The 288,358-nt window shown below is 39.6% G+C and overlaps 10 protein-coding genes, 1 non-coding gene and 1 pseudogene across 19 annotated transcripts; 5 read left to right on the top strand and 7 right to left on the bottom strand.

The window, feature by feature from the left end:
• Window positions 1-104,445: 104,445 nt before the first annotated feature.
• Window positions 104,446-107,664, bottom strand: LOC128356247 (zinc finger protein 235-like). The gene is made up of 2 exons (XM_053316732.1): window positions 107,478-107,664; window positions 104,446-105,459 (listed from the first exon to the last, which is right to left on the bottom strand). Exons 1-2 carry the CDS (start codon window positions 107,662-107,664, stop codon window positions 104,636-104,638), a joined length of 1,011 nt encoding a protein of 336 aa, XP_053172707.1. The 3' UTR covers window positions 104,446-104,635.
• A 2,395-nt stretch (window positions 107,665-110,059) lies between these two features.
• zc3h11a (zinc finger CCCH-type containing 11A) lies at window positions 110,060-119,658 on the bottom strand. 5 transcript variants are annotated; one of them, XM_053316728.1, is made up of 17 exons: window positions 116,989-119,658; window positions 116,096-116,243; window positions 115,701-115,820; window positions 115,204-115,327; window positions 114,935-115,117; window positions 114,761-114,826; window positions 114,481-114,654; window positions 114,072-114,149; window positions 113,839-113,919; window positions 113,669-113,731; window positions 113,056-113,577; window positions 112,832-112,905; window positions 112,319-112,738; window positions 112,210-112,288; window positions 111,790-111,962; window positions 111,482-111,681; window positions 110,060-111,353 (listed from the first exon to the last, which is right to left on the bottom strand). In XM_053316728.1, exons 2-17 carry the CDS (start codon window positions 116,147-116,149, stop codon window positions 111,137-111,139), a joined length of 2,628 nt encoding a protein of 875 aa, XP_053172703.1. In that variant the 5' UTR covers window positions 116,150-116,243; window positions 116,989-119,658; the 3' UTR covers window positions 110,060-111,136. The 5 variants fall into 5 exon arrangements, with proteins under 5 accessions (XP_053172703.1, XP_053172700.1, XP_053172699.1 ...); XM_053316725.1 differs by having other exon boundaries at window positions 112,210-112,738; window positions 116,989-117,060; window positions 119,572-119,648; XM_053316724.1 differs by having other exon boundaries at window positions 112,210-112,738; window positions 116,989-119,238; window positions 119,572-119,623.
• LOC128356332 (small nucleolar RNA SNORA26) lies at window positions 115,536-115,654 on the bottom strand. Its single transcript, XR_008321181.1, has one exon. It is a non-coding gene; the product is annotated as a small nucleolar RNA SNORA26 (small nucleolar RNA).
• A 4,934-nt stretch (window positions 119,659-124,592) lies between the features above and the next one.
• sypl2a (synaptophysin-like 2a) lies at window positions 124,593-141,009 on the top strand. Its single transcript, XM_053316733.1, has 6 exons — window positions 124,593-124,769; window positions 125,000-125,074; window positions 133,361-133,476; window positions 135,087-135,285; window positions 137,048-137,221; window positions 138,615-141,009. Exons 1-6 carry the CDS (start codon window positions 124,755-124,757, stop codon window positions 138,738-138,740), a joined length of 705 nt encoding a protein of 234 aa, XP_053172708.1. The 5' UTR covers window positions 124,593-124,754; the 3' UTR covers window positions 138,741-141,009.
• Window positions 141,010-144,725: 3,716 nt separating this feature from the next.
• atxn7l2a (ataxin 7-like 2a) lies at window positions 144,726-164,386 on the top strand. Its single transcript, XM_053316731.1, has 10 exons — window positions 144,726-144,855; window positions 145,903-145,971; window positions 146,816-147,155; window positions 149,035-149,285; window positions 151,880-151,962; window positions 155,887-156,098; window positions 157,289-157,469; window positions 158,802-158,923; window positions 161,880-162,861; window positions 164,162-164,386. The coding sequence occupies exons 1-10, from the start codon at window positions 144,726-144,728 to the stop codon at window positions 164,177-164,179; spliced, it is 2,388 nt and encodes a 795-aa protein (XP_053172706.1). The 3' UTR covers window positions 164,180-164,386.
• A 2,309-nt stretch (window positions 164,387-166,695) lies between these two features.
• On the top strand, window positions 166,696-173,843 carry LOC128356249 (probable transmembrane reductase CYB561D1). The gene is made up of 3 exons (XM_053316734.1): window positions 166,696-166,904; window positions 168,019-168,056; window positions 170,475-173,843. The coding sequence occupies exons 1-3, from the start codon at window positions 166,748-166,750 to the stop codon at window positions 170,979-170,981; spliced, it is 702 nt and encodes a 233-aa protein (XP_053172709.1). The 5' UTR covers window positions 166,696-166,747; the 3' UTR covers window positions 170,982-173,843.
• A 1,537-nt stretch (window positions 173,844-175,380) lies between these two features.
• zbtb40 (zinc finger and BTB domain containing 40) lies at window positions 175,381-187,821 on the bottom strand. Its single transcript, XM_053316729.1, has 12 exons — window positions 187,749-187,821; window positions 186,862-187,051; window positions 184,523-184,962; window positions 184,220-184,413; window positions 183,574-183,787; window positions 183,095-183,493; window positions 181,797-182,003; window positions 181,419-181,583; window positions 179,790-180,004; window positions 179,056-179,212; window positions 177,269-177,519; window positions 175,381-175,976 (listed from the first exon to the last, which is right to left on the bottom strand). Exons 2-12 carry the CDS (start codon window positions 187,011-187,013, stop codon window positions 175,761-175,763), a joined length of 2,610 nt encoding a protein of 869 aa, XP_053172704.1. The 5' UTR covers window positions 187,014-187,051; window positions 187,749-187,821; the 3' UTR covers window positions 175,381-175,760.
• An 865-nt stretch (window positions 187,822-188,686) lies between these two features.
• usp48 (ubiquitin specific peptidase 48) lies at window positions 188,687-206,063 on the bottom strand. Of its 5 annotated transcripts, none has more exons than XM_053315855.1 (28): window positions 205,938-206,063; window positions 205,308-205,445; window positions 204,716-204,836; window positions 204,384-204,525; window positions 203,091-203,218; window positions 201,074-201,198; window positions 198,703-198,811; window positions 198,379-198,512; window positions 198,158-198,243; window positions 197,481-197,660; window positions 195,999-196,136; window positions 195,652-195,801; window positions 195,326-195,526; window positions 194,713-194,824; window positions 194,382-194,524; window positions 193,942-194,016; window positions 193,719-193,843; window positions 192,801-192,923; window positions 192,614-192,675; window positions 192,253-192,363; window positions 191,669-191,799; window positions 191,143-191,249; window positions 190,664-190,771; window positions 190,342-190,530; window positions 190,054-190,179; window positions 189,883-189,931; window positions 189,747-189,773; window positions 188,687-189,418 (listed from the first exon to the last, which is right to left on the bottom strand). In XM_053315855.1, exons 2-28 carry the CDS (start codon window positions 205,439-205,441, stop codon window positions 189,396-189,398), a joined length of 3,159 nt encoding a protein of 1,052 aa, XP_053171830.1. In that variant the 5' UTR covers window positions 205,442-205,445; window positions 205,938-206,063; the 3' UTR covers window positions 188,687-189,395. The 5 variants fall into 5 exon arrangements, 4 of the variants coding, with proteins under 4 accessions (XP_053171830.1, XP_053171833.1, XP_053171829.1 ...); XM_053315858.1 differs by lacking the exon at window positions 205,938-206,063 and adding an exon at window positions 205,799-205,861; XM_053315854.1 differs by lacking the exon at window positions 205,938-206,063 and adding an exon at window positions 205,619-205,783.
• Window positions 206,064-207,973: 1,910 nt separating this feature from the next.
• Window positions 207,974-221,289, top strand: LOC128355561 (calcium/calmodulin-dependent protein kinase type 1D-like; annotated as a pseudogene).
• Window positions 221,290-222,364: 1,075 nt separating this feature from the next.
• Window positions 222,365-232,748, bottom strand: lamb3 (laminin subunit beta 3). Its single transcript, XM_053315472.1, has 22 exons — window positions 232,731-232,748; window positions 232,193-232,262; window positions 231,950-232,064; window positions 231,365-231,438; window positions 230,850-231,038; window positions 230,088-230,151; window positions 229,819-230,009; window positions 229,591-229,711; window positions 229,233-229,421; window positions 228,929-229,084; window positions 228,522-228,709; window positions 228,166-228,262; window positions 227,010-227,379; window positions 226,723-226,883; window positions 226,265-226,476; window positions 225,877-226,083; window positions 225,548-225,692; window positions 225,194-225,401; window positions 224,246-224,387; window positions 223,962-224,138; window positions 223,627-223,789; window positions 222,365-223,111 (listed from the first exon to the last, which is right to left on the bottom strand). The coding sequence occupies exons 2-22, from the start codon at window positions 232,193-232,195 to the stop codon at window positions 222,972-222,974; spliced, it is 3,312 nt and encodes a 1,103-aa protein (XP_053171447.1). The 5' UTR covers window positions 232,196-232,262; window positions 232,731-232,748; the 3' UTR covers window positions 222,365-222,971.
• Window positions 232,749-246,874: 14,126 nt separating this feature from the next.
• LOC128355961 (G0/G1 switch protein 2-like) lies at window positions 246,875-248,367 on the top strand. Its single transcript, XM_053316349.1, has 2 exons — window positions 246,875-246,952; window positions 247,357-248,367. Exon 2 carries the CDS (start codon window positions 247,400-247,402, stop codon window positions 247,751-247,753), a length of 354 nt encoding a protein of 117 aa, XP_053172324.1. The 5' UTR covers window positions 246,875-246,952; window positions 247,357-247,399; the 3' UTR covers window positions 247,754-248,367.
• A 12,061-nt stretch (window positions 248,368-260,428) lies between these two features.
• On the bottom strand, window positions 260,429-266,962 carry ldlrad2 (low density lipoprotein receptor class A domain containing 2). The gene is made up of 7 exons (XM_053315075.1): window positions 266,896-266,962; window positions 266,603-266,704; window positions 264,677-264,741; window positions 262,955-263,489; window positions 261,881-262,030; window positions 261,638-261,778; window positions 260,429-260,736 (listed from the first exon to the last, which is right to left on the bottom strand). The coding sequence occupies exons 1-7, from the start codon at window positions 266,960-266,962 to the stop codon at window positions 260,429-260,431; spliced, it is 1,368 nt and encodes a 455-aa protein (XP_053171050.1).
• Window positions 266,963-288,358: the final 21,396 nt, after the last annotated feature.

Raw genomic sequence — 288,358 nt, 5'->3', positions numbered from 1 at the left:
CTGACTATCTGTCAATTCCACACTATAAAACTCAAGGTAAGTACATAATTAACAGCTAGTCTGAAGACAAATATATTGTACTTTTTCTGTAGTGTCTAGTTTACTTCATCTACTCATCAAACCCAAAGGTGAGGTTTCACAGTACAGCTATGTGAACATCATCATGTGAAAGCACAGCTGGTTTAAAGCAGGAGATTTGAAGGGATTTGTGGGAACAGGTGAGATGTGAAACGTGGACAACAGGTGGGTCAAGGCTTTTTGATTTATTGACTAAAGTAGATGCTTTAATTCTGAGGTTTGTACATTACACACACAGAGGGAGAGAGAGAGAGAGAGAGAGAGAGAGAGAGAGAGAGAGAGAGAGAGACAGAGGTGAGGTCAGGGTCTAAAGCTTGGCAGCAGATTGACTTTCTGGCACAAAAGGTGTATTGATTCACTGGAGCATCCGCAGACAGACTGAGGCTGCTTTGTATCAACAGCAGGTTTCAGATGGTTTCCACAGGGCAATCTTCCCTTATACTTATTGAACGGTTTCATCTTAAGGGGGCGACCTAAGGGTCACTCACTTACATTATATAACAAAACAGAGTACGTCCCCAACCAATATCACTAAAATGATATGTAGTTACAAATCCTGTCCAGTTAATACAATTTAATTTGCTTTTACACAAAACACACAGACAATGAAGTCAATTCACATCTAATTCTCTCATTTTGCAGCTGCTATTTCCTTAAGTTGGTTTGTTGCTCAACCTTCTGCTTTAAAATACACTACAGGATTTCTATTGGGTTCAGGTTGTGTAGCTCAACTCCTGCAAGGAGATCCTTCAACACATGGTTGAAGAAGGTCATGGGACATATTTGGCCAGGTCATAGTTTTTGGCCATGTTTGAGATTGTTGTTATATTGGAACTTCCTGTCCTGCCAACCCTCTTGAGACTGGGAGTCTTTTTTTTCATTCAGTATTTGGATATACAAACTTGTACTCATGCACACTCCCACCTCAATGTCATGGTTGGCACTATGCAGTCACTGTGGTAGTCCTGGCCAGGTCCACGCCAAACATGCTGGACCAAATCTGATCCAACAGATTTTGGTTTCACCCAACCAAAGAATGGGCTTCATTTCCTGTTCTTTGGCAAAGTTTAATCTGGTAGTTTTGTGCCATTTTGTGACCATTGCTTTTTTTCTCTTAAACGTTGTCTGCAGAGGTTAACTTCATGTGATGTCATTGGCACTGTCTTGTGCCAAGTCAGAAGCACTGTCTGTTTTTCAAAGTAAGGCCACTGCACCTTCTTCTCTGCTGTGTTTAGCTTCTGTTCAGCAGTCTACTGATGATCTTGAACCCTTTCCCATCTTTATGAAGTCTCACCATCTGGTTCCTTACTTGTTCAAACAATTCTTCACCATGTGGAGCCATGCATAAGAACCAGGCCATAACTGAAAATGTTGTCGTGTTCACAGGTTCTTTGATAACCTTGTTCAGGAAATGAGTCTGAACTGGTCACAGGTATATTCATTATTGTTTCAGTGGTCACTGGTGAACCCACTTTTGCTGTATTGAGGTTGTACTTTGAGGACTACATTGTCAATGTAGCAGAGCTGGTGACTCGGACTTGCGACTCGTACTCGAGTTGCACTTAAGTCGCAGTACACATTGACTTCAGACTCGACTCGGACTCGACCTCAAAAGACTTCAGACTTGACTCGGACTCGAGGCAGGAGACTCGCAAATTACCATTATTTTCATGTTATCATTTATATTCTCATTATTTATTATCTGTCATTCGTCTTCTCTGTTTGCATTTGGGAAGTGATCTCTGCCTGTGACTGAGGATGACAGTAAACACCAACATCACGCACGTGCCGTGTGTACGCGCGCATTTCGAGCAGAGCCCATCTACTACTGTATACTGTATTAGAAACTCTCTGATTTCAAGACAATGGCGAGTGAAAGAAGCCCAACAGGAGTCCCTTGGATCGTTACATTTGACTACAATGCCTTCACGCAGTCAGCCAACAAACGGACAGCAGTGTGCAAAGTGTGCAACAAGAAGATTCAAGATTTTGGTTCAACCACTTCAAACTTCATCCGGCATCTGAAAACGCACCCAGACCGGTCAGTCACTTCCTAATGTGAAAGACGTTAAAATTAGCAAAAAAGTAGAAAATAGTCAAATTACCACATACACACTGAATTGGCTATAACAACCCAAATAACTGTCACGCCTTCTACAGTATTGCTATCTCCTCCACACTTTACTGCTCCATCTCCACACTCCCTTCAATTTCTACTGTTTGCCCTGGCTGCAGTCTGAGCATGATGAGGAGATTCTTCTTCACAAAGGTGATCATTTCAACATGCTCAGGTGTCAGCCTGCTCCTGTGCTCATCAATGAGCTGGACAGGTCGCTAGGTGCGCGCTAGGTGTGCTGAAAAACGCGGACCGGATTTGGGGGGAAAAGCTGAAAAAAACTGGAATGGATTATCAACATCGGTGCGCTGGAAAACCGGACCGGAGTTTTGAAAACAAACTGGATCGGGAGTCCGGATCGGGATTTTCCCGTGCAGGCCGATCCCATATTGATATGCATTTTTTTGCTAATATCGGCGGCCGATCCGATCCAAATCTCGGATCGGGACATCCCTACTGGCGTGGCAGGTTTGCTTTGTCTGGCTGCTCTGACAGTATAGAAGTGTACTCAACTGTAGGTTGTGTCACATTTCTAGTTGACTGAGCTTACATACTTTGGTTTACAAAAACTGGGACAGCACACTACACAGACAAGGTGACCTAATAGACTAGCCAAAATACAACCATGTCAGAGTTACCTTAGTTTAGCCTTCGGTCCAGAACCTCAGGTGCATATTACCATCACACACACAAACACACGCACACACAAGCTGTTGGAAATGAAACTAATGAATGGAATTTGGTCTGTCCTCTTCCTTCTGCCTCTCACGCTACAGGCTCCAACAGAAACAGATTGGTCTGTTGGAGGCTATTTCTAAAGATGAACATGTCCATTTGTAGGCTGTGTACACAGTATGAATATCATGTATCAGTGAACACTGCTTAGTGACCTTCCATGAGGTTTGCCAGAAGCATGCTCAGAGTGGAAATCATGACACAGAAAGATTAAAATGTTAACCCACTTCTTAAAAACTGCAGGGAATTAGCATCATTTGCTGAATGAGACTGTTAAGAAAACTGGTCTTTAAGTATGATGACAACTTCTATAAGAGCAATATCTATAAGAAAGCCCCGTCATTAATACACTTCAACTAATGATTCTTTTTTTGATCATCATGCTACTGTACAGTAAAGTCTATTGGAGCAAATTACATTTCCCGCTCCTGACAGGTCAAACGTAGAATGAATCCATTAATCTTCAGGCCGATTTTCTTATCATAGCCTTCACAGGTTATTTGTTTTATAAGAGGAACCACTTAAAATGCAAGAGCTGAAAAATCCTCACTGTTCAATGAACTGTGAAGGTAAGCATGATTAGCATGACTGAAGCATGATTATTACATCTGCAAACACTGGGCCTAATCAGCTGTTGAAGGTTTACATTTGTAGAATTAGTTTCATGGTTCAGTCAGGAAACAGCAAAGTCAATATAAGCATTTATTTAACATGGTTAGATTTGACTGAAAAGACTCTTGGAAGTAACTCTTTTCCTGTAGATCAGATATTGTAAAATACAAACACATTATTACAGATGTCTCTTTAATTTGAAAATGAATTCAATTGTGCTTCGTGCTTTGTCCACGCAGCACAGAACATTCACATTTACTTTTGCCCAACCCAACCCTGTACACACTTACACACAAAAACACACCATTATTCTATTGTTCTCAGCACTGAGGGATTCCATTAGAGTGATTTTGGATGATCCTCAACACTATTGGTGCTCTTCTGGGACAAACAAAGTGGAGACAGGACTGAGGAGATGAAATGTTTTTCATGTATATTTGAAGGGTGCATTTTGGTGTGAGTAAACATCCCAAAACTGGAAAATCCCTCATTTCACACAGTTCCAATTTAATGATTTTGTGTGTAATTGTGCATGAAGAGCATGAATGTTAATGGCCATGCCTGCAGACCAAGCAGCTTTGTATCTTTGTGTGCAGAGCCCGTCCCTGTCTTTAGTCGACTGCCGTTAATTCAATATAAGGAATTAAACACATCACCTATGGCCACTATCACTTAGTTTAACTTTACACAGTGATACCAGGTGAGGATGTCCTTTCTCTCCCTCATTCTTTGTCATACATTTGTCATTTATCGGTTTAGTTTGGCATTGAACTGCAGCTGCATTATGGCAAAACTGCAAATATCTGTAAAATCAGTTTTTATGCAGATGAAGAATGCATATAAAATCATGATTATAAAATGATCAAGTTATAACCCTTCTCTGTGGAAGGTAAATACTTACCACAATGATCAGTTCATGTTAGGTGGTGATTTGGACCCTAGAGTCCCACCATCAATGTTACTTTTCTCTCCATAACTGATATGAGCCATTTATGTGCTGGTGGTGTTGAATGGTGTTTTATTAAGATGTTATTCTGAGGTTATTTCCATCACAGGATGAAGAGTAAATAACATTATAAACTTGCATTACATTTAACCCTATGTCTTATATATTTGTACAAACAGAACTTGGTAAATGTGGTTTTAAATATTTTGCAGCACACAAACAGAATGAGCTTCAGAACATTTTAAAACTGGATTGTCTTATTGCATTAGAACTTTTTTTTTTTTTTTGACTTATTGTCTGTGTGAATTGTGTATTTTTGTGTTGTGTGAATTGTGTATTGTTGTGTTGTGTGAATTGTTGCACACAGGTCTTGAATGAGACTACCTGTTTAAAGAAAGGGTTGAATAAATAAATAAATATTTACTGATTGTATTATATACAATAAATAAATCTATGCTACCCTAATAATGAACAGGTACGATCAATTTTTAGCATTTTTTTACAACCACTTTTCTTGCTGTAAAAGCTTCTTCTAAAAACAAATACTGCACAATTCTCCTGACAATTTATTTTTCATTTCTCTGAGGCAGTGTCAATGCTAGAGGCATAACACACCAACTGCCCACTCAACCATTTCTCTGACCTCTAAATATACCCTCAAAACAACATGGCCAGTTCTGTTCTACAAACACCCCAAAAATAGTACTTCACCCATCACACGCAATTACCCTCAGCACTCCACCACAGTCCTGTCACTGCTGCTGGGAGCGCTGCACTCACATAAACGTGTACGAGGGAGAAGTCACAGTAAATCACAACCTGGTGGAAAAGGTAAGACACACACACATGCACACATGCACAGACACAGACACAGACACAGACACACACACACACACACACACACACACACACACACACACACACACACACACACACACACACCAGCCTTTCCTGCTGTTTCTTGTTAGCTGGTGGCTCTTCCCTGCTGCAATCACATCCACTTCCACTTCCACAAAAGAGGAATACTCTTAAATAAATGAAAAACATTTTTTTTGAAAACGTTTGCTCGGCTACTAGCTCAGCGGCTAACTTGGCGGCTCACTCAGTTGCTAGCTTGGCGGCTAGCCCGGCGCTAACTCAGCTAACTGTAGACTGTAGTAGTAGTAGTAGTAGTCTGTGCTGAATGTATTTAATACCTCTACAGCAGCAGGGGAGGGTTTATGCTTTTCAGACCCGCCCACTAAATCCTGATCACAGAAATCTTGAAACACAGTTTGTGAAGCCGAGCTCCACAATTCAAATCTAAATGGTTGAAATGCTTTTTACACCTTTTTTAGAAATACATTTATGACATATTTAATGTGTTTAGAAGAAGATGTCTGAATTTACTTTACACGGTCTTTAACAGAAACACTGACTTACCTTCACTAATGCGGACACTTCTCTTTAGTCTGTCCACTCTCTTTGCAGTAGCCACTTAGCAGACCTGTTGAGACACAAAGAGAAAAGAAAATTATTATAATCTCTTAGAATTCTAGAGTGGAATCAGTGTTTGTCCAAAGATATTATGTTATACAAGCACATATTGAATGTCTGCACTCATATCAGAGGTTGTAGGTCAGACTTTACAGGCCGTGGTATGATTTAATGTTTAACTTGAGCCTGGTTGGCTCACATTTGTTGAGCAAAGAAAGATCGTTTCCAATAAAAAGACGTCTGAACAGACTGGAGTCATATATGCTGATTTCTCATTAGTCTTTGTTAGCTTGAGAATAGGAAGATGCAGAAGATACAGCAAAGCAGACAGCAGCATACACACACACATACAGACACACACACACACACGCCTCAGGACTGTCTGCATCAGTGTTGTTTCTTCAACTGTGTGTTTGCGCTTTCAAAGAGCTCGTCTGTACGCCAGCCGCTGCCCTTAGGATCACAGGATGCTCTTTCCCTCTTTCTTGTTGTCCTTCTAGTCTGTGTTACTGCTGCTGCTGCTGCTGCTACACACTCACACACACACACACAAAGAAAGTTGCACAGTGTGCCTGGAGGACTGTGGAAAAGCCTCTACGAGAATAGAAAAATACACACAAACGCACACTACCTTCCACATACACACACACACACACATACACACAACTGAAACAAAATGCATTTGACTTATGACTAGTAATCTGTTAATTCCAAGCATAATGCATCACTGACTTTAGCATTTTATGAAATATGCTCTTAACTGAAGCCTGTTAAGTACAATACTGGGTGTAATAGAGATTCAGTCCATGCATTTCAGAAACAAATGCCTATTCAGCAAATGTCCCCAAAAGAACCTTTGAAAAAAACACGACTTCCTGTGATTTTCAGTATAATTGAACACAGATCACACAATACATGCATTCTAACTGAATTTGGCACTGGTTGGCTTCCATACCAAGAGCATCATCAACATAATGAATTTCTTGTCCATGGTTAAACCCAGTCCAGTATAGTTTCTCTGTCTCTAGCAGTGGTTGAACATTAAAACAACAACAACAGTGTTACTGTCTGCATGCATACTGTACTGAAAGCTATTTTGGTCCCATCTGAGTAACAAGGGATGTTCTGCCTGATTCTAGAGAACACGCATGAACTGTACACTTTACAGCCATGCCACTGCTTTGATGTTGACAATCAGAGAACTGTTCCTTTAATGCAGGGGGGTCAAAAATGCAGCCCGAAGACCAGAACCAGCCCGCTGAGGGGAGCAATCCGGCCCACTTTCCTTCCTGTGTTCTTTTCCTTCCTTCCATCTGTCCTTCCTTCCTTCCTTTTTTCGTTCCTTCCTTCCTTCCATCTGTCCTTCCTTCCTTCCATCTGTCCTTCCTTCCTTCCTTCCTTTTTTCCTCTCTTCTTTCCTTCCTTCCTTCCATCTGTCCTTCCTTCCTTCCGTTTTTCCTCCCTACCTTTCTTTGTTCCTTCCTTCATTTCTTCATTCCTCCCTTCTGTCCTTCCTTCTTTCCTTCCATCTGTCCTCCCTTCCATCTGTCTGTCCATCCTTCACTGTCTGTCCTTCCTTCCTTTCTTCCCTCCTTCCTTTTGCCTGTCTTTCCTCCCTTCCCTTCTTATTTCCTTCCTTTCTTCCTTCTTTCCCTCCATCTCTTTAATGATCTGGCCCATGTGAGATCAAATTGGTCTGTATGTGGCCCTTTAATGAAAATGAGTTTGACACCTCTGCTTTAATGGATCCACACACATGTAGCTCATAATTCATTCATAAGAGTAAGATGTGTTGAGGTTAACTTTTTCATACAGTATCAGTTTATATATATATATACATTTATCATTGTATGTGCTCAGCTGTGTAGTAAAAAGCACTAACTATCAGCCTTTATACGCTGTTGCATCATCCTTAACTTGATCCGATGACTAAAGCGTTCATCCGATGTGTGTTTAAACAACATATCCCCTCTGACTACTGTATGGCACATATTGAACATCTGGGGGAGAAATGTTTAACTGGGTTAAGTGCATTGCTAAAGGGCACAGTAGTAGTAATGATGCCCTACTTGAGGAGAATGTGTATGTGAGTAAGGCTTCAGTGCTGTGTAATGATGCTCACACATACAGTACAGTACAGTAGAGACTCTCCTTGTCATCTGGTTTAGAACAAGGCCTGAAGTTTCTGTCTGACCTCACTACTGCAGCAGCACCATATCACACAACACTAAATATTTTAAATACAATGATTGTGGGTGCTGGTTTAAGGAGAGGGTTACTGTAGATTGTAGTTAAAGGAAGGATTGGGTAACACATGCAGTGGTTACAGTTAAAAACAACCTTCAGCCTCTGATTGTGATCCCATAATGTACAGTTTAAGTAAAGCCAGTGTTTGAATGTGTGTATGTTAGTTTGCTCTCACATTCCAAAACCTCTGTATGGTTTCAGACATACTGTACTATTATTTTGAAGTAGTTGACTTTTTTACTTGAGTTTTAAGTGTTTCCATTTTGTACTACTTTGAACCTCCAGCACTTCCTGCCCACATATTATTATTTTTGTATTATTATCTGTGATGTGTTTTGCTGGTTTTTGATGGTTGAGGCTATTTATAGTTAGCCAGATCACCAGGTTCACCTTCAGCTACAGGACTGCTCTCTGTGTTGTCTTTATAGTTCTATTCTGTAAGGGACTGCTTCACACCTCATAGATATATATACTGACTAGATGCCGTCTTCTGCTTCTCAACAAGCAGGAAGCCTATAAATAAAACTTAGCTTTGATAATAGGCCTAAAAATATCCTCCAAGTAAGTCGAAATTATGAGATAAAAAGTGTGCATAATTATGACTTTTTATCTCATAATTATGACTTAAATCTAATAATTGTGACTTTTTATCTCATAATTATGACCTTTCATCTCATAATTATGACTTTTCATCTCATAATTATGACTTTTCATCTCATAAGTATAACTTTTTATCTCACAATTTCGACTTTTTATCTCACAATTTCGACTTTTTATCTCATAATTATGACTTTTTATCTAGTTTTCCCACGACGCGAATGGCATAAGCCTAGTGCTAGTTAATTCTGCCTATTGAAGAAATCTAACGTTGAAGACATCTTACAATTTTACTTGTTTTGTTTGTAGATTCCACATGATAGTAAAGGACGTCAAGCGTGGACAATAACGCTCCAGAGAGAAGGATTTGAGCCAAAAGACCGCACGGTCCTTTGCAGCTGTCATTTTCGGCCAGAAGATTTTGACAGGACTGGACAGATCGTCTGTTTACGGGAGGGAGTGATCCCTTCCATTTTTAAGTTCCCTGATCATCTTTTAAAAGTTTGTTACAACTTATATTTCATCACATCATTTTATAGCAGCAGCATCACATTGCTTAACTGCACACAAGCCATCTACAGAGAGACAGCACTAGAAAGAAGTTATCCAAAATTATTCTTCTACGGGGTTATTAACCATTCGATGTATACTGGTCACGACAGTGGTCAGCTATTCAAAATGTTAAGGCCATATTGTACATTAATAATATCCATAATTTGAATATTGTGTATTTGCAAAGATTTTACATTTTTGTGAAATTTCCAGTTTATGCCATCATTTAATAACAAAAGACAAACATCATTTAGTTATAAGTAAGTTTATGTTATTATAGGGTAATGTAATGTAATTTGTTAAAAAAATGGAATGGAGTTCAAGTATTTATTTTCATGCCTAAAGAGATAAAAACACAAAAATCAATTAATGCATGAAAGTGTTCAAATAAAACAATGTGTTTCTTATGCAGTTTTCCTGCTGGTGCTGAATTGTAATGTAATAAATAAAATTACACGTGTTGATTTTATTTTATTATATTTTTTTTTTTTTGGAGGGGGGGGCAGGGGGTTGCCAGACTTGTTAATATATGTTGTCATGTCATAAAAACGTACAAAATCATGAATGTAATAACTTATTTATTAACAAGATAATTGAAATTATATTTTTTATATACAAAAAAATTATTTATCTAAACATTATAATTTCGATATCTTGTGAATAACATTGGATTATGACACCCTTACATGAATTAAACTGTCTTGAAATGTTAAAATACATTCAGACGTATCTGTTGACAAACATATGTTTTATCTATGCACCGTTCCAATATGGCGGCCGCGTTGACGTATTCCACTCAATAGAGCTTGCCTGGCAACGCGCCATCTAGTCAATATATATATCTATATTCACACCTGAGATAGAATAGAATAGAATAGAATAGAATAGAATAGAATAGTTTATTGTCATTGTACAGGTATACAACAAAATGTATCCTGCCCTTCCTGAGAGAGTACAATTAAAACTAAAGTTAAAATCACACACAAACACAAGTTCAAACATACATACACAGTATTTGGTAGCTACAGCCGGATGCTGCTTGTATTGCATTTGTATAGCAGTAGATGTATTGCAGGTGTTCTTTGGTACAGTGTTCAGTGTAGTGATGCTTTTGGATAGAAACTGTTCATGACTCTGTGAATACAATTAACTGTACAGAAATCTTTAATAAGTTGGTTGTAATTTTGACATCTCAACTGAGAATAAACATATGGACACAGTTATCCCAAAACAGAGGTTGGTTGACTTGCAGTGAATGAGGTGAAGTGAAGCTGAAAATACTGAGCAACATTTGATTTTAATTTGATTACAGCACATTAGTCACGCTTTGTAAATCTATCCCCAGATCTCAATAAATGAGACTTTTGTCAACAAATCGTCTAACAACAATACTGTATACAATATATGCAAGTAGAATACAGACATCCTCAATCATATATTCTACATCATATAAAATTCTTGACTAAACAGGCATAAAAACAAAAGACCTATGGTACAAAGTATATATGTTGCTGAGTGTTCCTTTAAAAAAACAAAACAGACTGTAAAAACTAAACACTGCACTCAGTGTGTGAAGAGAATAAAAAGAAATGAGTGATCCATCAAACACACTTCTCTGACAATAAGTGTGTTTATTTATGCGTGTGTGTCCGTGTGTGTGTGTGTGTGTGTGGGGGGGGGGGGGGGGGGGGTGGCACTTTGATGTCCAGTCTATCACCTGCTATTCCCTGCTGATCTATATAACAGGTCTAGCACTCACCAATTCACTAAAGGCTCTGTGTGTGAATGTGTGTGTGTGTGTGTGTGTGTGTGTGTATGCATTACATGTACTGTACACCTCCATACATGCATAACCCCCAACCTCCTATTCACCCTCCAGCTATGGCCTTTTTAACCTAGTCCATTACTTTGCACACACACACACACACACACACAGAGGTCACAGCAATAAATGGCTCATGCCACACACTCAAAAGTCACAGATCACATGCTAAAGTGGTTGTGGCGGAAATGTCTCTGACAATGACATCATTTCCTTGGTGTAGATGTCCTTTAAAAAAGGGGTTGCTATGACGACCATTCGACCATTCTCAGGAGCCGATGGGCTAATTGGGCAGTGTGGGAGGTGTTAGGTTGATGTTTGTGTTAAACAACATCATGAGTCATATTTGCGGTGGCAGCAGTGAAAGTCCCAAATGTTCCTGTGATGTTTTTTTTATGTTTATCATGAAATGATCCGATAATCAAGAAATATTTGAGTTTTGAGGTTCCTTCCCCTGATTTCTGATGTTTCTTTTCACCACAGGATATTTAAATTATGCACATCTCACATAACACATCTGTATGTATTGTGTTTATTATCTTAACAAATAAAATGTGTGCATGTATTTCTTTATTGATAAAAAAATGTAAGCAGTAACATGACTGGATATTGTCTGACGCTGGGTGGAGCTTTCTCTTTCACTACAGATAGCCTGACTTTACCTCACACTATTTGAAAATCAACTGAAACATTAAACTCACTTATGCTGGTTAATCCATCACTGTAAACACATTTATGATAAAATCTGTGCAAACTGAAAGCATGAACTTTCAACCTCATCTGAGACAGTCCGCTGCTGAAAAGCTGAAGCTCCATGTGAATGGAGGCTAATCAAATCCAGAAGACACACTATGAGAAACAAATGACTCTGTGTACAGTGATGTGAATCTGACAGCTCTTTGTAATAAATACACTGATGTTAACTATTATACTGTTGTTATACCCTTAACAGTATGTAAGGGTTAATAAATAGTACCTCTCTCTATAAACAGTAATAGTGTTTGGTCTAAAATAATGAGTTCCTGGAACTGTTTCCTGTCCCATGACAGTATGAATGCTGAAAAAGAAAAATGCCCCCCCTCACTAGTTTACTCCAGAGCTTTTAACCACATCTCATGATTGTTATTACAAATCCATATCCTTAAGAAGACCTTAAGATGTGGTTCAGATCTGAAGGAAAAGCTTCCAGCAGATATGCATCTTCTCCATCAAACTCCATCCTCAGAGGAAGACTGTGAGATGCAGTGTTGAAAGCTCAGGATAAAGATGGTTGGACTTTGGTTTCCAAGTGAATTAAAATCTCTGTTTAACATTGAAATCTAAATATTTTTGGACAGCTTGATGATTTTGAATGAAATTGATCAATCCCTAACATCTGCTTCAGCTCCCTTTATGATTAGCTGCATTATAGAATGTTACTGACTCCTTCCACTCTATGTCTACTGACATTATGTATATATGTGTGAAATTAACCCGTCTTTCCTTGACAAAGCCTCCTCAATTAACCCTCAGCCCTCAGTCTACGGACACAGAGCAGGGACAAAACAAAGCGGTGTCAAATTGCAAACCCAGCCCTCCGTACTGAAGACAACCTCCAGGGAAGGTAAGATGGAGGAAACACGAATGGAGGATGGATGGGGTGCAGGGGAGGGGGGGTGAGCGAGCGAGCAGTTGCCAGGCGATACGTGTGTGTATGTGGATGTCATGCTTGGAAGGAGCTGTGGCTCGATGTTGCAGAATGACCCACTTTTAATGGAAAAAGAGAGGGGGAGAGAGGAGAGGAGACAAAGTGAGTGGAGATGAAGTGGGAAGATGAGCAGGTTACACTGGGTTTTATTTGACAGAAATACAGCAAAGAGAAAGAGCGGCATGGGTGAAAGACTGGGATGAATACAGAGAAAGAAAGGTGATAAAAAATGGAAAAGAAGGCCCTGAGGGTCACAGAAGAGGGGAGAGATGAAAAGAAAGAAACAGCAGAGAGGGGAAGCTGTAAAAAGACACAGGAGAGAAGAGGATACAGAGTTGATTGACTGGTCAAATACTTTGTGTGTGTGTGTGTGTGTGTGTGTGTGTGTGTGTGTGTGTGTGTGTGTGTGTGTGTGTGTGTGTGTGTGTGTGTCTGTGTCTGTGTGAGTGTGTGTGTGTATGTGTGTGTGTATGTGTGTGTGTGTGCAGGGCACTTCCCTGAGGGGAAGTGCCCTGCAGCTCGATCCCAGATAAATCAATCCCAGAGTTCCTGGAGTGATGTGAGCTGAAGCACTTCCTGTGTCCACACAGCCTCTTTTACAAGGCCTCTTAATAAATGATGACTGCCACCTGCAGCAGTGGGAATGCACACACACACACACACACACACACACACACACACAAACACACACACACACACACACACACACACACCTGCAGGGATACCTGTGAGACTACTCCTCAGGACAGTTTGACTGATCTGGACTTGATATGATATGTTAGTGAACTTTAAGGAACCATGTATGTGTTTGTTATGATGCTCTTCATGTTTCAGCACATGCAGTAATAAAATATACTCATATTTCATTATCTATTTCAGTCTAGCTTTTTATTTTCCTTTTCTCTTTCAATTTTTCTGTACTTTGTCTTATTTTTATTATAATTGGGTTCTTGGGTTCAGAGCAGAGCAAAGCAGTGAACTGGTGCACTGTGTGTGGAGCAGACGACCGTATAAAGAAATCTGTCACGATGTGATGTCAGCTCAGGCTGAAAGTAGAAAAAATTGTTGGAACTGAGCTTTGAGAGCAGTCTGAAGTCAGTGGTTTTTGCTCACATATATTTACACCATTATTTGAGCCACTTTTAACATGAACATCCAACACTGTAACATCACATATATGAATGAAAATAAGGAAAAGTATATAAGGTCCACTTTAATGTTATTAGTTAGTTCTGTGCTAATCTGTTATAGATTATCATTGCAGATGACAAACCACACCGCAGTGGTGTGAGGCATTAAGGGACAGTAGGAAATGAGCCAACACTGGAATGACAAACATCAAATCTGCCAAACTGCATCATATCCATCATATCAGATTTTCAATGAAAAGAGAAATATCAGCCATGAACTCAGTATAAGTCCAACCTGTATTATCAATTTTCTATTTCCCCTGCACTGTATGTTTATATACACACACATACACACACACACAAAACAATTCACACATGAAAAAGCAAGCCTAGCAGACAACAAGACCGCATCATGTCAAGCCATCCAAATCCTCCGCAGCTCTTCCACAATTGTGAACCAAAGTCAGTTCATACTGTCTGAACAGGAAATACAAGAGGCGGCGGGGGTGGGGTGGGTGGGGGGGCAATCAGTTTGTTACCCCCTGTCAGTTTCAACCCATCAAATCCACAAAGACAAGGATGGAGGCAGGCAGACAGAGAGGGAGGCTGAGGGGGGGGCAACAGGGAAAGAGGTTAAAGATGCGGGCGGATAGAGATCAGCAGACAGAACGAGGGAATATAAAAACAACAGAGATGGGAGAAGATGTGCTGTTAGAAGATAGAAGAAGAGGGAAAATGAAAGTGACACAGAAAGATGGAGTTCTGAATGCTCATATTATATATTTGGGCACTTCTGCACCTACAATTTTAACGTAGAGAGAAAGACAAACGATGAATATGATTGTAGAGATGTTGGGGAAAGAAAAAAAGAAGAGGTGGTCCTAACCTGCCAGCATAATAAAAGAGTACTGATGTCAGTCCATCTTCATGTGTATTTGATGTGTTGTTTAAAACGCAGCAGAATTCCTCAATGCTGGTATCTATTATTTCTTCAGGTGAAAGCATATACAACATATTCTGTTTTCATATCTACTGATTATTCTCTAAAGCGCATGTGTGACGGTGAATATGAAGAGAGGGCGGGGGGGGGGGGGGGGGGGTATGGGGGTTGACTTCTAATCAGTAGCAATTTTAGAAATGTCATTTTCGTCAAAGGTTACCCGAAACTTAGTGATTTCCTTTATAACGGTACTGTCAACATTAAAGACTGTCAATACTACAGTTCAGCCCCAAACCCATTCATTCCTGCTGAAGACATTTATCAGCTGCCAATTAAAGGTATAGAGTAGTTTTTGACCACAAGTAGAGCTGTGGAGCAATATTTCATGAGTGGGTCATTGTTTGTTAGTTCATGCACCAATAGAAGAGTGTGCAAGTGAAGCAATCCACATTCTTGCCTATTGTTTCACAGATCTATGAGTGATGGTAGCATGTAAATGAACAGAGCAACGCACCAGAAAAGGGTTCAAAATGTTCAGAAAATATGACTTTGCAAATGTTTCATGAGGAAAGAAATGCATGCAACATGTTTGTTAGACCTCAAAGTAACACTGAATGTAAATACATGTTGTCATGGTGATGGTACAGTGATGGTTTGTATTAGGCTTTGGATACATAAACTATACTTGTTAGTAGAATCAATTCCTTGTTGGAATTTATTTATAATCTAAAAAACATAGACTTACATTATCCTTTCAACCCGTTTGGAACAAAGCGTCCTGACAGATTTTTCTTATTTAGTGTGTTTCTACAACCTAACAAAGACCCCTCCTCCTCCTCCTCATCATCATCATCCTCCTTCCCGTACTTCATCTAAAATATTGAAGACCTCCTGCTGACATCCAAATCACACTAAAGACGTCCCCCTCTCACCTTTGTCACGACATCATGTATTCATGACATACAAAGAGAGCATTTAGTGATCCCTTCAGGCGCACTGTTCACAATCAAAAACCACACCCACCCACTGGGACCTGGCAGCCACCCAAATACGCTTAGCAGCACCACAAATGGATTTTTCCCTTTAAAAAAAAAAATCGAACAACAAAACACCAGTTAAATTCACCAGTCGGAACATTATTGACCATTTATTGATATGATTCTGACACAAGCCAAGTCATATTTTTGTGTTGTTATACTATTGTGTTTCAACATGAGATGATGCTCATTACATTGTGTAGGATTCAGCCTAGAATCAACATGAACAGGACCTCAAACAGCAGTACTGTTGAGTCTATGAGTGTGCAATGTAGCAGATGAGAGGACTGCAGCCAGCTGGAGGTTAAATAAATGTTAGGCTGGCTCTGAAGGCTCAGCTAGAGGCTTCTGACAGGACCACTGCAGCTTTGCTCCACTGGAAATGGCTCATTAAAGTTGAATCATCACTGCAGCCTACCTGCATGTGTGTGTGTGTGTGTGTGTGTGAGTGTGTGTGTGTGTGTGTGTGTGCTCAACTAGTAAAACAGTTCACATATAAAGGCTGATGACACTGATATAGCATGAGAAATTATTTTTAAGATCATTATGAATAAGTACTGATGTAAACACATTATTACAGACCATAAATGACATACTGCAGTATAGTGGAGTTTAAGGTTCAAATGTTTGGCCTCAAATTGAGCATCACACCAGCTTTTAGACCAATCTAAACATGATCCTGTAGTTTGTGCTGTCTGAAATCTGAATGAAAACAGCTGTGTGTGGTTTGGATATAGTTAAGATATGACTAACACCAAGACTGGATTTATGCTTTACTTTTATATTCATCATTGATATTGTTATGAGGTAATCTATGCAGCCTTTGGTCAAATAATAGATTTTAAACTATAGGCACACCCTGAAGTCACATAATATTGGTACTTAATCACAGAATAGGTTGTTGCTCTATATTCCATTAGTCTGAACTGAAATAGGAAAAATGTCTTTGTCTTATAATGCACCTTACACATGGAACAATCTGCAAATACAGCTGTTCCAAAGCCTTATCTCAAGCCTTGTTTTTTTTAAATAGTTTTATGTGTTGCTGTTAATGTTTCTCGCCACCACTGTAAATGAGGTCTTTCTGTAAAATGTCAGAAAATAATGAAAAGTGCCCATCACAATTTCAGCAAGCCCAAAGAGATGTCTTCATATCACTGACTAAAACCAAAGGAATTCTGGGTGGGGGGGGCAGAATGAAAAAGCAGTGATAAATTAGCACTTCCCCCTCCCTCATTACCACCACTGAGCTGCCCTTAAGCATCACTGCTACAGTGGAGCTGATCAGAGGCCAGCAGACCTTCAACTGTGGACTGACTGCTGTCCAGCTTGATGCCCACAACTGCTACTACTGCTATTATTATTATTATTATTAGTCATTTTTCTATCATTATTATTATTATTAGGGCCCGAGCGCTGACCAGTGCGAAGCCCTATTGTATCTGTAAACCGACATGCATGGGGGGGCGAGGGCCCGTTCACCGCTGCTTGCAGATTTAATTATTATTATTGTTGTTGTTGCTGTGCTTCTCTGTGTCTAAACCCAACCAGTTAAGGCAGATGGTCTGGTTGTACTGAAGTCTTGTTAAAGGGGAGATTTTCCTTGCTGCTCATGGGGGAATGTTGGATCTCTTTCAATCAATCTTTAATCAATCAATCTTTATTTATATAGTGCCAAATCACAACAAAGTCATCTCAAGGCACTTTACACATAGAGCAGGCTCTAAACCGAACTCTTCAGGTTTTAATTTCAAACAGACCCAACATTCCCACATGAGCACGGACTTGGCAACAGTGGTCTAGTACATACGTTTTAAAATAAAACGTATGTACTAGACCTACTTTATGTGAAAAGTGCCCTGAGATAACGCCTGTCTGATTTTGACTTGACTTGTACTGAGGAAGCTTCCATGTGTGAATATGTGAAACTGTGCACAAGTGTGAAAATGTGATCAAGGCATTCCTGGAAAAGAGAGGCTTGAAAACTAAATAGAGTTTAAAAAAGTAAAACAGCAACAACATTGTCACATTAGAGAAGTTTCCACTTCAGGAACTTTGGGGTAATTTTACAGGGCTGTGACCGTTGGAGCGTGTCTCCATAGCAGGAACCTCTCCTGAAGGACAATCTCCCAAAACATTTCATTTTCTGTCTTTACTAACTGATTAATCAAGTATTCTTTCCAGCTCTACTTTGCATTATAGTATAGCACAATGGAAACAAATGTCTGCCAAAGATGAAGATGCTTTAAAATGTGACATAAAGATGGGAATAAACATGCAGAAACAGGTGAATGCTTCTTTAAAGATTGAGGTTTGTCTTCAAGAATAATATTTGTTTTAGTTAAAGGTTAGGAAATGAGCCATGGATGGCAGGACCTCACATGTATAGTAATACAAGAACGTGTGTGTGAGTGTTTGTGTCCAGAGGTAATGTTCCTTTGTGCCAGCCAAAATAAATGAAAGGATCTAGTCTAGCCCTCTGTCTCTCACTCCATCTATCTGTTCCTCTCTATCTCTCTCAACCCCCCACCGCTGCTCACACTCCCCCATCTTGTTTTAAATTACCTCTCCTTCTCTCTTCTCCTCTATCCTCCTCCTCCTCTTCTCCTTTATTCTCATCTCTGTCAATCTTTTGTCCTCCTCGCCAAACATGATCCCGTCATATTTGGCCATTGTTTCTCTCCATCTAATGCAAAACTCCTTTTCAATATTTCTTTTTATCACTACACTTTCTTCTTGTGTGTGTCCTCTCTAATCAGCTTATCACTCCCTCTGTTCTTTCCCTCACTCCTCTACTCTCCTATTATTGCTCCTGACTTTTTCCATCCATCCTATCTTCGTCCTCCATGTCTCCATCACCCGCTGAAGCAATGTCGGTCAACACACCACCTCATTAGCACATCTGGATCTCACATTGTGCTCCTCAACCCCCCGCCCCCCTTTTCTCTCCATCCCCTCCTTCTTTTTTTCAACTTACTCTATTCTCCTCTGCCTCCCTCCATTCCTCCTCGTCCAATGAGAAAACTCCCTGGTCGCCAGGGCTCCTTAGCAACAGCCCCACAAGGGGAAGGAGGGATGAGAGTGGGGGTGAGGAAGGAGGGGGGATAAATATGGGGGGGGGGGGGGGGGGGGTAAGAAGGGATGAAGATGAGGAGGAGGAGGAGGTGAATGGGGAGACCAACACCAGTGGGAGTGTGAGGCTGGAGGTGTGTTTGCCATTATCAAAGCCTTGCATCTGAGTCTGTGTGTGTGTGTGTGTGTGTGTGTGTGTATGTGTGTGTGTGTGTAAGTGTATAGGAGAGAGACAGGAAGAACAAAAGTGCAATCACTGTGTTTTATCTGTGTCTGTGTGTGTGTGTGTGTGTGTGTGTGTGTGTGTGTGTGTGTGTGTGTGTGTGTGTGTGTGCGTGTGCGTGTGTGCACCCGTGTGTATGTTTTAATGCAACAAAAGCTGAATTCACAGAACTAAAAAAAACGATACTGTATAATCCAGAGGGCATCATTTCAAAGTCTGGCCACCAGCTGGATTGTGTGTGTGTGTGTGTGTGTGTGTGTGTGTGTGTGTGTGTGTGTGTGTGTGTGTGTGTGTGTGTGTGTGTGTGTGTGTGTGTGTGTGTGTGTGTGTTTGTACATGTATACTAGACCTGACTCAAGGAACAAGGTGCATTCAATAAATAATACCCCACGGACATATTTGGTCGGCTGGCTTTTGTGTACGCACAAAAACAATATCCCTCTTAATAAAAAACAAGTCTACTTTATATTCTAATTAATTAAAAGCCTAATAGCAAAGTCAAAGAGGGGTAAGAATAAAAAACAAGCAGACTGCCTTGTAAGCTCCCAAGTGACAAGTGAATGAATAAACATGAATGTAGCATGTTGTCTACTCTAGACATTCATAGGCGTGTGGTACAAACATGTCCTTTATGTTTAAACAATAGCTGAGCTGTCTCTTCACTCAGACTGGAAGATATCATGACAGGAAGCCACTGTCAGTCACTTTCAACTAAATAGCTCACATGTGATGTATCCACTGCATGAATCACACAGTTGTGACTCTCTGACTGTTTTACACTAAAGCTGCTTAGAGTCACAGTTTTGTTTTGATGATAAACAAACAGCAGCTTGGAATAAAACTCCTATCCTGAACTGAACCTGTAACTGATGAAATACTGAGGTTACATTGTTACATTTTGTCTGAGTCTTTCTATTTTAACACAGCTTCTCCAGCATTCAGATGTACTTCTATGAAGGTAGAATCATGCCGTGTATTATGGCTGGGTATTGTCAATGATTTCCTGAATCGATTCAATTCCGATTCACAGGGTCCTGATTCGATTCGATTCAATATTGATCAATTTTATGTTCCCAGAGTTTCTGTTTTGTAAGTCAGACAATATTTTTAACATGCAATCATGTGTGGACCCCAAATCCTTCAAGAGTAAAGTTAAATCATGAGTCTGATCCAACACTGGGATCTAGCATGATAGCATCTATGTGTATTTACCCTTAAGGCCAGTGGCATTTTAAATCATTTTGAATTATGTTATCATCATGTAACCAATGATTTTCAAAAAATGGACATAAAGATTATGGATAAGCATGTCAGTTCAAATACAAGACAAAGTTGTAAACTCTCAAATTATAATCATTATTTTAAATTTCATGCTTCCATCTATTCTCTCTGAAAAAATCGATTCACAGAATTTTGAATCGATATCAAATTTTTAAATAGAAAATCGATATTAATTGATGGATCAATTTTTTGGACACACCCCTACCGTATATGTGAAGAATATATACTGGATGCATGCGGTAGAACAAACACAACTTAGGGATTCTTGAAGTCTTGAACAAACAGGTTTTGTGTTGTGCTTCATTCATTTTTGAGACAGTCTATCTGAGAGAAACGTCAGACAATGCTGAGTTTACTGACTAATTATTAAAAACCAGGATGTGCTGTGTGAACTATCATCATCTTAACTCTCTCAGCACTAATATCTCTGCACATGTTCTGCTGTGTGCTGCGTTAAGCGGCAGATAAAGGGCTTCTGCTGGGAGAGAAAATTAATTAAGCTGAATGGACAAGAAATGTTCAATCAATGCAGCATGTTTCTAAAGTTTAAAAAAATTGTTTTAATAATCATGATTTCAATTTTGACCCAAATAATCGTGATTATGATTATTTCCATAATCTAGCAGCCCTAGTTTGTAAATCATAGTCTGCTCTTCTTTGTACATATGGCACCATTCTACCTTCATACACTTCAGTGCATACAGTATGTTGGTAAATGAATGCATCAGTGTTCAAATGTACATCAGTACAGTGAATGCATCATGACTCTAGCTGCCTTCAGTCCAGTCTGTTGCAGTCAGTTCAGCAGAGAAGCTTCTGTAAACAGTCAAATATATGTTTATGTATTTATGTTTAACCCCTTAATGTGTTACATTTCTGTCAAATCTGTCCATTTAACCCACTCCTGTATCCTGTGTCACTCACACACACGATGATTATGCAACAACAATATGAAGCTAATGTTAATAGTTCTCATAATATCAAAGCTCAATTCAGACAAACAAGGCAAGTCAAACACTTCCTCTGACACACACACACACACACACACACACACACACACACACACACACACACATTAAAGTGACGTGTGCATGTGTGTGTGTGATTCCTCAGCGGACTACTGAGGTCATGTGTGGGGCTTCCATTAATATGTGATGAGGAGGTTTCATGCAGCTCCCTCATGCAAGACACACCTTTTATCTGCTTTAAAGGACTGTTCTGCTGGAAATATGCCGTTTGTTTCTTTTCTCTGTGTGCTTATCCTGATTTTTTTCTAATAGTTTTTATCGATAGACATTTTGACAATTTCTCCACAACCTTTCTTTTACTGTGAACAGAACTTCTGTCTTTTGTTTTGTTCTCTGTTACTGTAAACTGTCAAAACACATCTCATTCTGAGTGAAGGGTTGACTTTATTTAGCTAAATTAGATTTTTATGTGGATTATTATTCTGGTAATAATGAGGTATTGATTCTGTCCTTCTATTGATTGATGCAGGCTTTGAATTGTAAGCTTCATCTGCACATTCTCAGTCTTTTCAGGATTGTATGTATGTTTACCTGTCACTGCTTTATTGTATTGTGTTTGAATAAAAGAATTGTTTCAGATCTGTTAATGTAAAAAAAAATTATAATAATAATAATAAATATAGCACTTAGAAAATTAAAAACATTAATAAGCCACACTGGAACTAGGAGTGCGTTAATGATCAAATTGTCTGTAAAATTTCAGGAAATAATGTATAAGAAATGGCTGAAATGTTCTATTTTCTCATATTTAAATATCCTGTTTTGTCTGATCAACAATTCAAAACCACATTCAGTTTATGTCATGTGTGAAAAAGAAAAGCATCATATTTGAGAAGTTAAAACCAGCATGATTAACCAGCACTGATTAACAAAATAGTGATTATTTCTATGTCTTCCTTAAGTTGCTTTTTCCTCACATTTCTGTGTGTGTGTGTGTGTGTGTGTGTGTGTGTGTGTGTGTGTGTGTGTGTGTGTGTGTGTGTGTGTGTGTGTGTGTGTGTGTGTGAGACACAGATGGAGAAATTGAGCCAGTTTGGTATGTCATAGGCTACTTCTGGGAGCAAATTTCATCCTTAGAACCAGTTAATGGTGACAGCTTATCCAACTGTCAAAGCCTTGTCCCCAGTTGGGAGAAGCTGATTTTTGGGTCAGTAATTAAGGTTAGGGTTAGACTAGTAGAAGTTTATTTTTAGACTTAGGTTATGTCTGTAGGAAATAAATATGAGTCTATTTATGTCCCCAAAAGTGACTCTGTGTGTGTGTGTGTGTGTGTGTGTGTGTGTGTGTGTGTGTGTGTGTGTGTGTGTGAGTGTGAGTGTGAGTGTGCATGCTGTTCGGTAAGCGTGGCTACCAGGCCTAATTTGACAGCATGGGTCCATCTGCCTCGAGGTTACCACGGTGATATAAGTCATTCTGCCATTGGCTGGTCTGTCCTGCAGCCTCACACTCTCTCTCTCTCACACACACACACACACACACACACACACACACACACACACACACACACAGTTGTCCTTTCCCATTTGTCTTCCATAATTATACCATTACCAAATTTCATTTACTGGGCTCTTTCCCTCCTGTCCTCCCCCTCTCTGGTCTTTTTCTCCTCCTTCCTTGTACAATCTACTAAATTACATTAAGTCCATTATGATGTGTGTGTGTCCACCTATAGGGACAGAGTGAACAGCAAGCTCCTGGTCCTCTATCTCTGTGTCTATTCATTCATTATGTAGGATGATATCACATCTGTCTTTCTCATCTCTTCCTTCAGAAAACACAGCTGGTCAGAGTTCAGGCTCATATTTTCATGACCAGAAGAGCAGACTTTAATGTTCTTTTCATTAAAGTCCCCCTCTCTCTCTTTTTTCATCCTGTTTTACATCATGTCTAGTCTGTAATAAATAGATAATACACTGAATATTTCAACTTTAAATACAGCGAAGCAGCATGTCTCCTCTTTGTTTCAGCTCCTCGTCCATGTCTGGCTTTTTCTTGACATAGCAGCAGCTTTGTGTGTCCGTGTGTGTGTATGTGTGTGAGATGAAGTGCAAGTGTGTGCACGTGTAAAGAGTGTAAGGAACCCCCCCCCACACACACACACACCCCCTCCCTCTCATCCTAGTCCTGAGCCCACTGGGGGCCATGGTGTTAAAATGACTGACATGTCAGTGTGTGAGTGTGTGTGCCAGTGATTACTGCTCTGGTGGAGTGGTTAAAAGGTGTGATCGAGTGTGCCTTTGAGTGTGCCTTTGTGTGTGTGTGTGTGTGTGTGTGTGTCTGTAGGGACACACACTTGGAAGGGGATTAGGCAGGATGATGGTGTGTAGGTGCTTGTGTGCACTTTTGTAAGACTGAGTGTTGTTTTGTTGATTGTTGGGTTTTTTTTGCTGAGACTGTAAGTCTGTGTGTGTGTGTGTGTGTGTGTGTGTGTGTGTGTGTGCTTATGAATTAGGAGGGCTGGTTGAGCGCACGGAGCTGCTGACAAATCTAATTAACACGTTGGAGATATCTATCAGGTACAAAATACACACACACACGCACATATACACACTTGTCCCTTCCTTTGAGCAAAGAGTGGACTGTTTCAAAGAAAGCATGGCACAGTAGTCTTGTATTTAACACTCGCTTTCTTAACCAAGACAAAAAAAACAGGACAGAGTAAATAGATACATGATAGTTACCAAGCACTAAGAAACATATAAAAACACTGAAACACTGAAATGATCATTTTAGGACAAAGCCAGTGATGCTAGCATCCTGAAAGTAACAGGAAGTCAGTGAACACCACACAGAGACTACATCCAAACTAACTCCTCATGTCCACATGATGCTGAATGAGCTGCTTTTCTTTGTTCTCCCTCAGCATACACACACCAAACTGACACGTCAACCAAATCCCAACGTCTTCTGACAAATATGACAACAGCTGACAACAAATCTACAATACTGTCATCTAAAATGAGTGATCACACAGTGGGTTAGAGTTCCTCCCCACAGGTGTCTGAGCAGGTGTCTGAAATGTGTCTGATCCTTACATCATTATTTCCCCAAATGCACTAAAGATACATGACTCACTGTGTTTTCAGGTCTATTCACTCTGGGTATAGCTCTGTTTGTGGGTGTGAAATCACTGGCTTTCTGTGGATGGAAAGAAAAAAACTGATAAATGTAAAGATATTGTCATCACTTCCAATGACAAGAAATCCACACATTTTGTAACTCTTCTGAACTTTGGCAGATGAGTGAATGAATCCTCACATTTACATGTGTGACTGCATCATGTTCACAGATCATTTAATATGCTATATGGGTCAATGACATGATGCAACCCACTGTCAATTGGTGTAACCAGTGTTTTTTCATAAAAATATGATCATATACAGGAAAATAAATGTGAACTAAAATGTGGAATAAATATAATCCACTTTTGCAATGCAACACCATGTTTGTTAACACATTTTACATCATTTGTCAAAACGTATCTAGAAAAAATGGTTGTTTTTCAGATATGTCCTGTTCAATATTAACAAAATGCTTTAAAATTTAAATGTCAAAATACTTCTTCTCATTTGATGTTTTAAAATGTAAGTCATTATTAGTATAAGTCAACTTAAATACACTGTAGGTGGATAAAATATTTTTGTGGTTACACCATTTGACATTTTCAGGAGCATTCAGTCTTACTTTTGGTAAAAAAATGGTGCAAATGTCATTTCAAATGATATAAAACCAACAAATATACTAAATGTACATTTTAACAAACCTGATGCTGCTTTTAAAACTATTTAACATATTTTTGAATTGCTCATCTTCCCAACACTTATTTGTTATTGACCTATATACCAACAACACACTTTATATATGTAAGGGGAGAGAGAAGTGAATAAAACTTTAGTCTATTGTTAACTACCTACAATATTCATAGTGATGTGCAACAGTGGGAAGATGAACACAAGTGAACCATGAACTGAACCCTGTGGTACTCCACTCATTTCAGGAGACATCTACATAGCTATGATAATTATCACTCTTATTATCTGAATGTAAAAAACAATGAGATGAATATAGATAAAGTCAGACTCATATCCTGGTAAGTGGGTACATGTAAATGAGAGAGGATCAAACACAGCCTGTTAAAGCTGCAGCACTGGTCACAAATTAAAGGGACCATTTCACGAGTGAGTGGAGCAATAGCCAATGGTAAGCTGAGCCTTGAGTCCCGACCAATCAAGAGAATCATTGACTGGAAAAATACATGAGAAGCAAGTCACCCCCCCCCAAGATTGAATTTTTTAGATTGAGGGCATCCATCGGTCCATTTACTATTCTGGATTTATGACACATTTTAAAAAACAGGTATGTACACATGTAGCGGAACAGCTGATTGATGATTTGTGTTTCATTATTTATAGTTGTAATCTTCAAGTTTCTGTTGATTTTTGATCTTCGGTTGCATTCACTATCAGGCTGGTGTGTGTGTGTGTGTGTGTGTGTGTGTGTGTGTGTGTGTGTGTGTGTGTGTGTGTGTGTGTCTTTAACCAGAACTTTGATCATTAAAAATCAATCATATATCTTTTATTATTTTATATCAAGCTTTTTCCAGTCGTGCTTCAGTTGCAGCAGTAAGTGTGAGCTGTGAAGTGTTGCTAGGTGGAATACTTGGACAGCCTAATTGTAAATCATAAATGGGTATGCCAGACATTAAATGTGTGAGTGCATGTTCACCTTCTGTTAGTCTGTGATAGTGTGTCTTAGTGAAGCAGACACATCTATCCCTGAGCCCACACTCGCACTCACACTCACAGATGGATGCTTGTGCAGTAATGTAGGTTAAGTACCTGGCTCATGGGCACAACATCTGTATTCCCACCTGGAATCAGCCAAGTCTGGGTCCTGACCTTCTTTACTATCATCTTCCTCTCACTCATTTTAACCCCTTATTAACACTTTTGACAATTTTATACTCACAGTCTACATTTCTGTACATTTTTGAATAAATATTCTCCTTCTGATAAAATGCAGATTATTTGAATTTAAATAGCCAACACAAGAAAAGTGTCACCATGCGATCGATCATCAAATCATATAAATCCTGTCATGGCATCAGTATATTTAACCCTTACATATTGACTATTACTAAAGTGGCCCAAAATGCACAAAAATGAACATATTTTAAAATGTTATAATTTTGTATGTGTCCATTGAGGCTGTTCTGGGTCAAATGATCTCCGTATCTATTGCCATGTGTTTTAGTGAAATTAATAGTTAATAGTTGTAATAAGATAGTAGTAGTAGTAGTAGTAGTAGTAAGGTAGTTTTTATGATGTAGCAGTGAAGACTGATGGCTCTAATGGTTCTACAATAAACCCCACACTTCCAGAAAGTTCTGCTCATTTGACCTTTACATTAAATACATTTCCATCATTATTGCTATGTTATATTTTCATGTCTTAGGTAAAATAGGACATGATATTGTGTGATAGTAGATGTTTCGTGATGTGAAAGCTAAAAAATACACTCTCTCTGCTCTCTGAAACATGAATCAAGGTTTAAGGTTTAATAGACTCTTTTCATAAGGGGAACATACTGCGAGGGTGTAGAATATTAACAGTATGTAAGGGTTAATCTCTGATCTTAGCTTTGTTTTGTCAGTGAACAAGGGGGGGGGGGGGGGGGGGGGGGGGTCAGAATATTTCTCCTCCTTACACTGAAAAAGTCACACGTTGACTTCCGCCAAGCAGCTCAGAAGATAATCTTCAGCTCTCTGGTTCCTGCTGAATTTAACATGCAGCTTTCAGACAGAATATTTCATGACAGGAACTGTTTCTGCTGCATACCATGTTTTTTTTTTTTAATATTCTGCTGATGAGGGCTTATCCAGTGCGATCTGGCACACTCGCACATGTTCGAGACACACACACACAAACACACACTTTGAGTCAACAGATTAAGTGGACATGGCAGCAGAGGGTCCATCTACAGCCAAATCTCCACAATTACATAAATGTAACAGTCCAAGCAGCAGCACTGGAGAAGATGTACAAGAATATAGTAGATTTATGTAATCCTACATTGGCTTATAATGTATTTGCATCCATATATATTTATCCATCTATATTGCTTTAGTGTTTATTTTATGCTGATGAAAATGGAGGAAAGGACTAACCGTGGCTGTATCCTGTCATTATTTTCTGTTCTAAGACATCAAACTGTTGTAATTAAGAGAAAAATAATTTATAATATATGAAAAACTATGACAATATTTGAAAATTTGCTTAGCCAATGTGACATGAATAGCCTCTTATTCTCATTGAAATGCAATATTTAAGAATATTCCCATGAGAAATCTTAAGACAAGTCATTACATATATGCTATGAATTTACACAGCAGTGATGAGATGTACATTAGAATAAAAAGGTTAAATGGATTTCTCTTTTATTCATCACTGCAATGACACACACACCACACATCTCAAATCTGTCATAGGTCTTGTGTTCGTATGAATACGAATAAGTATGTAGCCGGAGTTACTGTAGTCTAATATAAACGTTACTACAGGCTCCATTATGACCACTGAACGATGGACAGCTCTTCTACTGTGACATCATAGAGGAACTGACTCTGAGCAGAAATCTAGCGTGTTCTCCTACCTAGTTTGACATCTCCTACAATGTGTTGCTTGACATTGACTAACAGGATGACACAGTGCAGTCAGAGCTGTCCACTGGCTGTGTGGCTGAGCAGGGAGAGCAACAGTTTATCTCTGCCTCCTCCACATGCTGATTCAGACAGCCGCTGGTCAGCTTCCACTTCCTCTGTCTGTGTTTATATGTGCGCACCACACAGAACTTTAGTTACAGTGATTGTGAAATGACCTCAAATGAAAGCATATCTTTATCATTTAGCGAAGCATACAATTCACAAAGCCCAGTCATTTGTCCCTCTGTTTACATACAGCGAACCTGGAAGCTAGCTGTATTTATGTAATGATAATGACATGTTAACACAGAAGGATAGACAGTACATACTGTATAGGAACAGCTCCACAACATAGACTGTATAGAAGAAATGGACGTAACATCCGTGACGTCACCCATTGGTTTGTGGATTGCTGCTCGGAAGCCAATAGTATCGGATCTGGGCAGCGCCATCTTGAAAATTTCAGGCACATGCTGGGAAAAATAAAAACACGGATTCTACTTATATGGGCATGAGGCGGGCCATGGGCGGAGCCATGGGTGAAGCCATGGGCGGAGCGGGGTAGGTTGCTATGGTTGCGAAGGCTGGATCTCGAGGACATTGGGGCATCAACCTGTCAATCACGACGTAGCCACGCCCTAATGCATACCCTGCTTTATCGTCAAATATAAAATCAGGAAGGCCAAAATTTCACAAATGAACATCATACTGCATTGAAGAAGGCTTTAAACTAGCGATTGAGACCATAAACATATTTTGAAAACGTTTACTGAGGTTAAAAATCAAGTGAGAAGTTGAATTCTCCATTGACTTGTATAGAGACGGAAGTCCTTTTGACACCAAAACGGTCGACCCCTGGGGGCCTTTTGATAGAATGCAGTTCTAAGGTACTTCCACGTTGGCCTCATTCAGCGGACCGGAACTCCCAGCCTGCTCCACGATTGTTTCTCTTTTCAGAACACAAGACCACCAACACCACACATAATGCTTTTTTAGCCATGATCCATCATTTCTTGACCTTCCTTCCTGACAACCTATGAATTCACATAAGGTGGTGAACAATGATTGGTCCGGATGTTACAACTAGTGTTGTCAGCGTTCAAGACCAAAACACAGCAAGAATTTATGGTACTACGCCTAATCTGACATGGAGACAATCCTGAAAGATAATATAGTGTAGACTGATCCCTATCGCTACACATGAAGAAACTCATGTTCATTGTAGCTCACTGTAAACTGGAATAATAGCATAGTAGCTATTTATACAGATTTTGTGTACTAATTCTAATCTGTGTGTGTTTGGGCAAAACGATTGTCTTAAGGTAGCAACTAATGATCATTGTTATTCATCTAGTGATTTATTTATGTTTTGTTTTTTGTTTTTTTCTTTACCAACCAAGACTCTGCAAGAGTGGTGACCATCGTTACACAACAATATTGTGTGGTTGGATCTCAGCATTAATCTGATTAATTGCTACAGATGCAGAGTATGACTCACTGTCATTTTAGCTCATTGTAGACTGGAATATATATCTATATGTATAATAGAAGTTTGTATTTACTGGTCTAACTTTAATGTGATGTATCTATATAACAAACATAAGCAAATTACTCTTTAAGCAAAAAACAAAAAAACTGTCTTAGGTTAGCAACTAATGATGATTTTAATTAATCCAGCGTTCATTTTTAGAATTAATCAGTTTTTTGGTATATTAACTGGAATTAAAATGGAAATGTCCATGACAAGTAATGTTTTCAAATTGCTTGTTTGTCCAACCCCCATAGTCTAACCACCACAGACAAGCAATTCTATATGATCTAGCATCTAAAATCCACCATGCTGACTTCACCCTCCACCACCCGAAGGCAGAGGTGGAGGCTGCACGTCTTTATTTCATCTGTTTTTTTTCCACAGCAGATATAACAAAGTCTCTAAATTGAAGACGGATAGTGATTTTCTGACGTCAAAATGATCCACGCGACAAATTGAAATCAAATTCATATCCGTTCTTCTGCTTCCCCACAACAGCGTGATTGGCATCAGATAAATGGCCTTTAGCATTGTTCTTCCTAGAAAAAAAGCCATGTACCGTGGGTAGATCACAGAGTGACAATTTGTTCTGATCTTTTCCCTTTGGCGATGGAGAGAAGGGGGTGGAGAGAGGGAAAGAGGGAGAAAGGGGGATGGGATGGTTAGTATGAGACCACCAAATATTTGCAATGAAAGGCCCATCGTTGTCCATTAGGGTCTCTCTCTCTCTCTCTCTCTCTCTCACTCTCTCTCTCTGTTTACTGGGTGCATTAACCTCTTATTCACAATGCTTCAGAACAAAGAACGGACTGTATGTGTGCATATGTGTGTGTTAGCATGTGTGTATGAGGCTGTGTTTATGTGTATTTGATGCTGTGGCGCTCCCACACACTGTCATCACTCAACAAACACTTGCCCACATCACAGCACAGACACACACCTGCATATGAAAGAAAAAAGAACACTTGAAATGTAATAATCCTCCCACTTGCACACACACACACACACACACACACACACACACACACACATGAATAAACATAGGTGACAGAGCTATTAAATGTGTATAGAGTGTTCAAATCCTCCCACATATGCAACAAACACACAGTATGTTCAGATAACCTTCGTCATCACAGCCATTTAGCACTCCTACAGACACACACACACACACACACACACACACACACAAACACATTACAAACAGGCACACAGTCTGGTTGTACTCAACATCAACAACCATTTTTCTTCACTGAGTATTTCCACTAAAATAAAGCAGCACCTTCCTTATTGATCACACTTCAGTAGAGGTCAAAGATCATATTATGTCCTCATGGTTCCTCGTTTTAATTGGGCTAGGCAAGAGTCTCATTCTATCACAGCCATACCATCAAATGACAGCTTACTACCATCCCCATAAATTTTTTACACTTTATATCATAAATAAATGAAAGGCATGTGACTTTTTAATGCCTTTGTCTAAATATAGGCACAGACTTGACACAAGATTGCACTACAGAAGACATTCCAACATGTTCTTGACTGATGTGTACATAAGCAAATCAAATCACAGTAATAGAATCAACGCCAACACTTACACTACATGGTATTCTCTGTATTTGACCATTTGATTGGTTTAGTGGATGTAAAGAAGAGTAATAGTTGGAATTGGGTAATGTATAAATGGCCTGGTGGAAAATGAGATTCTACCTAATTACTTGATTGTAATTCATTCACATTCTGTCAATAGGAACATGTCCAGTAACATATAGAGAGACAGAAGAAGAAAATATCAGTATCACATATGGGTCAGTGACAAATAAGGGTTGGCAAGATAAGCAATTCAAAAAGATCTTAAATAGTTTTAAGAGCAGCATCAGGTTTGTTAAAAATATATAGTACTTTTGTTATTTGAAGTGACATTTGGACCATTTTTACCAAAAGTAAGACTGAATGCTCCTAAAAATGTCAAATGGTGTAACCACAAAAGAAGTTTTTATGGTCACACCACTTGGACATTTTTGCCATAATCCTTTAATTTATTCTCTCAAAATGGATTAAAACCAGAAATTTTATGCTGGGTCTACAAAAAAAAGAGAATGTGTGTTATTCATACGTTTATTTTCACATTTTGAACCCTTTAAATTTGACTAAACTACATGGACACAAAAAAGTAATTGACCTGTATATGATACTGATGTTATTTTTACTATGCACAAAAGTGTATATATATGATATAATAAATAAATAGCAGTTGAGAAAGTATAATGTCAAAGTGTTTGTGTGTTAGAAGCTTTTAGTACTGTAAATGGATTCAGACCAGGCTAAGACCATTATCAGACCAGTCAGAGAGCTATTGAGAGTATTGACAGTAAATGCCATGACATGTGAAGTCTTCAAACTCCTGAACCTCACAAACAGCTACTAAAAGGGGTTATTAAGAATATAAAAGAAGTATGACAATATGTTAATGTTCTGATGGATAGTAGCCTATAGTATATGACAATCATCTATTCTCATTTTGTAACCAGAGGCACAAACCAATGAGTTGTGCATTCATCCAACTAGGTGAAAGAAATGTTAATGTTAGTTCATGTCATGTGTGACTGAAGAAGATAATTGTATTCATTGTACAGCAGACTAGAAATGGCATCGGTGCCAAGCTAATTCATCCATGACATGTCTGTTGAGCCTTGCCAGACTACACCAAGTCAAATACAAACTGGTGAAAGGCTGCAGTCATGTAGTCATGACACAGTGTGCTAGTATACATGTAGATGATTATGACAGTTGAAAGTTGAGTTAGTTTAGCAAGCCTTTAGCTAGCTAATTAGTCCACAACCAGCTTTAGCGAAGCAACTTTATGCTAGGTACATCAGCAGTTGTGCTAATTCAACAACAGATATTACTTGATACCTTGGATGTAATTAAATCACATTCAGTCTGTAGGAACATGTTAACATGTCCAGTAACATATACGCCGAGAGAATAGGAAAATGAATCCCATACATGCCAGCTAATTAATCCATAACCAGCTTTAGCCAACTTTATGCTAGGTAGCAGTTGCGCTAATTCAGAAAGTGAATAGCGAACACTTGTCCAGGTACTGGCTGGCTAGCACACAAGCTAATATTACCTAAATAAATCATTTATGACATGCCAATTCATACACTTTAATACTACCAATTAGTGGTCAGTCAGTATGACACAGTTATCTAATATCAGCCCTTCGTGACAGGAGCTAGGCACCTCCAGCATCACATTACAAAAGGTGAGATATTGCTAATGTAGTACCTGAGGCTAATTCAACTCGTCTTCTTAAAGTAAAAGAGTAAGACAGAAAGAGATGAAAATACAGACAGACAGGCAGCTTTAAGAGTGTAACATGCACACAACGCATAATCCATATTTTTCCAATCAACTGTGGTATACTAATCAGTCAGTGTGTGTGTGTGTGGCGGGGGGGGGGGGGGGGGGGGGGGGGTCTGGCAGTATAGACAGCTGTGACCATGTATGCATTTCTCTTCATTTAAACAGCCAGAGCAAGCAGTGAAGCAGCCGAACGTAGAGACATTTAAAAAAGCTTGATGAATGATGAATGAGTATAATAATTGCCACCTACAGTACAAATACCCTACAATTAATTACAACATGCCAAGCAACATAACTGATCCAAGTTTCATACCCACACAAAGATAACAGTAGCAGCCCTACTGTATTATTCTTATATCTTTTTTTTAAATAAAGAGTTCAGCAATGTCTCTTTCTAGCTGGAACAAAAAAGCAATGACAGAAAAAGATTGAAAAAGACGAGTGACAAAGGCTTTCAGCTCTACTAGATTCAAAACCACAGTAAAGTGCAGAACACTATTCTGTTTAATACACCAAATAGTAAGATGACAACTATAACATTCCAATGAAATGTCTTTAAGGTATTTAAAAAAATCAATTTCCCATATACAGTTTTCTACTTGATCTCATATACACAGAAATGTTGTTTACTTTGTTCGACATTCAGATTTATGCCTGAAAATGTGAGTAAACTTCACTTCTGTAGAGGAATAAAAGTGGAAAACTGAGTCAAAGTGGATTTTCTCCCCTTTGCCACACACACACACACACACACACACACACACACACACACACACAGCTCAGTACCTCTATCTCAGATTAGCTCTTGCGTCCAGGTAACAGGCAGTGCTGGATGAACGTGTTTTATCTCCATCTCCATCAATCCTTCAGCATCCAAACAGACAACAGCAAACACAGAGGCTGAGCAGCTGTCAGTCAAATCCAGCAGAAAGACAAGAACACGACAGATGTAACAGCTGTGAAAATTAAGGAAAAGACTACTCTCTGTCCATCTCTTTCATTCAGTCTGTTTTTCTTCTTCTTGCTCCTCACTCTCTCTGTCCCTTTCTCTCTACTCACTGAGCTCTCGCTGTCTCTCAGTCCGTACGCACTCTCTCTCTCTCTCTCTCTCCCACACTGATTCTCCATCTGTCACCGCCCCTTTACTTCCCCCCTCCCACCTCATACAATATTAATGAGCCTCAGACACACACACACACACACACACACACACACACACACACACACACACACACATATGGCACGCTGCTGTCAAACACACTCACATGCATACACATTACAAGCTAAGCACAACTGTCCCACACACACAGATGTAAGATGAATACATGTCACATGTTTTTCTAAATGGAATTCAAACATTTTTATGACAAATTGTTCCCAGCTGCAAAATGATACTCTAATCGTATTTAAAGGTTAAATGTGAGAGGCAAATAAACCGCTGCATACTTTAAGATCCCCTTCAGACATTAATTAAAACATAAAAATAATCAAATAGGTACAATAAAGTGAGATTGACATGGTTTTTCCACAAAAGAGTATAATTAACACTTTAAAATTCCAGGATCCATACACATGTAAATATATGTGATTTCAGTAGTCCAGCAGCTGGACACAAGATGTTTCCTGATTCACTGTCAAGTCCATTCTCAGTGTTTTCCACAGGTTTTTCATATTTGCATAAGGTGAATACTGGACCAGGATTGCCTCCAGACCAGTTGTGACATCACAATTCATGCTCATAAGCCTGCCTCTTAAAATGTGATTATCAATGAGCTCAGAGAAACGTTTCACCTTCTGCAGATGAATGTGAAAACAAACTGCACATGACACACAAATATTTAAATGCAGGAACAAGAAAAACATATTTGTCAGTTGATACTAGGCTTTACGCCGATCTGATCGGCTACATCGGATCGGCCGATATTTAGCATTTTATGCAATTTGTGAGATCAGCTGTAATGTCTTAATTCGCTGATCCGATCAATGTCGTCATGTTGAAACTTTTTACAGTTGCTCCCGTTGCATAGATTAGAGATGGCCGACATGTAAGTTTGAATCCGACAGTTAGTTTTGAGCCCTGTCCCGATGTGACGGGCAATAAAGTTTTTTGAATCTTGAATCATTCTGATTCAAACAAACATGTGGGTGTTGTGGGCAGACAGATAAAACACAAGCTATTTCCAATCTGTGCAACACTAAAGCCCCTCGTGGGGAAGCATCTGCAAAATGTTTCAAAACCACAAATGTACCTGATAGGGAACACGAGGAGAAGCATGCCGAGTTTAAGAAACGGAGCGTGGACAAAGAAGACGTGATCGGATTGGTTTATTTAAACTCACTGAGCGGTGATCGGCCCCAAAAATCCTGATTGTGTAAAGCCTAGTTGATACTGTACTAATATGAACTACTGCAGTATGAGTGAAGTTACAGTATGAAAATTATAATTTCTTCTAGCTGTTTTCACATGTAAAATGAATGGGCCTTCATATCTGCTTAACCCCATTTAGAGTCTGGTTCTGTCTGGGGTTTCTTCCCGTTAAAAGGGAGTTTTTTCTTGCTACTGTCACCAAGTGCTGCTCATGTAGGAATGAGAAAAGAGTAAGGTTTAGACCTGCTCTATGTGTTAAGTGCCTTGAGATGACGTTGGTTGTGATTTGGCTCTATATAAATAAAGATTGATTGATTGATGACCTCACATAATTTCCTGTTAGGACAAACTTCTGTATTAAATACTACTCTCAATCATCTCTATTAACAGAAATCTGTGGATTACAAGTGCTAGTGCACAATTGTCAGTTGTGTACTAGTAAGTAAGAAAAGTATATTACTAAAGAAAAAAGTATTTATGATCTATTGTAAATGAAAAGACATGACTGTTAAAAGCACAAGAACAATTGAAGGCGAGGAAGCATCCATAAGCTGCTTCTGAGGTGTGCTACATGTAAAATAATAAACTATAAGGTTCATAAATAGTGTGAACTTTACAGAATACTTATATATTTTATGGAAACACACTGCAGGTATTTATGATTTATTGTATTAAATCTGAATCAGTGTTGTGTTATATAACAATGAGTAATTGCATAGATGACTATTGTCTTTCTAGTCTCATTAACAGAAAAGTATTTTATTAAAAGACACTAATAGATAAAAAAGTTATATTGTAAGTGTGGTTTTGTGCTGCAGATAGATGAACATTAACTGAGGAGTGTTTTGGGGGAAAAAAGCCTCAGATCTCAGGATGTCACACTCTCCTCACACCAACATGTAACCCATAAAAGCTCAAACACACGTCAGCCATGCATGACCACATTCACACGCAAAAAACACACACACACACACACGCAGGTCTCACGGTTGATCATGCATGAATGTAGAGCATGCATAAACACACATACACACACACACAGAACTGTCCATGCATGCAGTGCAGGCGAAGAAGAATCCCCCCTCAGCTGGAGGCTATCTGAGTTTTGTCATGGACGAGAAATGGCTGGCTGGAAGGAAGGCTAGTCAGTAAATAAGTGTGTGTGTCGGGGGGGCTGGTGAGGTTCTTCCAACCTTACGAATGGGAAAACCAACTTCAGGACATATTCCAGTTGAAATTTCCAACTGAGAACTCGAAGATTGAGAAAGACTTTTGTGTACAAATGGAATGCACTATAAGGCCTCAGCACGCTACAAATCAAGAGCTTGTCAAATCTAACACCTATCGTCTAAAACCTCTTTTCGGACAGTAGAATCTGAACTTTGAATTTGATTTTTTCAGTATCTTGCCCAAGGACACATCGACATGTGGACTGGAGGAGCCGGGAATCAAACCAATCTTCCAATTGGAAGACCGCTCTGCCTCTTGAGCCACAGCTGCACTATACTCCAGGTGTTGGTTTGGTTTATGGAGAGAAGTGAAAGTGGCAAGAAAACCTGGAAATAAACAACAAACTATATTATTTGTAATAGCCCTTTAGAACAACACATAGAAGCCTTATCTGATATGACATTAATGAAGGTCTGGAGAGGTTTAGGCACAAAAACAACTTGATTAAGGTTAGCTAACATTTGTGGTTTATGTTAAAATAATGACTTTGTTTAGGTTAGGAGGAGACTTTCAATAATATGGTTAGAATAAATAGACCATTGTGGTCATGGTTAAAAGAAAGCCACATTGACTAATGAACAGTGATCTTTGTGTGCTAGTGCAACGTTCTGTTGATCCATCTATCCACCCTGACCTTCTCCCTCTACATACTTATACTCATTTACAATAATATAATCATTCCTACAGCTGCTTGAGTGTTTTGTCACTGTAACTGCTGTTGCATAAATACTGCAACATGCAAATGCATATAAATTAACGCAATAAATAAATCATTTGATTTAAAAGTTTGATATAAAGTTAAAATTTCTGCTGTGATTAAACTGATTTATCTCATAGACTACAGGAATATATTGATGTGGAATACCGTAATTTCCAGACTATTAAGCCACACCCACTGATTTTTAAAAAAATATTTATTTTGAACATAAATACGGCGCACATGTCTATAATGCCTACATTGAAACTAAGGAACTTTACACAGGCTTTAAAGCGAAGGTTGGGCTTAATTTCGACCTAGCATCATATGCACCATGAGGTCTATCTAATCAGTGCCTCAGTTAGAGCCATCAGCTTAGTACAGGCGCTAACGGGACCACCAGTGTATCTGGTAAATGACCCCACTAATAATGCCTGGATTGTTATCAAACTTCTACAGTAGTACAAATAGGGTCTTTACTCATACATCCATGCACTGGAAAATTTGTAAGTACACCAGGAGTTTATTAAAATAACACTTACCTGATGGCTTTTACTCTGCTGCTACTGCTAAAGTTGTAAATATTATAGAGATATCGTGCGATCTCTGAAACACTGTGTGGTTGCGCGATATTTCGACAAAGCTTGTGAAACCGGGAAAAATCCATAAATTAGCCGCGTCATTGTTTAAGCCGCGAGGTTCAAAGTGTAGGAACAAAGTAGCAGCTTATAATCCGGAAATTACGGTAGATAGAAAATGTACATAGATGACTGACAGAATACCTGTCAAACAACATTGAATCCAATCGTCATAACCCACGGGTGTTATTTAAAACCATTGAGAAACCATTTAGAACCATTGTTCTTATTGATAAGGTTGCTACTGCTAGGACTCCCATCTTAGCTCCTGCACCTGACCCCTCTGTCCCTGTTCCTTGTTCTGCAGCTCTTGATAAGTTTGAGCCTGTGTCTATGTCATTTTTAGAAGAACTGGTTGGCCATATTAAGCCATCAGGCTCTCCCTGTGATGCTGTCTCTCCTAGCTTCTTTAAAGAGGTTTTCCCTAGTATAGGGCAGTCAGTTCTGGCTATCATAAACAGCAGCCTGTCTTCTGGTGTTGTTCCCCTAAGTTTTAAATATGCAGTGGTGCAGCTGCTACTTAAAAAACCTGGCCTTGACTGCAGCGTGCTGGCCAATTTTAGGCCCATCTCCAAGCTGCCTTTTATCTCAAAAATATTGGAGAAAGTTGTTCATGCCCAGCTACAGTCATTTCATCATTTTAATGTGACTTGGCTGTATGAGTGATACAAGGAAACTGACAGGAAAGCATTGATTTTAAAAGTCCTGCAGAGCTACACAGGTGCGTTCACTTATTATGTTGCATTCATGTCATGTTGGAGTTACTTTCATTTCCTGTTTCAAACTTATGAATAGCATTCACCATTCATTGATTTAATGGGTGAGACAATGAAGGAAGAGCAAGAGATGGAGTGAGGGAGAGTGAGAAGGTTAGGAGGAGGGGGAGGATGAAGAAGGATTTGGGGACCTTCAGGGCATGTTAAAGATCCCCCCCCCCCCTGAGTTTAAACTGACCTGAGGCATGAGAGATTTTCAGTTTTAAGTATCTATGTGTTTTTCACTAGCGTGTGTGTGTGTGTGACCCTGTGACCCTGGACAGCATTTTTAACTCCCTGCTGTCTCCAGCCACACACCCCAAACACCCCCAAACAATCAATAACCCCCCCCCCAACCCACCGCCACTAGCTGTGACATGCAAATGACCCTTGCATATCATTAAAACATATGCCCTCACAACAATAGGATAACCTCAACCCCACCCTCAGCTTTTCCTTAAGACGTGCGCTAAAACGTTCTAAAGACACACACACACACACACACACACACACACACACACACACACACACACACACACACACACACACACACACACAGCATGAGTACACAAGCCAAGACAAAGATAACATCCACTCGTGCCCATATGGACTCCAGTCAGTTGACCTCTGCTCAGATCTGCAACATACAAGCAAACAGACAAACACACATAGAGGCAAGTGCATTTAAGCCCCCCCAACCCCCCCCCCCCCCACACACACACACACACACACACACACTAACAGAAATCATAAATCATCCTGTTCCAAGCTCAGAACTTGATCAGTGTTATGCTCATGTCATATAACTTCTACCGGTTCAATGTAACACACCATTATTAATATGAAATGAATGAACAAACTGTGTTTACTGTCTTAAGGCTGAAAGTACTGCACTGTATGTAATGCTATCATCAACATGATGTCATTATATATTGATGCTATAGCTTATACAGTGCCTATAAAAGGTATTCACCCTTTTTTTAATTTGAATCACTTGTTTTCACATGACACATTTTTAATTAACTGAAATCTGTTTTCACGTTGACATCAAAGAGGGGTTTTGTTTTTTTTGTTGTTTTTTAAGCCAGTGAAGACTCTCAATCTCTGCCCGTGTACAACCTCCTCTGTTATCACATGACCAAAGTTTCACAATCATGACATTTGTGCCATCTCCATAACATCTAAGCAAACTCCACCCACTGATGATGACTGTAGGGTACAGTTGAAAGCTTTTGCTCAAGTTAAACTTGAAGATTATTCACAAATTCCAAAGGTCAAGTATGAATTTTCATGTTTTGCACTCATAAAAATGTAAGTCTGAAGTTTTGACCTGGTAAAATGAAGACAGCAAAGGGCAGACATTGCACATCTATAATTCAACCCTATTTAATTATTGGGCCAATGTTAAAATCCATCATAAACATATATAATAAAATTGGATGTTACATTTTAAAAGAAAAGTTTGGTATGAAAAACACTTTAAAGTCTGTGTAAAGTAATAATAAATATGTGTTCTGAGTTTGACATACTACAGAAAAGTGTGTTGTTAACCACCCTGCCAAATTTGAATGATTCAAAAAATCGCCAAATATATGCTTCAAAGTTTAAGTAAAACCTAAAACTCAGCCTTTTTCTCTGCTACCAAACGCTGTGGGAGTGCCCACGAGTTCGCTGAAACTCCGCCCCCTACCAAGTGTCACCTGTCAATCAAAGTCACCACCTCTACCAGAAACATGGACGCTACGTCTGAGAGCTTTCTGCTGCTAGCTCGGCAGCTAACTCGGCTGCTATCTCGGCGGTTAACTCGGCTGCTAGCTCGGCAGCTATCTCAGCTAACTGGCTAACTGTAGACTGTAGTAGTACTAGTGTGCGCTGAATCTATTTATACCTCTACAGCAGCAGGGGTGGGTTTATGCTAATCAGACCCGCCCAATAAATCCTGAACACAGAAATGTTGAAACACAGTTTGTGAAGCCTAGCTCCACAATTCAAATCTAAATGGTTGAAATGCTTTTTACACCTTTTTTAGAAATACATTTATTTATTATTTATTATATTTAATGTGTTTAGAAGAAAATGTCTGAATTCACTTTAAAAAGACATTGGTGTCCTATTGGGCCTGTGTTGGAAAATAATGGAACAGTATTGAGTGGAGAGAGAGAGAGACTAAAGGAAGGGGAATGAGGAGAGGAAAGAATTAAATGAGGACAACTTCATAGCTAGACAATAACTGCACTCATTATAGTGTATGCCAGAGGGGGGCATGCGTTAATTAACTCTGTCGTTGACCCCTAAACACACACACACACACACACACACAGTGCAGCCATGTCCTGCAGTTATTGAATCGGATATGGGGGGGGCAGATCCTTCCCTGGGCACAGTTTGGTTTTCTAATCAAATGACAACAAAATAGAGCCTCTGCCTTCACACACACACACACACACACACACACACACACACACACACACACACACACACACAGACTAACTAATTGTGTAACACACTGTTGTATGACTCAGTAGAAAACAGCGGTTGGAGGGTCACATAAATGATGGAAAAACAATCATTAGTCAGCTAAGAAAATGTAGTATTGGAGAGAGCTACTGGTTGTATGAGTGTGTGTGTGTGTGTGTGTGTGTGTGTGTGTGTGTGTGTGTGTGTGTGTGTGTGTGTGTGTGTGTTGTGTGTGTGTTTGTGTGTGCATCAAACTGACAGCAGCAGCATAATTTGGAATGTGAATGTCAGACATTTACAAACACACACACCGCACTTTTTTACGTGTGTGTGTGTGTGTGTGTGTGTGTGTGTGTGTGTGTGTGTGTGTGTGTGTGTGTGTGTGTGTGTGTGTGTGTGTGTGTGTGTGTAGTGCTGATCCATGCAAAGCAGATACAGGATGTGGGTTTTTATCAATAAGGCTTTGTCTTTGGATGAAGAATTGTGGATTGAGCCAAACATGGAGGAGGAGACAGACTGTAACTATTGTATAAACATCATCTCCATCCTTTTTCCTCTCAAATAACACACAGCTGCATTACACTGAGAAGAAACACACACATTTTAGAGAGGAAGAAATGTAGTGTTTACAGACTGGAGTGACTCTCCAGATGCAAATGCACTTATTTTAGGGTTCAAGTCTCAATAGTGGATCAACTGCAGACCAAAGTAGATAGATGCCAAAAAAACAACAATGACTCTGCTGTTTGTGTGCTGTTTTTATTTGATTTTATTAGACCTTTAATTTAGTGACAGGCAGCTAAATGCTCTCAAACAGCTGCTGACTTCATTCTATTTAACTTCTTTTTATCCATTTCCATTTTTCCATCTCCTCCTTTTAGCTTATTTTACTTTGTGTTTATAACTTTTGACATAAAAATTGTCTTCATATGTGGAGGCACACACACACACACACACACACACACACACACACACACACGGTCACACATGAGGAGCCCTCTTCATCAGTATCAGGTAGCTCCACTAATTGAGCTGTTTAAATATTTACAGCGACAGAGATATAGGCAGAGAGAAGAATGGGAGCGTGAGATTACAAAAATGCCTCCTGTTGTTGTTGAGCTCACTTTAAAAAATAAGCCACTGGCATGTTGACTACAGACTGAAATTGAAAGCAGCAGAGTGAACAAAAGATGAAGAGAAAAAAAATTCTTGGACCCCATGCAGTGCAGTTCTCTGGAAGTACAGCACAGCACAACATTCCCACAATCCTCTGTTGTCTATTTCACTCTAATCAAGAGAGCCGCTTCGTTAGAACAAACAGGGACGGGGACAAGAGCCAAAAATGTGTTTTTATGTCTCTCTCTGTGTGTGTGTGTGTGTGTGTGTGTGTGTGTGTGTGTGTGTGTGTGTGTGTGTGTGTGTGTGTGTGTGTGTGTGTGTGTGTCAGCTGCTCTCAACTCCCTGTAATGACATGAACCAGGACTTGAGAACTATCATACAGCTCTACATCAGAATTTGATCCATGCAGTTTGATCACATTTCAAGGATCTAGTCGAGCTACATGATTGGATCATTTTATCCCTGTTCAAGTTATCCGGAGGTCTAAACCGGAAGTTTGCGGTTGGAAATCTCTACTGACAGTGCACAGTATCTTTTCATCTGGGCACTTTATTTAACCCTTATATGTTGTTCGGGTCAAATTAGCCAAATGTCTTTTACTCTGAAATTTGATGACTTTTCCTAAAGTAGCCCAAAATGCACAAAAATTGAAAATATTTTAAAATGTTATACTTTTGTATAGATGCTACACATTTTTATCTATTGAGGCTGTACTGGGTCAGATTATCTCCATCCTTTTAGTTAAATGAATAGTTAATAATTGTAATAAGATAATAGTTTTTATGATGTAGCAGTGAAGACTGATGGCTCTAATGGTTCTACAATAAACCCCACACTTCCATAAAGTTCTGATCATTTTCACTTTACATAAAATACATTTCCATCATTATTGCTATATTATATTTTCATGTCTTAGGTAAAATAGGACATGATATTGTGTGACAGTAGATGTTTCGAAAAAAAATACACTCTCTGCTCTCTGAAACATGAATCAAGGTTTAATCACATTTATTGATCGGTCAGATCAGCTATTGATGCTTTCTAAACACATCTGTGGTTCATAATTTGGTATAGACACTTTTTAGTTGAGTACGTTGAGTAGGTACTTTTTGTAATGGAAAAGATTGTTCCTGGAACCGTACCGAGTCGAGTCGAGCAGTGCTGGAACTGTGTAGTGGAAAAGCGCCATTAGACTGGGTCAAAACCTACCCAGAAAATACTGCAAAGGTGTAGAATATGAACAGTATGTAAGAGTTAAAGTGGCAAGTGGCCTTTTTTTTGTCATAGGAAGTATGATCGGCGATCTGATCAGCTACATCGGATCGGCCGATATTTAGCATTTTATGCAATTTGTGAGATCGTCTGTAATGTTGCATAGATTACAGATGGCTGGTGTTTTATCTGTCTCATTTACTCTGAAGAAGTTCCACACTGACATGTTTGTTTGAATCCGACAGTTTTGAGCCCTGTCCCGATGTGACGGACAATAAAGTTTTTTGAATCTTGAATCATTAGCTGTCGGATACAGACTATGATTCAAACAAACATGTTGGTGTTGTGGGCAGACAGATAAAACACAAGCTATTTGCAATCTGTGCAACACTAAAGCACTTCGTGGAGAAGTATCTGCAAAATGTTTCAACACCACAAATATACCTGGATAGGGAACACGAGGAGGAGCATACCGAATTTAAGAAACAGAGCGTGGACAAAGAAGACGTGATCGGATCGGTGATCGGTTTATTTAAATTCACTGATCGGTGATCGGTTTATTTAAACTCACTGATCGGTGATCGGCCCCAAAATCCTGATTGTGTAAAGCCTAATAGGAAGGAACACTGCATCCATTCTCTTCATACATACATGCACACACCATAACCCTACCCTTAACTCTAGGCTAAAGGCTAAAGACTAACCCCAGTCAACCAGATCTCTTTGTGAGTCTTCCTCGCCAATGTCAGCTCCAGACTACCCAATACTGTATATGAACAGAAATGAAAAACTGCTGTGCCCTTATCATCATCATCATCATCATCATTCTGAGACGTGACTGCACGACAGTATCCCTGACTCTGCTATCTAGTCGGGCTAACCTCTCTCCAGTCAGACAGGATTGCTTCATTGTCACATAAGACCTGAGGCTGTGTACCAGACTGGTGTACGAATGCTGGGGATGGGGGGTGCAGGAGGGAGCGGCGACTCAAGTCCAGAATGTGCCTGTGCAAAAAAGAGCCAACTCTTCATCTTTCACACACACAGAGAGAGAGAGAGAGAGAGAGAGAGAGAGAGAGAGAGAGAGAGAGAGAGAGAGAGAGAGAGAGAGAGAGAGAGAGAGAGAGAGAGAGAGAGAGAGAGAGAGAGTTGAGGTATTCTTGTTAAACTGCTGTATATTCAGGATCAGCCAACTGGTGCCTCTAACCTCCAGGAAACCCTGGGCTTTGGTCAAGAGGGTAAGCCCAGGATGGAGCGCCCTGTATGGGGGCTTGGCATCCACCTCCAGGACTCAGCTGGGTAAACTCACATTGAGATCTAATAGAGTCAGCCAAGGGACATTAGAGTCACACACACACACACACACACACACACACTGATGTACTGCAAGCCAATCCAACCTGATGATCAACCCAATTCCAGTAATGCAAGAAGTCAGGGGTAATTTCCACATTTGGAAGGGGAACACCTTATAAAAGTAAAGTAATAATAAAAGTGTGTGTTCTTCACACATGGAAGAAAAATGTGTAATTAACCACTTATTAAAAGTATATGGAGAAATAAGGCAGAGGCACAGCCCAACTGAATAGCCACTGTGTTACCAACACTCAGACCAAACTCCTGTATAAAAATACATGATTTAAAACGGAATTGTTTGATGGTGTGAGACGAGCAACATGGATCATAGTTTAAAAATAAAGTAACATTAAGAGCCACTGTTTAATTCGGCACATTTTGTAAGTAAAGGTGAACTTAATTCAGTTGAATAAAGACTTTCTATTCTATTCTATTCTATAAGTTAACAAGCAATCCATCACCAGTCATCAGTATGTTCTATTGTCACCTGGGGCAACTGCCTCTCACACTGTGTTTTTTGGTGAGGTGATGCCGGGTAAATGAACTGGGTAACTGAAGTCGCGGGCGTCGGCCGGGGTCGCCTAGTGTAGGTCGCTACTGGCAACTGCTGCTGTCAGTTTTGTCAGTTTGTTTCCTCTCACATGTGAACTCTGCTGGATTAGACCTATGAGTGAAGTGTCACCCTGATAAACCCACTGCAGGAACTTTCCAAAAGCCCCGAAACTATATGGGTGAAATCAGACACCTTGCCTTCAGCCGTATAGTCTTCATATAGTTCATGATACTCAAACAGAAACTTCACAATGTCAGGCACTGTTGGCTCAGGCTTTTGCTGTGCTTGCAGATGCTACAACTTGTATCCAGCTTCAGTCACACAGTAAACAGCGCTAAGTGCAGCTAAGTGCCACTAGAATCATTATGCTAATGGAGGCTACTTCCATCTATCAGCTTGCTCATTTAAGCCATCAGACCTTTACCTTCAAAAACATGACCAGATATGGGTTTGAAGCCTTTCAGCCAAAAACACTGTTGATTAACCTCCTTCTCACATTCTCAAGTGCTCAGAATTTGACATAATTGCTGTGAAATACGGTAAGTTGTTTTGTCCGTATAAATCTGTTTCTGCTCACTTGACTTGTAAGTTTGATTAAAGCTTGAACTGAGTTTTGTGTTGTGTCAGACATACAAAATAAGAGAAAGAAAGACAGAAAGAGAGGAATGGTGAAGGAGCAGCTGTTGCAGACAGAGAGGCTGGATGTCTGGAGGTAAACAAGAGACACACCGGTAATTGAGCAACCGTTGCCATGGCTACATTGATGCTGAATATCCGCCCGTACCCAACCCTAGACACACACACACACACACACTAATAACAACAACAACAAGCACATTTAATCTGGTGTTCTGAAATAGCGTGAACACGAGTCAAAACAAGACTTAGTGATAGAATTGACTAAAATCAGCCTTCATGTGGCAGTTCCCCTTCATTTTATACATTCAAGAAATTGGATTATTCTCAAAAAAACAAACAGTACAAAAAAAGACATAAACCAGACGCTGCCAACATGATATAAACAAGACTGATAGAGATTCAAATGTGAAGTCATTTTCATCCCTTTGTAAACAGATTATGTATTGAACATTTAAAACTATTAAGCAATAATCAGTCAGGTGATCCTGCAGCAAAATAATAGAATGCAAAAAATCTAAAGAGATTTCTATTACATTTATAAAAGTGCTATACTGCTCTTTATATCATTAGAATAGACCTGTAGTATCTGAGCAACACACTGCAACAGCTGCGCATTATTCACATCATTCTAATGAATGTTAATAAACAGAAAAGGGCAGCTTTCTACTTTATACCTGTCAGATTCAGTCTTTTTTTAATGCTTTGGCAACATTGTTCTCATAACTTCTCATAACAATAAGGCCCATTGAAGTGAAATGACCTGAGTATTCTTAGAAGCTATTTAGTTCTTCTATCTCTGCACACCTTTATTATTTAGCATGCTTTGCATAATACAAAAATTAGGAAGTACAGGAGTATTATTCACTTGTATCTAACACCACATTTCTTCACCACAGTCTTTAAGATATTGTATCTATACATTATATTATCAGTGTATTTTGATTTTCCCAGGCTATGTTTGTATAGATAAAGTACCAGTGTTGTTTATTGGTATGAAAGAAATGTCTGGAATGTAATTGGTTGCTCTGGTTTTGACACACAGACCCTCCTGAGCTGTTTTCAGTCAGTTAACTAATTTTTAGCTGATGTCACATTAATGTTACAACGATGACTATACAAAGCTGAGAAAGAAGCCACACCACTGCCTTCATCAGCTGAGCCCACCACACTCATCAGTCACAACTAGGTTAGTCTGGCTGGCCACTCTCTGGTGGTTTAGCACTTTCTCCCAATCAGCCTGATTTATGATCAGTTTATGAATGTGTAGGTATTTACTGAACAGTGAAGAATGAAACATCTAAATGCTTTTTACCAAAGTGGTACAGATCGATGTCTTGGTTGGAATAGAGCGTGAGAAAGCAGTTTTTCAATTTCAATTAAATGAATACATTTGTGAAGTGACTGGTACAGAAGCAACAGTGGACGAAGGCTATAATGAATAAATGGCTGATTTTTAAGTTAACATCTTCTCTGCTGTTGAGCCATAAAACAGTGAATTAACGGAGTCATGCACTGTAGAGCAGAGAGTAAGCTATAAATAATAATACACTGTTGTGTTGAGGCTCTGGTTGATTTTTCATTAGTGTTTTTCTGGTAAAAAAAAAATGGCCCACCCACTTTTGTACTACCCCACCCAAAATAGAATGGCTGCCTACACCACTGATCTAAAATCACTTTAACTGGAAGTCAAGCTGAAAGTGAGAGGACCAAACTGTCAGTAATAATCCTTCAACACAACAGCAGGAAGTATAGTACAGTAGTCTAAATCTGAAGTGAGAAGTTAAAGACTAAACTGTGCTTGAGGTTTACAACAGACAGTTTGGGTAATTGCATAACAGTTCACCCTCATTTCCTCCTGCAATTAAGTCTAGAGCAGACCCCTGTCAAACATGCCGCCACCGAGGAGTGCAATCCGGTCCACTTTCCTTCCTGTGTTCTTTTCCTTCCTTACTTATTTCCTTCCATCTGTCCGTCCTTCCTTCCTTCCCTCTTCCCTTCCTCTCTTCTTTTCCTTCCTTTCTTCCTTCTTGTCTTCTCTTCCTTCCTTCCATCTGTCCTCGCTCACTTCATTTCATCCATCTTTCTTTCCTGTCTTCTTTTCCTTCCTTCCTTCCTTCCTTCTTTCTTGTCTTCTCTTCCTTTCTCCCTTCATTCCATCTGTCCTGCTCCGTTTCTTTCTTCATTCAATCTGTTCTTCCTCCCTTCCATCTTCTCTTCCTCTCTTCTTTTCCTTCCTTCCTTCTTTTTAATGATCCGGCCCACATGAGATCAAATTGGTCTGTATGTGGCTCTTGAATAAAAATGAGTTTGACACCTCTGAACTAGAGGTTTGTTTAAAACTTGTCTGACTTCTCCAATCTTTGCCTTGTCTGACTTTGTTTCACTGATCAATTCTTTATTTAATACAATGTTACAGTGTTTTATGACAGTTAGCTATATGAATCAATACTGAATCCACATCTTTACATCGCTTTTTTATTGTGAATATATTGTTTTTCAATAGATTCAGTGTATTACACAGTAACAAGTCATAGAAATGCAGCATGGCTTTATTATTGATATTTTTTATTGTTTTTTGGTGGGAGGTTTATTGAATATAGATATATTTCTGTGTAGTTATGATTAAGTAGATTACTGTCTGATGAATACATGTTAGTATTTCAACATAAACTTTAAATGTGCTGCAGATCCACAGGAATGCAAGACAGAAAATGTAACCTGTGTATAAAATATTTCAGAGCTTTAATCTAAACAAACCCAACATGACCAATAATTCACACATTAAACATTTCATTGCTAAAATGTCAATTACAATAAACTTCTTTAGTTATAGAAAACACCAGTAGTTGCTAAGACCAAAATGTATCAAAGTAACAGTCAGAGTATTTCCTCACCAGTCCAATAACTATACATATCATACATTTAATCAAAAGTTTCTGAAATAGCCAGGAATAAAGCATGGTGAGCAGGAGAACTAGTGTTTCTATTATCATACCTGTCAAGTTTCGGATTTGAAAATAAGGGAAATTTTCCGCCGCCCGCCACGAGCAGTCTCACCACCCCAACCAAATTCCAGTATCCCTTACATTTTAAGACAGATGTACAAGAAAGCTAAAATCACCACTTGTCAACCACTTAGGCCTACCTTTGTTGACATTGACATGCTGTGAACATTCATTATAGCCTAAATGAAAACACAAAAGGGTATATATGAAAAGCATTTATTCAATGTCTTATTTGCATATTTTCTGTTCAACATTGCTTGTCTTTACATTTTATTTTCATTCCATACATTCTTTTCATTTCATATTGCTTTTCTTTCACAGTTTATCTTTTCAGTTTTCACTTTTCTTACTCTTTTAGAGACTTGTTGTACAAGTTTGTTGCAGATCCATCTTCCCTTTCTTTTTTTCTCGCGTTGTCACCATCATCTGACGCTAACCTCGCGACAACTGCCACCTACACCTAGGCTACTGCAGTTATCGCGAGGCTAGTGACAGAGCTCAGGGCAGGGGATGTTTTTTTTTTTTTTTTTTTTACTCCGCCCGGGCCCGGTATTATTATTTTTTTGTAACGCAGGTTAAAATACGGGATATTTACGGGAAAATACTAATACGGGAGGACGGCGGGAAAGAAGGGTAAAATACGGGACTTTCCCGGCCAAAACGGGATACTTGACAGGTATGCTATTATGTGTACTGTCCTGACAGCATTACTGTGTTTGGCCAACTAACATTACACAAGCAGCCTTCAAATCACTTTAAATGTATATTTAAAGTGTGATTTGAAGGCAGATGTCAGAAATGATTAAAAAAAACTGTAATATAACCAATGATGGAAAAAACTACAAAAAATAAAAATAAAAATGATAATGTAACTGTATTGTACTATGTGCATGTAGTTTACAAATTAAAACAACACAAGTGAACAAATGTACTTTTGTACAGTACCTGCAGGCCGGAGAGCTCCTTCTTGGCTACAATAAAAGAAATAGTGTGTGTGTGTGTGTGTGTGTGTGACTTCAAACAACAAATAAAGCAGGCGACAAGTGTCATAGTGTTGGCATGAGTCCAGACAATGCAGAGAGTCATGAAAAGCTTTGAGAAGTAAAATGACGGGGGGGGGCACTGAGCTCACAGACTAGACACAGAGTCAGCAGGACATGGCAGCAGTGTGTTTGTGTGTGTGTGTGTGTGTGTGTGTGTGTGTGTGTCTTCCCTGATTGTCAAGTCAAATAAAGGTTGTCGCGCGCCAAGCCCATTGTCCGTACCCTGACCCCCCCCCCCCCCACACACCTCAAAAAAACCTGCTTAACCACCAGGCCTCACTCACAAAGACCCCTGAGACACACACACACACATACATGTCTTTGTCTCCAGCAACAGGAGGTGTGGTCGTTTTTCTACAGTTAATGAGTTGGCGGGGCCACGAGGGCCAAGCGGAGGCACGGGTCATTCATTCATTTAGCCCCTTAAGCCTCCTTAGCCCACTCTCCTTAAACACACACATGCACAGACACACACACACACACACACACACACACACACACACACACACACACACACACAGATAACCCTCATCAAAGAACAGAAATACAATAATATTACTGTTGGTGAGGTGAAAGCACATGTAAAATACATTTAAGAACACATGTTTTCACTCTCTCTTTATACTAACACACACCAACATAAAACACACACACACACACACACACACACACACACACAGCCATAGAGTGCTGGCGTCTGCAGACACAATAGCTTCTGGTAGCAGCTGGTCAGCAGTAGCCAAAGGAGTCTTACACACACACACACACACACACACACACACACACACGCAAAACATGCAACATGTACAAGCCCCTGCATGTCTAATGACATGCCAAGACGACATAAGAACAAGAGAAGGAGACTTGACTGGCCATCTGTGGCATGGAGGCCATGTGGAACATCTGCGCCAATCAATAACACACTCACTCTCACACACATTTACACACAGAGGCATGCATGACTGAACACACTCATCACTCCGTCTGCCTAGATGTCCACATGTCTACTGTACACATATCCAGAGCTCATGTTGGAGGAAATGTCTACAGAGATATCCTTTCATTCATTTCCATGTTTGTGTATTTAGGTTAAATAAAGATAGATTTACAGTATTATGTATATTCCTTATTTGTGCTTTTGTTTTTTTAAACCCACATCCAATAGACTGTAAAATAGACATCAGCATGGTGGAAAGATATAAGATATAAGATATTCCTTTATGAGTCCCATGATGGGGAAATGTATAATATGGCAGCAGCAAAGTGGATGGGAAAAATGTGTCAATAAATAGAATAAAGAACAATAAATAAGTACACAAGCAATAAAAAACAATAGTAGTAACAAATATAGTAACATTATGTACAAAAGTAAATAAGTAATATTGATGTTGAGTGACAATATAGTTGAGATTGTTATTACTAGTTCTAGCTCTGAATGGACAGTCAGTGATTAGATAAGAGTTCTAACCAATGATGAAATGTAAGCTAGTGATGAAGACAGCAGCTCTGTGGTTATGGACAAAGTAACAGCAGAAACAAAGGGACAGTTTCAGCTCACTAGTATAATGTGTTAGCATTACCAAGCTGCTGGCCTCACTAGGGCTGGGCGATATGACCAAAATCATCTATCATGAATAGATTATGTCATATCCTGATGACAATACCTATCCCTGCACAGATACCACTGTGTAGCCTAAAGTCATGTTTTAATATTAGTATAGTATACCAACCAATAATCAACCATCAGTAATGTGAAAACATATTTCTGTTGATCACACTTCTTCTATAGCAGATGTCTGCATCAGGATCCAATGTAGTAAAACATCTGTGAATACAAAAGATGTTTTATGTGGGTTATTTTCATTTCCTCATATTGTCTTCACATGGAAATGAACATGCAATTTAAGCCTTACACATTCAATCAGCTGGTGGGGTAAAAGTGTACTGCTGCTTATAAAGACATCAGGATGTCGTGAAAAGGAATTGGGAGTATACCCCCCCCCCCCCCCCCCCCCACACGCACACACACACACACACACACACGCGCACACACCTCCCCCCCACTTCTGGGAAACACCTGCAGCCATGCTTGTTATTCGAGGGAACAGAACACATGTGCCAGAACATAGTTCACACGTCCCTTAACCAATTAGACTGCTCACATACACACACTCGCGCACACACACACACACACACACACACACACACACACACACACACACTCACACATCTCCTCAGACACCGCCTATCTGCTTTAACAAAACAACATGCATCTAAATGTTGAGTTTATAGCCTCCCTCTTCATTAGGACTTCATTAAGCTTAGAGAGGAGAGAGAATGACTGAAACACACACAGAGACATTTCATGACACAATGCAACTGGTTTTAGAAAAGGGTTAGGGTTAGGGTTAGAAACTCACACTGATGAAGCTCAATAGAAGCTGATGGATTTAGTCCTCCATCACTTCCATTGAAAGCACATATGAAGGAGATCTTTTAATAGTAAGTATGAACGGGAGGAATGATTTTCCTTTTGAACTATTTTTTTCTATCAAATTGATGTTTGATCTAATAAAACACATAAATTAAGTCCATGAATTCACATGTTCCTGTAATTTGAAAGGCCAAAACACCCATGAATGACTTTGAATTGAGTGACTATGAGTTTTAAATTTTGTGTGAGGGTGAGATTAGATCAGATTAGCAGACAAAGACACCGAGGTTTGATGATGACAAACTGAGAAAGAAAAAAAAAACAGAAAGAGGCAAATTAAGATGGAAAGAGAAGATAGGGACTGTTAGTGGTGCTGGACTTTGTGTGTGTGTGTGTGTGTGTGTGTGTGTGTGTGTGTGTGTGTGGTTGGGTGACCTATGTGTCAGTACAGCGTGTAGGGGACCCCTGGGCTTGGGTTATATTTGGTCATCACACATGTTAACTCAACCAGCAAGGACACATGCGCGCGCACACACACACACACACACACACACACACACACACACACACACACACACACACACACACACACACACACACACACGCATACACACACACCAGGGGTCAGAGACAGGATTACTGTCATCATGTAAGCACTCTTCTGTACTGAGCCTGAATATACCTGATTAAGTTAATCCTGCACGACTCCAAACTGCAGATTAGTCCAATCAAAAGTGTTAAAAAGAAAAGAAAGGCTGCAAAATGTGACTGACTGTTGGATGTGCATTGAACTAATCTCAACTCACAGTGCACAATTCATGGTGCATGAAAAAAGTAGCTTGTGCAACATTTTTTGTCTTCGAATTCAAAACTATCTACAGTATATATCTAATACATGTGAAGCAAGAACTAGTGTATCAGAAGTAATAATATAAATCCTGCAACACCAAGCTTTATATAGACCTTTCTGTGACATTAAAAAGTGAATTCTTAATGGACAATCACACCACTGCCTGGGCTGTCATTGGTCTTTGATGCTTCTGATCATTGAACAGGAAAAACATGGTAATGGTGTGAATGTCAGGTTTCTGTTTAATATTTCCCTAAACCAATCTGAGACAAAAAATTATGCTTCATTTTATTATATGTAATAATGCTTTATTCATGATATTATAACCAAAACAGGAGTCACACTTTACTGGCCATAACGATACAGGGTTCACAGGGTTGCATCCTCAGCAACCACCATAGCAACGTAATGAGATGTGAACAAATCAGTAGGGACTAATTGTAAAGCAATACTTAAAGACCGTGTAAAGTGAAGTCTGACTTTTCCTTCTTAACACATTAAATAGGTCATAAATGTATTTCTAAAAATGGTGTAAAAAGCATTTCAACCATTTAGATTTGAATTGTGGAGCTAGGCTTCACAAACTGTGTTTCAAGATTTCTGTGTTCAGGATTTAGTGGACGGGTCTGAAAATCACCGCCTCGTTACCCGCCCCTGCTGCTGTAGAGGTATAAATACATTCAGCGCAAACTACTACTACAGTCTACAGTCTATAGTTAGCCAGTTAGCCGCCGAGCTAGCTGCTGAGCTAGCAGCAGAAAGCTCTCAGACATAGCGTCCATGTTTCTGGTAGCAGAGGTGACTTTGATTGACAGCTGACACTTGGTAGGGGGTGTGGTTTCAGGGAACTAGGCGGCCACGCCCACAGCTTTTGGGAGCAGAAAAAGAGAGTTTTACACAACTTTGAAGCCTAATTTCATATATTTGGCGATTTTTTTAATCATTCAAATTTGGCAGGGTGGTTAACAACACACTTTTCTGTGGTATGTCAAACTCAGAACACATATTTATTCTTACTTTACACAGACTTTAAGTCAAACATGACCCGCTCCATGCTGTGAAGGGTCAGAATATGAACGGTTTGTGACTATCTCACCACCTGCTGTGAGACTGTGTTGGTCTAAACTTTGTAATCCAGGTTTGCATGAATTAGATGTAGTTTCAATGTAGACACTGGTGGGGGCGCTAGTGTGTCTGGCTCGTGGAGCGATGAAGAAGAAGAAGTGACGCACGTCCTGTCCCAGATTTTCTCAATGAAATGTAAAAAAGTGGGAGCGGGAAGAGGGGGGTTCCTTTCTTGGTGTGCATGACTTCACTGGGAATGCCCACTGATGTAAAGTCTTGTTTCACAGGCTATTATCCTCATAGTGTGTATCTGAGCTGCAGAGGCGGTAGACACAAACGTTTCTTTCTCTTTTTATTCCTCACGACAAGTAACGCTGAGGCTCATGGGTAGGCTAATGTAGCCACTCTCGCTATTGTCTGAAACAACAAAAACAAAACGTATTTCTCACAATGGAAGGTGAAATAATTAAAACAGATGGTCATAACATTCACCCAGCGTTTCATTGAGTTACCTAGGACACTTTCTAGTTTTTCTGAAGAAATGTTGAGGATATAAATAAAATCATCAGTGAATTATCCGGTCTTCCTGAGACTTATAAAGACACAACAGAGGTAAAATCTCCTGGTTAAATGTTGAATAATATAGCGTTTATATTTTTAAAGTAATAATATAGTATAATATTGGTGGATTACTGGACATGAATCAATAGATTACATTTCGGGGCTATTTTAAAAACTGTTGTGAGACTGGTATGATATCATCGGAAAAGTAGTGCACAACTCTTCATACGATATCATACGAATAGATAATGAGAATACGTTGAATATAGAATGATGGATCAACTATCAATTGGCTTGTCCTGTTATATGACTTTAATAAACCCGCTGTCTTCCAATCTGAAATATGTATGAGACAGCACACAATATAACCTCTGATATGATTATTGTATTGATTTTTCTTCAGGGCATCATATATTGCAGAGTTTAACTCAGAGTTATGACATATGAAGCAGTTTGGTTTTGCTTGCACATTGACTGATCTGTGGTCACCAAAACAGCACATGTAGTCTAACTGAGCGCTGCATTACACACTATTACATTACAGGCCTTATTTGAAATGACATTAGCTGAAGGATCAGTCTATTAAGGCTGACCTCCATCACTCACACACTTTTAACCTGTCAACACTGCAGTTTGTGTGTGTGTGTGTGTGTGTGTGTGTGTGTGTGTGAGCTGAAGGTCACTAGCTTCTGTTTAATGTCCTTGACTCCTCTCTAATCTCTACCTTGGCATTTGGTAGTAACCTGCCACGCTCCATTGACTTCAGATTACTGTACACACAGGACACCAACACTGCAGGCACACACACACACACTGCACTAAAATCTGAAACAAATCATCCTGTCTGTACATTAGAGCAGCAGTGGAGCGTGTGCATCATGCATGTATGCTCTGTATGCTTACATTCACAGTGTGCACATACAGAAGAAAGACAGTCCTTTATTATATTTATATGACTGTATATAAGGATTACTTTTGCACTCTAATTGACCATTAAAATCTATCCATGTGTGCTGAGGTCAAGTCTTGTCCACAGCTTACCTTCATTTCAAAGATTTAAATGTTAATGACACAAAGAGACATTTTTCTCAATAACGATTATGTTGTCTTACATTCAAGTTCAATTTTGACTATTAACCCAGACCTACAGAAGGGTGACTAAGGAGAAACAAAATCCAGTAAGGTGTTTCATAACCTTGTACCTCCAGAACAGCTTCGGAGCTCCTTGTCATATATTTTTTAAAGAGTGTGGAACTCTACTGGAGGGATGATCATCGTTATTCCAAAAGATATCCCCTAACAACTGTGTGTACACAAAGACAGAAATATACAAACAACTTCTTTTCATCAGATTTATAAAGCTGCACATACGCATAGGGCTGGGTACCAGTACTCAATACCTTTAAGGTATCAACCGAAATAAATGGATACCTAGTATGGAAACGTCTCCCATCCTTTTTACACCAGAGCTGGAAAATATGACTATTTGTATGGACTTGCTCACAGCCAATCGACACAAGCGTTCTTCGATTTGATGCAACATGTGATTGGCCCAAAGCCACAGCAGCTACAACCTGTCTGTGTAGGTGAAGTCATGGTCAGTTTGAGTTCAGCAGCCAAGATGCCACCTAAGTGCTCTAAAGTGTTTCTACACTACACGCCTGTTACACACGATAAAAGACACTAGCGATAAAAGCACTATATGTGGGATGAGGATAGAAAGAAGTACTCAATTGGTATCAGTATCACCTTAAATGTACTTGGATTAGTACTGCTATCCTAATTTTTTAAACAATACCCAGCCTTAGTCCTGTCCTGTTATAAATCTTAATCATGGTGAACTGGGCACAAAAGCCTGATTTCCTCTCTCATAGTTAGCAGTAAATGGATGTAGACACGCCCTTCATCAATCGTTTGCATATGAAGACATGAACCTGCTGCTTCACAACTGTCCATGAAAAGAATGGTGAGGAAGAAGTTGTATTTTACTGATTTTGTTGCATTTACAACATTACCCATATAGCTGTCATTGCGCATGACTCTAGCTATTTATATCACCCCGACTATTAATCCAACACATGCACAAATTCTTAATAAGTGGTATTTATATGGGACTTGTATGTCCCATATAAATACCTAGACCAGCTAGTACACTGTGTAAACTGGTGTACTAGCTGGACTACAGACTCTTTACCTTTGTGCAGAATTAATCTTTAATCCAGAGCCACTGATCTCCAATGTTATGACCCTGAACTTTAGCAGGTTTAACAAGGATGCAACTCTCCACCACGCCCTTATAAGCAGCTTCAATCACATCAGTGTGTGTCTGTCTGTGTATTCTATCATCCCAATCATCATCCAACCAAACATGATTCTGGATAACAGGAGGACAACCTTTGAGGCGATTGGCTGCTCACCCCGACTGACGGATGGCCGAGGCTGGCCTAATTGAGTGCATAGAGATAACGAGGTCCAGGGGATAATTGGTGGGCGAGGACCACAGGAACAGACGGGTGACCTCCAAAAAACTCATCTGCTTTCATCCCTCATCTCTTCCTACATTCATCTTCCACCGCCGTTCATCTGTCACATTACATCATTCAAACCATTTAGACACATATTTCATGGCCATAACTACCGCCCTAAAACTCCACTGTTGTTTGTACAGCCAGTGAAGTTCCTCCTCAGCTTTGTGAACTCACCAGTCAGAATCCATGTCCATCATTTCTTTGGAAGAAGAGTGAGTTTCCTTTACCACTTAGTGTTTCCCAGCAGAGGCAGTTCAGACAGAACGACTGCTTTTCTGAATGCTTGCTGGGAAACAGTTCAAGATGAGGACTCAGCACTCAACTCTGATTCAGCCTGAGGACACTTCCTGTAAGACCAGTTGTCCTGCTGAAAAATCAACCTGAAGCTGCATCACAGAATAGGACTACACTCTCCAAAGCAACATTTTAACTCTGGAATCCTGTCTCAAACTGGCACTCATCAATATTTTTAATCATCAATTAATGAAAATCTGGGGAGTTCTCTAAATGGAATGCCACTGATACATTTTATATACAGCATCTTTTTACTGCAGTTATTTCTATCCATATATGTTTTTAAGAAACTGCAATACAAATAATAAAAAAATAGACATAGTTGAAAACAGCATCAACATGTCCACTAAAAAACGTTGATGAACACATTCTTTTTAACTGTATCATATCAAGTTCAGTTCATGTCTTGGTCACAATTCTTTATATAATATATTACATTTTTTAAGTGAAATATTGTTGTCTCTCTAGTGAAAACCTCAGTCTTTGAACAGTTTCCTTAGGAAAGTACAGCAACATGTTATCCTAATGGAAACCCTGCAACTCAGAGGTGTATGGATATGTGTACTGTATCATAAATGAATGATATGCAACATTTTCAGGTAAGCAAATATCTAACTATTCTCTGTGGTCAGTGGATTTAACACAATCACACCTGTACGTTTCCTAATGCTGAATTACAGAAAACTGTGACAGTGCAGAAGCTGATAAACAGAAAGTCATTCTAGTTTTATGGATATTTGTTGTTGATATTAATCTCATTGACGATCTGTTGTTACACTGTTACACTACCTAACTACGTTTGTTGGACGATATATTGTCTCAGAAATAATTGCGATAAATGATATTATTGTCATTTGAAGATCATTTTATACCACTGATATAATGATAATAAAAAAGCATAATAACACAAGTGGGGTGGGGCCTTGGATTGGAGAGTGGGTGCTACACTTCTTTAAAAACACAGACTACCATTATGGTTGTGGAGTTCTTTACCTTTAATTCTTGTTTACTTGCTTAGCCAATGTGACATGAATAGTCTGCTAATGTGAAGTGTGGCAATACTGAGGTAAAAAAGAAAAAGATCACATGTATCATATGATAAGTCCATATATAGACATGATGATGTTGATAATTATGTTATTATGCAATAAGTCGATAATTATTGTGACAGGCCTATTAATAATATTCCAAAGTCTAGAAAAATTTCACTTCAATCACATATGTGCTAAGGCTGCTCAATTAATCGACATTTGATCGTGATTACGATTTAGGGGCCAAACGATCTCAAAACTAATAAAATCGAGGGGAAACTATTTTTAATAATAATGAGATAGCGCTCAATAACAAAGGTTTTATTTTGAAAAGCTTAGACAGGAAGCCGCCGCAGCACCGTTAATTTGACAGAAGCTGAAACACACAGTGAAATGTTTGAACTGTAAATAAAAGTGCCGAGTTTCCAGCCTGCGTCAGACGATGCTGAGTTTACTGACTAATTATTAAAAACCCGGATGTGATGTGTGAACTATCGTCATGGTAACTCTCTCAGTCTCAGCACTAATATCTCTGCACATTTTCTGCTGTGTGTTGCGTTAAGCGGCAGATAAAAGGCTGCTGCTGGGAGAGAAAATTAATTAAGCTGAATGGACAAGAAATAAATAAATGCAGCATGTTTCTAAAGTTGAAAAAAAATCGTTTTAACAATCGTGATTTCAATTTTGACCGAAATAATCATGATTATGATTTTTTCCATAATCGAGCAGCCCTAATATGTGCATATAATGTTTATAACAACTCTGCTATAAATCCTACTGTCAAGCAGGTTCTAGTGCTCAGTTTCACTTACAGAGGTGTTGATTCAACTTTTTGGTCATTTTGGAGACTGTAGTTCCTGTTGTAGTTGAACTTCACTGTTATACAAAGAGGTCTTTCTAACATTTAGTAAAAAATAATACATGAAATAGAAAGCAACCAACATTTTGATGTTAAAATGTGAATCAAATCAAATTAAGAATAACCACATTGCATGTAACCCACAGAACCTCCACACAGATTGCCATGACAGCTCACTGCCTGAGGCCAGGCTGAACGTCTGGCACTCACAGCCCTGATACACTCCCTGTGCACGTATGAATACATAATAGGGCTACATGAACTCAACTAACAGGACACACACACACAGCAGTCCCCTGTGAGTGACAGCACATCACCACTGATGGAGCAGGATAACAGATTAGTCATCAGATTCATTGGCTGCAGCGTGAATGAAAGCAGCCCCACTCCAGATTAGCTCAATGGCCTCTTTACTGTGGATGAGGCACTTCAGTAATTATACACAAGGCTTAAACTTGGATTAAGACCATAATTAATCACAGAATTATTGTTTGGCCCCCATGTAGAACTGGGTGATTATGGTCTATCTGGGGAGTGTTTCGGTCTTGGTTCAGATCAAATGTGTTTAGTAGCAGTAATGAATATAAGAGCCCAGCTGCATGGTTCACCTTTAAATATTCTATGAGAAATCAATCAGAAACCCCCCAGCAATGATACAGCTCATTTGACAGTACTGTCAAGTGGGTTTTTTTGTTTATTTTAAACAGTGTACTTCTTTAATAACCAACTCTGAGGGTTTTTATCAACAACCTATACAGACCAGTGTTTTCTTAAGTGGACTTTTTAATGGTATCAATATTGCCAATTAGAGCCCAATTGACAATATCGGCCAATAATAGAGATATTACTGGTCGATATTGACCTATCCCAGATATATCAGTATCGGCCTATATGTTGTGCGATATGTAGCTACAGATATTTTTTTAAAGTTATATAGGGAGCATTTAATGTAATCTGATTCTTGTTTTTAATTCAAGTTAAACATATATGTACATGCTTTTTTGTTATTTAGTTAGCTATAGTTATTTATGATTACTCAATTTCTAATGTTTACTGTTTCAGAGCACTGACTGGCCTACCTAAGGATCAATCCATTATTTTGAAGGCACAGTAGTTATCTGCCAGTATAGTATGATAGTATTATGCATTATCATGTATTATCTTTACTGACACACTGCCAGAAAACAATCTAGTAATAAAAGGATGAGACACTGTCCTGTTTAAAGCATTGTGCTGAGTCACTGACACTAAATGTCTGTGGTGTCATGCTGATTAATATTAGTTTTCCTAAAAGACTTGAAATGTCAGGGGTTATGTTAGTGACTCCACTCATACTCAGTTTTGGCTGCTTTTTAGTGGAAGTTCAAGTCAATTTGAATAGTTTTGATAAATGAACAGATAACACAGCCTGGTTCCAGACTCTACACATCTCTGACTGGTTCAAATATTCTGGCTCACTGACGGCTCTTTCCCCCCATTTAGAGAAACAATCCACCAATCAGAGCTTTGTACGGAGGCTGAATGAGGCTGAATCTGTCAAAAATTAGTTACAGATATGTTGAGAAGACTAGATGAGATTGACACTCTTATAATACATAGTCTTTGATTGTCATAAAAAACATTAGGTTGACTGCTGCTAGCAACCGCAGCTTCAGTGACGACTGAAAATTACATTAACAGGATGCTTGGGTTAGATCGAGTGAGACAGAACAATAAACACCTGAATGAAGTGAAACTAAATATCATAAATGTTCTTAACCAGATTTTAACCACAAACACAATTTACAATAAAAGTAAGATTTTAAAGCTCCATCCACAGACAATAAGTGATATTTATATTGTAAAATATTTTTAGGCTTATGTGATCACACTCTAAGGCTTATTGTTTGTTTTACAAAAAATTGTTCCAGTGCAAACACAAAACATCTTATTTTTTTTACCATTTATTTACTGTAAAATGAGAAAATAGTGAGCAGCAGGAAGCAGAAAATGTGGTTTCTATAATCTGTTTGCTTTACTGCAGTGCAGCTCTCACAAGCCTGTTGTAACAGATATTATAGAATAATTTTACACAGCTGAGCACTGACTGAAGCTCTTTCTCTAAAAAGCAACCTTGAAATGAGTTGTTGAACAGCTGCGGAGCAGGCGGCAAAAATGCACAAGACTATTAAACAAATAAATGGATGTCATCTTCTGACCAGAAATGACATTGACTCTAATAATGGCTCATTTACGCTTCAAATCTAAACCCACAGACGTGCCATTTGCTTTGATTAAGTGTTGTATTATACAGCCTGAATGAAACACACACACACACACATACACACACACACACACACACACACACAGATATATTCACATTAGTAACAGAGTTAAATGAAAGGGAAATCAGGCAGACAAATCACGTCTATAGTGAAGAGGCATTCAGTCAAAAAAACACATTGAGTGGTAATGAGGACTGCTAAGATGTGTGTGTGTGTGTGTGTGTGTGTGTGTGTGTGTGTGTGTGTGTGTGTGTGTGTGTCAGGACTTATGGTATCAGACACAAAACATTCTTGTATCCCTAATATGTGGAAAATGTGACTCATCACTGTATCTTCATGTTCTTGTTGATCTGCTCCTCAGATGCAGCTTTGTTGAATTTTGTTCCACTATGAGTGAACTCCAGCTGGGCTCGATTCCAGCAACGAGCCTGACTGTCACATCCTGTAAACATCTGTACCAAAGTACAGACAAGGCTTTTGTCAACTCTTATGTACATCAATGGTCTGTCAGTGTGATATTTCCTTATATAATCTATTGATCAGTACAGTGAAACCTATATATCAGTCAGACGATATTATCAACCCATATTGACCGATCACAGATATATCAGTATCGGCCTATATGTTGTCCAATATGTGCAGATTTTTTTTTATTGTTATATAGGCAGCATTTAATGTTTATTTGATTTTTGTTATTTAGTTCTAGTTTAGTTAGTTATAGCTAATGATAATGATTAAATTCCCAATGTAGTGTACTGTTTCACTGCACCAATGTGATTTTATACAATAAAGTTTATTGTCAAATGGTAAAATATCACTAGGGACAACGGATGCAAAATAGCAACTTTGCTATAATCCGGCATATTTACAGAGATGTAATATTACTACTACTAAAATATCATTCCTTCATTACATATTCATTTAAATCCAGTCTTGTGGGGCTCTATTGATCAGTATGTAAAACTGCATTACTAAGCTTTTAAAATATAATATATCTACTTGTATTCCATATGGAACATTTCCAGAGAAATATATAAAAAAAGAAAAAGATAATGATGATAAGGATGATAATGTGTCTTTTTTTTCCTTTTTTTAACTTTATTGGTGACATAAGAGACAGACAATAGACATAACATAACACCTTTAAATTGTGAATTGTCAGTTAATCAATTCTTCTCTTTCTACTTATTTTTTTAAATAAAATAAAGTAGAAAGAAAGAATTAGCCCAAATAATAAAGTGACAGCCATGTGATCATCTACTACTTCCTCACAATCCTCATCATTACATACACTTCTGTGCCTGATGAGCCTTTAAACTGAAGGATATATTACTCAAACTAGACTTCCATATCATATTTTTTCTCTATTTATTTTTAACATCGCAGACTCACAATTTTTTGGAACTTTCTAGACTTTTAAAAGCATTGACTTTTTTACATATGTAATGAAGTTCATGAAATGACCAACAACCAGCCGAAAAAGCATCTTCCTCACGTCTTTAACACATCAACCTGCCCCTCTTTTACTTTTCACCAACTCCCACCATCCTCCCATTAACCTCCCCCTAGTATCCATATCTCATCTCTCCCCCCAATCTGTTTCTATTTTACAAATCACCCCCCCCCCCCCTTCCTCTGTCATTTCATCATCTCCCTGTCGTGCGATCATATAATCCGACAGCCCCCCCCCCCCCCCTTCCCTACACGTTGATTTGGTCATTTTTTCCTCTCTCTGCTATCTGCTTTGCTCTATGTCTCTCCATCACCCCGCCCCCCCCAATCTCTCTGTCAGCCCTCCGTCCCTTCTGTCCACTGCTGCTGTCTTTCTTAACCCACTTTCAAGGCGAAACAATAGAAACAATGGGGAGTGAACCCCTCGAGGCGATGGGAGGGGGGGGATGTAGATCGCGGGGGCCGGTACAAGTATCAAAAGACTGCTCCCCTACCAAGAGAGAGAAACTCACACACGCACACGCGCACACACACACACACAGAGAGAGAAATAGAAAGAGAGGGAGCACTACTACCCATCTGCTGAGTTGCTGAAAGGAAAGAAGGGGCGGGGGGGGGGGTCATAGAGGCTGCTGACAGACTGCAAAGAGAGAGTAAGGTGATGGTGTGTGTATGTGTGTGCATGTGTTAGACTTGTAGTCAAGACCGCCTAAATCGAGACCAAGACACTACCAAGACGAAACCAAGGCCAAGACAGCCTGAGTCAAGACCAAGACAAAGTCGAGACGAGGCCAAGACGGGACCAAGACCGAGACCAACAAAAACAGCTAGTGAGCTAGTGTTCCACCATAACTTGCATCAATTGAATAAGAGCAGCATACTGGGGTAAGAGGTTCAGTCCCAGTTTAAATTCAATTTAAGAAGGTATTATTTCAACTACAGACAGAACAATGCAGAGACAGAGTGAAAGGCGAAATAATTTAATGTTGCATTATCGAATGTTATGTTTTGTATCATGGACATTATTTGTTGCAAATCTCCCCACCACTATGTCGACCTGAGACCCCAAGACCAAGACAATGAGACCAAGACAAGACTGAGGGATCCGAGACCAAGACAAGACCAAGACCAAAGACGGTCGAAACTGTGACAAGACCAAGACCGGTCTCGAGACATCCAACTCTAGCATGTGTGTATGTGAGCATGGACACACTCCATTCTCCGTCTCACACTCCGTCTCAGAATCAGAGAGTGAAATAATGTAAACTGCTGGATGTTTGATAGAGTTTTGTACAAAGGTGAAGAAGCTCTCTGTTTGTGGAGAATCTTCCAAAAAAAAAGAAAAAAAAAGAATGTGGTGTTTCAAAGCATTGTTCAACTTTTAGAAGACTGTAAATGATTAAAAAGTGAGGATATAAGCATTTTCACGTGTTGGCATTAGTGTGTGGCCTGAGCTCCTCTTTCACTTCCACGTCATTGTTACACATGGAGCATGCCACGCCAGTCTCTGTTAGCTGGAAACACACACACACACACACACACACACACACAATGCTCTCACTGCTCACTTTTCTCTGCATTATATGCTTCTTTCAAATGGCTGCATTGAACAGAAAGAAAGGAGCACAGTATGTCTTGGAGATGTGATGTATTGTGGGTATTGTGCTGTGTACTGTGTGTGTATTTGCATTGTGTGTGTGTGTGTGAGTGTATTATATGCGTACTGTAGCGTGGAAGCAGATACGGAGAGGCTACAGTGGACATGCTGGTAATGTATGCGACGAGACTTGAAGTGAATGTTAGACACTGACAGTTTGTTGGCAGTGAAGACAAACAGCAGGAAGATGAGACACTGCTAAGTCTTCTCATTAGATTTACTTTTACTACTTATTTATATAGCACTGAGGAAGAAGTGTTAAGAACTTCCCAGCACAAGAGAAATATGAGTATATAAAGTGAGACCTCAAAGGAAAAGTCAGAGGTTTGGAATATGTTTGATATAATTGAAAGCAGTGATGTATAACAGAGGGTGTGCATAGTGCATTATGGATAATCATTTATTTTAGCTTCCAAATTATTCTCCTGTACTTAAAATAAAATGCACTATGTAAATGAAAATGTGTAACTCCATATTCCTCACATTAAAGACTGTGTAAAGTGAATTCAGACATTTTCTTCTAAACACATTAAATAGGTCATAAATGTATTTCTAAAAAAGGTGTAAAAAGCATTTCTACCATTTAGATTTGAATTGTGGACGCGTCAGTGATTAGCATAAACCCACCCCTGCTGCTGTAGAGGTATAAATACATTCAGCAAACATTACTACTACTACAGTCTACAGTTAGCCACCGACCTAGCTGCCGAGCTAGCAGCCGAGTTTGCCGCTGAACTAGAAGCTGGGTTAGCCGCTGAGCTAGCAGCCGAGTTAGCCGCTGAGCTAGCAGCTGAGTTAGCCGCAGAAAGCTCTCAAATGTAGCGTCCATGTTTTGGGTAGAGGTGGTGACTTTGATTGACAGGTGACACTTGGTAGGGGGCGGGGTTTCATCGTTTGGTAGCAGGGAAAAAGGCTGAGTTTTACACAACTTTGAAGCCTAATTTTATATATTTGGCGATTTTTTTTAATCATTCAAATTTGGCAGGGTGGTTAACAACACACTTTTCTGTGGTATGTCAAACTCAGAACACATATTTATTCTTACTTTACACTGACTTTAAGTGTCTTTAAAAAGTGGTACAAACACATGGTTTTCACAAGGTACAGGGAGGAAGAAGGGCTTTAACAATCACGTGTTTTCATAAATTATTTATTTATTTGTTTACTTATTGTTGTTTTGTTTTTTTATACAGTATGTTTTTGTAAATACGTATGGGGAGACTGATTGTTAATTTCGTAGCTAGTGGAGAAGGGTTAGGTTTCAATAAGCATATGATTCATCTTACTCCTTTTCGGACATGTTGGGTTCACATTACTATTGTTGTTTTGACTTTTGTCTTGTTTTGACTACTTTCATTGGTTTTGTTTGTTTGTTTCTCAGATTACTTTTTGGTGTGTGTTACTCATACAGTACATGTTCGAAATAAAGCAAAGCAAAGCAAATCATCAACTTGACAAACTTAAATAAAATGAGTTCCATCAAATAAAATCACTGTTAAATATTGACAGTGTGGAAATGTTTTTACATGACGATGATTCCCTGATCCTTCTATAGTTCAACTCTTGTGGTTTTGAAACCATTTTAAAAGCATCAACTGCTTCCTCTCACTACATTAAGAGGACATTTGGGGACTTGTGGATGCTACTGCACACTGTAAAAAAAAAATTAAAGACCTAATGGAAAAAAGAAAAGAACAAAATGATGAAGGAGTGTAAACTGTCACTAATATAGGGTTAAACTATGATATGCCTATCATCTGATACCACAGTATATCTTACATCTGATCTTTTATGTTGCATTACATTGTTCAAGCTAAATGAAACCAATAATCAATCATTAAACTGTGTATGCTCATCACATACACATTAGGGAATCATTAGTTATGCCCATAGTATATTGCTATATTTTAAAATGATATACAGCATATTTTACTATATCACAATATTTAACTTGGTCAATATGATACAGTTCATTTGCTATTTTACATGTTTATTTTATCTTTAAACTATTTCTCTGTGTTTAAATAGATAGAAAATGACATCAGTTCTTCACAATGTTAATGATTCTGTTTTATATCAGCAACACAATGACAAACAACAGTCCTCCATCTGCAACATCTGCTACATGTGTGTGTGTGTGTGTGTGTGTGTGTGTGTGTGTGTGTGTGTGTGTGTGTGTGTGTGTGTGTGTCCAGGTCTTGGTGACATCAATCACAGGGACTATTTAACTAAAAACAGTGGTCTGCTTCTCTTTAGAAAAAAACGGATTTTATAGAAGAGAACACACACACACACACACACACACACACACACACGTCTGCTAGCATGTGGCTCTCTAATGGAGAAATGGATAACCTCTAACCTTATCCCATCAGCAGCCATTAACCATTAACACTGCCTGCTAATGCTCTGTGTGTGTGTGTGTGTGTGTGTGTGTTTGTGTGTATGTGTGTGATCTACTTATCATAGTAATCTCACACTACTAAGTAAGGTTACATGTTAAAAGTCCTACATATTGTTTAAGGCACATCATTTTATTATTATTAATTTCTTATGTTCAGAATTTTTAGCAAACAATCAATTAAAAACACAATGAATGAAAACACAAGCATTGAATGACATAGGAGCTTACATTACTCGTTAAGAAAAAACTCAATGACATTCTAATCAGCTAAAGTAATTATTTACTCATTTGCTACTCAGCTCAGCTCCATCAAAGCTTCCACAGCCAAATGTTCCATCAAGAAAAAGAGCTACAGCTACAACAATCAGCCTATTAACAGCTGACAACTATCGAATATCAACAACTATTTTGATAATCCATTCATCGTTTTGAAAAAATCCAATTTCTCTAAATCCAGCTTCTCAAATGTGAACATGTTTTGTTTTCTTTAGAGCAGCATCTGACTGTCTTAATAAATACATCAGTGTATTAATATTGTATTAATCAGGACATCAAATTAGAGAGAAGATCTTTAACGTCTTTGGTTTTGATCATAGAAATTTGAGCTTTAAGAATGATTACATGCTGTCCTTGTCGCAGTCTTCATCCCTCTCTGTCTTTATCTCTTTATCTCTTCCTCTCTCTTGACCTGAAACAGCTCAGGTCACAATCATCAGTCTCCTTCCTCTGTGTGTGTGTGTGTGCGTGCGTGCGTGTGTGTGTGTGTGTGTGTGTGTGTGTGCGTGTGTGTGCGTGTGTGTGTGTGTGTGTGTGTGTGTGTGTATGTGTGTGACAATCCCCACCCTTCCACTGTAGCTCAAAGGTGTCAAAGTCAGTCATATCAGGTGTCAGACTGCTAAAAAAACAAAGTTATTGATCCAGCCATGGGTTAACTGTGATCAATAGAACAGTGAGAGCAGTGGGAAAGCCCTGTAGGGTTAATCTAGCTAAGAAGCCGGTTCCTTTGTTAACACTTTTAGTTGGTCGGGCTTTATAATGAAGGAACGGCTTTTGTTGCAGGACGCTCCTCACCTGCCTGCCAGATGCACTCAATCAGCTGCAGGACACTCAGTGCAGGGACAGATGGGATATTTGGTGGGAAGAGCCCTTTAGCCTTGTAGCTTTAGTTACACTCACACATCAGGTGAGAAACTCATCTGTGTCCAACAGCAGGAGGAGACATACGCTGTGTGTTCACGGTCATTTCTAGTGAGCCACGGCCAATATTCAAGACCCGCATTCACACACACACACACACACACACACACACACACACACACACACACGTGATTCATTCAGTCATTCATTTACATGTGACGTACATGCAGGTTCAATCAGCTGCCTCTAAAACATGATGATATAAAACATCATGCAGCTTTTATCTGTTTTTATTATAGATCAAAAACTGAAGAAGTACATTTATAATTTATATGTAGGCTACACCAAAATCTATAATCATTGGAGAGTTAAAGACTAGATGATTAGCATGAAGGAACAGCTTTACACACACAAAAAAAAGTGATAAAAGTAGATGGACTGAGCTAATGATTAATTCTGCAGGCTTTGTAATGGGCTTCATTTCCTAGGCACAGGACCAGCATCTGCTTCCTCTGCAGAGCCAGCAGCACGCTAAAGGCTATACGGATGGACACACACACTCCACACACACACACACACACACACTAGACCATGGTCGCTTTTGGGGACATTAAATACATTTGCATTCATTTTCTGGAGACTAACCCTAACCATCACTATCATCATTACTTACCTAACTCTAACCTTCACCACTGACCCAAAAATCAGCTTTTAACCAACTAGGGCAGGAGTGTCAAACATGCAGCCCACGGGCCAATTTCCTTCCATCTGTCCATCCTTCCTTCCCTTTTCCCTTCCTTTCTTCCGTCTTGTCTTCTCTTCCTTTCTTCCTTCCTTCCATCTGTCCTTGCTCGCTTTCATCCTCCCATCTTTCTTTTCCTTCCTTCCTTTATTCCTTCCTTCCTTCCTTCTTTCCTATGATCCCACATGAGATCAAATTGGTCTGTATATGGCCCTTGAATGAAAATGAGTTTGACACCTCTGAACTAGGGACACAACTCTCGTCTCCAACTGAATGGTAAATGAACTGTACATATATTGTACTTTTCTAGTCTTTTTGACCGCTCAAAAAGCTTTTTACACTACATGTCACATTCATCCATCCACACACTGAGGGTACAGCCATGGGGAGTAATTTGAGGTTAAGTATCTTGCCCAAGGACACATCAACATGTGGACTGGAGGAGCCAAGAATGGAACCGCCGATCCTCCCACAGCTGCCCCCAATGGCACACACACACCATCCCCAATTAACTGGTCCTAAGGCTGAAATGTGTCTCCAAAAGTAGCCTATGACAGAAACTACATACACACACAATGCAGCACAGTGATAAGCACATTTCTGGATGTCACATATTGTAAGTAAACGCTACAGAGTGTACGAGCAAGACAATCCAAACCACATGTTTAGAAGGGAAAATGAAGTAAAGAGTTAGAGTTATTAAAGTCAACAGTGATTTTACAGCTGGCCTTAAAGAGGATAAAGTACTCAAACATCAGAAAGAAATCCTCTGAACCAGGAGAACAGTCAAATGTCCATTCCCAGTAGGGCTGGGCGATTATGGCAAAAATCAAAATCACAATTAATTGAACTTTTAACCTGGATTACTATGTAAAGATTATGGTTTGGGTTCAAATCATCACTGGAGACAAGTTTTTAAATTCCTTAAAGATATGCAACCTTTACTGTCATGGCAACAGTGAACACCACATTAATTGACATGAGCAAGATTAAGTCCATTAGAGTTTTCTAAATGTCGGTTTCCATTATTGTTCGATTAATTGCCCAGCTCTAGAGCAGAGAAAGTAGATTATTCAGTTTTTATATTTTTTGTTGATGGAGAAAGAGCATCTACAATCACACTATATATTAGTCCAACGTTCCATAACAATTTTAATTAAATGTGAATAAACAGTATTTTTGAATGTTGATTTTTTTTAATAAATATGGGTCAAATACTCAACAAAAATGCATATCAGCTGCACAAAAATGTTTTTACAAAGCTGAAATATTTCCATGTTTGTCTATTCTGGGTCTTATAAGGCAAAGTCATCAAATTTCTGGATAAAAGACAAAAGATTTTAGGTTGTGTTTTCTGGTCTCAAACATAACACTGGGTCAAATTAAAACCTAAACAGTATATAAGGGTTAAAATAATTTGCACACTCAACATTGGAGTAGCTGTGCAAGATCATAAGTATGCTTGAATGAACAATGGCCAAATGAACACACGTCATTTTCCTTTACAGAAGGAGGCCTGTGGACAGTGAGATGATTTAAAAGCAGTTATACTACAACATCCAGACAGAGGAACAACAGCAGAAGTAGGGCTGCTGTTTAGCATTCATGTCAAGTTACATGGAAACTTATCAGAGGCGAGTTTCTCCTAGTTTTTGTCCTTATCACAGCTGAAAAGGCCATGTGTCACTTCTGCCCTTGATGCATATGCATGGCCTAATGTTGGAATGCTGCAGGGCGCACACACACACACACACACACACACACACACACACACACACACACACACACAAAACACACGCACACACATATTTGCAACAATGCTGCAAAAGTGAAAGAATCATCCTGGATTCAGGTTAATAAGCTGCATTTCTCACAGTGACACAACATGTAAAGTTGAATCGTTGCTCCTACTGTTCATGCATTCAGCCTCAGGTTGCTGTGTCACAACAGATGGAGGGAGAGAGACAAAAACCAAAAAGGAGGAAAAGAGATGAGCTATATACTCCTCTGGCTAGCTTTGATGCAGCTTCACTTCAAACAGCTACACTGAAGGACACCTTGTTTACTGTCTGCACATGAAAGATGCAAATCTGAATAGAATAGAATAGAATAGGATAGAATAGAATAGAATAGAATAGAATAGAATAGAATAGAATAGGATAGGATAGGATAGGATAGAATAGAATAGAATAGAATAGAATAGAATAGAACAGAACAGAATAGAATAGAATAGAATAGAATAGAATAGAACTAAATAGTACTAAACTAAAAGGAAGGTGAAACACATAACACACACACACGACACTCTGTATTCCTCTGACATTACTGCACCATTTCCCTTAGCATTGCACATACAAGTATTATTGCAACTGTACAAAAATCAGGTTTTCTGAGCATTTAGAGCAATTAGGGAAGGAGGGAGAGAGGGGGAGAGAGAGAGAGAGACCATGGTTCATAGTGCATTTTAAAAAAGCTTTTGATTCCATTTGGCATGAAGGACTTTTCTTCAAAATCCTTCAAAGTGGACTAGGTGGTAAAACATATGATCTAATTAAATGTATATACAAACACAACAAATATGCTGTGAAAATTCAAAATCAAAGGACAGAATATTTTACTCAAGGACGCGGTGTAAAACAAGGATGCTGTCTAAGTCCCACATTATTCAATCTGTACATAAATGAACTGGCAGACAGGTTGGACCACTCAGCAGCTCCAGGCCTCACACTCTTTGACACAGACATTAGATACCTGATCTATGCAGATGACCTGATCCTGTTGTCCCCAACCAGTGATGGTCTTCAACATAACCTGACCATCCTGGAACAATGGAAGTGAGGTCTGGGGGTCCACTCAGTAGACTGGAGTATGCCTTATGGGATAAACACCCAATAGAGGCCGTCCACACTGAATTCTGTCGAAGAATTCTAAATGTTCAGAGGAAAACCCCAAATAACGCCTGCCGAGCAGAACTGGGATGTTTCCCATTACTGCTTAACATACAGAAACGGGCAATGACATTCTGGACACATCTAAATACAAGTCCAAAAGACACACTTCCATTTAAAACACTAAAAACCCATGAGCTGAACCCTGAAAACAGCCCCCTCACTCAGCTGATAGTGAAGCTAACTAATCAGGCTCCCATCAGCACAGCTCCAAAACAACACAACACAATAAAACGCATTATCAATCAATCAAAAGATCTATACTTAGAACATTGGGAAAATGAAACAAAAACTCAAAATAGACTAAATTGTTATTTAACTCTGAACAGAGAATATAAATTGGCCGAATATCTCCTCTCTGTCAGAGACACGAAGCACAGACGGATCCTATTCCTAACCAAATATAGGCTCAGTGATCACCAACTAGCAATAGAAACAGGAAGACACAGACAGACATGGCTGCCCAGAGAGGAGCGTGTATGTGCTCACTGCTCCACAGGAGAGATAGAGACAGGGATACACTTCCTCCTCTACTGTGAGAAATGTTCTTCGTTAAGAAACACTCACTTCAGGGAAATAGTTAAAAAGATCAAAAAGTTTCACACGTTAACCCCTGAAGAGAAAGTGTGGGTTCTGCTAGGTGAAGGGACAGCAGCTCCTCTAGCAGCTAAATATGTATCTTCCTGTCACAGCCTGAGGGACTCACTATAATATCTGAAAACACATCCATTTATATCTAATTATATTGTACTGAATGAATATGAACTGTATTATAATATGTATGTAAATATTTTGTAAAATGCTTTGGCAACAACATATTTCTGTTCATGCCAATAAAGCTGTTTGAAAAAAAATTGAAGAGAGAGGGAGCGGGAGAGACAGAGACAGAGAGTGAGAGAGAGAGAGAGAGAGAGAGAGAGAGAAAGGGGGAAGGGAGAGAGAGAGGGAGGGAGGGAGGGGGAGAGACAGAGAGAGAGAGAGAGAGAGAGAGAGACAGGGAGGGAGGGGAGAGAGAGAGAGACAGAGATAGAGAAAGAGAGAGAAAGCGAAAGAGAGGGAGAGAGAGAGAGAGAGAGCGAGAGAGAGAGAGTATTTCAGATTAAAGAAGAGAACAACTCAACACAACAGTGTTGAAGTTGAATGATCCCACTAACATGTGTGTGAATAGCAGCTTGTACCTAATCAGACTGTGTGTCTCAGGAGATCTGCTCAGTGTATTTTAGTCTGAACTGTGGAGCCGCTGCATTTGGAAAGCAGCCTGTGGCGAAGCTGCTGTTAAAATATCATCAGTGCATCGACGGAGCAGAGCTGTGACCTTTGTCTACCATCAGGCTTTTCCTCGCTGCTCCCGTCTCTGTCTCCTCCAGCATCACACTGATATATGGAGCCAATACTACACCTTGTATAAAAAGCCCCATCTCATCGTCATTTATTTCTGAACTCAAAAGCAGATGGATAAAAAGGCCAGAATCTGAGCAGGAAAGAAAGTTAATGAAATGAACAGAAAGGAATAAGTTAAAATGTTTGTCTTATAATGTACAACCTGAGTGTCATTTGGTCAATACATCCTATCTATTTATGTGTTATGCCATATTCATCATGCCCAACCCAAGCAAAGTGTCACATCCTGTCTGTTGTTTCTGTTGTGTTTTAGCTCATGTCTTATTTTGAAAGAGATTTTCTCCTTCTGTGTGTAGTTACTTTTACTTCCGGTGTTTTCCCGCCTTAGTTCATTTCCTCATGTGTTACACCTGTTTGTTGTTTCACCCACCTGTGCCCCTTGTGTGTAAATAGGTTTTGGTTTTCTGTTCAGTCTGTGTTATTTGCCTGTGTTCATTTACCCCAGTGTTTATTTGTTGAGTTTCTCCTGTGTTGGCAAAATAAAGTGCATTGTCCAGACTCTGTCAGTCTGCATTTGGGTCCACCTGCTCCGCATTTTCATGACACCAAGAGTGTGGATTAGAAACTTCCCTCTGTCTTAAGGCCCATTTATGCTCAACATACGTACGAAAATGTTTATGTCCTTTTCAAACGATGTTACCGCCACTGCTCACATACTTCCATGCGTCCTTTACATTGGCATGGATGCCACCAGGGGCGCAGTGCAGAGTCAAAAGTGTATGACAACAACAAACTCAAAAACAAACATGGCGACTGTGGAGGAGATATTGATAATGTTCCTCTTGCATAAAAGACAGAAATGATTTCTAACCAACTCGCAAAACCTTTCCTCAAAAAGTTCTGCCATTGTTATTTCTTCTTCGTGTCTCACTAGAGGTAAGTATTGAGTAGGGACAGTAACACTGCCCCCCCATGGTTTCCGGTGGTACTGCTCTGTTTGGAAAGTATCCGTAAGCTTTATGGACACGTGCAGAAATACGGACAAAATTAAAGCAGAGCACGGACAGAAGGCTCCGCCTGTATCCGTATTTAACGTTGAGAATAAATGGGCCCTAAGGCTAAGGAGAAGTTCACAGCTAAACTGGCCAAAAAGTGGACCACTAATCTACCAAGTTGTTCTGCAGGACACAGGTCTGGATATAAAGCAACCTTAAACCTTTCTACTCCAGTACAGAGGAATTGGGGTGTATGGAAAGAAAGACAATATTAGACCTGCTACAGGAAAGCTCAGAAGAAGATGATCTGGTAGTGTTTTTGGTTTTCATTCAGTGTTGAAATAGTGAGACAGCTGGAATCTCATTTTGAGTCATGTTCAAACATCAATACTGTAAAAACAAAATGGTAAATGTACATTATTATGGTCATTATGGTAAATAGACTGTACTTATATAGCACTTCTGTAGTCCACTTTGTGCTTTTCCACTTCATGTCACATTCACCCATTCACCCACATTCATACACTGATGGTGCAGCCATCGGCATTCATTTGAGGTTAGTTGCCCAAGGACACATCCACATGTGGACTGGAGGAGCTGGGAATCGGACCGCTGATCTTACGATTGGTGGATGACCAGCTCTACTTCCTGAACCGTAGCCGCCCCCGATTATGCTGACACACAATCTAACACATGCAAGCAATAATAGTAATTCAATCTTTTTACTGTTCGAGCTGGAAGTGTAGCTATATGATGTAAAAGTAGTAGTAATGAGTAATTGTGGTGATAGCTTTTGATGTTCACCTTCATTTAGATCTATAAAAACGCTGCTTTTGACAGAACTGTAAATCTTCATAACCTTGACCTATATGTTTACCCGAATATGTTTCTTTTGATAAAGCTCTCTGCAGGGAGACATGTCTGCACTATGAACACAGTAGTGACTCTGAGTACAATGATTTATTAGTGGCACAGTGATTTTTTGTTTTATCTGTGAAATCATATGTCAGTACATCAGTGGTTGGGTTTTATTTTCAGTCTTCAGCAGCTTTAATCCAACAATATCACTTGTGGAATCATATCGGTCAGACACACTCCGTTCTCTCTTCTCTCTTCTCTATTCATCCAGTCAGTGGTCTCACTGGAAACCAAGGGCCTGGAGCACTACCTAACTCCAGGATGCCTGCCTCCCTCCCTGCCTCCCTCCCTTCCTCCGTAGGAGCCCTCCATCTTCTATTTATCCTCTCTACCTGGCAGCCTGCCAGACAGCGCTGTGCCATGGGCCTTCACTCCAGACACTCACAAGCTTTTGTTTTTCTATTTTCATCCTCCCATCTTGGTGTTTGCCTCCATCTCCTTTACCCTCTCTCTCCCTCCTCCTGCTCTTTCTCATGCATTGCCTTTTCCCTCCCTCTCTCCCTCTCTCCCTCTGTCCCCTCTCCTCCCTCCTCCTGAAAAAACAGGAGCTTCTGTGCAGTGTTTAAAAATAGAAACTGCTGAAAAGCAAAAAGTGATGGACACTTGAAAGCACAGGTAACCTAAGAGGAAGTGCAGAAGGATGGAGGAAAGGAAGGAGAAAGGTTTTCCACTGAAAGTCAGCTGTGAGATGGGATGATGTAGCACACAGCCACAGAGATAAAGATAAAACTGCTGTTCACTGTCAGAAATGGTAAATAAAATTATTGGCATCAGTATCCTGATCATAGGAGAGTCACACAATAAAGAAAAGCAGAAATAGATGAAACAGTCTTTTAGAATTGATTCCTATGGTCTCAGATACATCTTCACACTATTTAGTTTCTTCAAGGAAGACACATCAATTCAGAAGAAATGCATTAGTACCCAGCACTGTACATTAGTTTAAAAGTGCTGGCACAAGAGTAGCTAATGAAAAAGACAGAAAATGAGACAATACAGACAAAAAATGATTTTCATTTCCATATTTATGAAGTTTTTGTGATTTTGATGAAACAAAACTTGATGCCTTACTGAAGCGACTCTCCTAACACATAAGTCCAGCAAGTGGAAGCCACACAAAGAGAAATCCACCTGGATAAACTTGTGAAACAGAAAATCATTCAACAGCTGAGGATTAGATGGGAAAGCATCCAGCTACTGTTGCAGCACACTGTAGGAGACTGAATGACTCCATAGCTGTCGCCTCTGTGTCCCTCAGGCTGAGTCACACAGGATCCTGGCCTGTGCTTCAGACTACATTTGATGCCAGGTGAAGTATTAAAACTACAGGAGGGGGGTTGTTCTAAATCTCACATGAGGTGAGCAACACACACACACACACACACACACACAAACAAACACACACACACACACACACACACACACACACACACATACCTAGACCTACACACCATGCCAGGTGATCATAGTGAGGCCAGCAGGCTTCCCTAATGCAGAATTAATTTACCTATCACTGGGCACCACCCCATCTTACCCATAATCCACCTGGTCTGGCTATGTCCCATCTGCACTGGCTGCTCCATTTAACTGAATAGGAGCCAAGAGAGGGGATCAGTGGGAAAGCAGCCATACGGCCTGCTGTTGCTGCTGCTGTGTACTCTATACACTGAGCTTTATTACATAAAGGTTATTAAAGGATTTTTGAGCCAATATAACATGATGAACACTACAGACCTGACATCATTTTCAGTAACAGTAATAATAGTTTGATGCATGCTTTTGTGGAATCAGGCTAAATACATATCTACATATGTAGTACATATCTCCATTGTTTTAATGAGCCTTAACTGGTTAAATCATAGCAGGTAGTAAAAGACTAACTGGCCTTTGTGGGATAAAAGCTGAGTAAACAGACCTAAAACTGTGTTCTTTGTTCTATAACTTTATAATTTATGAATATAGATTATTTTCCTAGAAATCTGGACTGTGTTACAGTTGTTCTTCATGTACTGGTAATCTTTAACTTGATGTTGCTTCCGTTATATGAAACATCTAATAGTGATAAGCTGTGCCATTAATATGAAATTAAAGAATACCAAAAGCACTGAAACAGCTCCATGTAGCAGTGTAAGTATATACCATCTGTGTGTATGTGTGTACCTATGTGTGTGTGTGTGTGTGTGTGTGTGTGTGTGTGTGTGTGTGTGTGTGTGTGTGTGTGTGTGTGTGTGTGTGTAATGACATTACCGGAACTTCAGAACTCTTTCATATTCAGATAACAGCTCTATATGTCTCAGGATAGATATCTAGTAAATAAACTCTCAGCAGCCTATATAACAGGCCAGAAGAAGTGGAATGTCCTAAGAGGTGCAATGATTTTGGAGAATTTCAGAGAAATGTGAGAAAGTTGCAATTTCAAGAGAAAAGCTTCATAATATAACAAGAATAAAGTTGTGATTTACAGGAAAAACATTTTTAATAATATGAGAATAAATTCCTAATATTTTCACTTTGTTAAACATACACAGCAGCTTCATAAACCAGCTGGCCTGTCAATGCACGCACATGTATTATATGGTGCAACACTGTCCTCTGCTGGTCAAGCACATGAACTGCAGCACTGAGTGACTAAACAACATTAAGCAAGCGCCCAGGGTCCCCAGTGATAAGATTTAGGGAAATTACTGCTAGATTAAGGCTATTTAGATATTTAATATCTACACAACCTCTTTCCTTCTCTGTGCTCTTGATCACAGGATATCAAACACTGTCATGTAAAAGGCCAATTGACAGATCTGCTCCAAAAGGCCACAATCACTGAATTCCCATGCCTCCTAGAAATGACTCTAGTTTTTAATGGAGCCCTTCAGCGAATAAAAAGTCTTGCAAAACAACAAATTTGGACACAATATCCATATATATATATATTGCAGTCACACTGTTATAGGAATCACAAACATGAAGTTGTTGAAATATATCTTTGCTGGAATTCAACACAGCAGCTACTTGTGCAGCCCTGCTTTTTCTCTATGTGCAAACATCCACAGCAGCACATGGTAGTTTAGCCTGGAGCTATGATGGTATATACTAGTGTTTAGAGATGTATACAACACATATAGAACAACTGTGTCTGAAACCTTTCTGACAACTAAATGCTACATCTAAAATGTGTTCCTACTTTCTGAAACAGACAATTAGACAAGCACAACCACTAAATGCAGTGATTTGAACTCCTCAAAAGCCCTCTTTTTTATTCTTAACATAACTACTTCTCTGTAAGTACAACCAAGTGCAACACCATGAATGCCTTCAGGTAGAGAATGTGACTTCAAATGTGTACAGTACATTAGGTCTCATGCAAGAAAAACGTGTATAAACTGGCATTTTCAAGTGATTTATGAACATTTGTGATATTCATCAATGTTCTCACACTTTTTTTTAGGTCTAGGGGAAATATAGGACCTGTACGACCTGTTGTATGTGTCATGAACAGGCAGTCTGTCTTTCTGTACGGAGGCGAAATATTTGTCTTAATGTACTTATCTATTTGGAGTTTAAATATGATACTGAAATTAACAAAAAAATATTGTACATATAACAAAAACAAAGTTAATGCAAAATTTTAATTCTGTTTTCGTATTCATGGCCAATATACTCACTTTTTTTATTTTATTTTATAATTTTTATTGTCATTTTATGGTGAAGCAACATCTACATTTCAGCTGGGAAAATGTTCTCAGTCCAACAGCTGCCACTGTGTCTCTCAGTGACGTGCGGTCAGGGGAGGCAGGTGAGGCCGTGCCTCACCTGTTATCATGGAAAAAGACTTAAAAATGAAAAAAATAATAAATGGTTATATTTGTCCAGTGATTTGCACTATAACGTTATTTTCTATCTAACTTTACCAGTTTCGGATTATTTTTAATTCAAAATCGCTGAATTTTCACATGTACTGATCAAACACTGAAAAGAGACGCGCAGTGAGGCAGCAGCGAGGCGAGCCTCACCATGGATTGCGCAATGACTCGGTTTACTGCGCTGGCATGCTATGCAGTGAGACAGTACAGCTGTACAGCTGTCTCTCTGTATGTCGCTATTAACATGTTCAAACACTTTTACTATATGAACTAAATTTCCATAGTTTAGATGATGATATAATGTACAGTGTTTGTAGCGTGTTTCGTGTGCTGCGCAGCATAAAACGGCTGCAAAAAGTCACTAAGTGAGGCACGCAGTTCTCCGGCCTCATGGCAGGGGGCGCTCCTGATCCCAGTGATTCTTATTACGACTCATTAGCTGCAGAATAAGTGACAGTAAACTACAACTCATACAGTCTATGCTACAACTACAGTGAGCTAGTCGGCAAGTAAAGTAAGTAAGATAAGTAAGTAAAGGTAAGACCATAATAACGTTTTTTAAATTAAATGTGTTTTTTTGTGTGCTACAGTTTGTATGTGTAAAGAAAGCTGATATGAGATTTTAAACATAACCTGTTAACTGCTGCCAATCAAATGGTGAATAAGCTACTCTGTAGGGTTCATATGTTTGTAAATCTGATTGTGATGAAGTCAGTGCCTCACCAGACATGAACCTCACCGCACGTCACTGGTGTCTCTGTAGCTCTCTGTCCAATATCATTTTCTGCTGTAGCTGACAGTATAACATCACCTGTGTCATGGTCCTATCTCTGACCCTAGACTCTTCTGTCTTTATTTTCCTGAGTTTCTATTATCCACTAGATGCCCTCAGATTTTTTCTTTGAAGCCTGGACTGTGTGGGAGAGGGCTTGTTTAGAGTTGGACCTTTCAGACGAACTGAATTGTTACTTTGGTGGCCTTTTATTAGTTGGTCTGTTCTGGATCCACCTGCCCCACCATCTACAACAACCTGTAGACTATAATATTCTCTTCTAATATTTTAGGTACTGTCACATGACCACCTCTCATCATAGTACACTTCTCTTTAGCATGTACTTCATGTCAAATCACAGTGATATGTTTTTTGTAATTGTTTCAGGTCCATTACTAACGCTCCTAAATATATTCTGTGCTTCTCTTCTGATTTTCTGAAAGCAGTGTTTTTAGTCTTTGGGAACTTTCTGTGAATGAAACTCGCCCACAAATGGAACAGAAAATGGAGCCTTCTATGGAAATTTTAGCAACATGAATTATGCTGATGATCTCACAGACTGCACCTCCCCATGAACAGGTGACATTAATCGGGTTGAAACAAACAATTTATGACAAGGCAGTTAAGAGAGTTTGTTGAATCTGACTTGGTACACTCATATGGATAAACCTTACTTTTTTCCTGTAAGAGCTTTAGGATAAAAGTATGAAAATGTTCTTGGATGAGGCCCATTGTGTCAAGAAGACAAAGACATGCAACAGATGCTCAATTCAAAAAGAGACACCAAGACAGATCATGAAGGCGTGGTTGACGTGGTTGGACAACATGACAAAACATCTAGTTTCTTTGAAGTAAGTGTCTTGCCTGAAGCACTTTAAGGAGTCTGACATATTTGGGTATTCACAGTGTTCACACACTTCTCTGCTTCCTCTCAATCATTAGAGGAAGTCAGTAAAACAGCTGACACCTGACACCCAGAGCTCAGATTACTCAGTAAAGGGAAAACATCTGGATATAGGTTTGGTACATGTTTAAGTGTGTCATGTTCTTCTTTCGTCAGATCCCACCATACCAGTTTGAATACAGAACCCCACCAGCCATAAAACCACTGCTGACAGATGACACACGCCCACTGGAGCTCACTGAAGCCCACCAAACAAAGCGTGGCTCAGGGTCACGGTAACATGGAAGCCATTCTGACTTCTTCTGACATCTTTAATTCATGGTGGAAAAAAACATATTTCATTTAGAAGCAGGGCATGCTCTGGTAGATCTAGATCTGCAGCTCCCAGGACGCTGTAGCCCATATTCAGAGTGGAAGCCAATAGCAGTCAGTCAAGACAGAGGGGAATTCATCTGGCAGTTTGAACATACTATATTTATATCTGCAACTGTATAACTGTAACTGTTCATCTGACAGTGTGCCGATTAGGTAGTTGTCTTTTCTTGTCTGTGTATCTTCTGGTCTTTACATCGTTCTTCTCAAGAGAAGCTTTTTGTCAATGGTTTTAAGTGTAGTTCAGAAGAAAATGTAGGGTCTCTGAAGGGTGCAGCCCTCGGAAACCAAGTCCTTCAGGCCGACCCTGAGCCTCTTCCCAAAATGGAGAGTCTGTAAGAGGTCAAATCTAATTATGCATTCAGGCACTCCTTGTCAACATCTTAAGAGCAACATTTTCAAGTTTATCACCAAGACGATGCCCTCAAACAACTGAAAAGGTGCAAGTATCAATGGTAAACTAATGGCATACAATGATTTGTACAAAAGGTTAAAGGTTAGACAAAAAGAGGGCTGCATTTGTTGGTTTGTGCCTTGCAATTGACCATACTCTGGAAAAAATGTTACTCACGTATATATCTTATTTTTCAGCCACAGATTACTACTGGGTCTGCATGGGCATTAAAATGGTACTCCATTGCACTTCCATATAGTTACTATATGGTTACTTTTTTTTTTAAAGTATGGTTAAAATCGGTGCAGCAGAGGCCAAGAAATCCTGACTTTCAGGCCCTAGTGCAGGTCAAGCTCCAAAAGAAATGTTCTGTACCCACAGTATGGCATATGTACTAACAGTATGGCTTATGTACTCATTGTATGGCATATGTTGGTCAATGGCATTTTGAATGTGTGAGCATCCTGGGGTCAGCAGAATTATAGCATTACTATTATTTTTATAGGTGTACAATAAGGAATTGACTTTAACCATGTTAGTTTGTTATGATTAACTGAATCGAAATTGCTGTATAAAAAATGGAAGAGGATGCAGACTGCACATTTTAGGTGATTTACTGTAATGGATGCCATGAAAACGTCTTTGAGTATTACAATAAAATGTGTTTTCATTCAAAGCGACTACAGACAAAGATAAAGGTGAGAACTATATCACTATTGGAATCAGACACTAATCATGGAATCTCAGTGTTCTGATGTTCACAGCTATAAAAGCATCATCATCATTCTCCTTAGAGCTCAACTGCTTCCAAGCTATGCTGATGATCACAGTGATGGTGGTACTCTGTTTTTTGTGTGTTTAGCTCAGCAGCCTCCTGAATGGCTTCGTGACTTGGACTGATATATGAATAATGCTGACATGCCAACTTTACCTTTTCAGTCTTCTACACAGCAGCAGCCCCAGAGCGAGCTCAGTGACAAACTGCTCTTTCACAACTCTGACTACTCTACATATCTTCTTGGTTTCAAGATTTCTCAAAAAATGCAAATCAGCTAAAAACTGATCTTCACCCAAACTATACATTCATTATACATCCACACATTTCCCTCTACAGGTAAAATGTGACAAGCAAAACTTCTAATAAGGCCAAAACGCCAAAGAGCTGCTGTTTAACCCTCAAATTACGTAAAATAACAAATATAACAAATGCTCTGATTTTCACTCAAATGTAGGACTTTTTTTTATTTTAATCAATAACCTACTGGTTAAATTGTTAAACACAAATTACATTTTAATAAACCAACAGCTATTTACACGATGAACCTCTAGACAGGATGCTCTTCATTTGAAACATACCATGTTTTGACCCATGAGCTCCATAACTAACGAGAGGTCAATCCAAATCTTGACTGCATAGTTATAGAACAGGTAAATGTAGAGTACTGCAGGTTTAGCATTAGGTTTGAGGATAACTACCACAATGATTTTGACTACAACTTTGGCAAAATAAAACAGCCTTGTTTAGACTCACAACTTTACTACTATAATTAAAGGCTATTGTTTTATCACTATTTAAAACATTTTCGTTTAATGTAATGTCATGACTCACAATGATATTGTGTTGATATTAGCTAACCAAAACAGTATATGTGGGTCACTGGAACCAAGCTATAATCTCTCAATAGCTTAATATACATGAGAGTGTGTGTGTTTATATTATTTAATTCATGATTAAATGTTTACATTTTCCTTTTTTTTCTATTTCATGCATTTATATCATTAAAATTGCCAGTTACTATATACACATAATTAGAGCCCAACTGATATATCAGTCAGCTGATATTATGGGCCGATAGTGGCTTATCCCAAATATATCATTATATATTGGTATACATCAGTATCAGCATATATGTTGTATAATATGTACTGATTTTTTAAAGTTATATAGGCAGCATTTTATGTATACTTGATCCTCTTTCCTAAATCAAATTACACACACAGACATATGTAGCGACATCTGCCCCAAAAGTCCAGTATCAGTCAAATTTTACACATAATATACAGTAGATGGCTCTGTCGCCTGATGAACATCTGGCCTCTTTATATAAGCCCTGATCATGTGTGATCATGTGTGTGTGTGTGTGTGTGTGTGTGTGTGTGTGTGTGTGACATTGAGATACTATCCTCTCCTATTCTTATGTAAGACCATTTAAATGTTGGCCAAGGCTCAGGTCAGTCACACACACACACACACACACACACACACACACACACACACACACACACACACACACACACACACACACACACACACACACACACACAGCTGCCAGTGTGTATAAAGAATTAATTCCAAATATCACAAGATCAACACAATGCTCATATATTCTCTCAAAACACAAGTATTATGAAGCTGGTCCTGGTTGGGTATGTGTGGATTAGGTCATGTATACATGTTTTAATTTAGCTGCCGCCAGTGAAAACTCATGGTTAACAGTCATTGGTTGAAGGGAGAGCAGACGTTCAACACTGTCTGCAAAAAACACAGTTTGGAAAATGAAGGTGCTTTCACTGAGTGATAACTCTATGTGATTATATATAAATGTATTCAGTCTGTCATAGCAAGTTAGCCAGCTAGCACAGGGCCCTGTAGTTTGTGCTGACTATTGACTTCAGTTTAACTCAATGTTCTATTTAACAAATATGATGTCATGCTGGGGAAAAAACTGAAATCTGCTCAAAGAAACAGCAGAACTGTGATCTTCAACAGTCTGGAGGGAGAAGTAGTTATATTATTCAGGTATTTAGATATTACAAAATGAGAATCTCCATGTCTGATCCAATCTTTCACATACAGCATAAAATTATTAAATATGTGGCATCAGATCATAATCATGTGTGACATAATCCTTCGCTCCGCTGTGTAAGCTCCACTGCATAAAGCAAAGAAAAAATGCCCCTAAAATTGACTTGTTAGTTATAAATAGCTATTATGTGTCAATCTCCAATTCAATACCATTCATTTCTGCACTTCAAGGGTCCTCTGCTGAGAATAATTCGAGTTGAAAGAGTTGAGCCTCCTTTCTTTTCTACTGCAACCTACTATAGACTTCATTTTGTAAACTATACATTCTCTCTCTCTCTCTCTCACACACACACACACACACATACACACACACACACACACACACACACACACACACACACACACACACACACACACACACACACACACACACACACCATGGCTGGGCACATGCATTAGGCTCTCATTACACAAGTCAATAAGCACACCTTTCTATACAGTTACACAGTCACAGCAAAAAACACATAGGCCACACAGCCCCTATATAAGAAACCTATAGGAACAGTAAAGTCATACCACAGGAGATACACAAATGTTATTAGGTAGCTATAGTTAAGGGCAATGAAAACATCCCATAAGTATATTTGGTGTATGTGCATCTGATGTATCTGATCTGTGATTGTCAACTTGAAGTTATCCAACAATTTACTTCATCTATGCTCACAACATGCCTGACAAAAAGATCATTTAAAATAGCAGATATGAACTTAAAGTAACTACAGTATTAGTCAGTACTGAGGTTATAGGGAAGAAATTACACATGAACACCCTTTTATTGATAATAATCCCATATGGAAACAATATGTTTAACTGATCTCAGTTTTGTCAATCCCAAATAAGCCATAGTTAGATAACACTGTATCCATACCAAGTACTATAGGAATACATCGTGTAGTGATCACATAAGACATAACCAATACCACAACAAGGTCATCATGTAAACCTACTAATGAGCAGTACAAGTTCCTATATGGAAAGACTAAAGGGTTAGACTTCTGTTAGGTGTGTGTTGTTTTGAGGTGTGTGTCTTCCATGATATCATCGACTATAAATACTTGAGTTTTGCGTAGCCTCCCTCACATTCAGATGTGCTGTGATCCACTTCCAGTGCTGAGAGACAGACCTGACTCACCCTGTGTGCAGCCCAGGCTGCAGCCCCGGGGCCTAACCAAACAAGCCTAACTTGACAGCCCTTTAAACGTCCCCGTTCTCTCGTCCTCTGCAATGACACCTCTCCTCACACATCATACACACACGGGCCTCTGCAGATGCAGACTGTGAGGCCCGGCCCGGTCATCTCGCCGGACTTTGGTATCTTTATATGCAATTTGCGCAGAGCAGCAAAAATCCCACAAAACCGCAGCATCATCCAGAAGATGCGCAGAGAGAGGCGGGGGCCCGTGTAGCCTTCACCGGGTGCCCGGGAGACACTGCAGATACAACAGCCACCCGAGCCTTCAGTACCGGACTGGAGCTGCAGCATTCCGTGCGGCTGTCATTTTTATCACATCCTCCTGATCTCACCTTCACTCCGGTCCGGCTCCGCCAGAACCGGGACACCACCCGATGCGTCAGTGTGATGGGAGCTCCAACTACAGAAAGAAAGTAGAAAGTGTCCGCTTACCTGTGCCGCTCCTCTGGCCGCTGCTGCACCGGGAACCGTCAGCTCTGCAGCGGCATCAGAAAGTATCCACCTCCTCCGCGCTGTCGGCTTCACTGGAGCTCTGACTCCGTGTTTCCTGTCAATGCGGTGCTCGCTCGCTCTCTCTCTCTCTCTCTCTCTCTCTCTCTCTCTCTCTCTCTCTCTCTCTCTCTCTCTCCCCCCCCCCCCCCCCCCATCAGCTGCTCAGCTGTTCTCTCTCTTTAGTCCGCAAGCGCGCGTCCCCGGTGTGTCGTTGCGTGCACACGCTCGGCACTTCATCAGGGGTTGTCGGGCAGGTGGTGGAGGTGTAGTTTGACAACTACCACGATTCCTGCGTCCAAAACAATAAAGATGATTGTAAATAAAATAAAAAATATATATATATAGCTTGTCTAAACTATAGTCTTTACTGATAGCACATCATATTCAAAGCAGGTCGCAGTACAAACCCTGTAGTTATAATATTACATTAATGCCAAACAAATGTGAAATTAACTTCCATTACAAATGTAGTTGCGCATTTGGGTTTTTAGGTTGATGTCTGGTTTTAATAATGTTTGTTGTTTTATTCTCTGTTCTATTCTCTGAAAGGCGCCATCAAATGAAATGTATTATTATTATTATTTATTTATTTAAAGAAATACTTAATTAATAAAAATCAATCTAACCCTAACGAAGATGGCTCTGGAAGGTTTCTGACTTTCTAGTGAGCAACAATTGTCAGCTTGTGTCAAATGAAGACCCAGTTTAATAGTGGAAAAGCATGAAAACGTGTCAACCTTTTTCCTTACCTTTCTCTCTATCTGTCACTATAAGCACCTAGCTGTTTGGTAGCAACCTTTCTTGTAGCCTATACAGTCTATGGCAGCAACCAATGTCAGCAAGCCTGGCATCAACTGTTGTTCTTTACTGGCCCTATAAGTAGCCTGTCACTGTCTCCACACTGATAGATGTTTCATCGGTGAGTAACTTTATACAGTCTATGGTGAGTAACTAATAAATTGTAGCTGTAGCATTAGCATTAACTACTGTGTGGATTGTGTTTTGTGTTTTGCTACCTGACTTCTCTAGTTTCGCCACCTTGGGACTATTTTTTCAGCCTGTGACGTATATGCTTAGAGACGCCATGATTTTTTGTTACAGTCACGGACATTTATCCATGATATTCATCCACGTCTTTTCAGCATGCCTAACAAGAGCTTGGAAAATACTCGTGATGCCGCCAAATGCCGCATTGACATGAAATGAAGCGCGCAAAAAATGCCATATGCAATGGCTGGCTCCTTGAACCTTAGGGAGATGGAGGGGTTGGAGAACGGTGGACGGACGGACGGACGGAAAAACATCCTGCTCTCCAATTATAGTAGTAGGATCTAATGCAAATCACATATAAAAGATTTGATAAGAGAACCAGGTGTGCAGTTTTGTAGATCCCAAGTCAACCCCCTAGCTATATACACACAGTATATTATGAATGTGTTTTCATATTAAGTGTTGTCCTTTGCACACTTGGCTGAATGGAGGATTTTGTGCTTTAGAAATAATTATAATATGGGCAAATGGGTAGTGTATGGTAAATATGTGAAATAAAAATGAGTATTTGAATGCACTGTAGGTAGGAATGGTGTGTAAAGTGTAAAGATTAGGTATATATGGCTGATGGTATGGTGGTATCTACTATATGTGTGGTCTCTCAGCTCCTCCTCCGCTGAAGAGGTCAGAGGTGGTCAGTGCCCAGTTGGGGATGTTGCACTTGTGTGGATGATGAAGTGGATTCCTGCCTAATATTAAAACATCTTCAGGGTGATATAGATCCTCAGTGATGGAAGTAAACAGCTCCTTTACGTCTTCTACTGCACCTTTTCACCATGTCTCAAACAGATCAGAGCTTGTATTATTTTGAGATATTTAAAATCTCACCTTCACCTGTGTTTGCCCAGCCCTCCTCTGCACCTGAAACACACACAAGAAGTTCAGGGAATTTGCTGAAAGCTGAACTCGTGATTTCTTCTTCTGTTTCTTATTTGGCTTTTCTATATTTTCCTTTTCTGTCCCCTCTCACCTCTGAGTCAATGCTGCATCAGAAACCTGCTGGTGAAAAAACTTAGTGATCTGGAAGTCAGGAGGTGTCACACCCTGCTTTGGTGACAGAAATACGACGCTCAGAGGAAACACAGGAGGGCGAGAAGAGTCAAGGTTTGTCTTCATCTTCAGCACAAATCCTAAGAAAATATCATGAGCTGCACATGTAAGGACAAAGTCATATTTCCTCAAAGTTCAGTCTCTCAGACCTTATCCATCCTGAGAGACTTAACTCAGGGTTTAAAAACTCTTGACTGTATAGTATAATAAACAAAATAAAAAGAAGAATCTTCATTAAAATGTTATCACCATTTCCAACTAATATAGCCTTATTCAATAACTTAAATGAGATATTTTAAAATGGCATTAGTCCAACCAATATATATAAATATATCAAGTATATCATATTTAAGGGATAATCACGTTTTGCACTCAAAGTCGAAAAGATTATGAAACAACATGGCTTTAAAGACAGCTTTGCTTCACTTGAACTCTGCATCACTTATTATAGTTACTGAAATGTGATATTTCGTGGTTGACAGCAGCTTTAATGCTCATTAAACTGACCCCACTGTACTCACCTCTACTCTTAGTGGACTGAACCGATGAAATGAATGTAAGGTGTCATTAAGTAGTAGACTATAACAGCAGAATATGTGGTAACATTAGAGAAAGTATCTTAAATGCCCAGTTTGGTAGTCTACCTTTCCTTTATATTAATATCATGCTGTGTTTTCCTGGTTTTCCCGGTTGTTAGTTTTAAGAGTTGGTAGCTCAGCTGTGCTCTTTAACGTTGCTATGGTTCCAGATTGGGTAGCGGATGGATTTAGAACAGTGATTGAACTTGTGAGATTCACGGTTTTAACGCACACCTGCTGGCCAATCAAAAAATAGTGCTATCCACCCAGACCATTGGTTAATTACATAGACTGTATATAAGAAATTAATTAAGTTAAGTTAAATTAAGTTAATTATATATATTTAATCCTGATGTAGTAACTAAGTCTTACATTTTAATAACTACTGGCTGCTGATAGGTTTACTTGTTTAGACGTGTACTCAGAAACGATACTCTTATATTTTCTTACCAATGTCCATTTTTCTGTATTGTCCATTACTTCTTATAACTAAAAACTTAAACACATTTATACAATATATCCGATCACAATCATGTGTTTTACAATCACACTATTAGTTGTATAAAATAGGAGAACATTAAAAATTCAATAATTATATTGAATTTGAATGCAACAGTGTTGAAGTTTTGAATAAATATGGATCAAACACAAAAATTGATAAATTGGAGAATTGTACCTGCAGATGTGATGGTTTCTCCTCCATTCTTGCAGCTTTGTGTGCAGTCCGTGTTTGGATGTTGAGCTGTGAGGTTTTTACTTTCTTTGTTTCCTCAAATGGACATCTGTATTCTCGTTGTCTTACATAATAATAATAAACAGAATATTTTATTGTTCTGGACTTCAGTTCAGACAAAATTAGACATTTAAAGATGCCACCTTCGGCTCTAGGAAACTACAACAAGCTTTTTATACAATTTCCTGACATTTTGTAGACTAATTGATTAATCATATTGTTTATTTGTATATCTACATGCAAATCCAGGACAGTCACACATTTTTTAAAAAATCAGTTTCTAAGTTAACTAAAGAAAGATGAACAAAAACAACTAATTGAGACTCATTAGGATCAAACCCACCACCTCATCTAACAGACAGAGCTATCTGGTCTGAAATAATTAAACTATTTTTTAATAGCTTTTTTAAAGGTGTTTATACGTAATTGACAAACAAACTGTCAGTCATGTTGAAATCATGTTGGGTTTAGACACTGTATTTACAACCAGGTTGGTACTAAACAACGTTTCTCTAACAGGAGGAGACTCTCTCTCCTACTGAGAACACAGAAACACTGGAACCAGACCAGAACCTAAACCCAGCACACAGGCCGAGTGAATGTGGTGTTGAAGGTGTGGAGGTGGATCAGTGGATCAGTATGGAACCATGTGACCAGAAGCCTGCACCTCCTAAACCAGGCCCAAAGTTCAAGTTCAAGTTCAAGTTCAACTTTATTGTCAAAAATCTATGTAACAGGGTTAGCACAGAAGTCTGAAATTGCGTTTTACCAGTCTCCAATGTGCAGTTAAAAAGACATGTAAAAAGACATAGACAAAAAATCCCCCCCCCCCCCCCCCCCCCCCCCACCACACGCACACGCACACACACACACACAGTGTGCAAATACTGACATAATACACAACCACACGCACACACACACACACACATAACAGCATAAGTACAATCAGTGGTCATAGTAAAGTGAAAGTGTAGGTCTGTGGTCTCTCTACAAAGTGCAAGAGTAAAGTAAAGTGCCAGTGGCATGGTGAAGGAAATGTTCATGGAATGTCATCCAGTGACCTTGGAATGTTCATGTGGTTTTTCTTCAGTGTGTTGATGAGTCTGATGGCTTGTGGAAAAAAGCTGTTTCTCAGTCTGCTTGTGCGGGACCGCAGGTTGCGGTACCGCTTCCCTGATGGTAGAAGGGAGAACAGTCTGTGTGCTGGATGAGTTATGTCTTTGATGATGTTCATTGCCCTCTTGGAACAGTGTGAAGTGTACAGTTCATGGATGGCTGGTAGGGGTGACCTGATGATCTTTTCTGCAGTCCTCACCACCCTCTGTAGCGCCTTTTTTGTCTGCAGCTAGGCAGCTGCCGTGCCAAACAGAGACACTGCTGGTCAGGATGCTCTCAATAGCACCTCTGTAGAAGATGGTGAGAGCAGAGGTGGGAAGGTCAGCTCTTCTCATCCTTCTCAGGAAGTGGAGTCTTGTCTGCGCCTTCTTGACTAGCGCAGTGGTGTTGGTGGTCCATGAGAGGTCATCTGTGATGTGCACTCCCAGGAACTTTGTGCTTTTCACAGACTCCACTGCACTGCCGTTGATGATGAGTGGGATGTGTGTTGGTTGTTTCATTCTGAAGTCCACAGTCCACAGTCCACAGTCCACAGCATACAGAGGCTGAGTGAATGTGGTGTTGAAGGTGTGGAGAGGAGGAGGAGGAGATCACAGTTCCACCATTATTGTGCCAAACGTAGTAATATTTATCAGAGCAACTAAGACTCCAGGACTGATCATTCCTTCCAAACCTGCAGTCATTACTATCTCCTGTCATACTGATTCCCCTGTAAGACACTGATACGTGGACCACTCCACTCCATTCGACCTCCCAGTAACAGCAACCAGTCAGATCATCTCTACACAGCAGCTGAGGCCAGAGGTCAAATCTGTCTAGATGATCAGGATATGACTGATCCTCCTCCACTACTGTCACCTTCCTGTTGTTGTCAGACAGTTTGAGGTTTCTGTTCACTGTGTTTGGATCCAGTGTGAGTTCACAGAAATCTGATGGAGAGAACGAGACACAACACAGCTGCAGTTATTAATCCATCATCTGTTTGATGATGACATCATCTTCATCCTCAGTAGGATGTGAATGAGTGAATCAAATTAATCAAATGAAAAACACACTTACTCTTCCTCAGACCTGGTGTCAACCATCGGACTGCAGCAGGCTGCAGCCTGAAAGGAGGAGGGGGGTCAAAGCAGCATGTTCTCTTTCAGCATGCAAACATGGACATTACATCACTCTAGTCCAGTGGTTCCCAAAGGAACAGCATTATAAGAGGGTTGAAGCCATTTGATAGTTACTGAACTTAGGAGTGGCAGTTTTCTCTCCACTGCTGTTTGTCTCTCTGCTGCTCTACTGTACAGGTCTGCAGTCTCTTCTTCCTGATGTTTCCCATTTCTCCATGAGCTCCCTGTTTATGTTGCTAGCTAACCTCTGTGTATACTGCAGGAGGGACGTTACACAGACCCTTATCCTCGCTACATGTTTAACATAGTAAAATTATTACTCCCCTTAAAATCAACCCCAAGTGGATTCTTGGCGCCCCCAGTTGGGAATCACTGCTCTAGTCTACTGTTTTATTATTCTGTTCAAATGTGGGGTTGGGCTTTGATAGACTTTTATCCAATCTGAATCCAGTATCCCAATCCCTCTGAAACCGTGATTGAATCTAATCAGAATAGAGAAAATGTCTCCAGCTTCCTCTATTAGGACATTATCTCTTCATACCTGAGTGTGTCCAGTCTCCAGTTTGGATCCTTCAGTCCAGCAGAAAGAAGCTTCTCTCCTGAGTCTCCTGGATGATTATAGCTCAGGTCCAGCTCTCTCAGATAGGAGGGATTGAGGCTCAGAGCTGAGGCCAGAGAAGTACAGCCTTTCTCTGTGATCAGACATCCTGACAGGCTGTAAACACACAAAGCAACACACACATGTCAGGCAGTGTTGTTGAGGCCACATCCACACTAGAAGTTTAGACATATCATATTAGCAGAGATAATCATACACAGGTTTAATTTTTATCCTCTATCATTCAGATTTATTCAGTGATCAGGTTCATGAATCCTGACCTGAGAGTTTCCAGTGTACAGTGTTGACTCTTCAGTCCAGCAGAAAGCTGCTTCACTCCTGAATCCTGCAGGTTGTTGTTACTCAGATCCAGCTCTCTCAAACTAGAGAACTGGGATCTGAGAACTGAGGACAGACCTGCACAGCTTCTCTCTGAGAGGTTACACAAATTCAACCTGGAGAGGCAAAAAAAAATACATTTTTTAAAATTACAGGAATGAGATCATTTTTGGTGGGATTTGGAGCTATATAAATAAAGATTTATTGATTGATTGATATTCATGTTTCAGTCGTTTGGAAAGGCGGCAGGGTAAAAAAAGAGTACCTTTTTTATTACTTAAATAGTGATGAATTAATCCGACTGTCTGTGTACCTACAGAGCTTTGTTGGAGGCTTTGACCACTGGCAGCAGCCTCAGGAGAGCCTCCTCTGAAGCAGAGTATTTCTTCAGGTCAAACACGTCGAGATCTTTTTCTGTTGACAGTAAGATGAAGACCAGAGCTGACCACTGAGCAGGAGACAGTTTATCTGGGGAGAGACGTCCTGATCTCAGAGACCATTGGATCTCCTCCACTAGAGAACGATTATTCAGTTCATTCAGACAGTGGAACAGATTGATGCTTCTCTCTGCAGACACGTTCTCACTGATCTTTGTCTTGATGTACCCTGTTTCCTGATTGGTCCGTGAACTACTTCCTGTCTGTGTCAGTAGGCCTCGTAGGAGAGACTGATGGGTCTGCAGTGAAAGACCCAGGAGGAAGCGGAGGAACAAGTCCAGGTGTCCATTTGGACTCTTTGAGGCCTCGTCTACAGCACTCTGGTAGAAATGTGTAATTGCAGATTCTTGTTTAGTTTCAGACTTCTGGGAGGTTGTTTGTTCTTCTGCCAGCAGGTTGACTCCAAACTTGATGAATGTCAGATGGACATGAAGAGCAGCCAGAAACTCCTGAACACTCAGATGGACGAAGCAGAACACCTTGTCCTGGTACAGCCCTCTCTCCTCTTTAAAGTGTGAACACTCCTGAGCACACTGAGGCTGCTCTGATATTGATGCCACACTCTGTCAGGTCTGATTCATAGAAGATCAGGTTGCCTTTCTGCAGCTGCTCAAAAGCCAGTTTTCCCAGAGACTCAATCATCTTCCTGCTGTCTGTAATTCAGTGTGGATCTTACGGTGGCTGGGAGGTGCAAACCAAGATTACAACATGTGAAACACTTTTACAAAGCTTGAGACAAATTTACATTTTGGAAAACATTTTTACATATAAAACAAAATGACATTACCATAACACATTTACAAGTCCCGAAACAAATTTACATTTCAGAAAACAAATTAACAAGACACAAAACACTAGGTAGAGTTTATTTAAAAACTCTGAACACTGACCACACGGAAAATAAAACCGCGTTAAGCAGCTCATGTGTTTTCCACAAAACGGGCAAAACACCACTCGATCGCTGTCCATCCTGGCTCACCATGAACTCTACCGACGACAACAACAGCTCGTATTGGCTGCTTCCCATTATCACTTCCGGTTCAACCTTGGAGTTGGTACATTCCCTTTCTGGATGATGATTGATATTTGTAAATTTGTTTCGGGACTTGTAAAAGTGTTTCGCTGCTTGTAAATTTGTTTTGCCGTTTGTAAAAGTGTTTCATGTCTTGTTAATTTGTTTTCTCCTCAATTGCATCCATGTTCCCCAAACTTGCCTCCTTTACGTATCCTCCATCCCACTGGGGATACTTCCTCTAGGTGGAAGTTGGAGTGATGTTGTCTACTAGCTCCTTTATTCAAAACGGATTCACAATGCTGCTTGGAAGCAGGGTAACTGGATGCCTCTTCTAAGTACCTGATGGGATGTAGGTGTGACCAGAGTCATGTGCCCAGTAGCTGTAATACTTGGGGCTGATAAAACACTCCCTCGATCACCTTCCCTAACCAGAACTTGGGGATCCACCCCCTCTTCTGGATTTGGTTGCTTATTTCCCCTGGTTTGCCACAGTTTATGTAAACCTTATTGTTATCAAAGGTAATTGAGTAATAATATTTGTTTATCACTCTATGTATGAGTGATAAACAATATGTATCTATAATTAAGTCACTGAAGGAAGGTGACCGCATTTTTGTTTTTTTCTGTAAGGTCACTCAACCATTTGAGTTAATTGGCATGGATCTGATCGGGAAACTGGTGCAGACTGACTGGGGAAACCAATATGTGTGTGTCATGATGACTGACTATCTTACTAAATGGCCTCAAGCATATGCCCTACTAAACAAATCTGCAAAAGCGTGCAAAATGAGTGATTGACTGTGTCCTCAAGTTTTTTTATTTTTATTTGAGACACCTATAAGGATACTGACGGACCAGGGGAAGGAGTTTGTCAACAAGGTAACTGTCAGGGTCTGTCATGTGTCTGTTTCCTGTTTTATTTTGACACCCTAGTCTCTGTGCTCACTTCCTGCTCCCCGTGTGATTACCTGTCCCCGCCCTTATGTGTTTCACCTGTGTCTCGTTATCCCTTCCCTCCTGTGTGTATATAACCAGTGCTCCCCCGTGTATCAGTGCCAGATCGTCTTGTCAGTTTTCTGTAAGAGTTCCAGCGTTATTCCTTGTTTTGATCCCTAGTGTTATCGACCCGTTTTGCCTTTTTGGATTCCGAGTTTCTACCTTGTGATTTTGTACTTCTGCCCTGTGATATTGGACTTCCTGGTTTCCGACTCTTGGACTGAATAAATCACTTGAGAACTGATTCTGCCTGCCTGCATTTGTGTCCGCCAGTCTCTGTGTTTTGATAGTAACATATTTACATTGCGCTACAATAATGTAATTTGAGGACCTTTTCAACACTCCTAAATGAATAGCTGGCTGTATAAATATTAAAAATGAATGTTTGTTACAGAAAATGTTAATACCTTATATACCTCACTGGATATACTCAGCTATTTTGAACACATTGCATGAAAACACGTCTTTAGTCTTGCACCCTTTCGTATTCACAGCTCAACAAACAGGTGTGCCAAGTGCTGGGCATTGAAAGGAGCTTATGCTCCACAAGTTTGCATCCACAAACTAATGGTTTGGTGGAAAGAATGAATGGAACCATTCAAAGGTGAGAAAATGGCTCTGTCAATCCCTAAAGGTAATAAATTGTTTCATAGTATTCAAATGATAATAAATAAAGGTACATAATTAAGTATAGGTAAATAATTAAAATTAAATTACAATCAGCTGAACCAGAAAACGCATGGTCGAGTTTGGTGTTAACATATTTGCTGAAAGTCATTTAAATGGACTGCCTTGTGAGAAAGGTATGTGATTGGTATGTTACTGATTAGAAACCCCGATTCAATCAGTGGACTGTCGGCTGATTACGGCTTGGGCATTCAAAGTCTTTCATGAACGAACGACCCATCGCTTCAAAACCTTTCCAAGGAAATTTCCTTGCATTTTACCCTGCAGAATCAGTAGCCTACCAAAATCAAAACAATACACTCATTTAAAAAAAACAAGAACAACAAACCAAACAAAGGCACTTTGGTATATATCTGCCATTTGGAGTAGTAGTTGTATTAAGAAATATTATTTTGCTTTTATGTATGTATTACCATAGTGCAACATACATTTTGAATTTAGTTTTAATTTCTTAATTCAGAATTTTTTTAAATTAAAAAAACAAGCTTTCCACTGTACCGAAACATGTGTACTGTTATTTGAGAATTGTTCTGAGTGTATTTTTTCAAAAAGCACATTTGAAAGATAAGACTTATTTTTAATTTTCATGATCAGTTCCTCATGTGAAAACTGACACCTCTCTGATTTTTCTCTGTTACCACTAGTTACAGTACAAATAACTTTATAGATAAGTAGCGGAGGTCACAATATGCCAGCAGAATGAAAATTGTTGGTGTTACATCTTGCATTTTTAATATAAGAGGGGAGTCAGATTGTGACAGATGTAAATTGTGACTCGAAAAAATCTGACTCCCCTCCTTTTTCTCTCTCTGTTACCACTAGTTACAAATAACTTTACACATATGTAGCTGAGGTCACAATATGCCAGCAGAGTGAAAATGGTTGGTGTAATTTATTGCACAGACAGACAGACAGACAGACAGACGATCTTTATTGTCCTGCATGGAATTTGTTTTCAAAAGCCAGTGCATATACAATAACCACACCAGGCTGTACAGAATACATAAATCCATAACATTTCATTCCCTGCCTGTCACAACACACGTAGGCCATCACTCGCGCAGCAAGGCAGTTTGCGCAATGACGCAATGATGAAATGACAAAACCATATCTAGCCTACGGCCTGACGGCAGTTTTATATGGATAGAGAGGTGTGCGAAATTAAATTAAGTTAAATGAAATACATCACAAAACCATCTATATGCCGATTTACTGGGCTATATAGTCTATTCGTTATAGGCATTTGTCTTGCAGTAAACAGAAAAGAATGTGTAAGATTGTTTCCAGTAACCATATTTAAAACAAAAATCCGTAAATTGACAAGAGAATGACATGCTTGCAGTGCATGTGCGTTCACACGAAGGGGAGTCAGATTCTGAGGGGGAGTAGGAAAATACCACAACATATATAAATACCTACTACGAATACGCCTAATACGGACGCAAACAGTTTTTACCAGAGCCAGCAGAAGTTTGTCCACTCAGGGCTACTGTGTAGGCCGCAATGGCGGTGCAACATGGCGGCCCCCTGAAGGGTCACCACCCCCTGTGTAGATTAAAATGCTATTTCTCAAATGATACAAACCCAAAGGCCCATATCTTTATTTGATTAAACAGGAATTGAAACATACTTTTGAATGTTATATTCCATTTTTACTAAGTCCTTTGTTCTAGAAATCACCTATAGTCAACACACTGCGCCTTTAACTGAATCCACAAATGAAGTCATGACAGCATTAGTTCAGCCTACACAATGTACTGTCCTGTATTCTCTTGTGTTTTATTTTATTTTGTTTTTGTTGACCTGTGGATGTTTTCGGAAAATAAAAAAAATAAAAAAATAAATAAAGTTTAATTTATAGTGTACATATATCAATACTATAATCCAGCCAGAAATATTAAGGGAAAATCTATGGCAATAGATACATTTATATTGTCTTACAATGTATGGTCATATTGTTCAGGCACATGTGTTTTGCAAAGAGTTTCCCTCTATTGTACAGGGCACCGATGGATGACTGTAATTGTACATGCTTTTGCACCAAAGCCCACATGATATGTAATGAGGGCAGAGAGATAAGGGACAGCCTCTGTTACTGTCTGTGCTCCTCCTGCTGTTATGGGGATTTTTCTATTGCAGGTTGTTTGCAGGTTGAGATGGGTGGAGTCATCTAATTTGATGTGTTGCACCTGGGCAGTGCTGGAACTCAATTATTTATGCTGGCTCCTCCATTTTGTCTGTCATCATTGGTGTTTCCTCTTTGTTCTTCCTTCACAACACAACACATTCATTTATAAAGATACTTTTGCCTTCTTCTAAATGAAATATTATTTAGAATACTTTACATCCTGTGTGTTTTGCCTCCTTGTCTCACTGAGCCTGGGCTGTGTGTGACAAAGGTCTCTAACCAGAAACTAACCAGGAAACTTGCAGTGTATGGTTGGCCCCATAACCACTATGAACCTTGAATTTAAAAGACCAAGTCAGCCAACATGAAAAGTTCTATACAAATAAAGTTTGAGTAGGTTAACTTGTAGCCACTCTGATAGGAGACAATGGAGAAAAAGACAAACATAAACAATGAATACAATGTAAGTTAAGGTGGAGTCTTCAGTACACTGTAGAGTGCATATTATTTAATTTCATAATGACCCTGTCATCTGCTGTCTCATTGTTTCATTATGAGATAGAACTACTGACTAATGGGGCTTTTCCACTATACAGTTCTAGCACTACTCTGCTCGACTCGACTTGTCCAATTTGAAGCATCAGTCAGGTTCTTTCAGGTTAAAGGTTGGATACCTTTAACCTGAAAGAACCTGACTGTGGCGGCACAAATTAGACTAAACATATACTGACATTGTCGTCATTCAGTGTATCTCAATTACAACCATAGCTACCTTGATAGTGCTATGAAGGATGATGAAAATTCCACTAAGGGCGCAAAGATGACAGCTGATTTGTACAAATGACTTGGGTTTTTGAAGATGACAATAATCTAATAATCATCCTCACCACTGGTAGCAACAACCACATCTGCTGTGTCAGGTCATTCTCAATAAATCTGAAGCATCACAATGCTTTTATCACTTACCACACCAGTGGGTCTACTAAAGCTGCATTTGTCAGCAGGAGTCGTGGCTCCTTTCACTGCAGAGACAAGTTCTGTTGAAAGTTTCATGAGTGACTTAAATGTGGCCCTCTCTCCTGGCCTGGATTCAGCTGGAACTCTTACTACCAACTAGTTTAATGAAGCTTACCAGCATTTAGCATTCAGAAAGGAAAAGAAAGTGAGATGGAGTACTTCTTACCATAAAATAAAAGAGCATTATTATCACGAAAGCTGAAGTGCATCACAGGTCTTCAGGAAGGCTGTGGAACCTTGAGCTGAAAGGCCAAAAAAACAGAAAAGGGAGTGAGGATGAAAGAGGGTTGGAAGTAAGTGCACTGAATGGAGATAGAACATTTAGAGTATATCTGCATATCAGCAATTAAAAACGTTCTAAAACAAATGTTACTGGCAAATCTACAAACAAATGCAATGTAAAACAAATTAATATTCATACTAATTAGGTTGCTATACTTATATATACTTAATTAAATCAGATCAGATAGTAGAGTGTCATCTAGTGGTCATAAATAGAACAGTTTATGTACATGAATCAAACACCAGAAAAACTCTAATTTGATTCAATTAGAGGAACTGGCTCAGTACAAAGTTATTGAGACAAGTTTATAACTTACCTTTACAAGTTTTCACATGTGGAGGATTACATGCGCTTGCTTGTGTGATGTTTATTTTCTATAATAATAATAATTCAGCAAAATAGTGTTGAAAGAGTTTCTATACTGGCATTTTAAGAGAGAGATAGTTCATGTATTATCATAAAGAAGTTCTATTTATTGTTTTCTTTATTTTCTAATTGGTAGTACCAGACAATGTCCAGCAGATTGCGGTGCTGCTGCACAGCATGCATGCAGGAGTTAAAATGTGATTTTCATTCCTTTGAGGTGACTTATTCCATTTATTTATAGCAATCCTATGTTTTATAATTGATCAGGCTCTGAGTGTTATATATGAAAAACAATATGCAACCAATTTGTGCAAATACTGTCACACTGGGTTCTGTGCAAGTAAATACCATGGCCCTAACTAAATGCAAGGCAGCTGTTAGCCTACACACTGTGACAAATACAATATCAAATGTCAAAATGCCATGATTACCTGTTTCTACGCACTTGTGTTGCACCTACACAGGACAGAATGGGCATATATACAATGAGTTTGACTGACATCTCACCAACTACAACATTCCTTCTCTGTGCACCTGTTACAGCAGGTCACCTCATTGTTATTGATTCATCATCACACTTGGTGGTGTCATATAATTCCCATCACAGCTCTGCCCAACTTCCAACTGATCTTAATCACCAGAAATGAAGTCACCTGTGTGGGTGTGCAGTCCCTTTACATCATCTAGACCAGTCAAATAAATGGAGTGGAGTACAAAGTACAATATTTCCCTCTGAAATGTAGAAGAGTGGAAGTATAAAGTAGTATCACATGGAAGCACTCATGTAATGTACAAGTACCTAAAATTGAATTTAAGTCCAGTACTTAAGTAAATATATTTAGTTACTTTCCACCATGGCAGAATACTGACTACAATCTAGAACTAGAACATTTTTTAAAGTCTTATTGTACATATTTTTTCATGTTAGAATATATTAGGATCAGCTTCTTAAAATAATGAGTTCAGTTCCTGGTTGTGATGCGTGTGGCTTGGGTGTGTCAACACCATCACAGAAGCAGAAGTGGAAAGTAAAATACCACATTTACTCAAGTTCTGCATTTGCAATGTGATGAAATATTTTATTTCTTTCTACACTCCATTTACCTGACAGTTACTTTATCCACAACAATGATGATCATAGCATTTAATTATGTATCGTTATAAATTAAACAACTCAGCAACATATAAATATGTAGAATTCCCAAATTTGACCAACAATCAACATGCTCCTTAAATGTTAATGCATCAATAATAATAATAATAATACAGATATACAAAATATATAAATCAATCAATCAATCAGGTCAAAATGTCTGCTGTGAGAAATGCTGATGGGGAGCCAGTGAGGGTCTTCATTCTTGTTGCTGCAGTAGCATTTCATAGTGAAAGGTCATGGTGTACACTTCAACTAAACAGTGGATAGTTATAATATTTTTTATACCATTATTTAAATAGCTGGGCTATACATACAGAGCACTTTATTATTAGGTACAGCAGTGCAATCTAACACAATCCAATGTAACTCCACCATAAAATCTACTTTCACGAAACTTATACATTGTCAGTTTTTGTTGTCAAACAGGTGATTAGCATCCATGAGCTGGACAAAATATCAGTAACACTGTAATACATTAAAGTAGTACACCACAACCACTCAATGTCAACAAAAACTGCAATTGGGTAAACTCTGTAAGAGTACAGTTTATGGCTGTTGTATTGGATGGCATATAAAGACTGATTGCAAGTATTAAATTGGAGACCACTAGTCAAGATTTTGTGTTTGTTTAGAATGTGATTTTTTTTCATTAGAAATGGTAATATCTCCGTATTTGGTTTGTCCCCCTGGTGCTTTAATAACAAAATGCATTTGAGCTGGCATGAACTCTACAAGTTGCAAAACCTGACGCATGTTATCCCAGCATGATCTGACAATGTTCCACGCGGCTTCATGCAATGTCACTGAATGATTGGCTTTCTCAGTTTCAAGTGCCACCATAAAGGTTTAATGGGGTTGATGTCAGGTGACCGTGGAGGAAAGTCCATGACAGTCAGGACTCCTTGGACTTCTTTGGTCTTCAAGAAGTTGTTGCAAACCTTTGAGGTGTGTTTGAGGTTATCATCCTCCACAAACATGCAAACCAGAGGGTGTGGCATGTCTCTGAAGAATGGTGTGATACTTCTCCTTGGTCAGGGTGTAGTCAGTACTACTAGAGGGCTATACTGTATATGGTGGTATTTATTAGCCCACCACTAGTGTTTGGCCTTATTTTCCTTCCTGAGAAGTGGTTTAGAAAAGACTACTCTTCCTCTAACACTTCTACAACACAACGTTCTTTTGACAGTACTTTTGCTGTTTGGAGTCTTGTGTTCTTTATACTAGAACAATGCACCCATTGGGCACTGCAGCATGTTTACTTGCCAAAAGACACACGCTCATAGATTAAAGCAGTGAGAAGAATGTATATTTGTATATGAAGGTCAGAGTAAGTATGTGTCCCATACACACTTGTGCCCTGGAGTTGCTGTGTTATTAGATAGAAAATTATTTAGATAAGTAGGTATTTTATTAGCATGGTAATGCTATCAGGTAGGTTAGAAGGTGAAGCAGCAATATGTTTATGTTTATTTGTACATTCATTGAAATATACACATAGGCATGAAAGGGTTAATCCAAAAGTATGAGCACCTGTAGCCTCAGGCGGCTCCGATGACCTCTGCTGTCTCATTCTGTGGCAATTGTCCTCACGGCGCACTGCTGAAAAGTCAAGACAGTATTTTAAAATGAGATAATGCATGATGACACACCACTGGTTTACTAAGTCAATATATAGGCCTATTAATAATGGGATTTCTTAAAAATGTTTATATAGGCTATGACACACAGACTAAATTGTAATATAGTGGACACAATACAATGCATGAAAAGGTTAGGCTTTACATGCATAATCACATAGTGAAGTATGATCTAGTTGCTAATGAAAACAGTCAAAACAAAAATCTAAGTAATAATTTCTATATCTTGGTCAGGTTGGGTAATGATAGAGGAAAATGTGAATACTCATTACCTCAGAAAAATGTAATATTTCATGCAAGTATTGTCTGAAAAAATATATTTTCCCTTGTTTTAACCGGTGTTACACCAAAATCTGTGACCGTCAGAAATGGTGACCTGTGTTGCTGGCTCTCTGCTGAAGAAGTTGTTATAAACCTGAACTTCACCTTAACCTCAGTGGAGACCTCACATCCCTCCCTAATCTAATAGACAGCTGAAAAGGAAATGTGTTGATTGTTTGCAGCGCGTTTGATGAGCTGCATTTGTCTTTGTTTTTTGCAGCACATTTTTTCATTTGCACCACGTTCCTCTTTTTGTACCTCGTTTTGACTTGTGTTTCAGTTTGTTTTGTTTTTTTTAAAGTATGTTTTTTCTGGGCTTTTTATGCCTTTAATGTACAGGACAGTGGAGATAGACAGGAAACAGGAGGTAGAGAGAGGGGGAATGACAAGCAGGTCAACACATGGGGCGGGTGCTCTACTCGCTGAGCTATGCTCAACCCCTGTGTTTCAGTTTGTTAATTTGAATCGTTTCTGTTCTTGAAGCTGTTTTCCTTAACTGAGATGCAACTGATCCAGTTCCTACACTGCCTTCTTAGAAACCTCTCATGTAGCCATGATCTGACACTGAGAAAGTTCCTCTTTGTTAAAAATAATCAGGGGACTTCTGACATTTTCACTTAGTTCCTACTACCACAGTGTTACTTAGTATACAATGACCTGCTGGAAACTTGAGGCACAGTAATATTTATAGCAAGTGAACACTGGCTGTAAGTTGAGTTATTCAAACAAGTCTCTGATGAGTAGATCACATCCACCTGAGTGTCATCTGAACACTTCATTGGAAAAGATATAAGTAAAGGAAAGTTGTTAAGTTGGTCAATGTCACAAATGTGCTTAAATGTGATTGCAGCCCTTAAATACTACTCTTTTACATTTCATAACTTATTGTTTTCTGATTCCTGAAACTTTCTGATTATTTCCAGGTTTATGTGAAAATATTAGAGATATTCAATGTGATTTTTGACCTCACTGTCTGTGTTTACAACATGGCTGATTGCCTGCTCAGTCCTATTGGACTCTTGTAAAACTGAAGCTACCAATACTGCCATGTCAGAAAGTCTCATTGATGAACTTTGCATGTGAAAATGATAAGAACAAACACTGACAAGAGCAAAAGCACAAACATGAAGAGAAATATGACAAACTCAATTATACATAAAAGTCAATGTTTGTGCTTTTGAGGGTGTTTTGTCACTAAAACCATGATCACAAGATCCAGGTTGCACAAAATGATCGTTTAATTCATTTGAAAAGTGTGTTCAACAACACAATCAATGAACCGCATATCACACTGTATTGCACTACAGAGAAGACACACAATCAAACACAAGTATTGTACACTGTTTGAACCTGGACATCTGGACAGTTAAAGCATTTCCAAGTTTACAGATGTTTTAGTTTCTTGTTCTCTGAGGATCTCCGGAGGCTCACTTGGAGTGCGGGGCTCGACTCCAGCCGGCCCGCTCCCTCGTATGCAGCCTGAAGTGGGTGTTGAGGTGCGCTGACTGGTTGAAGCACTTCCCGCAGACGTGGCAGCGGAAGGGCTTCTCCCCTGTGTGGATGCGGTGGTGCCTCTTCAGCATGCTGACTGTGGTGAAGCTCTTTCGGCACACGGCGCAGCTGTACGGCTTCTCCTTGGTGTGCCAGCGCATGTGGACCTCCAGCTGGCAGGCGAAGCTGAAGCCCTTCCCGCACTCTTTACAGCTGTGCCACCTCTGGATGCTCTGGCTCGGGTGAGAGGGGCGAGATGGAGGCGGCTTGAGGGATCTTACATTCTTTAACTGCAGAACGTGCACGCTCTGTTTTCCGATTGAGCGAGGTAATCCTTTCACCGGAACACCTGCGAATCCTGATAGACCTGTTTTCGGAGTCCTGTGACTCTTTGCAGGGTCGCGGTGAGACTCGCTCTGAGCAGGCGGGCAGTTTGAATGGACAGTCAGAGAGCATGGTGAGCTGCTGGCTGGCTGCTGTTTGTCTGTGTCACTATCTGTCTTGATCTCCTGGAATGTTAGTGGAGGAGGAGAGACAGTTTCACTGCTGCACACTGTTAGGTCTGGTGGAGGTTGTGTCCTCTGCAGTGGCTCCACATGGCTACAGTTTCCTTCTGATGACTCGCTTCCTTCATGTGGACAATCTTCTTGGATGTCTCGGAGCTTGGGCTCTTCTTTAACTTGTGGCAGCAGCTCCACACTGCTCCTCCATTCAGACTCACAGGGCTGATCATCTTGTTGGAGCTGGACAGAGTGGGACTCTGAAAAGATACACCCATCACAGTCACACTTAGTGCATTCAAATAAATAAGTATAATTGTGTCTCTCTAGGGATGTCTCAGTCTGACCTGTAAGATACTTTTTATTTTTCAAAAACACCAGTTTGACTCTGTTCTCTCAGTGTCTCAACCAAACTTTAATCAAAAATCTGCAGATTTAATCTTGCTTTGCTTGACAGGTGAAACAACTTGAGCCCTTCAATGAATTGACAGCTTCAACTGCTAAATGTATGCATATATCTTTTACCTGTGCAATCGGCAACTATTTTTTGCTATAAAATAATCACTTTAGTCATTTTTTTAGCAGAAAAGCCAAATATTCGCAATTGAAGTTTCAAATTTGAGCATCTCTTTCATACCTGACAGTAAAATGAATATTTTTGTTTTGAACTGCTGATCAAATGAAATATACTTGAAGACGTCATCATTGGATTCTAAGAAAAGATACATTTTGACTTTTAACATTTTATTTACAAAATGATTAATTAAACGAATAATCTGCAGATGATAATGAAAATAATCATTAGTTGCGGCCGTTATTCCAATACTGTGTTTGTGACTGTCTTCAACTGCTAGTGAAGATGTACATGATGACACATGTGATTGAACTCATTTGAACTCTGGATTGCAGCTTTCCCTATCTAATAGTTTCCAAGTCTTTTCTTTTACATTTCTACTTCCAATGATTTCATTACAACACTCATTTCCTCAGGTACAACCTACTGTAACTTTGACCTGTGTGATGTGACATTCCTGTGACTGATACGTACAGTATTAATCCCATAAACTAGCCTACAAGGGAAACGTGTTTTTCTCCTTTCAGGAATATGTTGCTAGACCACTTATGTTGGAAAGAAATGTGTGTGCTATCACACAATTATCTGATTAACCATAACATAAATTAAAATATCTTTGTAGATGTAGCTTTATAAAACCTTACAATGAAAGAGAGCTCTATCCTTACAGAGCAACACTATGATAAAATGTCTCTAGATTTATTCTTACACAGCATTATTATCATAATATACTTTTGGGGTTCTGTAATCTGAATAAATGCTATCATAAGCAATTATCCCTCGTCAATGTATTCAGTCCATTATCAGTCAAATATTATATTGACAGGAACAGAAGCACATTAACTGCAATAGAGCAGTTAATATGAACTAAATAAAAATCACAGCTGCTAAAACTGATTACATGATTGAAATTATTTGATATTAATATTTAATATTCAAAGAAAACCACAATTTTCTAAATATAGCCTACATGTTTTTTAAAAGGACATGTGCACAATTTTTCAAGTTAGTTGTTTCAAGTTCAATTGGGTGATCGAATGAGCACTGAAAGCAGTTTTTCTTGCTGTAATGATTCCTCCTGTTCATACTGACCATTAGAAGATCCCTTCATAATGCACTTACAATGGAAGTGATGGAGGACTAAATCCACAGTCCTCCTTCTGTGTAAACATGGATTTAAAAGTTGATCTTAAGCTAATATGAAGCTTCAAATCTTCATCGTCTATGTTTCAATGTTGCAGTGTTTTTAGTAGCAAAGTCTTTTTGTTACTATACTTCCACCACAGCTCAACAGGAAACACTAAGAGGGAATTTGATGCTAAAAAGACTGTAAATGTGTCAGATATCACTTGATATGACTAACTCACACTGATGAAGCTCAATAGAAGCTGATCATCTACTTTTAAATGACTGTGTGGACACACTGTGGATTTAGTCCTCCATCACTTCCATTCCACACCTGACCGCTGCTTTAACACACATTTGAAGAACTGTGAGTCTATCCATTAAGTATTTAAACTCCACTTTAATGTTGAGACTGTTCAAATTGCTCTTACTTATTAGTTATCTCAGTTATCTTGTTTCAGAAGTGTTTGATAGTACCTTTACATAGAGGTAACAGTCATTCTAGCCACCAGCATTAAAAGATATTAAACATGCTGCCTGACAGCAGAGCACACACTGACCGCTGCAGCTCCTTCTCACCTGGCTGCAGCAGCAGTCGTTGGACGGCTACGTTCAGGAGCCGTTTGAGTCTCTCGTTCTCCTCTCTGGAGCGCAGGATTTCGCTTTGATACTCGGCCACCGTATCTTTAACAGCTCGGAAAATCTCCTCGGCGGCCGCTGTCAGCCTGTCGTTGAGAAACACGTTTAACAGCTCCAGTTTGGTCATATTTTCTGCTGCAGTCTCCAGAGGCGGAACGTCCTTCTGTTTACATCTACTGCTCCGGAAGCACAAGCATGCCGGCTCGAGTGTTCTGTCAGTGTTTATGGACACTGCTGGTTTGTGGCGCCATCTGCTGGTCAGGAGAGTACACTGCACCACAACCTGCCCGCCATGGAGAGAATTATATGGACTAAATTTGACCAATTTTTACATTTCTGAGCTGTAAAAAAACACCATATACACATCTCTTTTTTGTGCATACAAATTTGACACATTTATGAAAAAAAACATGATTCTTCATATAAATATAGTAAGATTGTGAATGTTTTTTCTACATAAATGAACAGACTATCTGCTCTCTGATAGCTTTATTATGAATTAATCAAACATTTATGATTGACTGATTAGGTATTAGGTATTTATGAATGTAAAATAGATTTGTGGTTCAGAGGTTTGATATAGAGAATATATTATGAGTCAGAATACTTTCTCTTCCTCCTCAGACTCGTGTTTTGCTTCTAGAGGATACTCCAGTTGGATGTTGTTCTCTTCTCTGCAGAATGATGTATGTACACAGTTTGTTTTCACATTCATCTGCTGAAGGAGGAAATTTCCTCTGTGCTTATCAAAATCTCAGTTAAAGGTGTGTACCTATGAGCAGGTAGGTAGTTTGGAGCCAATCATGGTCCAGTATTCAATTTACACAAGTGTGATGTTGAAACTTGAAGCTTCCAGTACACAAACACTGAGAATGAAGTTTACAGTGAAGTAGAAGATAGCCAGTGTTCAACAGTTCAACATTTTAAATACATAGTCAGAGATTCTAGATTTTGTTTTAAAGGCAGATAGAGTAGATGTAGTAGGATTTGAATGAGATAATTCAACTTTTTTTGTGGAAAAATCATATACACAAATGATTATTCAAAGTTTTTCATATGCCTAGAGCCATGTCTGTGACAAAAATACACTATTCTTCTTCAGAACTGGTTTAAATACAATATATCTTTGGTGGCAATGACTTGCTATGGAAATGAGATACTATATGGTGTCAACTTATACATGCATGTCTACAGGATCAATATCATGTGTAAGGAGACATGTGGTCAGTAATGACTTCTTGGCACAGGCCACTTTAAGAGCTCCTGTATATGCTTGATATTATACTTGAATTAGTTTTATTGTATTTCTCCTCAGAATGAATTACAGTAACACAGTAGAGACACTTGCAGTTTTGCATGGCGTAATACTTACCAGAAGAAAATTCATTCACATTAATGTAACATACAACCCAGTATTATAATATCTGGAAATACATCACTGTACATGATGAGGACTTTTACCCTTAATTCTAATACTACTTTTTGTGTAGTGTTTTCACTCTGTGGTGGTGACTGCATCACTTCCTGGTCTTCATTGGAAGTCATGTGTATCCTGCAGCATTATGGAATACACCTAGTGCCATTTATTATGTATTGTGTTGTTGCAGTAGTCCTATGAAATAAACCATAATAGAAATCTGTATATGTGTTTCTATAATCATATTCAAATGCATTCATGAAGAAAGGCTGCAACAGTGGAATAACCTGCAGATAAATATATTGATGGTGAGCATTTCAACTTTATCATCATTAATACTATGGAAGGAAGACATGGAGATCATTAACAATAACATCTACAATTTAATTTTCAAACTTGTTGTATTATTCAAGTATAGAGTGTGGACCCTCTGATGATGTGACAACAACACACAAAATGATCTCGAAGGCTTTTTTCACATAGAGCAGGTCTAGACTGTACTCTTTCATTTAATATTAATGAACAGTACTGTTCAACTAAGGACAGCAGCAGATTCAAATGCATTTCTTGGACCAGTAAGCACGAAGGAAACAAGTGAACTCAATTTGGTAGTGAAAGCAGTACCAGTACCATCGACTTGTTGGGTGTTTGAAATAGTGGAGGTTAAGAATTCTTTAGTTCCAGTCTTACAGAAACTGCAGCAACAGAACAGCCTCAATGGACAAAAATGTGTAGCACCTATACAAAAGTACAACATTTTAAAATATGTTAATTTTTGTGCATTTTGGGCCACTTTAGGAAAAGTCATCACATTTCAGAGTAAAAGACATTTGGGATGTTTTTACAGCTGTCAAATGTAAAAACTGGTCAAATTTGACCCAAACAGTATGTAAAGGTTAATATTACATTTTGGCTATGCCTACAAAGAACAGACCTATCTGTGTGCTTTCTACAGTAAGAGTATCATTTAATATCTCACATACACACACCTAGTTGCCAATGTAAATGCATCAAGCTAAAAGCTCATTTTAGAGGTTGTAGTTGTATTATATGAACAGGTTGATACAGCTTTACCTCAGTAATCATCTTTTTTGTAAGGCATAGAATAAACACACAGACCTGTATTAAGAATTATCAATTAAAAGCATTTTTTATTTACACAGTCATTTACACAAGTCACTTTAAACAGTACTCTTGTTGAAAAGGGTCAGGACAGAGCAAACTAGTTCTTCTTTCCTCAGATCACATTGATAAACCAATGCCAACATAAAAAGGGAAAAAACAGCTAAAGACAGCATTGTTGAAATAAAATACAGTGTTGTGTCGATCATATAAAGAACATAGAAAGATCAGAAACAGTCCCTGAGGTGTTCATTAACAAAGACCAGAGAGGTTATCCCACACTAGTTGTTTCAAAGTATGGATGCTGAGTAAAAGAACTGTTCAAACTAACTAATGCATTTCACACATTATAAAAAAGGACAGTCACAGGCAGAAGGTGCACTCATTAAGATCTGAGTGGAAAATCAATAGAACATAGAACTGATGGATAAACTAACATCAACATGATGACTGCTGAGATTTGGAAAATATATTTTTACTTCCTCTGAGGTTTTAAAGTTTGCTGCTCACCATGAAAGTGAAATTCATACATTTAAATGTCATAATCTGGAAATCAACTGAACAATCATAAAAACAAAAACAAGTGAGGGGGGGCAGGCTACTGTTAATGCAACAGAATTAACCATTGCTATATTCAGCTTGCTCTTCCCGGTGCATACACAGTATACAGAAATGACTTCTCTCTAAAACACATTCATCATTTTAACCCTCAACATCTTCCAGGAGTTCCTGACCAACTGACAATGGTCTAAACTACACCTGTAAGCACCACAGCTGCTTTCATAAAATTATCATAAAACATGATGAAGCTCTGTAGAAATAACACAAGGTCTTTAAAATGATCATAAGAGCAGAAAATGAAGAACTGGATAAGAGAAGATGTATAAAATGTAAAGAACAACAAATATGACCCTAATGTTTAAAATAAGTTGGACTTTTAAGAAAAATGTCTTTAAAAAAAACAAAAAACGCTCCATGGTAAATAGTGGGTGATGGTCTTCAAACGCACTATCACAAGACAAGGTTGTGAGAGGTTGGAGGCGGGGTGATGATGGAGCCCTCAGCTGTCAATCATCTCTGACAACTCCTGCAGTAAGTCATCCTCTCCGATGCCGGGGTCCACGTCGTCCTCCATGTGGTCGTCCGTAAACTCGTTGATCAGCTCTTCGAAGTCGTCCACGGCTGAGGTGGAGGTGGCGCTGGAGGCGGAGGTGGTGCGCGGCTGGGCCACACTCGGTCTCCGTGGCTTATGCTGAGTGGGACTCTTCATGATTGGGCTAAAACACACAGAGAAGCTGGTTAATACTGATGTAATGCAAAGCAGCCGACACCTTATCAGTTCACACTTAGCCTGTCTTATCTTTAAATTCCAAGTATACGTTTGAAGCTCTGTGTGGACTCTTACCTTTGGGGGACTGTACAGGTCTCTGTGGCAGCAGCAGTGCTGGCCGGCCTGGTTTCTTGGCTTGGACTCTGTTTGAAGACAGGGACAGTCTGCAGATCTTCTCTCAGAGGGCTGGAGCTGGAGCCTGTCTCCAGCAGGGTGCTGGGACTATGAGGAACAGCTGAGCTCAGCTGAGCCTCTGTGCTGGAGGATGGGAACACCTGACAATACAACAAAAATCACTCAGAGTCACTAACAGGACGAGGCCACTCACACCATAAGATATGCATGAAAACATACAAACTTTGTTTGTCAGTATTCCAACCTACCTGTCTGTCTCTGCATGCTGCATCCTGCAGTGGCTCCTCCAGCACAGTGGAGGTGCTGTTCAGAGGTTTGACAGCAGCTACAGCAGACCGCTCTACTCCTCTCCTCTTCGGGCCCGGCTTCACCTGCACTGCAGGCTTCATCACAGACGGCTTCACATTCAGTTTGGGCCTCACTGAAAAAGGCAACGACGTCCTAATTATATATCATGACATAAAATGCTGCTTCATCTTCATGTTATTTGTTACACCTTACACACATGCACTCGTGTAAGAATCCTGTTTTAAGCTTAGTTAAGCCAACACAAAGCCAAATGATGGGGTTAGTCTAAAACCTGTACTCTGATAGAGGAAAACTGTAGCTGTCATTTACAAGACATTCATTAGGAGACTGCAGAGAGCTGACCAGACACATGGAGGTACCTTTGGTGTCTGCACTGTGTTCTGGGGACTTCTTCCGATTAGTGTTGAGTATTTTCTCAGCAGTGGGACCCTGAGGAGCTGCTCTGGTCGGCCTGGCTGCTGATGGAGCAGTGGAGCTCACTGTGTTTCTTTCTGGGACCTCTCTGGAGCTGCTGGGGCTCTGTGAGCAGGACTGGCTCTCACCCTGCTGTACAGGTACAGCAGCAGTGCTGTTCAGAGGTGACGCAGCCTTGGATTTGAAGGGGATCTGTTTACGAACGGGGACTTTTTGGGCGGAGGGGGTAGAGTCAGGGACCACAGTGGTTGAGGAGGGTGATGAAGAGCCTGGTGGTGTGAGGGTGACTCTAGCAGGAACCTTCCTCTTCAGGGTGCTGCCTGTTGTTGGTTTTTGTGACGGCACTGCTTCAGAGTCAGCTTTGTCCTTGCTGCTGGAAGAAGCCTGCTCCTCCATCTCCTGCCTGCGGAGGCGTTTCTCCCGCATGATCTCCTCAAAGCTCTTTACCTTGACACTGTTGGTGGCAGACATGGTCTAAAAGACACAAGGAGATACATTTACCATCACCTACAGTCAGCAGAATAACAAGCAGCCACAGTTAATGATGCAGTATCTTACAATACATACCTGTGGAGCAGCAGCAGGAGTCTTCAGTGGCTTCTCCGTCACTTCATCACTATTCTCAGATGTGGTGATGCCTGCTGAGTTTGGCAGAAAATAATTATTAAAAACTCTAAACCATGGTACAGAAGATGAGGATCAGCAAAGTGAATGATTTATCTGACAGAGAGAACTAAAAATCATGCATGCATGTAATACACATGTCAGTGAGGAAATGTGAGGCATCTTACTTTGAGAAGCTGCTTTCTTGGCGCGCAGTAGGCGAGGCTTCTTAGCACTGTTCTCCTCAGTTTTCGGGCACTTCTTGTTTTCAGTGTCCTGAGACTGCTGGACTTGAATCCTGGCTGCCTTCTCTCTGCGGATCTCCTCCAGGGTCTTCACCCTGATCTCCCCTGTGTTTGGAGCCTCAGGCCCGGGTTCAGCTGGGTCAGGCTCTCCCTGGATCTTGCCTGGAGCTTTCTCAGCAGCATGCCTGGTCTTCTTAGCGCTGGGGTTGTGCTCCTGCTCCTCCTTTTTCTTCTTGGCATGGAGGATCTCAGAGAAGGTTTTTATGTGGCCGATGGAGTCGTCTTTGACGGTGATGGCTCGTTTTACACCCTTTGTGGTTTTAGTGTTAACGATGATTTCAGCTGTGGCTGAAGGACCGTCTTTCTGGCTCTGAGACTGAGCTGCTTTCTCTTGTCTGATCTCCTCCAGAGTTTTGATGCGGATCTGCTCAGCAGCTTTCTCTGGGCCTGTATTGGTATCAGCTGCTGGACAGCAATTAACAATGTTTTAAATCGATGTGATGAGTCATATATTTTCAGAAAGAAGGTAGAGTCTTTTACGGTTTAGATGTCTTACCTGCTTCAGTGAGTCCAACATGACCAGCATGCAATCCAAGTCTTTCTTTAACAGGCTTTAAAACTGAAGAAGCAGGAGAAAGAACAGTTTAGACGCATATAAAACATTCCATACAGACATGATGATGAACATCTATTACCAGCATGATTTTCATGTTTCATAGTACTCACATTTCTGAGGATGCTCTTCTTCATCCACACCTCGGCCCAGACGTTCAGCTAGACTCCTTTTCAGTCCTTCTCTTTTCACATCTACAGAAAGGATGAGACATGAGCTTCCAATCTATCCCACTGAGATTATTACTATTTAAAATCATAGTTATCATTTTAAATACAGAAGTGATGCATTTTAAAATCTGTTGAGCTCCAGTGAATTTCGTGTTGTAACAAAAGTGAAAATGTACCTGTGATGGGCACCTTCCTTCCGAGCCTTTCAGCCACACTGCCTCTAGGTCTCCCAGGTTCTTCAAAAACAAGCAGGGCTACATTAAAAAAGAAAAGGAACAATGTGCTGGTTGAGAACAGGATAATGTTCTCTATTTAATCTGAAACTTAAAATGAACATTTATTTGTTTTATTTTGTAGACCAAGTCATGTAAGATGCTGCTTCAAAGCCGGTATATAATATAATGTTTAAGTATCTCTGTGCATTACGTTTAATCCACATTGATCACATTCATCAAGTAACACAATTCCTTAAAATCTAATTCTAGAAGATATAACAACAAATTAGTAATAGAGTAGAATGTGTGAGGATGATAAATCTGGATATTCAGTGCCCTGAAATTCTGATCAAGGATTTCAGATTGTTACCATCTCTGGCTTCATAAAGGGCCGGTCTGAAAAATGACTGGATGTTTTCTTTCTCTCCATTGGCAGAGGTGTCAGCGCTCTGAATGGGATAACCGGCTCTCTTCATGCTGGCCTTCAGGGCCTTCCTCAGCCGGATCTCCTCCAAGGTGCTCACTCCAAAGTTCAGCGATTCATCTGTGGAGACACAACATGGACACAGTCAGTCTATGTTTGTCCCTCTGGACTGCACAGTCACAAATGATGTCATAATTATTACTTTTGTCTCTGGCTCCCGTCTCACCTGATTTGGGGAGCTTTCTAGGAGAAGTGCCGACCTTGCCCTCCTCTCCCTCCTCTGAGAACTGATCTGGAAGCATAAAGATACAGAAAAGTCCTGTGTCAACATGAGGCAGAAATAGTCAAACAATACAAAATACAAAAAAGGCAACAAATTATCACATCAAATCCAGCTCACCATCTTCGTCCTCGTCATCGTCAGCTGGATTAATCACCACTGGTGGGTGGGTGGGGCTCGGCACAGGCTCCTGACCCTCTGTCTTGATGACTCCTCTGAGCTGAGGGTTAGCTGCAGTGGGGAGAGGGGCAGGTGGTGCAGGAGCTGGTTCCTCGCACGGCTGCTCCTCGTTCTTGCTTTGACCTGGCAGGATGACGGTGATTATCATTGTGTGGTCTTAAAATCTCTACATTTCAATCAGAGTTTTAGGTTACACAAAGTTTACTCACTTTTATCAGGTGGGACGTAGGCACCATCAATATAACGGGCCTTTTCATGGAAGAAGGCACAGTGTGGCTTTTGGCAGCCAGCTGGATGGTTCTCCCAATAACAAGGGATCTCCTTTCTCTTTTTCTGTTTTAATGAGAGAGATGAACAACATGTAACAGAATCCATAGAGCAGATTTATATCAGACTTGACAGATTGAACATTTTAGATCTGGTGGGACAAATAGAGCTTGGCATGATCACACTGAACTCTAAAACACAGATGCAGCTAATACTAATAAACTACAGACATTCTTATTCTTATTTTGAGTAACAGCTGTTTATACAAGCGAGTGGGTGTTCCTCCCAACAGGTCCAGAGGAAGGAGTGGTGCTCCTGCCCCAGGTTTACAGGGAGACCTTCTCTACCCTTCGTTAATGGCCATTCAAGACACACGCAGCCTCGAATGGGCAAAGCATGAAGGAGATATTTCTATTTTTTAAAAATTAATTCTGTTTACTGTGATCTCCATGTGGCGAAACTTGCAGACGGTACGGAAGCAGCGCCCCTCCTGCCAGAGGTTGCAGACAGTCTCGTTTCCCATAGCTGCCTCACAGTGTCTGAATGGGCAGCTGTCTCCCTGCAAGGTAAAGGAAACACATGCACCGTTACTACACAGGTCCCACAGTTCCCCTCCTGTGTGAAATTTTAGATAGCGTTCTGGAATCAGACACATGTCTAGTGAGTGTAATCCTACCATGCTGGCTGTCCCCTTTACACACACACCTAGCCAGCAATGCCTGTTATGTAAAAGGGGCCACAGGAAGACCAGACTCTTGCTTCTAGTCTCTTCTCACTTTCAAACTAGTCATATGTGTATAATATGCATTATCTCTGTGGTGAAAGGTGACTTACTTTGGCGCAGGTGGAATAGTAAAAGAAGTAGCAGTCATCTCCATGGTTGGTCATAGTAAGGCCGGTATGCGTCTTTAGTGGCAGAGGTGATGAGGTTATGACCTTTAAACCCAGCAGCTGGTTGTCTTCAGGGCCAACAGAACTCTCCCTGACAGCACACAGCAACACATCAGACACCCTACTCCATTGCATCACTTCACTCAACACTTTATAACATGTCTGAACATGTGAAGCCAATACCAGGAAGTGTGTATAGTTTGTTTTGTTTTTTTTTTTCATACGAAATGATCATTTGAAAAAGGAAAGCATGACTTGCTCTAACTTGTACAGCTGGGATTCTTACTGGAATTAAGTACATCATCATCATCATCATCAACCAGGGTGTGTCTTATATCTGATGCAAATGATGAACAATTTCTCTGCTTTAAAAGCCAACACAAAATCTAATGTTCACACAATGATTCTATGAAATGAAACCAGTAGCTAGGCAGAGAAGGGTTGTGCTATTTTAAGGAAGCAATGTTGTTCACATGAAACAGATCTCGTGCAAATTCTCCACTCAAACACTGTGCTGTGGACAAAAGACTGTGTCCTCTGTGACCAAACGTCTGTTTGTTTAATGACACACAGCAAGAGACTGGAGAACTTAAAAATCACTAAGATAATATTCACACACTAAAAAAAAGGTTGTTGGAAATGTAAACAAAAATAAAAAAGGAAAACATGTAAGATGACCTGCTGACTGATGGGTGTTTTTAATGGAAATTATAATAGACTTCTAATTTTGATTAAAAAACGTATTAGGGTCTTAAGCTGATTAAAGATTAATTAAATGGTATTAAACTGTACTAACAAGACAATTATTCTTATTTTTAGCATTGTGCCACCTTTACCTGAGGTGGCTGAGAAGTTGTCTCCCTCTTGTGCAGACTGCTGGTGGGGTGTCTCCTTGGTGGTATGGAGTCCTGAAGGAACACTTGATCCGTGAGATAAGAGGAAAAGGGGGGTGGATCGCCCAGAGACACTTGTGTTCCTACGACATCCCTTCTCTGAGACGCCAGACTGCTAAACATTTCTGATGCTGGATGCAATTGAGTCCTTTTGGGGATTTCTTTTTTTTATTAATTGGTGTAACTAATGAAAGAAATGAATAGGGGGACATAAAGAGCCAGAAAAGAAAAAAAAGATCCAAAAATGCTTAAATTGATGTGGCAAAAAGGAGACAAACATGGACTGGTGGGTGAATGGGGGGAAAAAACATCTTCAGCTTCTTCTTGGGCTTGGTGGCATTTTGCACACTTGGTGCCATTTAGGTGATGGCAGCAGAAAAGATGGCCAGGTTACTCAAGCTTTTGGATATTTTCAGCTGTTGATTATCAATGCTGAAGAGAAAAAAAAAATCTTCTGCCCATGTATTCTCAATGGGGGGGGGGCCATGGGGGGGCCAAGCTATCCATATCCAGGGATCCCCACAAAGGGCCAATGCCAAGAAGATGGGTTTAAACCTACAAATCAATCAAAAACACTCCCCAGGGAACTGAAAAAGGGTTATTCAGAGACAGACAGTTGTGCACAAATATAATGAAGGGAGTTTGACATTTGCACACACAAGATACAGCAACATGAGACAAACATGCTCCTACTGTCACTACACTGCATTATCAACCCATGCTTATATAGTTCCACTATCTACTCCTGAATAAATGTTTGGGCATTCAGACCTGTTGATTTAATCTAGCTTGACACTGATGATCAGAAAAACAACTCTGGCTTCCATCTTAAGGAACAGGAAAAATGTCAACTACTCACAAAGTAACCACCTCACATTATGTGTTATGTAAATACTTCTACACTTTGTTGTTCATCTTAAATTATGGGCCAAATAACTGGTGCAACTAACGAACCACAACTGATGTTTTTTGGGAAATTACATACACCACAGGTCACCTTCAGCAATGGTTCAATACAAAAGGTAGGTGACAAGTTAAAAGGAAAAAACAACGTTGGGCCACCACATACCAGCTAATCAGCTTCAGTGCAACTTGGCATTGATTGTACAGTCTGAACTCTACTGGAGGGATCGACACCATTCTTCCAATAGATACTCCCTCATCTGGTGTTTTGATGATGGTGGTGGAGAGCAATGTCTAACATGTTGGTCCAAAATTTCACATAGGTGGAGACTGTGAAGGTCATAGCATCACATCACTTTCATACTCATCAAACCATTCAGTGAGCTCCTGTGCCCTATGGATGGGGGCACTGTCATCCTGGAAGAGACCGCCCCCATCAGGAGGACAAAGGTGGTCACTCACAACAACTTTGTGTTGATTTGCACTGACCGTTCCCTCTAAGGGGACCAGTGAACCCAAACCTAAATGTCCCCACAGCATGATCGATCCACTGGATCCCCTCACTATAAGGGTCAACCAATCAACCTTGTACAGCTGTCTCAGTGATCGCTGCACATGCAGTCAGAATATGGTGAAGGACGACTCATCTGACCATATCACTTTATTCCACATCTCTGTAGACCAGTCACCAGGGCCTATGGTTTTTGCACCATTGATGAGAGGTTTAGGCGTTGAAATCCTACTAGTGTCCTTCTCTATGTAATTATCTACGGACTGTTCTTGATGACAATCTGATCACGTCAATCATCAGAGGAATAGTTGCTATTCACATATCGCAGTAATGCACGAGCATCACGGTCATCAAATTTAATCTTTCGACCACAATTTACAACCCTATTTACTAATGTCTTTCCCATATATCTTAATGTCACTGCTCCTATTGAAACACGAGCCGATCGGGCAGTCTTTGTGACTAAAGTTCCTGCCGTCAATTATCTAACAATCAACCCGCTTTCACTGAGATCTTTTCCTCTTGCCATCTTGATACAAAATCAGAATCAACTGGGCCTGTTCAGTATTATCAAAAACGCCTCAGAGTATGATTGGATATTAGATGCTTATCTGCACTATACAGCGCACCTATGTTCTCCACTCATTTAATTCGTTTTTTCCTTTAATTTGCCACCTGTCTGTATGTATGGCGAAAGCTTAGAAACCAAGACAGTCAAGAAAACAATCACATACTTACTGTTGAGTAATAAAAAGTAGCCCAAAGCTAGCTGGAACGAACTATGAGCGATGAAGAAAAGACACTAACGTTACTATATAATGATCAACAAAGATTAGAATAATACCTTCATAAATAATATAGTGAATTTACATTATCAGTTAGCTCGACTAATAGCTATTATCAGAATATAAGTAAACTGATGTTATCATCTCAATGCTTTTCTCGTAAAGCCCATGCTAGAAAAGAGAGGCCTACTAAACCATGTAACGTTAGCTCAACGTTAAAGGAGCTTTACGAGACTGTTGTGTATTTTGTAATAACCGCGGTATTCGCTTTAATGCTACAATGTCACAGACAATGATGATGTAAACAAAGTATACGGCGTTAATTACCAGTTTCGGGTTTTAACGAGTTTTAAAAGCTGTAAAATGTAGTAAACACTCCCGTCCCGATTCGTTGCCTGCCGCACTCAGACTGAAGCAAAATGGCGGCAGCAGGATAAAAATACACGGAGAGTGACGATTCTTCTTCTTTGGTTTTATGGCCGGGAAATAAACTACCGCCATCTACTGTACCACTTTGTTACAACATGGTTCCCTTTCTCCAACACTTCAAATATGATTTCAAATTGAAACTGTGACATAAAAACATAAACACAACAAAAATAGACAGTTTCATGACAGCAGTGTGTACAATGACAACAACAACAAAAAAGACAACAGGGGCCTGTTTCAGAAAGCAGGTTTAGTGAAAACTCTGAGTTAGTTAACCCTAAAATGAGGGAAACTCTGGTTTTTCGGTTTCACAAAGCCAGTTCAGCTTAACTCTGAGTCAGTTACCCTGGCAACATACTCCGTGAACCTAACCTGCTCGCTGGCAGGTTCTCTTCAACTAACCCTGAGTTTCTCCTCCTTTTTAGTTGAAGCCCGCAGACTGAAGGAGCTGTCAGACATGGTGTGTCCTTTTCTTAAAGAGTCAGTTAATATTGAAGCACAAATACGAAGCACAAATCTCCGTCGGGATGATCAGACCCCGCTGGGATGTTTTATCATTCTCTGGTGATGTTCTGTTTGAGTGTTTCCATTTTTCTGTACAATCGATAATTTATCTGAACAATATTCTCAGCCCTCGTATCGTCTGTACGACACAACATGGACATGCTCTCAGTTCAGAATAAGTTCTCTGGTCAAGTTCATGTTTCCAAGGCAACCGTGTGTCGGGCTGTCACAAAAGCAAAATTTAAAGGTGATTGATAGCCAAGTGGTTACTGCTCATGCTTCATGGTGACAGTGTCGCTGGTTAGATACCAGTGAGGAACTTTTTCTCTCTCTCCATACCAGCTACTGTTAAATTAAGGTGAAAGTGCCCAAACATAAAACTAAACTTGACTATTGCACTTAAACGTTTACATTTTTGTAATGTTGTATGTATAAAGGCATAGGTGTTGCTTTCAAATAGACAATATTAAATACTTGCTGTGTTGGGATGGCTGAAAAATTGACTTTCTTTTTTGCTAGAAGATTTCATCAACTACTGAAATATATCATGTTGAATGTAGCATTTAAATACTGTTTAATGAGGTAGGGCAGGCTAAACAACACCACACTTGCTTGTAATCAATACCTTACTTGTTTGAGCTATATTTTTATATTTCATATTCAGTTGCTGGCTGCCAAGTAGGCCTACGTTTTGTACCTGTTGGGGTCTGCATGAATGTTAAATGTGCCACGCACACACACACACATACACAGAATATAAATGTTGAATAAGTCAACCACTCGAGACAAAATGTTTCTCTTTTTTTCATTAATACTCACTGTTGACTGTCTTTTCTTAAATATATACTCATCATCTGCATGTATTCATTAATATTTCTAACTCCTTTGGGGAGAAGTAGGAGGACTGAGCCCTTTGTTTCTCCTGTTGTCATGGTGAATCATGTTATCTGTGCTCCATTGATGAGGGCTTGGTATCTCCTCATGCACGAGCTTCACTCAGAGTTACTTTGACTGATTTGATTGAACTCTGAGTTTGACAGCTCAGAGTTGGTCAACCTAGAGTAAAGGTTTTAACTCAGAGTTAGTTAAACCTGCTTCTTGAAACAGGCCCCAGGCCTATATGAACAAGAGGTTGTATTCAGGTATAATCCTGGAGTGTGTGCATACATTAATAGTTTTGGTTCATTTTTGATTACAGGTTTTTAGATTTAACAGGGTTTGAAGATACATTTTTAGATCAGTTTGTTTAGAAGTTGTAGTAAGGTAGTTTCTTCCCGAATTTTATTTTATTAATGTAGAATGTAGAATTTGGTTAATACTTTTTTTTTTCAACTTTATTTCACCTTTCAATTTACAAAACTCCTTGGAGGAAATATTTAACTTGCATATTGAAACATTTCAAGCCTTCAACCCATAAAAATATATGTATACATATAAATTTCTATTTAAGCCTGTAGACTCATTGTATGCATCTCAACAAACAATATTTGCAATTAGTAACAGGTCAAGATAACATAATAGAAAATAAAAATAAACAAAATAAAAGTACATAAACATAAACTTATGGGTTGACATTTTAATAAACGTGCTTTAAGCGTATTAAAAACAAAATAGGATTGTAACTTAAAGAGCAAGAGACTTTGACATAGTTTCATATAAATCATTTATGGACTGATTACCTTTAAAGATTTCATATAGTTTTTGATTTCATTTTTAAAACAGACTATGGAGGGTTTGCTATTCTTCCATTTATTCTTATGTACATGATACTTTCCCATAATGAGAATTTTGTTCACCATTTTGGACATCTTCTTTGACAGACCATCCATATAAATTATCACCTGAAATTTATTAAACAAAGAATTGTCGATCCCAATATTTAACCAGCGATATACATCTTGCCAAAATATCATTGTGACCGAACAAGAAAAGAACAAATGTTCAGTAGTTTCGTGTTCTGTCAGACAGAATACACAAGGATCTACCTCGAAATTGAACCTTTTCTTTAGAGTTTCAGCAGCAGGATAAATATTGTTTGTTATTTTAAACTGAATTTCTTTTATTTTGGGTGCAATTGGCCATTTAAGATAGTTACAGTATGTATTTTCTAACAACGCTTCATTATCAGTTATCTTTACTTTTATTGATGTTTTGATATCAGGAAATAGCTTCTCTTTTAGCACACTTCCAAGTACTTCGTTATTACATTTTTTCCCCTCAATTTTCAATTCACCTATTTTTAAATCAGGCAGTTTGACAAACACATTTGAGTGTGTAAGGATATTTTTTTTATCATGAACTTTAAGGGAAGTGGAATAGCCTTACAAATTTGATTAAACTCTCTATTACAACATTTTAAGCTAAACTTTTCTACAAATGAATGAAATTGCAATAAATTGCCATTTTCATCCATCAAATCAATAACATATATAACTTTTTTATCATACCATTCTTGTTTAAATAAAGTCTTCCTGTTAATAGTGATGGTTATTGTACCAAAAGGTGGAGCTATGCGGTGTGAAGTTGTGAGTGAACATCATTTTCCAATAGAAAAGTATTTGTTTATGGAAGTCAGACAATTTGATTGGCAATTTAGATAATTCAAAGTCACAGCTCAACAAAAATTTTAACCCTCCAACAGTTTGGAATAGACACTTTGGTATATGGAACCATATAGAATCAGGTTGTGCCAAATAAGCTTTTATCCAGTTCAACTTGAATACACCAATCATGGATTCAAATTCAGCGACTTTTAAGACACCATTTTTATAGTCTTTAACCATCACAGATTTTTTAAGGTAGTGAGTTTTAATTGGGTTAATACTGTATCATGATAAATTGTTAATTGCTGGCAAATTTAGGATTGTTGAATGTGAATAACAAAATTATGTTCTTTGAGAGCAAAATAAGTTTTCAGATCCAACTGTAAAGCAGCCCAAAGCATTGTTACATACAAGGATTGAATAAAAACATGTTCAATTCCATCACATCAATATGAAAGGAGCGTTTATTGTGTATGTCAGGAATACATTTGCAAATAATGGAGTTGACAGGGCAATAATGTATGACTTTAATTAAACATTCTTTGACTTTGTTAGACAAAACATATTTGTATGTTAGAGTAAATACAGTGTTTGTTCTACCATCAAAAGCTTAATTATAAATTATAAATCCTATTAATTATTGTTGGAGTGAGTGAGGTTCTGATGAAACTGTTGCTGATTTATTTTGGCAAAGATGGAGCTGCCGTCAACAATAATGCTATAATGGTTAAATTAACAATGTCATGTAAGTTAGAATTGCAGCATGATCAGCTTACAATACCAGTTGACAGTGCATTGATTACTGAACTGCTCCTTTTGGGAGACAGGAACAATTTCTCTAAACCTTCACAGTCCTTTCTTCAACGACTACCCATCTCTATCACTCTGTCCTTCAGTGTGTCTCTTTCTACAATGAACCTGCTACTTACAACATACTAACACATTCTTATGGTATTCCTTTCCTTTCCTCTAGAAAAGATAACAATTTACTTTCCTGCACAGTGGCGTGTAAAGGACACCTGATACATTCAATGGGCCTCATCAACAGAGAAGAACAATGTTTGGTGTAAAGGCTATATCCGAAAGTAAGGTTTACATTTTGTGATTAAGAATATCAGTAAAACAACACATCTGTAAAAGACTTTAAAATGTTTAATTCTCAAACACATCTGTTGTAAAATACAACTAGCCTATTACCATTTAGAGAATTAGCAATTCTGAGTAGTCTTGTCAGGGAAGCAAGATGCAAGATTGGTGAAATCACAGGAGAATTATTTTGGTCATGAGTTTGTAAATGTTAATGGCCTAGTTACTGTCACTTAGAATGCCCCTTTCAATGGACATCAGCAGAAGATCTGAGAGCCTCTGTTTCTAAGGTGGGTCTACTTCATTTGTAAGAATGATGCAGTTGTCACTGACAAATCCAGCTTTTATTTTGAAGAGTCTGTTAAAATGACATATTTCATAACAGCTTCAATGCTGGATAGTTTGTTTTTTAAACCTTTAATGTCATTGTCTCTAATTCCACTTAAAATCCACCTACAATCTCACTATTCCCTGATGTATCAATTTTACTGTTCTTTATAGCTCCTACATGTTTAGTGAGATTATAAGCCTAATATACCTCTCTTTGTATTGATTTTAAACTGTGTCTTATTTTTCAACATTATAATAGGCGTATTGTTATATTCTGGAGCTAAGTTGCTGGTGTTATTCATTCTCTCTCTGGGTTTGGAAAAAATCAAAAGGGAATTCTGATAACCGCTGGATGTCTCTTATTTTGAAGTGATAGCCGGAAGTGATTTAGTACAGTTGGACGGTTGCTGCGCTGCAGTTCAGTTCAACAGTTAGACTGTAGTCTGTAGTCTTGTCAGCCGCTTGTGTGGCTGTTTTTCTGCCGCCTGCTGACAGTCAGTAGTAGTCGTGGAATCGCATACCACTGTTTGACTGCAAACGGAGTAACTTTAAATTAGCCCTACAACCAAACGGACAAGTTTAGAAGTGAAATACAAACTTCACTAGCTGCACGTCTCAATGGACATTGTTCAGGTAGGTAAGTTAGCAGAGAAGCCGTAACCTGGTCGGTTGACAGGAGTTAGCGTTAGCATATCGCTAGCAGGGATTTGCTAACAAGGGCAGGGCCAGTTAGCCGCAAGGTGACAAACAGGTAAAGGTAACTGCTTGGGTGCTTATAGGAGCGCCGGTTCGTGTACACCTGGCTAACGTTATGTTTGTGTGCGTCTGTTCGTCTTTTTCCACACCTTGTTTGTTGTCCTCAGAAACTAGTGTCCGGATTTGCTCTGGACCTGGGACCACTGAAAGAGCCTCTTGGATTTATCCGTGTCCTAGAATGGGTAAGTTTTTAAAGCATAGAAGTAAGTGTATGTAAAGTACATAATGCATCTGATTCAGCAGTTTTTGTATTAGTGTGTGGTTCAAGATATATATCTTTGCTCAGACTCGACATCTATTCAGCATTCCTCTCATTTGATCCTCGTGATGTTGACATTTCCTTCTCTAGTAGTCCCTTCCACCAGCTGCGTATCCCACACTCTATGCGTGTGTGTAGTGTTGTTAGCCAGCAATTCTACTACATATACTACAGGGTAAATACAGAAGAAAACACTCATGAAGTATTACAGACTATGCTCTGTTCAGAGTAATGGCTTTTGCCCTGGTTCACTGCGTTAAACTGTGCCACAGTCATGGATTTGCAATGCATGTAGCAACTGATTTCCCTAGTGAAATGTTAACCCAAATGAAGGTGTCAGCCGTTTGCTTTAAACCCTCCCAATCTTTTCATATTAGAACTTGATTATGTGCTGCAGTGGACTGTAAGCCGAAACTATTACACAGACATTTAACAGATCTCGGTACTTTAGTATTGAAGATAATAGTTGTTGCATAATTTTTAGGCACCCAGAGTGTCAGAGAGTATTGTTGATGCCATATACTGTTACAGAAAAATCCATTCACAGTAAAGTAGGCTTGTGTACTAAGTGAAGTGTTACAACAGTGAACAGTGCAGCAGCTCACCAGAAGCATTTTTATGTGGTTGCTGTTGAGAATCAAATAGCTGCTGCTCAGTAGAACATACTATAAATATCCCTGCTGTGTGAGTCTGTGTGATGGGGTTTGTAATGAGTAATCTGAATGGATGAACCATATACTAAAAAAAGGACACAGTTGAGGAATGCCCCCCGCCTCCTTATGAGAACACTAATAGTGGTCGTGCTCTGTATTTGCTGGTGATGCAGACTGCTGTGCTATCTGCTTCGTTACAGCCGGCAGTGCTGTGTGTTTTTAAGGCGTGTCCTGGTGGAGCAGGAGCAGCCACGTCCTGTTGGTAATTAACATATTCAGCAAGTCTTTTCTGCTGCTGTGGAGTTTCCCCCCCATTAGGTTTAAACATGCTTAGCATTGCCATATATAGTTTACTACACGGTGTCAGCAGGGGTGGGGGCCAAACCTTATTACTTATGTGGCTTTTTGTTTCACCAGTTCATCACGATGAATCATAATAATAACTTTTGGTGATCTCCTAACGTTCAGGTCAAACTTTACACTGATGTGGAGCTGAGTAAGAGTCTGGGTCAGACAGGGTCACTTCTTTGGAAATGTACTGTAAATTCTGCTGACTGCTGCTTCTGCACAGCATTCTCTGAGCATCTCCCCGGGGAATGGGGGTGCACTGGTGTAACCAAATATGTCACTGTGCCCATCAACCTCATTTGGCAGTTAGAATACTAATATAAGTTAATTGGCAATAAATGAGTCCATTTATTGCCAATTAACTTATATTAGTATTCTAACTCACTAGATGAAGGTAGTGAAGATTTTTCCTGACTAACAATCTGTGCCAGTGTTTGTCTACTCGTGTTTTTCTACCTGCTAGACGACTTCTTAGTTATTCCACTGTGTTCCCAGATCTGAGAAATGAATTTTGTGAGTACTGTGTTATTATTACAGACTTGGAAGATGGCCCGAACTAATCAATACAGATCCAAGTTGCAATAAATAGGATTTATCCTTAAGTGAAGCTACTTTCCACTTGCTTCATTTGCTTGTATGTGTATTTATTGTCTAAATGGAAATGAGTGTCTTGAATTATAAACAGGACAAAGAATGCAGCAACAAAGGCAGTTTAAAGTGTATTGATTGAGTTTCCCAGCTGTGAGGAGCTGAGTAAGAGTCTGGGTCAGACAGGGTCACTTCTTTGGAAACGTACTGTAAATTCTGCTGGCTGCTGCCACTGTACAGCATTCTCTGAGCATCTCCCCAGGGAATGGGGGTGCACTGGTGTAAGTATACCACACACATACCACTGGGGTAAAGCAGCATGCACTCACTAGATTGTGCAAAGGCCATGGTACACTTAATGCAGAAACTGGCTTAAGCAAGTTTGTACATGCAGAGGGCATGATCCTACCATTTACCACCATCTCTTGGCAGTAGATGTCAGAAGCATCATGCAGGTGAAGAGCTGGTTAAACTAGTTGAACTCTTGGAAAACCAATAACCACAGTTGAAAGGTCGAGTTTGCTTAACGGTGCCAAGAAACCTGCAGCTGATATTTCTTAATACAAGCTGTAATGATCTCTATAGTCGCCTTCTAATGTGTGTGTCAGTGCACATTGATAACACCTGTTGAATTTACATAATATCAAGGTTTTACGACAGGCATGTTAATTTGACTGACAGGGACATTTTACTGGAGTGGTTGCTTCTTGTGTGTCCCACCTCTTCCCAACAAACGTGCACCACTGCACTGACTGGTAAAATGTAGCAGTGGGTTTTCATTTCTTCATAGTAGTAATGATTCAGGCTACCAGTAACAATCCAAGTACCCTTAAATTGATACCAATACCAACTGAGTACTTCATTACACATTTAGTGCACTTCTTTTATTGTGTGTAACAGGCGTGTAGTGTAGACACACATTAGAGCGTTTAGGAGGCATCTTGGCTGCTAAACTGCTAAGCATGCTAACTCAAATTCACCACAACTTCACCTCCACAGACAGATCGTAGCTGCTGTGGCACTGAGCCAATCACGTCGCATTAAATTGAACAACACTTGCATTTATTGGCTGTGAGCAAGTCCATACAAACAGTCATATTTTCTAGTGCTGGGTGTAAAAAGGATCGATTGCAGGTATCGTTTGACGTGAGACATTTCCATACTACTTGGTATCCATTTATTTCAGTCGATACCATAAAGGAATTGAGTACTGGTACTCAGACAAAGATGCCTGATGTTTTTGAAGAACATGAACAGTTACTGTACAAAAGCCAAATCCTGTCTTATCACAAGCAGCCATATGAGAACTAAGATGAAGTCAAAAACTGGAAGAAAAAAAACTGCTTTAACCCTTTATTGTGAGAATAACTGTATTTGGTAACTTCCGTGAAACATCCAAAATAGCCTCCCCATGCCTCTCTGTGAGGTTGTAGAACCATGTGGATTTTTTATATAGAGACTTTTTGGAAAATGTTTTACCCTAGACCATCGAAGAGCCATGTATGGTTACTTCACTGACTTTGATTTGCAACATAAAATTTTCAATGAGTGTTCTATATAAAGTGTTAAACAGACCCTTCCATGCCAGCATTCAGTATTGCCATGCCAGTAGTTTCAGTGTTTGAGACTGATACATTTCAGTTGGAATCAAAGTAATATTGAAGTTCAGAGTAAAACCAAACTGCAGGCTCCTTCACAGCCTTCACAGGTCACAGAGGCTACATCCGGTTTTTTTCTACACTGTGTGCACAAATATCCGCATCTACCATATATGATTTATCAGAAACATCTCAATCAGCTGTATTACCAGTACATCATCTTATCTGGTCCTTGTCTGCCTCATTGTTCCCTGTATGTGTTAACTATTGTTGTGTAAACCTTGTGATGGAACAGGGCTGCTACTGTCTCACTGCTTACATGGCTCTGCTTTTCCAGTTTAAAGATCTTTGCTCCTTGATAATGGTCCCATAGCTTCAGATTTTTCCCAGCTGCCACTATTGCATTTTCTAACCATCTCCAGTTGGTTGTTGGTCCACACTCCAGGGTGAAATTGGCTGAGTTATTCCAGGGCTTCTTAGTACTCCAGCACTGGGAAAAAGCTGTTTGTCTCCCTCCTCTACTCCCTCTTGGAAGATGTTTATAATTTATATTAGTGAATGTCAAACTGGAGTGTATGCCACAGCCTGTAAATATGGACATGACCCAGTAAAGAGCAGTTTCTCAGTGTCAGGTGGAGGGGTGGTCTGAGGGAGGCAGTGGTGGTCTGGCTATTTTTGCTATCATGACACTCTGTTTTGGTTCAGTGTTGTCATATGTTCACCTGATGTGCTGTAAACAAATAACAGTGGTTGTAAAAGAAAAAAGGGGGGGGGGGGGGGGGGAGAGAACAGGCTAACCTGAGTGTCAGAAGCTTGTGACTGTATTTGGCTGCTGACTCTTATCTGACCATGAGAGGTAGCGAGGAATGTTTTGACTCAGTCTATGGGAGGCTGGGTGGGACGCTGGACTCTGGAGCAGCCAGCACCCTGCCCTGGCTGCAGGGTTTATTTGGGGGTTGCTGTCAGATCGGCCTGGGTGGGTCAAACAAGGCTGAGATGAAAGCTGAGAAATGTTGTGGAGCTCCAGAGACACCTGAAAGATGATACCCATTCCTGAAAATCCTCAGAGGGATGGAAGCTGGCTAAATATTGCACTGTGTTTCTGTTGTTTATCCTGCTGTCTTTACTGCACTGCTGCTGCCTGTGGTGTCTGCTCCCCTGTGTCTCAGCCCCTTCTGTACAGCTGTTAGTAACTGAAAAGGATGCTGATGATTTGGGAATGTGCTTTGGTAGATGTGGGTGTATGTGAACAAAGGACATTATTCTTGAGAGAAAGTACGGAAGCAAGAATCACATGCCTTCATCAGAAGCTTTTCATTGGAGGAAGGATGTTCTGAGAGGGGGGAGAGGTGTGTGTGTGTGTGTGTGTGTGTGTGTGTGTGTGTGTGTGTGTGTGTGTGTGTGTGTGTGTGTGTGTGTGTGTGTGTGTGTGTGTGTGTGTGTGTGTGTGCGCCCTTTGTCCCACAATGTTTCTATATAGTCTACACTCATAAATAGTTTTCAAGACAGTTACTGCAACACCTACATGTTATTATGAGAAAAATGATTGTTATATCATAATTCAGTTCAAGTATTCGATTCTCTCCATGGATTCATAATATTTTCTTTCTTATCTGGTTGATCAAAATATCAAATAGACACCAATACATCAGGCATGTGGATATTATTGAATAACTTAAGCGTATCACATATATGATGTATCAGCATAATATCAGACAGGAAGTAACAGGGCATTGTAGTACAAGATATGTTTAAGTCATTTAGAAATAAAGGTCCAGCTGAGTATATTTTGGTTACAATGCTTAAAGAAATAAATTCAGTGGATCCTTGTCAAAAATGCTGGTTTATTATTTGTGTTTTGTTTTTTTACCAAACTTTTTTTTTTTAACTTCTAAACCTGCAGTGTACAACTTTTACATATAAATGAACATCTGTTACATTCAAGCCCTTGCTATATGAGTTCACACAATGCTGATTAAGTGTATGAGCACCAGATCTTCTCATGTTGAGCGCGACACTCTCACACTGGTCTATTATAATTAATAATGAATTGTGTTGTTCTTCTAGACTTTTCTAATGTTATCAGACTGAATGGACCAAATCCTGATAGTGAAATGAGTCATTTCACAGGTGTTGAGTGATGTGACGCTCCAAACAATGTATCCACCATTTTACAGCCACAACAGTAGGTTACAGCCTGTAGAGTGGTGTACTGGCTTTTTTGGACCATCAAAAAATCATGCTTTTGTGCCGTTAAAACCTATCCATCATTCAGGGTTCACATGAGAGCACAGCCTTTACTCTCAATGCAAGAAGGGGGAGACAAAAGTGTTTCATCAGCTTCATCAAATGATAAAATGAGACAAAGTCTTAAACATGTGAAAATAATAGTTTGTATTGTATTGTATACTAACCAATGACAGGCTGTGTCAGAAATGTAGGACCCGGGTCTCAGGAAACACAATGAGGCTGTTGCTACGACTCATCTACAAACCAACTACGACTGCAACTACCAATCATTATCTTATCCCTGCTTACAGACAGCAGTAATGACTTAAATAACCTTGTTTTGTCTGAACAGTCTACAATTTACTGTTCTGTATGAAACATTTGGCATATTTGCTTTACTCCATTATCAGAATGGTTGCAGATTGATTTTCTGTTGGTCAACTAATGGATCAATCATCTAATCGATGCAGCACTAAAACCAACCCTATCAAAATAAAAGCATGAGAAGAAACAGAATGCAGTGGCCAGCCACACTGTAAATGCATTTCTACATATACTGTATGTAGATACCACATCATATTAGTATGTATAGTAATGTGATACCTGTAGTTAATAAAGTTCAAAAAGGAAAAAAAAATCCAGCCCATATATGTAACATCACATGATGAGTCAACAGGCTTTAATTACACAGTCTAACACGCCTCTGAACTGATATTGTACACTCTCAATCATTTATACAGCACCTTTCATACAGGTCTCAATGTAGTTCAAAGTGCTTCACAGTTGATTGCTGTTAATAAAACAGAACAAGTGTAGACCAAAAACAACATAAAGAAAAGGAACAAATTATTAAAAAAAAAAAAAAGAACAACAAAAAAATGAGACCAATGCACACAAGAGAAATTAAGAATGATAAAAATGTCAAAGAAAAAAAAGATAAAATAAAATAATTAAACGTTTATTAAAAGTTGAAGTAACAAACTAGGTTAAAATTGATTAAAAAGACAAAAGTAATGAAAGAGATGAAAAAAAGACAAAGAGAAACAGACAATATAAAATTGAATAAGAAGATAAAACTTCTAGAATTATGATAATAACGTAAAATAACGTAGAACAACATTATAAAAACATCAAAACAATTAAGATAAAAATAGAACTGTGACAGAGACTTCAGCCAAGATCTTATTAGACTGCCTGATTGTAGTATGTTTTTATACTATTTTATGTAAGCCACTGTTGTTGTACACTTTAGTTTTATAAGACACGTTTCCTCAGTAAGTAAGTACTCATGAGACTTAATGAAAGATTTCACTTATTTTCTTCCTACTCTCCACATATGAGTTACAGTGGTGGCATGTGTATAATGTTAGCTGTATGAAATCACAAGCTGCTCTGCTCCTAGGTTATGGCACTATTTTAACACTTCATTGTCTTGCCTTTTTAAAAATAGGATTAAGCTGCAGCAGCCATGATCTCAACAACATTGTGGTGCAGTTAGACAGATGTGCTCTTTTAAACCCATGTAGCACCATAACAACATTTTTTGGGAGGGTTGTGTTTTTTGGTTATTATAAATCTTATTATACTTATGTGGATTGCCCAGTAATGCACAGGCTTGACATTTTTGGCCTGGTCCCAACCCTGCCCTGCTTAGACTTGCCATTCTGGTCTCAGCCCAGTCCAGGTCCTAACAAGTACGTGTCAGCACGGATCTAAAAAAAAAGACTATCCAAATCCTCTCCAAAACTTGCAGCCTCTGCTTTAAATGTATGACCTGCCTGAGAGATTTAGACACATGCTGACCACATTTGAACCCAAAGCAGCTATGTTTACTTTAAAGGTGAATGTAATAAATGAGTGCAGCTCTTGCCATGCAGCGTAGACTCCTCAGCAACCCTGGGAGTACTGATCCAAGTTTTTCTGCAGAGTCAGTTGATGTTAAAGCGAGAGGAAATGGTCTGGGTTCCTCTCTGCTTTCCATTCTTCCTGCTGCTGTCTGCTCTCTGTCAGCACAGCTCACCATATCAGCTTGTTTTTCTCCCCTGAGAAGAAACTATTTGCTGACATTAATTCTTATGCAATTTAAAAAAAACCTAAAAAAAAAAAAAACCCTGCATCTATAGAGTAAAATAATCACTCAGTTCATTAAAAGCCTTTTCTGTACTCTGTTTTGGCACTTTTTTTTATCAGTGTGTTTAAGCATAAGTATTATGTGTTACGCCAGCAGTTAAATATTTGTCACCTGACCCTCACGAGTGCAACGGAGTGCCAGAAAATGTCAGAAATGATCATAACAGTGCATAAACATGAATAAATGCATTTAAACATGATGACGAAAATCAAATATTTCATACTTTTCATACTCAAGATTCACAAATATCAAATTTTTATAAAAGGGGGACTAATAAGCTGGACACTTATTTGTAGGTAACATGACTCAAACAGGAGGACATAGTGTTGTTGCTGTATGACTTTAAACTTCATGTAAATTGTGATGAGAAGGCTGTTTGCAGGAGCTGAACATTTGGTTTATCAGCTGCATGTTGAAGGGTTACCATGTTTGTTTTCCACTCTGTGAGAGGGTGGGAGGGAGCTTCCTGTGTGGAAAAAGGATGTGACAACTGCAGGGGAGAGTGAGAGTGATAGAGTGGGGGAAGTTAGTCGAAAAGGGGAAAACAAAATCACATCTGATTCATATGGAAAGTCAAAACGGTTTCATAAGCAAGTGTGTCAGTCAACGGAGCATGCCTGTCTTTCAAAACCTCTCATCCCTGTTTTCCTCCTTCTCTAAAGGTCTTCACCATCTTTGCCTTCGCCACCACTGGAGGTTACAGCGGGTTGACCCATTTCTCAGTGAAATGTACTGACAAGGAGCTTGACGTAAACCCTACATTTGGATATCCGTTCAGGTAGAACACTGAAGTGCTCTCAGTCACAAAAGCTTCTCAATAGTCTTCCCTGCATTGCTTTTTTTCATTGCTTACTTATCAATACAAAGTACAAAAGTATCAATACATAAGAACACACAATACAAGTGCTGTCACTGATACATCTTGATGCATTCAATCATGTTGTCTCAATGAGAATATCTTTCAAATGTCACCATCTATCTTTTTATGGGAAAGTTTGCACAAGATCATAAATGTGCTGTGAATACACAACACACAACAGTGTTCTGTTTTATTAATTGCATCAGACACACCTAATGATATAGCATGTATAACAAACATCACTGTGCTCAAACGCTTCTTGTGATAGCTTTTGCTCACAATGAAGCGTTTTGATAACACATTTTTGCAAAATGATGACATGATAATATTAGTCCCTGAAGGGAGGTTCAGGTGTCATAGCAGCAACAGTAATGAGAATGAAACACAGGGTAGGTAAGATAAGATCATCCTTTATTAGTCCCATGGTGGGGAAATTTACAGTATTACAGCAGCAAATGGATAGGAAAAATAGAAAGAAACGAACAATAAGAACTAAGAACAATAAAGTAACAGTAAGTAAGTACAAAAGCAATAAAAACAAAAGTAGTAATCAAATATAGTAACAAATAGTAACATTATGTGCAAGAGTAATATTGGTGTCAAATGATAATATACCTGAGTTTGATATTGATATAGCACAGATTTAAAGGTGAAAAAATATATTGCACAGTTGAACTTAAAGTAATAGTATACCTGAAATACTGATATTCCACAGTAGCGTACATTAAAAAGTGCAGTTGTCAACTGTCCAGGTAAGAGTAAGAGTAAGAGTGTTCTGACCGATGAACACAGTGACAGCTCCCACATGGCTTTTATTGATACATTTTGCCACATGAAACCAAACAGAACCAATGGTGATATGCTACAAAATAACAGCTCATCCACTGATTTGGAATAAAGCAAACATCCTTAGAGTCCAAAGTCCAAACATTTCCTGTTCATTGTCAACCCTCCATTTTGCTCCTCTAAACCACAGATTGTATAGAGCTTGCCATAAGTGAAGCCAAAATATCTGGTGGCTGGCTGCAGTCAGTATAGGTTACCTATACCTATGCCTACATGGCAGCAGATGGGACATGAACAAATACATTTTTCCCAAAAATGTTTTTTGGTAGTTCTTTTCATGCTAATATTTGTCCAAGTGCTCATTTTTCTGATACACTTTTAGTTAGTTATTTGACATTATAAAAAGGTGGTATGATATCATGATTGACAGCTGTGACAGCCGCTCTCAAACCTCCGTCAGGCCCCTCTATAGCACAGACTCTGTGTATATATATATATATGTGTGTGTATATATATATATATATATATATATATGCGCAGACCAGGGAAAGATTCGGTTCAGTTTATGCCAACAATCTAAACTCTTACAAGTCTCGTTTAATCTTTGTATATTCTCTCTTCTTGCGTCCGTGGAGAGAGGAGTAACACAGGTGAGGACTTGTTTTCTCTGAAATCACACAGACTATAAAAGACAAGTGTCACCAGAGCGACCGCTGACAGTTTTCCTCTGTGCCTCTCTTCAGGTTGTCAGCTAACTCCTACAAGATACCATCATGTAACGACAGTAAAGTCACTGAGGCCTTCCTGCAGGGAGACTTCTCCTCCTCAGCACAGTTCTATGTATGTGTGGGTGTGTTTGGGTTCCTCTACTGCACTGCCACACTCATCCTCTACTTGGGCTACCAGAACATCTACCGCCAGACCAGCCGTGGTCCAATCATAGTGAGTACATGACCCCACGTCAGCAAGAAGCCTTCCTCATATCCACTGATCCTGCATATGAGGCCTTGTTTTATTTATTTCAGAACTGCAGAACATATCTATAGAAGAAGAACTGAGCCTTGCATCATTAAGCATCACAGTAGCACTATATGGAACCACTTCCTTAATCACTCTAAAATACATCAGGAGTAAATGTTTGATGCAAGCATTTACATATTTCTGCAAGGCTTCCTTGAACATTATCTGTGACAGAGCCCCTGTCAATAATCTGTTACATAGAAGCAGAGTGGAGGTGTCTGGCACAACTTTGCCTACTTCCAAAGAACAGGGAGAAGGAAAAAAAGTCAAAACTCCAGCAACACTAGTATAGAACAACTTTATTAATAGACCAACACGTTTTGGCTTGCGGCCTTCATCAGACTGAATGTGTTTTATGATGAACCTGATGAATGGGTCATCATAAAACACATTCACCCTGATAAAGGCCTCAAGCCAATACGCTTTGGTCTATTAATATATATTACAATAATCTGTTACATAGACATTTTTTTTACTCTCATTACAATGAATAGGATCCATAGAGTAAGTCAGAAACACATGATTAGCAGTGAGACCCCGGGTGCAGATTGGCCTTGAGGATGTCAAACATGACTTGTGGCAAATTCCTTCCAGAGCAAACCATATGAGTAACTTTAATACATGTTTCCTATCTTCCTGACAGTCATTGAGTTCTATATTTGTATTCTTTTCAGAAGCCAGGAGATTTTTAAAGCCGGAAAAACATTATTTTAAACCAAGTAGATCTGCTTTATCGAGATGAGATTTAATTGAAAGTGGCAAAACAAGAAAACTCTCTTCAGGTTTTGATTCAAATAACAAATGATAGAAATGATATCAGAAACTCATGCAATCATCCAATCAGCTTCTTATCATCACTCACAATAAGAAGCTGCTTAAGAACACAAGAGTCTTTAAACTTTGTCTATATGGTAAGTTGTAAGTCCAGTTCTATGGTTACATCTGTTGCCCTCTAAGAGGTGTCACTGTAATCCTCAAAGGGTTAGCCAACAGTGAAGCACACTATAGGACTTAGCACATACAAAATAAAATCCAGAGTGAAGCAGGGACTGTGTTTAGTAGTGTGTTGGTTTGGAAGGTGCTTGGGAAAATTGTGGTAATTTAAAACCTACGCTATGCTATGGAAAATATCCACCAGCACCCACCCAGCCATTCCATATTTATTACTGGCAGTCTAATCTTGTATTAAATTGCCTAATCAGACTCCACGTGCAGACATTTCATTTGGGAGCAGCCTTCACCTCTCGCTCCACCTTCTCTATTAATCATACTTGACATTTATGACTCAGTGCTCCAGTCTGCTGCAGGATTCCAATCAGTCAGTCATACTTATTAAGTGTTAAGTGTTTTTTTTTTTTTTTTTTTTTTACAAGAGCAGTAATCTTGATGAAGGAGTTAATGTTAATCACAAAAATGTTTTTCATGAGAACATGAACACAAAGAAACTGGCGTTCATAGATTTGAAAGATCAGCAGAACAGAGTTGCTGTAGAGTAGCTGCAAACTAACTAATTGTACATTATATAGAAATTGTCCATTTGATATTTGATTGTGGAACTATTAAACCTAAGTGTGAATACTGACTGAACCACATTTCATTCAAATCAAAGCAGCTGGAGGAGCATGCAGTAAGAAGTATCTTGTGATGTCATCATGCTCAGTGTTGTGTGTGCACTCTCTGACAGGACCTGGTGGTGACTGCTGCCTTCGCCTTCCTGTGGCTTGTGTCCTCCTCAGCGTGGGGCAAAGGCCTGACTGATGTCAAATGGGCCACTAACCCCGAACACATAGTGGACGTCTGCCCTGCCACCTGTACACCAGGAGAGTATCCATCCATGGGCCGCCTCAACGCTTCTGTGGTAAGACACATTAAAGCAGTGTCGCAGTTGTTGCAGATATTATAATGTTATTCTCAAGCTCCTGAAAATTGTGTCTCAGCACATATATGACCTTTGTGAAAAGTGTTTTACCAAATGACCAACCATAGGAAACTCTTCCTATATCCTCCAGCATTAACAAGATGTTGACTGACAAACTGTAAAGCGTTTGCAGCAGGTGGATAATAATACATATATGCTCATTTTCAGATAATGAGTGTTAGATATTGTCTCAGGTAATTTTGTTGGGAATGTTACCAGTATGAACATAAAATATGTTCTTGTCATTTGAACATAATGATCAAATTTGGCTACAACATGGATCTGATTTTAATTTTGTACAACTGTGGCTATAAAACAAAATTTTAAATAACTTCCATGTCAATAAAAAAATATTATCCCCTCCCCTATAATTCCCTTCCCTACATTTCATAATGTTGTTATAGCACACATATCAGTCCTGCAAGAACTGGTGAACAGGTTTTACATGTGGATATTAATATGGATAAATGTTTTTTGGTGTTTTGGATAAATAGTTTAGATGCATAGAAACATCCAGACAAGAAGTAACATTAAAAAAACATTTTTCGGCCTATAGACTTCTTCTATATACAAAAATAGGCATATTGGCTTAACTATACCACTTTTTTGGGTTGTTTTTAAGCCTTTACCACAGCATAAGGAGCTTGTCATACACCTAGAAGTGATGCTACTTCTGCTAGACTGAGCTTTATTTTTCTTATCTTGAAATATGAAGATCAGGGGATGATGATGATGATGATGATGATGTCGTCCTAAAAGCACAGTGTTCATTGTTTCTAACAGAACCAAGAGAGTATACATTGTAATACAGCACAGGTCAGCTGATCCTGGGTTATGTTGGCTATGAATGCCCCTGGTAGTAGAGTATGTGCAGTGCCATCTAGTGTTCAAACTAAAAAGCCACATTACCTTCTATTGCTTGAAATGAAAATTCTGTTTGACGAGCATTTTTAATTTCCATTTTTGGATTTATTATTTGAGTGAAAATAATTACAAAAATGCAGTAGTTGTGAATTTTCACCTGTGAATATCTATCTTTGTGTTTGCTACAAAACAGTGTGGTGTGTGTTGCACTTGTACTAGAGGTGGTAGTGTTGCGCAGACAGATAAACACACATAATGCAGGCAGGTGAAACCTTTAAAGCGTATTGTACAACTGGACTGGAACGCACAGTGTACAAAGTGTAACCTCATAAGTGAGATCATTCAGATACAGTCAGATAAATAATCCCTGAATGCTGTGTCAAGAAAAGCTAAACACTGAGGAGTTAAAGTACACAGTGCTTTGTTGGTCCTCATTTATTTCCTCATGTGTTGTTCTGTCTTTCTACAGACTTTTGGCTTTTTGAACTTGATCCTGTGGGCAGGTAACTGCTGGTTCATTTACAAGGAGACTCCCTTCCACAAAGATCCCAACCCACCGGCCACCATGGAGGAAGGAGGGGTCCCTGGGCCCTAACCAGTTCACTGAGGCTCCTCAAGCATAGCCCTGTACCCACAGCAGAGATGCTTTGTGCCCAACACTGGTTCCAATGTTAACCTGCAGAAACGGAAACAAAAGGAAAACAATTGTCCCAAAACCCCCCCGACCCTTATCCTCAGCTATTTTCACGGGTCTTCAGCTCAATTTAATCTAGTCCCTAACAACTGAAAAAACCTTTTCTTCTACTTCTTCTTTTTTAATAATCTATCATCAACTCCCAACTCCCAATTCCCAATTCCTATGTGCCTTGGAAACAATAAGTGCAAATACACACTAAAATGCGTACACACTACGTACAACAAGAGTTGCTGTGAATGTAGAGTTTAAACCTGTTTGGTGTTAAAAACAGTAGGCCTGATATGCATTTGCTTCCACCTCAGCACAATATCCTCCCTTGATGTTTGCCCTTCAGGGGAACACCTAGTGATGAAATTGTAATGTAAGACACCAGAATCCCCTGTGGCCTTCAGCGACGGGAGGAAAAAAGGCAAGTTGAAATCTAACGTCCTCTCACAACTGAGAAGCGTTGTCATGAGAACCAACATCTAGAAGAACACATTTTAGGTGGAAGCCAATGCACTCGGCTCAGGACCTGTTCTTCTTCCATGGTGTAATTTGTATGTGGAAGTGCTGCAGTTCAGATTCCAAATACTGTCATGCTAAAGATGTCATTTACTCAATGTCAATATAAATAAGCCATATCCTAAAGGTTACTGTTATATGATGAATGCTTTTTCTTTCATTTAAAGAAGAAAAGCTGATAGCAGGACCTTATTGTATCACTAGACTACTGAAAAAATATTCTGTTCTTCTTTGAACTTTGCCTCCAAGACATCAGACCATGTAACAATTAATCATCCCCCAACATCCATGTCACCCTTACCCCCACACTGATGTTCTAATCTTATGATACACCCTCAATAACCACATGAATGTTACAGTTCACACTTTGATTTTCTTGCACTTCACTGTTCACTACAAAAAGAATACACACTGTACGTAAAAAGACAAAGCCACACTACAATCTACTGCACCGCTGTGTATTTTAAAGTGGGGAAGCACACACCTTTTTATTTTGAAAGTTTCATTTTTGACTGATATTTCAGGTTGAGACAGCATGTGCCTCACACGTTTATTTTCAGGCTTTCTACGTGTTTACTTCAGTACCTGTTGTACATGACCTCACAGTCTTAAATGACTGATGAGGCCAAACCATGTTTCATTGTCATTATCATTTACATTACGCACTAACACTAAGATTCATACATTTTTTGAACTGTCTTGCAAAAGGTCACTTGCAGTGACACTATTTATATACAATTCATATGTTTGTTTTTTTATCTGCATTAATTGGTCCATTGCATATTTTAAAGCCACTGTTGGGTTTCTGTTTGTATTTCCCTATGGAAAAATTGTCCATGTGCAGCTTCTCTTTTTCTTTTTCTTCATTTTTATTTTGTAACAAATTTGCTATTAAATTGGTTGTACCACTGCATAGCTTTAGGGTTAATCTAGTGATGATAAATAGTTGAAGTAAAAGAAGTGGCAGAGTGTGGTTGCCAGTAATCCTGCTGTATTCCTTCACGACTTCCATCGTACAGTACATGTAACCTGACAGCCATTGCCATACATGTACAGAATATCAGAAGGTTTTCTATTGAACTTGTATAGTTGTTCTGAGTCACTGTTGGTAACTGTCAAGACACTGACTTTTTCATTGCACTAAGACAGATCTAATGTCTATGAAGTAACTGTGCATGAATAGATTGTTTTTGGATTGGAGTCATTGGAGCGGTCTGTGCAGTTTTTGTATTTAACAGCTGAAGCCTCTAGGGAATATAAGGGCGGCTGTTTGAGTCACTATAAATAATATATTTTCCACACTAATTGAAATGAGACGTATATAATAAAATTTCTTTATCAATTTTAAACAAACAAGAAATCTTAGTTAGAGCACAGTGATTTGTGGGATGTTCATGTACTAGAATGTTGACATTGGACTCGTCATTTATGTATTTTATGCCATTTTGTGCAGAAGGAAACAATGGTCTGTCTGTATTGACATGTAAAACATGAGAGCTGCAACTGCTGGATTCTGACTTTTTTTATTATATTGCAAACTGACTTAATAATAGTTCAGTACATCTGTACTTGTTCACCACCTTAATGATTTAAAGTGTGCAGAACCTTGATTTAATAGTTTTGTTTTTTTGTTAAAACAATGAAACAGTTTGCTTAAACTTGATGTAGTCTGCATTATGTTTTGCTTTCAGCTCATTCATTCAGTGTCTCTGGGTTAAATCCAAAATATCAGTCAGTACTGTCTGCCACTGGATTTTTTTATATTAACACTAGATGGCAGCAAATTCAGACATTTTTCAATGCTATAAATCATAACTCAAATGTTCTTACTTTATTATGAATCACGGAACAGTACTACTCAGCTAGATATGTGGGAAATCATTAAAGAGAGAGCAAGTGTCATTCTTCCATGTTGGCAGATTCATCCCAGAGCTTTGACACTTCCCAAAACCACTCTTCTCTCCTACAGGGGGAAACAAGGAGCAGATGATGGAAGTAGTGCCATATTAAACATACACTATATGCCATAGAGTAGTCTTCAACATTACAACCCCTAAAAATGAAGCAGTATCTCAGTATGGACAATAGTTTTTTGGAGGTTAATCTAAACATCCTTCTCAGATTGTGTAATTAAGAGGGCTGAAGAGGGGAAGGTATTTCACAAGAAAAAGAAACCAGAAACAATCTTCCATAACCTAAATATTTATCTTAATCTCTTCAATCATCTGGAGAGCCCTTACAATCTTAAAGTCCCAAAATGAATTTAAGGCACTTGAAGGCCCCATGGATGTGTTCCGATCCTCACATTCAAAACCATTGAGCCATTGAATTACATGTTATTTTAGTGTATAATGATGTGAGCAGTATTCTATGTGGTGACTGCAAAAAGCAAGAGGTATTTATCTTCCAGTTGATCTAACTCACTACATCATACTGTTGGTTACTGCTGGTCAGAGTATTTGTTTCACATTCTTAGTCCAATGGTGAACCTGTAAAACAGGGTTTGGCCAATCAGATGATCACATACCCGGTGGGGGGGTGGGGACGGGGGTGATTCAGGTTAGATTAAGCTTGACCTACCACACAGGAGTAACTTCTATCTAAATAAAATGAGCCACTAAGAAATCTAGTTAATAATGAGATCATTCATACGTTCTCCAGTGCGTAAGGGACCAGTGTTTGTGCCTTTGGAAGACACTTGATTTGTCAAACTCACAGCTGTAGCTTTGTATAAACTCTTTATAATAATACAGCAACCAATAACTTTCAATGTGAGTGTCATTCTGAGATACACATGAGAAATGTAGTGGTTGTGCCTAACATAGACAATCTTGCAGAAGCTGGGAAATGCATGCTTCTGTATACCACCCATCTGTAAGTGCTGGATGTGCATTGAATAGAGGCACCAATAACGGGTCAACTTCTATTGATTTCCAGTTAGAGTATGTAGCTATTTTCTATCCTTTGCTGCCTGTGTCCATATCAGTTGGATAACTTGTACACATTGTATTAATGTTACTCAAGCACCAGATCAGTGACAGTAACTGACAGATGCAGTTGGGCTGACCTTGAGACAGGCTTCACACTTCTTAAGCTAAGATGCTTTGCATTTGTACATACTCATGACATGCTAGGTTGTATTTATCTAGGATTTAGATTAAACTCTATCGCTTCGAGTAGCTATCAAATAGATCGATAACGTGTTTGATTCCAGCGTTTGCCATATAGTCCAATTAACTACTTTATCAAAAATTTGAAATGATTATTGTTCATCTTCACTATTTTATTTTTCAGACAAATTAAAGTGATAATTAGAAGAAAACTTAGTTAACTACTTACATTGATTATTGATTATCTGCATATTTAAGAACTAGATCCTTATTTTCATTTTTATTTTTAAATTAAAGTGACTTCAGTTTCACTAACAGATGTACACAAACCAGCTTTTTCCTGAGTTTGATGTAAATATGATTTATGAGATGACATTAGAAGACTCCAGACACACACAGCTCACACATAAGTAACAGTTACATCATTTATAGTGAATTGTGTTTGCGTTGCGGCACGGCCCTGGCTGCGTGAGGCTTAAACACTTATAAGGATTAGGAAAATGGGGGTAAGGTGTGTCCACGTGTGTAGACCTGTGACTTCTGATCACCACTTAAGAACATGTTCTCCCTGTCCCACACTCTCTGAACAGTAGTGTGCTTGTCCTGTGCTGAGAATATACGCACAGATGAATAAATATAGGCCCAATCAATCATCCCACTGATGATATATTAGTCACACACAGGTAAATACCAGTCCTGTGACTGTCTGTCAGAACCAGGAAAGAGGCATATTTGAACATAAAAGGTTTACTTGCATTTACTTGCACTGTTGATGCTTAATAATTGTCTGTGGGGGATGTAGATGTGTTAACAGTATGTACATTTCTGCTTGAAACTTAAATATTGCTTAAAGTATCTATCAAATATATCTAAAACATGTTTTTAATTCCAGCTTTTGCCATATAGTCCAATTAACTACTTTATCTAAAATTTGAAATGTTTATTGTTCATCTTCACTATTTTATTTTTCAGACAAATTAAAGTGATAATTAGAAGAAAACTGTAATCACATTCAATAGCTTATTTGTGTTTCATCTTATGGTCATTTCTGAGGTAATGGCATTTGATTGCATTGCTGTATACAAACATTTTAACTACCAGGGTACAAAACATTAGATGCATCTCTCGTGTTAATGCAGTCTAACAGCCAGCCAGCTGCCCTCAATTTGCTCTAATCTAGGGACTCATGTCTTCTGGAGGCTCAACAGAGGGAAGTGGGCAACTTCTCTGAGGCCCCAAAAACTCTTAGGCCCCAAAAGTTTCACCATGTGTCAACTGTTTTTTAATTTGACTAGCTATTGTTGAGGCCCTATCTTTTAGAAGGGTAATGTGTCCAAATTTAGAACGTGACTATGTAATTCTATATTATTCTGATATGGTTAGCGCTCCCAAATAAGTTGTGTTGAATCAAATGACGAAAAACTACCTGACACATAAAATTTCATAACAAGAGTTCTTGCTGCTTCCTGCATGGGTCTCTGTCAGGTAGATACACAATGCACAGAGGGAAGATGTGTGTTGGGTTCATACATGGTAAATAGATAGACTGTACTTATAAAGCACTTTTCTAGTGTTTTTGACCACCTAAGGCACTTTTACTCTACATGTCACATTCACCCATTCACACACATTCATGCACTGATGACAGGAGCTACTACACCGGGTACCAACCTGCTCATCAGGAGGAGACTAGCCATTCACACACCGTTGGCGCAGTGAGGCAGTTCAGGCCCCAACTGCATATTTTTGCAGATGACTTTATTGGTTATAAAGGATGGAAAGGCTATGTTAATTGGCCCTCATTGTTTTGGAGTTCACATTGGGGTTCAATTGATTTATTTTCCTATTTCATGGGGTTTTGAAGTGTTGTTCTAATGTCTTCACTGAATAAGTGTCTCAATGCAAATACACCTTACCCCATAGGCTATGTGTTAATATGGGCAGGCATCTACATTTCTAGAGGTATTTCAATCTCTCTAAAATCTTTTATTGTGTCATGCCTACTTAAATAGAATTATCAAATGCTTGTGTCAGTTTGTTAATTGGCTCAACATATCTCTCTCTCCTTTCCCATCACTGTTGTGTTTTCAGACTCAGGAGCCACACTGCATTCAGGGTTGAAAGTTGTAAAGAAAGATGAAATGACATCACAATGTCCCTGTTCCAGCACCCTGCCTCTCCGAGTGTAGATGTCCCAAGCACGCGCACGCAGGAAGTTCCTGTCCTGTCGAGAGCGCGACATATGACGTAAGCTGCTTGCCGCGCAGTGATGATGGCGGTGCGTGAACGCGCAGTAAAAGTAATGGCTGCTCTGGATCGGCGGGTGCCTAGCCTCGATGATTTCGTGGGTCAAAGCTGGACTGCCTGGGCCGAGTGGGCCGGTGTGACAGCGGCGGATGGTAAGGAAGCATCTTCACGCAAATACAGGCTGCTATGAAGCCATTTAAGCAAAGCGCAGGGGTTTATTTTCGTGGAAATGGAGCACAGAGCTAACCATGTTACCCAAACAAAGACCCTGCCGGGTCCTAGTGCTGGGTGGGTAACATGTTGCTCTCTCTCAGCTCCCCCTGCATACGCTGTCTTCAAGAAAAAACAAGTGATAGTGATGAAAATATAAGTAGTATAGTGCATGTTTTACGGCTGTGGTCATAATATAAGCTGCCAGGGTTGGAGGGATGCGTTTCATTTGAGTGAAGCCAGCCGGGCAGCGGTGGTATCAGAGCGGAAGGAGGCTAGTGTGGATGGTGGGGCGAGCAACTTCTTGCCGTGGAAAGCTAGGCTAGCATGCTAGCTAGCCGGACTAGCCGTTAAGGACGAGGCAGTTAGCCTTAGCATGCTAACGCTAGCAAGAGGATTGAGAGTAGACACCGGTGACGGAGGAGGAGTCTGATGCTGTTGCCACCATGTAAATGCTGGCCCAACCTTTGATATTAGCAAACGTTACTCTGTGTTCTTTTCGCCTTATTTTAATGTTCCTCTTTGATTGCGAGCATCACCACCTCCATTGAAGCGACATTAACATGCCTGTATGCGAGAGGAAATCTCATGTGTGACTTGTGCCCCAAAAAGTGCTCTTGCCCTTCCCAGCTTTTAAGTATGTGCGCTCACTCATTGTCTGGCATCCCTCCAAGTGCTACTCTGTCAATAACTATCAAATAAAGTCCTTCTACACCTCACAACAACACGAGCTACTTTTTGTTGATAATAAACTATGCTTAAAATGAGTATTGCTCAGGGTCGTTCTGGTTGACTAGCACAGTCAGTGGATAAGCAGTTGACCTGCAAATCAGTCCTTTATATAACATAGCTTAAGGGACTGTTCATGTGCAGAATTTGTATAGTAAGATTAGGCTTTGTATTAAAGATGAACTTGATATTTTACTTTAGGATAACGCCTGACCTCCTCAGAGGCTTACTGAACATGTATGTAATATGTGATGTTTTAGGCCCTGATGTGGATGACTACAGCAAGAATGGCAAAAAGGCTGCAGAGGCTATGTCACTCTGTAAAGAGGGTAAGTCTTCACACTATTATCTACAAAACAAGGCAAAGCTGCTGTTGTTTGGAACATCTTGAAACAAGAAAGCATCAACCGATAACCTCACTTGTGTGCTTACATTACTGTGCAAGTACACTGACCTGTAAAGTGTGGATGAACTGTGCCTCAGCTTCTCTTGAGTCTCCAGTCTTACCCAGAGACAATGAGTAAATGGGGCGGCTGGTTCTTAGGGACTGGGGCGAGTATTAAAGCTGGGTACTGTTGTGTTTAGGCACCTTCTGGCTCCTAGCCTGGCTGTCTGTAGCAGCAGCTGTCTGACAGACCCCCCCCCCCCCCCTTTGTGTTTTTGTGTATGCATGCTGAGAAAGACATGATAAATCATAAGGAGCACCTTCACAGTATGTATGTTTACCTACTCATACTAATGCTGCAGTATGTGTCACGTGGGAATTAAAGTTAAAACAATTTGATGATTACAAAGAAACAACCTGGAGTCCATATCTATGTCTCTATCTATCTATCTATCTATCTATCTATCCATCTATACTGGGTTTATAATTTAAGTTTTCTTTTCTCACCTAGTATACAATACACCTGGGAATTCTTTCAGTTACAGAAAACAATGCTTGTGTGTTGCTGCAGTCTATCCCAGCTTACATTGGAATCAAAGTGGGGTACATCATGCTGGACAGGCTGACATATATAACCTTTATTTAATCAGGGAATCTCTTTTGTATGAGAGACTGTGGCTGATTCATAATTTTTTTAGTGAGAAGCTATATTCTTTAGCCCTGGGTGCATGTTTGTTAGTTTTTCATAGTTTTTCTCTTAACACTCCTTCTTTCCAATTTCCGCGCAGACATGTCGATCTTTGGCCTCTACCCTGGCCATGATGACTTCTACCTGGTGGTGTGCAGCCACTGTGGCCAAGTAGTGAAGCCACAGGCGTTCGAAAAACACTGCGAGAGGAGACACGGTCCTCTGTCCAAGCTGTACGCCCGACTGCGCTCCCCCACCCCTGCTCCCCAGCCCCAGCAGAGACCCCACCACGGGCACTCGCCCTCCCACGGGACCAACGCTGCTTCTGCTTCATCATGGGAGGGTCGAGGCCAAGGTGTCGGATCGTTACGGGCAACCCCGCCTTCCCCTTCCACCCCGCCCCAGTACAGACACTCCAAGAACTCCAAAGATGGAGTACGGTAAGAAGACGGGGGCAAGATGGGTAGAAAGTAGAAACCAGAAGCAAGAAGTCATAGGACAGAAAAGAAGTTCAGCAGTTAATCGACAAAATTGTTGATGTTAGGAGAAAATAACTTGAGATGCTTCGATGGTTTAGAAAACGGTCCGTCTAAACTGTGAATGAACTCTGTTGCTTTGTTCACTGAACAAAAGTGATGCCATATCAGTAAACCAACCAACAGCAATACCACACCCTCAATACAGATGCCTCAACATCATGTCTTTACTATTCATAATAACAGTATAACAATGCTGACATCACACAACCCAATTTTGTTGACAATTCTTTACAACTTCTCATTTCAAGTTAGTGAAAATTTAATGTCTGGCAGTTGAGGTAATTCAAAGGGCTTCACATGTTAAATCCACTGAGTTAATGGAAAACAGCCCATCTTGTGTATGAAATGCTAGACAGAGAGATACAGTAAATTATAATCTCCTATATTTGTATAGTAGCTTTGCATGATTCACAGTTCTAAAAGCTCAATTCATCTCATACTTGCCCTTTATACAGCCACTCGGTTCAGCCTCTAGCAGGCTGTTTAAGCTCTTGTGTGTTTGAAGCCAGCCTCCTGATGAGCCTGTTCTTTTCTGATCGGTCAGCTTTCCGAAAGCCAGCTGTATCGGAATTGTGTTACATTACCGCCAATGCAAACACAACGTTCCCTGTTTTACTACATACTTTTAAAAGCCTTTAATTGCCTAAATAGCAGGAGGCTTTTATTGTGAAGAATTTATTTGAAATTGCTCCTCACCAAATCAGCAGAGTTTCACTAGCGACTTTAAAAACAGAGAGGAATAGTACAGGCAGAAGCAGCCACAGTGATGATGCTGCACACCTCCAGCAGGTAAACACTTCCCTGCTTGACTTAACATGGTTCCTCATGACTACCCCCAAAACAATAGAAAAGTGCTATAATGTTAGTGTAATGGAGCACCGAACTCATGCTGTGTGTGGAGCAGATGACCATATTAAGAAATCCATCACAAGCTGACATCAGCTCGGGCTGAAAACAGAGCATTCAGAGCAGTCAAGCTTTTTGCTTGCTGGGATTACTTCTACATATATTTACCTCATTATCTGACACTTTGACCACTTTAAACAGGAATGATATCTTATATAAAAATGCTACAGAGACATTAGAGTGAGCTGTGAATGACCAAAGAGCTGCACAGATCAGTTCATGTATATCATTTTCTCTCTGGGACAACAACATATGTTGAGCAGCTGAGAGGAGCAGCTGATCTTACCTGGCCATCAGCTCCTCACACAACGTCTGAGCACATTTCCATTCAAGCTTTATGTGGATAAGCTGACATATTAGGATTCTAAATAGTTATGTTTTTCACCTGGAAAATCTTAAAAGTTAACAAAGTCAATGTTGTAACTTTCACAGTCCTACAGTGAAAGTTGCAACATCTTTTTAGTCTGGCTTAAGATCTCTGCCTTCGCTGCTGGTTGGTGAAAAATGTATTATGGGACTGACCAATGGTATAACTCCATCACTCAGTCAGTCAGCCAATCAGTGACAGACATTGGCATTTTATTGGGCTGGTCCCGCTGCTGCAGCCCAGCCAAAACTTAGACAGAATCCATCTAGCATGGCTGTGAGGCATGTGACAAGTTCAGTGTGTAAGTGAACATTAAATAGTGATTGATTATTAACAATGACTCTGACAACAGTGCGTTGCACTGTCACAAAGTACTTTGTGATTCTACACTGAAGCACTGAAGATCAGATAACAGTTTTGGTTATAAAAAAAGCAGATGTTTTGCCAGCTGCTTTTAAGGTAAGCCAAAAAGCTAAACTTCTCATCTCTTCTCCCGTCATCACCCAGACATTCCCCGCTGGAGAAGTCCTCCCACAGCAGCCACACAGAGTCATCAGTATTCAAGCAGCCGCCACCTCTAGAGCCTCCACTGAGCTCTCCTCCACCATCCCTCAGAGATCCTCCCTGGCCGCACGGGGGCACGCCGCCCAGTAGGCCTTCACCCAGCGACAGGCCCCCCACCCAGAAGAAGGACTCCTCTCTGGCCCCCACGGTGCCGAGCCACCGGATCCCCAGACCCTACAACAAAGTGGCCTCCAGTGAGTACAGATGGAGAGATTTGGGTAATGTGGAAGGATGAATATAGCTATCATGTAGTCTGTTACAGTCTGCACATGTTGAAAATTGAGTTCAGTAGAATTCTCTGCCCCTTCCTGAGTGTGATGAAATATCCAAAACTGAGATAGATTTTGTTGATCAGCTGCAACACCAAATATAAATATCATAACACTGGCTAACTGTAACAGATAACTGATAACATTATCCATTATAAACAGTTATTATAGAACCTCTCATAGTACAACACCGGTACCACAGAAATGACTGTAATAGTGCAGTATAGTATAGTGTAGGTCAAAACTCCAACAATCCTTTTAGTGTAAAGAACTCATTTTATTTTGAAAGCATCGTGCGTTGGCTTGTTGCCTTCACCAAGACACAAGACACAATTTTGAAAATGATCATGGTGACAATCTTGTTTTCTACTGTCTCAACAATCACAAGTTAAACATCAAGTAGATTTCCACTGTTTGATCAGCACAAAAATCAGTTGAGGTTCATTGTGCATCTGCATACCTGTTGTGTGACTGAAGTGTTCTTATTGAAATGAATGAGTAGTAATATCTGAACACAGCTGTACACTGCATACAGAAGCTGTGTCACACTGTCTCTACACTGCACTCAATTTTAAAATGCAGAGAAAAGAAAAACAGCCGTATCCCTTCCTCTCAAACAAGGCCAGGTGACAAAATCATTATTTTATGGTCAACATGAATAAAGGTTAACGTCAACAGCTGTGTGATCTGCAAACCCAAACGGAACCTGCAGATGTTTTTTTTCTCTTTAGAGTTTTCAGCGGTGATCCAGAATGAAAATCTTCAGAATTCTGCTTAATTAGGGCTGGGCAATAAATTGATATTATATCCATATCCTCTTAGATTTTGAATATGGTGATACGGAATAAGTAATAAGGCTGCATTACAGTAAAAAATATGTTTTTGAGCTTAACACACTGTTCTATTATCTGCTTTTATTCACGTAGTCATTGTATCCACATTACTGATGATTATTTATCAAAAATCTCATTGTGTTAATATTTAGTGAAAGCACCAACAATCATCCCTACAATGTTGTCAAAATATCAACATTGAGGTATTTTGTCAAAAATAGCGTCATAGTGGATTCTGACCATGTCACCCATATCACCCATTCCTATGCTGAATGTGACAGATAATATTCATTTAAGATAACAAAGATAGTTTTCAGTGATTTAGAGCTTTGCTACATTGTTCAGGAAATGAAAAAGGTTTTTGCCCATTGATTTAAAAGCACGTATCTCTTCCTATCTCTCTCTATTGTTCTGTTTGTTACTATGACTCACAAATGGTAAAGTGCAATTTTATATGGCCACTGTGGCCAGCTGCTTGCACAAAGTCACATGTGATTGGACGAGCCTTTGTAAATGAGTACATTATGATCAAACATTTTAAAGTGTATTACAGGAAGAGAAGAGATAAAATGATGTAAAAATACTCTGATGCTGATCTTATAAAACATATTTGGCTTATAAAATATAAATAAGCAATGAGCACAGGATTAAAAGTGGGAATAAGTCTGATGGAATGATTAGAGTTAGAAACAACAAAGCTGACTAACAGCCGCTGTCAGCTAATCTGTCAGGCCTATAAACCTTCCTGCTCTCTGACATCAGCTTTGTTTTGTTTAAACAGCTGATTTCAAGATATGTTTAATTTACATACGTTTCCATTTCAGTCATCACACAACCGAACAAGTAGTATTTCAATCACACCTCGTAAATACTCTCAACCTGCAGTAATCCCTAAAATGCTGCTTATCATTTTATCAACATAATTCTAGTTTTAGTTTTAGTTAGTTTTAAGTTAAATTCATTTATATCAGGGACCATGTAGAAAATAGATGAATCTAAAAAAGAGAGAATAGACGCTCTGCACCAGATTGAAATAGCAGCTCATTTCCATGTGCAGTCCCTTGGCAGGTAATGGAAATCATAAAGCAGCACTAACATCAGCACCAGTTTAATGACGGCAGTGGCTCTGCTGCATGCTGGGCTGTATGTACATTTAATATGATTGATCACACAGTAAGTTATCCTCTCTGTGCAGCTTACATCATTGTGTTGCAAAAACTCACCAAACACCAAGCCAGCATTTGAACATTTCTACACTAGCAGACTATTTAAAAAAATCATAATTTGGAGAGCAAAATATACAATGTAACCTTATGCACTACTGTGAATTCACTTGTTTTGGTAGTAATTAAAGCCTGATACACTCTGCATGATAGAAAGGAGAATGCATAAAGGATGATGTGAAGTTAAAGTGACAATTGTTTTGTGATTATTTGTGTAAAGTGTGACTGAAACACACACCATCACTTCACAGTGTGTGTAGACAGCTATATTGATTTAAAATAGAAGTGTATTAGTTCATTAGGGGTGTTAAGTAGTCGGAGAACATACTGATCACACATTTTAGTAAAGATTCAAGTCATTTGTAAAATGAGATATGAGGTATTTGTGTGCATTATTGGGGTAGTGGTTGTAGTAATATATGTATAGTGTGGTGTAGCTGACATGCTCTCTGTGTGTCCTCAGAGAGAGAATGTGACTTGGACAAACACTGCGGCGTCCTCGACCCCGACAGGAAGAAAGTCTGCACTCGCCTCCTCACATGCAATGTAAGCTCCAAACACACTGACGCCCTGCTTCTTTTGCCTCTCACTGTCATGTCACTGCCCCCCCCCCCCCCTTGTTTTTAGTTGTTTTCTCTGTTTTGTCCAGTAAATAGTTGAGGCTTAATTTCAGCATCCTGTCCTGTTCCCCTGTGCTCTTGACCCAGTTAGTACACATCAGCACGGGGAAGTAGGTTATGAGTTTATTGGTCACTTCATCACTCAGACAAGTGATGGAAGCACTTCAAATTTAGTTTAGTCATTTAGTCCCATGATGGGGAAATTTATAGTATTGCAGCAGCAAGTGGAGAGCAAAAATAGAAAGAGCATCAATAAACCGAATAAAAAACAATAAATTACAAATAAGTACACAATGCAATAAAAACAATAGTAGTAAAAAATCGCAAAAATATGAATCTAAAAAGATTGTACTGCTCTATGCTTCAATAATAAGAGACAGACCAGAGAAACTCATTTTAGTTTTACAAACAGACGAACAGTCTGAGATGTCTCATGAAAAATTTGTACAATTTCAACAGTATTATGTTCAGTTTATGAACATATGACAGGGAGGAAAATGTCTGAAATAGCAGAAAAAATCTTTCTTTCAGTTTCCACACTTTGCAAACTTTTCCAGTGGGCCAAAACTGTCTCCCTGGTAACCTAGCAACATATAACTATAAAGATAACAATGTGAGCATCCACACTTATGAACATGAATGTGAACGTCCTACAAACAGTACTGCATGCTCCAGCTGTGTCTGCAGCTACTTAAAACACACCCGTTACTGCTGTATGTTGTACAGAAAGATGATTGTGTGTTGATCAGAAGTATTTCAGACACTAGTAGCTGTGATGTTTCAGTATTTACACACCAAATTGATGTTGAAACACCATGTGCAAAAGCGTGACTGGTCTATTTACACACAGTGACAGCTCTGAAGAGTTTTTGGGACTCAGTAAACACACAGCTACACACTGTATTGAATATATAAAGTTACTGTGTTCTTTTAAAAGGTTTCATTGAAACTCAGCCTAACTGAACCCAGTCTGAGTTAATATAGCGCTCCAGTTTAGTTAAATCATTACCGGACCATTAACCATTAACCATTAACCTGACACACTGTTTCAGGTGTTATATGTGTGTTTTAATAGTGTTTCTAATAAAAGTAAGAGAAAGTATAAAAATAAGTGTTTATAAATGAATAAATGCTGGTGCATTCAAATAAACCAGAACCAGTCTTTAATAGAAAAGAATAACCCCCCCCCAAATAATTGAAACACTTTTATGGTGATACAGTTTTCATTTGGCCCAGCCCTGTTATTTAAGTCTTGTTAGGTCTTACTGATGATTTGAGTATAAATCATTTGTTACTTATCTTCTTTAGGTGATATACAGTACTGTGCAAAAGTCTTAGGCCACCAGAACATACAGGAACTGTATGTAGACACATTTTTATAGGAATGATTCATTATTATTATTAATTAAGGTTCCATTCCATTTAGGTTTTTTTTCCTTCTGTGTAATAATCAATACTTTAATAAGTGATCAGAGCTGATATCAATCAAATTACAAACCATGTAATACACAGATATGGAAAAAACACACACTCACAAAAAAAAAAACAGCAAATAGGTCAAAGGATCACATTTGCAGCTATAGAGACAGTGTTAATTTCAGGAGGTAAGTATTCCAGTTCGTGCCACCTTCCTCTCTTCCAAGTTCATGCCAGACCAGCTTGTGTCCCCACAGTCAAGAACAAGTCCTCCCATGCGCAGTTTTGATTCGGTTTGATACCTGTATGTCTATGCATGCAAAACATCTTGGTGCATAGATTTCTGACATTTGAAAAAACTACAAATGATCTCTTATTTAACAAAAACAATTATGTTGTTGTCATGTGATAAAGGAACAAGTCTAGCTGTTGTGTTTGGCAGTGAGCTGCACCTTCTGTGTTTATATTAGTCCTCAATGCTTAGGTGGAAGTGAATGGTATACCAAAATAAATCACTACCAAGTAGTATGGAAACGTCTCCATCAAACAATACCTGCAGTTCATCCTTTTTACACCCAGAGCTCTTCCTCACAGCCAATCAAAACAAGTGTTATTTGATTTAATGCCACATGTGATTGGTCCACTGCCACAGATCAGAGCTTTCAAAATGCATTTGTGTAAAAATGAAATCATTTAGATGAGGAGGAGTGGTGTAATGCTTCTATTAACATGATGGCTATTAAATGAAGTACTCAGTTTGTATCAGTATCACTTTAAAAGCTACTTGGATTGGTACCCAGCCCTAGTTAGAAGTATATTGTATTCTATCATAAGTACTTTGTATTGTGTGAAGTGTTCTACATGTCATCAGTGTTTTTAAAAGGTCACAGTGTTGCAGCGATAACATGACGCTTGCTTTCATCTCCATGAATCATAAGATCCACGTGTGCAAGTATGATCCTATAGTTGGAACAGCAACAGTAACATCAGCACTGATACAGCACAGTGGACAACACATTGATCATGATGTGAGCTCAGAGTAGCTATAGTCCTGATCTGCAACCACTGACACTGAGCACTGAAAATGGCTCCCAGCACAGGGGCTGTGTGTGTGTGTAAGTGTGTGTAAGTGTGTGTGTGTGTGTGTGTGTGTGTAAGTGTGTGTGTGGTAAGTGTGAGAGGCAACGTCCAGCCCAGTAGAGACAGGATGACCTGATTAACAGGAAATGACAGTAGTGACGGGAAAGACAGACAGGAACAGCGCTTTCATCTTCCACCTGCTCTGTAGGAGTTGTTTCACCCTCAGCCTACTATCAGGAAGGAAATATTACTAATGACACATTATAAGGTGTTGTTTTTGTCACTGGCACAGCAGCACTGTTGCATAATTACAATAACAGCAATAATACAACTTACTTACTAATGAGGCTTCTTGAATAAGCTCTTATACAGTATATGAACTGCATGCTGTAAACAGCTTAAAGACCAATGCAACTTGAAGGCAACACTTCATTATTTATGTCTTTAGAATAAATACTTCCTCATTTTCCTGACCAGTTATCTCAAAATAATCAATGGATTTGTTAGTGACCAAGTCAGATCACAGCAGATCCAGGCTTTTTAAACATTGTTATAAAGGCGTACCAGCTGTTAGAAGTTGTTCCCAATCTTTTTGTTCTCTGTCTGGTTTCAGCAGTCAAAAATAATGTGTTGCACTTTGTGAAAGCAGGGAGACGTCTCCTAACACACCTCGCTGTGTGTCCTTTCACTATTAGTTCAACACAAAAGAGTTCACACATGACTCAGAGCGGACAGAGAGATTTTGACTGACGTAGAGTAAAGACCCCTTCACCCTCATTTCCTGAGCCCTAACCATTTGAAGCGTCCTTAAACACAACACTCGTCTTGGAAGGTGCTGTGAGAGCCTGAGAGGCAGTTGACGCTGCTTCAACTTTTTTTTTTTCTACTTGCTATCGCGGCCCGTTGTGTGACCATGGTAACCACAGAAAGCACACAGAGGGAAATGATACATGAGCAAATATAAGTGGTAATTCCCTAATTATACACACATCTCCACCAGCAGAGCAGTCAGTGAAGACAAACATCAGCCTCAGAGGTTGATACTTTCTATGTTAATCATGCAATATTGCTTTTAAGCTACAAGCTGCTATATTTGACTAAGTGATGAGATGAACTAGAAGCTGTACACGTTGTTAGTAGCTAGTAGAACAGTTACTACAGAACACTGAGGTCACAGTCATAAGCGCTGGCTGTGTGAAATCACTTTAACACCTCAAGTTAAGCATCACAAGGCCAACAGTCTGCTTTTACACAATCACTTCATTCTGAGGAGTTCTATTCCATTAGACCAAATGTAGAGTTGATCAGAATGAAACAGTGTGTAATTGTGTCTATCCTGCATCCTGCTCCTCAGATTCACTCCATACACCAGCGGAGGAAGGTGGTGGGCCGCAGCAAAAACTTCGACCAGCTCGTGGCGGAACTCAAAACCAAGGTTCGAGAGAAAGGGGCCCAGTCCCTGGACGGAGGCTCCACTACGGGACGCTCCCCCAGCCCAGAGGCCCCCAGGGAGCAGGCTGGAGCTCCACACTGCAGGAGACCTCTGGCCAGCCTCCCTGCTTTCAGGTGGGAGAGCTTTACTAGAGCTACCTGGTGATGCATAAAGCGTGCTTTAATAGAGATCACAACATCATAACATGAATTAGCCAAGATGTTTGTAAAAGAATGCTCCATCCTCTGTGTTTATCTCCTTCAAAAGTCTTAGATTTTGATATTCAAGGTCTAAAAATGTCTTAAAATGTCTAGAATTGTAGGAGATAAATATTATGTTTGTTCAGTTTATTTATTATTATTATAATTATTTTCTGATTATTTTACATAACCAACCAATCAACTTATTATTGTAAAAAGTAACTATAATGAAAGTAATCATTAGTTATAGTCCTATATAAATGACTTCAGAATGAGCTCCATTTCAACTACAACACTAAAATTCCTGCTTTTGTTTCATAATATTATATTATATATTATATAATGTATGAGTACAACAGTCACATGTGGTAATGTATACTATTACTGATGTGACATTAGTATTTTTACACTAGTAAAGGATCTAAATACTTACTTTTTTCCTTAGAGGTTTTAAAAAGGTCTTAAAAGTCATTAAATTAGTAGTTAAAATGTGCAGGTACCCTGCTTTTAACTAGCACAGCTGCTCAGTCATCATGTAGTTTTGAGGGAGTGATGTGTAAGTCAGTATGCATATGTTCATACTCCTTTTTTACAGCATATGAGTGTATGTTTCATATCTACTGAACATGTGTTGAACCCACATGACTTCACTGTTAAACCATAGAATCAACCAAATATAGCGCCTCACTTTCAGTTGTCTCATGTTGCATATCAAGTAATATATTTCTATTGTAAAAGCCTTTTCATCATATTCAAAGATGCTTCATGCGACAACTTCAATAGAGACCATGAACGTCAACTTTACCACACAGTAAAAACCAGCTCATGTTCACCAAAGGCTGTTAAGTCAGGTTTGGATGATTCATGAACCCAAACTTGACCACTAATGCATGTTTAACCTGAGTCACTGTCTATCTGAATGATGAACTCACTGCAGATTTATAAATTCATGACTAATCTGATCCTCTACACATGATAATATAATAATAATATGTTTAAATTCTACACAGCACATTAGATTCTATTCCTGTATGTTAGAGATGTAATATAGCACACTATCATCATTATGAGTATATGGATCCATCTACACATAAAATCAATCATTTGTTGATGTTGTTGTTCAGTCGCTCCACAGCTGTGTCAGAGATCACCCCAGAGGAGGAGAAGCAGAGGCAGGATGAGGGGGGTCTCAGAGCACCCTCGCCTCTCGTCCACGGAAGAATTTCCAGCGATGAGAGCGAGGCAGAAGGACCGGAGGACCCTGTGGAGTTTCCATCTTCTGCTACACATCCCAGACCACTAGCGGTGAGCAGGATCAACTTGTTTTACAGTGAAGGAAGAGAAGCAGGGAAGTACACACAGAGTATATTTGAAAGCTGATAGAGGAGTTTGAAGACCATTCCATCTTTTTTTGCTCTTTTAGAACTGCTGTAAGCATTTTCTGACCTATAGAGGGCAGAAACTCTTGAAATGTAACTCAGAAATAGGCCCTGACATACTATTATCTGATCATATTGTTACAGCTCATGTATTGGAAAACAGTTGCTTTCTACAAATAAAAACAGAATGAGCGCTTTGGTAGCTGAGTGGTTACCAGGCATCCCACATAAAAAAAGCATTCCTGGTTCCATTCCAGCAAGGAACATTTGCTGCATTTCATCCCATCCTGTTTCCTGTCTGCCTCTATGCCGCCTTTTAATACAATAAAGGCAAAAAAGCCCAAAATAAAACTTAAAAAAGCAAAAAAAAAAAAAGAAAAAGTTGTTAAAGCAGTCAGTGAGCATGAGTTCCATTAATTTCAACCTTGTGTCCACCTGATGTCAAACTTGTAACACTAACACTATATTTCATCATCCATTTCCAAATCTTAACAATAGACATCCATGAATACAGAATAACTACAAGCGTAGTGACATTCATATTCATTCATATCACAGTCAATGTGTGGACAGTGGACTCCTTAAATGTATTGTCATGTGCTCAGTCACAGAATAAAAGTGTTTTAGGTTCTAGGATGTAGAACAGGGTTAGTGTGGAGGCCACATCCATCCAATTAGATCTCAAGTGGCCAGGACCAGTTAAACCACTACGCAATAACCCATAAATAACAATCCAGGAGTACCGTGGTAAAATGTGTAGTTCAAATCTGAATCATGTTGCAACTCAATAATGAAGCTGGATGTCTATGGGAAGATCAGAAACCTGAACTGTGACTTGTGAGTGAAAATAAGTGAGAATAGCGGCATGTATTATTGAAAAACTAATTTCTTTGCTGCAGTTTTCATACTCTGCAAAGTTATTTGATGGGCCGAATCGGACCCCGCAGTGGGCCGGCAATGGCCCACCTGCCGTATGTATGACACCCCTGATCTAGAAGCTGCTTTGAGTTCAAATATAAACATGGATGGTCATTAGTGAACAGTCATTTTTAGGTTTGTTGCAAAAGTTGTTCCAGTCTTAACCTAGAAATGCATCAAGCCATAGAATCAATCCACCAATGAAATGTGATGTTAATGTATCTGAGGTCACACACTAAAGGCTGGGTGTCACAGGCCTCCACTCACTGACCACCAATGCTACAGATAACAACAGGAGAACAATATTATAACACATATCTAACATGTCTTCTCTCTACAGGTGTGTTCATTTGGCAGCCATGCATTGGGTCACGGCATCTACACATTCGACAGGAGACTGCACCATCTGAGGTCGGCTCTCAGCAGCATGCTGGAGCAGCACATCAGCGCCCATCTCTGGAAGTAAGAAACATTTACCTCACAGTCCTGTTTCACCTGTTTTTTTTTTTAAAGGAAACAGTCATTTTGGTTACTTTTCCTCACTGACATTCATATAATAAAATCCTAAAAAGCAGCTATTGATCAGTTAAACCAAAAGAGCCAAAGGTTATAGGAGGTGTAGAAATGTCTGTGCTAAAAATGAGCTGTCAGCAGCAGATGGATGACATGCCTACACTACAAATGTTCCTCTCAAATTGCCCCCTACTTACTTACTGACACACTCTTCCACCTTCCTGATCATGCAGATGATATTTGCTAATCACCAGCGTTATGTTTTTAAAATGCTGAGCGGTGAATGATGATGTCCGCTCTGCTTCCACCTCCATCCACCGGTTAGTCACATCAGATCACTGTGTTACTGCAATACATAGAAAGTTGAGTGAAAGCTCCAGCTCAGTGTGTAATAGATGAAGCAGATGGTGTTTAGTTTACTGCTGCCCACAACAGGAGCGAGGAAGAGTCTGTGAGGTTGGCAGTAAGATGGAGCCTCACTTCCCTTCACTATCAGCTGATATTCACTACATGTTCATGCAGGTGTAGGTGTCAGATCAGTGTTAACAGATGACCTCACACATCATGAGTTTAGACATTTACATCTCATAAAATGTAATTGCTAAAATTTACATCTAATTATTTCATATCTGTTTGTGTAGGGCAAATGTTCTCAATGTGGGGTCCGGGGACCTCCAGCGGTCCCTCGGGTGATTCCACGGGGTCCCCAGCAAAAAGGGGAATAATTAATTTTCACTATAATTCCACCCATAGGTAACATTATGACAGAATGTATACATACACTACACTTTCTGTAATAAAACATCTGAAAGCAAAAATCTTACTAGTTGGAGGTCCAGGGTGTAATTTAGGGGTCCATGATGTGAAGAAGTTTGACAAACACTGGTGAAGGGGGTGTAAGATTTTTTAATATGTAATATTTTTATAGTGTGTGTACATGTGTGTACATAAATGTCTTGTGTAGTCTGGGACTAATATAAATGTTAAATTTACATAAAAAACATCTTTCTATAGATTCAGTGAATGCTGATTTTTAATGTTTAATGCACACAGTGACCCATCTGTTTTTTTGTTTTTTTTCTTTTTAATTCTTTATTTAATCCTGTGTTGTAAATGTACTGCTTCAGTCTTAACCTGAGCTGCTCCATTAATTAGTCAAGTTTATTTATTATCATTCCATCTATATATAAAGAAATACATTTAGAGGAATGAAACTGTGTTGGTCAGGATACCTGTGCCAAAGTTCAATAAAACATACACATACACACTTCATTTAAAAAATGCTAAACTAAGACAGACATAAAAGCAGCAGTTAAAAGTAGAATCCGTACAGGAGTTCAAAATAATACTAATTATATGAAAATAATTCAAATGATTGAAAATATCATGTTGTATAGGGGTGATTGCAGGGGGCAGAGTGGGAAGAAATACAACCGTTTCCATGTTGAACCCACAAATGGAATTCAGTCAGACAAAAATAGTGCAGAACTGTGATGAAGCAGTAGTTTGTCCTGTGTTAACAAAAGACTCCTCCTGTTACACTTCTCTGCATGCAGTCATATGAACAATAAGCTCCGTGACCCAAACAAGTACTGTCAAAATAGTCTAATAATCCTCTTACTCTACTGTAGCTGTAGCACGGATACATCCTTACAATAATACACACAATCACAATATAACAGCTGATGCCAGTCAGTTTAGTTTCATGGCATTCTTCACATCACACATGTACATTTTTATCAAAAGTGTAAAAAGAGAAGTTGGTCATTTAACTCGTGTTAAGTCAGTGACAGTTCATGTAATGTAACACAAAGCAGAAGTGCTGCAGTTTAAATACATGCGCACTGATTCAGAACAGTGATTCAAACAACAGGATGTGTGCTGTTATTAGAACATTTCATTTCATTTCATAGATTGATTTAAAAACTACAAAATAATTAAAGTAAATGCAGTATCTGATAAAAGAATAAAACACTGCGTACATGTTACTATGGATACAGTTCATTCACTAGTCAAAGAGTCCTGCTCAGTTTTAATGCTGGAGTTAACATATACAGCAGGGGTACTCAGTGAAAATTCACTGGGGCACAATTAGTGTAAATGTCCTAATTAGTGTAAATGTCCACACACATTATGATGTCCAGAACATCATAATGTGTGTTTTTTTTCAGCATCTGTGTCACATTAATACAGTACAATTCATTTATTAGTATTTACACTCTACTTGTGGGATTCAAATCAATGATAAAAATAAATAAGAATAAGATCAATATATTTTCTTTTCTTACATCAAATAAAGAATGCATTTTAAAATAAAGTGCATTACAGAAAGCTTTTGATTGTGCTTCTTAAATAAAGTGTTTAGTTTAAGAATCCCTTTTTACTTTTACTTTTAACTTAAACTTAAACATAAACTTCATTTCACATCTAATAACTTAATAACAAAATATGTCAACATATATGAACTCTTCTCTGTGTGTATCTCACTGACAGTCCAGTCTCTCCATGTGTGTGGATACACAGATTTGATTGGCTGATTAGCGTCATGTGAGAAGATTCATGATGCACAGTGTTCTGTGAGTTTCTGAGGGCCGCTCCACTTTTACCATAATAGCTGGAGAAAATGTGCCCGTTAAAATAGACAAAATGTAACAATCCTCAATATTTCATCAGTTACAGGTTGGGGTCTGGATAAGACAGGGTCTGGGTCCGGATCCAGACCTTGGTCCACCTATCAGTGACCTCTGATATAGAACTTAGTATGAATGGAGTGTGTCAGATATAAAACAGGTTATAAATATTAGATATGAGAAGCTGAGATGTAGTGAACAAGCAGCACATAAAGGCTCATACAGGTTAAACACTTGTTTGTTTTATTGATTGATTTTATTTTCTCTCCATCCAGGAAAATACCTCAAGCCACAGACCTTCAGTCTCCACCTTCCTCAGCCAAGACCATCACCTCCTCGTCCCCCTCGTCCTCTTCTTCTTCTTCTTCTTTGCATTCTAAAGTCCGCACAGGAAGTCACATCAGCTCCTCCATCAAAACTGCATCTTCCTCCTCTTCCTCCTCTTCAAGTCGTGGTCCAGGCAGACCCTCCCCAGCCATACAATCAGAGAACTCGGGGGGCAGCGGCGGGGGTTCGGGTAGCGGTCACCTGGTGTCTCCAGCTAAGCCTGCGGGGGTGCGTCAGGGGGGCGGCGGTGGTGGGCGATCCAAGAACCCGGTGGGTCGTCCCAGCAAGCAGATGCTGAAGCTGCGGGAGGAGGCAGCCGCTGCCGCCGCCCTCCGTAAGCGCAAAGCCCCCTCCCAGGAAGGGGAGCACTCAGGCCCCGACAGGAACTGCATCATCCTCCAGGACCGGGGCCGCCCGCCTTCTGCCTCTTCCTCCTCTTCGTCATTGTCCTCCTCCAAAGCCCCCATTCCTTTGCCCCTCCCACACGGACAGACCAACGGCACGCTCTCCCCCAGCAGCAAACCGCGCCCCCAGCCCTCCCCATCAGAGTCCCACTCACCAGCTGCCAAGGCGGTCTGGACCTACAGACGGACACACCCTCCTTTGGGCCACTCATCGCCCCCAGACCCCTCCTCTGCCACCAACAACTCCCACAGCCGGGGTGGCGTGGGGGACTCAGGACCGCACGGGCAGGGCAGTGGGAGGGGCTTCGAGCACCAGGGGCTGGTGAAGAAACGCAAGGGGGGAGGTGGCGGCATCGAGGAGCACTCGCCCTCCTCTAAACCCTCAGCGCACCGTCTGCCCTCCTCCTCCTCTTCCACCTCCGCCACCACCTCCTCCTCCTCTCCTCGCTCCAACTTCTACCCCTGGAAGGACAGTAAGGGCGGGGGGCTGGCCGGGTGCGTGGAGAAGAAACTGGGCACGCAGAAGGTGAGTGTGGAGGAAAGTGAGCTGCATGTATATGACTTTATAGTGGAGGCTGAGCAGTGTTTTCTTTTTTAAACAGACCCACATAACACCTCTGTAAGAAAGTGTAAGCGCCCACAAAGATGTGTGAAGAGCCAGAGCCATGTGTAATCAAGCCAGAGGTGTGACATGAACACACACTTCTAACATTGTGGATAGTCAGTGAAGTTAAAGGAATACTCCACATCACTGTTTCTTACAGTATCAAACGGTAGTATTACAAGTTTTTGCTGAGTTTCAGAATCTTTTCAATATGAAAGTGGTTCATCAGAGGAATCCAGGTTGAGCACAGCTGCTGTCCTCTGTAAAAGAGCAAGCTACACATGTTTCAGAGCTATCTTCCAAACCACAAGCTGTTACTCCAAACTGATTATCTGCAGACAGTTGTCAGTGTGACAGAGAGAATGAATGTAGCTGAAAGCTACAAAATGTCTGAACAAATCAGGATCACACAGGAGTCATTTAGTAAGAAGAATATGACAGCAGTGCGTTGGTTTTCACATCTTTTAGTGAAACTCAACAGTTGAAAAACATTAATATTGATTGAGGTTTTGTCCAGCTGTGTACAGTGTACACCTTTTCAAATAACGACAAAGACCAACAAGATTAAAGAATGAAATAAGGTAACGAAGCTTCCATAATCAGATTAACATTATCCAGCATAAATAATCAATAGAGAAACAATAATATGAAACATAATTAGAGTGTATTAACACAAGTATTAACTGAACAGTCCATCTTGCCTTTTTTCCAGAGTTTTGCCAAAAAACTTGCAAACTTAAATACATCAAGTTTAAATAGACATTCCATTGGCTGATTTTAGCTGTAAAAGGTTAGTCACCTGACTGCAGGTTATCTTTCTGTGTAGAAGCTGCTAAACGTGCAGCTCACACTACACTCTGTGTAGAAACACTGCAAGAGCTGTGACACACCTCATCTTGAGATCTGTATATTTTCCTATTAGAAAAAACTTCCACTGCCTACAGTGTGTGGGTGTGGGTGTGTGGGTGTGTGTGGAGGTTAGCAGTTTGTATTTGAAATGAAAAGCTAAACACTCTTTGATTTTGTTGCAGTGCCCCCGACTGCCTCCAAACTCTAACATTTGAACAGTTTTATTTAAAAATCAGCTCATTGTGTTGTGATTCAGATTTTTCTGACCCCTGTATGTCACTGTTTCATTCCACTCCATTCTTAACTGTGAAGTGAATGTACAAACTATTGTCAAAATTAAGGTAACAATATCTTTTTTCTTTTTGTCCCACAGCCAAAACTGCACCATTAAGTGTGCCTGCCTTACAAGCCACTATGAGGGAGCCAGCTCGGCTCAGTCCAAGACTGAGACAACAGGACTCAAAGTGTGTATGTGTGTGTGCACATCCACGCACTTGTCTGCCTTTTGTCTGTTGAGCATATGCTCTTGTATGAGTGTGTTGGCTGTTTGTATGTGCAGAGTTGGTGCAGTATGGGGTGTGTGTGTGTGAGAGAGTGTGTGAATCACAGCTGTGTGTGTGGGTCTGTGTGTTTTCTGTCGTCTGGATGAATGTCTGAGGGAGAACAGGAGGGGTGGGTGGGATGAAATTCAGAGTATGGATTTAGAAATACCTCAAGACCATCCGGTTATGCTGCTAAATTAAATATGTTGGTTTATAAAAATGGATTAAAAATGTCCTTTACACTTTGTTTCTGTGACTACTTCTTACATCTTTGTGTTATATTTAAGTTTGTGACAAGTAAACTCTGCACAGTGTGTGACAGTGTCCCATTAATGTTCTGTTTGTGCTTGTTCCAATACTCATGAATAATTTAACATTTCTGTCATTCAGCTTGATGTGCTGTTTATAGTAAGTTTGGAGAACTTTTCAATCACAATAAGATTCCAATACAAGTTTCAACCTTACCTGGATACACAGCATGAGTTTAGAATCATGGTAATTGATTTAGCAAATGTCTAAGATGTTTACATTATCACTGCAGTAATGTTACAGCTCAGTTCAGATGAAGCTCTGGAAGGTCAGTAAACTGGACACAGAAGGTGAGTGTAGAGACAAAAGGAGGAAGCGGAGCAGAGCTCAATGACAGGAAGAATTATGAACTCATTAAAATTCATCTTTTTCTGTGGGGGCTGAGGTGTAATATGAGGGGTCAACATTCATCTTGGTGATTTGTAATCAAGTGTAGAGCTGCTGTAACTGCACGTGTAAAACATCTACAGGCTGTGTCTTTAATTGAGGCATTTGTTTCTCTATTCATACAATGTATGGTAAATGTACAGTTCATACAGACTGTGATACAAATGAAAAAGATCAAGATTTAAGGCCCACACACTATAAATAGATACTTTTAATAATAGTTCTAAATCCAGTGACAAATCAAAATCTTTCCTATAAACTGACATACAGCACAACAAAATCTGTATCCAGCCTGACATTTACAGTGAAACTCCAAAGCCTGCAAATATCTTCATTTTAGAAACTGACTGATTACTTTATTTGTTTATATATGTTTATTTATTTATTGTAATGCAGCTTTGCTCCTCTCTCAGCACAGACTGGACCAAAATGACACCCAGAGGTGATTTCTTTAGAGAGGTTTGTCTCTTTAAAGATGCTGGACCTTTGTTCTCTATTATAATGTGAAAAAAATAAAGTTTGCGGATCTTTAAGAGTTAAGATCTGTGCACTTTTACACATCAGTTTGGTCTGTAATTACTGAAACATCACAGCAGCTAGTGTCTGAAATACTTAATAATTATAATACATTTAATTTATGAAGCACTTTACATTTGCAAAGTAAAACTCAAAGAATCAGCACATGCTTTCTTTTTATTTCTCTGAACAACATATAGCAGTAACTTCAATCATTTTCATTAACTGCAGAGTGCAGACACAGATGGAGCGCGCAGTGCGTGCTCGACGCCGCTGTCTACATGGCGTTACAGTTCAGTTCTAGTTGTCACTGTGTGTGGACCATAGACTGTAGGTGTGGACGGAAAGAAAAGAGTGATACAAATGAGGCGGAAGGTTATATTCCCTGGTTGACATGGTGTCCTTATCCCTAGTGCCTCTCATGATGTCACATGATGACTTCTCGTTTTAATACACACGACAATAACTCTTGTCATTCTAATAGCTGGTCACTGAAGAGCTAGTAAACAGTCACGTGACAGCAGGAAATGGAAATGTAGCATCTCATTCGCCACACTCTTCGGCCAAGATTCAAACTAGGAAGTGAAAGCAAAACATGAAGCAACATCAGCAGATAAAAGCTTACACTTTAAACTTTAAACTTTACAACCTGGTTCATTGTGTGGCAGCGTGTGAGCGAGCGCACGTCTAACTGCTGATGTGTGGATTCAAAAGATGTGACAGAGACAACAAGCTGCCAGGCTGTTCATGCTGCTGCTGTTATCATGACTGACGTCTTCCCGCCATCCTGCTGCTGCTGCTGTCTGCCTCTTCACTCCTCTAATCACACACATTTAATCCGCAGTCACACTTGATTTGACTCAAAGGGATTATTTCTTTCGTCAAATGAGTCAATACTCCAACCGGAAGTTGATTGTTTTCCCCTCTGCCACATTGAACAGCACCTTCCCATTTACTCTACTTTTTCTTTTACTTTTTTCTTTTTTTAGCGTACCCATTTAACGTTTATATACTTCATATTTTATTTAATGAGGCTGATATAACCTTGAAGCGGAGTTTTAATGTGTGAAATACACACCGGAAGTACACTGCTGTGCTTGAGTGTAACTTGACTAAAAGTCATGTACATCTGGCCGCCTGTTCCAGTCTCTTCCTCCTTCAGTAGCAGGTGAGCATGGAGCTCATGCACAGCCCCGGCAGGTAGCATGTGGGCGGACGTGGAGTACAGCCCGGTGGGAGAGGGGCTGGGGATGCGGGACTTCTGGCTCTATGTGTGGATGAGGAGGGCGGCGGTGATCGCGGCTCATGTCACCGGCTTCGGCCTGACCCTCATCATCTCCCTGCTGTCAAGACCCGGAACCAGTGAGTGCAGACATGGATGTGTCACTAAATCCAAATGATTGTCTATTTAATCTGCTTCAGTTGATGGATTGAACAGCAGTTTAATCATAACTTTATTTGTTGAGGCTCTAGTAATTCATAGCTTTTAGTTTGGTTTAAGGATTACTCATGTAAATAAACCTGATAAATGTAATACACTTCATATTTAATAACCTCTTCCTATGGCTCTACACTTTGAAATTGTAATATATTTAAAGGCTAGTTCTCTTGTCTCAGTGAATGTATGAGGTGAAACCTGGCAGTCACAAATGTATAATACATTAATATGGAGCCTGTTCAGACCTGGCTGATTGTTGGCCTCCAGTATGACTGCTTCCAGAGAACACTTCCTCTGCTGCTCAGCAACACACCTGCCAGCTGTGAAGTCAATGAACTGTTGTTGACAAAAGCAAAGGACAAACATGCAGACAGACAGAGACTGCTTCCTTCACAGTTAGATTTGATTAGATCAAACTACCTTTCCTTCATAACCACCTTGACAATATTGAAGGATTCACTGGATCAATGTTTGTAGCATTTAACACAGCTATATTTAACATATTAATACTCCTTTAATTTTGTTCTGAAGATTTGTAATTATGCTTTATTCATTTCTGTGTAGTATTACTCATTTCTAACAACGTAGTAAATCATGATCACTTTCAGTATCAATATGAATCCTTTCTTACTGTCAACTTTACATTGAGGTGAAACAGAAAAACAGTTTGTGATGAACATTTAAGAAGCTGGAACCAGTGAGTGATCAGTAACTGATCAATGACATAATCACTGAATCAGTCAGAAAACTCTTATCAAGTCACTTTCTGTCAGTCAGAAAAGACAAATCAGAGGTTAAATACAGTACAGTATCATTGAGTGGGATCAGCTCCTTTCACCGTGTGCTTCAGCTGTTTTATCACATATCACATTTTGCCAGCTGTAGGAACTGGTTGAGAAACAAATGTAAGCGGGAACCTCACTTGAATCCTATAATTTGCTAAAATGTGGAAACATAATTAGTTCTGTGATCATGAACAAATAGTTAACATCCATAAATGATTGTCAGACTGTTTACTGGTGTTTCTCTTTGTTGCAGGTCTGTTTTCCTGGCATCCATTGTGTATGTCTGTTGCAGTAAGTTTACAGTCTTATACCTGACTTTACCTTCTCCATCTCTCAAACATGATTTCCATATTTCATAAGTACAACTTAGCATTTCTTAATTATGATAAATTATTATGTGTCAGTTATCTTCTCCATTTATTGATCAGTGTACAAAAGTTCAACCATTTCAAAATCTTCACTTTACATTGAAATCAAGAAAAGGAAAAAAAAATCCAATTCTCAGCCATCAACAGTACTTCTGAAATGACTCTCATGATGTATTGATGATCATATTAGGTTACTTCATTTTCATAAAACCTTGCTCCCTGTGTGAGTGCAGCGGGAGAAATGGAAGAGAAAGTACCACTATGACTATTTGCTTTTCTTTCCTCCATGGTTTTAGGCTTGATACTACAGTGTTGTGCCTTCAGTAATGATTAACACTGGTTACATTTAGAATAGAAAGACAGCCTGTGAGCGTCTGATCTGACATGAAGAATAAATGATTCCACAAATATTTCTCCAGTTGAATATTAGCTCTGAACATATCTTCACCTTCACACCCTGTAGTCACTGAGTCTCCATCCTCCTTTCCACTGTGAATAATAGATAGGAGCGGTAAGTAGGAGGGAGTGCTGCCATTAATGGCCGTGTTGCATCACTGCGTCAGCTATTGTGTTACAAAGTGACCCACACTATGTTGTTATGCGCAGCTTTTCACTATGAAATGGCCTTTCTGTGTGTCATGGCAGCACAGTGTGATGAGTCAGTCATCCAAGTATGTCAGCCATGAATGTCACAACACTTCTTCTCTTTCGTGTCAGGATTTCTCTCACAGAAACCATTTCAAAGCACATACAACAGAAGGCTATTTATAACTCTGTTACACACACACACACACACACACACACACACATACACACATGCATAGGGTTAAGCTGATTTATTGGGATGATAGAGTCTTCTTATTTAAATAAGATGTCATCTCAACCCCAGTCTCCTTTAGACTGATCTCTGACTGTCAGCAGATCTGATCTTAATCTCTCTCTTCCACATTCTTGTTTTTGTTGACAGGTTTTTTTTATTGACATTCAAACAGTCTTCCCCTGATAACTGCTTTGGCAGTTATGCAACAATTCTATACCAGTGCAACCAGACACACCTACACTCCGTACTGTACTGTACTGTGCTGTACTGTAATGTACTGTATTATACTGTACTGTATTATACTTTACTGTACTGTACTGTACTGTACTGTATTATACTTTACTGTAGTATATTGTACTATACTTTACTGTGCTGTACTGTACTGTACTGTACTGTATTATACTTTACTGTACTGTATTATACTTTACTGTACTGTATTATACTTTACTGTAGTATAATGTACTATACTTTACTGTACCGTGCTGTACTGTACTGTACTGTACTGTAATGTACTGTACTGTATTATACTTTACTGTATTATACTTTACTGTACTGTATTACACTGTACTGTATTACACTGTACTGTATTATACTTTACTGTAGTATATTGTACTATACTTTACTGTACTGTGCTGTTCTGTACTGTATTATACTTTACTGTACTGTACTGTATTATACTTTACTGTAGTATATTGTACTATACTTTACTGTACTGTGCTGTTCTGTACTGTATTATACTTTACTGTACTGTATTATACTTTACTGTATTATACTTTACTGTACTGTATTATACTTTACTGTAGTATATTGTACTATACTTTACTGTACCGTGCTGTGCTGTACTGTACTGTACTGTAATGTACTGTACTGTATTATACTTTACTGTACTGTATTACACTGTACTGTATTATACTTTACTCTAGTATATTGTACTATACTTTACTGTACCGTGCTGTGCTGTAATGTACTGTATTATACTGTACTGTAATGTACTGTACTGTATTATACTGTACTGTATTATACTTTACTGTACTGTACTGTAATGTACTGTACTGTACCATACTATACTGTACTGTATTATACTTTACTGTACTGTACTGTAATGTACTGTACTGTACCATACTATACTGTACTCTATTATACTTTACTATACTGTAATGTACTGTATTACACTTCACTGTAATGTACTGTACTGTACCATACTATACTATATTGTACTGTACCTAAAACTATAATTCATTACAACTCAGCGCTCAGTAGTATAACAGCTTAATGATATGTATGGTTTTACAATGTTGCAAACATACTGTAATAATACTGATGTCTGATTGGCTGGCAGGTGTCTGATAAAATCATATATTTGGACATGTAATTGTCATGTAAATGTAATTTCCTAAAATATTCCTTCAAATCCACACTGGTGAATGTAACCACACTATTACACACAATCCACACATGCTTTGCTCCAAATAATGACAACGTGTTTATTTACCACATTTCTTTCTTTTCATCCTCCTCCAGTACTGCCTGTGTATGACTGAAGGCATCCTCCTCTTCTCAGCTGAAGGATCCCCCTTCTGCTTTAAGTCTCGGAAAGGTAAAGTCCGTCTCCACTGGTTCTGCCAGGCTCTGGTCCTGATAGCTGCAGCGACTGGGCTCGGCTTCATGGTGGCCAGCAAGAACGTGTCAGAGCGCCCCCACCTGGTCAGCTGGCACAGCCTGCTGGGCATCTGCACATTGGCCGCCACAGTGCTCCAAGCGGCCTGCGGCTTCTGCGTCATGTTCCCCAAGCTGCTGCGTCTGAACCGGCCCGTGCAGAGGCTGAAGCTGTACCATGCTACCTGCGGCTTGGTGGTCTACCTGCTGGCCACAGTGACCATCATGTCGGCCATGTTCTCAGACTGGTTCCAGGCCACCGTTAAAGGGGTGGCATGGTGGGCTTTCCTCCTGCTGCCCCTCTTTCCCGCCCTGGTGGTGATGAACCAGATCACTAATGGCTACCTGCCCCGCAAGAAGATCACCAGCTAGTAGACATAGAGGATTAGACTGTATTTACTCTGTGGCCACATTGGATTGATGGTTTAATCAGAGGCTCAGAGACTGGCTCAGAGAATCAAAGGCTAAAGCAGCATTTGAAGATGAAATAATCAAAGCAAAGCGCTTCACACTCTAGTAGTCTCATAGACAGAAGAAGAACATGAAAACAAGCGTCTGTCTTCAACCACATATTTATTAAGGGAAGGTTTGAAGCCTGGAACCTAATTTTACAGCTTGTCCTCATCTCTAAAATCTTCATTTAGAGACCCAACATACAAATCTCAAAACACATTACAGCTGATTTTGATCATTTGTGCCCACTAATGATCAATTTGTATTCTTGAATTGAAAATGCAAAATGTCTTCATAAGTACCTCATTTTACCTCACTTGTTATCACATTGAGTCCACGTGATAAATAATTGAAGTCATTTGTGGAATAAATTAATTTGAGGGTACAAATTACACATTTTTGGGCAGAAGTTATTCATTTGAGGAGTCAAACGACTAAGTTGTGTTCTTACCCGTCATACCTTCTTTACAGCATTTATTGGCCAGTAGAAGAACTTCAACTAGAAACATTTAGTGTCCTCAAGCTGCAACCACTGTTCAAATGAAAACAAAAAGGGATTCTCAAAGAATCAGATGACACTATGCATAAAATGTGAATTATGAAGCGCAGATGTGCACACAGACACATGAGGTGTGGTCATCAGTCTGAAAAAGTGCTGGAGGCAGAGCGGAGCTGGTCTACATCTCTGCCTTTGCCTCTCCAGAGGAATATTTGCACTACATATGCAGTGAAAGGAAAAGAGACTCTTTCTGAAGGGATATAAAGCACCGACAGCTGTTTAGTTTAACACTGAGTGTGTTAGCAAGCAGCTCCTGCAATGAAGGTGCAGTGGTAGATTATATACCAGCCTGTAAACTCTATTTATTTATTAATTTGTGGTGTTTTTGTGCTGTCTGTCTCGGTTGCTTACAGGTGCTACATGTAGTCTTTAGCATTTAAAACTCCACAAATATACAACATTTTGTTTCATATCATTTTTTCACATTACACATATTCAATGGCAGAATATGTGTAATGTGTATATAGACATTTGCAGTGATGACCCCAAAAAGAATAACACAAACAGAGCACAAAGCAGATGGACAGAGTTAGCTTGCTGGTCAAGACAGTGCTAGTCTCCCTGTCCGCTGGACACTGAGCAACATTTAGCTAACATGTTAGCTGTAACAGCTTTGTTAGGCCTTAAAGTTGTGTGGCCACCAAAATCACTTCCTTGAGAACCACAAGAATGGATATAACACTGGTTGAAAGCAAATGACACTATTGAGTATTGGGAGTTACATGGTACAAGTTTTAGTAGTTTGTGATAAGGGCTCATTTATCATTAATGAAAGCAATAAGGTAATGTGTTATTAGTGGAATGGGCTCATTTGATTACACAAACTATACACTATTACACTATACACATTATCATGAGAAAGACTATGCAAAGCTACATGTAGCACCTTTGGTTCATGAACTTTTAAAAACCCTTTTCAGTGTGTGTGTATATGTGACATTCAGCATTGTATCTTTTATGTGGTTATCTGTTAGCTGTGCCCTGTGTGATTTTTTATTTTTGCCTTTGTGTTACTTCGTAAACCGAAGGCAAAGGTACAAGCTTTCCTCTAGCTAAGACGTCATCAGTTAGTCCCTCCAGGAACCTAACTGACTTTGATGAATCCAATCCCTTCATTACAAGCTTAAAGCTTTGTCCTGTTCTCTCAATACCTCTGAAATATAGTCATGAGGATATTTTAAAACTGAATCAATCACTGCACTTTTCTATCCAATTTAAAACTGCCAAAGGGCAAATGAATCACAACTTGTTCTAAGCAAACCAGCGTCCTTATGAATGAGCATCCGAAATCATCTTCCTATGCAGAGATTAAGATCTTTCCTGTTTGTAACCATGAAACTAATCATCTGATGTACACAGAGCTTGTTGGGAGAGCTACAGCTTGGAAGCAAGTATTGCCTGACAGGCTGAATTCAGGGCAAATAAAAGTCTGAAAATGGCACAAACAAGTTGCTTTGCTTTGCAGTTATGTAGAAAGCAGCTGTTATTTGGGGTGCAGTAATCAGGACATTGTGGGAAACCCTGCTGGGACAGATTCATGTGGAATATTTTTAATTCTGCTAGCAAACCCAATGCACAAAGACCTATTGGATGTACTGTCTAAACTTCATCTTAATCACTACTAGGCAGCCCATGCCAATACAAATCAGTAGTTTTCTTTTTGATATAATACTAAGCTCATTACAAATCATTGTGTGGTTTTCAAATGGCAGACATATCTTGGTTCTCCTAAAGGACTCATCAATGTAGAATACACTGAATAATGGGAACCTGGAAGAATATCAGGCAATAATAGATAATTTCCAAGATATTTCTTCAGCTTGGACGTTTTAACTCTTCCTTCAGCTTTTCTTTTTGTTTTAAATCTGGATGCAATGAATGTACGCTATTGGGAATTCTTTTTTAAAAATATATATCTTATTTTAAAGTCAAATTATTAATTCCAGAAACTGTGAATCTTCTAATTTCACCATTTTAAAACCTGTGTAGTCTTTGCCTTAGAATGTATTCTTCCCTTCATTAAATTACGTTCTGCTGAGCACAACTCGCTTATAAATAAATGTATTGTTTGTTCTGTTTACTACTCAGGACTTTGCTGTATGAGCCTGTACAGTGTTTGTGGGCTGATCAGAGTGGAGGTTGTGAGGTTTGTACTGATCCCATTCTCGTTGGCAGATTGCTGCCTGTGAACCTTCTGTAATAAACAAATACATACATTTGAATTGTATTTGTTTGTTTATGTTTATTCATAAAGAGACAAATTCACCTTAATGACAGAATCTTAAAAAAAGAAAAGAAAGAAAGCTAGCCTGTAGTAAGGCTATAGCCTTACTTAGATATAGGGGCTGTAGTAAGCCTTACTTAGATGTAGGGGCTGTAGTAAGCCTTACTTAGATGTAGGGGCTGTAGTAAGCCTTACTTAGATGTAGGGGCTGTACATCTGTGGACTCTTGTATTTGTTTTGATGGTGTGGTTTCCTGTTCCTGCATAAGTGGAGCAACAGAATGTGGACAAAAAGTGTCATGTTGAATGCAAAAAATAGGACTTGTCAGAAATGAAAGATTTTAATAATCATACAGAAAGAAATCCAGTGTAAAACACAGTACTAACACTTTGTACTCTGACAGGAGCAGAGAACAGCCTCAACATACTACCTTTATATTCTGCTTTCCTACTTTTAGAGGATCAAGCCAGTAACATGGTGTATTTCTAGCCATGCTAATCAGCTGACAATACTGTTCCAGACTGAACTATCTCAAAATCTACATGCATTAGATGGACTGCCATGAAATATGAACATTGTGACTCCCTGACTTTATCTCTAGTGCCACCAGCATACCAGCAGCTGGATATTTTGGTTTTTAATCATCTACCTGAAGAACTACTGAATGTGTTGCCCAAAGAAAATAGTACAGATATTCATGTCGTCCTCAGAATGAACTATTATAAGTCTGATTATCCTCTGATTTTTCATCTAAAACCAACATTAAGTAAACTTTTTAATTTGTCTAATACTTTGGTTTATGATACACTACCCGCAAAGCTACATACATTTTGTAACAGTTGTATGTTTGTAGCTATTTATCATTTATCATATGCTAGCATGCTAACACACTAAACTCATTTATTCATGTAAACATAATCCCTGCTTAACATTAGCATGTTAGCACTGTCATTGTATGTTTGTATTCTTATGTTAGCATTTAGCCTCAAATGAATCAAAGCCTGGTATAGCTTATTCCTCTCTAGTTGTATACTATTAAATCTATTAAAAACAGATCAATGAGTCACACTTTTGAACACACACACACTAGTTTATTTTAACTCAATCTCTCACACATTGTCCTACTGACACAAAGCAGAGCACCAAATGTGTATTAATCCTCTGCTGAAAATAGTCCCCAAATAATGCACTATATATCCTCCTGTTTGAATAAAGAGTTGTAGTTTGTTAAAAACTACAATGCCTTGCTGTTTTAGGAGATTACTGAAGCTTCTTCTTAAAAATTAGATGAAATATTTGTGTGTTTAACGATTTGCGTCTTCAGTGTGGGCTTGGGGCTGAGAGCCACAGACAGGGTAAGAGAACACAGGGAGTTATTGTTGGTTGTGGTATTTTCTTAGGATTGTTTCAAGTATAAAATAATGCAAACCTTTTCCTTTAATGACCACACATATTAATTAGGACTGCCTCAAAAAAACACAAAACAAAACACAAATTGATCTCACAGTCTTCATCAGTGAATGGAGTGCAGCTGATTTTCACCTTTACAAAACTATAAATCCATATCACATCTCTAGTAGTTGATGAAAAGCATTCTGGGAAGTGTAGTAACAGGAGCAGAAACAGACAAGGCAGCCTGGGGGAGTTCATATTTGCTGTTAGACCTTCAGTGCTCTCTGTGGACTTCTCATATAAACCAACCTGGGTTTCTGTATATAAACTACAGTCAAATACACATTCACCACATTTATTTACAACTGCAAAACTAAATCTTTTCTGGTGGACTAAACATGGACCTGGAGCAATAAGAGTCCTTGGCTTGTGCAGGTCAGTTTAGCCTGGTGTTGTAAGTTGTATCAATGATCAGATTATAATAATAAAACTCCTCAGTGTTCAGCTGGGTCAAAGTTCATAGTTAAGAGTCGGGACCTGTTTGTTTGTCCTCGCAGATGAAAGTGACAGAGCTGTTCAGCAGGTCGTACATGTTGACCTCCACCACCTCCCCCGCTGAGCTGCCCTCTCTTCCCCCTGCCAGAGTCACAAACACCTGCTGTGTAGCTGCCAGCTGTGACTGCTCCTCAGAGATGCCTGACTCCTCCCCCTCGTCACCTGCTGCATCTGTTGAGATCACCTGATTGGACATAGAAGACATGATTTTATTTGAATATACAGTTCTAAAATGAATCATTTTGTCAGAGCAGGGTTCAGAGGTGTGGTCAGCTGCTTGAAAGTTTGATATAACTTTAATTTATAATCAAAGTAACAATCAAATGTTCCTTATTTGTTACCTTTTACACCTGGAATAACTATGTCTTTATATATGAAGAGCAGCTACTTTTTTTGTCAGTGTGGGTATTTTTCTAAAGGCAAGGCAAGGCAAGGTTTATTTATATAGCGCATTTCATACACAATGGCAACTCAATGTGCTTTACATAAAACAAGCATTTAACAGTAAGAATTGGAAATAAAAAAAACATAAAAACATGCAATTTGAGAATTAAGAATAAAACCAAAACATTACAACATACAATTACCCCCCCCCCCCAATAGTAATAAAATATATATATAAAAACTAAAAACAAAGTGCAGAAAAATAGAAAGAATAGAGCATTAAATATAAGGTTGTAGCATAAAATAATCATTTGCTTTAAAGTTATTAAAAGGACATAGAGTGCAAATAAAAGATTAAAATGTAAAATGCTTTAAAAGATCTCAATCATAAGCACAGGAGAAGAGAAATGTTTTTAATCTGGATTTAAAAATGTTCACAGTTGGGGCTGATTTCAGTTCTGCTGGTAGTTTGTTCCAGTTGTGTGCAGCATAACAGCTAAAAGCTGCATCACCATGTTTAGTTTGAACTCTGGGCTCAACTATCTGACCTGAGTCAGTAGATCTCAGAGCTCTACTGGGTTTATATTCTACTAACATGTCATTCATGTATTCTGGACCTAAACCATTCAGTGATTTGTAGACCAGTAGCAGAACTTTAAAATCTATTCTATAGCTGACTGGGAGCCAGTGTAAAGACTTTAGAACTGACTGGGAGCCAGTGTAAAGACTTTAGAACTGGAGTAATGTGCTCTGATCTCTTTGTTCTGGTTAAAACTGGAGCTGCAGCGTTCTGAATGAGCTGCAGCTGTTTAATGCTTTTTTGTGAGAGTCCAGTCAGAAGACCGTTACAGTAGTCGAGTCTACTTGAGATGAAACCATCTGTTTGTGTGTGTGTATGTGTGTGTGTGTGTGTGTGTGGAGGAGGGCCAAGCTGAGGTCAACTGGACTTTGGTGAAATCTGTAATATAGAAAACTATCAGTGTAAAACAGTGCACTCATGTTCAGGAATGCAAAGGATTTCAAATTAAATTTTACTGAGCTGAAGTGAACAGTATTTTCTGAGTATGTGAGTGCAGCAGCAGAGCTCCTTACTGTATGGGAGGTGGAGGCCTGCTCCTGCTCCTGCTCCTCCCCTGCCTCCTGTTCGTCCTGTGCCTCCATGTGGCAGGAGAGTAGGTGCTCCTGCAGCTCCATCTGGGACATGCAGACCAGGGAGCAGAGCGGACAGCTGAAGACCTCGCTGCTCTGGTTCACATGCTGGGTGCTGATGTGCTCCTGCAGCTCCTCCTCTCCACCCAACACAGCTGGACAGTACAGACAACGCACCGTAGACGCAGCCGAGCCTGGAGGACAGACGCACACACTGCTCTTATTTATTCATTTGTACTGTCTTCAGTCACAACTGTGAGGACTTTTCATCTTCGCCTTCTGCTGTGCAGCCGGGGCCAAACAGTCAAACACAGCATTCCTCTTTGAACACAGTTACTTCAAAATAAAAGACAAACAATCTCATTTAAAAAAAGATGTTTGACTAAAGACTAAAATGACTGCTGAGATGCATTTAACAGTAACATATTGATGTTTTTACACAGACTTTTAAGATTGTATTTCTAAAATTGGAAATTCTCAGCTGATTGCCATTTAATCAGCACTATTCAATGAGAGACCAGTGCAGGTTTACAGGTACAGCATAGACACTGCATTGTGTAATTATTCAAATATTTGGAAATGAAATATCAGCATTTATTTTACTTAACTGTTTGATGTCTGAACTGAACTTGTCATAAGAGTAATGCAGGTGCTGGTGTGTGGCCCAGCTAAGATATACAGCATAACTAGACTTACATTTAGGATGGATGTGGAAGGGTGTGACAGTGTGACTGTGGTCTACAGTGAAATTAACCTCTCTACATCAGGTTCTCACTTGAAACTGTGCACAAAAACCCACCCATCATGTGTTTTAAAGAAGATTATCATATCTGCAAAATGTCACGATAATATATTCTATATTCATTCATATTTGTGTTTGAGAGATACAATCTCTCTTGGTCACATTATTCAGAAAAATAACGTGTATTTAAATTCAAGAGATATAGTCTAGTGTATAATATTATAGTATGAGTGGTGTTATATATCAACTGTTCTTCTCATTAAGTTCATTGGACCTAATTTCAGCAAAGATTAGCATTTTTAAATAATACTTTTTTGTCTATACAGTTTTATATCTACATTGGATTTCTAAAAAGCCTAAACCAGGGGTGTCAAACATGCAGCCCGCAGGCCAGAACCGGCCCACCGAGGAGTGCACCGGTCCACTTTCCTTCCTGTGTTCTTTTCCTTCCTTACTTATTTCCTTCCATCTGTCTATCCTTCCTTCCTTCCCTCTTCCCTTCCTCTCTTCTTTTCCTTCCTTTCTTCCTTCTTGTCTTCTCTTCCTTCCTTCCATCTGTCCTTGCTTGCTTTCTTCCTCCCATCTTTCTGTCCTGTCTTCTTTTCCTTCCTTCCTTCCTTCCTTCCTTCCTTCTTGTCTTCTCTTCCTTTCTCCCTTCCTTGCATCTGTCCTTGCTCCGTTTCTTTCTTCCTTCAATCTGTCTTTCCTCCCTTTCTTCCTTCCATCTTCTTTTCCTCGCTTCTTTTCCTTCCTCCCTTTCTTCCTTCCATCTTCTCTTCCTCGCTTCTTTTCCTTCCTTCCTTCCTTCCTTCCTTCCTTCTTTTTAGTGATCTGGCCCACATGAGATCAAATTGGTCTGCATGTGGCCCTTGAATGAAAATGAGTTTGACACCTCTGGCCTAAACGTTGAGATGTAGTTCAAAGCTAGATATCTTTTGGGGTCAAATCATTTTGGTGCAGGTCCACTGTCTACGTTACTGTCTTTTACCTTGGTGCTCAGCTGCTTGGTGTTTGGCCACGCTAGCAGCACTGGGGAAGAACTTGAAGCAGACGTCACACTGAACCAGAGTCTTCAGCTGCCGGGTATGATTAGCAAACACATCGGGGTGGTTGGTCCTGTTATGGTACCACAAACCCGACAGTTGCTGTGGTAACAGATGGAGAGACATTTAACCTTTGTGTCGTCCTCCTTTCCTTCCTTCTTCCCCCTTCCTTCTTCCTCCCTTCTTCCCCCTTCCTTCTTCCTCCCTTCCTTTCCTTCCTTCCTCCCTCCTTCCCTTCCCTTCCTTCCTCCCTCCTTCCCTTCCTTCCTTCTTCCCTCCCTCCTTTCCTTCCTTCTTCCCTCCTTTCTCCCTTCCTTCCTTCCTCCCTCCCTCCCTCCCTCCTACCTTCCTTCCTCCCTCCTTTCCTTCCTTCTTCCCCACTACCTTCTTCCTCTCCCTCCTTTCCTTCCTTCCTTCCTCCCTCCCTCCCTCCTTTCCTCCCTCCTTTCCTTCCTTCCTTCCTTCCTCCCTCCTTTCCTCCCTTCTTCCCTCCTCCCTCCTTTCCTTCTTTCTTCCTCCCTCCCTCCTTTCCTTCCTTCTGCCTCCCTTCCTTCCTTGACTCGAGGACATTAAATGAAATAGAAAGTACTCCACAATTTGTGACACACATTAGACAATGAGCTGTGAGTGGACTCTTTTTCTTTTGACTGTGTAATAAGTGAGCTCACACACTTTCTACCTGATAAGACTTGTTGCACAGGTCACAGCTGAAGGGCTTGCTTCCTGTGTGTGTGGCTTTGTGTTTGTCCAGCAGGGCGGCGCTGGTGAACACCTTGTTGCAGGTGGGACACTTGTGGAACTCCTTCGGGTGGAACTCCTCGATGTGCTGCCGATGCTCCTCCAGTGTAGAAAAGCTCAGACAGCACTTCTGACAGTCATGAGGCTCCGACAGATCTGACATGAAGCAGCAGAAATCAATGAATTAATATCTAATAAATATTCAATGACTCCATTCAAATGTACGGGAAGAGTTCAAAATGATTGCAGTGGGGAGGGAGGCAAAACTATCTATATTTTTGTTGGACCCTCTCCTAACACACTAACATACTGTTATTACTCTGATTCCAGTCTGTGTGATTGGAGCTCTGAGGCTTCTGAGCCTCAAACTGTTGCTCTACATGCTGGATTTTAAATATTAAAAGTAGATATGAATCACGTGATGTTCCAAAAGGGCACAGTCAAATATCAAAGCAAAATTTAATAGTGTCAGTGCACAGTGAGGTGCACAGCAGAGAGGACCACTCAGAACTTTTATGCACTCTTTCAGACTGAGTGGAGGGGTTTTTCTTGCTGTACAGCTGTGAGCACCACAAGCTCTGACAGTAACAGTAACTCTGGCTTTGCTCACAGCTAGTTTGGTTTTAGGCAAGAGGTGATGTGATGAATCTATACAGGTGCAGTAACATGTTGGTTAAATGTAAAACACAAACAAACAGTGAAGTCTCTAATCACCTGAGAAATAAAGATGCTGCATTAATGGACTGATCATCTAATGTTCCAAACTTTAATCAGTTCATTTTAATTCACTCTTTAGTAGAAGAGGTTGGCTGAACAATAACTAATAAATTCCTCTAAAGATCCACATCTATTGTATTTCACTAAACGTGCACATCTGTCCTACTTAGTACTGACTGATTTAAAAACTATTCAGTGAACCAGACAATGAATTTCTGTCCCTCTGGGCAGCGTTACAGATCACTGAGACACTCACACACTCACCAATATGCACTTTGAACAGACTCAAACACTCAAGATGATGTTTTTCTTAATGTGCAATATTCTGAACATGCAATTTCTCACAGCACTTTTTAAAAACGGTGGCATTTTGTTATTGTTTTTAGTTATTATATATTGTGAGGAATATGTCTGAGCTAATGTGTGGAGGATGTGTTCTTTCCACCTTACTAGAGTAGTACTTCAATTTTGTTGTATGGTTTCTTAACAATGAAATGACAATAAAGGCATTATATTCTATTCTATTCTAGCTCACAGAAGCCATCTTTATGAAGTAACTGTTTATTCATTATCATTATATGTTTAAATCTAAGACAGAAGTAAAATAAAATAAAAATCAGGCATGAAAAAAAATAAAAGACCCTCTTCTGCTTTACCAAAAAAGTCCAAGAAAAAGTACATAAGCCTCCTTTTATTCTGATCCCCCTCTTCCTTAATCACACAGTCCCCTAACCCTATGCATGCTTTAACTATTCAACAAAAAAATGATCAAAGTTAAACAACAAAAGATAAACAGTCATGTTAAGAAAGAAGAAGCAGCAGGCAGTGAGCAGACATGCTGGTGTGTTCTTACTGTGGAAGGTGTGCAGGTGTACAGTCAGTCCGCTGGCCTGGCTGTAGCCTTTCCCACATTCCCGACACACATACGGCCGATCACCAGTGTGTGTTCGCACGTGGCGAGTCAGTTCAATGGACTGGGCGAAGACTGCTTTGCAGTACTGACACACATACATCTTCCCTAAAGACACACACACACACACACACACACACACACACACACACACACACACACACAAAATCTGAATCAGCAAGAACTGGACTATCAGACACCAGTGAGATTTCTGATTTTTACCTCACACCAAAATAAACACTTTCTTTGTTACTCTGTCTGTGTGTGTGTGTGTGTGTGTGTGTGTGTGTGTGTGTGTGTGTGTGTGTGTGTGTCTCTCACCCTCAGAGTGTTTCTTCTTGGTGTGGTAAGCAAGTGCAGCAGCCACACTAAAGCTCATGTCACAGTGTTTGCAGTGGTAGGGTTTCTCTCCTGTGTGAAGCCGCATGTGATTCTTCAGAGATGAGTTGGCTCCAAACTTGGCACCGCATTCCTCGCAAGCAAACGGCTTCTCTTCAAAGTGCTCAGTACGCTTGTGGTAAATCATACCTGAAATATATGCAACAAGAGACAACATGAAACAAGAGGAGAGGAAATCCTGCTGTCTCATATGGTGCTGATGCTCACCTAACGGTTTATCACACTTTTATAGTAGGCTACAAGATAAGGTGAGAGCAGAGAGAGAATGTAGATCACACTGTATAAATAATAACCAAATATCAGACCATTAGAAGATCCCTTCATAACGCACTTACAATGTAGGTGATGGAGGACTAAATCCACAGTCCTCCTTATGTGTAAAAAGCTAGTATGAAGCTTCAGCGTCCAAATGAGTCAAATCTTCATCGTCTATGTTTCAATGTTACAGTGTTTTTAGTAGCAAAGTCTTTTTGTTACTATACTTCCACCACAGCTCAACAGGAAACATTAAGAGGGAATTTGATGTTAAAAAAACTGTAAATGTGTCAGATATCACTTGATATGACTAACTCACACTGATGAAGCTGAATATAAACTTCACATCTACTTTTAAATGACTGTGTGGAAACATTGTGGATTTAGTCCTCCATCACTGAACATTGAAAGCACATTTGAAGATCTTTTAATAGTTAGTATGAACAGGAGGAATGATTACATAGAGGAAAGCATCTTTACTGTTCATATGGACACCTGACTGTCAGGTCTTCAGTGTTCTGCCTGAATCAACTCTATGCTCCATTAATAATTAATGATGTGTGTGCAAAATACAACTTAAAGCAAATACGCTACTAGCAGCACTGAGACGCTTTTATTTTGGTGGCTGGATTTGAATACATGCCTGCTGAAACTATGGGTGTAGATTGATTATATATCCATCCAGGTAGTGCACTGTCAAGCTGTTGTAGAACTGTAAATATCTGACCTCTCATCCAGTAGCCTTTATAGATCATCCTGTCTGTATCTGGGATTCTTCACCAGTAAAACCAATGAAACGTTTGATTAACGGCAAAATTGCAAAAATCTACACAGCATCATTCTTGTATTTTCATATGAAACTCTCATCACGACAGCAGTATCTCCTACACATTCAGGTGGAAAGGATGAGAGTGAAAAGCCTGACGTGTGTTGCCTACAGATGTACAGAGTGTGTTCATCCTCACCTGATGGATGGGCAAAGGTGCGTCCACACAGATCACACGCTACCTTCTTCTTGACCCGCGTGGTGTTGCGGTGAGCCTCAGCACGGTGGCGCTGCAGAGCCCTCTGGTTGGCCAGCTTCTCGGGGCACAGCGGACACTGTTGCTGGCACTCCTTGGACATGGAGCAGCGTTTGGCGTGGGCCACCATGCGACACTTGTAGGCGAAACCCTTCTTACACCAGCGACAGGAGTAGGGCTTGGTGGGGGAGCTAGGGGAGGAGGGGGGAGGCGAGGAGTCGTCGGTGGCAGCGTTTGCTTCTTTCTCGTCCTCTTCCGTCTCCTCTTTGATGTTCTCTTCTTCTCTCTCTTCCTCTTGCTTGTCTTCGTTGCCGTTCCCGTTCTGCTGTTCTGAGTCAGCAGCTAAAAAATGGAGATATGGTAACGTTAACAACAGATACATATATGAAAGCAACAGTTTGAGGTGTGTTTTACAGTTTTACCTTCAGTCTGGCCTTCATCTGGCTCCTGCATGTTCCTCTCCTCCTCATCCAGCAGAGAGAGCAGTGGCGTGGGAAAGGCGGAGGGCGCTTTCTTTTGGACAGTGTGGAGCAGCCTGAGGAACGTCCCTTCACTGATCCGCCCCTCCTTCACTCTGCTCATCAGCTTCTCCATCACCGAGCTGGAATCTGAGTCCTCACAGCACTCACACACAAGCTAGCAGGAGCAGAAACATACAGAAAACTCCCACATTGTTCAATTTGACCACTAATAGAACCAGGCCTCAATTTGGAACAAGCTTAAATTGAAGGCAGGTTTTTACAAACTCAACACCTCCTCCTGGTTTATATGTTGTCTTAATAAAGTGAGTATGATGTACATTTGGTGGCTCATTGGGACAATTCATAGAATGGAGCAACAGTAGCTGAAAGAGAATGTAAAAACAAATATGAAGGAAAATAGAAAAGGTTCAAAAGAGGTAAAAGAAAAATGAATACTAAACAAAATTTAAAAAGGGGAACTATGTTTGGTGTGTTAGCAGGTGTTATAAGAAAAAGTAGTGTCGAATATTTTTGTGTCTCTGCGGCAACACATCTGATCAGTTTCCTCAAGTGCTGAGGTTGAGGTTGGGGTTTTTCCTATCCTAACCTGTTTCTCCTGTTCATCCAGGATACTCTGTGCTGCCTGGCTCAGCAGCTCCACCACTGATGGCACGTCACTGAGGAGCTCTATCAGCTGAGAGGAATGTTCCAGAAGACCACAGGCTGGACCATTGGACACCTTGGCTGCTGTTGTATTACCTTCCTCTGTAACGCTCTCTGAGGGTGCAGCTTCTTCAGTCCCTGAGAGGAGAAAAGATGGAGAGGCTTTTTGATTGTATGTAGATGACCCAGTTACCGGTTTAAAATGTTTGTTAACAAGCGGTTGACGTGGCAACAACTCGACACTGACCTGGGGATTCAGAGCGATCCAGACAGATTCTTTTAAATGCTGGTTCCTCTGTGTCTTTACTGTCAGGCTGACATTCTTCCCTCTTCGGCTTAGCCTTCGATTCAGTCTCACCTGAACTGGACTCATCCTTGTTGTGTGAGTCTGAAACTTCAGTGTTTGGGAGCTTGTTGACCAGGGTGGGGGTGGGGGTCTGCGTCTCCGTCTCCGTAGAGGAGGCCGGGGCCGGAGGCTGCTGGTTCACGAGGCTAGTGAGGACGTTTTTAAAGCCGACCGCCACGTCGAACATTTGCAGGCTGTCTGCGGCGGCGACGACGCGGCTGACGTTGTGTTTGCCCAGAGGAAGCTTTCCTGTGTAAACCATGTCCAGCAGACAGCCGAACTCCTGAGAGGACACCACAGCTGTGTCGATGGAGATGGTGTCAGAACCATCCAGGAGAGACCTGATAGACATATAAAGACATTTTTATTTCCTTTTCCCATTCAACAAAGGATTACTGCTCTACAATCTTCCCTTGTTTATCCCATCAGACTGTACAGCACCACAGCTCCCACTCCAGTACATCCCACTCCCACTAATAAGACTGAGGCTGTCCTCACTGTTTAATACCAGGAACATTACACACTTGTATATAGTATCAGGAATTTATGTATGTTGTAGATTTATAGAATTACAGATTATTTCAGAGATGGTTTATTGTATATAGTATTTTATTTTTTATCACTTCACCATTGCAAGACTACTGTTTGTCAATTTTAAATGTTCAATACAGTTTACCTTACCATACCTTACTATTTAATGAATGTGTTAGATAACTACTTAAAACAGAGCAGAGATTATTAGAGGTGACTGGTGATTTTGATCAAGATACTACATGTCTGGTTATTTTACCCACATACTGCAGTGCAGTGCAGAAAATCAGGTAAATGACATAATATGAAGAACATGAAAAAAACTGTGATACATGATGTGATTTATCAGGCACATAACTACACAGAGTTTCTGCAGTGTTCATTACTAAACTTTATACCTTTAAAGACATTTTAATACCACACAGAAAACAATTTAATAGCTTTTTCATGGTCATACTGGTCTAAGAATGACCGAAAACCAGTCAGGATAATATGGCCTAACATTATGAATTTATTGACACCTACATCACATTATTACAAAATAACTTCAATTGATTTAAGTTTCTGCTTATATAATAATGAACTTGTTAGATACTGTAGCTAGCAGTAGTGACAGTGTTTGCTACAGGTCTGATACTGCTGACTGAAACTGGAGCTTATAGATGTAGAACTTGTCCCAACAGCTGCAAACCATACAAAAAAGTCTCAAGTAGGAAACAGGAAATATTTGACTTTTACTTTTTAAGAATCTTCAGGACCTGCAAACATCTACCATTCTAGATGACTTTTACACAACTGACCAAATATTTATCTTATATTACATCATTCTTTAAGTCTGGATTTCATTTGTGAAAGGTTGCTTGAAAAAAAATGCTACACTGATGAGTGTGACAAGACTCAGGCTTCACAGAGCTGCAGAGTTGGATGATTGAATGAATTCTCAGAAAGTTCAGCATTACTGTCAGTGTTAACACCAAAGATACTGTTTACTTATACCCATAAACCACAACATCATACTACCAGACATGACATGAGTCAACCCAGTCTGTTTAATTTGTTTAAAGTGTCTTTATAGTGTCATTTTGTATGACTCTTCTGTTTTTCCTGAGAAAGAGACACTACTCTGAAAAGTGATAGAAAACAGCTCTAAATGCCAGCTGAAGAAAGACTAGTGCATCTTATCAGAATGCAATCTTGGACTTGAGAGTGTAGATATGAGATGAGAACAGAAAGTAACTGTTAATGTCCTTACATAGCAAGTTCTCATCTCATTAAACTGTGTGAGAAAGGTTTAAACCAGCCTTTTACAACCACATTAAATTACTTTTGGACTGGGTCTGTTTATTTTGATTGAGTTGTTAACAGCACATAGTTTTTATCCTGTTTGATTTTCATTGTTAGAGGAACAGCAAGCAGCTAATTATTTTCCCAACAGTACATTCTTACATTCAGCAGGGTTTGTTGCGTATATGCTATTAATAAAAGCTGCACTAAAATGCAATAGACAGTCTTGGTCACAGTATATAAAAAGCATTATATTAAAAGTGAAGGGAATTTACAGACCTGCATACTGTCTTTCAACTTATTTATGAAGACATGAAAACTGAACATTTAGACAATTTAGAGCTTGATTTGATTAATCTTGAATTAGCTTTAAGTTGTTGGGCTGATCTCTGCAAATCATCCATTCAATCCCATGATCAGCCTACCTGAACAGCATGCTGGATGCAGCCAGCACCAGTTTATGTGCTCGATGAGGACTATCTCCCACCAGGATGGTACAGTCACAGAACTGGCCCTCCTTCCTCAGGGCCCACAGCTGCTGCATCAGCTGGCTGCTGTAGTTAGGTAGCTCCATCATTTTGCTGGATGTTGTGGAGCAGCAGAATACTCTGCTCCCTTTAGTGTGAAGAGGACATGTAGAACTCAGTTTAGAAATTGACAGGGTTTTTTTCATTCTCAACAATGTGCCAAAATATACAGTATTGTAATTAACCTGAATACTGATCTATAATTCGGATCCACTGGTAAGATGGCACACATTTCATACAGAGAGGCACATATTGCGTTTAGATGATTATTGGAACAATGAATGGAAAGTAAACAAGACAAGCATTCTGTTGGAGCTAAGCTAAGTTAATGAACATGTTTGTGTATTAAATGTATGCAGAATAGTGAATGTATCCCAAACATTCCAACAGTTAATGTGTTGTGGTGCATATCTATACCACTGACTGTATGCAGAGTATAAACACTATGTACCAATAAGCCAGTCAGCATGTATTCCGTTTGAATGGACTTCGGTATTAAAGAGTGGCCTGTCTGTCAGATACTGTTTATAAGCCACTGTTCTTATTAGCAGCTGTCTGCTTGATCAGGTTTAGTTATTGTTAGATAGCTTATTTATATTCATTAAATATAAATACACACGCTAGCCCGCTGTAGCAGGCTTACCGTCACTAGCTTTAGCTTCGGGTGCTAATGTACTATCTAGCAGGGAACTAATGTTCTAACAGTGAAAGTGATCGGGATACAGGAGCAGTTATAGTCTGAATTAAAGCTGAGACTCCAGCCTCCACTCACTGGACGTATTTACCTTGAATTATTCAAACGATCCGTCTCTTTATTTAAACTTCTTTGCTGAACAACTCTGCTGTGCGCAATAAAGCTTCGCCGTTTTGAAAATGGCGACAGTCGGTACGGCAAGCAAATGCCGTAGCTTCCGGCTAACAGTCGGTGTGTCGAGCGCTTCAAGCTGCAGTTATTAATGTGTCTGGTCAAATAGTTAGTGTGTAAATTCATTGAGCACCTACAACAGAGTCCATCTTTTCTTCTTTAATATAGACGACGGGCAAGTGGCGGCTTATTGCGCTGCGTTCAGAGGGCACGCGGCGCTGTAACAACCGGAAGTAGTTTAGCATGTTATTAGCATTAGTGCAGCTAATACTGAAGCTAATACTTTATTATTATACAGTATATTATACACTATATTACTATACAGTAGCCTATTATACACTATATTACTATACAGTAGCCTATTATACACTATATTACTATACAATATTATATACTATATGACTATACACTATATTCAGAATATTAGAACACCAATCAAACAAAGAAAAAAACACAACCTTTTTTTACAATGTCAACAAAAACTGAATATGTGGGCTATAAACTTAATTAATTGTACTGGATTGAATTAGATTGCACAGGTGAATTGGCTGGTGACTGTATATTTGTCCCTATACAAATAAAAAAAACTATATATTAAGGTTATTATTACCAAAAATAAGGTTATAGACATGTTTTGCATATTTACAATACCTAATGCTCTCTGTATGATAGCATCTTCTACAATGCTGTATCACTTGAATTTAATAAAATATCTGACCAAAAGACAGCATAATGCATGGGAATCATTAATAGGTTTGACTACAATAATAATTTCAACATATACCATACACCTGTACAAATACTAGAATTGAGTCTAATAATTACAAGTATGTGAGGAGAGGGTGATTTGAAAATAACTTTATTGTTCATAAGAAATAACAGTGAAAAGAACAGTACATATCACTGCTTGCATTCTCTTTCTCACTTCCAACCCATGAGGTTTGCACTGCTGACATTTCTGCAAGAATTAGCCTCTTTACATACTGTGTAGTTATGTATTCCTAAATGCCATATGGAGTATATGGATATAGATTTGCTGTAGAGGTAATAAATGTTCTAACATTTAAGAGCAGTTATATTTGTAATACTTAACATACTCGTGCATTCTTTAGACAAACCTGAAAAATCTGCAGTGAGAACACAAGCTTCCACATAATGGAAAGAAAGAACATTATCTTGAATTTTTATTCTGCCATAATTTAAAATGAGTCAAAAAACAAAGCTTGTGTTTATAAGTAACAGTAGAACTTAACTGAAGCCAAGCTTCAGAGTACAACAGATCCACTTAGCTTCCATATCCTGTTTCTATTTATCAGGGAGAAGCACTACCACAGTCCTTCAGAATGATTAGGAACTTTAAATATCAAAGGCCAGCTAACTTCATGGAAAAAAACAGCGGATTTGCAACATAGTCACAGTTTATTAAAGAAAGCCTACTCAAACGTAAAAAAAAATAAAATTACTAAAACAAATTAAAGCACTTATTTATATATGGACACTTGACAAATTCAAGCTTCTTTAAAATTTCCATCTGTCCAATTCAAACATAGCTACAGCGCTGATTTCCTCAGTGCCCAAGAAGCCCAGTGCCTGCAGAAATGAACACAAATTATTAGAGCCGCACGCAAACCAAGAACATGTCAGAAAAAAAAACAACAGCTGGAAACAACAACAACAAAACCCAAACCTATGTTAGCATGTTAAAAAGGTGAACTGGAGTCAGGAGATGGTTCCAGACCACAGACTCACTGTTCACATTGTTATTCAAATAGAATAATGAAGTGACAATTGAGTGTGTTAGTCCCTTTCTACTTTACTACAGCTCTAATGCAGATAATAATAAGATGTTAACTTCCTACTTGATGGTGATTAAAAAAGAACATTATTTTCTAAACTAATGAAGAGAATAAATGCTCACCTTTGAATCCCTCTTCAGGCATTCTCACTGTGAATGAAGTAGAAGACACAATGTAAGAAACAAGTGTAATGATTCTGCTTTCTTTATCAAGGTAAACATAATCAGCTATAATGGAGGTAAAGAGAGCTGTACTCACCCTGATAGACATCATCCATTGCAGCGTAGTCTGCTATTGGCTCATCAGCCTGTAAGGAAACAATGGCATGAAATATAGAAAATCTCCCTCCATCATTTTGATCTGATGAAAGTCAAGTTTAAAAGCTGCAGAATCATAGTACTATGTGATGACTGGACAGGGAGGACATACCTTTAGACAGATGATGCTCTCTGGGATGACACCCAGGCTGCCCAGTGTGGCTGAGTCGTCGGTCAGATTTTTTCCATCAATGGAGAGGTTCTGGTCAAAAGGAGCCACAGAAAAGGCGTGCATAATCTGCAGAGTGACAAGTAGAGCAAAATTAGTTCTGTGATTCCAGGCTGCTCATCAACTGTAGCGTAACCTGTGTAGAATGACTTCATCCTTATCCATCCCCTATATTTTACATTCAAGTCAAATGCTTCAGACTTCTATCCGGAGGAGATTTGGGGCTCTCACTTGGATTTTCAGTTCTTTAAGGGTCTGATTGGCTGAAACGATGAGTGCTTTCTCTCCTCTGAGCTTCCTGTGCCGGGTGCTTCTCCTGATTCCACCCAGTTTGGTCACATTGGTTACAGGAACAACTGTTGCTGCTTCTGCTGCAGTGTTGTCATCACTCAACTTAAGCCGCTTTGCACCATCTTGGGACTATAATAAAAGAAATCAGACAATGTCCTTTGCTTGTTATCCTACAAACACCAAGAGAGGCCCAGAATTGTAAAGTCTCAATACAGCAGTGTTAATCAAAGTCTCCTGCTACGACCTAGTCTCAGAGAGTTACCTGGGTGAAGTCTGGGTCTCTCTCTCCTTCCACCTTTGGGTGTTCTTCCTTCTCTTCCTCTGCCTCGGAGCTGCTGGCATTCAGCTCTGGAGCTGCTTCTTTTATCATCTACACAGAGAACAACATGAACACTATCAACAATAACCACTGAAGGGCATTGGACTCAGATCAAAACAGTATCTAACATGAATAGTGAGCTCCTTTAGGTATGCTCACACTACCTTTGGCACTTTAGACTGTGTACTGATAATTGTGGGGACGTCATCGTTGATATTGCAGTGTTTGGTCTGCTCGTGTTTTATTAAGCAGCAAACTACTTCAATCTAAGATCATGAATTTAAAAGTTCCCCACATATTCTTTCATGTATCCAGAAATTTTACATGAGTCTGAAAATGAGTTGAGAAAAGATAACTCATAGTGTAGGCGGCAGATGTCATTCTACTGACCAGCAACAAACATAGTGATGTGTTTTTCATACCCTCTTATCTTCGATGACTTTGCGGATGTAAATGGTGGCTTGGGTGTACTCTCTGAGGTCCCTCTGCTGCTGGAAAAGGAAGCCCTCTCTGCACTCCCAACATAGATCTGAGCACATAATCACACACACACACACACACACACACACACACACACACACACACACACACACACACACACACACACACACACACACACACACACACACACACACACACACACACACACACACACACACACACACACACACACACACACACACACACAGTTAAAGGGCCAAAACTGGTGAAAAAATATTGCACACAGAATGTATCTTTTAAGTATCGAAATTGAGGCTACTACCTCAACATAAGAGCAACATACACCTTATAAAGCTCCCTTTCAAGCCAGCTGGCAGTGAGTATTTAATACTTCCACAACTGATTTTAAATAGAGCATCACTGTAAGTTCATGACAATGAAACAGACTTTTTATTTTATTTCTTTTACATCTGAGGTGAACTGCTTCCTCCGGTTTTGCACTCTTACCAGGCTGGGTGGTGTACTGGGTGGTGGGACCAGTAGGCGTGGTCTGTTTGAAGCAGTGGATGGAGATTGGCTGATCCACAATGAAGAGTCTGCTGATCACATCCCATTCGCTGGGCCATAGCAGAGCTATACTGTGCAGGATAAACAGCACAACATGAGACCACAGTAGTGTCCACACAAACACCAGTTCTAATGAATTTATTAAACTCATGCAAACAATGTAAATTTACAATTTGGACAATCTGACATTGACAACCACTTCCTGTGATTGGCCAGATGTGAAGTGAGGAGTCAGCCAGGGTTTGAACATCTCTCTTCTTTCATTCATTACACAATTCATTTATTATAAACACAATGAATGCCTTCCAGGAGAGACTTTTACACACTGTATGAACTTGTTCTAATGGCGCACAGACTGACCCATAGGCTGATATACTTGTTGTGTGTTATAGCTTAACTGCTGTCCCCCCCCCCCCCCCCATCATGTCAAAAGTATAATTGTAATGGAAACGGTTTCTCTGAAATGTTTTGGGATTTGTGTGGGTGAGAAGGACACACTAATGAGTTATATAAGCAGCACTCACTGTTGTGCATCTCCGCTGATCAGGGAGTCGTAGGTGAACATGAAGCCTCCATGGGGACAGAGAAGCAGGCTGTTGCCCACATTAGACACTGGAGAAGATTTAGTAGGCCTCCTACAAAAAGCACACACACCAATAAAAGAAAAATGACCATTTAAAGAGAAGCATGCATTTATACTTCCAGCCATAAAGGGTACAAATGCAAACCACACATTACAATTGTTTTTTGTCTTCACTTATTACCTGATATTTATGCAAACCTCTTCTTTCTGCATTCTTTTTATAGAGATTACCAGGTTCCTGAATGCATGCAGTGAAAAAAAAACAGTTGTCCTATTTATTTTCACAGCTGAAACAAACATACCTGATGAATTTTCTCCATTCATCCACAAAAAACAGAGGGACGATGTAAAGCACATCTGTGTCCTGGAGAGACATGACAGAGAGGATTTATTCACCTGAATCAAAGTACAGTATGTCATTTCCACATTTTACTATTCACATTTAGTCATTATTATTACTGACAGTTTGCTGCTTGGCCATGTAGCTACCTGAGGCCACTTGGTGAGTGTTGGCCGGTTCTTCTCATTGAAGAGGTTGAGCAGCTGGTTCTTCTGGTCCAGAGCCATCATCTTACTGACAGCCTCGTTGTCCTTTTCTTCCTGCTCTAATGTCTGCACACACAGGAGGGAAATGTTTTAGTTTAACACATGGACTAACTCTATTCTGACAGATCCACTAACTGTGACTCATTACTCCTCATCATCATCATCATCATCATCATCATCATCATCATCATCATCATCATCATCATCATCTGTGCTTGCTGTATGACCAAAGCTTTTTTAAGATCCTCTCCACACATGTATTAAGATGTATAAAGATACTCTGCTTGGAACAATAATGTGTGTCTGATATGGTTTTTCCACAAAGTATAATTACCACTTTATAATCCTGAAGGCTAAAAGCTAACGTAGGGTATTTAAGTAAGGTTGATACAGTTTCAATTTAAGGGGTCAGAGTGAATCGACAGAGCCTCCACGCACAGCTGTTGTAGCTAACCTGCACCTCCTCAAAATTTGACTGCAAACTGGGTAAGAGGGACACTACAGACTACTACAAAGAACTGTGATTGGTCAACTTGGCCCGTTATATTCCCCCCCTCCCCAAGTTGAAAAAATGATCATTAATCTATTCAGCTATTCATGGTTCCACAGCAGCAAGTAAACAAGGCAAACGTTCAAATTAACGCTCTATGACCACAAAGTGACTCAAAGAATGTAAACACAATAAATGTGGGTTCTATAATAAAAGGAGGACACAGCCTGATAACATTCATCTAGAGTTGTAGTGCTGTCCCAGTCTCACCTATGAATTATTTACTACTCATGAGGCATCTATGGTGGATTAGTTAATTCCACTTTTAAATTAACAATTGAATGAGGTTTAGTGTGTAGTGCAACACTCACCACGCACTGCTGACATTGTTCTTGGGCTTGAGTAAATTCTGGGGCTTTGGGAAAGTACACCCTCAGCTTGGTCCAAACTTCAGAGGAAACCAGCTTCCGTTCAGTCTCCAGAATACTCAGACCTCCTGCAGTGAGAGCAATCCTACAAGTTTAACAATCCTTATCCTTATCTTTTGCACATCATTCTTGCAAAGATTGTTCTAGATGCTGTGAGGAAAAGTACCGTGACTGCAGACTATATCCTCATTGAAAGTCTTCATCTCCTCCTCATTGCCCTCGGAGAGCTCCGGGCCGAACTCTAATCAAACAAAAAAAGTTCATGCTTCAGTACAAACATCAAACACACAGATGTAGTGAATCATACAGTGGCTCACTGCCCTTCATAATAGGACAGACACATTGTAGATTTCAAACACATTCTGTGGGAAACTTTTGTGTGTTTGTCATCTTCTTGACTTTGAGGATCCTGTGACATTTGCTGTAGTACCACCACACCTACAACAGTGGCTTCTGACTGGTACTCTATGTAAAATAATCCCTCACAAAGCCCAGATGTATTCGATCTACAATGATACAATGAACAACAGTGATCTCTTGTACAAAATGTGACGTGATTTTCTGTATGAGCCACCATGAATGAACAGAGTAAGAAGAAGAGACAACCTTTGCAGTTGTTGCTGTGTGGTCCCTGTCCGTTGGTCTGGCCGTTGCTGTGTTTGCTCTCATGTTCATCCTCCTCCAGCTGCTCAAGAGCTAACTGCCTCCAGCTACGCAGAGATGCTTTACCCACCCAGTAGCCCTCACCACTGAGACACACACACACACACACAGACACACACACACAGAGAGTTATAAGTACGGACAACCTCCTTTCTATTACTAGTAATACAATTTATTTACATTTAGAACCAATTTTCATAAAAAATACAAGTGAATCATTAAAATATCATTTGATCTAATCTTGAACATAGCCCACTGACACAAGTGTGTGTACCTGAGTGTGCGTTTGACCAGATTGGTGACCTCCTTGTAGTCCTCATTGAGCTGGTTCTTCAGCCGCAGCACCCTGCATCTCTGGCCAACACACTCTCTACACAGAGAGGAGCCTGGACACAAACACAACAGCAGCATGTATGAAAACATAGAACAGCCACATGATGGTTGTAGGAGCAGTTAGTTAGCACTGGAGACATTTCCAGGCTATCTGACTCTGGTTCACGATCACAATTATTTTATACTCAGATATGAGATCAGCTTTTCTCCCACAATTCTTAGGCACATCAGATTTTTAACTAAAAAGTACATGTGCGTAGTGCACTCCATGCTGTCTTCAGAAAGACAGTCAAAGCGATATGATCTTTAGCTACAAGTAAAAAGACTGATTTTTTACATTTTGAAACAGAAGTATGAGGTATGAAACTACATGATTAAACTCAGGAAAAATCCACTATGTGTCTATTCTTTGGAGCACTTTTCAAAAATATTTACCTTTGTGCACCGGAAGAAAAAAAAAGATTAAAAGGATTATAACAAAGACAGTTCACAAAGGCTTTTTCCCCATTTCTGAGCAAGATCTGAGCAGAGATCAGACTCTGTGTTAGTCTTACCATCCAGTCTTGGACCTCCACCATAGCGCTCATACAGGAGCTGACCGGCCTGCAGGGAAACCCTCTTGGAATCTCCCACCTTGTCTGGATGCAGTTTGCCATGAGAACACAGGAAGGAGGAGTTGTCGATTTCCTTTGTGGCGGTGGAGTCGTCCAGCCACTTCTTCAACCAGTCCAGAGGTATGAACTCATACGGCTCACCTGAGGAGGATGCACGGAGGATCACACATGAACAAAGATGGGACCTCTCACTTTCATCCAGAACATGCCGCTACACTTGTTTGTATCAGGGGGGTTGTGGATGATGAGGGAATGTTTGTACTGACCGTCTCTTGCAGGTAATAGCTCGTAGAGCTCCTTCACCTCCTCGTGCTTGGCCTTGCCTTTATCCACGCTCTGTTTCCTCATGTCGGCCATTTCACTGCACCACTCCTCAAATTTATGGTTGTCTTGGTCCACCAACCTCTGGAGGAAGGCTGGGAGACGGGTCAGAGGAAAAAGAGATCAGACAAGCTGGCTTTTTGATTAAAATAGGCTTCTTGAGACATGTCATCATTCCATGGTGCAAACTAAGTTAGACACCAGTAATGATCCCTGTTTCCTTTTCTGACTGAGATCTTTGTTTGGGTCAAGGAATAAAACTCTACTTCTACTTCTACTCTTTACTACTCACCTGGCACCTCGACTATAGTCTTGGAAGGATCTGAGCTCTCCTCTTCTTGGAGCTTATACACCAGCATGTAGGCATTTCTGGAGCAGTGGTAGCCTTTACTGCACTTAGGCTTTCGTGTCTGAGACTTCACTGTTTCCGCTAAAGACCAAGAAGGAAGATCAACAACTTTAAAATAAGACTTTACATTTCACGCTTACACACATCCTAATTAATTCTAACATTTTGTGCAGAGACTATTGAAACATTTTATTGTCTCAGAGGGGAAATTTGTGTTGGGTTGCTCTACAGGAAACCATCTAAAAAACATTAAAGACATTTGACACTGACAACATGACTGCTTAAAAAGAAACTATAAGAATTAGTTCAGAATTAGAGTTCAGCAGCTTGATGTGAGCTGGAACAATGTAAGAGTGGAGGTGATGCCACACAACCTTGTGGGATCCCTGTATTGCTGTTTGGTCTCTCAGAGTGCCCCACTGACCCTCACGTGCTGTGTGCTATTCGTTTTTTTAAAAAAGCATAAAAGCATCTAATCTAATCTAATTAACACTCATGTCCTTCAGCTTGTCTTCAGGGAGGGTGGTGTTCATGCTTATAGGCAAACTGACACGTATGTAACACTGGCTCCACTTCTGTCTTGAGCAGAGCCACAAACTTCTCAGGCCAAAGCTACAGGATGAAAATCATGTTTTACTGTGTCACAGGGCTTTTTAGGCACTGCTGTTATGACTGACTGCTTCCACCAGGCTGGGACAGTGTGACAATCTCAGAACTGTTGGAACATGGGACACCATACTGATGTCAATTCCTCTGCAAAGCTTTAGAACAAAAAAGTCACTGTGGTTAGTCCACTTCCAGCCAGCAGGTGGCATCATTGTCTGACAGTGATTGTAACATACTGTCAAATTCATTAGAGACGTTCAGTTAATCAAACCTCAAGTCAAAGTCATCCGGCTGGTTTGATTTGTCTTGTCCATCGAAACTGATCATTAGTTTGTGTGCAGGGTTCATGTTTAGAATTTTGAAAGCACTGCTCCATCATTGGTCTGTGTTGTTCTCTTGCATTTGTATTACTGCCAGTCCTGTCTCTGTCTTTATTTCTATAGCCGTATTCTGTCCCTACTTATACAGTCTTTCATTTCTTTTGTAATACAGGGTTTATTCTTATGATAGACAACAGCATCCTGATTAGCTACCATACTGTCCATGCAAAAAATCATGTAATCTATTATGCTAACAGTAGTCTCATCAAGCTGTACACACAGACACCCCCTCATCTGTCCACACATTAAAAATATTATCTGTCTTATGCTTGTCTTAAAAACTGACTTATATGAGGGAAAGAGGGGGGCTTCAACTTCACCTCCAGGTTTGCCCTATAGTATGTCTGCCGGAACATACATTGAAAGCAGTACACTCATAACACAACAGTACACAAGGTATGTGTGGATTTTACGACAATGTCCATGTAATGCTACTCACCAATGTCCTCCTCAATGCCCAGCTGCAGCTTCTTGCCTTCCATCTTCTCGATTTCCTCATCGTTGAACTTGTACCAGTCGCTGGTTCGAGCATCTTTCACGTGGGCGATGTAGTGTCCCGAGTAAGCGCTGATGCCTCGATGAATCAGCACTGCACTCAGTTCGTAAACACACTTCTGGTCTGGGGACCCAGTACGACCACACACACACACACACACACACACATTAACTTTTCCTCAAAACATCAGTCATTAACAAAAAATGGGGACATATTGCAGGCGACAACTTGTGATCGTGACTCGTGATGGAAATTCATCCCTCATATGGAGGTAGGTCATCTGTCAGCTGTGTTCTGAATTCTCATTGAAAAATGTTCCCAAAATGATGGTTAGTAACCATAGATATGTACAGTAAAAGCATGTTTCATACAGAACCACTTGACGCAACAGTACTGCACACATCATGCGAGAAATATGAGAGAAATAGAATCATCTATAATACATTTGATATGAAATTATTACTGCTTGTTAATGAGTAAATACAGACACAAGATATTTTGATGTGCTTTTCTGCATTATGTAGATAAGGAGTCACAAATTGAAACATGAATCATTGGTAGCATATCATGTACAAAGTGTGTGTGTGTGTGTGTCTCATATCGATTCATACTACTTATACCTTGTTTCCCTTCCAAAAAAGGCCCCATGTCCAGCTGCTCTGGAAAACTGATGAAAGTGTTGAGCTTCTTCTTGTGGCCTGTTTGTCTGGAGAAGACACAGAAGTTCAGTCAATCTTTGTCTGTCACCAGCAGGAATTTGACACTACCAGCTTCAGGATTTGATCTAGATTATCAATCCTGTTTGGATTGTACAGAGAGTGGTAACAGAGCAGTGCCTGACCTGTCGAAGACAAAGCGCATGAGCTGCAGGTTGAGTGTAGGGGGGAGACTATGCAGTTTGATCCTGCGGGTGGCGCTCTGTTTACTCTGACAGCTCTCGCAGAAGTAGCGGTTGTCCCCATCCAGCTTCTCCTCCTGCAAGGTGAAGGCAAACAGCTTACTGTGATGTTAACATTTTCACACATAGTACCTTCTACAGTTGAACCTTTAGACCAAAAAACACGTTCAAATTGGAGAGCTTTATCATTCTGTGTTTTCTGTCAATATATTCAAAAGCACTCCTTTATGATTGCATAGGTGAATGAAGTGCCATGATATGTGTTACCTTCAGGAACTCTGTGACACACTCTGTGAGGTTCTTGTGGCCCTGGATGTTCAGTTCCAGTTCGTAGAATCTGGACGGCAGTGCAGAGGATCGTCCACACTGGTTACACCTGGAAAAAACAACCAAAGTAGAGATGCACGATATATATCGGTCCCCTAAAATATCGGCCGATTTGGGCTTATTTTCTATCGGCCCGATGGTCATATTTTCCCGATAAAAATATCCGATAATTTAATGAAAACGCGGGGACTGCGTTCAAGCTGAGTAGCGACTTTGACTTTACTTTTTCATTCAGGCCGAGTAGGCGAAACAAGCCATGACGCGCAGTGGCACGTCACATCCAATGCATGCTGCCAGTGAGTGAGTAAACAAACATGTCTTCACCCTGGTCTTCACCAGTATGGTCGTTCTTCACGGTGGCAGAAGATGACAATGCTGTCACTATATGCAAAGCCTATTCAGCGCGGATTGCGAGAGGAGGAAAGAAGTCGTCAAGCTTTAACACGACTAATCTCATAGCTCACCTGAAAAGTCGACATCGCGGCGAAGAGGTATTTAAGGAGCATGAGGCAGCGGCTGCAGCAGCTAGCACAAGCAGTGATAAAACCAATGCAGTGAAAACTAAAGCAACGACAGCACGAAAGTCCGATGTTACCATTCTGCAGTCTTTTGAAAAAAGTAGACTCTTTGCAAGAGACAGTGAAAAAGCACTTTACTTTATTACATTTTTTTTTAAACAGACTTGAATATTATATCTACCTCCATAAGGGATGCACTTTTTTTTTGTTAAAATGAAAATGCACTTTTGATGCATATTTTTGTTGCGTCTTGCTACATGTTTTATAGCAGATGACCTCAATTTGTGATATAATGAAAATAAAAACATTTGCAGAGTCAGAAAGTTGTTGTTTGTTGTTATAGATAGGTCAGAACAGCCAACTCCTCAGTTTTCTATCCTGCACAAAGTAGATTATATCAATATATTATGTTAAATATGAAAATGTGAACATATCGGGTATCGGTATCGGTATCGGCCCTGAGAAGCAGGAAATTATCGGTTATCGGTAGGAATTTTTTATATGGTGCATCACTAAACCAAAGCAAGACATTCCACATCAAAACTTATGTCTCAATATGTCTTTAGGTTTGGATAAATAGTAGTAGCATTACTTTTTCAAATTTTGGTAGTAACGACTTTGATGATGAAAACTGGATTATTAAAGCAGTGTTGTGGCCATTGAAATGTCACTGAGACTTCCATATTTAAGATCATGTAACACTACATGATGATAACTAGTACTTTAACACTGACTAAAGCGGGCCTTATAAAAATACATGGTATCCTGCATGCTTCATTAATGGGACAACAACAAGGCTTCCATCTGCCTCAGAGAATGTATGAATGAATGCAGTTAAATCTAATTTCACCTCTGAGTGGCACCAGATCTGATAAAAGTGTTACATACAAGACAACCTGGTTAACCCTAACCCTAACCCTTATTAATGTCCTTAAAGAGAGAAGAAGAGCATGTCTCTCTGAGCAACAACAAAACATCTCCTCTGCAAAAGCTGTTTATTTTTACACTCCAAATTATTCCTTAAGCAAACACATCAAACTTGTAACCCTCCAAAAAGATTTGTCCTTGACCAACAGAAAAACTGTAAAAGACAGAAGTCTGTCTGCACACCATGGCTCCCAATGCAGATGTAGTCATTCTTATTTACATTAAAGAGCAGTGTGCTTGAAACATCACTTCTGATATCCCATTAAAACAACATCTGCATTGGGAGCCACAGTGTGCAGACTTTCTTCTGTCTTTGACAGATTTGGTCCTTTGATCCAGCACCTGCTTTAAAGTTTTTAGTACCAGATGTATGCATCTACAAGACAACTTTTTCCAACAACAAAAGGGCCAAAATATAAAGTTATCACAGATATGAGCCAAGGCCTGATACATCACCCACATAAAGCCAAATCATTCCCTTACAGTGGGTGGAATGTCACTAAAAAACACCTGTTAAAATACAGTATGGGAAAGTACATTATTACAAAACATCCACCAGAGTGATGTGAATGTGGAGAAAGATATTTCCCTCACCTGCCTAACAGACCAGAACTCTCTTTTCATCTCCCATTCATCAACTACACCTCATTCTTATCTTTCCTCCTCCTTTCAACAAAGTTAAACTTAAATGTCTCCAAATATTCCAAAATACCAAACCAAAAGTATCCAATATGCTCTGCTGCTAAACTACAAATACAAAACTATGACAGACTGTTGATGGACAGCACTTTGCCACATGACACTTTTCCCACTTATTAGTGACGTATAATTAACCAGTGTGAGGTTTGAGCTGTGACTTTTCTTACACAGTCACGTAGGAGAACTGTCCACAGAACTGCTGCTGGATGACGTTCTGCAGGCTGAAGTTCTTCTGCTTGGACAGCGTGTCCTCCAGTAGAGACAAGAAGAGCTTTGAAAACTCCTGGGCATCCTGAAAGAAAAAAATCTGAATTGAATGCTCTGTGAGGAAACCAAGCTTCCATAACATGTCTGCACTCTGTATCTGTGTGTTAACATGACTGTTTAATGGAAACATTATTGATTGTTAACAAGCAGAAAGCTAATCAATGAGAAAAATAATCAATGATAATCATCTAGTTGTTGCAGAGTAAAAAATGTGATTTCCAGATATAACTTGTGTCTTTGACTTATTTTATACTCATTAAACACATAGATTAATTATTCATTCCTTTTCCCCTGCTCTTCCTGTGCCTACAACCATTTTCCAGAAAGTACAGGCCAGTTTCAAAACAGGAGTGGTTGTAGAACCTCAACACTTTAACCACTTAACATAAACCCCTGTTTTTTATGTTGTTAGCCTAAACGACATGCCCAAGTTGTGAGCAGCACAGATCCCACATAGTTTTAGACTCAGAGATGTGTCCGGTATCATTGGAAAGGAAACACTCTCAGGATTCTTGTAAAAGTGGCTGTGTGATTCTGTGACTTACTGACAAAGAGTGGCAGAGGTTACAATGATGGGGTTGTTTACTCGCCTATAGGTTTGCCTTTACAATGACATGTGTACAGACATTCAGGGACCTCTCAGCGAGATATAGACACAATGAGGCCACAGCCACAGGTCTTGGCTTCATGCAGTCCAAATTTGGAGTCAAAAGACCAAAAGATGAATTTTTCAGAGTTATTTTTCAATAGGTATGTCCATGCGTTTTCCTCAGGTCCTTTTTGGAGACTCCAAATGGACACTTGGTTACCAAAGCTGTATAACCGCAATCAAACACCTATAACTTCACAACCCCTTTGCCTACAATCAAAATCTTGGTCTCTAATGAAAGCTGACACCATATTATTAATTATTATTATTATTATTATTATTATTACATATAACCATATTTTTTTGGCCATATCTATCTATATCTATCTGTTTATTTTGCTATAAGTCATATGTCAAGTCGAAGAAGAACCAACCGTGTACCAAAATGCCGTGTGCGTAATGATATATGGTTCAACCCTTTTACGCACAGGGCGCACGCCGGTTACGCTTGGAGTTTGTTTATGGACAGCCAAACGTGATAGCTTAAACCTCTGACTATTGGCTAAAAGGTTATCAACTTCATTTCACCGAATATTTCCATAGGCTAGAACAGCAGTCAATCAAAGCCATGTCGTCATTGTTGTTGGTCACATGTCCTCATTGGCTTTGGAGACATGTACTGCCTAATCCTAAACACCGATTGGCTTTTGTGTGGTGTCGTCAGAAGCAGGAGAGGCTCACGGTCGTAAACATCTAGTCACGTGTACTCTGAGATGGACGTACAGGTCAGGAAATGACGTAAACGGACCGTATATGGTTTGTTATTTGTGTTATTACGTTACGTGTTGGACTAAATTCATGGACATATTGAGGAAAGTATTTCGGTTTCATGGAAACGGATTTCATATTTCACAAGAATGGATATTTGGCGAACTGTACAGAAAGTCATGAGTCATAAGATGATCGTTGTGGATAAAGGGAAGACTTTGAAGGTATGTAGGCATTATAGATTTTCTTACTTAGCTGAGTGGCTAGTCGAGCTAACCGCTAATACTATTACGGCTGTGAGCAACCATATAAGTCTTGAATGAATGAGCGCAATCTAAGCTTTCCAACAATGTACGGCATGAATATATATGTTTAAGGGTTGTTGTTTAAAACATTCAGAATAACGTGTCGCTACCTCTTAACATCCGTCCCGTCCCGTAGGCGGAACAGCGTATGTTAAGAGGTTAAGTACCAACTCAGTTATGTTCTTCAATCTGTGGAGCCAGTCTTGTACTTCGAAATTCTAATAAAACAATTTGCCAGGTATTGCAGTGATTAACCTGTTGCTGTCCTGTGTCCAGGCCCAGTGCTTTGACCAATCCTGACGGGTCGATGTATTTTCTATTGCTGTTCTGCAGGAGTGCAAACAGATACTGGAGATGCTCACAGATGGACTGAGGCTCATAATCTGAAATAGACAGAGAGTCTGTTAGAGAGGATGAAATTCTTCCATGATGTGATAAAAAAAAACAACAACCTACAGAGCAGTCCACAGCCTCAGTTACACACTCTCAGTCATGTGCCTACATGGAAGCAGAAATTCAGTTTTGTCTAACTATTTAAGAAATGGCAATCCCCTGTAAGTTTCTCTGTGTGTCTGAACTTTTATCAACTAAATAAACATATGATTTTAATTATTTATTATTACTATTTATTATATTGTGCATGCTGTAATGCCTCTGTCTGTGTGATGTTATTGTTTGCTAGTACCCTGCACTGCTTACTTTATCTCTTTATTTAATTTACTCATTTATTCATTGACTCATTATGTAGATCTTCATTATTTTCTTCTTCTTATTTTTCTTTATTATGATCACCAGGACCTGACTGTGGTATTTGGTTCTCTTTCATGTATCTACACGGCTGGAATGACAATAACAATCCATGATCCGAGGCATTTGATATAAACTGATGTTGATTTCTTTGGGTATAGCATTTGTTCTGTATTTGCGGAGGCCTGTATTCTCCAAGGATCTTCTACTTTCATTTGCAAACATTCCAAACGATCTTACTGTCAGACAACAAACTTGTTTGGGTAATGTTACTCTGTTCTAGATGGATCTAAAGTTTAGTTTAGTGTAGTGTATTTATTTGCATGAATAAGACACACAAATACACTCAAAACTAATAAATAAAACAGGATTGTGCTGATCAGGTAAATACATCTAACTAAAACAGGAAAAACAAAACAAACAATCCAAAACTAAAATGTACTGAATCCCACAACTAGAATCCAAATGACATTATCCTAATTTGGTATGTTATGTATTCCAAGATAAATCTGAATTTCAGTAAAGGATTTGATCAATCCTGGTCTTGGCTTCTATAGACATTTCATGTGTACAGTCTTACAGAAGTTATGCAGATATTTTGCATTATTCAATACTGAGCACTGTGTAGACAGGCCTGAATGTTGCTAGTGTTAACTGAGAACCTCTAGGATAACACTGGTACCTGGCCATGCATCCACTGCTTTAGGTCTACGCATGCAAACACTATGCAAAATCTGGCCAAAACATGTTGACATATACCAGCACAATGAACTAACACAAAGAAGTGGCTGTTGTATTTACCAGACTCAATGTTGTGTTCCTGTGCTCTGGAATTGTGGCACTGATAGAGGCTCCTTCGCAGCTCAAGGTTGTGGAACCACACTTGGAGGAATGTGTTAACGTAACATGTCGCACCCAGGTTGGTCAGGCCGACAAATGTGTTCTGGGAGAGGGAACACAATACAATAAGAGAAGGGTAATTAACTGTCTTTGTATAAATCCTTCCATCCTAGCCTTATTGTAACTGAACAGGACTTTAGCATTTCAGCCACAACAAACTGATGATACAGTATGGGAGAAAAACAGCACAGATGGGTTGACAATTCAGTATGAACGGCCGATGGAAGAAATACCTTGTCTCTACGTTCTGAATTTGGGTCATCGATATTATGGAAAGCATTTTCATCAATCTCCCCAAGCCACGCCTGTTCACCAATTCCCACAAGACAGTTGGGATTCCCTTTGCAGTTCCTCCTGCAAAAGCAAGGCGTGATTAATATATTTACGGTTCTACTACATACTTCAGAAGAAACACCTAACTGCAGATCTCTAATGTGCAATAGACATGTCAAGCTCCATCACAAATGTGCCAGGTTATTATAGTTTTGCACACAAAGCTACACACCATTTTACATGTAACGTTAGGTAACATTTCTACAATAGGACTGAGTTTTCTGTGATGCCCACAGTTTCCTGTAGTTGTATATTAGAGATATGTAATCATATGCTTATTTGAAAAGCAGAGTGCTTCTTCATGACCTTCCACACAGCGTCTGAAAAGTTGCTCTACATGCTATGAAGGCTTGTCCACAAGCACTGAAAACAATCTCTCAGCTTCTCTCCGTGGAGCTTAAAAAACAAAACACATTCCACTTCTGCTGCTAGTATTCTTCACTGGAACACGATAGCACGACAAAGGTATTTAAAGGAATGTTGTTACAGTACCTGCAGGTTCCTCTCTTGCAGGCCGGGAGATGGACGCGGTATGCTAGTTCGATGTGCTCCTGGCTGATTTCCTCTGGTTTCACACTTTCCACCCAACGCCAAGCCGCTTTCTCCAACTGTAAGCGGGGCGCCATAATCCTACGATGTAACATTCACCACAAAGTCAGACATATGAGTGGACAGACACAAAAGGATTAATAACACAATGGCCTAAGGTTTGCCAAACTAGTTTAAAGAATGCTAACATAGCTGGCTAACAGGAGCTAAATAGGTTGTATCGAGTTGAAGACACCTCGTACGAAGCAACCTACCGTTAGCTATGTAATGCTACTTTACCTAGCCAGCTAATGTTAGCTTCGCAGTTCCCTCATTATTCCAGGGAACCAAAGTGAGCATGTCACAGTAGAGCGCAACAATACACATAGCAACTGAAAATACAAGAAACCACGACTATCACTATTTGCAGGGTCACGTCAGAAGTGCGGACTAACCCAGTGCTAATGCTAGCTAGCTAAGATGTAGCTAGCCCGACCGGTAGTGTTAGCAAGTCATTTTCCCTCAAGTTTCTATTTAACGCTACTTGACGCTAACGTAACGAGTTTATTGTGTTAAGGTCAAATTTTATCGAACCTTTCATGCGTGCAGCTGCTTCACCAAAATATTTTTATGTATTTTCACATTTTATTCACGGTTTATTTTAGATTTAGCGCCCTTGCGTCAGTTTATAAATAAATTATTTCTTTGCTCAAAATCAACACGACGTCAATAAATGACGTCGACGACGTCTCTTTGTTGTGACGTGAGGAGGGAGCGAACGCTGTCTTCCTGTTTGACTTGAAGACCTAAACCACAAACCCTGTATATTCTTCATTTTGGTTTCCTTTCACTCAAGATTCGCTGCTAGATATTTTATTGTGCACTCAATATATGTATTTATTTAAATTTCCTTCCACATTAAAAATGCGTGTTTTAGTTCTATTGGCCTATGTCTTGTGATGTAGTAGTCTAAGCATCTTTACTGTGGAGGACTAAACCTGACTTTTTGGAATGAAAAATATATACTCCTTTTGAGATAAATAATAAAGTAAAAGTCATAGAGATAGAAGTCAACTCCTGAGTTATTTTTATATAAATAAAATGTTATGCATTACTATTAAACTTTTTTTTTTAAATCCATAGTTTATAGATCCTGGACTTACCTGATTAGACAGAATTGGATTTGTACAGCTGTGCTGTGATGCAGCATGTTTTACTTCAGGCTATGCCTATACTCGTCATCCATGAATTTCTATGACCTTGTTTTATATGTGCAGATTGTATTGTTAGTGAGCTGTTTACAATATTAGAGGAAACCAAAATCTATAGGCTATATTGGTGTATGGGTCCAAGAATATTTGATGTCTTTTATCATGTTGTTAAATATTGATCACTCATGATGTAACGATAGCAGGCCTGAAACAAGGCTGCCATATGAGCACATTATACATGTAAAGTCTACTAGTGGTACGAAATCATTTTATGTCAAGTATTTATTTGAAATCCTTTACTATTTGATATTTATTCCAGTACATGTTTCATTCTGTTCTGTTCTGCTGTCTATCCTGTTAACACACAACCTGTTCATGCATTGTATCTCAATATTGTCTATGATGTAACTCTTTTCTCTGCTGCTTGTATTCATAAGATTTGTTTATGCTCTGCTTTGACAAGCTGTCTATTATGACAGCTAATGATGCAGTTATCTGGCCCACTGTACATCTATTTGCATCAGCTGATGATAGCCAATACATAATCAGCTTATACTGTACTCAAGCATCTACAGGCTGTACAGGCTGATTAAGTGGAGAACAGCCTTGTGGTTAGGGTTAGGGTTATTTTTTGAAAATTTGAAACAGTTGAAATTCACATCAGTATGTCCTTTTCATGGCTTTAGTGATATGATAAAATGTTCACATGGAAGTGGAACTGTACATTTTTTGAGGTTGTGAGTAAATGGCACACTTGACAGCATATTTGGAAGGAACAACTTAGCACCTGTTACAACTCTGCAGAAACCAATACATATACTCAAACAGATACAGTTTGTCATTACATAACTGCTACAAAGAAGTTATACGTAATGAGTGAATGGTCATACGGTTAGGTGATGTGAAGATTATGACTGATGACTAAGTGTATGGGATAATCTGCAGCATTATACATTATTATTGTAGCTGTCCATTGTCTTTAATATGCCATATATTCTGACAATGTAGATTTTACATGTGGAACAAAATGTCAAATGTTAAATCAAATGTATATTATAAAAATACAATATGCATGAATCACATGTTGCCCATGCATACAGTAAAACAGCCTAAACAAGATGAAAAACATATAAATAGATATAACAGTTCATGGTTAGTATGGCCATGAATCTAAGGAACATGTTTAAAAACGTATTGGAGAAAGAGTGGTAGGCTTATTTATAAGGCTGAAAGCACAGATTGTGTTTCAACTTTATAAATAAGCCTCGTGCTGTGAATGCAGCAGTTTCCCACAGTCTTTGAATGCAGCATGATGTAGCGCGCTGAGGCTGAGCTATGGGTTAGAGCCAGAGGAGATGAATGGATGAGGCTCCTCCTACTGCTGTTAAGCAGCGACAGCCTGCTTCAGACAGACAGGTGCACCCTTACACCTCAACCCAGCATCTCTGCTCCGCTTCTCAGGTAAGAACATCTCTCTGTCTTTATCTTCAAACAGTACGGATACAATCATGTTGTAGAGAGAGTAGACTTACGCCTCTTGCTCATATCCTTAGTTGTATGATAGTTTAAACTTTAACCTTAAACAGATACCGAATGAGCTTATTGGGACACAAATTGGCTCGTACTTCACGGTGAAACTATTCAACTGAAAAGGATTCTCTCTTCAAACCATACTTGGTTATTCTATGGGAATTGTAATTTTGATTGAATAACATTACATCCTTCACATATATATCACTAACTGACATACATCTTCTGGTAGACATTTTTACTTTGTCTTAGATGAACAGCATTTTATGTTGTCAACATGCTGTCTGTTCTAGAAACTCTGTGTACCACAGTGTAGTGCTGCTTTGGTTTTTGGCCTTTCAAAAACATCTTAAACAGTGTTTTAATTGATACCTCTTTAACGAACAAACACAAATTAAAGGGATTCAGTAAAGTTAATAGAAGATAAGATAAAGTTAAAATGTACTTGTTTATAACATGAAGGAAACTGTCTCTATATGTTGTTGTAAAACAGCCTACTTATTTGTGCTTGCATTTTGCATTTGTCACAATGTAAACTCAAAAATGTGACAATAGTTTTCTAAGATAGTAACTTTAATGTATGCCATCATTCTACGTTAGGATGTAATATCTAATATTATAATATTAATAGTGTTTCAGTCCAGAGTTCAGCGGCCTTTCAAGGCCAGGATTATGAAACAACCCAGTTCTTGTCCTGTCAGGGAATCAGCTGCTAATCTGTTCCCACAGCAGACACAAAAAAGAGTACAGGAGATGAGAAGTAGGGAGGGGAGCAGGGATACATGGGAAGATTAACTAACCACTGCTACTTACCTCTCTAATCCACTGCTTTTTTGAATCTTGTGTAACTGATAGGCACAAATAGGCTTTACCAGGCTAGGACTGACCTCAGTCATGGACATCCAACAATTTATGTAACCAAAATACAAGGAGACGGTGGGGTGACATCTTAAAGTGTCATGGAACTGTAAGGGGTTAGGGTCAGGGTAGGACTTTTGTCCCACTGTACTGACTTTGTGGCCATTTCAAGTAATGAGTGCAGTGCAGAGTGCAGGGCATTTAACTGAACACTTTAAAATCAAACTCCATTTGATATATACTGCTGCATAGTAGATTATTAAACAGGTAGCAGATATATTTGCTGTTTAACTACTAAAACAAGTTCAAACTGGACCTGCAGATGAGTTTATTGACGAGTATCCAGCACAGGCTTATAATCACAGGCACATGGAGCCAATCTGAGAGCATCGCAGAGCCAGATTTAAACTGGTCATTCAACAGATGTTGCATCTGAAGATGTACACTGAGGTTATCTATCCTGCAAATAATTACGTAGTTAATATATAATAGTTTTCCTGAAATGGAAAGCTGCTACAACTAAATCACTATAAAAGAAAAACTGCTGTTGTAATGATTTAATCAGCCATGATTCAATCTAGATTCTTTCTGCTAAGATACAGTACATCAGATATCTCTTACTCTGCCCACTATTTGATTTACACAGGGTCAAACAGGGTCATACAGTAGACAGAAATGACATAAGATCCATAAAATCCATAAACTCCATAAAATCATTCTTAAAACACACAAATAGGCCAGTACATAATACTCAGTATGAGAATTTTGTTGAAAAGAAGCATATATTTATGTAATACTGATCAAACTGAACTTATTCCAGATGCTGATGTATGATGGCACCCCAGTGGGGTTTTTTAACCCATAAGAAATACTGTATATGATGATATGATGATAAACTATTCATGTCATCTGTGTTTCAGGAGTCTACGGTAACGTCAGAGCCAAGATGGGGCGTAAAGAGATCATCTGCAGCTGGAAGAAAAGCATCAGTAACATTAAGGATGTGTTCGAATTCAAGGGGAAAATGGGATCGTAAGTACTGCTTTTTAATATAAAGGCAGATGATGTACTTGAAGAAGGCTTTTAGGTTTTTTAGTTATTTAGTAAGAGAATGAAGTTATTTGAAGACTATTAATTCACTAATAATAATTGCCATTCAGGGCAAAAGTGTTCCCTGGCTGTTGAATTGATTTTTTTAGTGAATGCCATTTGTCCAGGTGTGATTTGATTTGCATTAAAAGGTAAAGCACAATAATCACACTAGAAAATGTTTGAAATGATTATTTACAGCAAGCAGAACATAATTACAGTTTGGCGTCTAGGCTCTGATCTCACCACTGCTTGCAGATTACATTTGCACAGAGATATTTGCGAGTGATAAGAAACCCCCCCCCCCCCCGACCAACTCGTGCAGGTGGATGCTGGGGGTGGAGGTGGGGCTGAAGCAGCAGGCAGCAATACTTGTGGTGCAGTGCAGCAGTGGCGTTGGCGTATAAGAGGGACAGATGGGACATTTTGCAGTTTAAATAGATTGCCAAATATGAAAGATGTGTTTTGTAGATGGTGTGGAGAGTGAGGCAGGTCCTGTGTGTATGTAGCAGCTCAGTTTCAGTTTACTGCTTTGCTCCATTGGAGTCACTTGGTAAAGGTAACTGACAGAGGATTCAGATTGCAGATAGGCTTGGTTCAGTGCTTTATTGGAATGAAGGACTGTCATAAAATCCTGCAGATGTCCTTCTGCGGCACAACAAGCAGCAGAGGCAGTGGTGGGTGTGGTCTTTAAAAAACAGGCCCACGCTGTATCGGACAGCAGCAGACCCAGTCACATTCACAAGAGCCTTTCTGATTACCACTTTTGATTCTAGATTGTTTTAATGAGCATGAATAAGATTTTATGACCCATCATCAAGAATGGACACATATCTTTGTTGCAGCCATATTCCTGATTCCAGCTGCTGTTTAACATTAACATTAAATAATTTTGTACAAGTTCAGAGTCTATTACAAGACTGAGTATATGGACAGGAGTACTGCTCTCTGTCTTCCCAGTGAACAGGCTCAGATCTCCTCACAGTCTGAGGATAATCCTTTCATCACCTCTCTCTCTTTTATCAATGGAACCTCTAACACTGTCTGTGTAATCCACTCACAGCTCAACCTGCCAGTGGGCGACTTTACATTTTGACCTGTTAGCAGACAACAGAGCTACACAATTAATCATGTAATGATCATGATTATAACTTCAACTTCTGAAGTAAAACTCAGGTGCAACTTTTGTTTTGTGTAGAGAAAAAAATCCAGAGTTTACTAAAATGCTATTATACACTCCCTGATTTTCTTATAGGAACACCTGGGCCTAGATACATGAGTTTCAGTGCTAACTGCAAAAAATAATACTTTTCAAAAAGTTTCTGTTTTTGTCTTTGTAAAAGGGCACTTCACTCTTTTACATGTAAACACAATCTGACAATTAAAATGGAATTTTCTACAATTTAATTGAACTTTAGATACATTAGATACAGTAGGACTCAGGCTTATATGTGAATACACAGATGTGATTCTTTAAGGTTTAATAAGTGAAATAGATTAGGTTAAGGTATGTGGTCACACACATTTCTATTTTCATTATAAGTTTAATTTCCAGGAAATTGATGACACCAGATTAGCTTCTCAACATCAGCCAACAGAATGACCTGTAACAGATGCTAAATGAACTGAAGGTGTTGCTGCCTCAGAGCCGTCTTTTAGTCTTAAAGCTGCTTAAAGCGCTCCCTCCTTGACTGGCTGTGAATGAGTCAGGCTTCCCTCCCTGTGTGTGTGTGTTTGTGTGTGTGTGTGTGTGTGTGTGTGTGTGTGTGTGAGTCTGAGGTATCTGAGCACTGACGTCAGAATATAGCAGTGCTGGAACATCCTAGCACCACTTCATTATAGGATTAAGAGTCTGGTTGGCTATATTGGTGTGTGGGTGTACTGACTGTAAATGAAGGAAGGTTGTATAAGCAGGTGCATGTGTTTTGGTTTTGTGCAAACAGGTGTTAGAAACGCGTTAGAGTCAACGTGTTATTTTGGCCTATGTGACTTTTCAAAGGTGCATTCGCTTCTCAATTAAAGTCATGAATACGGTTTTAATGCATAGAGTCTCTTTCTTCTATAAATGTAGATCTCAAGGTAGAAAACAGTACTATTCACTCAACTAAAACCCAAACTAGTTAAAGTGATAGGATTTAACCTCAACCTCACAATATAACATTAATTACACGTTTTGATTGTATTATGCATTCATAACATGAATTATTGATGTGGTGCTTGGGTTTGAGGCTATTTGAGGTCAGAGCTGCAGTATCATTGGTACAGATGCTCAGACTCCTTAAATATAGGATTACACCTTGCATGCCACCTGAGTGTGGAGATGCCATTCTGATGCCCAGCCAACAAATTGTCTTTGTCTGTCTGGCTTACAGGTACTGATGTCATTCAGTGGTGGCCTGGTTTGACTTATGTGTTGTTAGCATTTTGTGTCCAATGGAAATATTCACCCCGTTTACTTTTAGATAACTTAACAGAGCATAGAAAAACCAAGCACTGAAAATGTCATCATTCATTCTTACTCTCTGCACACCCGCATCATGACCTGAAGGCTCCATCATCATCATCATCATCCCTCATATCTATTTGAGATATGCAGTGCAGAAACAACATAGGAATGAACACTTACTGTAGCACCACATATTCAGACATAATAACAAACACCACATTAATGAATGTTTAACACTAAATATTGAGACAAGAGTCAGAATCAGTACTTACAATGACAAAAGCAAAACCACCACAACAATCAGCACTTAGCTCTAAAGAAGGGGGCAAAATATAATATGAGTGTCAGAAACAAAAGCAGCAACAGCAATGTCTCCATGTAACTAGTAGACAGGATATCTATGAACCAACACTGTCTGGATATATTAAAGGACTAGTGTGTTAAGATTTAGTAGCATCTAGTGGTCAGGTTACAGTTTGCAGCCAAGTCAATACCACTCGCCCTACCCCTTCTTTTACTTACAATAGCTGCAAAACTCCCAAAAAACACAAAAGGTCCTCTCTAGCACTAATAAATACATTCAGCGCACACGACTACTACTACAGTCTACAGTTAGCCACTTAGCTGCGAGTTAGCCGCTGAGCTAGCTGCCAAGCTAGCAGCCGAGTTAGCTGCCGAGGTAGTAGCTGAGTTAGCAGCAGAAAGCTCTCAGACATAGCGTCCATATTTCTGGTAGAGGTGGTGACTTTGATTGACAGGTGACACTTGGTAGGGGGGCGGGGTTTCAGCGAACTCGGAGGGTACTCCCACGGCGTTTGGCAGCAGAGAAAGAAGCTGATTTTTACACAACTTTGAAGCCTAATTTAATATATTTGGCGATTTTAATCATTTAAATTTGGCAGGGTGGTTAACAACACACTTTTCTGTGGTATGTCAAACTCAGAACACATATTTATTCTTACTTTACACAGACTTTCACACTTCTGTGAAGTTGATGAATCCATTTAAACAAGAACATGACTTTTGTGCTGATAGCTTCCATTAGACTGAAACTGCATCCCACTCTCTCTGTAATGTTTTATTCAATAGGCCTGTATGACATGCAGTTACTCTGAAAAATGAGTCAATCACACTTTTCCTGGACTTTACTTGGACTGGATGGAGGAGATTTCACCTGTTCTAGGCATTAATGGTCATGAAATATTTAAAGACACTTAAAAGACCTTAAAAGTTATTAAAGCTCCTTTTTTAATTTTTATTTGCTATAAGCACTGACATCAACAGGAATATAGTTGTAAAGGAATACAAAATCAGCACAGGAAACTGCCTTAAAAATGTATTTAATTTATATTAATATATACAGCACCAGTCAAAAGTTCGCAAACATCTTCACATTGAATGAGAAACTGTGTCCAAACTTTTGACTGGTACTGTATACATTATAACAGATACATAAAATTATAATAATAATAGTTGGATGGATGCATCACCAATCATGGATGATATTTGTCTCTTTATTAACCTCTCTTCCCTTTATGCCTCTGTGTTTGTTCTTTTTCGTAGGGGTTCCTTTTCTGAGGTTTTTATGGTGAGAGAGAAGACGACAGGGAAACTGTACGCGCTGAAATGTCTGAAGAAAAAACATCTGGCTCATAGCAATTTGGAAAATGAAATCAATGTGCTGAAGAGGTAAAACACACTCACTCATTGACATAATGCATTCCCTAACTCCTTACCCTAACCTTAACCATCACTATTAAATGCCTAAACCCAACCCTTAGCCTAAGCTGAACCTTAAACCAATTCTCTAATTGCCCTTTGCAGTAACTTCTCTCTCAATGGCTCTTTCAGGATAAAACATGAGAACGTGGTGGGACTGGAGGATTTCTATGAGAGTCGAACACACTATTACCTGGTCATGCAACTGTAAGTAGACTCATTATTATCCTATTTTCACAACTGATTTTGGTAAAAAAAACAAAAAACAACTAATAATAGATATATTGAGTCATATGAAATGTGAAAATGAGAATTTCAGTCATATTAAATTAAAATAAAAAATTACCATTTACAATGTATGTTCTTTTTTATACTAACAACTTGAAAAGCCATTTTTTTCTCTACAATGTACCTTCAAGTCAGAGTAAAGTTAGTAACATTCGCAGCATCACATACTCTATACTTATGTTGTCCATCTACTGGCAGCATAAAGCCATAAACCCCTCAACATATACAGTGTCTTTATTCACCCTATAGCTTTAAAGCTGGAGAAACTTTTTTTTATGGCTGCACCACTACATCAAAATAATGATTCTGAATGTCAAAATTCAAGCTGACATATTTCAGTATATTTGGAAACTGCATGACTTGTTCTGAGGGTTTACAAACCCCAACAAAACCTTTTAGTAAACAGCATTTTTGTCAAAGGGATTGAAGATGCTAGAGGATCCCTAAAAATATAGAAACCCTGATGATTTTCTTTATGTCTGTGTGTGTGTGTGTGTGTGTGTGTGTGTGTGTGTGTGTGTGTGTGTGTGTGTGTGTGTGTGTGTGTGTGTGCTTGTGTTCGTGTGTGCAGGGTATCAGGTGGGGAGCTTTTTGATCGCATTTTAGACAAGGGTGTTTACACGGAGAAGGACGCCAGCAAAGTAATTAAACAGGTGTTGCAGGCTGTCAGCTACTTGCATGAAAACAGCATTGTACACAGAGACCTGAAGGTAACACACAGACACACACACACACACACACACACACACACACACACACACACACACACACACACACACACACACACACACACACACACACAGTAATCAAGATGACATAACTCATGAGAATGTTATAATCCTGCTGTAAACCTTAAACCAGCTGCTCTCTGATCATCTCTCATGCTCTGTCCCCTTCTCTCTCTCTCTCTCTCTCTCTCTCTGTCTCTCTCTCTCTCTCTCTCTCTCTCTCTCTCTCTCTCTCTCTCTCTCTCTCTCTTTCTCTCTCTCTCTTTTTGTCGGAGCAGCCTGAAAACCTGCTGTACTATAACACAGATGAGAACGCTAAGATCATGGTCAGTGACTTTGGTCTGTCTAAGACAATGGAGCATGGTGTGATGCATACAGCGTGTGGTACACCAGGATATGTTGGTGAGTTATTGGAAGAAATACACCTCACACTTTAAGATGATCACATGTTAATTTCTATTTGCAGTTCATTGCCTTTTTTATATCCTGCAATTTCCCTTCACTTTCTCTAACTGTTATAACAACATACATTAACAACAGAAGTGATTGGTACTCACAAATGAAGAGTAAATGGTGTTTTATTTAGTGCAGCACACTTTACTGGAGGACACTAGAGGACAGAAGGGTTCTTCAGGAGTACTTTTCATAAAGGTCCAAACATAAAGAGGTCAAGCACTTATAACATGAAGACGATTTATACTGAATGAGCAAATGTATCATTTCAGTTAATTGCTTAAAAATATCATAATTATAAGTGCATCACATTTACATGTTAATAAACTAAATGGGAGGGTTTGAATCTACCATTAGTGGGATACTATTGGAGACATTCAATATTCTAAACTCTAAATTAGGAATAAAAATAACACTACTGATTACAGTAATCATGTGTGAAGTTACATTTTTGACTGCTGAAAGTCATAAGCAGAAGTCTACCTATTGACCTTTTATATGACATCCTGATGATCCTTTGTCACCAAGGGTTCATATAAAAAGAAAAATGTTATGCGACAGTAAAAGTAATCTATTTTAAGCAGTGCTCCTTCTGGCTCTGTTACCTGCATGATAATCAGTGTTTTATATTCTACAGCTCCAGAGGTTTTGGCCCAGAAACCCTACAGCAAATCAGTGGACTGCTGGTCCATCGGAGTCATCACTTATATCCTGTAAGTACATTTCTGTTCTCTAACAATGACACAGCACCTTTTTCTGTAAACTTATAACCTAAATGTCAGAAATTCTCCTTTATGATGTACTGTATGACGCTGCAGTATGTTAAGGTCAGAGCTTATACAGGAGATCAGAATTCTTCCCTCAGTTTAGAATGTGGAATGAGTTAAAGCATATTTATAACACTTAGTTTATCATGCTGCTGCAACCAAGAACAAAACACTGCACCATAGCTGCTAAATCCTCTAAAACTGATCCAAAATATAGATGCTGAAAGGCTTTTGACAAACAAAGGGCTCTCTGTGTTGCAGGTTGAGTGGCTACCCTCCTTTCTTTGAGGATAATGAGACTCGTCTGTTCTCAAAGATCATGAGGGCAGAGTATGCCTTTCATTCACCATTCTGGACGACATCTCTGAGTCAGGTAAAAATAAAAGTAATAATAGTAGTAATAATGTAAGGAATGGGCCGATCTTGTGACTAAATAAAGTGGATGGGCTCTTAGATGGTTTATTTTGTGTGGCTTCACTTTGGATCATGTGAATGGGAATATTTGCTCAAAATATTTTTTGCTTAAATGAGACATCTTCAGTTTTGAGCTAACTAAGAGTCTGTCCATTCTTATTTAAAAGCAATATTTTTGTTATGTATTTTTTAGAGCACGCCATGTGAATTAAATTTTCTCGAGCTCAGCTGATACTAAAACGAAAACACTGCAGACCACTGATTGGTTAGTCATTTATCTCATTCACAGGCTATCTGTTTCAGAGAAAGCTTTACATCACTGCTCCTCTCTCTCTCTCTCTCTCTCTCTCTCTCTCTCTCTCTCTCTCTTGCTCACACACTCCTCAGCTGCCGTGCCTGAAACACAGCATTCACACATGTTTGTGTTTACTCCTGCATGAGTTGGATGTAATGGAATGAGGATGGAGTTTTTGATGGTTATTTATACAGTATGTGCTTTAGAATGTAATTGCCGTGGAACTATCAGAAAATAATGTTGTATTTTGGTTATTTCCATTGCTGAAGTTTATCCATATTGGTGATGTTGTTTGTCCAAATTGCTCCAAATACAACACTGCACTTCCTTGGGTCCCTGGCAATGCACGCTCCAAATATGAAGTAGATTGGATGAATGAGATATGCAGAGGACATACATACAGACAGAGATTCCTTGCTTTCCAATTAGATTAGATTTTATAATAAACCCAATAAAAACAATCTGGGTCATGTAAAATACTATACAATTCTAAAACATACTGATAGTCAATGTGAGGAGGTTAAAAGAGATGTGATTAGGTCATGGCTGGTGACTTACTCCATACCTGGTTACTACAGAAATGTAACAAAAATACTTCCATTACTATAATTGACCTCAGTGTTAACTAAGCACAGATCAGGATTTGTTCATATAACCTCAGAGCTTTACCTAATATAGACTAGAGGAAGCAAAGCTACAGTTTAACCTGTTTGGATTAGGACACATATAATTACTGCAAATACTAAAAGGGCAAGGACAGATCTCAGCTGCCAGAAGTGAGGGATTCAATTAGATGGCATTAAGTTGTTAATTGTCGTCCTAACCTAGAAAACCTTAAATAAAATCTAGCGTTGAACTGAACACTAAATGAGGATGCTTTCATCCAGCGGTTTTATCTGCTGTTTAAATATGCACATGAATTAATCAATAAAAAAAACATTGGAACATTTGAAAAACATTTCCTGACTATAGGAAAATTTGGAATACTGATGAGGGATGACAAGAATAAAAAGCACAAGGTTGCCCAACATTTTCAACTTTTTCTTTTTTTTCCTAGTTGTATAGTTTCAGCATCATCATAGTGCTGCCTCACACTATTACAAACCTGCACTCCAACAGACAGAATAAAATGACCACAGTCAGAAACTTCAGAACATTGCAAACAAATTCAACTTTTAAGTTAAAGTAAATGCCATGTTAGGTAGGAATAAGCTACAAAATCTAAAGAATCAAAGAGGAGTTGCTGCTCTTTCAGGAACTTATTTGAATGCAATGATCAATCTGAGCACTCCCGAAGTAGATAACTTGAATTGTGCTAGATCTCAATCTAATTAAAAATGTCAGAAAACAGGATTATTGACATGTCATCCACATGCAGGTGGAGGATGTTTAAGATTACAAATAGTTTTTTATAATGTTCTCTATATATACACTATTGAATAAGCTATTTTTTAAACTTTACCTTGCTATAGTTTCCTTGTTCTGGTGTAAATAAAAACAGGTTGAATAAAAATAGATTGTCCTTGAATGCTCTGATTATCTGCTCCACAAAAAGATGTGTAGCCTTTTATTAGACTGCTGCTTTAGAATGCTGACACAGCACAGTAAAGTCACCTTTACATTAACAGTAATACAATACACAACATGTGATTCTCTTTTAAAGGACCGTATTCTGCAGAGCATTTACTTTGCACTCATGTCTGGATCCCAATGTGGATTTAGTTAGTGTCTTTTGTTAATTTAGAAAATGATATTTAAGATGCTTCATATGTCATTTCTGGCCAATTTTCTTTCATGTGAAACTGACAAATGCTAATCAGAAGCTAACGTCTCTCTCTCTCTCTCTCTCTCTCTCTCTCTCTCTCTCTCTCTCTCTCTCTCTCTCTCTCTCTCTCTCTCTCTCTCTCTCTCTCTCTCTCTCTCTCTCTCTCTCTCTCTCTCTCTCTCTCTCTCTCTCTCTCTCTCTCTCTCTCCTGTGTCTCAACAGCCAAAGAATTTATCAGGAATATGATGGAGAAAAATCCCACAAAACGATTCACCACTGAACAGGCTCTCAGACACCCCTGGTTAGTTTTTTCTCTGTACCTCTATACACACACACACACACACACACACACACACACACACACACACAGATGTATTTCAGTCACTTTTCAGTCGATTTTATATTGACTTACATTCATTTCCTGGAGACTTAACAGTGCCAGTCAAAAGTCACATCCTCTCATTGACTTGAATGAGAAAGAGTGTCCAAACTGTTGACTGGTACTGTACCTCAACCTAACCCTAATCTTACCTGGACCAAGTCTTCACCTTATAATTGAATAATTCGCATTATGAGGTTTTGCTTTTTGTCTTCAAAAGCGAGGCAATGACATTGCACAAATGAGACATTTTAATTTGATTTACAGCATGTCTCACAGCATAGGGAATATCTAATACACATACACACACACATACACACACCATGTATATTTTCTAAACTAACAAATGTCCCTGACTTTATTGCAGGATTGCTGGAGACACAGCTAAAGACCTGGACATTTATCAGTCTATCTGTGAACAGATGGAGAGAAACTTTGCCAAATCCAAATGGAAGGTTAGTGACATGATGATGCCTCATGATGATTATTTTGTATTACAACTCCATTTGGTTTTGTTATGAAAGGACAAATGCTAACACTGATTAAGCTACAACCAGAAACCAGTGGTGGGTTTGCCACCATCTATTCATCATCAATTGTAACTAAAGCAAACTGCTGCACTATAATTCCAAAATGTACCCGTTTACACAAGTTCAATTCAAGTCAAGTGCAGAGGTGAGAAAGGAGCCAAGCTTTCAACTCTTTGTGCAACATTATGAATGCCTTCCAGGAGAGACTGTACGAAAATGTGCACCATTATTCCCATGTTGTAAAGACTCAGATAAACTTAATTGGCATGACAGATCAGAATTCTATATTGCCAAAGTAGTACAGAGGATTATTATTATTAATGCTCTTTCTTCTTGTGTGCATTTCCAACAGCAAGCCTTCAACGCAGCCTCCGCCATCAACCACATGAAGAAACTACAGCTGTCCCACAGTGAGCCGCCCCCCTCACCACTTGCCTTGCCCGACATCATGGTACAGGCCCCCTCCCACAGTAACCTGGAGTTGCTGGGGGGCTGCCATGATGAGGCTCACGCCCTTGATCCAAATGGGAATCTCGTCCACGTCGTCAGTCATCACTCCTGCAGTCTCTCTGAGCCCAGCAGGAGTCTCTGTCCACCACTCAGAGAGAGTCACAGCGAGGCTGCCCCCAGCCTCACCATCAAAGAGCCAGTCCAGTCCTTCCATTCAGAGAGCGATGCTCATTTGAGGCCATCCAAGAGGTGAGAGCTGCTGCAATTTGCTATTTTGGTCATTAAAGTCCTGAGCATCATGTTAGAATTATGAGATCAACATCATCAGCAAAAAGTAGTGCTAACATTTTATCTGTTGAATTTGTGAGATCATTTACTTTTTGTTAATTAGAAAGAGCCATGGTGACACATGTGGGTCAATGACGTGATGCAACCCAGTGTCAACTGGTGTAAGCAGTATTTGTTAATAATAATCTGATCATATACAGGAAAATAAATGTGAACTAACATGTGGAATAAATATAATCCACTTTTAGCAACACAATACTGTGTTTTGTAACACATTTTACAGAATATGTCAAAACTTACTTGAAAAAAGTTGTTTTTTTAAGGATATGTTCTGCTCAATATTGACAAAATTCAAATGGAGAAATACTCCAAAAATGTTTCTTTTCACTTGATGTTTTAAATGAAGTAATTATTTGTATAAGTACACTTAAATACACTGTAGGTGGATAAAATATTTTTGTGGTTACACCATTTGACATTTTCAGGAGCATTCAGTCTTACTTTTGGTAAAAAATGGTGCAAATGTCATTTCAAATTATATAAAAGCAACAAAAATACTAAATGTACATTTTAACAAACCTGATGCTGCTTTTAAAACTATTTTTAAACATCTTTTTGAATTGCTCATCTTGCCATCCTGCATTTGTCACTGACTCATATATGTATGTAATCTAGCAACGCTGTGGCAAAGAGGAAGGACCAAGCACTTCAGTCTGGAGTCTGCTCTGTCATGTGATTGACTGGCTAACCAGGTAAGAAGTGTAATATTTCAGTTGGAATTTACGTGGACTATATAAATAACTGATTTAAACCAGCCTGTAACTGATAAAGAAACTAACTTCTTTCTCTTTATTTTTCCAGTTTTTGAGTCCATTACACTTGGTGGCATCCTCCTTGATATGAAGGTGTCGACATGCCTGCTGCTTCATTTTTCATGTCTGTTGTGGTTTTTTGCTACAAGTTCCATAGACAGTATGAACACTATAAAAAACACTTGAACGTGGACTGGAGTGGCTGTTGATATTCCAGTGAACACCACATTTAAACAGACATGAGCAGGATTTCATACAAAATGCTTTTACGCTGATGACATTTACTTCCTCAAAGCTATTATTATCTATTGTATATTAATGTTAACATCATACCAAATAAACCAAAAAATGTATTTGTTTTGAATAGATTTAGGTGACATATGCAATATGAAAGCTAATTTATGCATATTCTAAATTTGTATTTGACTGACTGAATACTGACTGAAATCTGATGGTTTATAAAACATGGCTTTGACATGTCAGTTATGTCATTTGTATCCTTTGTATGTCTGTATTAAGATACTTCATTTATATTCTCTGTTAGGCGCCATAACCTAATCCGAGAATGTACCTTTACCTGTAGTGTTTGGACTTTTTTTAACCTTCCAGGCCAGTTTTTGGGACACATTCATATTCTTACATGTTTATTGCACAGAGATGATGGATGGAAAATGGTGTTTCATTTATGAGATTAAACTTCATGTTGAGGTGGAGTCACTAATGCACAGTAACCCGATATTTACTGTGTTTTCTGTGATTTGTACATAAGCTGTTCTCTTGTTGATCAGCTGAACTCATCAAGTGCCACAAGCTAGTGTAAAGATGCTGTAACAAGTACCAATGTCATGGATAATACGGAATTCACTTACATGTATTTTTGGTATTGTTTTCTCAATAAATATATAGTAACCACTCTTCTTCTTCTTCTTCTTCTTCTTGTGTTGAATGAACAGCTGTAGCACCCTGTTGGCCAACCCAATGAAGCTTTTACAACACAAATCAAAGTATTAAAAAGACTTTTATTTAAATATTGTGGATTTTGCACAAAACAACAGGTGCAAAAATGAAAATAAATAATACAATATTCAACCTTGTGCCAGTTTAGAAATACATAATAATTGTCGTGGCGTGTTCACAGTGGAATGTGGTTCTACTGACTGAATAAAAATCTAGATAATGTGCTCACTTCTGATAATGATACTGATAAAATCAAATATCACAATGTTTGATCAAATACTGATATACAGTAGTGACTTATACTGTATATCTATATTATGTGATAATATTGGTGTTTACAAAATATGTTCACACAAAATGCATTTCTGATAAGTGAATGGAAGTGACAACATCATTGTTAAATGTATAGTGTAATGTATATGTATAGCAGTTAATTTATAATGAAGTGAAGGACAGTGTTAAACTCTTTACACTAAAACTTCTTTAATTCCCACATTTTTTTGTCAACTGCTAGAGATGAGGTGCAAAGTACGAGTTATAAAAGGGTTCAGATATGGGTATTCTTCCTTTAGTCAAGTGAAGACTGATGACCATTGAAAAGGTGCATGTTGTTGAAGACGTGATGTAGTGTCAGCTGCTGTTTGGTTTCTCAGCCCTGGCAGATGCTGAGGTCTCTGGCTTTCTTTCGAAGTTGTGCTAAAAGGTGTTGAAGTTTGGCGTCAAGTCCTTCGAGCTTTGATGACTTTCGAAGGATCTCATCCTGCAGACCCCTCAGGGTATCTGCTTTACCTGGAAAAACATAGAGAGTACCATGAGAGATCAGGGATCTGACGAAAATGCTGCAGTATAACTAACACCACTTTCTAGGGCCAGTGCTCCCACTGGGGAATTTGATGGTTTTAAATACCTGTGTCAGTCTATGTACAAGTGGAGGTTACACATAGGTTTTTCAGTTTTTTTTAAAGCTTATAAGTAATATTTATAGACACAATACCTTTTGCTATCTGAATATTATAAAAATGTAATTAGTATCTTCCTACCAGATGTTTAATTTCTGGCAGATCATGTAAGATAACTGATAAGAAACTGCCTTTAAAGGAATAATACAAGTAACAGCAAATGTAGTTGAAATATTGATAATGTGAATAAGATTTTCAAGATCTTAGGTGGGCCTAAGACACACATTTCAGATGTATTTATCAAGTTTCAAGGAAGACTGAAAACTTGATGATTTATTACAGTTATGATGCTGTCTCATTTGAGGGTGAATAACATTTTGGTAGCGTATTTTTTTGCTGTATTACCTTCCAGAGCCTTCATCATACCGTCAGTGGTGTTGGCCAGAGCTCCAGCGTCCTGCTGCAGCTTTGCCAGTCGATCTCCCACTGGCCCCGACTCTCCACCAGACCCGCTGGCAGCAGCTGCATCTTTCAGTTTATTCAGCTGGTCCTGCAATGACAGCAGGTCCTACAAACACACACATACACACACATTTGTATTAGTTAAACACCCTGACGATATTCACTCTCATTTGATATTTCCACTACATCATTTTACTCCTTACACCAAATTCTGATTCTGATTTAACCCACTACAAAAGTATTCATATTCATATTTCACAGTAGAGCAGGTCTCTCACCTCATTTGCATCGGCTGCTTCATCTTCAGCATTGTCTGCATTGTCCTGTGCATCCTGAGCCTGCTGGCCTCCTCTCTTCAGCAGGTCTTTGAGCTCATCCAGCTGAGGTTTGACTGGCTTCATCAGTGTTGACACATCATCCAGAGCCCTCTCTGCTGGAGTCAGTTGTTCTTTGGCCTGCATGAAGAAATTCAGTTTAAAACTCAAAAAATGAAAGAATAGGTTATAGTACATTGAGGCCACAATGCTTAGACATTTCACATTTGCACATTACTGCTTTCTACCTTGTTCAGATTGTTAATCAGGTCATCTATGCTGTCCATGTTGTTCTGCAGTTTTTCCTCCAGGTCAGAGAGGGAGCCCTCCACCACACCGAAACCTGCCAGCAGCCCATCCACATCACCCTTTACCCCCAGTGCCTTGTCTCTGTGGATGTGTAAGAAGAAAATGAATGTGCCATTCATCATCACCACAAAGACATAATAGAGTTCTTAGACTCATCCTCAGGAGGAGAGGAAGACTGAAGGTCCTACACACCTTCAAAGAGACCACAATGTTTTATTAATTTGCCTCAAAAACCAATTTCTGTTCTTCTAGATAATAATAAAAATAAAAACTGTAGGGACAACTTTATATTAACTGATACATACAGTACCAGTCAAAATACCAAGTCAAGTCCTATTCCTTTGAATGAGAAAGTGTGTCAGAATTTCTGACCTGTCAGGAACAGGGTGCACCAAACGGGTGTAAGTGTATGAAGCCTTGTTGCCTCAAGATTCATTTAAGATTTTTGTAAGTAAAATGGTCATTGGTCATTTGGGGGTTTTGGGTTATTCAGAACCAAACCTCACAAATAGTAGAAAAAGGCAAAAAAATATTGATTTTAATAGCAATGATAATGTTTATATTATCCATATCTAAGAAATAAGTAAGGGTACAATACATTTTGATTAAACACTGTATTCAGTGTTTACAGTTTATACAATGAAAAACTATAGATCTCCTTATATATAAAATTGTAGATATTGTGCTGTGTTGATTTTTTGAAATATCTCTCCCAAGATTCACATAAACATTATATTTGACACCCTGAGAAACTGATTTTTTTCTACTATTCCACATCCTCTTTTTAAATTCCATTAAATGCTGTGAATATGCAACACTGAACACTCTTTGAGAAAACTGCTTTATAATGAGAAGCAGCAGTGTGATGTTGGACTATGAAGGTCTACCTGGCATCCTGGGCTTCTTCTAGCAGTTTCCTGGCTGCGTCCAGCTGCGGTTCGGCCTCGTTCAACACGGCCGTGCTGTCTGGTAGATTGGCTGCCAGATTTTTGAGCTCCTCCAGTTTCCTTCTCAGAGTGGCCAGGCTGAGAGGCAGTTTGGCTTTTAGGATCCAGTCGCTCACCTCCTGGATTTGGGCCAGGTTGGAGGACGGGTCTGAACACAGAAATGTAAAAAGACCTCAACATCACATACAGTACTGCTGAATCCATTTACAATCATCATCTTTACTGAAACTAAGCCTCCACTCTCCTCCATACATCAGTCCATCCATCTACACTCATCACTAAAACAAACTTTACCTGACAGGAAGTCTTTGAGCTCCTTCACAACATCGCGTGTCTCTTTTAAGTCACCTTCTAGAACATCTCTGGTCTGCTTCATCCTATTGGACAGCTTCTCTGCAGACTGTCTCACCTGATTGGTTGTCTCCTGTGTTCTTTGGAGCTGTGAGGAATTGAAATGAATTTAAATATAAATATATAGAATTGTAATAATCTAAACATAATCTTCAATCTGCTCATGTTTTAGTCATTAAAGTACTATGGAGTGTGTGAGTCAGTGTGTGTGTGTGTGTGTGTGTGTGTGTGTGTGTGTGTGTGTGTGTTTGTGTGTGTGTGTGTGTGTGTACCTTCTCTGCAGCCTCTGTGATTTTGCTGGTGAGCTTGTCCAGTCGGTCTTTCACATCCTTAGCATCAGCGTCTGCCCTCTTGCTGAGAGGCAGGGCACCCACACATATTTCTCCCTTTTCACACAGTGGTGTTCCCTCTGGTGGACACAAGTCCCCACCCTCACACTGGAGAAGGGTGCAGGGCTTTGAGCGGACACTGCCACACACCTGGAAAAACAGAACAAAACGATGTATAGATGAATGATCATTTAGAATTACACTTCAGCTTCAGTTTAGTACACATCACCTATTCCAATATTTGTTGAAACACATTCAAAGGCTTCGAAATCATCACGCCACTACAATCTGGCTCCCTGCTATATGAAAGGTGGGTGGTGGGCACATGTACCTGTTTGGCCACGGGAGTGAGGTCAGGTCGGGAGGCTATGTTATAGTTGAGTTTGTCCAGATCTCTGGTGTTTCCTGGTTGAACTCTGTTATGAAGGTCCTTAACCTCTTCTCTGACATCCGCTGACTCTTTCACCGTCTTCTCGCTGGCGTCTACTTTCTTAGCCGCATCCGTAGACTCATCGTAGGCGTTCTTGATGACAGTGAATGCTCCTAAATCCAGAGAAACATTCAACATGAATATATTTTACTGCACTCATTGTATCAGAATGTCTGTGTGAGAAACAACGATTGGTGATGGTGAGGTGGTACCAAAAGTTCTATCAGAAGATTTATAGTTTCAGTTAATTAGAGTCAATTGAGTGTACAGTTGTTGAATTTATGTACAAAACTAACACCTGCAATCAATCCATCACTAAAACTGAGAGCTGCAGTGTTTTCTGTGTCTTTGTCTCGGACCTGCATTATTGTTGTTGACGGAGTTCGTCATGGCGTCTTTCTTGGCATTGTACTGCACACGCAGGCTCTCCAGCAGAGCCTGCAGTTTGACCAGCTCTGAGTCCAGGCCAGGTACTCTGTCCAGAGGTGAAAGGTCTCTGTTAACCTTGTCCATCTGGTTCCTGTGAGACAACAAGAGATGTTCAATTAGGCTTCAGTGAGAATAAAATTTAGTGAGTTTCTGTTGATTAGAATTTGAAATCCAGATTGTGTCTGTTGTCCTCCTCCAGATCTCAGTAGTCCCTCACCTGAGCTTGTTCAGTTGGGACAGGACATCATCAATCTGTCTGGCACTAGTGGTAGGAAGGGAGATGGAGTCCCGGAGCAGGTTCAGGTTGGCCTCCAAGGTGAGGATGCGAGGCCCAAAGTTTCCAAAATCACCTCCTGGACGAGTAGGGAATCTCGGGGAGAGTCTCTCCAAAGCTAAGCTGAGGTTCTGTCGCTGGGCATCCAAGGTGAAGTAGCAGGAGGGACATGACTCACAGCTAGGGAAGGAGTCACAGTGTCCTCGACTGCAGGAGTCACAGCGAGCCCCGGTGACGCCCGGCCGACACAGACAGGTTCCTGTCTGCTTGTCACATACTTCTGCAAGGGTTCCTTTAGTATCACACTGACACCCTGTGGAGGAAGAGAGATCACAAGAAAGATCAATTCAAGCACCAGCCAGAGGGTTCAAAGCCTGAGTGGCCCTAAAATCTAAAAGTTTTTAAAGGATTCTTCGGGGTTTAATCTAGAGTAAAATAAAAGACTGTTAGCATCTACAAAAGTTATTTTACTCTAGAAATGTTGTTAAAGTAATAATAATAATAAAAAAAAATGGTAGAAAAATAATAAATCTCTTGAAAAAAGTTTGAATAAGAATCACTCATTTAAATAATTAGATGGTAAATAAGTATAACGGACAAAAATCAAGCAAATCTCAAGTCTTGTTGAGGGTAACAGTGCCAATTATAGAGTTTGTCTAATAACACCACTGTCATGCTTCCACCATGCAATCAGTGTAATAATTTATATTGATGTATCAAAGGAATCTGTTTCAAGTTTACAGTGGATTGACTATGGTGATATACATCCATAGAGGACCTTTGAGGATTGATGGTAAAGACACTAATCACACCTGAATTACCCGCAAACTTAACATTCTATATTTCTTCATGTTTTTAAAATGAATGAATAGCCAGAATGTTTATTATCAGTATGATAACTGTCATGCAAGTGTGGTTTCATTATCTTAACTAACTAAATGTGAGAGTCGTCTTATTTAGGAGCCAGATGTATTTGTAATCATTGTACTGTGAAGAATAAATAAACCAAACACAAAGAAAGAAACAAGATACAGATTTTATCCATAACTCAGATAAAAAAGAAAACAATAAAAGGAGCAAATAAAGAGAGTTGACTCACGACGGCAGCCAATCAGAGCGTCTCCATATGTGTTGTCTGGGCACTCTGTACATTTTTGGCCTCCAAAACCTGATCTGCACTGACACTGACCTGTCCTCTGAGAAAAAGGGAACAAAAATGACTTTAGTGTAATCAACTGCACAAATACACATCAGATATAAACTCAACATCATGAGCATTTCTGGTTGAGTTAGTAGTGGCAGTAGTAGTAACAACATTTATTCTTACTGCCCATACATTATGTTCCTCCTCCTTCTAGCTAAATATGTCCCAGGCTTGTGTCTGAGTTCCTACATGTATAACCTTTGCTGGAGTTGACTGGTGTTGACTATAGGGGTGTAGGGAATAGGTCATACCTGGTCGCAGGCATCACTGAGTGACCTGGTGGGGTCACAGCTGCAAGGCTCACAACGTCCTGACTGTTTCCAGTAGCCTTTTGCGCAAACTTCACAGGTCAAGCCATGGAAGTGGGTACGGCAGGGACACTGGCCTGTCACTGGGTCACAAGTATGTGACAGTGACCCGTCTGGAGAACAGGAACACTCTGGACAATAGGGGAGAAGTACTCGGATCAAATTCCACACATATATACATGAGTCCTGTATGGTATTGATGGCAGTAACAGTGGTTGGTAACAATGCAAATCAGTATTTTCAAAATCCCCATACTTTTGAAGATTCTGTGTGTTTACAAGTAAACAAAAGCAGAATGTGGTGTTGTGTGTATAAAAAAGGGGGAAAAATCAAAGTGTAAGAGGACTCACTGGAGCAGCCCAGAGGGTTGGAGGCACTCAGACCGTAGTGGCCTCTCTTACAGCGGTCACAGCGGGGGCCTTCCACATTTACTTTACACTGACAGGAGCCTGTGCTTTCGTCACACCGGCCCTCATTCTCTGTCCCCTCAGCACTGCAGACACAACCTGCAAGCAACACAACAATACAAACATGAGCCATTTCAAAAAAGGTCAGATCTCTATGAAGGTACTTCAGTATAGGACATGAAGTAAGAAAAGGAGTGTTGTGAAAACTTTGAGTATGTTATATAGTACATTCTGGCTGACCACTTACGAATGCAGGCGTCAGGACGATCCATTTGGCTGCGGGGGTTTGGCTGGTAGCCTGGGGCACACTGGTCACACTTTGGCCCTGTGGTGTGGTGCATACAACCTTCACAGACACCTCCGCTCCTCCCACCATTGGCCTTGAACACCTCCTGGTCAAAATGACAGCGCTGGGCGTGGTTGTTACATTCACAGCCTGAGGAAAGGGTGAGAAGGATAAGTACATGAACATATGGGCTGGAGTCAATGGATGGAGACTCCAAAACATTACATTTGTAAGAAGAAAACATCAAGCATCCCATTACGTAGTTAAAAAAAGATCTGATCTCATTAGAGAGATGAGTTGTAGGTGGGTGAAGTCTTACGTTTGCAGGTATGAGTGTTTCTCTCCTCTGCAGGTCTCCAGGGTAGATCATTGTAGAGATCAGCACAGCGCTCACAGTTCACACCTGCTGTATTATGCTGGCAGTCACACTGAGGGTTCACCTACAGGGAGACACAGAGACATGTATGAGGAAATGTTTGAAAGGCTGTGATCAGCAGAAGATAGATAGATAGATAGATAGATATCCCCCAAACACCTGGATACACACCTGTATACCATTGGACAGAGCGTTGTTGTAGCCTTCTGGCAGGCATCGGTTGGCGTGTCCGTGGCACATACAGCTGCCCATCACCCTCATTTCCTTCAGAGCGTAGAACCTACTGAGAGCTCTGCCTGGTAGATGTGGTACATCACCCAGCTCTGCCAGCCTCACCCTCAGTCCCGTTAAACCAGACATCTCTGTGGATGAGACAGCTCTCAGTCAGTCACTGGTCTACAACATTCAAACAGGTCTGTGAGTCATGATGTTAGACTTACCTTCAATCTTTTGGCTGTTGGGAGCTGAGACATAAGCATACTGACGCAAAGGACTGAACTGGATCTGGAGAAGAAAAACGTAGAATATGTTGTATATGTCATGATTTTTTCTTTTAAAGTATATTTTTTCGGGCTTTTTTGCCTTTAATGTATAGGACAGTGGAGAGAGACAGGAAACAGGCAGAGAGAGGGGGAATGACACGCAGGATAAGATCACTCGGCTCAGGATTCAAACCAGGGTCACCTGCAACAAGGACTGTAGCCTCAACACATGGGGTGGGAGTGCTACCTGCTGAGCTATGCTCAACCCCGTCATGATTCTTTCTAACTGGGTATTAACTGATCATTTGTCTTGTTGCCCTGTAGGATGTAATTTCTAGTCCTGGTGATGTTTAATTCACAGATGTCACAAAAAAACAATAAATATATCTATATATATCTATATATAGATATAGATATAGAGATATATATGTGTATTATTAGAGTATATGGTGAAAATAACATACGCAGCATCATAAATATGTTTGATTGTATTCCCAATGCATCAAAAAAAGTTCTGCTGTTAAAACACACTGAGATGATGTCATCATGTGATGAGGACATGTCAGAGATCTCACAATATGCTTTAATAATAGTAGAGGAAAATGTGGGGAAAATATGAAAGCTGCTGTTTCTTCAAAGTAATAATAATGCAAATAGTGTTTTTCTAAATCTAATAATAATCCAAGTTGAGAATAATGATCTTGTATGGTCTGTGCTTACGATCTGCTCTTGGTATGGATGTCCAGTAGGGGGCAGAGTGTAGCAGTATGTCTGCTCCAGGGTAAGTGGCGTTGATGTGGAGACACCAGAGAATGACTTTTGACAGTCTGCAGCCATGTAGATGGCGGGCTCCCATGTCCTGCCATTATCCTGTGTCCTCTCTATAATCAAGGCACTGGGACGAGGACCCTGCAGAGAAAAGCAGATCAATAAAGAGATAAATTAAACAAATTCATAAATTATGTTTGAGCTCTAACTAACACAAATGCACCCAGTTTTATTGAAATATGTTAAGAAAATACTTCCAAAGCTAAATGATGGAGTCCACTTTCAAGCATAAATTGATTTATGTGTGCATCCTCTCTTATTTTTTGTATGTAAAACATTAATGAATTTAAAACCAGACGTATCTTTACACACAGTACCTCAGGATTAAAAGACAATAGTAATAAGAGCATTTCTGTGTGAGTGATAGTGTTCATGTGATCTGACAGTGATTACAGACTGTATCATACCTTAAAGTTCAGCACCAGGTTGTCCAACTGGAACAAATTGTTGAGGTCCAACTGGAGAGTGACCGGATTCACCTCTACAGGACACACAAGAAAAACAGCATTTTCATCAAGTACACAGATACATTTTCATAGTAATAATAAAATAGTTAATTGTTTTTGGGTCTTTTTTACATTTTATAAAACTGGTCTATTCAAACTGATCCTCGGCTGTTCCCCGCTGTCTGTTCAGCAGTTTATAGTGAACAGTGACCTCTGGTGGTGAAAAATAAGAACAGCACTGCTCATTAAATAATTCTACAAAAAAGACTATGGAACGTTTGCTCTGCATATGAATAATTCATTGTTTATTTTGTATTTAACATAAATACTGGTGAATTTCTATCATTATTCCTTTGTTTCATAGGCACCACTGTAGTTTAAAGATTATGATGCTGAGCATGATGTGCAACGTCTCTTTCAGAGCTGGGGATAAATGGACCTTTATTGGACCTCTCTCTGATTCAATTTTTGCCATCTTTCTATTCTCTGTAATATAAAAGTCTGAAATTCCCAAAGAAGTCTTTTTTCTTCTTTTCTTTCACTCACCTTTCCTGGACTGCCACCACCTCTCTGGTCCAGCAGTGGACAGGACATCCTGGACAGTGTGGGCCAGCCTACTGCTTGGGTTCCTGGAGTCACATGGACAGCACTTCATCCTCCTCTGAGAGAAAAAAAATACAAACAAAATCCATAACATTACTTTACTGCAATATTGCATGCATGCATGCATATATGTATGCAATAATGTTACAATGAGTGTGTCTACAAAGTGTTGGTCTTAAAACTGACCATTGGACCTATGACCAACTTTCAGATTTGTCACTGTCCATGTTCCATAGCAGGTAGATAAGTGGTGTCACTGTGCAGGTCATCCATGGCCACAGAGAGAGAAAATCAATACGCCTTAGACAGAAAGCCTGCTGACAGTTCTTTTTATACAGTGCATAACAATGATTCTTTGAGCTGGTCAAAAAGTCAAGGGCAGACACTTTATCTCAGTATAAGACAAGGGAAACAATGTACTGCCCTAGTTTTATGTTGGCCATATTAAAGTTTTTGGATCAATGAAGCTTGACTTTTTCACAGGGAGAAATACATTCATAAATTGTGTAATACAAAGAGTCTCCAACAGAATTTTAATGTTGGTGAAATTCAAAAATGGTTTCACCAGCACAATTCTAGTCAACAACTGCACAATGTCTAATCCAATTTTAAAGGGAAATTTCATCTAGAAAATATGTGTTAGGTGATTATCTATTGACCTGTGAGTGAACCAAAGCACCTGTCCAGTCAAATGAACACATCCAATAATAAACTGTTATTCCACCTCTGATAAGTTACGTGCTGTTCATGAAGACACCCGAATAACACTTGGACAACTCCCCACACAAATGCTCACAACAGTGGCAGCTGGGCCACGGCTTTCACCTGCCAAGTCAATACTTTGTAGCTCCCAGTCTGGCATGCAGACAATGACCGTGGCTGTGTTCCTTGTAGGGAAAACGTTCCCTCTGGTTTGCTCATTGTTACAACATACATTCATCCAACTACGTGTCGCAACTCACTTTCCAAAATCTAAACAGCTTGAAACATTTTGAATCATGCAATTGTTATTGTCAAAATAACGTCTTTTCAAATATTTCACAATGTGTGTCTCAGCGACCTCATTCCCATAACACATTAACTAGCATGCTGCTAATTTTCTGTAAGTTTTGAAGAACAAAGAACAATCTGTCACTGTATTATCATGAAGAATATATAGGAGGCTTTAGAATAGAATAGAATAGAATAGAATAGAACTTTATTGTCCACCATGGTATAAAATTGTCTTTGGCTCACCAATAACAGACATAGAGTAGACAGAAATGATATAAGATCCATAAAATCTATAAACTAAAATAAAATCATTCTTAAAATACATAAAATACATAAATACATAAAAATATTTAAAGTGTATATCAGTTCATGTGTGTGTACTGTGTATTGATCACTTGGAAGTGTTTAAAATATGAATTGCACTTGGGATAAAAGATTTCTTATAAATATTCCTGATTGCCAAAGGAACTCTATAGCGTCTCCCAGAGCTGGCTAGAGACAGGATGAGAGCTGTCAGTGATGATGCTCATCGCTTTCTTCCTTTCCCCTTCAGAGAACAGCTGGTTCAAAGAGGTTTGAGGTGAAGCAACTATTGCACTGGCCAAGACGACTATCTAGTATCTAAATGGTTGTTCTTAAATTGTCAGTGCGACTGACAATGTGAATGAAAGGTCAAAGTGATATCTAACGTCTGTGTAGAGCATCATTGTTCAAAATGAAAACATTAGCAACAAAGTAAAAAGCTGCATTACAGAGAAAAGTCTCTGAAAATTGCTTTCCTCTCCTTTAAATATGGTTTGTCTATTCTTGCTTTTCCTACATTGAAATGGATTTTACTCATCAAACTGTTTTTATTTATTCTCTTTTATTATGCAATTATCATTTTATGATTTGTTTATTTTGCTGCCTTGTGAAGCACATTGTACCTTGGATTTGGAAAATTGCTCTATAAATAAAGTTTATCATCATTATTATTATTATTATAAATCCTATGATGAAGCTTTGATTTAACTGCGAAGAATTACACAGTACTGTGGACTTGTGTGGGGCTATTTATACTGTCATATAAATATCATGGCATTGATATCAGGTTGCAGCTTATCCTGCTTGTCAGGAGTTTATTCTGAATGACAACACATTTACATTTTAGAAGTAATGCTTCAATATTTGATTATATCATATTTCTATTTTGATCCCTCTCAGGTAGCTGTGATATAAGGTGGGAAATCTACATCCACATAGGACGATACGATATGCATCTCGATATGTAGGCTACTGTACGATACACTAACCATTCACATGAAGCATCTAACGATTCAGTACGATATGATTTATCTTCCTACCGCGATTCAATCATGATGCAATCACGATTCAAAAACAATGCAAATCTGTGCAAATTCGACTCAACTTTATTGTTCCATCTATTTATTTAGCTATAACGATGTCAAGTCGAAAAAGAACCAACCGTGTAACAAAATGCAGAATGTGTAATGACATGATTCAACTCTTTTACCCACCGGGCGCGCGCACAGAGACAGTTTTCTTTTAGTACAGTCTATGGGAGTTTGTTTAGGGACCAAACTGATAGCTTAGTGTGATACGTCATATACCGTTGGAAACCTCAGACTATTGGCTAAAAGGTTATCAACTTCATTTCACCGAATATTTCCATTGGCTGGAACCTGTCAATCAAAGCCATGTTGTAGTTGTCATCGGTCACATGTCCTCATTGGCTTTGGAGGCATGTACTGCCTAATCCTAAACACCGATTGGCTTGTGTGTGGTGTCGTCAGAAGCAGGAGAGGCTCGCAGTCGTAAACGACATATAAACGTAGACGCCGCATTGACTGTGGAGAGGCGTGCCTAAAGCGCCTCCATCTTGCTACAGGGCTAGCAGAGTCAGTAGTGCATGTATATCTATGGAGGTAAGAGCTACCTCCACAGTTTCAAAAATTATTCACTGAAATCTAGACTGATTTCCAAACGGTTTGATTTGTTAAAAACATGTCTATCTATCTGTCTGTCTATCTGTCTGACATTTCTAACAAACAATCCGTGTGAATATATGTTGACAATTGAGCAATTGTATTTATTTATTTATTTTTATTACAATGGAGTGATGTATGATCACTTTTTAATAGTGCAAACACGTCATTCCTCTATAGACATAATGCGCTGCAGGAGCGAGTGGCCCTGTACCAAGATGGTCAGCGTGTAGGCACGTCCATAGACATATACTGTATACGGGCACGTCGCTCCAATCGGCAGCAGTAGTCAATGCGGCGTCTACTATATATGTGGTATGTATATGATCGTAAACATCTAGTCACGTGTACTCTGAGATGGACGTGCAGGTCAGGAAATGATGTAAATGGACCGTATATGGTTTGTTCCGTGTGAGTTACGTTACATGTTGGATTAAATACATGGACATATTGAGGAAAGTATTTTGGTTTTATGGAAACGGATTTCGTATTTCACAAGAATGGATACTTGGCGAGCTGTAGAAAAAGTCATGTGTCATAAGATGATCGTTGTGGATAAAGGGAAGACTTTGAAGGTATGTAGCATTATAGCTGTTCTTACTTTAGCTGAGTGGCTAGCCGAGCTAATCGCTAATACTATTACGGCTGTGAGCAACCATATAATTCATGAGTGGTCTTGAATGAATCAGGGCAATCTAAGCTTTCCAACAATGTACGGTATGAATATATATGTTTATGCGTTGGTGTTTAAAACATTCAGAAGAACTTGTCGCTACCTCCCAACTTCTGACCCGTCCCGTAGGCGGAACAGTGTGCTTTAGGCTTATAACAAATGAAGATAGATCTCTTAAATTAGGTTACTTAAGCATTGAGGAAGTGTTTGTCAACATAAATAAGTTGGCCTTTTCACAAAAAGGCACATAGGCCTAACAATAGTGGAACTCAGCCTACAAAGCTGTCAGGACATGCCATGTTTACCGGTAGCCCACTTCCACACGTTTGTTTCTGGTTTCTTGTCGACTCTGTTGCCCTGATGTTATTGTTGTTATTCTTCTTCTACTTCTTCTTTTTCGGCCCGGATGTTGATATTCAGTGACTAGTGACGCCTGGTGGTGAATAGGTGAGTCAGAGTGTGTTTGTCGTTCCGCAACAAGTAGTTCGCTTGTGAGAAACGGCTGATAATACAATATTTTACCATTTTGGTTTTTGTGCTAAGTCGGGCTAAAATCAAAATATCAGTGTTTCTTTAATATATCAACCAGCTGTAAGAATATATACATGCATAAGCCATGTGTATGGGTCATGCTGTTGCAGAGGATCATGGCTGTAAATATCAGCTTAAGTTACGTAAATATGAAGCAGGCAGAGTTTTATCATTTCTTCCCTGAATATATGGCTTTAAAAAACCATTATCTTTGACTTATCTCTTCACCTTGCAGGATCACAAACATGCCAGTCAGTCATAGCCCTGCAGATAAACTCTGGCACTCAGAATACCTCCTGCACAGATACAGCTCTTCAACCACAAATAGCACTTTCACCGACACCTGAACTGATGCCAGCTGTGTCATATTTAATACCTTACTAGCTCACCTCAACTTCAATGCTTTCATATTTTTCTATCATTGCAAACAGTAAATCTTATCTAATCTCAGATGATAAATCTTTAACACAGGCGACAGGCTCAGGTGTGTCCATGCCATTTTTACCACTATTTAACCTCAGTCCCCCCCTGTAAAGCATGACTGAGGGATTCTTTTTAACTTTGTATAAATAGGTGAAAAGTGATTCAACGTGGAGGCTTTTGCCCAAGGTTTGTGGCTTTTGGCACTACAGTGTGTGTCATCCCAAACACACACTGTTTGCATTTAGTCACTGCCAACAGCTGTTGCATCAATTGACCATGTATTTTATCCTTAGTGAGGGTATAAACTCTACAGTGGACATTATGTTAAAATTAGTAAAGTAAACAAAACCTGTCTTTAGCATCAAGAAGTCTCAGGTTACATTTTAACTAATGTTCACTGCTCTAATGCATGATGTGAGAAAGACAGCAGGAACTAAATGACCTATGTTGGTTACAGTTATATGTAAAGTAGTGCAGTGCATCTGACAAAGAGCATAAACAATATATGACATGTATATTTATCAAGACAGATACCAAAAAGGCATATTTGGCTTTCAACTATAAGGCGTCTGACGACTGCAATGAACAATTCTGAACTGCCAAGTTTTTGAGACTTCTGACACTAAAATGATTGGGTCACACAATGTCCTGTCCCTCCAAATCTATCGGAATTTTAAGTCTGGGTGTGCTGCAGTAATAGCAGTCTGTGTTACAAAATCCCAGCTTTTCCAGGGTATGTGGAAACACTGTTGGCTCTTTCATACATTTACCACATTACTATGATAATTACTACATAATAGATACTATCTACAAAACTAAACAAAACATCTACCAACATCCAAGGACATGGTCGCTCTAAACCTCCAACATTACAGTGCCAAAATCGGATAATTGCAGCAGTCTGATAAAGCGTATCCATCACTACCTGTCTAGTTTTCTATGATGTCTGAGGTCGTCATAGTAATCACTCTTGGTTTTTCAGGTAGTCATGTGAGTGTGTTTCTGTGTGTCAGCGCTGAGATATGGCTGAGTGTGTTCCTGCCCCACCCTGTCTGGACCAGGTGTGGCTCAGGTGAATAAAAGGGGAAAGTGTTGATCATTCAGAGAGAGAGAGAGAGAGAGAGAGAGAGAGAGACAGAAAGTCCACGCCTAACACAACTATCCCTTCCCTCAGGCAGATTCAACATAGCACACACACACACACACACACACACACACACACACACACACACACACACACGCACACACACACACACACACACACACTGTAAGATGTAAAGATCATCCTGTCTGCTGCAACTTCCTATTTGATGGAATACTTTAAATATTAAAGTACATGAAAACCTTTATTTAAGTACTGAACTGCTTAAATACTACTACTACTTAATACTTTGCTTATTTCCAGTTAGGAAGTAAGTAAAAGTTCTACTTTAACATTACAAGAGGAAATACTGTACTTTTTACTCATTTATCTGAAGTAGAAGATAACCTTCACTATGGGTTTGAGGACTGTTTGGGTCCCATCCAGCTCCTGACCTTTGCTGGCCTTCACTCTGTGTTGCACTGTCCGTCTCATCACTGTCCACCAGTACATAGCTACAATGCTGCAGCAATGAAATATCTTTTATCACTACAGGCGAGTGAAAATGTGTGTTCAGATTTCGCTACAGCTTCTTTCGTTTCGGTGGATTTCATACAAACAAGTTCCCGTATTCTTGACAACAGAAATGTGTTAATCTGTATTGCAAACAAAGGATTTGATCTCACATCAGAGACACTTCTCTCACTCTTCTGAAATATAGCACACATTGCAACATTACAGATGTTCAGGGTATGTCAACATTAAATCCACTTTTTGTGCTGAGACAGCAGATGGGCTGGAGAATGGTTATGCAGAATGCTCGCATGGCCAGACAGTGGTCAAAGAGTACAGTTGCAACATGATGCTCTGGCACTGAAATCAGTCTGTTTCATAAATGGTCAGCGATCAGTTGGGCCAAAAAGCACCACAGCCTGCGTCCTGCACGTCTGTCTGCTCATTGTGACCTCTGCACCGCTCGCCTCCCCACGTAGGGAGCCATGCGTGGCCTGGGTGAACACAGCTGGCTCAGACAGTGACTGTGTGTCTGCTTGGGTTTGACTGATATGGGTTTGTATGCGGCCAATATCAATATTTTAGAGTTAAGGCTGCTGATTTTTGATAATTATTATCTTTTTGCTTCTCTGTTTGCTGTGTTGCTGTTTGTTGTGTTTGCACCTTTTTATTTTGCATAATGCACTTTATTGCACTTATAGATGATCAATGTTTTATTTATGTCTTAAATTGGTATGAATGTCTAAATATAATGACAAGAAAGCTACTAACTAAACTTAGCTAGAATTCAGAAGTGTATTTTCCACATATGAAAAAAAAGAAGCTCCTCCATTGATTGAAGGCTGATACTAATACCAAATGAATTAAGTATTGGCATGCTGATCGGCAGGGGAGAATCTAATTCACGAAGGTTTGGAACCTTTTATTTATTTTGTATCATTTAGTGTATAATAACAGTATAAAAGTAGACCAGTATCTAAACACATCCATTCCTGTATCTACTGTAACTGTGTTTTGGACAAATAGAGGTGAATCACTATGGTCCTACCTGTTGGTATGGGGTGCAGTAAACCTCGGAGCCGGTGAGGCCGCAGGTGGAGGAGGCACGCAACTGGTCAACCCTGCCCAGCAGCAGGTCATCAACGGGTGGGTAACAAGCCCCTCGAGTGCAGTCATTGTAGGCCTGTGATACTGCAGTTACAGCTGTCAGGAAGAAGGCAGCACAACAAGAAATCAAGCATTACAGAGCTTTGTAATGATATGGTCTCTATCAGTTACATTAGTGTCAAAGTTCACAATACAAATTCATATTCATCAGAATATGGAGGCAGCGGTCTGAACACAAGGAAGGAAAGAGATATCTTATTACAATGGTTCAACTCTACGGTTTGCCATTTTTATAGATGTATCATGTAGCAGGATTATTATGCTCGTCCTGATCATATGAAACATTTACCAAACCATTTCAAAACTTAAACTAAACCACGATCAACAATGTAATTAAAATGAGCATATTCTACATTTTACCAGACTTAACCATTTTAACATTTTGACTAAACCCTCTATTAATGGACCAATCAAAGAGCTTCTGCCCATCACCACAGTGGGATCCATCATTTTATGGAGCTTCCATCAGCTATACATTTCAAATAAGATGCGTTGCCAAAAGAAAGTGCTTAAAAAGGAAGACAGACCAACAGAACTCAAACGGGATCCATAGAGTCACAGAATCTACAACAGTGCATTCCTATAGATTTAAAGACCAACACCAGTGAACTGTTAACAAATATCTTCATGCAAAAACTTCATTGTTTTCCCTTAAGTAATGGTTCTCAGGGTGGAAGAGCTAATGAAATCCTTTCAGGGTTAACGGCTCAAACTTGTGCCATCACGAGCAGAGTATGCAGGCGTGTTCCTCCTCTCTGCTAGAAAATGGAGCGGTCAGTGAAATCAGCTGCTGCATTTTGTCACTAGATTAGAAACCTGCATACTGTCAACTTTCATCTGTATAAAGTAAAACAAAAGAGAATGAAATCTTACCAGCTAGAAGTAAAAGTATTCTCATATTATGTTCCTCTTCTTCTCAGAAAAAATCTGGAACAGATGTAAAAAAACAACAAAAGAAAAGTCAGAAAATAGAAACAGAATTGAAGCCGCTTGATTGTATTTCTTGATGCGAGACTCACTTTTCAGTCGATGCTCGTTGATAAGTGTGTGTTCCTGCCTGGTTGCTGTTTTATAACCACTGTCTCACCTGGATGCTATGATACAGTGTGTGTCAGAGTCACACCCTATCACCGCCACTCCCTTCACTCCATGAATCAACACTTACACACATGCAGACACGCAGGCAGACGTAGACACACAGTCAACACAAAGACTCCAAGGTATCAAAAACAAGCTCAAACAAAGACAAGACTAAGTATAATAAAATACTTTTAAATAACCCAAAAATATGACCTAAAGGAATTTCGTCTATATACATGAACTAAGTAAAAAAGTTTGTAGATTGTTTATGTTGAGACATTCAGGGTCCCCAAAGATGAATCCTAATGCCATTACAGGTCCTAATTTTGCTTTTCCAAAGATTTGACTTTGTGTCCAGTGTTTTGTTGTAAGTGTTAGCCTGCTAACGCTCTAAATTAAGATAGTGAACCTGGTAAACACACTATAGCTGCTAAACATCAGTATGGTAATAATACAATTGTGAACATTTTAGCACCTAAATACAACCTAGACAAAATGTTATGTCACATATAAAGATGTGTTGTACATATAAGTAACAAACTCAAACATTTCATAAAGCTTCTGTAAGAAATTCTCAAACTATTAAAACAAAAACTGAAACTTATTCAACTGAACTAAAATATTTGTAGAAACATAAAGACAAAACTCAACGTAAAAATCCTGAAACAATGTTATAATGAACAGAAATTAAAAAAGTAAGTTGTATGTTTAAGTATTAATAGAAATTATCTTGAAAACTTAAAAGAAAAACCCATCACTTATTTTCCAACTGAAATCATATGATGAGACATGTTCTCTGTAATGGTAACCTAACCAAACCAGTAGTTAAATACACTTTTTTAAGTGTAGAGGAAGAGTGAACTAAGAGCTAAGGACCATTGTTACTTCTAGCAAGTAATACTGCAAAGTAGTCCAGTGCTACAGTAATAACTATGTTTTGAGTGTGCATTATGTCCACACTAGTTTCAAGCAGTAAACTGTCAAAATGTAAGTATATATGCAGAAAGTAGAAATACAGCATGCAGAAAAACATTGCTCAAGAGAACGTATAAAAGTGTTGGGGTGATGGAGGCTGATGATGCTATGCACAACGGAAATGAAGAGAGGAGCTGATAAACTGTGACATCAGCAGGCAAACATCTTGTATTGTTCATCAGAATGCAAAGTATATTCATGTCTTATGTTCTAACTGTCAATAATGTCAATATTAGTTAGTACATAAAGTCTATCTAATAGTGTGTTCTATATAGAAGTGGACACAGTGTTTGTTAAACTGAGTCTTTGTTACAGATCTGCTGACAGAGATTAGAAAAATGAAACACTTGAATTACATATGGATTTACTGTAGACACAATGGAGAAGTACTGATCTGTAATGATTTATTTTTTTTATCTTAAAAATGTTTTCCATTCAGAGAAGATCACAGGTCTGGGGTTAGACACTGCCCCTCCCCTTTTGGGGAGTGTTTAAGGTCCGCCAGATCATCACCAGTGTAAAGAAAGAGTCGCCCAGAGCTATATGTTTTTCTCCATTCTCCACAGACATACTTACTAAGTACAAATGCAGGGTGTGTCCTCTCTGACTCAACACACACACACACACACACACACACACACAGGCTACTGTACACACAGAACTTCAGACAAGTACTGTCCTGCCTTCAATGTGTCTAGATTGAAGCTGTGCATTTATTTGTAGTTGTTAGTAACAGCCTGGTGTTTCCTCTCTTTCAACCCTAGCCCTTGGTTGCATTGAGATAGTCAAGGCTGTTTTATTGGAGCTGCTGGTATAATGAGGAGGTAAATATCACCAAAGAGCAGATAAGTAAGAAATACCTCAGATAGTAGGAAACACAAAGTAGTCTAAATGCAATAACAAACACCTGATACCTTTTAATAGACTTAAGAGTGTTTTCTTGGCCGAGCAAATATCTGAAGACTGTTAATGTAGATATCAATCAATCAATCAATCAATCAGTAAATCAAGAATGGTTTATTTATATGATGTCAAATCATAAAAGTCATGTCAAGTCATTGTTCAAATAGAGCAAGTCTAGTTTTAAGTTTTTTATTTGAGCTATAAACACACACACACACACACACACACACACACACACACACACACACACACACACACACACACATAGAGAGAGACACAATCCAAGGTAAAACTTTAATTGTTGCTGTGTAAAAAATAAAATTGTATGCAATCTCTAATCTCCTTGAAATAAATGATATTTTATTGTCATGAAGAGTATTATAGGCAACATTTGTGTATGTGCTGACACATTGTTTAAGGCTGCAGTCAAACAGGCAATTATAGCTCTGCATACCTGTAGGCAACACAGTATACAATTCTAAACATCTCTTTACTGATTTCTTCTGAACTGAATCTTTGGGATGGATGTGTGAAAAAAAGAAAGAAAAAGCAGAGCAATGAATAAAAGTGCTGAGCAGTTGTTAAAGAATGTGCTGGCTCGCAAGGTGTGGCCATTTTTAGAAGGGAAATCAATCAAGTGCACACTGTAAAAATACACTGTTCAAATGCACCCACTACTCTATAGCTCTTAATATTAATATTTTTATTTAAATGTCATTTTTCATGTCACACATATAGGCTTAAAGCTAAGTTATAAACAATAAGTATGTGTAAGGATAAATGCCTCTCAACCTAAACCACGCCTACTGACTCTCAGTTGTCTTTCTCATTAGAACCCATCAGCTGATTCATGCAGCCTAAACTAACAGGATCACGTGATAACGTTGAAGGGCAGAGGTGATGTCTGTATAGTTTATGGTGGATTTGAAAGTGGTGAGTCTGTAGGAGTTTATATGAATGTCTCTGCAGAGAAAAGTCAGCTCAGTCTACTGCAGGCTGAGGTTAATCAGCCTCATTCAGTGTCAACTATTGTATAGCAGCTCCTTTAGAGTGTGTGTGTGTGTGTGTGTGTGTGTGTGTGTGTGTGAACATGCGCACCACTGCGTGACCTTTCCAACAGGACAAATGAAAAGTATGTGAACACCCTGACAAAGATTCTTTTTGTATACAAACCAACAGTGAGCAGAGCACCACACACTGCAGTCTCACATGCTAAAGACTTAAAGGTTGGCTCCATCTAAAGCTGCTTTCACACAATAAGCTTAATATTAGATGACGTACACATGCGTTCCCACCACTTTTTGACCCTAATTGCACTGCCATACAAACACTTTTAAACAAATCAGGTCAAAATAGCTCAGGTAGCCGAGGCAGGAAATGACACAGACTCAGTGATCTTGTTGTCAAACACCTGATACCTTTTAATAGACTTTAATAGACTAGAGTGTTTTCTTGGCTGAGCAAATATCTGAAGACTGTTAATGTAGATATCATCAATCAGTCAATCAGTCAGTAAATCAATCAGTAAATCAATAATGGTTTATTTATATGATGTCAAATCATAAAAGTCATGTTAAGTCACTGTTCAAATAGAGCAAGTCTAGTTTTAAGTTTTTTATTTGAGCACACACACACACACACACATGAGAATAAAGAAAATCACCAATAAAGCAATTCACATTCATACATTCACCATCAGTCATTAATTAATGTCAAACAGAAGGATTAATCAAACATTAATTAATGACTGATGGTGAATGTATGAATGTGAATTGGTGTAGAGACTAATTATGAGTCAGAATATGAACAGTATGTGAGGGTTAACACATTACTGCTTCTTGATTGTGTCTGTCTGTTTGTGTGTGTGTGTGTGTGTGTGTGTGTGTGTGTGTGTGTGTGTGTTGTGTGTGTGTTTATAGCTCAAATAAAAAACTTAAAACTAGACTTGCTCTATTTGAGCATGAGTCTTCACGGTTCATGGTTTGCCTCTTTAACCAGCTTTCAATAGCAGAGATTTTCTTTATGTCACCAACCCTTTTTTTTTGATGGTTGAGGAGAACAGTTTATAGAATATGAAGAATACAACATCCAACATATTTGAAGGTTTTTTTTAATAAATGCAGGTAATAAATGCAGGTAATTTGTACATTTGCATATAAAAATGTGTATCAGTTGCGCAAAAATTTAAAGAATGATGCATTTTATTTAAATTTTTGTAAACTGTGGGTCACATTAGGAAAAGTCTGGTTAAAAGAAATGTGTATATGGTGTTTTTACAGCTCTCAAATGTAAAATTTGACAGTACAGTATGTAAAGTCTAGCTTTTGAATACATGGACTTGAATAGTCTTGAATTTGATGCAGCGCTATGTCCTACTCAGAGAATAAAGAAAATCTCTTCTACTTTAAGCTTGTTAAAGAGGCGGTCCCAAGAGAAGATAAACTACATGGAGCAGTGGACAGAGTAACTCGTAAATGACCAACACTAGAGTATAGAACAATAGCCACACAAAGAGGGTGGTGAGTCTTCATGGGAGAACTTCTTTGACAATATAAGCATGTGCACTCCAAATGAGAAGGGTTTGGATTTTCCCAGGCTGCTTTGCTTCATTTCTCACTGACAAATGGAGAATGGAGAATGGAGTTTATACTGCAATGAGTAGAACTGAGTCCTGTTATGACATGTCATCTTTTGTGTTGTATGGTGTGGATGTGTCCTCGTTATTTGATGTGGACACCAGCACATGTGTACGATGTCCAAAAACATGACACTAACAAGAACTAAAAAAAATAAAACACCCTTTTTTGAGGCAGGAGGGTCAAAAATAAAACAGTCAGTTTGATGTTGTACCAAGAAATTCACTGGGATGACTAATGCTGACAACTACTGTATAATGATGGTTCCATTTCATTAAGGCGTGCCGGTAAGCACCTCTAGTGAAGCAGCATGCATAGGTCTCTGTAATTCCCATGCTCATCATTTCTTGATGATATCAATTGTACATGTTTCAATCTGCAGTGGAATATGTCTGCTGTGGATTCTAACAGTGTTTTAATCAGGATCAATTTGATTGGCACACTAAACTAGAAGGTTAGATTTAGACAGTGGTTAAAAGTCATTTCATTGATGTATGTAGAGAGGATTTTTAAACCAGACTGATCTTATTCTACAATGATTCCAGTAATGATGAGGAAACGTCTTCTCTCCCAGCAGTTAGACTGGCACATAAACAGAATTAGGGGATAGTTTCTCTGATGTCAGCATCTCTGCACTTCTTGTGCTGCACAGCGTTAGTCACCATCAGGAGTGTATGTGGTACATGTGGTTGACTCTGTCCACTATACTGTCCTGTTCTACTCTGTACATAGTTCACATCACATCTGCTCAGCAGTGTGAGTATCACAGTAGCAGAATTGCTGCAGGGTAGCCGGGTTTACACAACCTTTCCCCTAATTTGGTGACTGTTGATGTGGAAGATTCACATGGACTCCATCAGCATATGGGAATCTCCTGGTCACCTGTGTGGCTTTTAGCCTACCTATTATCAGCATGACATCAAACAAGACAGTTGATAGCAACTTGGCCTTAAACTGAGTAGTGCAATCATTTTCCTAATTTCCTTCTTTTTCCTGTTCTATTATTGTATAGCTGTCCTTAAAACACACTTAGCAACTAAAAGACTGGATCGATATCACAGTTTTAGTTCTCAAACACTTCTCTGAGTCAGAAATGATGTCATTAGTGTGACGCTATGAATATAAGATGATGGAACCAAATACTATGTGAGTGTAGATGGGTATGAACATATATATTTCCACATTTTGACAGTACAATGTGCTGCATGTTGTTTATTTTAGTTTCAGTATCCTGACTACATGCTTCTTATATTATTGGCTGTATTGGCTGTGTGATGTGTAAGAAATAAAGTATAAATACTTCATGACACTAAATACTTCTTGTATAATGTTTACATAATATTTTCTATAACGTTGTGTATAATGTCCAAATGGTTAAGACATTTTCTACATTTTTTTGTTTTTTGTCAGTTTATTTGTGTTTTCTTAAGTTGCTGTATGAGTTTTGTTGAATATACTTTACATATTGTATGTATTTGTGTATTTTAAGAATGATTTTATGGAGTATATGGATTCTATGGATCTTATGTAATTTCTGTCTGCTGTGTGTCTGCCAAAGACAATTTTCCACCATGGTGGACAATAAAGACTATTCTATTCTATTCTATACAACATGTCTTCCATTAATATTACTGTGACACTATTAAACGTAACTCAAAGTGGTCTCTAGAACTCACTATTAAATACTACAGACACCCTAATAGAACTTTAGTAAAAACATCTGCATTACATGTGTTGAACTGTGTGACAATCCTATACACAACTAGGTGAAAGTTTCTGGGGTCAAAGCCAGTTTCCAGAGACCAGCCCTCATATCTCATGAATATTCAGCAGCTGCCAGTGTGTAGACTGGATGGGTGTGTGTGTGGGTGGAGAGAGTGGGACTATAAATGACCACAGTGTCCAGTAAAGGTGAGTACTTGCTACAAACTGGAAGTAATGAGCAGAGTGAACCTTCCACTTCAACAAAGAACAAACTATATCAAAGTAAGTTTTTCCATATTCTTTCAAGACATTAGTGGTCAACATGTGTTGTGTGTCCAATCAATTCATGGGAAAGATATTATACTGCTGCTACATGAGTATAGTTTCAAACAGCCAGTATCTGCATGTTGACTAGCATTTATCTCAATATTTTGTAATGTGCAGAAAATACTCATTTTGAAATGTTTTGTGGATTCAAGTGTGTGGCTGTGTGACCTAGTTAAAGGGCAGCAACTAGAATGACCTTGCTTGTGCAGTACACATTTAACTAAGAAAATAGACTAGAATTATTTTTGATGATATTTTCAGAGCCTGTGCTGATGTTTTAAACTTTTCTTTAGTCTGACTGACAATCTAAAATGTTTTTGTTAGTCAAGCAACTGACTGTCCCTTGTCCTTTTTTATAGACCTAGGTCTCCTTGTGCCTCAGCTGTAACACAGCCAGTGAAAATGGACAGCGTGAAGGAATTGATCCCCTTTGCCAAAGAGATGCTGAACCAAAAACCCAACCGGCGTATGGTGAAGATGTACCTGGTGGGATCAGTGTTTGCAGTTCTAGGGACTGTCATTGGCCTGGTAGAGAGTATGTGTCACCCTTTCTCTTCTGGCGGGTGTATTGATGAAGAGATAATCTTCATGATGAACCAGGAGCAGAGGACTGCTGACGCCAAGAAGCTGCGCAGTATGTGGGCCCAGGGAGAAGAGGAGGAGAAGGAGGAAGAGGAGGCCACAACCCAGCTGATGATCCCCAAGACCAACAAAATCGGTCAGAGGAACATGTCCAACCGGCTGCACGCTTCTTAAAGCTTAAAGAGACTTGAGTTATTTATTAGGGAACTGCTCCTGCCACACCACTACGTTGTGCAACACGCACACAGTCTGAAGCTTTATAGACAGATGAATGAGAAGCAGTTGACCTGCCTGCCACTCTGTGCTGCCAATTAATGATGCATTCAAGTACTGTTGGGAAAGCTTCTCAGTAGTTCTTTATGCACTGGGCACATGGAGAAGACTCCAAAAGGTCCAGAGTAGCAGTGTAGTCAGGGTTTCATGGCATGAAGACACTGGATGATCTGTGAATTAAAACAATAAAACACCAGTTGTGCCTGTTGCACATAGCTTCCTATTCATCCTGCTGCTGCAGCACAAAGTTTTGTCTTTGAAAAAAAAAAAAGCTAAAACTTCAGAGCTTGAAGTTAGGAGTTTAGAGGAGTAGCCAGTGTGCTGTGTCTGGCTGTGCTGTGCTGAGCTGCTGTGTAGCGCTGCCTGCTGTCTGGTGGATGTATCTGTTCTGTCACTCCACCCACATCCCACTGTGTCAAAAGACAAGAATGTTTGTTGTAAATAATGAGCTATCTGCAAAAACTGTGAATATAACACATTTTGATGTATCAATAAAGTTCATTTTATTTTTGAAATTTCTGCTTTGCCTTTCAGTTTGCCTCCTTTGACATTTTCTAGATATTTGTTATATTCTTATATAGATATAATATTATATCATGTATATTTATTCATGAATTATTATTATTATTATTATTATTATTATTATTAACTACAGACGGATTCATGCTTGAAAAAAGCAACATGTGCTGTAAAAAGGTACAGGGTATAAAATAAGATAAGATATTCCTTAGTCTGATGATGGGGACATTTACAATATTGCAGCATTAAATACAATAAAGAACAATAAATAATAACTATGTACAAAAGCCATAAAAAACAATAGAAGTAAAACATACGGTAACATTATGCACAAAAGTAAATAAGTAATATTGATGTTGACTGATAATATACCTGAGTTGAAATTGCACAGGTTTAAAGTGAGAATATATATACCTTACAATGATCACCTTTTAGCAGTTTTAGAGCTTGTAACATTTATATAGGTAAAATCAGGATAAGGTAATAAGGGATTACTCAGTATGAAGTTGATGGATTACAAAAAATCTGTGTGATTCACTAATATTTATGAAGTATGAAAAAGACACGAGAAAGGTACTTTTAGAATATAAAAAACAATGTGACTCAAACCAGATGCTCTAGATGCACACACACATTCAATGTTCAAATAAAATTGGAATGAAGTCAAGCCACAGAAGACCTCAGGGTCAAACAGTTTGACCTTGAGGAAGATCATGATCACTATAATAAAGGCTTTTACACTTTTATACCATGATGAAGCAGTGTGGGAATTATTTCCCCTTTTTATAAACAATGACATCATTGAGATAGCCCACCTAATCATTAGCTTATCTAATGATTCATTAATATAGCAGCCTATTTCCCAGTCTGTCCTCTGGTAACTCATCTGCTATAGTCCTTGATTCAGTTAGAGTTAATGATTAATTAATGTTCTGTTTCACGAGCAAGGAACACATCACCAGGATCCGCCACAGTGCACGGGCAGTGACGAACCCCCAGGAACCTATGAGAGAGGAGAGAAGAACAGAAGAGAGGGCGGGGGGGGGGGGGGGGGGGATTATATAGGAGCCGGAAGGGGTGTAATTGGTGTGTATTCCCGCTCCCGAAACTGTGCTTATCAAGCTTCGATTCACGAGCAAGGAACACATCACCAACGAGATACGTTTTAACAGATTTATTGACAGAATTTGAATGAATTGTGTATTCTTGATGCGGAGTGATTCATGATACAGTGATTCTTGATGTGGTGTGGGGAGGCCGGATAAAGGATCCGCCGCAGCGCCCGGGCAGCGACGAACACCCAAAAACCTCCAATTATTTGAGACGTGCTTGTGCGGATCTTAGATCGTTGAGTCTGAGCAGATATATTGCGGTAATATGTTAATGAGGCGTTAATAGTGATAAGTCCAAGATACAAGCATGATGGCATGGGTCAAAGTGCGATGGTAACGCGGTGAATTCTGAGCATCTAAGAAAAATGAAAAATGCTAATATGAACATAGCTTCGGGGGTCAGGGCGATGTGAGGAGTTTGGTATCCTGAGCGAATGGTGTGTATGCAAGTGGACAGCAGTTTGGCGATAAGAGAAAGCCGTTTAGGAGGTTTGGCTGGTTCTTGGCGGAGGAGACCAGAGAGAAGTGACTTACTTAGGGATGGTTTATGGCTGGGCTGGGATTACCTGTGATTAGTTTGGAGAGGAACTAGTACCGCTGAGGTAGGATTTGATAGTAGACGGTCTTATGTTCATGGCAGAATGAGCATAAGTGATGTAGCAGATGACGGTGGTGAGATAGAACAAGGGGAAAATGACATTGTGTTGGTCATGAAAGTGTTGGAAATTATTCCAAGCTGTCCAGTAGGAGGAGAGTGTAGAAGGTGATAAGCTGTTAATGATATAGTTTTGAAATTCGATGATCAGGGGTATTAAAGATGGATTTACAGATTGAAAGTCAGTGCAGAATATCGAGTAACTGGAGTCGGCAGCGGTTCGGCATGCAGAGCCAAGTTTCTGAACTTCTGGAACATAAAATGAGAGAGAGTCAGCGATGGTATTATAGTGGCCAGGGACGTGGGCGGCGCGGAGGATATATTAGTTAGTGACGGAGTGCCACGTGAGCGACGCATGAATGACATGATTGAAGGGGAGTTGGAGCGGCCTTTGTTAATGATGTCAACGACTGAAAGATTATCAGAGTGTATGAGGATGGATTTACTAGACTATTTGTGTCCCCATAGAACAGCAACGGCTACTATGGGGTAGATTTCGAAGAGGCGGAGGAACCAACCTGGCAATGTTCATGAGTTCTGGGGGCCATTCTGATGCGAACCATCTACCATTGTAGAAACCCCCAATATTGGCAGAAGGAGCGGCATCAGTGTAGAGCTGGATGTCAAAGGAGTTGGTCAGTTGATCATCATAAAAGAGACATGATTGGTTCGGTGAGAAGGCAGACGAAAGCGACGGGACTGAAGATGCAATAGACAGCAGGTGGCTCTAAGAGGCGTCAATAATGAAATAGTTATGGTGACGAAATAGGACAACATGTATGTTACGTTGAACGTGTGAAAGGGGCGTTGATAATGAAATGGTAGAAGTGATGAGATAGGACGAACTGTAGGTTACGCTGAACACATGAAAGGGGCGTTGATAATGAAATTGTCGAAGTGACGAGAGAGAACGACAGGTAGTTTACGTTAAACGTGTGAAAGGGGGTGGTCTCAGCTGGCCATTTGGCCAAAATTGGCTTGCATGGTTCTGTCTGATGAAGTTGCGGGAGTAGCACTTGGGGGCAATGACATCCCGTGAGCTGCAGGGATCAGTGTAGTCAAATATGGGTTATCCTGATACCTCGGTGCCAGGAGCCTTGACTAGACTAGAGGCTTCTGTGGCAACTAGAGCAGAATGTCCATGATAAAAGCTGCCTGCTGTCGAACTAGGCGAGGAGCCAAGGTTGGATTGAGTAAACAGCGGGGTCACTGACATCAAACATCCTGGCCAAGTGCTGTGATTGGAGTGAAGAGACGGCAGGGGTTGTAGGCATCCCGGTGCCCGATGTTCCCGTTGGTACGAAGTGCTCTGGTTGGACAGATAAACAGCATGGGTTGCAGGCATTTCGGTGTCTGATGTCCATAACTAAGCAAAGTGCTGCTGTTAGATTTAAGGAAACAGCATGGTCGCAGGCATCCCGGTGTCTGATGTCCCTGTCTAAGCAAGGCGCTGTGCTGCTGTTGGATGTAAGGAAACAGCATGGGTTGCAGGCATCCCGGTGCCAGATGTCCATAACTAAGCAAAGCGCTGCTGTTAGATTTAAGGAAACAGCATGGTCGCAGGCATCCCGGTGCCTGATGTACACAACTAAGCGAAGTGCTGCTGTTGGATTTAGAAAACAGCATGGTCGCAGGCATCCCGGTGCCTGATGTCCCCGTCTAAATGAAGCACCGCAGTTGTAGTGAGGAAACGGCATGGTTGCTGGTATCACTGTGTCCAATGTTCCCGTCTAAGCGGAACACTGTTGTTGGAGTAAAGAAAACCGCATGGGTCACAGGCATCCTGGTGCCTGATGTCCCTGTCTAGGTGCGCTGCTGCGGTTGGAGTGAGGAAATGGCAGGGGGTGTTTATGACTCAGACGATATAGAAGCAATTTCAGGTTAGTTGTATTTGTGATGAATTGTGTTAGTAGCTTGCGATCCAGTACTTTTAACGTGGACGATACGGAGTGACTTCGGTTAGTATTTGTGATAAGCTGTGTTAGTAACGTGCAACACGATGCGTTTAATGGCAGATGATGCCTAAAATGACGATTGACTCGATGTACTAGCAACATGCAACCCGGTGTTTGTAATGTGCAAGTGCGTGTAACGGTGTGAAATGCAAAGTGACGTTAGAGTAGCTGCACGAGAAGCTTGCAGCTGGTACATGGAAAAGACAATGTGGAAGTAACTTTAAATTAATTATGAATCTTTACTAGAAAGTAGTGGAGATGGATAACGTATGATGCTGGACTGATGTCTCGTGCTGTATAAATGCCATAGACTGTATAGAAGAAATGGACGTAACATCATGACGTCACCCATTGGTTTGTGGACTGCTGCTCGGAAGCCAATGGTTTCTAATCTGGGCAGTGCCATCTTGAAAATTTCAGGTGCATGCTGGCAAAAATAAAACACGGATTCTACTTATATGGGCATGAGGCGGGGCCATGGACGGAGCGGGGAGGTTGCAATCAACCTGTCAATCACGACATAGCCATGCCCTAATGCATACCCTGCTTTATCGTCAAATATAAAATCAGGGAGGGCAAATTTTTCACAAATGAACATCATACTGCATTAAAGAAGGCTTTAAACTAGCGATTGAGACCATAAACACATTTTGAAAACGTTGACTGAGGTTAGAAATCAAGTGAGAAGTTGGTGAAATCTCCATTGACTTGTATAGAGACAGAAGTCCTTTTGACAACAAAACGATAATACTGACAAGTCTGAGTAGAATGAGTAGCGCAATACTATCTGGCCCCTGCCAGGGGGGGCTGTGGCCGTGGGGCTACAGGGCTCTGTGACGTCATGCGTGCCGATCTGGGCGATGATTGGCTTTGGCGAAAACCCGGAAGGCGGGAGAACCGGTGGCTGTTGTTGACGCTGAGTAAACAATGAAGCTTTAGTTTAATGTGGCAGTTTGGTTGCTGATGTCGGGGTCCGTTTGCGGATGTAAAGGCGGCCGGGCGGAGAGTGCAAGTTCGGAGTGGTGGAGAATCATCTGGACTGTTGAAGCAGCTGAGGAGGGGAGAGTTGAAGCTGCTGCTCCAGCGGCTTTGTCCATTGCTTCCCTGGTTTTTTGCCCTCGCTAGTGGAGGAGAGGAAGCCGCAGATCTACCGGGAGTGACATCAGGGTAGGGCTGAACGATTTTAGGAAAAGATCTAATTGCGATTTTCCTGGCAGATATTGCGATTTCAATTTGATTCACGATTTCAAAAACAATTCCAAAAAAACTAAACAATGTTAAATAAGTAATAAGAAAAACAAAATTCAACAATTCCAATAAAGGAAAAAAGGATATTGCCCAACAGTCAAGTAGGTAGGTCAAGGTCAGTCTTTTATGGCTCAAGAGAGCTAGCTTATCAACATCTATAGCAGCAGTTAAGGTACTTTATTCAACCCTACTGTATATTAAGATGGTAATAAAATACAACTCAAGTATCTTTTTTTAAACAAAGGCTGACACCACAAGTCAGGGTGAAGTGCAGAACAAATAAAATCCCAAAAGTACTTAATCAACAATAATACTCCCTTCCCTGACATCTTTACATCACTCTTTACCATTTTTTTGTCAAGAAAACCAGCATTTACACTCTGCGTACAGCTGTGGGATGGCAACCTGGTTGGTGCGGGACATCTCTCTGTGTCTCCGCTGCTCTTATCATACGGAGTTACACTGGCAAAACATGTTGTAATTGTAGTCTGTTTGCTACAGTGGGCCTGAGTATCATTTTCACCGGACTTTTTCGTCATACACTCGTCATGCAAATGCTTGTGTTGATTTTTCAAGTGTCGGTACAAATTGGTTGTGTTTCCCCTGGATGTTGCAACTTTAGCGCGACAGGTTTTGCACAGTACCTGTTTCTGGTGCACGTCTGCAGCCTCAAACCCGAAACACCAAACCAAATGACCGACGTGCTGGTTTTCTTGGGGATTAAATCCCTTAACTCCGCTTCTGGTCCAGCTGAAGCTATTTCTGAATAATTATAATTAAGGAGCCGGTTAATACTGATTGGTTAGCGTGACCTAGCATGCCGCTTCTGATTAGTGAGCTTGGCAGGATGGTAGGGAGACGGCATGTATGTGTAAAATAGTTGACACAACAGATCCTGGGTCAGTCAGGAGCGCTGCAAAAACCGCAGCTTTGGCGATCACATGATCGCGTTGTCTGAAATCGCAATTTCGATCAGAAAACGATAAATCGTTCAGCCCTACATCAGGGAAGCATGAGTTGAAGAGGCCGGCATGTGCCCTGCTGAGTGCAGCGGCTCCGCCGGGTCACTCGGCTGCGGTCTGCTGCTGGGTGAGAGGAGAACCGGTTTGACACGAATCTTCAGTCAAGTTGGACGTGTTGATCTGCAGTTCGTGATCCGTGGTGAATTCACTCTTGGAGTAGTAATCGTAGTGTTTGTTCAAGTTTTGTTGATGCAATTATGCGGGAAGTATGATCTGTTTCTGGGATGACCATGAAAGCTTGCCTGAGACTGCCTGCATGTGAAACTCGAATGCGAGAGTGAACGAGGGGGAAGATGTTAGGTCTGTTTATATAGGAGCCGGAAGGGGTGTAATTAGTGTGTGTTCCCGCTCCCGAAACTGCGCTTATCAAGCTTCGAAATGTAAAATGTGACTCAATAATTCAGGTATTGGTTATATTTAAATTGTAAATGTTAAATAGACTGTACTTATATAGTGTCTTTTTAGTCTTTTTGACCACCCAAAGCACTTTTACACTACATGTCACATTCACCCATTCACACACATTCATACACTGATGACAGGAGCTACCACACAGGGTACCAACCTGCTCATCATTCACACACACATTCATAAACTGTTGGCTCAACCATTGAGTCCAATCTTCTGATTGGTGGATGACTGCTCTACCTCCTGAGCTACAGCTGCCCCATATTCAGCACAGTGTTAGTTATGTGCATACAAAGAAAAGCAACATCCTTATTATTTTCACTAAAACTGAACTTGTCCTCATCATCACTGTATCAAAGCTACAGAATGAGAAGCACGCTCTGCAAATGTATATCACATTATCAGCAGGCTCCAGTCGAGCGCCAGGCTGGCAGTAGGAGGTAAGTAGTGATCTGAGTTAATGGATTTGACCTGATCCCCCTGTTTTTTTATGTGTGACTGCAGGATGAGTTTGATAGGGTCACAGGGCGGCTCAGCTGAGTCACTAACAGACCCTGCAGTGTGGCTCACTGAGATAGCAACATGGACAATGGAACAATGTTGCCCGACAAGTGAACATACATGAGTGGGAGGCCAATATATCCCTGAGTCAACATGATACTCTTTCGTCTAAGAATAGTTTGACTGATGGTCTATGTGAAGGGTGAAATGTATAACACTTCAATCTCTGAACACAGCTGAACTTAACGGGCTGTGACCGTGTTTGTGGTCACGTGACAACAAATAGTTTGTGGTCACAGTCAGTACCAGATGTGTGTGATACGTGACCTTCAGCTGATCAACATAAACCAAAGGGCAAAGGCAATGTCATTTCCACATTTGTTTTCCCCCCTTCATCAATCCTGTTTAATACTATGATCACAATGAGACAAAGATCTGCTGTAAAACACTTTAATCATTTCTTCACATGCAATTTATAGACTGTGTAAAGTGAATACAGACATTTTCTTCTTAACACATTAAATAGGTCATAAATGTATTTCTAAAAAAGGTGTAAAAAGTATTTCAACCATTTAGATTTGAATTGTGGAGCTAGGCTTCACAAACTGTTTCAAAATTTCTGTTCAGGATTTAGTGGGCGAGTCTGAAAATCACCGCTGCGTTACGTAACGCGGCGGTGATTAGTATAAACCCGCCACTGCTGCTGTAGAGGTATAAATACATTCAGCACACACTACTACTACTACACACTACTACTACTACTACAGTCTACAGTTAGCCAATTAGCTGAGTTAGCCTCCGAGCTAGCAGCTGAGCTCGCCGCCGAGCTAGCTGCTGAGCTAGTAGCAGAGCTAGCAGCTGAGTTAGCAGCAGAGAGCTCTCAGACGTAGCGTCCATGTTTCTGGTAGAGGTGGTGACTTTGATTGACAGGCGGGTTTCAGAAAACTTGGCGGGCACACCCACAGCGTTTGGTAGCAGAGAAAAAGGCAGATTTTTACACAACTTTGAAGCCTAATTTCATATATTTGGTGATTTTTTTTAATCATTCAAATTTGGCAGGGTGTTTAACAACACACTTTTCTGTGGTATGTCAAACTCAGAGCACATATTAATTCTTACTTTAATTTATTTTAAAACCAACCCATGGTCCCTTTAATAACTTTATCACCTTATTAGACAGGCCATATACCTTCAATTAAGTGGTTAACCCTAACCCTGTGGGCTGTGATTGCAGCACAGTCTTTTAGGTTATTTTCTACTTATATTTCACCATAATGTAAAAGATTATGGCGAAGTTAATTCAAATGTAGAGGTTGTATTTGCTTCCATGAATGAGTGTGTCATTAATCACATTCATCAATTAGTCTGTAAACTTTATTTGACCCTTTAACAAATACAAAGCTGGTTAAATAGATTGAAAGAGCTCTCACTCTCCGAGTAGAAAGGTCGACAATCCTCTTGTGACATAAATGCCACTGCAGGAAGCTGCCTTGTGTCAACACACTTGACAAAATTAGGAGCCCCCAACATACTAATTTAACTAGGGGTCAAAAGGTCAGTGCTAGAAAATCAAATCAAAGTGACAAAAGGGTTGGGAAAGATCCCCCCCCCCCCCCTCTTTTTTTGTAGAAAGAGGGATTTTAACTTGAAAGGTTGTCAGTGGATACCAGAGGCAACACACACAGTGTGAAGCTGCTGACTCTTTGCCAAACCCTCCCCACTGTCACCCAAGCAGCCTGTGAACCCTCGTAGAACAACACAGACTTACATACAGGTTTATTTCCAGCCAATTGAAAACTTACTGCATCTCCTTACCACCATGTTTCAAACTGGACAAACATTACAAACACATGTGTGGACAAATGTCTTTATTTATACTCACATCACTTCATTTTAAAAATCTAGTGGAGAATTTGTGTAATTACAACAAACATGACATCTTTAGTTTAATTATTTCACTCATTTTGTTTCAGTAGTGAGTGATGGAGCTGCACAGAATAGTTCACAGAATGCACCACACTTTTTTGGCAGCTAAAGATGTATTTAAAAGTGTTATAATTTAAAAAAAAAAAAAAGCATCATTCTGATATCTTTTTTCTGTGTTTTTATTGTGTGTTTTCCCTCTCTGTGTAAAGCACTTAGGCTCAACCATGTTGTGTTTAAAGCACTGTATAAATAAAATTGAACTTAAAGTTTACAGTATGTACATCATAAAGACTGACACTGAAATAGTTCATGTATTCATGCTGTAGTCTAAAAAGTAGAAAACAGAGTTGCCTATAAACTTTGAGTACAGAAAACTCTCTTTATCTTGCTAATAATTGACGCCAAACTTCATTATTTACATTATGCTACAGTTTGAGGAAGTCTCTGTTCTGCTTGGATGCAATGTTTCATGAATTTCAGATGTAATATAATACATATTAACACTGTATTCCTTTCAGATAAACCAAATAATTAAAAAATATTTAATTCCATTTATTTAGAAATATGCTTTTAAGAGCTGTGTAATTTTTTTTTTTTTTGGCCACTTGAGGGCAATGGAAAGCTGAAAAGACAACATCTGACATAAATATGACTATATTCATTCGAAAACTCCGTGCCCTCTTTGTTGCCCCCCACCTTCTGTCACTACTGTAGACCAGCATCATCCAACCCATCCTCCTGTACTGCTCACCATGTTTTTACAACATGCTGTCCACCACCAATAGAAACAAACTGACAAAAATACCGCATCCAAGATAATTAACCATACCACACCCAACCTCACCGAGCTCAACCAGAGCAGTCACACGCCTCGCACAAGCAATAACTAACGACCCGGATCACTCTCTCTACCCTCACTTCACACTGCTGCCGTCAGGTCGCAGATACAGGAGTCTGAGATGGACGCTTCAGCAAGAGCTTGGTCCCGTCTGCCATCTGCACTAACCTCCCCCAATAACCCCATATGGACCCAGCCATCCTCAGTGTGATATATGTGTCGGTTCTTCAATGTCTGGTGGTGTTTGTGCAGTGTGTGTGTATTTATATGTTCTCAATGTTTGGTGGTGTTTGTATAACGGGTGTGTTTATGTATATTGTTCATGTCCGGTGGGTTTCTGACAGATCGTGAAAACGAATTTCCCCATGGGATAATAAAGGATATCTATCCATCTATATTCAGTAAATGTGGCTGCCAACAATTGTTATTTACACACCTAGCAGACACAGAGTAGATGTCTACCATACTCAGTGTGTGAGAGTGTGTGTCTGATGGGTGTACAGGTGCACATGCATTCCTGTACAGTCTCAGCAGAAAGTAAGACCGATAAAGAAGTCTGCATACATCACTGTGCTGCAGCCTAGCAACCTACTAGTTAGAACCACACTGTTAGTTTAAGCATATGGCCTTATCCCTTACCAAGAACACTGTGTGATGTAGTTACACAACACACTGAGTGGCTGAGGGAGGAAAGGTTATTAAACTACTCCATCTGCAGGATGCCACAAAGAAAGTTTGCCTGGTGGACACATGAACACAGGCTGTCCCTCACATGGAGCATCAATCTGTGTCTCACTCTACTGTACTCTTACTGTATATGAAGCCTGGGAGTGAACACAGGCTTCTACTACAAAGATATCAATCCATTTAATGGAATTCTCAGCTAGACACATTTCCCTCATTATCTTTCTCTTTGCACACAAGTTCATGATTCACACAAACAAATAACACAGTAAAAGTTTGGATGCACTTAGTGTCACTTAGATAAAATTTTAATACCCTGCCATACACTGATGTTTTAGACAATAGTGTGTTATAATGAGAAAGATGAACAAATGTTTGAAGAGGCGCCCCAAGAGTTTGAGCTTCACTATCACACAGATTTCCTTTATACATTGGTAAAGAAGGATGGAAGAATATGGATGGAAGGAAGAATACAGCCAGGACTACTTCAACCATAGCTGGGCTCAAACACTTTAGAGATGACTTATGATTGACACACTGGCCGGTGCACATTAAAAGACAATCTATAATCACACCACTGCAAACACTGAATAATATTGAAGAGTAGTAAACAATACACATCTTTATAATCTATCCATCCAGTATAGAAAGCTGCACATTTGTTTTGCACACTCACACAGGAGGCTGGAGCCTATCCTAGCTCACACTGGGTGAGAGGATACACTAACTAACTATTATACTAAGTTGAAATGTAATCTAATTTGACTTTTTTCGCCTTTTTTAAAATTATACCATTATTTAAATTCATCAATAGATCATTTAATTTTTCAGCCTCACCCCACAGATACATATCCATCACTAGTATCAATTCCCACCTGCCGTAGTGATGTGATCTGACAATTCCTGACTGAATTATTCTAGTTTAATTAGCAATATTTTTCATGCTTATCACATTTTTTTTTGGAATTTGTCCTTTACTGTGTGCACACACCCGAACTTTTCCCCCACAAGATGTTGACTGCCGCAGACTGGATGACTCTATGCTCCACTGGTCCAGACTCCACACTGAGTCAGTGGCTTATATGTGGAACACCAGTGGACTGCTGAGAGTGGAAAGTTTAAAGGAATTTCTCCCAGGGAGAACAGCTGTTTGTCACCAGGAGAGAGACTTTGTAGTTGTGGGTTTCCCCAGCGTGTGTCCATGGCATACTTTTGGTCAAAGCTGTGAAAGTGTAATTTCACTACAGTCAAATTTTACTATGACTAAACTGTTACATCTAAGAAAAGAGAGTGAAAAGGCAAAAATATACAACTCAAAATTGTTCACACCAGCATCTTAACGCTCTTCATTGTCCTCAAACATCATGAGCAGTCTCTTACACAGAACGTGCTGCCATCATAATATGTAAGAGACAACTGTCCTAACAGTCTGTCCTTTCAGATACATTCATATATTTCATACAATACATAGTTATACTGTACCCTGCTTCACCTTCTCATAGAAACATAGCTGTCTCATCACCTCCATCATCACATTTAAAACACACAAACACAGTTTATCCAACACATTCACCTTATCAGTCCTTCACAAAGACTCTTGATCATGGTCAGTATGTGTCCATGTTCATCACTGATCACAGCTCAGCATCAGCATACTGTACCTTTGCCTCTGTATGCCAAACTGATCAACCAGACAGCCCCTTGTGCTCTAAACAGCAGCAGTGGTAATGTTGTCTTCAGCGCTGTTGGTGGTGGTGGCGGCCGCTCCTGTTGGCGCCCCATTGACCGGCGCGTGAGGGGTGACTTTGGCCAGTCGGTGCTCCTTGCTGTGGGTGCAGCTGCGGGCGCAGAACTGGCAGGAGGCGCATGCCGAGTTACAGCAGGGTAAGAAGCGACAAATGCTGACTCGCCACAGGAACCAACCGGGTGACCAGCAGCACCAGCAGAGCACCACGCTACCCGCCACCACACCAAGGAGGATGTAAAGGATCAACAAGGATAAGGAGGCGGGAGAGTCTGGAGATGAGAGGGACAAAATACATACATCTTTACTCACACTGCAGCCATATTCACTTTACAGTATGTGTAATACAAGTGACTTACTGTCACTTCCACATGGAATCAGATTCACCAAATGGAATCCAGATTAGGTAGATCAGCTTGCACATTCTTTTGTGTTTGCACGTTTTTACACACGCAAACCTTTAGTAAATCAGGCCCTATGAGTACTAACATATATTACATCACCATTTTACACTAAAGAGCCATGACGATGCTGATATTTGTGTCCTGTCACACCAGAAGTCCTTGCAGTGAAATGTAGTCCTAAATAAATGGTTGGATGCTGGATTCTTGGTGATGTAATGACTAATGCCTTCTTCTTTCTGTCCCTATTTTTAATAGGGACAGAGGTTTGCAACTAGACAGCAGTGAGGACTTGCTTGTTAAACTTCACAAGAGTTTGACTCAACACAACAGCAACACTTAAACTTACTTCATTCAATTATCACAGCAGTTTCATTGAAACTGATCAATGTGCTTTCAGAACACCAAGCCTTGCTTTCATTTGTGTCTCTCCTTTCTCTCGATCTTAAAAGCAATAAGAAGCTGACAGGAGGGCCCAGCCAGTCTCTGTTTACACCACTGATCCTGGAATAGAGACAGATCACTAACAACGCTGCTCTCTGCTGTGAGAACCCATCACCATTTATTAGTTTACGAGTCTTTAGGTGAAAGTAACAACTCAAAGGTCACCTCCATTAGTTTTATGCCCGCTTATCAAGCCACTCTGCATCCAAATGGATACTTAGTTCATTTGTTTACGACCCAACTGGCTGCAGCATGGGCATAAAGCATTACACACCCATTTATTTCTGCCAAAAAGGAAGTTTTCCCACCAGATTATCATGTGACTCACCTGTTACTGACTCATGGTTGGGAGGGTTGTCTGGCATGCCACAGCTCATGTGTTTAGGAATGGGTACTGTGGGTGGATCCACAAAAGGTGGGGATGGGGTTGCTAAGGCCGGTGGAGGTTCAGGAGGTAAAAGCTGACCTGCTGATGGACGACAGATCTGTGTCAATGATCATTGTAGTTTAAAGATACATGAATAAAATCAGGGGTGATGCAGTGCGCCAGCCCACCCATCACCTCACTGACCTTTGCACCCGGTGGTCAGGTTTTCCTCCAGGTCACTTCCATCCCCACAGTTGTCAATGCCCTTCTCATCACACACCAGACTGAGAGGGATACACTTCCCGTTCCTGCAGGTGAAGTAGGGCTCGTTGCTGCACTCCGATTGGTTGAAGCCTGAGGTGGAAGGAGAGACAATGGATCACTTCAGTACTTCAATCTGGAACAATGATTGAATCAGGTCAGGCAGTCAGGTTGTCAGCTCTGACTTAAAGTGAGCACACTCAATAGTCAGTGATAATCACTCACTGCACAGTAAGCCTGAGTAGAAAACTGTAAACTGGATGTTCACAACTTTCTTTTTTCCCCTACATTATTATAAATCAAGCAAATAATCTTATAATTACAAGGGTTTCAATCTTCATCACCACAAACTGAACATGACCTGTTGCTATGCACTATCTATTTCAAAGTTGTAGTCAGTTTTAAGCCTCTCATTTATTTTTCATTGATTATTGTCTATTGGCCACAGAAAAATTCTGATTGGCTGGCAGGTGTCTAGTTAAATCTTACTTCAGCTTATTATACTGGTGGCTGGTTCTGATCATCTTTAGAGCCAGTGTCAATTCACTGTTATATTACTGCATTCACTACATTTAATAATAATGATGATAATAATAATAATGATAGGTGTGATTTATACAGCGCCTTTTACAAACCCAAGGACGCTTTACAATGGATTAAACAAACAAACAAATAAACAAAACAAAACAAAAAAATAATAAAAAAGAATTAAATTAAATTAAATCAAATTGATGGATTGGATCATTTTTAAAACCCTACCACTCAGCAGTTTAAACACTGTTCTAAATCAGTGTGCGGGGGAAATGAAATGACACTTAATGACTAACTGAACCATTCATTGACACATTTAATTTAATACTCATTTTAAAGTACTGATGATAATTAAACAGTGATTGACTCGGAGGTGTGTGGTTACAGATAATGATGGACTCAGAGGAGTGAACGCCACCAAGTAGCCTTTTGAACATCCCATGACTGTAAGACTCTAATGAAGAGACATGTCCGTCTTTGTCTTACCCAGTCTGAAGGAGGTGAAGTCCCCCACAAAGTCCACTCTAGGTTGAGTCCCCCGAGTGACCAGCCTCAGTGTCAGGTAGTTTCCTGTGGACAGCACCGGCCTTGGGGGACTCTTCCCACAAAGAGGGGGCCCAAGTGCAGGTGAGCTCCTGTCCCGTCCATCATAAAACTGAACATACGAGCCAGCATGACAAGGGTCCCCCGGGCTTTCACCTGAGGTGGGCTCCTGTCTGGGGTTAAGAGGGGCAGAGCCACGAGGGGACTCTGGAAGGGCAGGGGCCGGGCTCAGAGGGGCCACTCGTAGCAAACTGTAGACCAGGAAGAAGCGGAAGTGGAACTGGACCTTGTCTTTAGGGGAGCTGGCCTGCATGGTGAGGTGGCAGTCGGTCCCCATGGTCACAAAGTAGTACTTCTTAGACTCCTGGTGTGAGTTGACCATCATGCCGTCTCCTCTGATGGTCTGTCCACAGAAGTCCACCACGTTCACTGACAGGGAGACAACACATGAGATGGAATCCTCTGATACTGATTCAGACTGCACAGTCATGGATTTGTACTTGTTGGAGATTTTGACATAATGTGCTTTAATCTTATGTGTCTTTATACAGCGTTGGGGAGAGACTAGTTCCATGTAACAGTGTTACCTTAATTTAATTATAAAATAAATGTAAGTGTAATCTGTTACAGTTACTGATAAAAAATGTGTCATTAAATGACAGTTACTGATGAAAATGTTGATGATTACAAAGGAGGTTACATCTGAAGCCACACCTTTAAGATTTTACTCATTTTATAATATTTAATATGTTACTGCTGTTTTTAATTCTTGGTTTTATTTGGAGCACACAATGGCTTAAATGGAGTCACAGTACCAATTACAACCTCTTTATTTATCAAATATCATTATTTTATATTCCAAAATCTACATGAACAAATGAATACATTTTCAAATGAGCGATAAGTGTTGCTTCATAAGAAATGCTGTCTTATAAATCATGTCAGTATCCATCAAAAACAGCTCAACTTAGATTTTGGTGCTTAATGGGAACACTTCCCCTAACAGCTGGAAACTCAAAAAAAGTAATCAAATAGTAAATAGAGTAACTAGTAATCTGTAACATATTACATTAACAAAGTAACCTTCACAACCCTGCCTGTGTGGTGTTGGACACTGTTGACCATCTATGGATTTGCCACTATAATTAACCCTTTGTGTCTTTCAACTACTTTCTTTTTTATCTTCCCTCCATTATATTTAGTATTTTTCGACTTTTTAAATGCATGTGAATATATTGTTTGTGACCTCAATGTGTCTCTTAAAGGACAAATAAAGTGATGACAATTTGATATAAATATGTTCTATTTTTCTGTGTTTCATATTTTGCAGCTAGATAAATATTCCAGGTCTTACCACACAGAGCAAACCGTCTGAAGCTGACTCATCCTTTTAATTCACAGATTTTTGTCTTTACCACCCTAGTAGATTTCTTAGAGACTCACACTGTAAACCTGCTCTTCATTTTAGAGGCAGCTCACTGCTCATCTACAGGCAGGGCCAGGACAGATGGGTGGGCTGATCCGGCTCCAGTATCCCCAACCAAGCTGCCCCCCCACCGCACCCTGCCTCTGGGCCGCAGGCCAAATAACGAGAAAATTTATGACCACCCCTGGAGTTTATTAGCTCTGTTTCCCTGGGAGACAACTAGATCCTCCTGCACTGACCTCCAGGAATGTCCCAAAGAGGAGAGCCCGGGAGCCCCTGTTGGTGGGAAACAGCTCATCTCCCTCTGCTCAACACAAGTAAATACAAAGTACCAGGGGACAGTGTTCAAAACATGGGCGACCAAAGGACACCGAGTCCCCAGTAAAAATTTTTACTGGCTGAAAATCCAACTCTTTTTAAACCTTATCATTCTAAGTCCATTTTAGAGAGCAAGTCCAGAGGCCAGGATAGGGTCATGGTCCTGGGTGACACACTGTAGTGAGAAATGTGTGTGAGACAGTATTGTGTGGAAAGGGCAGCAGCCTCACTGTCCATCCATGTGTCCCAGTGCTGGTGACTCAACACAGGCATTCATTACTCCAGACTTACACTGATTCAGTCCTGCTGTGCACCACACACACTACATAAACACTACAGTGAGCACATTAATACACTGGTTGAATAGCCCACATTAGACGCTATACTGGGCAATAAGGAAACATCTTTTATCATGGTAGATATAAATATACACTGTGTTATTGATATGTTGTAATGTATTTTTTTAGAAATGTAAATAAAGAAATGTTTATATCATGGTGCTCAGCTGTTCTCCTGAGCTGTTAACCCCTAACCCCAACATTAAAAAAAGATTTTCTATAAAATTCAAAAAAAGGGAAAAAAGGCAGCTTTTATAAAATTCAGCAAATGAAATACCTGAAAACTTGAGTAGCGTTATCACAATGATAGAACAATCCTGTAAATCCAATACTGCCTTGTAGCAGTACTTAAAGGGTAAGGTAAGGGTAAGAATAACTTTACTGATCCCCCTAGGGGGAAATTCAAAATTGACACAACAGTATTCTTGTAAAAGTGATGAAAAATAAAATAAAGTATAATGAATATCTTATTACTGCTTTGTGATTTACAACATTACTGACAAGTAACAGTGATTATTTCTGTCATCTCTAAGTAAATTCTGCGTATACTATCCAACATCAACATACTTTGCGTTGAGTGAAGCTGACTTTAACATCATTACATCCTATAGTGATATAAAATGTATCATTATTCAAAGTGAACATCAAGCCTGCTATCATTTTCGTCTGTTATTGTTGTGAAGCAACACAGTGCAGGTTTTTCAAATAAATCTGCAATTAACTGGCATTATCATGCAAAGACTTTTACAAATATGAATGCAGACCTGATGTCAAATGTGAGGGACTGCACAGGTCAGAAATGAATGAATAGCAATGACTGAAAAACACATTCAAATGTAAAGTAAAGCATGTTATATTCTGTAACATGGTTGGCAAGAATGCAAAGAGATGCTTTGTAGTGGACAAGGTACAACTTGTTAACACAACTTGTATGATCCTTTAAACTTAAAGTAACAGCTCACATTATGAGTGAATGTAAAATTACATAATAATGTTTATATGTAAAATAAAACAGAACAAATTTGAAAATCTCATCTCATAATAATAGTTTATTCATATTTTTCAGTGTTGCAGCTGCAATAATTACTGCTGATGTGGATGATAGTGAATCATATAGCTATAATGATCAGAGTATTATCTCATATGTTACAATATGTATATTCAAGTATTAAATGTCTCATGTTCATTGACTTCTCTTTTGTGTGAATAAATCCCATTAGAAGTGAAGATCTACCACTGTGACAGATTTGGGTCAAACAGAACTGATTACGTTAAGTTACAGAAACAGCAGAGGTGTTACTTCAATAACTACTGTTGGTATTACTACTGTAATTACTACTTTTGTACTTGTGCTGCTGCTGCTGCTCACAGCTCAGCAGCAGCTCCACAGTTTGAGTTTTACGCACAGAGAAAATGAATTGCTCACACTTCACAAGTGCGTCACTGTCAACGCGAGCCAAAAGTAATCTATCAGTGAGAGAGCAGTGTATCCGCTGGTTGAAGTCTTACCGGTTTCGATGGCTGAGCTGTGCAGAGTCATGAAGCAGAGCAGCAGGAGCAGCCTGAGCAGCCGCTGAGAGCAGCTCTCAACCTCCAACTGCATCCTCCAGCCTGAGGGGGCAAGTGTTCAGAAGAGGAGAGCCGGCTCACAGAGGGGATGTCACTGTCATCCTAATTGCTCATTAACTTGTCACCTCAGGTCAAAGAAGAAGAGGAAAGTGTAGCTGCAGTGTTCCAGAGCACAGGACGAATGTATGTTGCTGTGAGTTGAGGTCAGCCGCTCTGCTCTCCATCATAAATACTCTCTGACTTTTGTTCCAGTTGAACCTCCTCTAGGTCCCCTCTGTTCACGTGTCCGGTCATCTCCATGACAACGTATAGCCAATCAGCTGTCAAGCCAGCAAGCAGGGGAAGAAAGCTTGTGTTTAAAATGTAAATTTCCACAAACTTTCCATGATGGGTTCTGTTTGTTAAATTTACATCACCATAATCAAAGTTAAATGACAGATTCAAAATTCAGCTCAGGTTCAAATCGAGGGGGGGGGGGGGGGGGGGGGTTTGTACTACAATGGAGCTCTATGTGACAGAAGAATAAGATGCATCAGGCTTTGATAGAGAGACAGAATCTATGTAATGTTGGTTTGGGTTTTTTTCATATGATTTGTTCACAATAAGAAAACTATAGAATATCACCAGACTCAACTTGTGAGGATCTACATTTCTGGAGGTTATGAGAGGAAGGAGTGAGATACTAGTGTAAATTGATCACTTTCTATATGTTTTTCATTTTTTGGTAAATACAAGAATGCAAGGTGAAAAAAGAAGACAGGAGGCAATTAAATATATATAAAATGTAATTAAATTTGGAAACGCTGGACCTATATTGGAAGTCACTCTGGTGATAAAGAAAATAAAAAGACGCCCCAAACTCAAAGACTTGATACTTCCAGATCTCATTTTGACCTCGACAGTTGCCCTAAACTGTCATCTCTTCATAATATAAAGAGATGATAATTGACTACTGTGCAGTTAAGCTGGCAATGCTTTGCAGTCTTCTTGTAGCTTCCCTTGCACTGTGGCCATCAATAACTTTCATTTTCAGAGTCTTCCACAGCTGGTTAAGAGTGTTCACACACAAGGTCTGATGAGTCTGAACAGTATTTGTACAGACTTGAAACTGGCACCAGCTGACATTCCCTAATGACAATTGTTGATATGCCTCACACTGGTTCCTAGCTGGATACGATGAAAACCATGGAACGTCAGATTGATGTTCTAACCTGCTTCATGTGTCAATGAACAGGCTACACAATGTGCTGCTCACCCTGCCTTATTTTTGATTTTTTTTTTGCCCACTTGCTCCAACTCCAAACTATTTTCATTGGTGAAAATTAACGCCGCTGTCCTTGACGTTGCCATGTCTTCTCCAGTCAGCAGTCAATATAGATGAAGAGACACTCATTTACACGTTTGAGAAGCAAGACTGAAGATTAATCCACTTTTTATTCTCAAAAATTAAAAAAATTAACTCTGAGCTCTCCTCAGTAAATGGTTCGGGATCAGAGCAGAACCTGGCGTGACACCAGATTTCTGTATTTAGTTTGTTGCTATCTGCAACATCACCACTAGATGTCATTATCACTGCACCTTTAATGTCTGCTGAAAATATTGTTTTCCAGACACATATTTTCAATTTTTTTAAAAATCACCTAAATATGTTATTCATCAAGGAGTGCCCAACATGCAACTGTAAATCATGCACAAAATGCTTCAGTTGTGAGAAATAAATAAAGATGATTGCAGTGACAAACATTAATTCATTTTCCAAACCACTCATCCTCTCTAGAGGGTTGCAGGGAGGGCTAGGGCCAATCCTAGCTGTCATTGGGCGAGAGGCAGAGTACAGGTCGCCAGTCCATCACAGGGCTAAACTTATAAATATGACTTGTATATTTATAGTCATTTTTCCAAATTAAGATTTGTTGAATTATAAGGAAACCTTGTATCCCCCTAATGTTTTACTTCTAATCATTTGAACTTTCAATAGGTAATAAAAACTGCCTGGGTTGAGACTTATTGACTAATTATTATTTTTTAAAACCAGTGGGTTTTAAACAGCTTTATGAAGAACCTCAGCTACTTCTGTAATGCTGATCTTTGCTCCAGCTTTGTGTCTCCACTCTGAAGTTTTGGTTGACTCTGCTTCCCTCTTGTGGCACAAAGAAAAAGTAAATCTGTAATTACTCCATGGATGGATGTATAGCAGTCTTTATTTTCTGCTCCCTCAGTGTAGTTCACAATCCCTGCCTCTAACCCTATAGAAACCTTTACATATAGTCAGTTTAGAAAAATAACTCACCCAAGTATGAAATAATTTATGCTTTTGCTTTTAATCTTACAAAAGGTCAGGTTTTAAAAGACAAACAAACAAAAATTATAGACAAAAAAAATTAAAGAACATTTAAAAGATACAGACCAGTTAAAAGCCAATCATTTTTTCAAAAATTATATTTACAAAGTATAATTATATCATATATGATTAGTGCCAGTACTACACAAGAGGTAAACGATGCACTGTCCAGTGTTGGAGGCAAAATGCATCACACATCAGCAAGGATATTACTGATTGTTGTGAAACATGTTGCTGAATATTAAAAAGACAAACACATTCACACACAAATTAAGCATGAAAATTAATACTAATAATGAACTAGCCCTTTAATATGGCCAAAAAACAATAAGCAACAGTAGCTTTGGAGTCATGTTTCCAATGCATAAAATAGACAAAAGAAAAAAGGTCAAATGCACACTTGAAAGCAGCTTATTTTAGAGATTGACACCCCCAAAAAATGACCAGCTGGTGTTTTTTCAGTTGTCAGCACTTCTGTAGCTCACTTGCATCTGTCCTGACTGACCAATCAGCTAATGTTGCCTTTTGTTAAATATTTCACCAGCTTCTGATTGGCTCACATGTCAGACAAATCAACTGGCGTGTTGCTATAAAGCATAGGCAGCATTTTCTGTGTCCCATCACACTTGTCACAGAAAGGAGCCAATTAAAAAGTTATTCTACTTTTACATTATAATGTGGTTAAGACAAGTAATCCTTTGATATATTTCCATGTGCTAAGGGTCTACTAAAGTATTTCTGACTATTTGTGGCTCTTTTTTGTGATTGACATTTTATTGAATTTTAGACAGAAATGTGAACAGACATGAAACAAGAAGAAAATGACAATATATACAATTAAATTGGCAAATGCATTGATGTGTGTACAGGGTAGGGAGTTAAGCTGTAGGTTTGGACAATGGGCAGTTCTTTACAATAAAAGATGATTTACTCATATGTGGGCAGGGATTGTACTACATACTAGAGGTCATGTTCAGGAAAGGGTCCAAATGAAGGATATTTACAATCTCTCTTAAAACATGATAGTATGGGGTTGAGACTGAGAACTTGGGGGAACAGAGGCAGAAAGGTATGCAACCAAGGGAAGAGTAGAGCAAGATTGTGCTACACTGAAGGATGGAGAGCCTGCTCTGAAAGGAGATACCAGTGTGCCAAGTGCTGTAGGCAAGAGGCATAATGGTACAGAAGTAGGTTGATATCCCTGAGCCTCCCTGAAGTTTTTAAGGCAACCATCTGAGGGTCCCTGGTTTTGGGACAGTATGATGTTAGGGCAAGAGCAATCTATTTTGAGAATCTAGAAAAGCAGTTGATAGTGGAAAGCAATGCAAAAATGGAAGTCTCTTCAGAGTTCAGTCATCCAGCCCTCAGTTTCCCATTGATCCTGCCTCTGCCCCACTCAACCTGTCAGCCACACCGCTGCAGAGGCCAACGCCATTGCAGCCCTCTCCGCCCTCTCCGCCCAGTTGCAACAGCTGATGTCCACTCGTCCTGCAGTTCCATTCCCCTCACCGGAACCTCCTGCTCCAGCTCTGCCACAGCCCAGGATGATCTCCGAGCCCCGAGTGGGAAACCCAGAGCGATATGATGGGAATCCTGAACTCTGCGGTCTCTGGGGAACAGCAGAGTGGGAGAGGCGGACTCCCGCCTGTGCATCATTCCAGGCCTTCTCTGAGGAGCTACGCAAGGTCTTCGGGTTGGGTGCTTCCGGTTCTGATGCTGCCCGTGATCTGCTCTCCCTGCGCCAAGGGAATCAGTCAGTGGCTGACTTCTCCATCGAATTCCGGACCAGGGCCCGTCGGAGCGACTGGAACACTGCGGCTCTGCGCAATGCTTTCCTGCATGGTCTGGCAGACTACATTAAAGATGAACTGGTTTCCTATCCTCTACCTTCCACACTCGATGAACTCATTGAGCTTACTGTCCGGCTGGACCTCCGCATCCAGGCCCGGAGAAGGGAGAGGAGACAGAACACCCCTGGTCGTCTCGACCCAGCCCGCTGGCCAGGTTCCTCATTCCTCTTCACCTGTTACGGATAATGGTGTAGAGCCTGAGCCCATGCAGGTGGGCCGCACCAAGCTTACACCTGAAGAGCGAGAGCCCCGCTGTAAGGGGAACCTGTGCATGTACTGTGGTCAAACTGGACATTTCATCTCCCGCTGCCCGTTAAAAGACAGGGCTCACCTGTGAGTGAGGAAGTCCTGGTGAGTCACACGGCAGCAAAGTCTTCCTCCTCCAGCTTACGCCCCCGGTTCCAAGTCCAGCTCCTCCTTCCTGGTGGTGCACACCCTGCCCACTTTCATAGACTCTGGTGCAGATGCCAACATTATGGCTGAGAGCTTGGCCATACAACTGGGGCTATAGAGGGCTCCGCTTGACACCCCAATCCCTGCCAAGGCCCTTGATGGCCATCAGCCACAGCCCCCACATTGACTGGGCCATAGGGGCCATCCTTGGTTGGGGGAACTCCTGTCACCAGGTCTGCCTTAAAGAGGCCTCCATACCCCAGCAGACAACGCACCCCAGTTCCTGTCCTGACTTGTCCAGAGTTCTTGCCGAGTTCCATGACTTCCGGGAGGTGTTCAGTAAGGCTAAGGCGACTTCATTGCCCCCTCATCGGCTGTATGATTGCTCCATTGACCTGATGCCTGGCACTTCACCTCCCAAGGGGCGTCTGTACTCCCTGTCTGGTCCTGAACAGGAGTCCATGGAGTCCTACATAAATGACTCCCTGGCTGCCGGTATTATCCGTCCTTCATCGTCTCCTGCTGGGGCCGGATTCTTCTTTGTGGAGAAGAAAGACAAGACCCTGCGCCCCTGCATTGATTACTGGGGACTCAATGACATCACTATAAAGAACCAGTACCCTCTCCCCCTCATCTCCTCAGCCTTCGAGTTACTTACAAGGAGCCATGATCTTCACCAAGTCCGACCTCCGTAATGCCTACCACCTTGTCCGCATCAGAGAGGGGGATGTTTGTGTGTGTTTGTCTCTTTCTTTGTGTGTGTTTTAAAGTGCTTCAGCAAGCACAATCTATTTATTTATATAGTTCTTTTGTTTGTTTTTTATTTATTATTATTTATATTGCTGTTAAAATGCACTTTGTAGTATCTGTTCTGGTCTATGTTCAATATCAAGGCCAATCTTTTTAACCTTTATCAGTTCCAATCTAACACTAATCAGTTTACATACCCTTTAGTGGTTGTTCATGTTCAGATAATCTGTGTTTTTGTCATGCGTGTTGTTTGTCTTTGTCAGCTTCATGTCTTTGTGATGTTTGTATGTATTTGTCTGCTTCATGTTTAACAAAAGTTTGCTAAAGAAAACACAAAAAAAACACAACAGAGAGGAACGGCTTGAGCCTTTTATTTGTTGATTGGTCACCTGAGTCTTTGGATAATCATGTTCATTATTGCACTTTTACCTCTACAAACCAATTGTTAATTTGTATCTTAAGTACAAGTGTGTGTTTTTTAATTGTTGATGTGTTGATTGTTGTTGTCATGAGCCGTTCCCAGGCAGTCTCCCATCCAAGTACTAACAAGAGGGGTGTTGCACGAAACCAGGATAAGGGATTAAGCCGGGATATGTTAGTTATCCTGGCTGAATTTAGCCTCAAGTCGGTTGCATGAAAGCAGGTTAAATTTAACCCGGCCCAGTTACTATGGTGATTTATTCTCTGCAGCTAGCCTGCTCCAGACCAAGCTAACAACCAGGCTAAGATTATTCCCAGGGATTCATCTGGCAGTTCTACTGTCAATCTTGTGACAAATAATTAATGGGTTTAACAGCATTTCCATGGTCTTTCTAAATATGTTGATATAATAGACTATATTGTCGTTTCATTAAAGTTTGTTGACTGTTTAATTGCAACAGTCATTTTATAGTCATTCATGTGGTATCATTATTGTGTATAATGTACAGTACTTTTATTTACTTTGTACTATTTACTAGCCGATACTCACAATGTTACTTGGCTGCTTCTGAGGCTGAGCAGCATCTGGGTCCTGTTACACGTTATTTTCTATTAGCACCAAATCACTGACTTCATATCCATTATGGGCTAAATGAGCAAGACATTTCCACAAAATTGACATGATACCTCAAGCCTGGAGACCAGCGACACTGTCTCCTCATCTGCAGAAGTGCATCCTGCAGCTGCAGATGTACCTTCCCCCTGCCCTACACCTAATTATAATAATTGTTTGCACTTAATTATATTTCCTGAGTAGCATGCACTTTTACTTGCCACATTTAAATCAAAGTGTTTAATTTAATTTAAATCAAAACTGTTGATTAGTGGGCTTGGACAGTAACTTCTTTAGTCCTTTAATTGTAATGTTGACAGTTCTAGTGGAGCACTGTTGTATTAATTGTACTTTTTTTTTTTTTAAGTATATTTTTAGGCTTTTTGCCTTTGATTTACAGGTTAGTAGAGAGAGACAGGAAAACTGGAGACAGAGAGGGAAGAATGACATGCAGGATAGGAGTGCTTGGTGCGGGATTTGAACCGGGGTCGCCTGCAGCGATGACTGTAGCTTCAACACATGGGGCGGGTGCTCTACTCACTGAGCTATACGCTTGACCCATTAATTGTGTATTAACTGTACATTAATTACACTACTTACGCATTGAGCCGGTCCGCGATTGTCTGCCAGGCTTTCTCCCTTTCCTTCATTACAGTGCTTTGTGCTTGTGTTGCCTTTTTTTATTATAATTTCTTTAACCTCATCATGAAATTCCATCAGGAGCTGTTGTTCAGCGGCCGTGAAGAATGACGCGCAACACCTTTCCATTTTCCAATCTGTGATTCTGTGGTCGATGCCATGGGTCTATTTGAGAATGCCGTGAACACGCACTTATCCCAACTATCTACACCTGACTTGACATAGCCGCACCTTTTCATCCTGGCTCAGCAAACGTGCTACCGAATAAGCCAAGATGCGCAGGTCAGACTAGATCAAGCTGCGCTTGCTCAGTTATCCTGGATTTCTTTATTCTACTTTTGTGCAATACCCCTCAGGCCTGACCCTGCTTAGCTTTCGAGATCAGACGAGATCGGGCATGTTTTTTTTTTCTCTCTCTTTTTATTATCAAAAATACAAGTTTGCACAAAACATATTTACAAAGAGAACATTATTCTAAGACCTGAGGCCTGTACTACGAAGCTGGATTCACCTATCCAGGATATCTCTCCGTTACCTGGGTTGACTTATCCAGATATTCGCAGTCTAGGATAAGCGGTACTACGAAGCTGGATATCAACTCGGTAAATCAACCCAGGGTTTTCCAATCTGGATCTCTGCGCGCTCACATAAAGGGGAGGTGTTTGCAGCGTCTGACCAATCACAAACATGGAGAAACCCTGCAGAGCAGACTACTTTACCATGGAGGTGCAGACAATTATTATTCAAAAATATGAAGAATTCAATCACATCATCCAGGCCAAAAGCAACACTGATGATGCAGCAGCAAAAACCAGGAAGGAATGCTGGCAGAAAATTGCCGACTCTGTTAATGTGTAAATTCACGAGATCATACAATATTAATTTATCAATACAATATAACAACAATATAAACGGACAGCACTCTGATCACACAATGCCACTTTATTACGGCACAGACGTTTGGGGCAGATCGCTTCCTCAGTGCCCTTCCTTTCATAAGAGACATTAAGTTAGTTTAATATTCAACATTCAAAATACAAACCTATTATGCGCTTCAACCATTTGAGTGAATGATTTCAAACCAACTGTATAACATACAGAATAATATCCCTCATGTGCCTCAAGGCTTATTTTACAAATATATATTTTCGTAAATTTTTTACAATTACAATAAATAAATACAGTTATTATGCTCCCTGACACTTTGATCTCAGGATGTCAAACCTACAGAATAATATCCCCCACGTGCCTCAATGATTATTTTTTAAATATATATTTTGGCCAATTAAAAAATTGCATCTATCCCTAAAAGCTCATTCTCTCCTAAGCGCTCCTCTCGCGATCCGCGCACCAATGTTGACAGAATTTTAAGAATGGGCAGGTCATTTTCTAAGAGAACTGATTGGTCAGGAGGTGGTGCTTTTGTACTCATTGATCTCTTATCCAGAACATGCTCCGGTGCAGGTTAGCCGTTCAGCATAAGTTACCATGGTGATTTACCCCGGTAAGAAGTGAACCAGCTTCGTAGTACGGAAATCCAGGGTTAATCCTGAAGTTATCTCGATAAGAGAAAATCCAGCTTCGTAGTACAGAGGGGTATTGCACAAAAGTAGAATAAAGAAATCCAGGATAACTGAGCAAGCGCAGCTTGATCTAGTCTGACCGGCGCATCTTGGCTTATTCGGTTGCACGTTTTCTGAGCCAGGATGAAAAGGCGCGGCTGTGTCAAGCCAGGTGTAGATAGTTGGGATAAGTGCGTGTTCACGGCATTCTCAAATAGACCCATGACATCGATCACAGAATCACAGATTGGAAAATGGAAAGGCGTTGCGCGTCATTCTTCACGGTCGCTGAACAACAGCTCCTGATGGAATTTCATGATGAGGTTAAAGAAATTATAATAAAAAAGGCAACACAAGCACAAAGCACTGTAATGAAGGAAAGGGAGAAAGCCTGGCAGACAATCGCGGACCAGCTCAATGCATAAGTAGTGCATAAATAACTAATATTTAATAATAATTAAATAATTAATGGGTGAAGCATTACTTCAGCGGGTAGAGCAACCGCCCCATGTGTTGAGGCTACAGTTCTCGCTGCAGGCGACCCCGGTTCAAGTCCCGCACCAAGCACTCCTATCCTGCATGTCATTCCCCTTCTCTGTCTCCAGTTTTCCTGTCTCTCTCTACTAACCTGTACATCAAAGGCATAAAGCCCAAAAAATATACTTTAAAAGAAAAGTACAATTAATACAACAGTGCTCCACTAGAACTGTCAACATTACAATTAAAGGACTAAAGAAGTTACTGTCCAAGCCACCTAATCAACAGTTTTGATTTGAATTAAATTAAACACTTTGATTTAAATGTGGCAAGTAAAAGCGCATGCTACTCAGGAAATATAATTAAGTGCAAACAATTATTATAATTAGGTGTAGGGCAGGGGGAAGGCACATCTGCAGCTGCAGGATGCACTTCTGCAGATGAGGAGACAGTGTTGCTGGACTCCAGGCTTGAGGTATCATGTGGAAATGTCTTGCTCATTTAGCCCATAATGGATATGAAGTCAGTGATTTGGTGCTAATAGAAAATAACGTGTAACAGGACCCAGATGCTGCTCAGCCTCAGAAGCAGCCAAGTAACATTGTGAGTATCGGCTAGTAAATAGTCCAAAGTAAATCTACTGTACATTATACACAATAATGATACCACATGAATGACTATAAAATGACTGTTGCAATTAAACAGTCAACAGACTTTAATGAAACGACAATATAGTCTATTATATCAACATATTTAGAAAGACCATGGAAATGCTGTTAAACCCATTAATTTGTCGCAAGATTGACAGTAGAACAACCAGATAAATCCCTGAGAATAATCTTAGCCTGGTTGTTAGCCTGGTCTGGAGCAGGCTAGCTGCAGAGAATAAATCACCATAGTAACTGGGCCGGGTTAAATTTAACCTGCTTTCATGCAACCGACTTGAGGCTAAATTCAGCCAGGATAACTAACATATCCCGGCTTAATCCCTTATCCTGGTTTCGTGCAATACCCCTCAGGGGCCTGTTTCAGGAAGCAGGTTTAACTAACTCTGAGTTAAAACCTTTACTCTAGGTTGACCAACTCTGAGCTGTCAAACTCAGAGTTTTCGGTTTCAGAACAAGTGTTAACAATTAGTTCAATCAACTGAGTCAAAATAACTCTGAGTGAAGCTTCTGCATGAGGAGATACCAAGCCCTCATCAATGGCGCACAGATAACATGATTCACCATGACAACAGGAGAAACAAAGGGCTCAGTCCTCCCACTTCTCCCCAAAGGAGTTAGAAATATTAATGAATACATGCAGACGATGAGTATATTTAAGAAAAGTATTAATGAAAAAAAGAGAAACATTTTGTCTCGAGTGGTCGACTTATTCAACATTTATATTCTGTGTGTGTGCGTGGCACATTTAACATTCATGCAGACCCCAACAGGTACAAAACATAGGCCTACTTGGCAGCAACTGAATATGAAAAATAAAAATATAGCTCAAACAAGTAAGGTATTGATTACAAACAATTGTGGTGTTGTTTAGCCTGCCCTACCTCATTAAACAGCATTTAAATGCTACATTCAACATGTTATATATATTTCAGTAGTTGATGAAATCTTCTAAGCAAAGAAGAAAGTCAATTTTTCAGCCATCCCAACACTTCCAGTATTTAATATTGTCTATTTGAAAGCAACACCTACATGCCTTTATACATACAACACTAAAAAAAGTAAACGTTTCAGTGAAATAGTCAAATTTAGTTTTATGTTTGGGCACTTGGCACTTTCACCGTAATTTAACAGAGAGGGAGAGGGAGGGAGAGAGAGAGAGAGAGACTGACTCACTGGTAGCGAACCAGCAACATTGCCGCTGTGAAGCATGCGCAGTAACCACTTGGCTATTAATCACCTTCAAATATTGCATTTGTGACAGCCCGACAGACGGTTGCCTTGGAAACATGAACTTGAACAGAGAACTTATTCTGAACTGAGAGCATGTCCATGTGGTATCGTACAGACGATACGAGGGCTGAGAATATTGTTCAGATAAATTATCGATTGTACAAAAAAATGGAAACACTCAAACAGAACATCAGAGAATGATAAAACATTCTAGCAGGGTCTGATCACCCTCTGACGGAGATTCATGCTTCGTATTTGTGCTTCAATATTAACTGACTCTTTAAGAAAAGGACACACCATGTCTGACAGCTCCTTCAGTCTGCAGGCTTCAACTAAAAAGGAGGAGAAACTCAGGGTTAGTTGAAGAAAACCTGCTAGCGAGCAGGTTAGGTTCACGGAGTATGTTGCCAGAGTAACTGACTCAGAGTTAAGCTGAACTGGCTTTGTGAAACCGAAAAACCAGAGTTTCCCTCATCTCAGGGTTAACTAACTCAGAGTTCTCACTAAACCTGCTTTCTGAAACGGGCCCCAGGCCTCCGCAGTCATAACTTCCAGGTAAAAAACCCCAAATCAAAACAGAAAGATCATACAAAACAAAACAAAGTAGACAAATTATTTTCGATGTGAAGGCCTGCAGCCATAACACTCAAATAAATAAAAAATAAGACAACATAAAGAAAATACAAAACAAAATAATAATAAACACATCTTTCTTCACATAAAGCCTGCAGCCAAAATACTCAGGTCAATTAAATAAAAATCAAGACAACATAAAAAAAATACATAACAAAATAAAATACTCACAAATCATTATTCATATGAAGCCTGCAGCCAAAACACTCAAATAACACAAAAATAAGAAATGAAAATAAAAACCAGACAGCACAAATTAAATGCACAAAAAAACATAAAAAAACCCAAACAAAAACAAATTATACTCTACATAAAGCCTGTAGTCAAAACACTCAGGCCAAAACAAATAAATAAATAAATCAATAATTAAAAATGCAAATAAAAGAAAAGGGAAAGAAAAAAAGAAACAAACAACAAAAAAATTTAGATAGCAATGGAGAGGCAAGACTGCTAACCACAGTCTATCTTAGCCTCTCCATCCTTATAATGAACCCTCTCAAATTCCTCACTGTCTAATGATCTGTACATCATGTTGACATCCTTCTTCAATCCGCACTTAAATATACTCCAGACGTCAGCTTTCCTCTTTTCGTAATGGGCCAGATTCTTCCTCAGTTTGACCCCAAATCTTGCATGGCTCAACATGCCCCCCTTTCATTCTTCCTTCCACTCCAAACAACCACAATTCCTTCCATTCCATTCTCTCTACATATTGTAGTGAGACAGCAGGTGGAGCTGTCTCGCTGCAAAAATGCGGCCGAAATGAGCTTCCTCCGTAGGGTGGCTGGGCTCTCCCTTAGAGATAGGGTGAGAAGCTCAGTTATCCGGAGGGAGCTCGGAGTAGACCCGCTGCTCCTCCACGTCGAGAGGAGCCAGATGAGGTGGTTCGGGCATCTAATTAGGATGCCTCCCGGACGCCTCCCTGGTGAGGTGTTCAGGGCACGTCCCACCGGTAGAAGACCTCGGGGAAGACCCAGGACACGCTGGAGAGACTATGTCTCTCGGCTGGCCTGGGAACGCCTCGGGGTCCCCCGGGAAGAGCTGGACGAAGTGGCTGGGGAGAGGGAAGTCTGGGCTTCCCTGCTTAGGCTGCTGCCCCCGCGACTCCGACTCTGGATAAGCGGAAGAAGATGGATGGATGGATGGATGGATGGCTTGATGCTTTTGTCACAGGTTTCTAAAATCTCGGGCACACAAGCACACAGACAGAGTCAGTTAAAATCCAATAATAGGTAGTTTAATAACAGGCAGGCTTTGTTAAAACAGTCAAAAATGGGGGGGGCAGGGGGACGCAGTCTTTAGCGGGGATCCCAGAAAGCTGGCCAGTCTGTGGTACCCCTTTTTGTGGTCTGTACTCCACCTTGGTTCCAGGGGTTCTGTCCAAAGAGGAAGGGGAAAGGGGCAAGGTAGAGTCGGGTGACAAGGCCGTGGCTACAGCCTTAGTGCACTCAGTTGTCAGCAGGGCGCTTGATATACTGGCAGTGTGTTCCAGTGAGCCGGCCCTGGAGGTGTCTCAGGACAGAAGAAAAAAACAGAGAGTAACAGCACCAATTTTATTCTTCACTGCAGTGTGTCCAAATCTGCATTTGGTTTACTCGCCTCTATGCACGGGTGTGGCAATCCACTCAGCCAGCGTATCTGGTGTCCTCTTCTCTCTGCCGTCTCAGCTCACTGCTGCCAGGCCTGGCTCAGTCCTGCTCTGAGTCTTTTTATCAGGGTTGGGAGGTGATTGCTACTTGGCTACAGGTGTGCCAATTAACTGCAGGGGAGGTCCTTCAGACACTCAGGAGAGAAACACCAAACCAAATGAATTACACAAAAACCAAACAATACAGTGCAATAAAACAAAAAGATCTCTCCAGAGGCCTGTACTACGAAGCTGGATTTTCTCTTATCGAGGTAACTTCAGGGTTAACCCTGGGTTTTCCGTACTACGAAGCTGGTTCACTTCTTACCGGGGTAAATCACCATGGTAACTTATGCTGAACGGCTAACCTGCTCCGGAGCAGGTTAATGTTCTGGATAAGAGATCAACGAGTACAAAAGCACCACCTCCTGACCAATCAGCTCTCTTAGAAAATGACCTGCCCATTCTTAAAAGATCCTGGCTGTCAACATTGGTGCGCGGATCGCGAGAGGAGCGCTTAGGAGAGAAAGAGTTTTTAGGGATAGATGCAATTTTTTAATTGGCCAAAATATATATTTAAAAAATAATCATTGAGGCACGTGGGGGATATTATTATGTATGTTATACAGTTGGTTTGAAATCATTCACTCAAATGGTTGAAGCGCATAATAGGTTTGTATTTTGAATGTTGAATATTAAACTAACTTAATGTCTCTTATGAGAGGAAGGGCACTGAGGAAGCGCTCTGCCCCAAACGTCTGTGCCGTAATAAAGTGACATTGTGTGATCAGAGTGCTGTCCGTTTATATTGTCTGATAAATTAATATTGTATGATCTCATGAATTTACACATTAACAGAGTCGGCAATTTTCTGCCAGCATTCCTTCCTGGCTTTTGCTGCAGCAACAGTGTTGCTTTTGGCCTGGATGATGTTTGAATTCTTCATATTTATGAAGAATAATTGTCTGCTCCTCCATGGTAAAGTAGTCTGCTTTGCAGGGTTTCTGCATGTTTGTGATTGGTCAGACGCTGCAAACACCTCCCCTTTATGTGAACGCGCAGAGATCCAGATGGGAAAACCCTGGGTTGATTTACCGAGTTGATATCCAGCTTCGTAGTACCGCTTATCCTGGACTGCGAAGATCTGGTTAAGTCAATCCAGGTAACGGAGAGAGATCCTGGATAGGTTAATCCAGCTTCGTAGTACAGGCCTCTGGGGCCCGTTTCAGAAAGCAGGTTTAGTGAGAACTCTGAGTTAGTTAACCCTGAGATGAGGGAAACTCTGGTTTTTCGGTTTCACAAAGCCAGTTCAGCTTAACTCTGAGTCAGTTACTCTGGCAACTTACTCCGTGAACCTAACCTGCTCGCGAGCAGGTTTTCTTCAACTAACCCTGAGTTTCTCCTCCTTTTTAGTTGAAGCCCGCAGACTGAAGGAGAGTAGGAGAGAAACTGAGTGTTTCCATTTTTTTGTACAATCAATAATTTATCTGAACAATATTCTCAGCCCTCCTATCGTCTGTACGACACCACATGGACATGTTCTCAGTTCAGAATAAGTTCTTCCAAGGCAACCGTCTGTCGGGCTGTCACAAAGGCAATATTTGAAGGTGATTGATAGCCAAGTGGTTACTGCTCATGCTTCACAGTGGCAATGTCGCTGGTTCGCTACCAGTGAGGAACTTTCTCTCTCCATACCAGCTACTGTTAAATTATGGTGCAAGTGCCCAAACATAAAACTAAATTTGACTATTTCACTGAAACGTTTACTTTTTTAGTGTTGTATGTATAAAGGCATGTAGATGTTGCTTTCAAATAGACAATATTAAATACTGGCAGTGTTGGGATGGCTGAAAAATTGACTTTCTTCTTTCCTTAGAAGATTTCATCAACTACTGAAATATATATAACATGTTGAATGTAGCATTTAAATGCTGTTTAATGAGGGCAGGCTAAACAACACCACAAATGTTTGTAATCAATACCTTACTTGTTTGAGCTATATTTTTATATTTCATATTCAGTTGCTGCCAAGTAGGCCTATGTTTTGTACCTGTTGGGGTCTGCATGAATTAAATGTGCCACACACACACACATACACAGAATATAAATGTTGAATAAGTCGACCACTCGAGACAAAATGTTTCTCTTTTTTTCATTAATACTTTTCTTAAATATACTCATCATCTGCATGTATTCATTAATATTTCTAAATCCTTTGGGGAGAAGTGGGAGGACTGAGCCCTTTGTTTCTCCTGTTGTCATGGTGAATCATGTTATCTGTGCTCCATTGATGAGGGCTTGGTATCTCCTCATGCAGAAGCTTCACTCAGAGTTACTTTGACTCAGAGTTGATTGAACTAACTGTTAACCCTTGTTCTGAAACCCAAAACTCTGAGTTTGACAGCTCAGAGTTGGTCAACCTAGAGTTAAGGTTTTAACTCAGAGTAAGTTAAACCTGCTTCCTGAAACAGGCCCCTGGTCACTTTGTGACACTTTCATACTAATTTTTGACAATGGATGACATTTTGCACCTCAAGACTACGTTTACTCTCACTGACTTAGTATCCAACATGTATCATTTGAGAGGAATTCAGCCTCAAAGTTCCTTCTTTTGCATTGGAAAACGGCACTATGTGCAATATTGACGCTACTGTAAAATCCCTTTGATCCATAATTTCTGACAAAAGTTGATACACTTGACCTCAGGACCATCCTGACTATTGATTCGGTCATTATCAAGCATATTTACTGTATCACTTCACCATAAAGACTCACTACTTTAATTGTAATGTTGCAGACTTAGAAGGATATTCACTGAATCTGATAGTTGTAGGGGTACATCTCCAACACCATGAAGTGTGGTCAGGCTGTTTTGCTAAATGTTGCACGTATCTGAAAAGAAATGGAATTGAAAAGACAATGTTTTCTGCTGTTAAACTAGGATTATTTGATAAAGAAAATACATTTTTGGAAGTGCAAGTATGCATTTATCCTCCCCGAAGAAGACTGAATGTGAGGCGATAGTAGTTAAAGGTCCCTTCCAGACATATTTCAAGACAAACAAAAATAGTCCGTAAGAAAGTCAGAATACCTTATACAAATTCTTAAATACTTATTCTCCCTGATTGAAAAAACCCCCAAAATCTATAAATATGCAAGTAGTGTTAATTTCACAAGCTTAACTGTTGAACACATGTCTCCATTTCACTGACAACTTTGTGCTCAATGTACTGACGATTAAAGTTTGCATGGAAATTTACCAAAACTTTCCAAAAATTTACCGGAAATTTTCCACCCCAATTTCCGGTAAATTTTCGGAAAGTTTTGGTAAATTTCCATGGGAAGTTAAGCTGGGGAATTTTGGAAATATTCCAAATTGGAAACTTTCCATGGGAATTATAGAAATTAATGGGAATTTATGGCAATTGAGGGTAATTTAGTGGAAAGGTATCATACATAAGCAAAAAAAATTGTTAAGTTATAAGCAAAATAATACAATTAAAACAGGGGGTATGCACAGTACATGTAGGGGGGCGTGTTCTCAGTTTGCACAGTGCGTGCATGGGGCGTGGTCTCAGTATGCACATTGCATATAGGGGCGTGGTCTCAGTATGTACAGTGAATGTAGGGGGCGTGGTCTCAGTATGCACAGTGTTTATAGTGGTGTGGTCTCAGAATGCAAAGTAGATAATGGGGCGTGGTCTCAATATGCACAGTGCATGTAGGGGCGTGGTCTCAGTATGTACAGTGCATGTAGGGGGCGTGGCCTCCGTATGCACAGTACATATAGGGGTGTGGCCTGAGTATGCACAATGCATGTAGGGGCGTGGTCTCCGTATGCACAGTTCGTGTAGGGGCGTGGTCTCAGTATGCACAGTGCATGTAGGGGCGTGGTCTCATTTTGCACAGTGCGTGTAGGGGGCGTGGTCTCAGTAGCCCTGCACTAAACAGTGTGCTATGTGAGCATGTGATAGCATAGATATTCAACTGTACTGCATGATATCTAGTTGTTTTAGTCAGGATTATGCCAAAATATTATTTTACACAACTATATTTAAGTTCCCTAATAGGAACATACCTTCAGTTTAATAAATTCCCAGTTTATTCCTGTTAATTCCCGTTAATTCCCATGGAAAGCTTCCAAGCTTGAAAATTGACAGAATTTTGCAAACCTAGTCACCATAGTTACCACCAAAAGTGATATTTGATTATAAATGTGACTAAAATTATTAGTAGGCTTCCTTAAAATGCAGTCAGTTTTGTTGGTTTGTTGTTCTGCAAATAGATACCAAATTGCCTGTTTTAGCTGCCCAATAAGTGTTTGCTGTATTATTAAATTGCATTTACCAAATTAACCATGACTGAAATCTTAAGGATGACAACATAGCTCATCTTTCCTTGCACATTGTTCCATTTCATGAATGTTTGAACTTCATGTGCAGAATGATGTATGAGTTAGATGGCTGTTTTCACATTAATTTGCTGAAGGGTGAACATTTCTCTGTACTCACCTTAAATCTCAGTTTCAGATTTGTGATATAACAAATTAGTTAATACTGAGTGGTGGTCCAGTATGCAATAAACACAGGTGTGATATATTTATGGCATATTTACAGATTTAGGATTTTTTTAATCAGGGAGAATAAATATTTCTGAATTTTTATAAGGTAAAAATAGGAGCGGTGTCGGATAAATATCTGCTTATATCATTGGTTAAAAACATAAACAAGGGTCCATGTGCTGCTACGTCATATGACATTGACAGAAAGTTAGCATCATGCCCAAACGCAGGGAGAATAAATATTTCTGAATTTTTTAAGGTATTATGACTTTCTTATGGACTATTTTTGTATGTCTTGAAATATGTCTGGAAGGGACTTTTAACTACTATCTCCTAACATTCAGTCTTCTTCAGGGAGGATAAATGTATACTTGCAGTTCCAAAAATGTATTTTCTTCAAATAATAATCAAATAATCCTAGTTTAACGGCAGAAAACATTTATTTTCAGATACGTGTAACATCTGGCATAACAGCCTGACCACACTTCATGCAAATTACATAAAGTGAAAACTGCATCAAAAAATTGGAGTGACACAAAATGATACCCTACCACCCCTACCACGATCAGATTCACTGAATATCCTTCTAAGTCTGTGACATTACAGTTAAAGTAGTGATTGTTCTTGGGTTACATACAATAAGGTCACAGTAAGGTCCAAAATGCAGTGAGGAGGTATCTGGGCCATCATACAGCTTCAAGAAGTTGTTGTGACAATCTACAGGGTCATCCTCATTGATTTGGGTAAAGGTGACAGACACCATAGTCATAATGGTTAAGGTGGAATAATCATTTTATCGATTTTGCTCTGAAAAAGGCCAGATTTAAATGTGTTTTCACTGTGGGTTCAAACTTAACTTTATACAGTGTAGTTCTTTCTCTTTGCCACAAGAGGGAGTATTCACCAAGGTGAGCGCTTGTAGATGAGCTAAAATTAGTAGTGTGTGTTACCTTTTGACAACTTATTCCTGAGAACTCTTAGAGCTCTTCTGATGTCATTTGGCCAAATGATGGAGTAAATGATCATCACATGTAAATTTCTCATATGTTATATGTGAAAGGGTGAATTTTTTCATGTGAACATAATTGTGAAGAAGAAACATTTGGTTTAAATGAAAGAAAATCCTCATTCTATCATAACCGCTGCTGAGATTCTGACCATGTATTTATCTAATAATCTCTTTCTTGTTAATTCTTGACTTTATAGAATTGCAAATCAAATTGTGGTTAGTTTAAGTGTAAAAAACAACCACAAAAACTTAAACCAAACTTGAATCCAAAACCATAAGCATGAAAAACTGTTCCACAATGTAAAACTATGGTGCAATGGAATCACAAATATCACTGACAGAGATATTTTCTGGACTTTCATTCTGAAAAGGAAAAAATTGCTAATACTATGTCTTGAAGAATTGGCCTGATAGATAGATAGATAGATAGATAGATAGATAGATAGTGTAGAGGCAGATATATGTGCATCACAAGTGAAATGAGAAAACAGCTGTTAGGGGCGAAAGGTCAGTTTGAAGATGTCGTAACAGGCCTTACAGGCCTTTACCATGTTGATTTCATCAACTCCTTGTAAGGAGTTGTTTTTCCCCATGTTTAATATTCCCAGGAAGATCTGGTCACCATCACTTATGAACAGAATTCCAGGAAACCGAATATTAGCCGGAACGTGCCAGGTCAAGCTGACCTGGTGCGCACACAATGACGTATGACACCCACACGCCGACGATAGTATAAAGTGTCTGAAAGGGCGTGCCTCGGGGCCGTTTTGCTGTTTTATGTCTCATTGATGACTGCAGTGTTTGACTGTCTTCATTAAAGTTCCCACTTGGCTGTTCGACGACTTCTCCGTCTCATAATTTAAGGTTACTGAAGTTAAGTAAATGAGCGATTATCTTACAGTTTGCACCGATACAACTTCATCTGACCACACTGGAAATCCATCCTTCGACAGCCTTCACATTAGCTTGAACATGCTCAACCTCTGTGCAGATAACTGCTGTGTTGTTAGCTATCTTGGTTTTCACGTCAATAATTTCTTTCTTCAGCAATTCTTCAATTCTTCTCTAGTAACTGACGATATTTCTTTTCTCAATGAGGAGAGGATGTCAGCTTTGATTGTTGCGGTGTTCATGCTTGTACTTTCTCCAGGTACAGGTGGGGTCAGGCCGGATTTATCTGGACTTTTAGCCAAGAAAGTTTGGGGCCTTGTGTTAGACCGAGCTTCGTAGTTGAATTTTCGGAGATTTTCTGCCATCAGTGTCGGTTCTTCTTCACTGACCTTGCCGGGTAGTGTTAATTATACAGTTACTGTGTTTGATTTGCATTTTCGAGCATAGATGTCATACAAAATATAATTGTAATTGAGATCCTGCAGGAGCTCACAAAAGTGCGCTTTACTCCATTGCGGCTCGCCCCCCCCGAAATGAGCTTTATAAATAAAATTTGACTTCACTAGTGTTGCTATAGCAGCCAAGGTCAGATATGTGTTTGACTGTTTTGCCTGAAGGGGGTAAAGATAACGAGTCAGAGATTTGATATAGTGTTGGATGGAGGACAAAGGTCCTGAGTGTTGTCTAAGCAATGTTTTGTCTATAGACCAGTAGACTAAATTCTGTATATTGTAGATGTGTTGGATCTGCCCATATTTGAGAATGGCTCAAATTGTGCCATTATCTGTGTGGTTTAAAGTCTATCCTTTTGAACTTTTTGATTTTAATTTTGCAAATTGGCAAAGGCAAAAGTAAGAAAGCCCATAAATTGACATTGATCAAAACGAAATATCAATTTTACTAAAACATGGATACTGTCAGAATCAATGTGTTTGACAGCGATTAGTTGTAATAGCAGGGTGTGTGATGTTGGAGGGTCAGACTGAGAGTGGGTGTTTCCGACCCCTCGTAGGGCCACATTGTGGCTGTTTTGGTTTCTGGGGCAGCTTCGGGCTGCAATGTAAATACAAACATGGGTTTGGAACTTTGCTTACATGAGAGAATGCATGCGAGTGTGGATAACTGTGGCTCATCAGAGATATGGAGTGCATGTGGATAAGAGAAGACCTGAAAGGTGCTCTGCTGAGTTGAAGCTGCCGTAGAGAAAATTGCTGCCTGTGTAGAGATACATCATATTCCTATGCTGGAAGCGGCTTTGCAGACAAGAGCTATTGAGTTGACCAACATTTAGCAAACACATGGTGATCATTTGCGTGTGTGTGCCACAGCTATAATGTACAATTGGGTAAAGTGTCAAGTTAAAATTCCATCTCAGCAAGAACTGCTAAGTGCTTTGAAAGATGTTGAATTTTTACGACCAGAGCTACAGGAAAGTAAACATACAATCTCCAACTATCCCAACTCTCTAAAACGTACGATATCCAATCCTTTCTGAGACAGCGACACAGATGAACAAGCCAGCTTACAGCAAGTCACAGCCGATACAGATTTCTTCTGTCCTACAAGCCACTGCAACGCAGGAAGGAGAGAGAGGTAGAAAGGGCTAGGCAGGAAAAAGAGGAGCTGGATGCCGTAGAAAGGGAAAGAAGAGATAGCAGAGTACACACTGTTAGGTATACAGAAGAATAACGCTGTAAAATCGGGATCAGAAAGAGAGAAATCACAGAAAGGGAAGAACTGGCTTCAGAAGTCAATGTTAGCCATCATAGCTGAGGCTGGAAACTCAAATGCAACAGATGACAGCTGTGAAGCTGGTGATTCAGAATTTGACACAGACAGAGAATTAGTTGAAAAACCAAAAGGAGTACAGTACTCCTTTCTGATATCTCATAAGAGAGCAATTCAACTCATGGGCCAAACTTGCTTTGTAAGTGTAGCCGGTGCACAGAATGATATCACGCAAGCTCAATGTGGTGCTACACATTTAATCAATTTCTGCAACATGCAAAAAGTATAGTTTTCGCTAAATTAG

The sequence above is a fragment of the Scomber japonicus genome, chromosome 3, assembly GCF_027409825.1.
Source record: "Scomber japonicus isolate fScoJap1 chromosome 3, fScoJap1.pri, whole genome shotgun sequence".
In the NCBI taxonomy this organism is placed as follows: Eukaryota; Metazoa; Chordata; class Actinopteri; order Scombriformes; family Scombridae; genus Scomber; species Scomber japonicus.
This window is presented reverse-complemented; position numbering and strand designations above follow the sequence as displayed.

Excerpts from the sequence above, each read along its gene's own strand:
- LOC128356247 (XM_053316732.1), bottom strand. The coding sequence starts at position 107,664 with ATGACCAAACTGGAGCTGTTAAACGTGTTTCTCAACGACAGGCTGACA. Across the intron at positions 105,460-107,477 it reads ACGACTGCTGCTGCAGCCAG|AGTCCCACTCTGTCCAGCTC; the intron begins GTGAGAAGGAGC and ends GTATCTTTTCAG.
- zc3h11a (XM_053316725.1), bottom strand. The coding sequence starts at position 116,149 with ATGACCAACCATGGAGATGACTGCTACTTCTTTTACTATTCCACCTGC. Across the intron at positions 113,578-113,668 it reads TGTTGGACTCACTGAAGCAG|CAGCTGATACCAATACAGGC; the intron begins GTAAGACATCTA and ends ATTGCTGTCCAG. Across the intron at positions 111,963-112,209 it reads ACACAGTGCAGACACCAAAG|TGAGGCCCAAACTGAATGTG; the intron begins GTACCTCCATGT and ends TGCCTTTTTCAG.
- sypl2a (XM_053316733.1), top strand. Across the intron at positions 125,075-133,360 it reads TTATCCGTGTCCTAGAATGG|GTCTTCACCATCTTTGCCTT; the intron begins GTAAGTTTTTAA and ends CCTTCTCTAAAG. Across the intron at positions 137,222-138,614 it reads GCCGCCTCAACGCTTCTGTG|ACTTTTGGCTTTTTGAACTT; the intron begins GTAAGACACATT and ends GTCTTTCTACAG.
- atxn7l2a (XM_053316731.1), top strand. The coding sequence starts at position 144,726 with ATGATGGCGGTGCGTGAACGCGCAGTAAAAGTAATGGCTGCTCTGGAT. Across the intron at positions 151,963-155,886 it reads CTCGCCTCCTCACATGCAAT|ATTCACTCCATACACCAGCG; the intron begins GTAAGCTCCAAA and ends CCTGCTCCTCAG. Across the intron at positions 156,099-157,288 it reads GCCAGCCTCCCTGCTTTCAG|TCGCTCCACAGCTGTGTCAG; the intron begins GTGGGAGAGCTT and ends GTTGTTGTTCAG.
- LOC128356249 (XM_053316734.1), top strand. The coding sequence starts at position 166,748 with ATGTGGGCGGACGTGGAGTACAGCCCGGTGGGAGAGGGGCTGGGGATG. Across the intron at positions 166,905-168,018 it reads GCTGTCAAGACCCGGAACCA|GTCTGTTTTCCTGGCATCCA; the intron begins GTGAGTGCAGAC and ends TCTTTGTTGCAG. Across the intron at positions 168,057-170,474 it reads CATTGTGTATGTCTGTTGCA|TACTGCCTGTGTATGACTGA; the intron begins GTAAGTTTACAG and ends ATCCTCCTCCAG.
- zbtb40 (XM_053316729.1), bottom strand. The coding sequence starts at position 187,013 with ATGATGGAGCTACCTAACTACAGCAGCCAGCTGATGCAGCAGCTGTGG. Across the intron at positions 182,004-183,094 it reads CACCTTTGCCCATCCATCAG|GTATGATTTACCACAAGCGT; the intron begins GTGAGGATGAAC and ends CATATATTTCAG. Across the intron at positions 180,005-181,418 it reads ACACCTGCACACCTTCCACA|ATCTGTCGGAGCCTCATGAC; the intron begins GTAAGAACACAC and ends GCTTCATGTCAG.
- usp48 (XM_053315855.1), bottom strand. The coding sequence starts at position 205,441 with ATGGCGCCCCGCTTACAGTTGGAGAAAGCGGCTTGGCGTTGGGTGGAA. Across the intron at positions 194,017-194,381 it reads ACACAGCAACAACTGCAAAG|AGTTCGGCCCGGAGCTCTCC; the intron begins GTTGTCTCTTCT and ends TTGTTTGATTAG. Across the intron at positions 192,676-192,800 it reads CACTCACCAAGTGGCCTCAG|GACACAGATGTGCTTTACAT; the intron begins GTAGCTACATGG and ends ATGTCTCTCCAG.
- lamb3 (XM_053315472.1), bottom strand. Across the intron at positions 229,422-229,590 it reads AAACACTCATACCTGCAAAC|GCTGTGAATGTAACAACCAC; the intron begins GTAAGACTTCAC and ends CCCTTTCCTCAG. Across the intron at positions 223,112-223,626 it reads TATGATGAAGGCTCTGGAAG|GTAAAGCAGATACCCTGAGG; the intron begins GTAATACAGCAA and ends ATGTTTTTCCAG.
- LOC128355961 (XM_053316349.1), top strand. The coding sequence starts at position 247,400 with ATGGACAGCGTGAAGGAATTGATCCCCTTTGCCAAAGAGATGCTGAAC.
- ldlrad2 (XM_053315075.1), bottom strand. The coding sequence starts at position 266,962 with ATGGAGATGACCGGACACGTGAACAGAGGGGACCTAGAGGAGGTTCAA. Across the intron at positions 266,705-266,895 it reads ACTGGAACAAAAGTCAGAGA|GCTGGAGGATGCAGTTGGAG; the intron begins GTATTTATGATG and ends TTGCCCCCTCAG. Across the intron at positions 261,779-261,880 it reads CCTGACCACCGGGTGCAAAG|CAGGTCAGCTTTTACCTCCT; the intron begins GTCAGTGAGGTG and ends GTCGTCCATCAG.